The sequence below is a fragment of the Apteryx mantelli genome, chromosome 3 (genome assembly GCF_036417845.1).
Source record: "Apteryx mantelli isolate bAptMan1 chromosome 3, bAptMan1.hap1, whole genome shotgun sequence".
Lineage (NCBI taxonomy): Eukaryota > Metazoa > Chordata > Aves > Apterygiformes > Apterygidae > Apteryx > Apteryx mantelli.
The window spans coordinates 87,100,047-87,374,100 of record NC_089980.1 but is presented as its reverse complement, the minus strand read 5'-3'; the positions used below and the strand labels follow the sequence as shown (position 1 = coordinate 87,374,100).

The 274,054-nt window shown below is 40.2% G+C and overlaps 4 protein-coding genes across 9 annotated transcripts in view; 3 read left to right on the top strand and 1 right to left on the bottom strand.

Moving 5' to 3' along the window:
* Positions 1-34,297: 34,297 nt before the first annotated feature.
* On the bottom strand, positions 34,298-176,892 carry CDK19 (cyclin dependent kinase 19). 4 transcript variants are annotated; one of them, XM_067293857.1, is made up of 14 exons: positions 176,655-176,685; positions 164,635-164,696; positions 157,052-157,127; positions 115,029-115,139; positions 102,208-102,348; positions 73,151-73,208; positions 72,222-72,353; positions 53,790-53,933; positions 53,467-53,536; positions 52,159-52,231; positions 48,049-48,146; positions 46,419-46,497; positions 42,088-42,354; positions 34,298-38,601 (listed from the first exon to the last, which is right to left on the bottom strand). In XM_067293857.1, the coding sequence occupies exons 3-14, from the start codon at positions 157,073-157,075 to the stop codon at positions 38,470-38,472; spliced, it is 1,329 nt and encodes a 442-aa protein (XP_067149958.1). In that variant the 5' UTR covers positions 157,076-157,127; positions 164,635-164,696; positions 176,655-176,685; the 3' UTR covers positions 34,298-38,469. The 4 variants fall into 4 exon arrangements, with proteins under 4 accessions (XP_067149958.1, XP_067149956.1, XP_067149957.1 ...); XM_067293855.1 differs by lacking the exon at positions 164,635-164,696 and having other exon boundaries at positions 176,655-176,892; XM_067293856.1 differs by lacking the exons at positions 164,635-164,696; positions 176,655-176,685 and adding an exon at positions 175,913-176,156.
* A 29,096-nt stretch (positions 176,893-205,988) lies between these two features.
* On the top strand, positions 205,989-228,291 carry AMD1 (adenosylmethionine decarboxylase 1). The gene is made up of 10 exons (XM_013948942.2): positions 205,989-206,660; positions 219,822-219,908; positions 222,044-222,170; positions 222,689-222,791; positions 223,645-223,687; positions 223,785-223,929; positions 224,984-225,076; positions 225,155-225,310; positions 225,837-226,020; positions 228,095-228,291. The coding sequence occupies exons 1-9, from the start codon at positions 206,530-206,532 to the stop codon at positions 225,975-225,977; spliced, it is 1,026 nt and encodes a 341-aa protein (XP_013804396.1). The 5' UTR covers positions 205,989-206,529; the 3' UTR covers positions 225,978-226,020; positions 228,095-228,291.
* A 20,216-nt stretch (positions 228,292-248,507) lies between these two features.
* On the top strand, positions 248,508-257,480 carry GTF3C6 (general transcription factor IIIC subunit 6). Of its 3 annotated transcripts, none has more exons than XM_067293852.1 (6): positions 248,508-248,845; positions 250,593-250,673; positions 253,532-253,595; positions 254,170-254,214; positions 254,357-254,467; positions 256,854-257,480. In XM_067293852.1, exons 2-6 carry the CDS (start codon positions 250,605-250,607, stop codon positions 257,147-257,149), a joined length of 585 nt encoding a protein of 194 aa, XP_067149953.1. In that variant the 5' UTR covers positions 248,508-248,845; positions 250,593-250,604; the 3' UTR covers positions 257,150-257,480. The 3 variants fall into 3 exon arrangements, with proteins under 3 accessions (XP_067149953.1, XP_067149954.1, XP_067149952.1); XM_067293851.1 differs by lacking the exon at positions 248,508-248,845 and adding an exon at positions 249,308-249,460; XM_067293853.1 differs by lacking the exons at positions 248,508-248,845; positions 250,593-250,673 and adding an exon at positions 249,307-249,460.
* A 2,382-nt stretch (positions 257,481-259,862) lies between these two features.
* RPF2 (ribosome production factor 2 homolog) overlaps positions 259,863-274,054 on the top strand; it is a 15,939-nt gene continuing 1,747 nt past the window's right edge. The window contains exons 1-8 of the mRNA XM_067293850.1: positions 259,863-259,932; positions 261,120-261,252; positions 261,756-261,793; positions 262,496-262,535; positions 265,592-265,673; positions 265,766-265,842; positions 267,281-267,380; positions 271,832-271,934. Of these exons, the coding sequence (XP_067149951.1) occupies positions 259,910-259,932; positions 261,120-261,252; positions 261,756-261,793; positions 262,496-262,535; positions 265,592-265,673; positions 265,766-265,842; positions 267,281-267,380; positions 271,832-271,934 (596 nt within the window). The 5' untranslated portion in view covers positions 259,863-259,909. The remainder of the gene's footprint in view (positions 259,933-261,119; positions 261,253-261,755; positions 261,794-262,495; positions 262,536-265,591; positions 265,674-265,765; positions 265,843-267,280; positions 267,381-271,831; positions 271,935-274,054) is intronic.

Below are 274,054 nucleotides of genomic sequence, written 5' to 3'. Positions count from 1 at the left end.
TATTCCACTTATCAGTATAAAGATATGAAATCTGCCCTCACTCCTATTAAAGTCAATACTAAACGCCCACATGGCTGCATTTCCAAAAGCTATTAGTGCCATGTCTGCAATGCCAGCTCTCTTAAACATGGTGATCATAGATTTACCTTGTTTCTTTTAAGCCTCAGAAGATGCACAACATGCTTTCAAGTCTGTCTTCCTTCTACCCTGTTATGCCACTGCTACATGAAGCAAAAAATTTGCTTTTAGTAGCAATCATTCCTCACTGAGTTGTTTTTCACCCCAGCCATCTAGAAATACAGAGGCAATTTGCTAACTTTGTTCACATACAGTTCACAGCTCACTTTCCCAAGGATTTTTCTCATGTTACAGATAAATTCAGGATAAATTCTGATGTTACAGAAAATCAGGGAACATCTAAAGAAGCAATGAGAGATACCTTTAATTGAAGTGTATCAAAATGAGACCATCCACATCCATGGTCTGCTTACTTTAGAATTTTGTGGATTTTATGGATTAACAGAAGAAACCAAAAGGAGTTTGTGATCCCTGTCCTATAGTATCTTTAGAAACCACTGGGATGGGAAGATTGAGGGCGTTCACAACAGACAACACTCTCCAAGTCTTTTAATCCCACAAGGGAAATATGCAGCAGCTCATCTCAAAGAACTTCAGTTACAGGCTTAACCTCATTTCTGGCACTCAAAAGCAAGCTGGTGTTCAAAAGAGACATTCAATATTACAAAATCCTTGAGAAAGAAGTGATCTGAACCACCTGTAATGGGAGAAGAGATAGTCTGCAAAATAATTTCACTATCAATTTCCACTAGCAAAAATCTGTCATCTGCTAGCATGAATTGTTCCTGGCCTCCCCTTTTATAAGTCAAATCACAGCATCATCAAAATACATGGGGTATATGAGGAACATACCTCTGATTTAAATTTGTGTGCATGTTCTAATACATTCAGACATAAACACCAAGCTTCAAAATATATCTGAACCCTAAACACCAAAGTCATGTGGACAGTAAATAACTTGTAGTGTTGCCAACACCCTTCCATGGACACAGCTAATCAGTTCCTAAATGGAACTAATTTGTGGCCCATCTGTTTTCCACTCATTTTGAAATTCACTTGTAATCGCATGGATGAAGGTTACATGTAGTAACCAGCAGTATAACAGGGAGTACAAGAACTGCAGCTGTGTCAAGCAAGAGAGGATAAGGGAGTGATCTTCTAATATTGCCAACATTCAAGTCAAGCTCAGAGGCAGAGTTCATCCTTGAGTATTCTCCAAAGTCCACTTTTATCACATTAGCAAAAAAACTCACTGAAATCAACCATGAGATAGTTTGAATTTAACTTTCTCGCCTCCTGTTTTAATGTTATCTATTTCTTTTCCCTTCCAGGGAAAACCTGCAGGACCATTGCAAGTGAATGTATCAATGACAACAACAATGAAGGCTTCTAGAGAGGAAACCCAAAATACATATTACTTGCATAAATGTCTGTCAGCCATCAAATTCCTGATGTTAAAAAAAAGCTTGCAGAAAAATTTAGGTAAAATAGGGAAGTAACATAGGTGTTGCTTTTGTCTGCTAGAATGTATGATAAGGTGTTAAATGAGTGATACTTGGGTTTTGCTATTAGATTGCAATTGCTCGTGCCTCATTAGCAGGCTTTAAAACACAGTCAATAGTGCAGCAAGTAGATTGATAAAGAGGATCTGCACATGCACCCAGCTATGCAAAACTTTGGGAATTCTCCTGAACTACAAGGAAGGATCCGTGCAGGTCTCCGATTCTTATGACAGTCCAAGCATTCAGCCTAAGGAAATGCTGATTGATGGGACAATCAACTGGACGATTATGCAAGTGGTTGTTCTGGTCTCATCCATGGTCTGTTAAACAAATCTTAGTCTTGGCAGCAGGCTGTAGGCTCTTGACACTGAAATATTTGCCCCCAAATTCTGAGGTGGACATAACAGGGTAAAAAAGAGAGGCCAGTAAATGCAAGGGCACTCTTAGGAAGGGAGTGGATTTACAAAGGGAATATAAGAATGTCCCAGGAGACTTGCAGGTGATGTTGGAAGTGCCAGTAAAAGATAAACATGGAAATTTTCTCATCAACCCTAAAGAACTAGACCCTTAGCAAGGTTGATGGAAGAGTGGTTTGTCAGCAGCCACTACAAGACAAATATGCTCAAGGCTACCTCTTTTCCCTTCTGCTGCTACTCAGACAACAGGCCAGGCAGGCATTAGGCAGTTGTGGAAGGCCTAAGTCATTCACTACAGTTTTGGCTCTATTTTTTCTTCCGTGATCTCCTGAATGGGACTCTGGAACAATCACAAAAGAGACTCCTCCAGAGCACTCATTCAGGATTTATATTCAGCCCAATAAATGCCAAAACAGGATTTTGGAAGCTTAGCAAGTGTCTCCTAGTTGCACTGTGGACATCTGCAAGGATATATCTAACTATAACACTTCAGTGTGTATTACCTCAGTTTTATACTTTCAAGAGCTTTTCCTCCACAGTATCCTTTTGTATGGAGTTATTCCAGTCATACAGATCATCAATGCATATGCACGAATACTTCCTCATGGAGATTTCATTTACTGATCCTATATGAATAAACAGCCTAGTTGAATAAGCTAAAATTATTCAGAAATTCAGAAAAGCAAGTTGAGTGTGCAGGAAAAAAATGATAGCTTTGCAGGTCATTGCACCATCTAAATTCTCTGGGGTAACAGAAAGCCTGTTAGCCTACAACCAAAATGGTAACGAAAATTTATCTGAATATTGCTTCAGTTTTAGACTATACTCTGTATGTAGAAGTTGCCTTCTAGGGAAAGCAGAAGCTAAATTCTATGAGATCTTTAAGACAAGGTTCTCCAGGGATGCCTTATAGAAGTAAGAGAAATGTGACGGACATCTTAAAAAGATGTCTGTTAGCAAAAATTTAATCTAAAGAGAAATTCCTAAGATAGAGCTCTAATTAAGCGTAACATGGTACACTTGAAATCACATGTCTTTCATTTTGTTTCAGTTATTATTCTTTTAAAGTTTACTTCCAGCCTGTAAGATCAGTGATCATATATTAGGTAAGGTTCATCATCGGAAAGCTTTCCAAGAGGCACAGGGCTCAGTAGCAGCAGTACGGGCAATATTCTCTCAAACTCCACCTGCCCCAAAATTTTCAGCATAACTTCCCCACTATTAATATGACAGTTCTGCCTTGTGGTCTCCACAGCACACTCCTGAGACAGCAGCACATGCGGTTGCAGCAGCAGTGCTGGCAGGGTTACAAAATTGCTCTGTGCCCGTCCATATTTAATGAGGGAACAGACAAAGGTTCTTTAGAATATGCATCATCTAGAATATCCAGCATTTTGAACTACTTATATTTTGCTGGTTTGTACTTTTTATGGTTTTCTATATACAGGAGGACAGATTTGGAAGATTTGGTGAGGAAAATGCTTCAAAAAGGGGGCGGTGGGCTCACAGTTTAATTTTGTAATCTTGTCAGAAGTAAAATTAAGAAGCAACTAGACTTTGTGGTGTATGAGAACCTGAATAAGTTAAAAATAGAGGTACTAAATAATCCTTTTACACTAGCAGAAACAGAAAATAAGAATCAGCATCTGAAAATTAAAGTCAGATTCATTCAAATGAGAGTAAGGTTCATTTCTGTAGCAGAAAGTGTGAATAATTATTGGAGCAATCAGCTGAAGGACCTGATGGATTCTCCAAACCTTGGTGTTTTCTAAACATAATCAAAGGAGATGCTGTTCTCATATATATATATATTTGTCAAACAAGTTAGTACTAAAACAGGTTAAAGTATATATCCTTTGCTGTGCAGGTGATCAGACATGCAAATGGTGCCGTCTAGCTTATAAATCTATTTAGAGAGAAAATTGATGAGATGATTAATTCTTTGCTGTGGCTGATTAGTTAAGCCACACCAGCAACGAATGAGTTCCTTTCCCTGTTGCAGTGCCAATATGTAGAGCTATCTCTGAAAACTGGAGTCCCTTTGGGGCCTCACAGACAAGCATTGTGGTTCTTACAGTGTGGAACAAACACAGCAGCATATCATGTTAGCTTAAACTATTTAGCATGAATAACCAAGGACTCAGTCAGGAGAGATCTGAAAGATTTATATGCAGTGACTGAAGATGATACCAATACCAGCTGTCTGCTCCATGCCCCTCTGCTTAATGCCTAAGCAAATACATGGTCTGTGAAATAGGCTGGCTGAGGTACAGATTTCATATTATTTGGTCCTGCCTATGCCAGCAGAAAGGTGGATCAGACCTGAGTGCCAGTAATGTCTTAAACCACTGCATTTCAGATTCCAAGATCCTGTCTGTTGGTGGTCTCTAGCAATGAAGTGGCAGCACAGATCTTAGAACGGCAAGGAAGCCAAGCACAAGTGCCCCAGGAGTCTGGAACACATACTGCGTATACTGTGAACTGCAAAATAGCACCCAGGCTAATAAAGCAGACAAGCGGAGAGATTACACTGAATACAGCAATAGGCATGAACTATTTCTTTCCTAGTGTCAGATGACTTAAACAGAATGGTGAAGAGAGACGAAGTGTAACTTGAGAAAAATACTTTGTTCTTATAAAAAATGTGATAAAAACAAGAGACGTATTTTATGCATGTTTGATAAAAATCAAACAGAGACTATACACTGATATGCAGACAGGTAATCCCACGTACTCTCATCAAGAAGTCTTATTTACAGGCAGAAATTCTAGGCAACTTTTTGCCAAGAGATTCAAAAGCTATTGCTACGCACAATTACAGAATGATTCCTAACCTGCATACCAATTAGTGATACAAAATGCCACAGGTGAGTTTGTATTCACTGCACTGATTGCATTTAGGCCATGACGAACCAAAGGAAAAGAGGTTTGTTTAGCTAAATGTCCAAAGACATATTCAAACATTCCCCACTCAGAAAGACAAGTCTCAGGCTGACACTGGTCTACATAAATACCATGAGCTTTAAAGATTACTGCAAAACTGAGCAAGGTAAAATCCACAAATGACTAGAAAGCAAAATCACACTGTAATTCTACAACTTCATCCAAGCACAACCCCACAGACAACCTCACATGAAGTCCTTTTGCCACATCCATCACTTTCTAAGAGCTATGGAGCTGCCACTCTCATCAAGCAATGCTCTAGATGGGTTTTTCCACACACAAGCAGTGCAAGGAAGGCAAAGATGTCTTGTCTCTCCTTACAGGCACACCACCACTCCTAGGCAGCCAAGGCAGGAAAACCCACATGTTTTGGCAAAATTGCCTGGTAATTTTGGATGTTATATACTTAACTGTAACTGTTCAGTTTCTGGTACAAGGTAATCCATGTCTGCATAGAGAATACCATAATAGATGGCATTTCAGACTCTACAGACCCTATATCAAAACAAGCCCATACATTTCCAGTGTCTTCCTTAACTTAAGCCAGAATTTATCAATAATCACTGCTATTTTAGCATAGTGCCATCTGACGCTCTCCTTTTCACTCCTGAAGTTGGTATGTGTGATTGCTTAAGGTTTGTAAAGTCCTGTTGTTCTTTGGACAAATGTTGGTGTGAAGGTACAATGTGAACTTTGACAATGTGCTAGCAAAGCCAATATCCTTACAGCATTTCTGTCATCATTACAAGGGTACTTTTCTTTCCCTTTGATACGTTAGCTCTTAAATCTTGCAGCTGAAATGACCTGGATTATACCAACTTTTTTGCAGTTGCTTTTCTCTCAGTTGACCCAGTTTATCTTTTACTGGATGTGCCAATGCCTGCTATACGCTAAAAGACCACAGCGAGGCAGATGTGCTCAGACAGTTCTTGCCAAGCCTTTAGGATTAACAGTTTATTTAGTATTCCTCCTACACTCTGTCATGCTGACCTATGTGAGATTTCAAGTGGAAAATGGTAATTACTTAGAATGCTGCTACTGTTACTTTTGAATTTGTTTGGCTGACTTCAGAGGGTCTGAACTAGATGCTCAAGGACTTCCAGTCCTCTCAAGGCAATTATTTTAAAGTACTGAACATCATTTCTGTTCAGAACAAATCAAAGAGGATACACAAGTGAATTTTCCAAAGGACACCATTAAAATACACAAAGCTTAACATAAGCACTTGATTGTAAAACCAAATCACACAGTACTTTGACAACTAGCATAAGCATCTCAGGAAATGGAAAAGGAGTGATTTTGTGCACTTACTGTATATATTCCTCTGAGATTCCCCAACATACAAACACAGATCATCCCCAGACAGTTATTCCTGATATAAACTTGAGTAAAGGAAAAAAATCAGGTCCCACATCCCCTGTTGCTGCTTCAATATAGGCTGAGAGAATTGGCAGAGAGTTGTAAAATGAAAAAGTAAAATAGTGAGGCTCTGGATTTTCTTCCATTTATTTGAGAAACATCAAATTATGGTTGATTTCAAGCACACACGAAAAAGGCAGGGGGGATGAAACCAGCCAATTTGTGTCTTTGGATATGTTGCCAAAGTGCTTGTTCCGACAAGCTGTGCCCCTTCCCTGGCAAAGAGCCTTCTTCTTCCCTTCCCTTTTGTGTGTCCACATAATTTCCTGATTATGCAAATGCACAAAACAACAAGTAATCTGAAAATGAAAATCAAGACAAACAGAGGACTGAACTGTTTTGTTGTCTTTCTGTTCCACAAGGACGAGTTCACTAGTCTAAGCTGAGGAGGCCAATATTTAAGTATGAAGATAAGCAAAAGCTTGAGCAGTGGAATTAGGTGAGGTTCCAGCTTTCTCCTGCGCCCTTTCCAACCCAGCACATTCTTCCTGGACAGTTAACATTTCTGCGAGATTTCCTATGTGTTCGTTCTGTGAGATTTTGTTATGCTAAAATTCTGGATTAAACTGTAAACCATGTCAAATCTTTTAGAAGGAAGGGGACTACCTGCGAATCATCAGGGAAGTTGTCAATTAACTGGTTAAGGAAAAGCTTCCAGATGGCATCACCAGTTTCAGAGAGACTCTCCTCCTTTCCAACATGCTTTTGAGCCACTTCCCCTTCTTTTCCATCAGGCAGAGCCAAGGTGCTTGATCAGACACTTTGAGATTCATTAGGAAAGAAGAAAAAAAACATCTTTCTACTCTTGTATCAATCTATGAGCCACTTCTGTCCTGAGCATGCAGTTTTGGTCCTCCCATCCCAAAACAGACTTACTAGAACTAGAATGAAAATGAAAGTCAACAGGGAGAGAATAGTTTCCGTGCAAGGGAAGAATACATAAACTAAGACTTGGATGGATCTCCAACAGAGATGCGATATGACAGAGGCCCATAAAATCAGGAATGACATGGCCTCTCCTGGTACAACACCTGCTATGACAGCAGTGGGAGGACATGGGGCATTTGGAAGGTAGAAAACTGGTGATCGGGGGCGGATGCTTTTAGGCTCCCTGGGCCTGAAGCCTACCCTGTTCCCTGTTGGGGACCCCAATGTACTATAGGAAGGAGACACAACTGGGGCCACATTCCCCTTTATACCCTCATGCTCTGGGAAATTCCCGGGCTCAGGTTGAACTCTCTCCACAGGTCTGGTCAAAGGTTTTCATTTCAGTAGCTAGTGGCCAATAGGAAAGAGAGTAGCCTATGTGAGAGTGAAATGGACATACGAGCTGCTGACTGGTGAGAAACAGACCCTATTTTGCACTCTTATCCTTCAACACTGCTTTTAAAATGCACAGATCTGATTTTTTTAATAATTATTAAAAAACAGAAACTCCAATATAATAACTTGCCTAGGGGCTGGGTGCTCACTTTGGGACTCAATGGCCATAAACACAAATCTCCGTTCTGCCCCATTTTCAAGGGAATACTATCCTAAGATACTATCCCAAGATACTATCCTAACAACCCCCACTGTAGATAAATACTGGACTGAAAAGAGTGAGACCAATTTCAACACTGTGGTGAGGGCATATGACAGCAAATCTACGCCCCAGTCTCCAATCTGAGAATATTTATGAAGTATTCAACAGCTCCAAGAGGAGAAGGACTGACTCCAGAATAACCAAGTGCTTAGGACAGACATGGGGACCTGGGAGACCAAGGCCTTGATCCCAGCACCACACCAAAGATTTGAGTCTGCCGAGATGTGCTCCAGCTCTTTTTCACATCGCCTGGCAGAACCACACAAGCCCCTGCAGCCCTGCCAAGCAGCACTAGGGAGGAGGGCAGTAGGGCCTAAAGAGTAAAGGCACCTGTCAGCCTCTGCAGCCACCAAAACACTCCAATGGTTTGAGTCTCAGGGAGGTATTACCTTTCTTCCTACAGGACAGTACTCTTTCTCAGTCCAATACCCATTTCTTCAAGCAGTTGCTCTGCTATTTTGCAATTACCCTCAGAAAAGCACTCAGATTCTCAAACTACAGTGTAGGTGAATGTTGTATTTTAACTGGCACACTCAAGGAACATATGCAAAGGTTTAAACAGGGTGAGAAAAGAAGGGCTATTTCATTTCAAATGGAGAAGAAAAATCATTAAAGCAACCTGGAAGTGCCCTATTGATTTTAAAGCAAACTGTTCAAGCAGTGGGTTAGCCAGAGCCTTTGCAGAGAGTGTGGCTTCTCTGACCACATCAGGAGATGTGTCTAGAAAGGGACTCCTGTCCTTCATTATTATAGCATCTAAATGATGTAGCAATGGAAAATGAGCTGTCAAGAAAAAGATATTCCATCTATTTGGAAAGAAAGTATAGTCAATTTTCATCAGTAACAGCATTTTTAATCGCATGTTGTTTATAGTGTTTTATAGACAACTAAGAAACAGCATTCCCATACATTGCTTGAAGTAAAATCCACTTCAGAATTTGCTTACACTTTTAAAGGATCTATCAGAATAACAAAGGCAATATTTGCATTTAATGACAAGGTTCACCACTTAGGAGGAAAGGGTTAATGTGCCTATACACAATTCTTTTAGCTATCTTTTCAAATGCAGCCTCTTCATAGGAAACTCAGGGGACATCTGGTAGCAAACATATTTGGTGGCAGAGATAAATAGTTTTCCCAGACCCAGTGAAGAAGATAAAAAGTAACTAGGGAGGCACTGCATGCTGAAATGTTTCAATAATCCATTTTCTTACTAAAACTGGGTAACCTCATCTTTCTCTCTATAAGAAAGATAATGACTCTGACTGCCTCCAAGTTCTTGAGCGAATTTCTGTAAATAAGTTGAAGTGAGGTCTATTTCTATCATGTGTCTGAAAATCTGCAATGCAATACTGTGTAGGATAACTCAGATCTTAGTTTTCTTTATCGCAGTGTATGGAACTAGAGCCACTTCAGAAATCAAGTACCTAATCATAACCTAAGCCATGGGAGGCAGATTTTTTAATCCTAGCTAATCAATATAACAGTATCAATGCTACTTGCATGGCCCTTACTACTGCAGCAATATGGAATAACTCTTCTGCTAGCAGGGAAATTATTTGGATTTATAACAGTGCATCCGAGAACAAATCAGGTTCTCATATTTATTGAGCTTATTCATATCTAGTGCAGTCATTGTCACCAGACTGGCCATAAATCCTGGTGCTGTTGTTAACTGAATGAGCAAGCTTTCAAACGTAAGTATTTCTATTCAGAATAGTACAGTTGTTTCAGCTTTCCTGTTTAAAGTAGAAAAATATTTATTTAAGGATTACTGTAGCAGGATTATAACACGTCCAGAGACTTTCTTGTAGATGTAAGTTTATTTAAATATCAGATGAAATCCATAAAACCTGAAATACTTTTTCTGCCAGAAAGTTATTTGTGATCCGAATCTTGATTTAACCATTGACTCAGCAGGAATGTACTCTAGGGTAGCTTTTCCAATAGCACTTCAGTGTTTTGAGAAACAGTGCTGCATCAGCTTTTAATGAAACTTGAATTCCCTAAAATACCTACATCAGGGTTTAGGTTCCTAAGTCACTTAAGAACTGCTAAATAAGAAATTCTTCCTAAATTCCCTTCCTGCACTGAGCTTGGTGGCTCCATATCTCCAAAATACTGAAAAGTTCCTGGGGTTTGAAAGCTTTCCCAGGTCTTGCAAATATCCTTGTCTTGGGGACATTGCTTTGCAGTGAAAATAATAGGTTAAACATCATACTTCACAGTAACAACAACCAAGCTCAATGGATGAACCCATTGCCAGAAGGACACTCACAGAATTGACAAGCTCTGGGTTAGGACTGCAGGTGAGACATCCTCTTGTACCCTGCGCCTGACTTCCCAACAGTGCTCTCCAGAGTACTCCTCACCCCTGCATTCTGAAATTAAAAAAAAAAATCAGATCAAACTAGGAATAAAGAGTCCTGCAAGGCAGATCATACATTCTAAGGCTGTTTCAACCCTTAAACTACAAGGAACCTTGGCTAAAAGCCAGGGACCATATTTTCAAAATAAATCTCTACCAAATGATCATGCCCAACATGGAAGTATTGATCAACTCTTTTCTATAGAATGACAGCAAAGACACCAGGGCACAGCTGGCACTTCCCTGAGAAACATGTACTCAGTTGTTTAAAACTTTGCGCCAAAATAATTTATGGACTGTAACTCTCCTTACATGGCCTCCTTAAAGATGACATATTCAGAAACAAGTGGTAGAATTCCAGATGGTCATTTCCAAATTATCCAGATGTGACAAAATTACCCTGTTCCTGCATTGCATTTTTAGTTTCTCCTTGCACTGCAAAAATTCAAACACTATTATATTTGTCATTGTCACACTATTATAGCATTTTATACCTATCCCTCCCCTTCAGTCTCATTCGAGCTTATGTATTCGGTAAAGATGCAACAGGAGCCTTTGGGCTTGCCCTCAGCTTCAGTCTCTTGGCTCAGCTTATTCCAAGGTCATGAAGGATGCTTAGGGCCCCTGCTCAGGGATAGATATGAAGTACCAGGTGCTTTACTACTACTGGGTAGCCCTAGAGCTAAGCAAGTACCTGAGCTTCCCAAAGCTGATATAAAAGCCACAGGGCTTACACAGTAAGATTAGTGCCCTTAATGGGTTACTTTCAAAGCAGTTGCATTTGCATCTTGATCCTGCAATGTGGTCCCATGAGACTGGTCCAGTTGTATGCCATGGTACTGTTTACTTGGGAATAGGCAGCAAAACCAGGCCACTCTGTATGGATATGCATCTCACTGAACAAATTGTTTCTAACTTGCTGTAGAAAGAGGCATTTACTGTAAGAACCAATTCATCCCGTGTCTAACCCTCATCCAAGGGAGAAGAAATAGAGAAGGAGTGAATTTGCAGTGCAGAAACACAAAGAAATTCAGTCTTTCTTCGATAAGGCGGTGCTAATAAGAGAGTTTTGCTAAAAAAGGGCTGCATGGAACATGCATCCTGCTCAGGAAGTAATAATAAAAGAGCTCCTTAATTTGCATTGGCAAATCCAGCATTTATTGCCAAGTAAAGCCTACACTTTCTAACCAGTGATAGAGACAACTCTGTTCCAGCAGGCATCAGAGGGAAAAATATGAAAACTGGAATGTCAGAGGAGACCCAGGGTCCCAGGTGCCTTGATTTCACCAAGCAACTCTTTAAAAACAATATGAAAGAAAGCAAAATTGTGGCAAGGAACTAACTAAACAACTGGGTTTGTAGTGTGCATGATTCAGGGGCATGGAATATTTTTTAAGTGGCTCTCTGCCTGAATAGGTCTTGTATTTTGCTTTTGTGAACAAGTGGAAGAAAGTTTTATTAATAAGGTGTTTTGTATGTTGATCTGCTTGGCACAACCAAATGAGCAATTGAGTCCAAAATAGTCACTGCAAAATATATTTTGGAACATATTTTCCCTCTGATCCAACAGTTGCCAACAAAACAGTGAAAAATGGCTAAGGCACAAATTTTGATATTAAAAACATATTTTTTTCAGTTGTGGGGTATTTCCATAATGCCCTTCTTAGAAGTATTTTTATTTTGTAAAACCCTTCAGAGAAGTATAGAATAGCCTAAATGCACAAAACAATGCCAAATTTGCTGATATTCTTGAAATACTTTTTTTTTTCTTTAAAGGAATTGCCAAAATAAACTGCAAAAACACTAGTACTGGAACAAATAACATAGAAAATGATCCATAGATATATCTCACAAGTCATACAAATATTCCCTGTGCAGTCACTGCTTTAATGAAGGGCATTTTTAATACCTGAGAACTGTAGATCTGTGCATAAGTCTCCGTTACATCTCATGGGGGTTTGGGGGAAAAAACGGTGAAGATATTTAGATCAAGCCTTGAGATCAGACATTACTCATTTGCAGTTCTGAACCTCTTCATCTGGCTCCTGTGAAAATACGTGGATGCAAAATAATCTGAGAACAACACCAATCTTACTGGCTATAGCAGCAGTGACCCAGGAAAATGAACCTGTGTCCTCCCTTGCTTTCTGGGACAGACAGAAGGCGGCTGCTGCATTTCCTGTGGGCTAGGAAATGCTTTGCTGCACTTCCCAGTCTAGGAGATGATCCCATTTCCTAACATTTCCTTCTCTGCTGTCCCAGAAAGACGATTGCTTCATCTTCTAGGGCTGTTGTCCTTTTGCACTGGCTCCGTTTCACAAGCCACACTCCATTTCTGTCATTACATATATGTGCATGTAAAACCATTATATTAAAAAGGGACATCTTTTTTTGCAAAAATAAGAGTCAGAAAATTATGAGAAACTAGATGTACAGTTGTCCCTGCATCCTTAATCCTCTTCCTCTATATGTTTACTCTGAGAAATGACTGTATAGCAGGCAGTCATATAGTCAAAGGCCATACCGTAATGCATAGGGTGTGCAATTTGCAGGAGTGGCCTTTTTAAGTTAAAAATCATTTTTTATTCACGGTTTTAACACCCTCTTCTCCTTGTATCATGTGTTACCCATAAGACAAGAGAGGGAGAGGCAAAAATCAGTTGAAATATTTCTTTCATTAGAATTTGCCAATTTGGTGATGTCAAAACATTTTGTGGAAAGGTTGTGACTGACAAAGTTCCAGCAGAGCACACACGTGTCCCAAAGGCTGCGTGACAGTCCCTCAGCACTATTCCCTGGTAGCCTGACAGGGAGCTGTGCACCTAGTAACACAAGCTGCTCTATTTTCAATATCCTCAGGAGTCCACAATCCCAGAATTTTCAGTGTCTGAGACTTGCTGCCTTCTCCAGAGGCAGGGTTGCGGTCCCTTTCATAGACTCTGATATACTGGAGTTTTGTTGGTAACAGAAACAAAACCAAATATCAAAATCCCCAGTGATGGGGTCAGAGGAAGCACCAAGTGCATGTTTTGATCTTCCTCCTAACTCAGCAACTGCTAGGCATTTGCAAGTCAGCATGAGCAACAGCTATTGCTCAGGCAAGGGCACTGGCCATAATTGTTGTGCCACATTACAAATGCCCAAAACAGTGGAATGAAGAGAGGGAAACAGCACTGGTGGATGGATGGACAGACAGGCTGAATCTGAACATTATTTTCTTGAAATCAAAAGGCATTTATCTTGGCTTTGTGATTTTTTTTTTCTTTGGGGGGGGAGATTACAAGGAGATTACAATGCTTAAAGAGAAGTCATAGTGTCCTCAGTAATGAAAAGTATAAATCACCTAGAGATGGGGCAGCTCTAAGTCCCACTTTCTTCTGTCCCTGCAGCCCCAGTTAGAACCTCTTGGACAGACCCCAAGAACAAGAATATCAGGTCTGGAGATAGCTCAGAGTAGATCTCTTCAGCTAGCAATCAGAAGCAAAGCCAAGATTTAGTGGGACCTGGTGGTGTCTATCCTAAATGTCAATGCAACCCATCTGCCAAGCACTGCTGTTCCTAGGAATTCCTCTTCAAAGTAATCAACGCCAGAAGTCCAAGTCCCTTACTTGGGAAAATGAAACACATCTCCTATGAACCTTTACTGACAATTCCCCCATGAACGCAAGCGCAGGCTGTTTCCATCCTGTGGTCTCAGCAGTGACTGCTGCCACACTAAAGCCTGGATGCTGGTAGGAGCCTTACTGCAGCAACAGAAGCTTGGCACAAGCTTCAAAAACCCATCCAGAGAGTAGGGGAAATTACCATGTAGGGAATAAAGCCGTGTACCCACATTGTACTGTAAGCCCCAGTGTGACTGCCAACCTAGATGTGCTCTGCACATAAACCAAAGGGAGGTTTTATTAGAAGGCCAAGCCACACAGATATCTTGGGGAAACACAGCAAGAGCTGCTGCTAATGAACAAAATGACCCTTGCCACGAAATTCCTGGCCATTCTCCTCTCAGTCAGCTCCCCACATGCTTTCTCATACTCCTTCACTCTGTTTCCTCTCTTCATTGTCCTACCTCCTCTGCTCCATCTCCCCCAGACCCTCAAGCTGCTGGTGAGCACAGGCCAAGGATGGGTTAGGACCTGCCTGCAGCCCCCTCAGGAAGGTGTCCTGGGTGGGTGCAGGTGGTCCATCACCCGCTGATGGCTGTCAGTTCCATGACCTCTGCACAGGAGCTCTCTCAGTTCAACAAAAGCGTGCCCAGGCCACACAGCCACCTTAGCAGTGTTGCATATGCACCATTGCCTCTCATGGTCTTCAGCAGAGAGGAATAGATAGCCAGGGGGACCCTTGAGCAAAGGATCCCCATCCCCAGCACTGTTCTCTCACTCCATCCCTTTCACACAAAGGAGGAGCTCATTCCTGCCATCTCTGTCTCTAGCCATGCTTACACATACCTTCATCTGCCAAGGTTTGTGCATGAGTTGTGGGCCCCACACCTCTTGCTGGAGGATTTTTTGAGAGCAAGCAAGCCATGGCTACAGTTTTCCCCACTCACCAGCCAAGGACGGCAGTGAAGTCATGTGCTGGGCAGCACCTTCCCCGTCACCAGGAGCTGGGAACCTCTCCTCTCTCTCCTCCAGCCCCCACAGCTTGTCATGTTCCCATCTGAAAGCAGCAACCTGCAAACACATGTGAATCAAGGCAACTACTAGTATCTTCCTAGCTTCACGTACTCCAGCTCTGGGTTCACCAGTCACTTTGCTACAACAGACATAGCAGAAACATTATCTTTCCTGCCCTTGACATCTCACTGTGGCAGCCTGGAGGCTGCCCAGCTAGTGGGAGCCCTTCACAGCCAGGAGACCTGAGACCTGTTCCTGTGGGGATGAAGCGGCTGCTTTCTGAGGCACCGCAGCTCATGGGCACAGTTTTCGTTTCCCATTTCCAGTCACCAAGCCAGAACCGCTCCAGGCCATCAGAGTGTCATCCAATTGACCACGCAACTCCCAGGCAAATCGGGCCAGGAGTGCCACCCTTTCCTGCACATGACACCCTAAGGCAGGTGCAAACACAGCAAGAGTGAGCCAGCAATACCCTGCCAGGCTTGGGCTGCTCTAATGTGGCCAAGGAGGCTTAAGGGAGAGGAACTGCAAGGTGAGACTGCGCAAAGCAGAGCTCTGAGCCATCTTCCCCTCCCCTGGGGCAGTGCTCTCTGCAGCACCTCATGCAGGTACCTGCCAAATTCACAGTCACTTCTTTTATTTCATTATCTTCTTAAATTTTCTGGCGTTATCCTTCCAGCCACCAGTAGATGGTGATACTTTATCTCCATTCAAGACGTGTGTCTACACTGGAGAACAGGGGAGGCAGCATAAAAGCCTGTTTGAGAACAGATTGAAAAAAAAAACACCTCAAGGGTAATTCAGTCTTCAGACATCCTCATCCTTCCTTAGATGCTGATTGCAGATAGCCTTGCTACAGTCCCTGGTTTTACTCAGGGAATCCCAAATTCTGGTTAGATTTTAGCTGCAAAAAAATACAGCTTTGTCTACATCACTTGCTTCCTAGTGTAAACCTTTATATATATTTGAATTATTGCATAGGCCTGGAGGCACACCTCTTCATGGCAACTGCACAGTTAGTATGCCAGAGAGATCAAGAAAATATATTTATTGCTAAGAATGTAAACAACATGCTTGCCATCTCCAACAAAGCAAATTCCTAAAGGTATATTTGGTGATCACATTCTTTTGAAAAGCTCCCTTTATTTTACAAACTTCTCTTGTAGAAAATGGAAAACAAAATCACTTATCTATGCAGACCTCTGTGTAAAATGCACTCTGAAACTTCCAGCTCTTACAGATTGCCTTCAGAGCTGGGCTTGTGCAAGAAATGTGCATCACTTAAGGCCTACTGCAAGTTTTAAGAAGTTATCCAAACATAAGAAAAATCAGAGCAGATCTAACTAAACCCTGCCTGAAATTGCAATGCCAAAATTTCTGCCATTCCCAATTTACTGATATATCATTTTCTTTGGGACAAGACTGGTGTAGTCATGAATTATGTGGTCCTAAGTACAGGCAAACGGTGACAGATCAACAAGGCCCTGCCTAATGCTACACTACACAACCTTGCAGGCACACTAGGAGTGACCATAGAAACCTGGACCACAGCATATTTGTACTCTAGTTTTTCCCAGACTAAACTATCACTCTGATCCCAGAAGCTGTGTGGATTACATGTGTGAATATTTTATTTGTCCTGAAACCATTGCTAACATGTGCTCTCACCCATTCATCTGGGAGTTATTTTTTGCAGGTGCATTTATTAGATGTTTGCATTTCTGCTACTTGGAAAATTACTTTACAGTATCACCAGCTCATCATTTTTTTGGCTGGATCCGACTCCACTGGAGCTCCAGGTTGTGTCTTTGGTGCCACACAAATGCCCATACAAGCATTTCATGGTTGTTTCATGGCTGTTGGGGTTTGTCAAGCTCATGGCCTGCAAGAGGCACAACAGCAGATCGCAGGCCCATGGACACCTTGTGCTGCCCAGCAGGTCTCACAGGCCCTCTCTGGAATGAAAAGGAGCAAAGAGGCCTTTGGACACGGGAGGGGAAGTCTTCAAAGGCAAAGAACAGCATCATCTGGAAATCTGCTGTTTAGGTCTCACTGTTTCAGTAGGAACCTCAGCACCCTTCCTAGTGCTACTGCTGAAAAGAAAGAGAGGTTGGGCTAGGAGAAGTCTGCCAGAAGTTACCCCAGGAAGCAGAGGAATGCAGTTCAAAACACATGAAGCTCAATTCAGTAGCATGAAGCATGAATTTATAAGCATTAAGATGCTACCAAGATGAGCTCGTAACGTATTTATGAAAACACAGCTCTAAAACCAGTTCTCCCTCTAACACAAACATTTCACATAGCCCAGTGAAATGAATGTTCAAGAACAAACCAACCTTGATTAAATCTCCCAGAAGAGTACATAGCTATCGGGTTTTTTTCAGCCTTACCTATGGCACAGTTAACTGTGGTTAGCAGTATGGTTTTTCCCTCACAGTACAATTTCCAGACAACTCAAAATATATCTGTCTCTTTAGGGTTTGAAGAAAGCAGAAATCCAAATTAGAGAGGAACCGTTCAGATTTAGCAAGAGGCCATAAACATTTTACCAAATTAAGAGAAGAAGCATCGGCCAATAATTTTAGAATCCCATAAAATAAGCAAAACCCAGCCAGGCAGACCTCAGAGAAAGACCTCCAAAATATACATATAAAAATAGAAGGTAAAACAATGAGGGTGAATAGGTGAGAAAACAATGAGCAATGATCTCAGTCATTCCTCGGAAACTCCTGTCCAGAGCACTAAGGCTGACATTATCCTGGCCAGGCCCAACAAGGAGAGAAAAGAGCATTCAGGACTCTGATAACAACCTGGTGACTGAGTAATCGCAGTTAGCAGCCCCGGCCCTTGCATTTCACACCTTCTACGAACTGAAGTCCCACTTCTAGCCTCTCCTTATTAGAAATGTGTGAGGAACAGCTAGCTACAGCAGCTGGCAAACGGCTCTTGGGAGAACGGTAAGAACCATCATTAAAGTTAAAAAAAAAAAAAAAGAGAGAGAACGAGGGCAACAGATATATTTTACAGAAAAATCACATCAGAAGCATATTATGTTAAAATGCCTGCGGGGTAAGACTGCAGCTTCCTGGCTAAAAAGGGACATGCTCACAGCTTTCTGATGGGTGACAAGTCTCACCCAGGGCCTGAAGAGGAATACATCCCACGTCCTCTGTACCTGGCCCACAGAGCTGCCGCTTGCTGCAAGAGGCACCTCCGTTCATCGTGGCCTGAGTCGCAAGAGGGACTGAGCGCTGCTGCACCATGCGATGCCGCAACGGATGGAGGAGCTGCACCATCAGGGAGCCATGCCAGCATCCTTCTCCCCCTCCCAGCTCCGCGCAAGGCTGAGAGAGAGAGGCACACATTACCAGATCAGACACTGGCACGCAGTCTGGCTCTGTCTGCTTCCCTCCAGGCACACGGTGTTTCCCCTGCCAAGCCAGAGCTCCTGCCCCTCTCACTGTTCCCCCTGTCTGCAGACTTACCGGCAGGCTCGTCCCGTCCTTCTGCTGGATTAAGTCTCAGCTCTGTCCCCCAGGTATCAGGAGCCATCCCCTCTGCCTGCCCCCTTGTCCCTCCACACCCCTTATCACCTGTGAACCGCACCAGCCCCACTACATCCCCCACATATGATGTTCGCCACCCACGTCACCTCATCTGGCCACAGCTCCTGGCACTCAGTGCAGAGAAGGGCTTGGGGCGAGTTAGCCCCAGCACAGTCTGCATGGCAGCCCCCCTCTGCAGAGCAGCCAAGCACCTCTCCCTGTCCGGCATGTGGCTGGACCACTGTCGCCCCAAGCCCCATGGCCCCTCGTGTCCCACCCAGCAGCAAGAGGAGCTTTGGGGCTGCAGCCAGCGCAGGGTGGCTGGCTTGGCAGGGCCAGCCTGCAGCTGCTCTAGTACAGCCAAGGATAACCAAAGCCATGAGGACAGAGGCAAAAAGGCCAATGCCAGGGTGTTAAATGGAAAACATCAGGCTTAGACTAATTTGCTCCTTGCAGCCATTCCACCTTTTTATTAATGTTTCAGGCAAAATCTGGATGCTTTATTTTCCCTGCAGGTCTCAGCCAACTAAGGGACTATGGAGGGCAACCACACTCGGCAGATTGACAGCCCAGGGCTGAAATGATGAGCTGGCAGCAGACGACCACATGCAATGGTTTCGGGCCCTCTCCCCTGCTAACTCACTGGGGGGTTCAGCCCTGGCGTCGGCCCTGGGGCAAGCTCAGGTGGCTGCTCTGCCACGGACAGCCCATCGGACGGCTCTCCCCCAGCCCCCTTCCCCTTTTGCCAGACGCTGACATCCTGTGCTGGGCTGTGCCATGCTGTGGGCGACCCTCCAAAACACTCAGCGCAACCCTGCATCCACCCCCAGTGCCGGCAGCTGTCCCGGCCCAGCCTGGGCAGCACCTCTGGGGTGGCACCACGGGCCCCAGCGTGAGCAGCCGGGACAGCTTCCTCGTTTTCCCATGACTTCCACTCCACTCAACTGTCTTAACAGCCACTCTCTTTTATCACTTAATTTCAGCCATGAGTCTCCTTCCCCCATTTTTCAAATACTCTCAGGGAGAAAACTGCTATGAGAGCAGCTTCAGCCCCAAGCCCCCCGCATACACTGGGGATTTCAGCCTGCCCTGACTCCATGGCATTTCAGCATCAGATTTATTATTAATTATCAGTGTCATTATTACACAGCACCTACGAGCCCCGGCCATCTAGCAAAACCCCATACAGAATATTAAAATGCTAATTTCCCTCTGAGACGAGAACTTGCTGGTGTCTCTCCGCTCATTTGTTTGCAAATGCCGTTTCCCTGTCAAGGCTCTATTCCCAGCAGGCACAGCTAGGAAATGCTTGCATAAACAGCCCCTGTTTAAGAAACCATGTATCTCTCACATTTGTGCATTATAGCCCTAATTGGGATTACTGTGACACTATTAAAAAAAAAAAAACACTTCATTTTGTCCGATGCGTTTTTAAAATTTTATAGTGTCTCCAGAATGCCTTGATGGAACGACAGCTTTAGGATATATGGTTGAGGGCGTAATTTTCTTCTGCAAAGCAAGGCTTAACTGACTGTAATAAGTTATATTAAGGCGCAGCTCGTTTTTGTGCCCCTGTGTAAGTCTCCAAATGGCTCGCTGGTGTGTGACTGCTGCAGCTGTCCCGCATTGCGCCCCGGTGTCAGGTTCCCATTTGGAGAGCGCGCGGCACGGCAGCGCTTGGCAGAGACGGCCGGCCTGGGCCAGGAGCCAGCACCCGCCGGTGCCGACGGGAGTCCTCGCACTGCCTTCAAAGGACACAGGGTCCGTGCGCCTGGGGCAGAGACGCCTGCTCTCTTGTCACAGGAAAGGAAACCCTCTATTTTTAATGATAGTGATTAATATGGTATGATTTTTGATGCTAACGCCAGGTGAAGAGGGGGACTCGGAGCCTGTTGCACACCAGGCGGGGAGGTTGGAGGAGAGAGGAAAAGACCATCAGGCAGCTCGAGCTGCAGGGGGCCCCGATGCAGGGCTCGGCACACGCTGCAGAAACCCTTGGTGCTGCCGGCTCTTGGAGAAGTAGTTCCTCGCTGTGGGGCAGCCCAAGGCTCGTGGAAGCAGACCCAGAACCAGTGCTCTCGAGGGCTTAGATGAAGTGCAGCAAGAGGATGCAGCTCTGCAAGCACATAGCAGCCAAGCTAAGAAGCTGCTGTTACCTCTTTCCCCCCATGCTGTGTTTCCTTGGAGAGCTGCATTTCAGGTGCCAAAGTCCCAAGCATCTTTACACTAAGTATTTCCTGAAAGCATCTAAATTCTTTTTTTCCTCTGCTATGTGATTTTCAGCAGCGGATGAAGCACAGGAATTGCTTTGGACTGCATTTTAAAGTAAATAAACTGGCATTTGGTTATATGGAAAAGGGACCAAAATAATTTGGCACCAGCAAATGCAAATACAGCAGTTCAACTTAAAACGAACAAGAAAATGAAATCAGTATCTCTCCTCCCATGTATTTTTTGTAACAACCTGCCACTATTATCCTCCTGCCATTAAGCAAGAATAGCAGTGTTATCTGAAGCTGTGCAATGCCACTAATGCTTAAAGCTATTTCAACAGTTCTGAATCATGGGAAATACAGAAACGCAGCCAGAAACTATCTTGCAAAGAGAAATAGTCAGTTTTTATAGTTTTGTAGTGAATGTCTCACACACAGCTAGTACAGGCCATCTTATTAAACAGAGTCTTCCTTTTTTTTATAGTAACCGTACCAATCCCACTTATAAATACCTGCCTCACAAGAAGGCCCTGTGTCTAGCTCCAAATGCAGTTACAAAGCACTTGCAGTAGGGCCTGGCACTGCTGGGCAGTAATGGCAAACTCTATGCGTTGGGTAATATTGCCCTTGCCAATTCTGGCCTGCAACAGTGTTTGTGCAAAGTTCATTACAAAAGTGACATAGCTAGCACGCCTGAGTGAGACAAACGAGTCAGACTACAATAACTGGGGGATAAAAAAAAATCAAACTTGAAATTTAGTAAAAAGCATCTCAGGTACCTTTCCGCCTTGTCTTTCAGAGCTAAAGCAGTCATTCTGGTAGCAGCCAGACTTGACAGGCGGGGATATCTGTCTTCCATTTACCAGAACTACTCCTGGATATATTTCTAAGCTGTCCACATGTAGCTTTAATTCAGAGATGGCTCAAAATGTACAGAAGGGCCACAGCAAGCAAACTGGCTGTTTTTTCTTGGATGGATGCACTGGAATACCACAAACTTCCAGAAAGACTCACCAAAATCTCTGTCCCACACTACTGCCACTGATCACAGCCAAGGTCCAGTCAGTATTACAAACCACCCAGCCATAAACCTCATCCTGATTCAACCCCAATGGGGAAATAAAAGGGGAGGAACAGAGAAATAAAAATCAAAAATACCACCTTGATGGCCAATACTAGGCAGTTTACTCCAGCCTAGCTTTTACTGAATGGGGAAAAAACCCTGAGCAAAGAAAAGCAGGAATAAGCCAACCACAAGACCTGTGCTCAGTGCCCGCTGGGGCAGAGGCTGTTTCTTGCTCTCCTGTTTGAAAGCCCTTGCACCCTCCCTGAGCATTGCTGGGTGTCCACCACCACTGCCGGGGCTCTCTGCCGAGCCTTGGCAGCAGAAGTGGTGAGCATGGCATCCGCAGGAGGGAAGCACTGCCCGCCGGCAGGGAGCACAGAGCATCCCCAGTTGGCCACCCCAGCCATACAGCATGCGGCCTCAACCACTGCGGCTGGTAATGCTCAAGGAGACCGTGCTCCTCCCAGCCCAGCCAGGCTCTTGGGGTACCTTTGCTCTACTCATTAACTTCGTCTCCAGCATTATCGGACAACTCAGATATGAAGAAGCCAAAATACATGCACAGTAATCTGGAGAACAGGTTCCCGGTGCAAGTGAGAAGGCTCAGGGAAAGTGCTGACTGTCTCCATGGCAGAGACATGGGGGAGGGAGGCACTTGTTATAAATCACGGCCTTGTTCTTCCCTCACTGGGAACATGTACAGATTCCCCTTGCCTGGGTGCCCGGGCCCCAGGCCACAAAAACACTCAGGTACGTAAATAAATCCAGGCACCACTGTCCAAAAGTGCCACCTGCCAGCCTGTGCTCACCAAAATCTGCCTCATCAAATCGTCAAAGTACCCAGCTGTCTGCTTCCCCCCATCCAGAAAGGTCTCATTGCTATGTCTGCCCCTGCCATGCAGCTTGGTGGCTCCTTCCCGGCCCGTGGGAGGTTGTCATTGGCTCCAGCATCAGTCCCAGCATGGGCAGATGAGGGCCTCAGCCCCAGGGGCTGGTTCCCTTTTTGGCCTTGCCCTTGGCCTGTTGAACCCAGAGCCAAGCTGTCTGCCCCAGAAGAGGTGTGGGGTAGGTCCCAGCAGACGAGAGGTGGGCAGTGACATGGGACTTCAGTTTTGTGAGCATGGCCTCCAAATGCCAAGCTGCTCTGTAGCAGGGGCATCCTCCTCTCATCCTTCTCCACCCCCAGGGCAAAGGCACCAATGCCGCCTGCTTTGGAAAGAAAGTGCCGAGGCCTGAAATCCAGCAGAGCTCAGGGCCACAAATCTCCACAGGGGACAGGCTGACCCTGGTGTCCCTGCTCAGCACTGTAGTCACTGTCAGCCCATTTGGAGGTAAAAAGCCGTTGAACGCGGAGGCGAGATATTTGAGTCGGACCTGTGGATCCCAGGCACCGACAAGCCGGGTGTTGCAGTGCTCCACTTTCTCATGGCCACATCCCTCCACAGACCTGGCCAGGGCAATGGGGTTATGGAAACAGGTCTGACCATAACGCAGCCTCCAACGTCACCGCTGAGAGGACAACTTTGATGGGCCGTAGGCCCATGGTCCTACCAGAAAAACAGAATATCACCTCTAGTTGGAGCAGTGCCATGCTCCAAGCCAGATTCCTTCATGCCACCGGACCTGCTGCCCACACCAGCTTTCCTTTTCCAGTTTCCACTCAGGCTCTATCCATCCCGTGGGATTTACCAGCAGATGGCAGGCAATGCCTGGCAGAGGTCCTCGCTAGCCACATCTTGGCTGCTGAGCTCCTCCATCCTGTCCAAATGGAGAAAAATCTCCCTCCAGCTCTCCTGCACATTCCCCCCTTATCCCCACACCTTAACGGGCACCAGGCACAGCTGGAGCAAAAGCAGCTTAGTTTGTGGACACAGTAATGTTTTACAGGAGTTTGCAGCAGTCTAAGGAGGCGGACAAAGAGCCAGTGGTTAGTGAAGCATGCCCAGGTGTGTTTGGCTTGAATACCAGCAGTACTGGGAAGAGAGCAACGCTCTCTTATTTGATGACCATTTAGCCCAGAGAAACACTTTTATGTGAAAATTTAGAAGAAAGAGCAAGCAGGCTAGATACCACCTCCCTCATGTCCAGCACTGCATAGGGTTATCCGCTCTGATCATCCACGCTGAGCATCAAATATACAAAGCAGAAGCAGAATCAGCACCACAGACTTCCCCCGTGGGAGCTGAGCTCTGCTGTGGAGCCGTGAGGCTCCCCTATGCTGGCATTTATTCGTGCTACAAAGGTAAAACCACCCAGGAATTTACCCCTGCACTGTTTGTACCCATGCAACTCTAACTTGAAATTCAGTCTTTCCTCACTGGTGCTCACAATGTAAGTGTTCATTAGTCACTGTGAGAGCAGTTTTAATATCAGAATTTCACATTTGTTTTGAAATGCTGACATTAAATTCTCTTTCAGTCTTTAAAGGAAAAGGGGCCCATTATCAAAGATACCATGTCAACACCAAGGAACAAATGGATGCTGCACCAGAACTTCAGATTCAGGGTCCTTGTACCTAGTTACCTGAGGATGGGTATTGCTGCCTGGGTTCTTCAACCAGGACACAGGCAAACAAAGCCACATCTACAAACCCCATCACAACGTGGAGGCCTGCTGGCAGAGAGGGTTGCCAAGTAGAAAATGGCAACTGCTAGGAACAGACATTTTATTTTGAAGTCTCAAGAAGCTATTTGCAACAACAGGGTATGGAGAAACCATCAGATCTGACTGCACCACTTTGCTCTGAAGACTCCCAGTGAAACCAGTGACAAGTCTGCCCCAAAAAGCTCTGAAGCAGGAATTGGCTCAGACCGTGCTCGAACTGTTTGTGGTTTATGTGACAGAGCATTTAGCCAAACTCCTGTCAAGAAATGTGATTTTCAACATCCGTATGTAGTTGTCTATTAAGAGGGGAAAAAACCACAAAACAAAAACTCCCTAACTGAAGACCAGCACTAACTTCCTACAGAGAAATGCTCCCAGGGGCAGGCTGCAGAGCCCTGGCGCTGCCCGGTGCTCCCTGGGCTCTGCAGCAGCTGGGGCTGGGAGCAGGAGGAATTCTTCAGCCTGCCCATGCCCCAGCCAGCTGCCCAAGGGCGACACACGGAGCCAATACGTTATTTGTGCTCTGGTACCCGAGATGTGCGGAAAAACAAGCAGGAGGCTCCTCCCGGGAAGGCAGAAGGGGGAGGCTGGGTGCTGCGTGGGGTGCCCAACGTGGCCACTGGCAGTAGGCTCCCCCAAGGAGCTCTGCTGGGGGCACTGCAAAACGCCTGTGGGCCTGCCGCGAGCTCCTTTGACCGGGTTTCCTTTTAAGCTATCTTGCATGTAAGCTCATTAGCTCCTCTCACCGCAGTACAGCAAGTCAAGAAAAACTTAGCAGTGAACCGCCATGAGCCCATTCGCACTCCACCGGGTAAAGCCACTTCTGCCTTTCCGCTGCGCTTCCCCGGAGGGCCTGGGCACTCGCAGCCCAAGCTGTTTCTCCTTGCGGCTCTCCCCTTACAGGCAAACCCGTAGCGGCACAGAGGAGTTAAGCACCATCTTTCCCAGGTTAACCAGGGCAGAAAGAGGGTTTCAGCCTTCCCCTTGGCACTACCTGAGGCGATGTCCCAGGCTGGCTGGCAGGCAGGAGCACTGCTGACCCCAGTGGCCACAAGCCTGGCCTCTTCAGTCCTGACAACGGGCAGGTAAACGTGCTTTAACTGCTGGTACAGCTAAAGGCTGCCCTCTTCTCCTGGCAGGAGCTACAGCACAGCCCACTGCCAGGCTAGCTCTACCCCTATAAGGTACATGCTATGCGATACCTCTCTGCTCTGGGAGCTGCACCAGCACTTCTGGGCCAGGAAAGTAATCACACCCCTAGCAAGAATTGCTACATCACATGAAAATGTGTGCACAGGAGGGCCAAGAGCTCCAGGTACCATGCTGAATACAGTATCATTGCCCTGTAATGCACTACTGCAGCTGGAGTGCAGCAAGCAGGTATCAGCCTGCTCCTGCGAAGGAACATTTGTATGAGATGAGCATCTCTGTGTCTCAAGAAGCACAGGGCAGAGCGGTGTAGGCATTGTAGGGGTTTGGGGCAGCGATAGCTCTGTTCTCTTTATGCCTTAATTTGCTGCAGCCCAGCTCAAGGCAGCCCTAAAGCTCATCTCCACTGGAGAGTTCACACCTTTGGGCCAGCAGCAACTTGGAGAGATTTCAGCCCCTCCGCTCCCAGGCTGCAGGTTGCTTTCTCAGAGGGCAGCCACACTTGGCAACCACCAGATTCACAGAGCAACTTCTGTTGATGAGCATCCCATCTCCTGAGCTCTGAATCCTCCTCCCGAGATGCTATTCCTCTTGCCCAACATGGCCTGGGTCACATGTAGTTAGACTATATTAAACAGATCAGAACTGACTTCTCCCTTTTCACTTTGAAATACAACAGGCGAGAAATTTTCAGTCTACCTGTCTCTAGACAGTGAATGGGAACCACTGGTAGGTGGTAACTTCACCACCCCGGAGGTCCAACAGTGGTGACTGCTGCAGGGTCTCACTGCCCAGCTACGAGACAAGGAGAATAAGCAAGGCTGAGGCTCCAAAGAAGAGAGCCCAATGGAGGAGTCAAAAACAGGCTCCTGATCCCTCACTGAAGAACCCAGTGCAAAAAATGGAAATCAGGAGAAACTGTACTGCAGAATCGCCCTTGATTGCAGAGCAGCAGTTCAAGCTGAGACAAAGTCAGCAGAGCCTGTTCCCACCAGGCTCGCTGGGTCTCTCTCTCTCACACACACACACACACACACACACACACACACACGGCTGTTAAAGCGTGTTTGGGTGACAGAGAAATGTGGAGTGATTCAAAAGAAAATAATAGAGCCGCTCCCACCTGCCCATGTGAACATGAATCACGTGTGCTCAAACCCCAGCCAGGCGCAAATCAACAGCTCACAACCGACATATGAAAGGGCACCTCCTGAGGCCTGGTGCACCACCGCTCTCCCCCTCCCAGGGCATCAGTCACTCCAATGGGCTCTGGCGCAGTTTGTTTGCATTATGTCTAAATAACTCCATGCTCATTCTCCGTCAGCACCTGCAAAATGAAGTAAAAGTGCTCATTTTCAAGGGCTTTACCAGAAAGGTCCAATTATTGCCTTCTTCTCGTGGAGCGCAAAAGTAATCTGAGTCACAGTGTAGGTCTTTTGCTGTTAGCCTTCTCCCAAAGCAGCTGCCACAGGGGACTTTGGGAGTCCCAGCACAGAAGGAGGGGCCGAAATGACGGAGATGGGGCTCCCGGGGAGGAAGAGTCCTGCTCTGCGGCACGCGAGGGGCACCCAGGCCCCCTCCTTGCCCCTCGAGACAGTCATCCTGCAGCACTGCAACACAACTCTGGAGACTCCCTTATTGCTTCACCCCTTCGGTGCCCCCCCTCTGTCAGCGGCACTAGGCTGACGTCCCATCAGATGATTTATTAAGGCAGAAGTGCCAGCGCAGCTCCTCCGGCTTCCCGCCGACTGAGGGCTTGCGCAAAGCAGGCATTGCATAATCGGGGGGGGGGGGGGGGCAGGAGCCCTGAGCAAGCAAGGCATTTGCTGGCTTTCTTTTGCCCGTCACGACCAAGGAATCAAAGTTTCCATCAGCCCGTTCCGTTTGCCTTGCAGGTCAATGAGGTGCATTTCCTCAGCAAGGCTCATGTCCTCTGAGCAGAAGATCCAGCTCCATGGCAGAGTGAGACTGCTGAACTGTCTCTTAAGCCAGCTCTGCCCTCTCCCATGTAGGTCTTCCTTTTCTTTCTAGTCCCCACAGCAGTCTCCCGAGAGGCACACAGGGTGTCCATCCGCTACAGTATAACATGTAACAAAATTTGAAGATCATAATCCTGCGAGGGCTCGAGGCATGCTGAAATATGTGTCGCAGTTTTAGAGGCCCCACATAACAAACACTGAAATTGGCAGACAGCTCCCCCAAATCCCCAGGACCCGGGCAGCATCGGTGCTAGAATATCGTCCCTGGAAGCAAAAGCAAAGGGAAACAAAATACCCATGTGTTCTCTCAATACGTTCCTTTTCTATGCATCCATGGGGATACCATTAGCCATAAAAGGACCAGGCAGCTCCTGGCGCAGGCTGCCTGGGGCTCTGGGGAAGGGAGCATTTGCACTGGAATAGTGCAACTGGAGCTGGCCCCAGGACTGAGCAAAGCTGAACCGCTGGACAAGGGAGGCCCAACCATTGCACCCTGCAGCCACCAGCCAAAAGTGCACAGCTGCCCTGGCAGGTGAGAAGAAAGTAGGCAAGAAAAGATCAGAGGGGATCAGGCCTCCCCTAATGCCATCCAAATTCAACAAACTGCCAGTTATAGCACACCCCCTGTTTAAGGACAGACCTTAAACATAGCAAAATGAAGTCTGGATCTGGGACACAGAAGAGATGATGTAGGACATGCTTCAAGAAATCTTCCAAAAATCCTACTGTAACCCAAGCACAGGGCTTGTCAGACACCTTCCTAGCAACATCAGGGCCCAAAACATGTTGGAAGATGGGTATTGCTGGCCACACAACCACTTACCTACTGCAGTTTGGTATGTCACTTTTTTTTTTTTTTTTTTGTAGTTAGGAGTGAGCTGGTCCTCACGTGGCACTTTCCACCTCTGCGTTTCGTGCCCCGAGGCCCTGCAGAGCCGTGCGATTGCTCAGCGGGCGTGGCGTGCGTGGGGGGCAGAAGCAGTGCACTACATGCCCTTTGCCGCGCTGGCTGGCACGTCGCTCTGGCGCTGATCTGTATGGTTTCAGCTGCTTGTGCTCTCTTGGGCAACGGCTGGCATCTCAATCAGGCTTTAGAAGGATTTGAAGATTTTTTCTGGAGTCACTAGGTTTGCAAAGGGTCCAACAAAACAGACCTGAATACCAGTCTTTTCTGTCTTGGGTAACAAGTACAGCAGCAGAACTACCCTCTTGCCTCAGGTACTTCTGGCACCTCTCCCGAGACTCCCACTCACTGGAGCGTGTGTTGACAGCTTGCACAAGGTGGGCCCATCGCTCCGGGAGCTGAATTATCTATCTCCTCTCCATCTCCGCACGCAGGCCTCACAGTTGGAGCTGCCCCGCGACAGCACATTGCAGTCACAGGCTGCTGGAGCGACAGCCCAAGAGGGGATCTCTGCACTGCCCCACCACTTTGCAGCCCTCAGGGACAAATAACTAACACAATAGCTTGCAAATACTGCAGCGAACGTCCATGCAAAACAAATGAAACAGTCTGTGCGGGAACCTCCGATTTGTGCAGGGCACAGATCACCTCTTTTTGTAGAAAAGATGGCTTTGGCTCAGCGCCTGGCAGGTCCAGGTTAGGTATCTGGCCTATGCAGCAGCAGCTACAGGACAGGAAGCTGCTCACGCATTTGACTAGAGGAAGCAATGGTGTTACACAGCAGGGAGTGAATGGCTGTGGACATCCCAAGCACAGTACATAGTGTAAACATGAAACCTGCTCTGTGAAGGCTCGGCACTGTTACACTTAGCATGCTTAGCTATTTTGCCTATACAGGGTATCCTGTTTTCTCACCACATTTGGGGGAAACAGAGCATACCTTAACCCCACATTTGGGCATGTGAGTGAGAAGAAAGAGATGCAGGAAACTTTTTGGTCCCTTTTTTTTGATGACTGATCACTATCAATGTCATCTTATTAGTCATGCTAGCCTAATCAAATTTAGAAAATATCCTAACAATTTAAATAAGCATATTGCTGAAGTTCACCTGGCTGGCAAGATCCTGAAATCTGAAAGTAAAAGTGTATTTTGGCTCCTACATGTAGCATATCCGGAGACCATCACTGATGCCACAGAGGTAGGGATTCCTCCCTCCCTTCTCTTCCCCGCACTCTCCAGCAAGGTATAGCACATGCATTGAAATCTCAGTCTATATTAGGGCAAGACTGAATACTGCTCTAGTGCTCTTTGGATTTGATTTTGAAGGCAGTATGTAGACTACATAGAGTCATAGATCAGCGAATCGCTGCTCTCCCCACCACAGTAATAGGCAAACAATGTGACTGACTATCCTCATCGTGAAGGAGCGAGGTAGAACACAAACGGATTATCTCAACTCTGATACGCGTGAAGTTGCAGTGATAACGTGGTCTTGGAATAGCACAACCACTGTGCATTACTAGAAACATGACACACTAGGAACGATATATGAACTTAGAGTATTAGGGGGGAAAGAACATGCCTGCCTCTGATCTAGCTGGCAGGTCACTTCTTCCATCTTCCAGCACGCATGATCCGCTGATAAGTATTTTACAAGATTTATGTTAACAAGCCATGGTTGAGCATTTCTCCACACACTGAATATATGTAAATGTTATCAAGTGAGATTGAGCTCTCAGAGATGAAAGCTTGTGGCCAGTGTGCAAATAGGATGCACGTCACAACCTCAGATGATTCAAATACACTTTCAGTTCTAAGAGCACTTTGGATGATAACAGAAGTTACTCGACTCCTGCTGCCCAGAGCTCACTTTCTCAAAGTCACAGGGGACTTCCAGCTTTCATCCAGTAACAGCGTATTTAGAAGCAACTCTTCAGTCATTGGGATATATCCACCAGGGCATGTTAGTAGAAGTCCCCACTGTTTCTTAAACAGGTAGGGATTTATTTCGATGCTTGTGGGATACTCCAAGCTACAAAAACATTTAAATGTTTAAACAAAAGTCCCATTATTACGAGGGGGAGTATTTTGAAGTCATAAATTATGTAGCTATTCATGAATTTATGTGTGGGTAAGATCAAAGTCCATAAACTTTCTGAGATGACTGAGCCAGTTTGCTTGAGCCAGTTTGCTTTGACATATCATCACCTTTACAAGGCATATCTTCTAGGGTTGTGACACTCTACTTATGAGAGAAACATTTGCCTTTCAAATGCAAATGCTTCCAAAGAACTGCAGTTATTACATGATGCCATGATACGATATTGCCTGCTCGAACCTCTCCTGCTGCAGCAAAAGGAGCACCCCAGCAAGGGAGAAGCCCTGATCTCTCTTGGTCTCTCTGTGAGCAAGTTAGCATTCTGAATTTTACTGCCAAAAGCAAACTACTGAGACTGACCTCCTTTCTTCTGTATTACTGCGAGAATGATTCATTCATTCAATTAAAATAGGCTGAAAACAGAAAATAGTAATTAGAACTTAGCAAACTACTCATTCTACGTCATACTAGAAAATGGCAAGATGATGAACAACAGATGTTTTTATACTATACACCCTAACAATAGTAGTAAGATCTGACAATTTACTATCATCTCATAGCACTATCTAGCAGAGATAGAACTCCTGGAGAACTACAGGAGACTTTTGTGGTAAGACTTTGAGCCTTTAATTTTCTAGTTCTCTGGCTCACTTTTCAGCCAAGCAGCAATTTTCTTTAAAAAGCTGATTACTTTTGCATAGACCTGTTTGACCTAAGTTTACAGGTTAAAGTTCAGTGTCCACGTGTTCAACCCATCTGCAAGACTCAGAATTGATGACTGTGCCTGACCAGGTCAGGCACTCAGATTTACAGGTCATATTTCCAGTGCAGAGCTGTGCCACATTGCCTAGATAATGGTAGAATATTTTTAAGAGTATAAATGTTTTAAATACATTTAAGAACATATTTTTAAGGTCAGTATGTTCTTGAGAACTTCAGGCACCTAAACTTGATAGCATTATAGCTGCTTACAAGATCAAGAGGCTGCACACTTTTACTTCATTTTCTAGCATCCCAAAGAACTCTTATGTGTGGATGTGGGGAAAAATCTTACCAATGTAGGCTAAAATACTGCCTTTGAAAGGACTTTTGAGCCATACATTCTTCAGCAGGACCTGGTCCATAATTAAAACTTCATCTACTGAAGTTATTGAGGATAGCTATGAAGGATTCAGGCCTTCACATATTGAGTATTTCATTAAATAGGACATATATTACTAGTGTCTCGTGGGATGAAAATTACATAAAAATAAAGATCCCAAGTTCTCTACTGAAGATACTTCAAAGAACACACTACTAAATAATCACAGAAATGGCCTGTTACAGACCATACAATACACTTACCAGTACGCTGGTTCACAACACTGGGGAAACTGATCCTATAGCAGTATTCCAAGACAAATATGTTATATAAAAGCTGTTGGCATTACTTTCAGACTTTAAATAATAATTGATTCTAATTTTGAAAATATTTACTGTGGATATCTGTTACATAAAACTGTGGTACTTGCACAGCAATTTCAATAGCTTAACTATGTCTGTACATGCATCTTTCATAACTTTGTTGGTGGTTTCAATCTACCTCCAACAATTATTGCTTTAATAAATATTTCTCGCAAATGAAAAATCAATCATTGCAGTCATTATGCAACAATATTTTTATCTGTTACTATAAAAATACCAAAATAAATCAAAGGTGCTGTTTCTTCTGCAAATTTAAAGACATTCTCCATGAAGTTCTCCAGAATGCAAAAAAAAAAAAAAAAAAAAAACCCTCAGTTCCTAGCTGTTAAAAAACATTGTAATTGTAAGTAAATCATAGTTAAGTAAATCAGTTGTGATTGTCAGTAAATCATAGTCAACCTTTGTTGGCTATTGGAACAATGCTGGTTCAAATTCCAAGTTTAGCTAGATCAAAATGATAACACTTGGCACCAATACAGTGTTTTATGTGTTCAAACAGCACATGAAAATTAATTCTCTCACTACTACTGCATAGTGTCCAAGAAAACAATCACTGTCAAATAGCATTTATTCGCATTACAGCAAAGCCTGCAAGCACTAGTCAAGAAACGACTAAAGTAGACCTAAATGGCCATTCCCGTCTGAGAGAGCTTACTGCGGTTGTGCAGAGGTGACAGGTGGATGCAGACAGACTGAAGAGCACACTGAAACAGTGAGACAATATTCATTAGTACAATAACTAAGATTCACAGCACACCAGCAGCTCAAAATATTAAACTTCTGTAGATATCAAAGCTAAAGGGTTTTAATGAGAGATTCAGAGGACACCTAAGAGGGAATTTTTCAGAAATTTATGCAACAGGTCTGCCAGGAACAAGGGACAATTGGAAAGAGAACATAAAAATGCCTATTCGGAAATCTAAAAAGGGAGGCTGGGGGAGGATAGAGATTGACCTGGTGGGATGATCAGACCCAGAGGTGGTTTCTTGATCTGAGTAAGAGGGATGGAGTAAAAACAAGCTCTGGAAATGATTAAAAGGGTAGAGAGCAGCTTACACCTAATGCAAGAGAGATGGCAGAGCCAGTGCAACAACGCAAAGGGGGCAGTATCAAGTCAGAGATTAGCGAACAACCTACACTGCAATTTTCTGAATGGCTGTAAAATGCAAGTGGCCCAGCTGTCAAGGACCAAGAAAGAGATGCTGCTATAACTGAAATCAATATGATGAAAGCTTGGATTAGACTGTAAATTGCTTGACCAAGTAGGAAAAACAGTGAGAAATGCTGTAGAAGAAAGAATGTGGGCTTGGGACAGAGTCAACAACAGACATTTCAAGAGGGACATCCAAGTCAAAGCTACTGAGAGAGTGCAATCTTACCAACAAACAGCATGGTAGGCATGCTCCTGTTGAAGCAGGAAGGCAACCGTGAGGGGTATCCAGCATTCTAAAAACATATATTTTCTTGAAATCTACAAGCATTTACATTTCCCATTCAGCTGATCACTCACCATTACACTTAAATCCTTCTCAGAATCCAATGTCCTGTAAGTATGGTCTGTACTCTTGTTCTGCAAAATGCCTTTAGAGCTTTCTAGGTGAAAAGCATTACAGCCAGAAAGACAATCCTTGGACACGTGAAGTACCAATCATTCAGAATTCCTCTGCCCGGGTTAGACTTTTGCACAAGGATAATACTATTGTTACCTTTATGCAAAAGGTACGTCATAAACTGAAGTCTTGATAGTGCAACTAAATCCCAACCATTCTTATCCATGTAACTGTTATGGAGAAAACAGGTGTGTTTTTTTTAGAAGAAATGATTATCCATCTGTGAAACAAGGATTGGATGGGATTGAAATACAGAGATTAGCAAAGTACATACAAATTCACGCTGAAAAATGTCACCACATTCTAGCTCACGCTCTCCATGTTGTCACCTGGAATACCTGAAATTCTCCAAGGCTCAGTGGGAAGAAGAACACGGTAGAACAACTTTTTTCAGAAGACAAGTCTATAGGATTGACATGCTAGTAATAATGAATCTCAACAAGTGGCATCAGTGTGACTTGCTAGAATACTTTTAAACAGAGGACAAAACCTAAGAGAACCATTCCAGCTATTTTGTTTTCCATAAAGCTTCTTTCTATTTTGATAGACACACGACCATGAATATCCTCGTGGGCATTTTAAAAGCTGTAATTTCAACTCTGAGGTTTTGCAAGTTTTGTTTTGTGTGGTGTATGATATCATAAACATCCTGAATATAATTACAACAGTAATTTTGTGGGCTATATTCTCCCTCTTTGTAGCCCGAAGCCAATGTTTACAAAAACTTTTCAGCACACTTATTTGATTTGAACTTTTTATTATTATTACAAATGTATATTATTTTATTAAAAAAATTCACACTGAAGCAAAGTCAAGTCCATTTCATTACAACCAAGAATATAAAATAAATGCAATGAACTCATAGTTTAGTTTTAACAGTCATTTCAAGAGTGACATCAGGACAACTTAAAAGCAGTAAACTCTTAACTCTAGAATGAGAAACAAATATTTTGTTTTGTGGTCTTACTACCCCATTGGCATGGGCATTGCTGAATGTGGCCACCACAGATCCAAAGCGGCAAAGTTTTGTGGCAGCATGAGGCGCATACACAACAATTTCTAATGAAAACTACAAAAATGAAAGATGCGTGCATGAAATTATTAGAAAAAAAATAACTGAATAGAGACAGGCACACTTCCACAAATAGTAAACATGGGAAAATACAGCTAGAACAATTTGAAAAGTATACTACCTTACATATATAAAAAGTTCTTTAAATTGCTGTTAAAAAGGACATGTTCTGTCCACATTTTGTGTAATACTTTTTAGTGTCTACACAAGACAAATTTTTAAAAAAATTAAATAGTATTAATTTACTACTAAATATTTAGGAGATAACAGTGCATTAAGGACTTTTTTTCATATAGTAATACACATCGCTCCTGTCCAGCGACATTTTTAGAAGATTACGTATGGCCTTATGTACAATACATTTATTTACTCCTAAAACAGTTCTTTGCTTAATGGTGTTAAAGTACCATTCCTGAAGATTATGAAGGGGAACTAAGCTTATTATGTTTATATAAAATATTATACATATTTGAACCCTTCTAGCATCCCTCCACTCCTCCCTCTATGAATGTGCTTCCCCCCCTCCCTCAGATACAGTGTCACAGATACAGTGCAGGACTTGCGGCTTCCCCTAGACTTTTCCTTCATTGTGCAGTTTGTGCTACATAAACTTCACCAATGCGGACTAGGCTGCTAATCCCATTCCCCGCTCATCTGTTTCCCCCGAGTTAAATAAGAAAAGCTGTATTTCATGGCCCACTCTCCCATTGCGCCAACGGGAAGGAGAAAACAACTCTGGCAGTGGCACTTGCCTCTCTCGGTACCAGCGTGAAACACTTTGGTGAGGCTATCAAGGGCAAAGACAAAGCTATGAACACTAACAAAACTGCACAGGCAAAAATAATATAAAAATGATGTGGTCCTGGCTTCCCACGACACACTACACAATTCGCTTAGAACAGAGCGTTTTTACGTCATGAAGTTACCCCTGAAAAGCAAGGCTTCTTTCACTAGGACTGCCATCCGCCCTGAAAACACACATAAAGCTTCCAAGAAAAGGCAAATTTCACAACCAGAAGACAGAAAGCAACTAGAAGAGTGCGCAGCAGCGTATGTTTTACCACAGTCACTTTTGCTTTTATCTACTCTCCTTCCAGCTGTTAGCTTGAAGGCCATGGAGAAGTCAGCTCGGCTTCGCACGTGTGCACACAACCTAGAGAGGGCTGGAGCGTGGGACGTCTGTTGGGTCTCACAAACACAGAAATATCACTTCAGCTTAGACAAAGGTCCTGGCAGTCGCTCTAGAAGCTGGAAGCTCACTGAATTAAAGCACCTTACAACACTGTGAAATTTCACACTGTATACACAGATTAATCTCCACCGGGGATTATTTTGCCTTGTTGGCACAAGAGCCCAGCTTGATCATACAGTAACGTGTCTCCCCATCACCTCCTGCCATTATCTGAATTTTGATGATCAGCTACAGGCTCCCGTACGGGGAGGACAAATGTTAGATAATTATAAAGGAAAAGACGAGAGGATTTTGAGAGAGGGGAAGGGTGAAAAGCACAGGAGGGAACAAAAATCACTCTGCCAAAGGTTAATTTCCAGAAAAGCGAAAGTCAAATCACAAGAATATAAAAAAAATGGTATTTTATGGCATTGGCCAAGTCTCTGTTAGCTGAAAGGTGCTTTGTCCTAACATTAGCAAGAGGTGGGAAATTCCACCTATGGAAAGAATGTAACCCCAGATTCACTGAAATAAAATAAAGAAACAATTAAAAACTGTTCCTTCAAACAGGCTACCAGGGTACATACAATATGTAGCATTTCAAGGACTGCACATGAAAAGTATCCTTTGGGAGATTATTTTGCCACAGACATAATTTGTGACTTTTTTCCTTCAAATTGCTTCTTTTCATTTTCACCACCTTCTCACCCACTTGACGACAAAAGCAGGTTTTAGCCACTTCTCCAGAGAAGCTGGGTCTTGTCGAAACCACATGATGGCGAACATGGCCAAACCAAACCAACTGCTCACAAAAGGCATGAAAACACCACATTTTTGAGGAGGGCGGGGGCACTAAAGGTGTTGGGGAGATCAAACCCAGTAGAAATGTATTTATTTCTCTTGTCTAGCTGTGATAAAAAGCATTCTCCTCAGAGCAAACAGATCTGCTAATCTTGCTAGGTCTGATCATAATTTCAGTGTGAATGTGTACTGGTATATATAATTTCTTGCACGGACACTGGACAGAAGAGAACACTTGGCAGCATAAATGCCTGGCACATTTACTGTTTACATATAAACCCTTCTTTCTCACTTCACCTTTTCTCTGGACAGGCAATTTTAGAAGCCTGCTGATGTTACACTGCTAGTAGCTTTCTAAATGCATTAATGTTTTTTCCAGGTTTTCGGCAACAAGAATCAGCCTTTTTCCTAAAGGCTGAAGAAAAATGAAGCTGCCCCAAATTACATGTTGTGTCTCTCCGAATAACTGTGGTTGCAGAAGTTGGACAATGATCCTCTGATTATGCTTCTGAACTCTGCTTATTTACTGGGGATTTTCTGCCAGCTACCCATCCACTTACAGTCTTTAGGCACAATCAAAACATGTTTGCTCTAGGGAAAAAGAAACATTTCAGTGCAATCAAGCGCATCTGGTGTAACTAATCTGGGTTAATCACAGCAATGTGAGGGAAATAGAATATGCATTATAAACATGAAAAGGGAACAAATTTTCAACATGCTTTTCAAACTACACAGTAATTTTTCTTAATTATTCATTCTAACATAAAATGATTAAGTGTATTTGCTTTTGTAAATCTTAGTATTTCTATCAGCTTTGTATTTAGGAAAGTGACTCATATACATTAATCAGTTGTTTAACAGAAAAACAAGCCTATCATCCACACTCCTACTGAGACTTGAGGGCAGTAAATACATTTTCCTGACTATTTTGGTGTCCAGCCTGGGAAGACATTCCATTCTTCTGTTCCAACGGATCCTGAAAGCATTTCCTTTTGATGTGACTGTCATGGTTTCATTTAAAATAACGCTTAAGTTAAAACTAGTCAGAGCATGATCACTGTGATTTCAAGAATTCAATGTGAATGAGTTAAGAAATATCAGCAATCTTTTGTTTGGTGTTCAGTCCAGTAGCATGAAGCGTATTTGTAACTGCAGAGACTTGGGTTGCTTTTTTTTCTTTTTTTTCTTTTTACTTTTTTTTTCCTTTTCTTTTTTTCTTTTCTTTTTTATTTTTAAGACCTCGCCTGAAAACTAGACTAATAAAAACAGAATAGTAAAATACTCTGGAACAGTAAAATTTGCTGTTCTTGACATCCATGAGCAAAACAGTAATATCCTGTGAAAATAATATAGTGCTTTAAAAAGGTGCAATATACCTGTATAGCTAAACTGGTTTGCCTAGTATAAAACTAACTATATACAAGCTTGAAAGCCTGGGAGTTCAAGATTTTAAAACTTTAAAATCCCATCAAAGAGATTTGAAAAGACAGATTTATGGCAATCACTACAGCATAAGGAAGGTGCACCAGGAATCCTTCAAAATTCCAAAGGTTAAAGAAGTTAAGTGCTGGGTTCAGATCAGAAGGGTTCATTAGAGTAACCACAATGAAACACATGCAAGGGCAGGGAGGAAGGAAAACTTCACAAGAATCTCCTTTATGGCAATAAAGGGACAGAGTTGGGGTGGGGAACAAGGAGAGGAAGAAAAAAAGTCTTCAGTAAGTAAAGTTTTCCTTTTGCAATGATGAATTTGAATCCTGCATCATAGTTTGTATTTTTGGTTCTTCTCGTCATTATGAACTTCATATTGCTGGAGTCTTCTGGCTTTTAGTCCATTCCTTTGTGAGTGCAGTCTGTCAGGCCTCTCAGTACCTGTGGGACTGATGAGATTGATGGTACTGAGAGCTCTGCTGAGATGATGTGGAATAGCCCATTGTACTCTGGGACTGAGAAGATCCCTGAATGTTGCTTTGGTAACTCAGGCGTGAGCTGGAGTGCTGGAGAAAAAGAGAAGGGGGTTAGGGAAGGAAAAACAGCCTGTTAGGACTATGCAGCTCGGGAAACTTTTAATCTCTCCAAAGCTCATTAAAATTTAACTGTTGGAGAAACTAACTGAACAGTGTTACTGTTTAAGATCCCACAGAACAAGTAATCAATCTGCAATACTAACACAGCACACAAAATGTGCTAGGTGACTGGCAGACAACTAAAAGTACAGCACGTACACATCAACTTTTTGAAGGAAAAATATACAACATAAAAGAGAGATCAGATCCCTTTCTGCATTTCAACTGTTTCTGAAACTTCAGTCTACCATTATTGCACAGCACTGTTAAATTAATGCAACAACGAACAACTGTTAGAGACACACACCCTTTCAAGATGGGTAAAACTAAAAGTTACAGAGAAACAATGTATTCTATTGCTGAGAAAAAGACAACCATATGACTTACCCAACTCGAGAAAACATCTGGTAAATTAAAATAATATAATCTTAGGCAAGTCTTTCAACCTGCTGCTTTATCTACTAGAAGCAAGGTACCTGCTTAAAGGTGGGCATGTGTACGTGCAACACCCTAACATTCATTTCCCCGAATGTTCTTTTTTCCACTGTTTGAGATGTTATCTCAGTGGATCCCAATCTCAGCAAGCCAAATTCAAGGATCACTTGCCACCTCCAGCCTGCTTAAATTGCATGTTTATTACCATATCCACTCCCTATCATGCGTTAATAACAAGGTGCGTCATTAGTTCTTCTCTAAATGTTTTATACATTACAAATCAGTGTTTGCATGAACAGCACTGATCAGTGTACAGGAGGCTCTCTAGCAGGGCAAACCCCACTCCAATCCACAAGGAAAGAAAGTTCCCAAGAAACATACTATTCACAGCCAGCAAGCACTTTGTTTTCAGCCAAGTTAAGTGCAGGGGCAGATACTCATTCAGTAAGGAGTCCTGTTCACTGTCTAGGTGATGGTTCTACCCAGCTATGCCCAAGAGTCATCAGCAGGACTGTGGCCAACAACAGTCCTCCACAAAAAGTGTTAAGAACCTATATTCTGATCAAATATCAAAATTATGAGTTACAGAAAGCCTGTGAAAAAGTGTGATTCCTCAATGGAAACCCTGTGGAGAAAGTGGGTCTGTGAGAGTACAGCATTGTCCACAGACCAAGATGCTGTTCAGTGAAGGCGATACCCAAGTCAGCGATCTCATCTAATGACTGTATCCCAACTAGGAGGGCTGTGAAAGCATCCTGACAGCTTTCCAGTTGGATGATGAAGAGTAAGAACCTCAAGTGCAGGCAGTGTAAAACACTTCTGCCCTTTATGCGTAGTTTACATAGATTTATAGCTTAACAGTCCAGCCTTGTGGCCCACTGTACCTCTGTATAATATCAACACACCCCATAGGTTGCATGGAGTGACTTCACTTGGGTGCAAGGGTCAGTTTGGGAGAGAATAGCTCAGGACGTTGGCTTTGGAAGAGACGTCTCTCAGTGGCAAGCATGCTGTTAATAACCAGATTATGCTTGGCATGTGTGGTTGGATGATTCAGAGAATGCCTGAAACCTGGAATTTGTCTCAAAATTCTTAAAGTTTTTGCAACTTTTGACAGGAAAGAATTATGACCTATTAGGTAGGAACTAGTTCTGGATGAAAAGCATCAGCTTACAGTGCTAAGCAAAAAAACAAGACCACATAAGGAGTGCCTAGTAAAATTAAGGAACTGCACTGTCATTTGTAGAAGCAACAAAGACTGGTGCTGGTGAGCTACAAAATATTTGCAACAGAGATTTTAAATTACAGGCTAAATCAACCCCAAAGCAAAGGGATTCTTCTTCCTACTTCTGAATAAGAAATAATGGATTAAATTAATGCCATAAGACTACAAGAACATTTTAACTTGTCCACGCTTATTTTAGTTCCACAGAGGAGAATTTGTTTTAACAAGGTCAGACATGGACAAATTGTAGACATTCCTTTCTGGAATAGAAGACAGCCAGCTAGAATTAAAGGGCAGATAGCCAAATACAAGTGTAAAAATGGATAATCAGACCATACAATTTAGCAAGTGACGTAAAGGGAACATATAGATCATTAACAGCACAGGCATCAAAGAAGTAGTCTAGAAGGAAGGAGTCATAGGGGATAAAAAAGAATCTAATTATCTCAAAAGAAGAGATTCAGACTGCTAACAACTTGTAAAGGGGAAACTTGCCAACAATTCAGAGAGCTTTATAAGCATTCTATAACGGATATCATCAAACACAGCACACCAGTCCCCAAAATATAGACCAAAACAGGCCAGCCATAAATACTACGTAGTCAGACAGCTGCAGGGATCTGTCCAGACCTCAAGCCTGTCTGGAACTTTTCAAAAAAGAAACCTAGTTGTCTTTACCCTTAAGTTGCCCTCAATGTCTTCATGAGCATTTGTAATTAAAACAGAAATGGGAGAAAAATGTCTGGCACTGAGAAATCAATTGTCTGTGGAGGAGGTCTGGAGGGCTAAGTCAAAGCAAATCCAGAGCTGTTTTTTTTTTTTTTTTAAAGCTGCTTATTTTAAGTTAAAAGCAGCCTGAACAGACCATTTTCCAAGGTTGGAGCCTCTCAGAACACAGTAGCAGATAGAATCCTTATCATCTTATAATATCTACCTTTCTCCTCTTCTACATTTATAGCAAGTCTGGTTCATCCAATGCTTTGTATATGTAGTCTAAGTCCATTTTTCAGTGGAGAGAAATAATAATTCTAGTAAGGTATGCAAACTCAAAAATAATTCAGTGATACTGCATTTACTTACGAATTCGAATACTACCATACTGGAAAACATGAAATCTATTCAACTCAGGTCATATCAGAAATAATGTCTGTTTGTGCCCCACTTCAGCATGAATCATACTGATGCACCAGTATATCATTCCCGTGCTAAAATGCAGTTTTTCTTTAAGATTAAAAGTAAAGTTAGCAAGAAATTAGAATAAGCTATAGAACTGCTCCACACATGTGATGAGATGAGCTAGAGTAAGTTAAAAATCTAATGAAAGAGCCTGGTACTAGCTTGGCTCCTGCTTCTCACATAGGACTTAATCTTGCCAAGAGCTGTGTATTCTGAACTTGATCTAACACAGCATCTAAGCGCATGCAATGGTTCTACTGACTTCAGTAAGATTATTCTCAAACATAAAGCTAAGCACATGGTTAAGTGCTTTACTGGAGTGGGACAGTCCTCAACACTTCACAGGGCATAGCTGATGAGACTTGTACTGGTACTCTATTGAAAATTACTGACTACAGAATAAAACCTTTTTACTGCTGTAATAGGATTTAAACCCACATTTTTAATCTAATATATCAGAGCATGCCTGCTCAGCTTACAAGAAAAAGTCATTAAAAGATGATCTGTTCTTGAGGTGGGGAAGGGGGAAAGTGACACTTCGGCCCTTCCGTATCAAAAGCAGTAAAAATTCAAGAGGGTACCTGATAATCTGAAGGCATGACAGGCCCACCCGAGTTAGTGCCTGAAGGCCCTATGCGTGGTTTCTTGGTTGGAGGCACCTGGTTGAGGCTGGAGTCCTGGCTGTGCTGGAGTCCCGTGCCAGCGCCCCCTCCTCCCGCGCCGGCGCCGCCGGCCGTGCCATTGGTCTGGGTGCTGTTCTGCTGCTGCGCTTGTGCCTGCTGCGGCGCTGCCTGCGCCTGCTGCTGTGGGGCTGCTTGCGGCTGATGCTGATTCTGCTGCTGCTGGTTCTAGGAGAGAGGGCAACAAGGCATCGTCACGCCACCGCTTCGTGACCCACCAGCACCGGGAAGAATCACAGCAGGGCTGCATGAAGGGTGAAATGCAGCCCCTCTGTGTTGCTGTGTACTGCCTGGGGTAGCCCTGCGCTGATCAGGGAAGGACAGGCTTCCTAATCAGAAGTTTAATCACTTGAGGTTCATTTTTGGTTTTGCTGCGGTGGTTTTGGTTTTTAATAAAGCAAGCAAGACTAGAACTGGAACGGGTGTCCAGGGACTTTGACAGCTAGCCAAGCACTCAGGCCTGAATATCAAGAGGAGGATGGAAGGAACTATTTATAAGTCAGTGATCACCTAATGAACTGAATCAAAAAACCCAAAATTTCTCTAGTGCTCAGCAGCAGACGTCGTGAACCAGAGTAAATCATTCTAAGTGCTTCAGTGGCATTGTTCACTCAGAATTAAAGCCACTTTTCAAACTTTCACAAATGACACATTACAATAATCTGAGGAGGTTGCCAGCATTAACATCAGAAAGGTAAGCAAAGTGAGACCAGAGAAATTATATAATTTCTTCCAGGTTACAAGGAAATTTGGTGTCAGAACCAGAACAGCTTTCATTACTTTTTTACTCTCTTGTGCTTTCAGCACCTTGTAAAGAGGTATACTGGGAATACAGTCAAGCATGGTGTGCTAGGTATGGGGTCAGAAAATCTAACTGAAATAACAGAAAAATGAAAATTGCTCAGAGATAAGTAGTTGAAGGAAAAAGGAGGAGGAAACAGCTGAAGGAAGAATCTGGCAAGGGAAAGAAAAGAGTAGTTATGGAAGAGAAGTCAGACAACTGAGATGACACTGGGGCCTAGCAGCAAGAGAGACAAAGAGAAAGGTGCCACAAAAGGGAGAAAAAAGTTAAGAAAGGGAACACAAGAGCAAAAGACATTGTACTGTTCTGGCTCTAGACGGTTACAGACTGGAAGGATGGTTAGGAGACTTGAGGAAAGGTTGGAAAACCAGCAGAGTGCAACCATGACCTCCTTGGTGAGACACTTAACAGGAAATACCATCCATTTGTCTGCTTTCAAGCACTAGGCAGGGCTCCTCCAACAGAGCACTGAAGCAAATAAGAGAATTGCAAAGGAAAGCAATTTCACTCCAAATGTGAGATATGTAACTTGCTCATCATGAAAAAACCCTACAAATATTCATGGCTTGAGTTAAAAAGCCCTGCACTTAATAAAACCCCTAAAATACCATATGGGGGTATGGAACATTTCAGCACAGCCTTTTTTTCCTAGCACATCTGCTTATGTAATTATCAAAGCTTTGGTATGACAGACTTTTATAAAAATCTCACATTATTAATTTCTCGGAAAGCACAGCAACCCATTGCCACTAGCAGAAATTTCTTGACACCCCCAATAATCAAAAGCCATTTAGATACCTCAGATAAATGACATGAAAATCTTCTGTGATGCTGTTCATCACAACAGTTTCCCAAGACACATTCAGATGAAATTTGCAATGACATATTCATTTAAGATCACAAAGAAACATTGCATCTTCAAGGACTTAGGGGTGGCTTGTATTTCCATCTAATGTTTAGCAAAACCACTATTATATCCTCCTGCCTGTAGTCCTCAAATCCCATCCCAGTCAGATTCTATTTCCAGGGAGATTTTGACAAACTGGCTTGATTAACTTTTAAAATTAAAGTTCACCTTCTTTTAAGAAGCAATTTATCTTTTTTAATAATGTTTTGAGCTTCACTTATACAAACAAGCTCCAGTAACTAAGCCCATATTTGTGCTAGAATTCCGAGATTTCTATTTTCTTAGGTGTGTTTGGATGCAAGAGAGGGTGTTGATACTGTGAGAGCTGAAAAATAGCAATTTTGTTACATGCAAACAAACATGGCAGGAACTAACATAATTAAGAACAACAGTTTGTCATAGGTCCTCTGTTTTCTAACTCTGGACATTACCACAAAATTTACCTGACTAGGCCAAGATTGCTCTTCTGTGCAGCTACTACTCTTATGGCCTTGGTAGAGACCAAGATCTACTCTGTGTTAGATTCTTGTTGGGACCCAGCTGTACTGGGAAACCATCTTAGTGCAGGAAACAGCTTATGCCAGCAAAAACGTGCTCTAGTCAGCCTAGTTCATGGTGGTTCCTAAATTAAATAAACTTGTCTGAAGTTTAGCTAGCAACGTATTACCACACGTCACCTCTCAGCGAAGCCCAAGTTACTAGAATGAAAATTCAGTCCTATCTAGCAGAAATGAATCTAACAGAACCTACTTAACAGACTTGTAATGAGAAAAGAATCTTTTCATTTTGCTTTATGAGCATGCATTTAGCTTTCCTGACTGATGATTGAACATTCTGAACTTGTTCATGTGAAAGGTTGTTCAAAGAAGATGCAAGTTCCACACAAATAAACACAGAGAACCCCTGTAGGTTTCCAAGAGCTAAACAGATATTTATGGTTTTAAAACAAATCAGAAAGTAACACTATTAAAAAAAAATCCTTTCACTTGGAACACCAGCATAAAGAAACAAAACATGGCACAGGTCCAATTTTTAGAACACGCTTTGCCTTCATATATTCTGCACTGTGAGAACAGATTCAATGAGTAATGCGTGACTTAAATAAAACTTTTTTCAGACCATTTAGTTAATTTACAGTGTGCATAAATACGTGACTGTCCCCAACAATCTCAAAGACCATTTACACAATGGCTGTTTTGAACATAAACATTCTATTGTTTTTTTCCTCCAAAGGTCCCATGAAAAAAAAAGATATTTACTTTTAAATACACTAACTTAACAAAAGCCAGAGTCATTTTAATTCATAAGGCTTGTTCTTGTTTTTAAAGCTGTGAGAGTTAGAGCAAAGCTAGTATCTAAATTACAATCAAAGCAGTATCATGACTTTCGTTGTATTTTTGCTTAGGTTTTTCAGTTTCCTCTTTTTGAAAAACTATCTGGACAAAAAAAAAATCCCACTTGACATTACCATTTGTCCTCAGTACAAAAGAATCTACAATATCTGTCCAGAAAATAAATTTTACTGTCTGAAATGTATTAAGGCATACTTTTAAACACAGCTAGGTTATCACCTTACACAGAGTATCTGAACCAGAAGATACGCAGAGTCAAAAGGGTCCCCCAAAACAGTCTCTCTCATGTAGCCCTCAGCTAATTAACAGTCCTTCTCATGTAGCCCTCAGCTAATTACAAATTAAGGCCGCTTTCTTCATCTTTTTCTAGCTATACATTACTATTGGTGCCTCACTGTACACTTTTAAGCAAAAATAACAAGCTGTCTTATGCACTAGAGCAGTACTATCCAGCCTTCACACCATGATGGGACATTCACTGTGGTTGTGTAGCACAGCTGAGCTATGCACACAAAGCAAATCAAGTATGTCCCAAATACACCAAAATTTACTATGAACGTAGACAAGTTCTTGCCCCTCGTCTGAGGGGCCATGGGAAAGAGGGTATTCAGAGTAGATTGCCACTATCAGAACAGCTCATGTTCCTTATTACTCCTTTGTTTGAGGGCCCTTAAAACACAATCAGGAAACTGCATGTAGATGGATGAAATGTTCTGATGTAGTGTCAGAAGCAGGCTACCACTATTTTTTTGAGACCTTGACAACCATCTCCCTTCCCTCCAAATGGTTGGATGTATGCCAATCATACAATGGAAATACCATTCTTTTCATGTGATCATGATGCATTTTCATCATCCGATGAAGGAGGAGGCAGAGGCCAGGTCCCCCTTAGGTCCTCTTGGAATGATGGCAGCTGAAAGCAGGCTATTGCTGACAGAACAACACATCCAGCTCATTCCCCATAGGTCGGGACTAACTGTGCTGGCGACACAGACTGATACACCCCAAAGTCATGTGATACTTTTAATCTTGCTGTGAGACCGTTTTGAGACAGTCTTGCCTGGAAAAACATATTTTTGGTTAACCATTCACATTTTATCAGTTTTCATTTGGGAGCACCATGACTTTCCTTGTTGCATACTTGAAAGAAAAAAAAATATGCTTATTATACCTTATCTCCTTTCTCTTCAGGTTCATCTTCATTGAGGAATTCTCGTTTAGGATATGGAATCTGGCAGCCAGCAAATACACTGAAATACAGCAAACAGTAAACACTCAGCAAATATGTATATGAAATACAGTTGCTTAATGTTCTATTAAAAACATCTGAAATACAACACAATTTAATTTCTGGTATTTGGTGAGTCCTGTTTCCATAAGTGAATGGCACTGTAAACACCCAAGATAGCAGCAGATACAAGCAACTAGATGCTGACCATAATGTCAGATCTTTTCTGTGCTGGCAAGATGCCATCATTTAGAAATCATAGCATGGCTGAATGCCTGAATGCCAGAAAGACCACTTGTTGATTCAGATGGCAAAATGAATAAATACAATGTCTTAGCAGCCAGAAGTTCCACAACATCTAGCTATAGCATGCATGGCTCACTGAATAAAGGGCTTGAGCCAAAGAAAATTCGTGTCTTATGAGCCCCTCTGACTTACAGTGGGCTTTAAATGTATTTGTCAATCACAGCTACAGAGTTACTATCAATTAGTAACAAGACCTGACTCTCTCAGTCTTGTTTAGAGAAAAAAAGATAGCTTTTAAACTGAGTTAGCTAATAGGATTTGGAACATCCCTTGATGTTTACGGCAGATACTTTATCATAATGTTATCCTGTAATCCAGGGGGAGCTACAGCACTACATAGGATAGTATCAGATAAATACTAGATAGAAAATCACTGGTGGATATTCGACCACTATCAACTTCAGCAATTCTGGACATTGGCAGAAATCTCAGATGTCATTTACAGTACAATCAACACAGTATGATTTTTAAAGTGCCTAACCTAGGCGCTGAGTAGTGTTTTGGCTTGTTCAATTAAAAAAAGCTTCCTAGACTCAACCAGACTCATCCTTCTGCACTCTGGTGAATGTGTTCCCTCCTTCTGTGTGGCCTGCTGGCAGAGGAAGCAGTGAAAGCAAAAGAGGAAGTCTCCCTGCATCCAGCTCCTGTGCCCTAACCCACTGCAATTCTACAAGCTGGGAAGAGAAACCGGAAGAGGAAAGTCTGCCAGTAACACTTGACTATACCACTAGAATCTTTCACGACAGTAAAATACACAGGTAGATATGTAAAATCTGTATTCTCAAGCTTCTGAACAAGGGGACCTGTGGGATTTCAGGGAGACAATGATCCTTCTCTTTTCTCTCCTTGTTGTGATATGTCCCCTCAGAAGAGGGCATGGGAATGTGCTGTAGGTCAGAGAAGCGTCCTAGTCCTAGGGAGAAGCACCATGAAACTGGGCAGTGGAGAGCAGGGCTGTGCGAGGCTGTGCAAGCAGAGCAGAACAGGCCCAGAGTTATACTCTGAACACTGCAATAGTATGGTCACTTCATCTGATAACAGGTTCAGAACTACAGTACTACTGACACTGGTATATTGTCTCTGACCACTCAGCTCCAGCACCAGTAGCTACAGACACTTCAAAGCCGCACTAATAGTTTCTACTTAGCGTGCCTGAACTACGGCTACAGGTAGCTATCTCAATTTTTCAGCTGTCGCCTCACTATCAGAGATAAGCATTTAGCAGACAGAAGATATTCCTGAAGAGCACAGTAGAGGGAATACATACTCTGATGTAGGCAGAGGATCCTCTTGAAAGTAGGGGTCCTGCAAAGCCTGCTCTGAGGTAATTCTCTTCGTAGGGTCCATAGTAAGAAGTTTCTGAAGCTGCAAAGTGTAACATTAGAAATAGCAAAAAGCTTACCAAATTATCATTTTTCAAACTTATGACTTGTACATCTCAGATCATGGACTGTTAAATCATCTGTGGCTTGCCCAGATAAGCATAAGTTAGCATTTCGTGCTCAGTAAAGAGACAGAACGCACATTCATCAAAGCACTAAGACTATGAAGTACTTCTCACATAAGAAATACTGTTAAGTATCTGGCAGTATTAATTGTTAGGGCTGAATCTCTGTGCTACAATGGTGCTAAATTCAGCTATTAAGGTTCATAAAGCATCACTTCTAAATAATGGTGTTTTGTTGTAGCGCTTTTATAGCTTTTATACTGCTCCCTACTGCTGACATAACAGGAAAAGAGCATCAGAGGAGAACGCTCTGAATATGAGCAGGACTCCCCATATTGCATTAGAGATGAAAACAATAAATCTTCATCTCTCCCACTGGCAACATTTCAGAGTCAGTGCACTCTGCCACTCACACAGGTCAAAATCACACTCTAATTGGTATTGACATGAGAAAGAGGAGAAGCAGAACCTTCCTAGTAACCTTTTTTCCTTGCTAGAAGGAAAGCAATAATGAATTTGTTAGCTGGAAGGCTGTTGACTGCACCAGACTTAAAAAGATGATAATATGTCAGTAGTACAAAATAGGAATTATAGTGATAACAGGCTGTTTCTCATCCTTTTTTTTTTTAAATCACATTCTGATAAACTTGCTATACAAACTTTGGTGCTCAGATTACATTGTACAGTATCATGCCCTCACACAATACTCTTGTCTAATTCAAGTCAACAGTGAAAATAAAATTCCTTCTGCAGAGGACATCTTAGCTCAAACTCCTATCTTCCAGACCTCAAACAAAATTTCCCTGGATATCCAGCAAAAGAACGGGTTTTTGGCATAAGTATGTTTGGGTTTTGTTTTAATAAATCAAGGTTCTGGTAAACATTTCTATACTTCAGATAGCCAGTATAGTAAACAGCAGCAGAAAGCACTCATCCTCCTGAAGAAGAGATCATTCCCTGCACTTCATCTCTCAACAGCTGCAATTAACCCTACTTCTAGATCGGGTCTCATCAAATTCTCTATACTTTCACCACTTCCCGTCCATCTCTCCTTGTTCCCTTTACTTTACGAGCTGTGGACACCAACAGACTGGCCAGACAAGAAAAAGTCCTCTGGGCTGGTTCTCCACCTATCAGACCACTTGCAACCAGCTCTTGAATTGATTCCTGCCACTTATTCAGAAGTGTACCTCAAGATGCCCACACTTGTCCTGCATCATACACACCCAGAGAGTTTGCATGGCACACTTTATTTATTGTGTTTTGTAGTGTCAGATACTGCATAGCCCTATGCAGTTTTAAAGATAACAGTAAATTTAATGGGACAAAGGCACCATTACAGGTGATTCAACATACTCCTCCCTAATTCTTCCACAGTGACTGCAGGGACAAGTGCTCATGTTCCTATATGGCCACTCCTGCTCTTCGGTACTGCATGTGGTCATGGGCAGAAGAGGAGGAATACAGGGCATCAGCTCTGCACTACCACACTCCTTCCTCAGAACTGGTTGCTGCTGTACTACTCAAGAGAAACCTCCTCCAAGTTTTTGCCCAATACCACCTTCATCACAGGGAATCTCCAAATATAATCTGTTTTCTGTGTCATTCAAAGACAAGGCTATTCCACCACTGCAGAAGATCTGAAGACCTCTTAATGGACCTCTTAATGAGCTTCTCACTCTCTTAATAATCGCTCTCCACCCCAAAGAATATAATAAGTTTGCTCATTCCAGGTGATGCCACATACAATATCACTCTAAGTGAGATATTCTGCCTATCAGGGATGCTACTGGGGGCCAACTTTCTTCGACAGTCTGGTGTTCTGTAGCTTCTGCTGCTTCCAGGAAAGTGAACAACAACAACAAAAAATCTGGACACAATTTGCTTTCAGGGTAACAGTTGCTATTACAATGTAGAAAGCCTGTGAGACTGGACTCTATCAACAGACTCTCATACTTCTCAGCAGCTCTCCAATTCAAGATTACTGACTGTCAGGCTCTACTGGCCTGACATGATGGCTATAAATACAATGTTTGTAACTATTCCAGGGCAGCAAGAGCAGATGCCTCTCTTCCTGGATGGAAATACTTTCTGGCTTTCATGTAGACATTAACGTTCTGTGTCAGTCGGCAGAGTGCCATGATAGCCTCCTCTTTGTCAAGAGTCGCGTGCTATCCTACTTGGTACTGTACTCACCTATTCTCTATCACAAAATCTCAATCAACAAAGATTACAAAGTAGATATCCTCAGAGGTCATCTTACAAGACAGAGGTTACCTCAAAAAACAACCTAACTGCCTCAGATATGAACAAGGAGTTTCAGGAAGTCTGCTTCAGAATCAGTGTACTCCCAGCCTCCTAGGCAGGTGCAATTTTAATTTCTTGAAATGGGAGAGCAATGTACACCTTTCCTTCAAGTTCTGATGTTTTTGAGGGTCTGTCTCAAGATAAGGCAGGTACTGATCCTCTTTGCAGTACCACGGCTGTGGCAATCCTGGTGCCTGGACCTCCTCAGTGCAGCAATGACCTACCTAGAAAGTTGTCTGTGTTCCTGCATGTTCTTTCACAGAGCTCTGGGAGACTGATATATGGGAGACTGAGCAATCTCCATCTCTGTGGTCTATCACCAAATCATTCCTATTCATCCCTGATTATTAACAGTGCAAAAAAATTGACTAAGAAAATCTACCTGGCTAAGCAAACTAGGTCTTCCTCATGATGTTCAGACAGAGCCCTTAGACCTTTGAAAATCTCAGTTCCCATCCTCATGATTACACAGTGGAATTTATAGGGAGACACCTATCTATTTGTTCAGTCAAGGGCGTACCCTGCATTAACTTTAGTTCACTACTTCTCCATCATTTGCTTCTTTACCTTACCACAAAAGCAGGCTTTCTGGTGCCTTTCACCTTTAGGCGAAAGGAGGGGAAATTCAGGTGTTAACTAATGACATATCTTACAATTGTGGTCTTTTCAGTTAGTGTCTTCCTCCAGATCATTCCAATTTCTGCCCAGTAAAGTAGGTTTATGAAATTTTAATTATTTTAATAAAGTTTCACATTTCTCACATGAATGCTTCCCTTCATATGCTGGATATCAGCAAGTCCCATCATCCCACCCACTTAGGACCAACCTATTCTGTTTCTACAGCTATTTTTGTCATTATCCAGAAGATACTAATAAGGCAAAGAACAAAATTTTCAAGGAGACTGCCAAGCTGAATCTATCTCTAATGATGAAAACAGACTACCAGAACTCAAGACGCACTAAAAACCTCATTACAGTGACTCCCTATTCACAGCATTAGCAAAGTCACTTCGAACTTCATTCATAACTTTAGAAAGGACTAAGTCATCACAGACGTATCCAGAAATGATGCTGTAATAGGCAAAGCAACCTGCAGTCAGCTACAGTGGATGACTCAACCAGGTAACCAACAAATACAGAGTACAAATACACAGAGTAGAGGTAGACTATCATCAGAGGGAAGAAAAAAACAAAACCAAAGTTTACTACAGGAAATAATTAAATTTCTTGAAGATGTTTTGCCCACATGCACATCTATTATCCTTTCTTCCCTTTTTTCCCCACAGAACTCTCCAGCTCTTGGGATTCTGAAGCCAAGCAGAACCAGGGGATACATAATACTATTTTATTTGTACAGCAAGTCTAGGAGTAAGGCTGGGTACACAAATGCCCTGCAGATTTAGTTAGGTAAATGCTTCAGATCTTGAGTAGCAGCAGTTTAAGCGCACCCTCAACATGAACGTATACAAAGAGTAAACATCTCAAAAATGGCTAGTTAGTGATAAACAGATTTCTTTTATACCAGTGTTCATTAGAATAAAATAGAGGAATAGGCACAGATATTACTACTGTCAGAAACACATTTCACTTCTATCATCACAATGATTTTCAAATTGTACCTACCAAAAGAAAAACTTTGCTGTCAGGCTTGACTTTGTGTTTCTCCATGTATTTTATGAGGCTACTGTTGGCATATCTGAAAAATATTGTTAAAAAAGACATTTCAGAAACAAAGCAGCATCAAAATACAGAACTGTACCAAGTGATCACAAAAATGCTTACCAGCCTTTAATAAGTAAAACATGAAAAGAACTGCTATCAGAAATCATGTCAGACATATCTAGCAGTTCACATTCCAAGCATGTCTTTCACTAGTAGTAGTAGCAGTACTAGCAGTCAAATCAACTGTGTATAGATTGTTTCAACGGAACATGCAACTTTTATAGTGTATGGATAAGCTGTTGACATTGGCGTATGACAGAGAAACTCAAGCTGAAGAAGTTTATGTGCTACTTTCCTAAAGCAACTCTACCACAGAAAGCGCAGAGCAGCTCTTAACAGTGCAACAACTAAGCTACTGTTTCTTCCACTTGCAATCTGGCAGAGAAATTAGTTCACCACTCTATCTCCCCACTCCCACCTGCAGCAAACCGCACAGTCCTTATAGCTCCTGAGCTTGAAAACACCCAAAATATGTACGACCTGTACTGTGCCTTGCCTTTAATCTATAAATCCAGAGGTTAACTACAGCTATTTTAAAGAGAAAGAAACTTCAGGCACAGAGAAGCTTCATAGCTTGTTTAAAGTCAGCTTAATGAATCCATGAGAGAGCCAGACACAGAAACCAAAACTCCCAAATCCCATTCCTCTGCCTTAAAACATAATCTGTGTTGCTCCTTATGCCTTCTGATCTATCAACATCACCTGACTAATTTAATCAAAGCACTTGGCAACACTAAAAGCAGGAAATTCTCAGATCCCAGATGGACTTTACATCACTACCTGTTGTGCACATTACCTTCCACAGCAACTTATGACCACCACATTATTGGCTCAGATCTCTGCTGGTCAAAGGGACCAAGGAAGTACTTCCCTAATCCTTCCGACACAAAATGAATGAAGTTATCTTGAACAGCTAATATAAGTGGTTTAAGCAACCCCATTCAATTTTGCCTGCCATAGATTAAATGGTACTTATAATGATTCCTTCCAGAAGGCCATCCAGCTGATGCTTTTAAGCACCTAGGGGAAAGAACACCCTTCAAGCAAAACACCTAATTTGAAACAGGAGAGCTGTCACAGTCTTAGAACCCAAATGCTCCAAAATAAAAAATAAAATAAAATGAAAAAATAAAAAAGAGTTCAAAGACAGTAGGAGCTAATTTCTTCATATGTGCTACATTCACTGAACTTTTGTTATCATCCACTTACGTTGTTCTTCTAAAATCTTTTTGAAGAGTTGGATATTCTGGCATCTTTCTTATGTCTTCCCAATCTTTATCTTTGTGGGGGAAAAAAAAAGGAGAAGCATTTAAAATACTTAAAGGATAGGTCAAGTAACACATGAGAAGAAACAGCTACAGGAGTTGTTTGACTTTTTATGTTTGTTGGTATTATTGTTCCATAATTGTCAGCACTTCCAAATCCATCACACTGACAGCTTCTATGTACCTGTACAAACAACTAGGCATTTCTTTTAGAACAAAATTCAGCTCAGTAGCATTATGTCTGACCCTTTAATGAAAATAAATTACCTGCAGGGAATCCCATTACACTGAAAATGCGATCTAGCTGATCATGATGAAAAGGATTACTTGTTTTGATGTCCTCCTGACGACAGTGAAATATAGGTTCCGAAGTCAATAGTTCAGCAAATATACAGCCAATTGCCCAAATATCTAGGAGAGAAGGAGGATCATTCATGCGAATTCACTGTATTTCATCACTTTGATTTTTGTTTCTGTACAATTCCTGAACAATCTATATAACTACTGTAAGACAAGTCTCACAGTACAATTACGTACAGTATTTAAAAAAAAAATGCATTAACATAATAAATAAAAAAGGGAAAAAACTCTATCTCCAGATTTTACAAGCAAAATCACAGTTTCCAAATTCTGTTTCAAGTTGTACACTGGCAGTCCAGCATTTAATTTATTCACAGTTATGGCAGAAACCCACACAGTTTTTGCTGACAACACAGCCTAAAGGGCATTCACCTGACTATAAAAACCAGAACATTAATCCCCTCAAAGGATATATTCAAATAAAAATTCTATCACGTACTTTAGAACAATTCCAAATAGAAAATTGATAAGCAAATACATACTAACAAGGAAGAGACTAATGACTCGTATGTCTAGACAAATAGTGCAAAATGGAGAAATAGGATCCTAATTTTAATTGAGAGTAGAGACTGATTACCAAATTAAGGAGAAAAAAAAAAATCATACTTGACAACTAACTCCCACTGGAACAATACTAGACCCGTCTCATCTACAGCTTGCACACATGCACAAAACAACAGTGTGATATACTGCTGTTTTAATGTTACGAAATAGCAACCTCCATTTCATAAACTTTTCATTAATATGCTTTTCAAAACTAAATATATCATATACAAGAACAATAGTTTCATTTACTGTAAAAGAAATTTCTAGATTACATGTAATCATTCTACCTACTACTATTACCATCAATCCTAGTGTTCTGTAAGACCCTAATGCTTCATTATGTATCTTAAAACAAAAGTATGAATTTGTCAGTGAGGAAAAGGTTACTGGCAGAAAAAAAAAAAAAGATCTGTTACATTGACAAATACAATATGTCTAGAATATAATTCCGGAAAAAGGTGTCAAGATGAGACAAATAATGAACATAGATTACTGAATACAAGAACGTAGAAGCCTTGTCTGATAGCTGAGGATAGGCTAGATGACCCTGGGAGACCTTTTGAACTTCATCAAATTTAATAGTATATACACAGAAAGCAGTTTACCCTTATTTTAAAGATAACAGACAGAGGTACTAACTAACATAGATAGAGAACTAACTAACTCGGAGTTTGGTTTATTAGATTCAAACTGAACAGAACATCACCACCACAAAAAAAAAAAAAAAAAAAGACCACTTGCTTTTATTATCTGTATGCAACTTATCTAAAAGACTCAAAAACCCACCACCTCTCACTGGTGCTGTCTGTGCCACGCTGCCTAGGAGACACGTAGTTTACTGAAAAAAGAAAAAAAAGCACTGCTTCTCCTCTGGAATCACAAAAGGTGGAGACGAAAAAAGAGCCATCATACAGGCCCTCTCTTTGTCAAATCAGGTCTATTCCATTTTCAATATGTTACAGATATAGGGTTTGGGTTTTTTAGGGGTGTCCCGATTTATAAGCCTTTCCCCCAACCTCCTTTAGAGGAAAGTCTGATAACATCTCATCAGACTTTACAATTTCAACAGGGTATAACTTGCTATATGAATTACATCACTTTCCCAAGTTTTTATCTTGCTTTGATTTTCTCATTAGTGTTATCTGTATGAAAACAAGATCTTTAGCTCTAGAGATTTTATCTGCTCAAGCAGCTAAGGCAGCGTATTAATCACAGTTCCTACGTGGGTAGTAGCCACAAATTATCTACTATAGTATAGAAATTATCTATTACTTGAAGAACAGCATCTTCATTTAAAACTACTTATTCATTAATTTTCATATCAAATGGAAAATCTTCTGGGGCATGGTTTATCTAGAGGCCAAGGGGGTTGTAGCCCCCCGTTACCATGGCCTTCAGCAGCACTTACTGCCTATGACACAGTGAGAGAACGGCTGGGCCACTGCACGTTCTTCTGTTCATTACTGCTGTGTCCTGACTGATCTTTTCCATCTGAAGAAAAAAAAATGTAGTAATCTTGTTGACAGTAAAGTTGAATTGGAAAATCTTCCTGATGTGACACTGCAAACTTTGAACCTCTGATGTTTCATGAGCTGAATGGTGCGAGAGAAGGACCATTGGGGCGATGAATTCCCATTTCCTGGCTCTATGATTAATACAGACAGCACATTTAAAACCCTTTGAGAATTCAAAAAGACAGACATTATTGCAACTGAAAGTTACATCTGAATAAGCACTGATAACTTCAAGTTTGTGTCTGATATACTTCTGGACTGCATTTCTGGACAAGTCAAACATGACAATACTTTAACACTAATCAGTCATTATGTTCTCGAGTAATTCACAGTGCTGGGGTTCAATCCTTTAGGTTTCTTCCTACATATCCTTCAGCTTCAAAGAATTAATGTAAACTACCCCAAAATACTTACTATAGAAAGCCTGAAGCTTTAATTTCCATACATGAAGATTAAACAGCTGGAAAACTGCAGTTCAAACAGGTCAGGGCCTTTTCTTCATGAATCTAACTTTTGTGTAACTTGATCTTAAACACATCCTTGATACATATTGAAACCATTCTCACTGTTAATGATTTTCTGTCAAGTTTGTCTATCCCATTTTTTTGTAGTATTTATAATTTACAGTAATTATTTACAAATGTGTAGCATTTTTCTAGCAGGAATAACTTGTTAAATTCTGTAAAACGTAACTTCATCAATATAAGCATCCCTAATAAGCATTTATTCCTTACATTGTTCATATTAGTCAAACAAATACGAATTTAAGATCTGACTATGGAAAAAATGTGACAATTAGTAATTCCCTATGCAACCTCATTTCAAATGTTTTCAGAATATGGGCCATAAAAAAGATTAATGATGATTATATCCTGTTAGAATCAAAGAGTCTATTCCAAATAAGTATTGTCCCTTATAAGTGGGCATTTACAAAGCAAGGCTTAAAACATGCAAACAGTATTTTTCAAATACAGTACATGTTATTCATCTAGTGCATATCTACCTTTAATGCAATGGGAGCTTCTTATAATACTTATAACCAAAACTGTATAACAGTTTTATTATAAATAAGACTAAAATGTATTTAAAAAAAGAGGCAAAATTTTCCATCTCTTCCTGAGCCAAAGCTAAACCAGAGACAGCATCCATTTTAACTTGTATGTCCCAGAACCACTGAAAACTGGGCCACATACATCCCATAAGGTTGTGCTGAAGACAAAACGTTTTCTGATCTGATGTACCAGAAGGAACCTAATAAATATACTAGAGTGACACAACCATTCCTATAAGGATGGTTCTGTCTTCCATCCTTTCCTCCACTATCATGAAGTTTGCAAAATGATCCATGGTAAAAGTTGTTCTTCATCAGGGAAACAGCACAGTAGGATAAGCATACAGGACGTGCTTCACAGAAGCGTCAATAAAAAGATTCTTGCGTAGGGCACAAACTTCTGAAGGTCCAGAGACTTGACTGCATAGGTATTCATAAATTCAGATGCTAACATGATCCCCAATATTTCAAACACTTTGCCCTCCAATACCTCCAGACTGCCCACTTTCCCCCGGTTTACACTTAACCTAAACACAAGCCAATTTTGCTCTCTGGTTCTGGAAGTAAATTCATTTTCTCTGAACGAGGGGTGGTAGGGAAGGCCTTCGCAGCAAAGTCCTTTCCCTAGATTCTCCAGTGAACAGCTTGCTCAGGTCCCCCTCACAGCTCTTCACCAGTGCAATATCCTTCCACTGTAACAATTTTTCTCAGGTATAACATAATGACTTCGTAAAGGGAAAAAATACCAGCCTTTTAAAGATGGCCCCTTGCTGCTGATAAACAGATTCCTCCTACAGACGCCCAGGTGTCCCGATCACCAGGATGTTTGTACAGCTGCCCACGTCCCAGTTTTGAAACCTGTGACGCTAATAGCTTTGTAGGTCAGCTACTCAATCTGAGAAGATCCTGCATGACCCGCTCTACTCCAGTGCCAAAGCCCAGGAGCGAGTACAAAAGGATGCCAAGGTAGGTGTTCTAATGATAGGGCTGATTAAGTAGGCAAACGCTCATGTATTCCTTCCTTTCTATGACAGCACAATCTCATTTCTGCATTTGTGCCAACATTTTGGAAACATTCTTTAAGACTATTAAGACAATAAGACAATTTATTGAGACAACAGCCTTGATTCTCAAAAGGAAACATCTTTCCCCATGCATATTAACTACAATGTTTCACTGAAGACAGAACAGAGACAAAGATGAAATACTTTATATTTGTTAACTAGATCCAAGGAAAGAAATACAAAAACAAGTCATTAATCTTAAACAGCTCTTTAATAAAATTCTGTTCAAGAAAAGAAATTAAGAATTCAGGATTAATTTTGGAAAACACATTTATTTATTGGCAACTGACTGTTAGCGAGGCTTAGTTTAGTAGCACCAGTATCTCAACCAACCTGGATTTTTTTCTTTTGAGTACAAAGTCTAGAGTCTAGAAGTAGTCAAAACACTGATAAAGAAAGTGAACAGCCTAGTAACAGAGGGACACCAGAGTACAGCTTCCCTACCTCCACCAAGGGCAAAAGCGATGACCCGAGTAACCACAAGCTAGTTAGCGAGGCCCTGAGCCAAGCCAGGCAATCCAGGACTGGAAGAGCCACAATGTCCACAAAAGATTCACCTAAACTTTCAAATCAGATCAAGGACAATATATGCTCCAAGAAACAGGAAACCTAGAAGAGGGTTGTGCATGCAAAGTGCATCTATTTTTCTCAAATAAGTACCAATTGGTCTAATGAAAAGCTACAACCCCTTCATAAGAAAAATCTTGCATTTCTTATGCTGAACACAGCAGCATACTCTAAACTTATCTTGATACACAGTGACCTGGGAGCATAGAAACACTACAAAAAAGAGTTTATTAATTTTTGCAGGTTTTAAATACCTAGAAATTAGATTAAAAAGAAATAATACACCTTTAAACAGGGAATTTCTTGTTTCTCTTGTCTGATAAGGTAAACAGAATATACATGTCATTACCACCCAAAAAAGAGTCTTCCTTTTTGTAAGTTAAGGTCTCAATTTTTATATGTTTCATTAAAAAAATACTTTAGTCAACAAAACAGAGGTGGGTGACAGAGTACTTACCAGCCTTTTAAATTTGACACCTTTCGTGCAAAACTGATAACAGGGTCAAACATTTACATGTGACAGGCTTTTCATGGGGAAGCAAAAAATGATCTCAAGAGGCTAAAGATCAGAAATTTGATATTACTCATTGATAAGTTAGCAAATATTCACTGAGCTTTAACAGGATCTCAACAGAACTTGACTGAAGAACAGGAGTTTCTACTGTAAAAACACAAAGAATAAATGTTCTGCAGACACCGAATACCTCCCAGAAACCTGAAGGGATGATCTCAGTCAGCCAAACGCGTATTTAGGTGCAGCACTTCATTTCAAGAATGCATACCTCCTGGGTCATGATGTAGAGAGCCAAGATAATTCAAAACTTTCAAAGGCAAAACTATTTCAATTAAAATTAGCCATAAAAGCTCCTATCCTTATACTCATCACACACACCCTTTTTTTTTTTTTTTTTTTTTTTTTACCATATGCTTCCATTCTAGCCTTTTAAAGTAAGCTGCCCTTTTCTCACAATTGTCCTAAGAATTTCATGAATTTCAGTTACTCCATCTTAAAACTTTTGGAACGTCTTGAATGAAATTCTGAGTTCATCAAAATCAACTGCGAATTTCTACAGCGCTTTAGCAGGCCAGTATTTCTTCGTTCTCGTTAAGCAGAATTATTTTAGGTTGTCAAAATATTTATTCTCCCACTTAAATTTATACTCCTTAGTATATTTACATTAAATGAACATCTTGGGATCATATGATTTCACACTGCTGCTGTGCATTAGACACATTATCTACCTTGCAGTGCTACATTTAAATTACTGTGGTAAGCTTGATGACACAGGTGTCTAAAATAAATGACTTAATATGTGGAGTGACAGTAGAATCAGATGGCCCTAATATGTCCTCTCATGCAGCAAAAATATAATCATAAACCACAAATCCACATTAAAGGACTTAAATATTTAATTTACAGAACTTCACATCCAAAAACTTGGAAATTCCTGGTTTATGGTTGTATACACCACTTGGTATTTTCTTTGTGCAGCCTATGTACTACAGGAAACGTCAGGTGGGAAAACGTGATCTTATTAACAATTGTACCATAAAGCACAAGATTTAAAGTTTTAGGGACATTAGTAGATCTGGCATTTTCTAAGTTTCCAATATTTGCCTTTGTAAAAAAGTAGCATTCTTTAAATATGCCGCTTTTGTAAGGATTTGCAGTGCCTGTCTCTCCAAATTTTTCCCAGGAAAAAAATCCTATACACCACATTTTCATCACCACTTCTTCAACTCTTCAGTCTTTGGTGACATCTCCAAGACTACTACTGCTTAAGCTACAGATTAACTACACTGGCTAGCAGTGGAGCAGGCTAAAATCCTTGAGAGAAAGAACAGAGGAATGGTTGCACGAAAGCTGGCCCATCTCCTTCTTCTCTTTCCTCATTTCTGCTTCCACAGAAGGAGGGGAGCTCCAGCCTTAGGTGATGTCGCTTCAGGGCAGGGAATTAGGCCACTGGGACAAGCACTGAGCTCTGGTGAGGAATGTGGGTTATAGCCTTGTTTTCTCCCTACCCTTAAGCCTTCAGATAAGTCAGGGAAGGCAGAGGGCTATCATTTTTATGCCACCTACAGTACCTCCAAGATGTAGCAGAGCGCGTACTCCTACTTCTGTTCTGGCAACAGCAGTGCTTAGACCCCAAAGGGGCCAAGAGTTATGTAGGCAGGCTGCCAAAGTTTTTCAGTGAAACAACAGTAAAAGAAAATATGGTCTTTAAGTGACATCTCATCAAAAGCACAAGAAATCTAACGGGTGACAGGAAAAGCAGCTTTGTAGCCTGAGGGCTACTTCCCCCTACCAAATATCAAACAACTATTGTAAGTAAAGGAGGTATGAAAGCTTCTCATTGCAAAGGTCACAAGAATCTTTCATATTGCAACGCATTAGGCATGTCAAATATAGAAGTTGTTATCACTTCCTCCTATAACCACAAAAGAATTAAGATATGCAGCCGTTTCTTGAAAGAATATTTACAAAGTTTTTCAGGGAACATCCACAGCTTTGCACAGTCACTTTGTCCTGTGAAAACAAGGACTGACAGTATCACCTGAGCATAGGACTGGAAGGCCAGGATTCTTAATCAAGGTGCTTTATCATTAATTCCCTCCCTGCCATCTTCTTCCATTTTTTTCCATCACTGCAAGCAACAGGTATCTAATATTGTACAATATATTGTACAAATAGCATAGCATATTAGAAAATTGTTGCCATTATCTGTGCTTTTCTGAAATGTAGCAAATGAGAAGAGAGCAGTAAATCTTCTTTGAAAAGAAAATATACTTATTTCTCATGCCTAATCAAACACAGATTTTTCTACTACAATATTTTAACAAAACACAGCTTTTCTGTACACAGTGGAGATCTTTGGAGGTTAACTCCATGCTGAATGAAAAGGGACAATGAATTTATAATATGTTGTGTACTCTCACTTGGCTTGTGTCATCTGCTATTACAACTTTTTACTAGGTCCAACATGTCAACACCTTCTAGAGCTAACATAAGGTGAGCAAAAGGCCTGCTATCTGGCAGAACATGTATGAAAAGTACTTTCATAGCTTGTTCCAGTTCACAAGTTCATGCCAGTCTTCTCCGGGAGTTATTAAAGCTTTTGATGCTTAACTTATTTCAGTCAATAGAGAAGAATGCACACAAAGAAATCGTGCCTCCAAGATAGCACAGGCAGAGAGGCTTAATCTTCCTTCTAAGCAGAGTGCTTCACTTTACAGTTTCTTAACATTTCTGTTACAAAGGGATTCAACCTTACAGCTATTTCTAACAAGGTACTGAGGATATCTCCTACATTCTTATATGCAACTCTGTTATGCAACGAAATGAACTGCCATGAACTGTAACCCTGCTGCCAGTCAGAACTGTTTCCAAGAAGTCTATTTGTGAAGCAATCCCAACTCTGTCCTGAGAACAAGTCATTCTACTGAAGTACTAACCAGTACTGTAGCGTTGAAAGGTTCAGCTCATATTGCTGAAATAATTGTGCTTGAAGATCAAACTGATGAATCAGCTAAAAAATTCCTCTGCACCAGAAGTATGCATCTTAAGATGGTTATGAAGTTAGGTGCTTGATTTTCAACCAAGTTCTAAAACTAACTTTTGCTGGAGAACCTTTTTAGACAAGGGAGTGAATAGAGCACGTTAAAAGCTTTCATTGCTGCACTAGTTAGCTAAAGAAAAGTGTTCATGGAACCAGGTTTTACTAGAGACAAGCTTTTGGATCTTTATATGGCAACCTCACCTTTCATTTAAGAAAACAAGATCAGCCTTTAGTTCGTTGCTTTGTAAAGGACGCCTTAAAATACAAAACAGTATCAAACATTCCTGAGGTGCAAGTTCAGTTCTGCAGCAAACCATTTACCTGTTCATATATAAAAGGAACTAAGTATTTGCAGAATATCCCAAAGAATCACAATATATCACAACTGACATGTACAGAAAGGAGTTGAGGATAAAGAGAAGTGGGCAAGATTTATCTCCTAATCTTCTCCAAATGCTGACTCTTGCTTTCTCATGTCACCATTTGTGTCCCATTTCCACATTAGCACCCGTTATTTGCTCTTGGCTATGGCAGACATTGCAAGGAGAACTCCTGTCTTACCTCCCTAAATCCTTCTTTTTAACTGAACTTAAAGAGTAGGCTGTTCAGGGAGGGTAGAGGATAAATCCTGCTGCTGCTGCATCATCTGCCCGGTAAAAGGCAAAGTCAGCGAGTTACTAGGGAGGCACAAGCTTGCTCACATTAAGAGGCACCATGATTGCTCACAGCTGGGAAGAACTTGAAACTGTCTGATATTCTGAGGAAAAAAGGAATTAGAAGGAAAAAGAAACGGTACAGACCATTATGCGCAGGGAGGTTTTTTTGGTCCACAGATCACAGTCAATTTTTGAAGTACAAGGGCCTAAGCATAGAGGGATTTTTGAAGGCACCTCTTGCTCAAAGTGTTTTTTCATCACAGTGCTTTTGCTGTGGAAGACATTCTGCCTTCCGAGTATTTTTATGCTATTTTGATTTTCCTTCTCTAAAATAATCCACATACAGTTAAGTCACAGTAATCATGTAATAGCAAATCTGGAAAAATATTGAATAAAAAGGCAAAAGCCCTTGGTTCCTTCTCTCATATGTTTTGCAGGAGCAGGAGAGAATAGTGAACATACGGAAGAGTGCAGGGTGATCAGCAGTAGAAGTTAACCTGTAAACTTATACAGCAATCTAAATTGTAAAAAATGTTTGGGATTTTCATTTGTTATACAGCAATCTTCACACAATTTATGTGTTCCCTCAGCTAAAAACTGAGGGAACTGCTATAAGTCAGTAAAATTGGTAGATTGTAATCGTGACTGAAAACTGAGTGGTTTTGTTGTTCCCCCCACCCCCAGCCCCCTTTTTTTTAAAGGTTCAGAATGAGATGTATTTCTCAAGCTAACTGCAGATGCTAAGTGACATCCCTGGGTTCTCAGATGAATTAATCTATTCACGGAAGTAATGAAAATAATCCATAACACACTTGTCCTGAAGCTCCCTATTATCTGTAATTGATTTTATCTTCAAGACAATACTATTAAGTAGCATCCCCATTTTACAGAGTGAAACAACACATGGGATGGATTAAATGACATGCTGTAAGCTACATACAAAGCTTGGGACTGAGTCAGTATTTAAATTCAAGTCTCCTGAGACCCATCTTATTGTCCTAAAAGATAAGATTTTACTGTCTGCCTCACATTAGAGCAACTCAATTGGTTTTACAACATCAGAGACAGGTCTGGCCTACTGCACTGCGAGTCACTGCCACTGCTCTCGTCCTCCCAGCTGTGAATCTAGTACACAAACTCAGACACACCTTTCAGGCTCTCCATAACTGTCACTGGCCACAGGCTTTACTAGCTTTTTTACAGACACTGACAAATTTGACAAGAGAGAGCAATACAGCAGTTAGAAGAAGACAGGAACCAGTATGCTAGATCCTGAAATAGTTAATATATTAAACTGCACAACAGTCCTGCAGGCAATATACCCTGAGTTGCTGTCAGCATCTGAAGTTTCACAAAATACTAGTTAATGTATCTATAAAATGTTCTATTTTAAATGACCTAATAATCTGTTAAAAAACTTACATTTTTTAGGTGATTGGAGTGATAAGATTGTGCAGTGTAGTAAATGCATTTTTTTTTTTGAAAACAAGAAACATAAAGTATTTCAGAGCTCACTGTCAAATAAGAGGAAAAAATCAGCAGTAAATCATTTAGCACCTGCAATAATTAGATAAGAGCACAACAATTAATCTTTGATATTTAAATATTTTGCCTCTCAGAAAAAGAAGAACAATTGTGATAATCAAAATGAAGAAAATTTACCACATGCCAGAATAAGTTTACCACAAAATATCATCTGAATCCAATTGCTTCCCGTGTCATATAACATTGCCCAAGGCACGAACAAGGCTCCCTTCCTAGTGTATCCCGAGTTACTCTTTTTGGAGCACATAAATGAATATTTTCCAAACTTTTCTACATTTCTTTTCTACTCTCCTCCCCCTCCCCAATCTCTAGCAACCAAGAACGTGGATCCCTATGCAGCAAATTGAAGCTAACTGACTCTAGAGTTGCTTTTCTTAATTACCTTTCATGGATGTCTAAAAGCAGTCCCCACATTCCCACAGGTCCACAGACCACAGGTAGAGAACCTTGGGTTTAAATTTTTCCTAAGGACTATTCAACCTGCTGAGCAGCCCCATTTGGAATTTCTGATTTACCAGCTTTTCCAGATATGTCTTATTTTCTCCCCTTCGCCCCACCCTCCTGGAATAAGAGAATCAAAGAACTTGAGGCACTTGTCCAAGCTTGCGAGCAGCCTCGCAGCCTGGTCAGTATGCCAGTGGTCCACGCGCACGTAGAGCATCTCACATATTCAGAGTGGGGGGGGACTCGCTGCACATACAATATGGAGTGCACATGCACATATTTCCATCCTAAATCCCACATAATGCACCCCAGATATTTCCCTCTTTTTTTCCCTGGATAAAGTTGAAGCGAGTTGTTGAAACTCTGACAGATCCCAGCATTCATTATAAATTCATTCCCTTTGATACACCCAATATTTTCCTGTGACATTTGCTTTCAAAGGCATTTTGATATCTGCTTATACCTTTCACACATTTCCAGCTTTCATAACCATATGTTACTCTGGAAATAGAATGAGGTGACAGTGCACTGCCCAAGCTTTAAATTACAGTTTTTCTATTACTAAATCTTGCTTAGGCTGGTAAATGCAGCTGCCACATGACCATTACTGACATTCCTGCTGACTTATAATCTAGGTAGAGAAATTACCTTTCCTCACTTTTCTTTGTGTTATAACTCAGCAGCGGAGATTTCTTGGGTGCTCCAATTTATTTTTTATAATTATTAATTCCATTCTTTTTTGGTTCAAGACAGTCTTTTAGCCTACCTTAAAGGGTGGGTTGACAATCAGGCTGAAGAACTGTTTTGTCAGCAAAATCCAAACTATCTAGAATGCTGTAAGGCATTACATGTCATTATCATGTATTTCTTTAATTAAGGCAAGTGGTAAGGAGAGGTAAGATAACATGTTCTTGTTTGATAGCACTGATAACTACACAAGTTGCAACTTGATTAAAAAGAAAAAAAAATTTAATCATGCTATTTCCTTGATATTATGCTTCAAGATGTCCCAGAATGAATCATAGCAGAGACTGCCACATGCTTTCTTAAAAGCCTATGAACTTTCATCTATGATGAAAAAGCTCTTACTACTGTAATATTCTCTTTTCTATTTTAATGTTTCCAGAAGGAAAAAAGTCAGATTAATGTGACATTTCAAGCTGAAAGCTAGCTTACTTTTTCCTTAATCTTGCCTCAATCGTTTCCTTTATTCCCCTTAAAATTACAGTGCAGAAATCTTTGCCCATCAAGGAATGGAGTATGGTACCTCATCACTTGCTTCAAAATTGTTTCTTTAGTATTTTGACTATAATGACATCTTCTGTTCCTCTGGAGACTTTTTAAAAGTTCAGTAAGTTTATTAATGTTTCCCTGATCACAAGCATTTTATATTTTTCTGGTAACTTGGTTTCACCTAAAGCTTGTTCAAGTTACTTTTCTCTGTATGTTTTACTGCTTTGTTAAAATATTAGGATATGAATTCAGGAGAGCAGAGTTTGATTTTAGGTTATGGAGTTGAAAATCCAGTCCAACTTCCACAGGCTGCAATAATGTTAGTACAGATTTATATTGCAGCAACAGAATAGAAAGTGGTCTTCAGGTTCTATGCAACATTTTTCCAGTTTATATTCATCTGTTAAATTAGTTGTTTGTAACTATAGTAACATGTTATGCAGGAAACTTTACTAACAAGTAGGACTTAGAATACAAATGTTCTCAGTTCAGGAAACTGAATATTATTCCCCGTGAAACTCTAACAGGGTTTTTTTACTATTCTTTTAACATGCAGAAAACAAAAGCTATTTCTTTTTGTTTTTCCAGCAACAGTGTTTTCCTGACTCCTGTACCTCCTCAAAACATGGTGTTAGATATGTGATAAACAACAACCTCTTCTGCAAGCTCATAAATGAGAAGTATTTCATGAGGATGAAGGGACAAATCAAATAAGGGGAAAATGTCAATGTAAACCTACCTCTAAAATATTGAAATATGCTTATACAGTAAGTGTTCTGCGTTTAGACAGAACACAGTTCTATCTGAACAGATTGCACTGAGTGAAGTTTTTCCCTGCAGTTCAAATCTTTAAAATGTAATGAACATCAGGCCCAGAAAACCAAGATAAAGTAACATGTAAAGTAACACAAGTCAAATTCTAGTTTCAACAACTGATCATGTACAAGAACTATTTGCATGCAAGCAAACATATCTAAAGGCCTTATTAGAAGAACAAAGTGGACACCATGGTAGACAGTATCCAAGACCTTATGAATACACTGCTAATAATTTCAGAAGTAGACTTGCTGATATGCATGTTATATGTGCAGCTAAACAAGTACCGACTATCCAGAGTTGACTAAAAAAAAAAAGTTAAATTTGTATAGTAACATAAACAAATTAAAAAATGATACTCTAGGTTATAGGGTAGTAAAGTAGCATCAATACATGCAAAGAACAGGAACTGAGAGGAAGAAACAGAAAGAAGAATTCCTCATAAAAAAGCTTAGAGAAAAAACATTTCAAAAGTGAATTACTGTCCAAATTGACAACAGGAACTTAATTTTTAAGATATATTGAGTCACAACCCTCTCCGAAATTCTTCTAACATTGTTCATGTCGAGCAGCCTAAAACTGGAAGCTACCAAATCAACTAGTACCTTTGAAGGCTTTGATCATGAACAGTTATTTTAGAAAAAGAGTTGGATATCACAGGTCAAGCAAGAGAGTCACATTTTTGAGCTACGATTGGCAAAGGGCAGGCAAAAGGAATTGTTCCTTTTTCACACGGGGATAATTTTCTATCAAGTATTGTGGAAATACGGCACAAGGCAACAGGAAATTGAGTCTTGAGAATAAGATAAGGAAGAGTGTGAAATACAGAGAATATATAAAAAATAGATATATAAAAACTAAAAGCCAGTAAAAACTTGAGCAAAAATCTGAATTATGCAGCAACTGTTTCAGACAATGTTTAATGTATTGCAATAAAGAATTGATGACTGAAAAAATTCCTAGTAAATTCAAATAAAAATATTTCTCACAATGGTGAAACTCAAAGAGAATTGACCAAAGCTGGTGTGATATAGCTTTTAGCCTCATTTTATTGAGGATTGCTGATTATATGTTATATAGAAAGCATAAGAAAATATCTGTGGAAAATGAGAGGCTATATCCCAAATAGCCTGTTATTTACTTTTTCATAAACTGCCATATCTAATCACTCTTCTTCTAAATGAGCATGTTCAACTGAATAGCAGTTAAGTTAGAATCTTAAATAATTTATGAGTTATTACTAAAAGCAGTACATTAGTGCTCCTGAGGATTGTGTAATTTTAACAGATGTTAGAATTATATTTGTTGCATAGAGATTTAAGAGATAGCTTAAGAGTTGCATTCTTTGCCAAAAAAAACATACATGTTCAAGTTGAATGGCAACTCTCTCTAGTGTGATTAGCTCATTAAGACTGTCTTTTTAAGTGCACATAATGCTAGAAGCAAAACACAAGTCTGGACTCATAAAGTGCATGAATATCATTGCTGTCATTTTGTTACCAACTTCTTCCCTTTGCCTTACAGCTGCATACAGATCACCTCCATGATCTTTGTCCTTTTCTCTTTAATCGCATCCTCCTCTAATCCTTCACTCAGCCTACAAATATTACCTTGCAACTTTCCTTGTTTTCATTTCCGTATTTTTTACTTTGCTGCCCAAAGCATTTTGAATGCCCTTGCTACCCACAGTGTGCTGTGTATCATGCTATCCATTCAGAACCCCCCAAGGAATTCACTGGTGTGGGTCTAATATAAGAAAGAAAAGCCTCAAAAATAATAAACTGCTAACAAAAACAAATCTCTCTGAGGCAGCATCCTCCTCTAAAATTTCATAGGGACTCCTTGTCTTTGTTTTAGTATAGACTACAGATCCCTCAGGGCAAGAATTAAGTAACTTATGACATAATTAAAAAACAACGGCATTATACTAATTCATTTGTCAAAGAGATATCCTGAGATAATGGTACATATGGCACACCTAAATCTGCAAACAAGTGTGCTATCTATCACAAATAGGTAACTGTCAGTTAAGGTAGCTTCTCACTGCTATGAGTACAGGTCACTCAGTAATCTGGTCCACCCACGCTGCGGCTTCACATAAGCAACTTCATCAAGGCAGTTTAAGCATCACAGTCATTCACAAGCATTTAAAGTGACCCTGGTGGCATTTCTTTAAATACTTATAGTAACCATTTTCACCAAATACAGGGTGCAGCAAACGGAGACTTTAGAAGTTAGCAGGGCAGTTTGCACAGTGGGGGATGCAAAGCAGGCCCTGGAAGTCTGCTCCAGACAGCACGGGGCTGTGCAACAACCATGGGGACACGCTGCAGCGCTCCATCCCCAACATCTGCTGGAGGAGGCACCCTGGGAAATCAGAGGCCTCAACCAAGACAGAGCTCCAGAGGGGGAGTGCTGCCACCCTGGATGCGGGCTGCAGGGGGGCAGCAGCCTCACCTGCAGAAGGTGCGCTCTGGTTGAGGCAGAGTCACCAGGGGAAGGAGCTGTAGGAGGAGGAGAACAGACTGTGTAGCCTCAGGGAGAATAAACAGAGATGGATGGGGTTGTCTCAGGGACCTTGCAAACATTTCTGGAGCGTGTTGGCAGCAACTGCTTAACACAGATGCTATATGGGTCTTCTCTTGGATCTGCTGCTCATGAACAAGGAAGAAATGGCTGGGGATGTGATAATCAGTGTAGCCTTGGCTGGAAAAAACATGAAATAGTGGAGTAATGAAGGCACGTAGTAGAATACAGGTGCTGGACTTCAGAAAAAACTGGCTGAATCACCGGGGTCCAGGGACACTGATTAATGGTTCATACTCTGTCTGGAGGCTGATTAGCAAAAGTACCACAGAGGCCTATGCTGGGACCTATGCATCTTTATATTGTTACCAATGACCAGAAGAAAGAGATTGGACACATCATCAGCATGTTTGTGGACGAGGCAAAACTGAAAAAACAGCTGATACACTTGAGGGCAGAGCTGCCATTCAGAGGGAACTGAACGCAGGCCGGAGGAATGGGCCACAGTGAAATTTAGCAAGGACAAAGTCAGGCACCTGGGATGGACTGACTCCCTGCAATTGTACAGGCTGGGCACTGACTGGCTGGGAACCGTCTCTGCAAAGAACGAACCTGGGGATCCTTTAGGCAAATGGTAGTGATGAAGACTAACAGCACCCTAGGCTGTATCAATAGGAAGAGAGCCAGTAGACTGAGGGGAGCGATTACTCCCCTTTACTCAGCACTCATTAGGCTACACTGAGAATACCATGTCCAGTTCGGGGGCCTGAATACAAGGCAGACTTTGATGAACTCACACTAGTTCAGCAGAGGGCCACCAAGTTGGTCGGGGACTGGAGCACTTGCCCTGTGAGATGGCTTTGGGGCAGGGGTCTAACAGCAGCCTCACAGTACCTACAGGGTGGTGGTGATCGAGCAGATGGAGCCAGGCTCTTCACAGTGGCACAGGGCAGGAGAAAGGGAGACAACGAGCACAAATTGAAACAGGGGAGGTTCCGACTGGATATAAGGAAAAAATTCTTCACTATGAGGATGACTAAGTACTGGAACAGGGCACCCAGAGAAGTTGTGCAATCTTTGTTCTTAGAGGTTTTCAACATGTGACTGGACAAAGCCCTAAAAAACCTGGTCTGAATTCAGAGCGGACCCTACTTTGAACAGGAGGTTGGACTAAAGACCTCCTGAGCTCCCTTCCAAACTGAATGCTTCTGTTGTTAGTATTTTACCTTGAATCAGGAGTTTACTTTGGAAACGGATCAGATTGTCCCCACTTCAGTTCACACTGCAAAGTCGTCTCAGAGTGCATAAAATTAATCCCTTTGGGATGAAATTAAACCAAAAGATGTGCTTTCACCACTAATGAGCATTTGTCCATTGAAACAAGCCAGAGATGGCCCAACGTACTCCCCTTTCTCTGAAACGCGTAATGTGGATGCTATGTCCTCAACATCATTTTGCTTTACATTTACACTTCTGTTGTGCCACACTACTTGCTAAGGGAAACAGTCATTTTAATAGTTTATGTTTGTCCATTTCAACAGATGAAAAGCAACACTGAGGTTTAAGACCTTACTTTTCAGCTTTTTCATGCTGATAAATTTTGTCCGAGGATAGAAATGCACATTACCTGCCTGTAAGCAGAATTCTTCAAGACTGAGTCTACATATTCTTACAAATGGGAACACACAGCTCTGATTATAGAAAATTTTATAGCTATGCTCACTCACTAGACCTGTGCAGAAGTCTTTTTGCGCTTCTTCACAGTTCCTGCATATTCTGAAGGCCAGAACAACATATAAAGCAGTGTTTTGCCCACCTCAGGTCCTCCCACATTCGAGGGCTCTAAATGGGAGAGGAGACTGGTAAAGAAATGTGAAGTGCAAGCAGACATTGAAGAAGTTAGATGACAAACATATAACCTCTCATTTTGTAAACTTTTTTTTTGTACACTCACACATAATGGGATAGTTTGATAAACAGTAATTACTTGAGAAAATCAGACTGTGAGATCTTAATTAAAAGTATTGATCTACCCAACTGAATTCTCAACTGAGATGCCAGTATAAGAGTGTCTTCTAACTGTCTGAACAAGGGATCAATAGCATCAGCAAAAATCTCTGTAATAAGAAAATCCCTGTAACTGCCAAGAAAGCCACCTCTGTACATGTGAGGAATGATTTAACCCCTTTCAACACAGGGACACTTCTTCCTTTGCAGTTCTCTTCAACATACAACCTAGGCATGCAGACAGGATACCTCCTGTGCATCAAGTGTTTTTATTGTCTAAACTGTTAGGCACTCAGGCTGATTGTGCTTATGGAACTTATTAAGTCGTAATAAAGACTAGGATCTGGCCACCAGCCCTCAGGAGTGAATGATCTGCAGACTGCAAGCAGTGCAGGAGACTGCCCTTCACCTTACCAAGCCAGATGCTTTATAGAAGCACAAAGCATCTGGATATGGAACACAGTAGAAGAACACCACTTCACCAGCCACAGCTTTTTTCCCTTTGAAGCTATTACAAGATTTCTGAGCCCACATCAGAAAACCATATAAGCCAATGCAAAGAATATTTCTATTAAAAAAAAAAAAAAAGCAAGCGCATTTAAAATTTCTAACATTAAGATTAACTTGTATCTAAAAATAAAGGCACCAAGCCCTCAAAAAGGTTCCATCTGGATTTACTGTGGATTGGATCAGACTCTATCTGCTGTTACTCCAGGAAAAAACCTAGCTGGTCAGTTGATCATTACATCTGTTATATGGTTCCCCTCCTTTAAGAAAGTTAAAGATAAACCTCTCTCTTACTCAGCAACTTACCAATAGCCTTTGTGTAATGCCTGGCTCCAAGTAACAGCTCCGGAGCTCTGTACCAGAATGTCACCACAACCGGATCCAAGTCTGCCAGTGGCTTCAAAGGCGAGTTGAACAATCTGGCAAAGCCCATATCAGCTGGGAAAAGAAAAAGAAAGAACATTTTAAAAATTTAGCATAAACTACAAGTCATAATTTAACAGCTTTGCCAAAAAGCTATAGAACAAAAGCTCAGAAACACTAAAACTTACAAATCAGTGTCTCTAAGTAACTGACAAGTTACTCATAACAATACTTATCCTTATATAAGCCTAAATTCCATGCACTTCATTTGACATGACTATGAAGGATGATGTTTGAATAAGTGTTTTCATCAGAGAATTGTAAAACAATATGTAAATACAAGTGCCACAGTATTCAAAATGAGCTGCAAAAGATACCTGGGTAACCAAATTCAATAGTAGTAGGTCTCTACTCTTTTTGCGTAGCAAATTTTCGGACCTCTAAAAACATGTGCATTGATATTGCTTATAAAAATATAGTTAAGAATTAATACAACGTGTAAGTAACAACATTACAATACTTAATCATAGAAGAAGTCAAAAGAACCCTGGCCTTTGCTCAACACTAAGGTAGCCATACAGAAATTTTAACCTGGTCCTGGCCACCGCAGCTGCTCTATGGGCTTATTCATTTTTTGTTTCTTGCAGATATTTTTATCCCACCAAATATCCTTGGCAAGCTCTATAAATGTCTAATAAATTATTCTGAATCTCTTAAAGTTTGTAAACTTGGGGACTGAGATTTAAAATTGAACTAGATGTTGCACATACATTTCTCCAAAAATAATTCAGAGTTTTTTCTATCTTACACTGAAGATGCAATGTTTTTAATTACTCCTTAGTTGTACAATGAAGTTTTCTTAAAAGGTTTACCTATTTTGACTCTTCCTCTTTCTGGACCCTCACCCATTACCAGAATGTTTGCTGGTTTCTGGAAAACAAAAAGCATAATATTTAGTCGACCAACCTTTGATGATTATCTTCAAGAATAATAAAAATACATACATTTATTTTATAATAATGAACATTTCTATAAATATTCTTAGAAGTCTAAAACTAGTATACATTTATGCTTTGTTGGCATTTGGGTTTTAATTCTAGTCACGGACTCGCAATTAGAAGAACTGCAAAGTATTTTACACTCCTTTTTTTTTTTTTTTTTTTAACCAGTATGGTAATGTTGTTCATTGGTGAGATTTGCCTCTAAAAAAAAAAAAGGCATTTTATATCAGGCTAAGGTTTATTGCGCAGATCAATACTCTGGCAAGAAGCACTTTTGCCAGTGTAGCTCATTTAAAATGATGCCAAATACTGGTATGCAAACACAGAGCTGAGAGTTGCTGTTGCTACCATCATATAAAGTGAGATTTTTAGTGTATGAATGGTAAAAATTACACTGGCAAAAGCACTTTTTCCACAAAGTAAGTTGATTTCATGCTATGAGAATTTACCTTAAAATGGGAATATATACAGCTACATCCACAAACTTTTTACCGTGTAGACAGAACCTTTATAGATAGAGCAAAATTTTTATAGGCGCTTTATGCAACCTGCAGTTGTTCACAAAAAGCTGTTTGTGAACGCCGTACAAAATCGGCACATGACAGCACAGCAATTATTCTACAATTAGGATTTAGATTCCCTCAGACACCAAGAGTCATTCCTTAGAAGCTTTTACCCTACTGTGTTAACAGCTGTAAAAAAAGTAAACAAGATTGAAAACATTAGATGATTTGAATGAAGATATCCATAAGGAACTTTCAAAGCAGCATTTTGGAAGTTTTTCATCCAAGCATTAGTTATATTTAAATATGTATTTTAAAATCTCTAACTCCACAAGAGCTCTGGTCAAGCAGGATTTGTTCAATCATCAGAAAGGGACATGCAGAAAGCTGACACTGGAATCTCAACTAACTTCTCAGTTCCTAAAACTTGCCATTACTTACCTGAAATGAGACTTAAGAAACTAGAGTTATTAATTTGGTTCAAACTGCAGCCAGTGATTATATATATATATATATATATATATATATATATATATATATAATAAAAAAATATATATATATGTATATTTTTTTAAGCAAAAACTAAAATAAATACTATTTTAGCTATTCCTTCCCATCTGGCTCCAGGAGGTACTTCTCCCTCCCAACCAGTGCCAGACAGAGCTTCTTCCCTTGCTCCAGCCATCGCTCCTCTTTCCCCTCTGCTTCCTACTCTGCTCCAGTTGCTGTTGCTTCTTTCACGTCTCCCCTTCTTAGAAAGGAAAACCAGCTGCTGCCTCAGGGTTTCTTCCTCTCACACTACTTCTCAACCCTGTCCCAGATTTCTCATTCCCGGCACACTTTTGGATCCCTTCAAGAGGGAAAACGCACTCCACTTGGAGAATGCAGTAGCTATTTTAATCAATAGTAAGTTATGGGTCATAGTTAATAGTTTAATAGTTAATACGTTTTAACTATTAAAAAAACCTGTTGTTTAGCAGCACCATTCTCTAAGTCAATGAACACTGATAAAGCAACGATCACCGAGAAATCAGTTAATGCTGGTAAATCAATACCAGCGTCAATTTTAAAACGTAAGCACTTTTGTTACTTGATCTAGAGTAAAATCTCACCAGCAAATCTAGGAGAGATAAAGATGATGCTTATATTTAATGATAATGAAATTAACATTCAAAGGCAACTGGCCAAACACTGGTTTTAAATTTCTAACAGTGGCTTGTATTTGCATAAATTGAATATTGTGGAGAACAGAACAATCCCATTCTGCGTGTTTAGAAACTTAAGCCAGGCAGCAAGGAAAGTAAGCAAGCTGCTATTGCATTTGATCTCTGCTAGGTATCACACAGCTAAAATAGCCCCAACCAGGATTCCAGCTACGAGCATTACTCAGGCCTAGAAACCTCCATCGAGAGTTGAGCACAAATTAAAAACACCTCAGTAGACCTTTAGATTCAGGACTGAATTTTAGGCGGTAGAAAACGTATTTGTCAAGTGAACAGAGCTGATAAAAGTATAATCAGTGCACTGATTTCTATGTTAGATATAGAAGAATTACACTGTAAGAGAGAAGTTTTGTGTAATACCAGGAGATGGGCTAAGACAAAATTTAAAAGCTAAGCAGATTCAACAGGATTCTAAAAACAGGAAACATCTCATAAGGCTCATATTTTAACCTGTAATATTAAAAGATTCTTCAAGCAGCAGTTTCTTCATAGACAGAACTACTATTTTATCTGCTGGCAGAAACTGCAATATTCATACGACAGCTTCACTAGACTAGAGTCTATGAAAGCAAATGCCTAATCTGCTTATTTATTTTTCGGCCAGAGATTTTTGACGAGCTCTTGCTCCTTTTGAAACTTAAACCTGTGCTAATATTTAATTGCCAGAGGATGAGAAGCCCGCTGGGGCAGCCAGCGGAGAAGCCCGCTGACTGATAAACTTAGCCGGTTACGCCACGCATTAGCTTTTGTGAATCTATCTCAGGGAGCAGGGGGGAAAGAGCAGGAAAACAGAGCAAGAAGAAAGCATGCTGCGTTTGAAAAACCTCATCTTATTTCCGAAAGAGCATGCACTTATTCCGACTGGCACCAAAGGGAGGAGACGACAGGCACCACGCGGCCGGTGCCCTGGGGGTCTCTGCCGACCCGCGGGCCCCTCTGGGAAGGGCAGCTTGCTCCACAGCAGCTTCCTGAGGGCTGAACTGTCTTGGCTCCAACCTCTGCCTGAAGCCAGATGGGGAACAGAGCTGAACTCGTTTCCTATTTCCCCCGTGAGCAAGTCAACTGCTTGGGCACAGGTTATGAAAAGATGAGGGGCGCAAGACAGCCAGTTCCTGGGCCCACGAGTCTTTAGTCAAAATAAACAGCTTCAAAAGGAGCTTAAAACGCAGGGCGGGTATTTAGTGGTTGTTTTATGCAGTTGAGGCCCGAGAAGCAAAGCTCCTGACTCCCTGGGCCTCGACGGCAGGGAGGGGAGGCGTGCTGGGAGCACCCCAATGGGACGGGACCGGCTCCCTCCTGACGCTTCATTCGGGCCGGGGGGAAAGCAGCAGTGCCGACGCAGAGGCTCGTTTGCTATCAAAGCCCTTCAGAAAGTTCACTAATGAAGGTTTCCATCGTGACCTGAGAGAGAAGGCTGCTAAAGGAAACGCAAGCAACTTTGGCTTTTTGGAGAAGAGGGAACGTGTTAATCCAATCTCTGGATATGCAGGGCTGTAAGTGTCAAAACATGAAAAATTTTTTTTAGGTGGAAGAAAACACGAAGGCGCAAGCAGCTAGGAGATCAAAACCTGACACATACTTTGAGTAAACCATAGCTCTTCCCTGAGAGAGCAGAATTTTGTTCAAAAAAGTTTGAGAAGTGCTACTTAAAAAAAAAACATTAACCACCTCCTTGGGAAAGAGTGAGGTAATTCCCACCAAGACAGCCCTTCCACACCAGTTACATCCCAATTAACACACTTGCTGTTTTTCTAAAACTCTGCCCTTGCTGCGAACACGAAACCCCAGCTGCGAAGCAGAGCAATACGGATACTGCTGCCTCGCCGCACAGCCCGTTGCCATGGAAACCACAGAAACAGTCAGCGCTCGAAGCCTCATGCTTAAGATCAGCTATAAAAATGAGCAGACAAATCCCCGCTGAGAAATGCGGCCGAGATTTGACTGTCTAAAGAACAACTGCAAAAAGAACAAGGTCAACAGCAACAAACAAACGGAGCAAAAATCCAAAACAGCTACAAAAAGGGATGTAGACGACAAGGTCATTTAGTGGGTTCTTTAGCAGTAATAAGGATATAGTGGGACAGTGGGAATAAAGCAATTAAGAGATCTTGGTGGGAGAGAAATGAAAATGCTGGGCTAACAAGTATGTTTTCATAAATAAGAGGAATATAATGAATGGGACTCGTACGGCCATCCATGTTATCTCAATCAATATGCCTTCTATTTAATATTTAGACAGAAGATTTGAAGAAAAGCTGCAGGAAAAGAGGCCATCTACGGTCTTGAAAGAACCTGCCAGGTCAAAACAGGAACAACAGTCTAACAATAGATGGCAATACTTTAGTTTTAGTAGTTATTGTTGTTACCTCCTTAAGTGCAGTGGTGACATAATTCTTAAGAGATTTGGTGCCGAATTACATTCCTCTGAGAAAACCTCCATAGGGACATGCTGCTTTCCCTACACCATTCTTTATTGTTTTTACCCAAACCAATGTGTTTCCCCTTTGGAATGCATCCCTGGACAAAGAACAACCCGAAGGCAGGAGGTTTCTATTGCGAGACAAAGAACAAGGCTTTTTCCAAATAAGAGCTCTCCCCACAAATAAAGAAACTGGTGTGTGATAAGATCTTTTCAATTTCAATTATTAAAAAAAAAAAAAGAAAGAAAGAAAAAAAGCAATGGTAAACAGCACAATGTTGACACTTCCTTTATCCTTCATCTGTGGAAGCCTAAATAGGTGTACTTTTAATTCACAAGCACGCCTGCCCCCCCCCCCAAAAAGTGGTTTCACCTCAGCTTTTAGTACACTGCTCCCCAAATCACAAAGTCCCTAAATAACAAAACACCATTCCACACCCAGGCACGCTAGTCAAGAGACCACTGAGCCCTAAAGTTCAAGATTAAGAGGGAGTAGCAGATTTTTCAGACATTTGCAAACAAAGCTTTTGGTTTTCCTCCTCTACATATGCACTTTTCTGCTGTAAGTCAGTGCTACTGAAGCCTAGCCATTCTCCTCAGATAAATATGGCGTACTGTCACCAGCGCTTTCGAAAGCAATTCACCTCATTAGTGCAGGAATTAAAAAACCTGTCCTTTAAAGACTTCAATATGCACTGCAAACCTCCAGTCACTATCACTTCCATTTGAACTACTTCTATATATTCAAGTAGATGCAGAAAACTTGGTATCATCACTTCCCTCTCCTTTTTTAGAAAACCATTTGGTCAACATTTTTCTCATATTGAAGCAGTAGACAAAAGTATGCCATACAGAGTAAAATATCTTCACATCTGCTTCTCTTTATAAGCCATACTGTGGACTGATGTAAGCCTCGCTGCTCTGCTTACACAGCATCACTACCAACTTGGGGTTTTTTTCAGCTGAATTATCCTTAACTTTACTTGCAAATTCATTGCATTTTTGTCTATATTTGTAATCCATACAGTTTTCTTGGACTATACCTCTACTCTGTTGAAATGACTGACCTTGCAAAGCAATATCATTAACAAGCTCCATCAAGATATTTCTCATTTCATTCAAATCAATAAGGTCTCTACAGACATTATCATGTTGAGCAAGGGCAGATATAAAATTGACCACTACAGCTCATGAGCTAAAAAGGCAGCAGAATTACAAAGAATGTCAAATGTTTTGAAGTAGTAGAGCATTCAAATGAAATTGAAACGTGTTTAATCTAAACAGAAAGAAAAAATAGAAATAAACATACTAAGCATGACAACAAAGGAAGCAAATAATACCACAGAAAGCTTTTAAAACTAAATTAAAAACTAAAAAAAAAAAAAGTAAGATCAGTCCAAATACCACTAAGCAATAAAAATGAAAATACAAGCAAATGTGGATACATTAAACTTTACAGCTAAGTGTTGCCAGATTTCGATCTTAAAAACTGTCAAAATCATATTTATTTGATAATCAGAGGAACATCTGTGACTATAGAAAAATGTTTCAAACGTATTCCTAGCATTTTGTAAACTGATTTGATATTAAAGTATCAGATATTAATATATTAATAAATATGATAATAATAGATATATTGTGACCCCATTATTGTTATTATCTCCCCTCTTGCTTCTTATAAAAATAATTTAAAAGTGAAATTTATACAGATATTGCAAAGAGATGAAAGTGTGCGACATTCTTTGAGACCAAAGAAACTTTTGCCTAATTCTGAGAGATGGAGACTAGATACTCCGCCATAAACTATGCTGCTAGATCATGTTAGGAACCTGCATTTTTCACAGCTGCTGAATCGATATGGTCAACATAGGCATTAATTCCAGATATCAGAAGTTCTAATATTAACTGGAAATGCAGAATTTACCTCAAGCTCTGGGACTAGTAATAAAATGAATTACCAACTGGAAGTACGAAAAAGCTGTACAGAAGATAACTGAAATATTTTCTTGAAATTTCTTAGTGCAAGATTTTGGTTAAAAACATTCCTTGCTTATATCCACTACATGTTAAGAGCGGAAACATATTGTTTTCAAATCAAAGCTAGCTATCAAAGAGATCTTTTTATGTTCATTTGCACTTATCAAACTCCTCTTTGCAAAGAAAGCAAAAGCAAAGCAAAGCAGAAATGCTAAAACTATGCCCATAGTGCAATCATTGATCTACACACATTAAAAAAAAATTAAAAAAAATCCCTGAAATATAAGGCTATCTAGCCCACAACAACAGCAAAGATGTGCCTCTGCAGGCTTCAATACAGACTGATTTAAACCAGCCTGGGACTCTGGATACTTACCTGGAGAATCAGAGTTGTACAATAATTTGGGCTGGAAGGGACGTCTGGAGGTCGTCTGCTCCCAACCATGCCCAAAGCGGGGCCAACTTTCAAGCTGGAGCCAACTCCGAAGCTGTGCCAGGTTGCTCCGAGTCCAACGCGTGGGAGTCCCCATCCAGGGACGGGGAACTCGCAGCCTCTCTGGGCAACCCGCTCCCCTGCCTGACCACCCTCACGGAGAAAAACAGGCTCCTGCCCTCTACCCGCAATGTCTCCTGTTGCGACCTGTGCCTGTTGCTCCTCCTTTCTCCGCACACCTCTGCGGATGGCTCCAGCTTCTCCCTGTCCTCCCCTGGGGTAGTTAAAGCGCATGCTGAAGAGGCTCAGCGGCAGTAAATCCAATTCAAGCAAAGCTAGCACGGTAATCCTGTTATATTCCTATTACACCTCTGGCTGAATGACTACGGAGCTATACATTTAACACAGCAAACACATATTTGAGATGAGGGAGTCAGTCTAGAAGGCCGGATTCAGGAACATGCTCCCAAGAAACTTATTTTACCATGGGAAAGACAGACTTTGCACAGAGGGAATCTTATAATCCAAAAGAGGAAGAATTCAGAGGTATCTACTAAGGTGAAGACTGGTATTATAAGTTTTAGTGTAAAATGTCCAGTCAAAATAAGAATCTTTAAGGCAAAAAGTTTAACAAAGGTGAGGGCCTGAGCCAAACTTTATGACTGACTTTGACAGATAAAATATTGAAATACTATTTTTTTGGAATCTCCTTTTGATGCAGTATTATCTACTGTGAAAAACAAGCTTGAAACAGACATCATATATGGACATATTATACATCTGACTGCCTAAAAACTTTTTTTTTTTAATGAATCACATACAACATACATACACTATCTAGCTAGTACATTCTGTTCAAGTTGCGATGCCTTGAATTACTCTAGTATATAAGCATCCTTACAATAATGAAGTCAGCAGGTCAGGTAAAGTACTTATTTTTCAGTTGCGTTTCATTTTTCATAGGTAGATGTGCTCTTGAGAGCTAATTAAGCATATACCTCAACCGACATTAATTCTTTACATTCATTCCCCTCACTAGCACAACCCAGAAATGTCGAAAACATTCATGCTCCTTATACAAATTCTTTCTCAAAATTGATTGGAAACAATGTTTTCTCAGGCAATTGCTAGAAAAGACACTTAATTTATAAACCCAAGGTGTTTGATCAGTGTTGAAACAGGAGAAGACTATTCACCAAACTCTATTCCCTGGCTAATCAATGGATGAGACTGTTAAAGTTGTATGCTACTGGAAAATGGATTGCAAGTGCAAAGGGTATATGAAATAAGGGCAATCACAGGAGGGGAATATAATTTGGGCTGCATAAGAGTTCAGAAATAAAACAGTCTTCCTTTCACACACCATTTCTTTCAGGTTTCCTGTGGCTGACAGAGCATTAAATGACTGCAAGACAAAAATCAAAACTCCAGATGACTTTGGACACTGGGCATTGCTTTTATTATAACAATATTCACAATGTACTCGTGTACTAGTGGTTTCACCCCAATCAATGGCAATGCAGTTCAAGTGAAAAAGAAAAGAATGAAAAAACTCACATTAGGAGAATGCCAGAACATTTGACACAATTAAATTTTATGTTGCTATGCAACATTATCCAAAGCATTCTCCCAGTGCTGGTTCTGCAATAGCAGACTTGAACTTAAAATGTTACATGTAACCTTGGGAAGGACAAAGAAGGGGGAAGACAGATGGAAACAAAGGGAAAATATGATCATAAATTATAAATGAAAAATAAAATATCATAAAGCAAAGGCTTAACTAATATGGTGCATTCACATCATCTCTGGGTTTTTCAATGCATTACAGTTCGCTCCAGCACAATTCCAGCAAAGCTGCACAGCAATCATTCAGGGCCAGACCTCACCCGGGCCCTTCGGGAGCACGGAGCCTTGCACGGGACAAGACTAGGACTGCTCAACCTCTGCTACCCCATTTAAGAGCAAGGCAGATGCGCAGGCCCATCGTGCAGGCGAACAGAAGACAGATGCACCGCAAAACGGATATTACAAAGAGGAACGGAAGCAATAAATTTCACTCCGTAAAAGCACGGTTATCATCTTCTTGTGCTGAGGCTTCGGGAGGTATCCTGAAGGCCCCATGACACTTCAGCCAAGCCAAGTCTATGCAGCTCTGCCATAAAGTCCTTATTATTCTTCCCACATGATCTTTATTCAGAATAACTGCCCAAATGCAGATATACTGAGAAGATACTTACATGTGTGAATTTGGATTTACAGACAGCAACAAAACATTAGCATTTTCTTTACCTTAAAAGCAAAAGCTAAAAAACAGAAAGTCTGACAGAATACTAATATAAGAAAAACTTCAATTGTACTAAGTTTGAGATTAGAATTTGACAGATGGAAGTGAGATTATGTGATTTACACCTTTTTTTCCCCACTATTGGAACTCTTTGCTTATTTGCATTACTTTGTTTTTATTACAATGCCTTGAAAATTAGATACCATAAATGCTATGTTTGATGATACTTTGGGCTATGGCAATAAATTTCACTATTGTCAAATTCTGATTTTTATTTTTATTTTTTTTAACAATATTCTGACTATTCCTCCTGGTTCAGCAGGGTTATTAAGACAGGAAGATGAAGCTTCTATCCAATCAAAGTACAAATAACTGAAAATGAGAGTATAGACATTGCCGTAAAACATTTTGTTAACTGCATTTCAAAAAGTATCTTAGACAGTAAAACTCCAATAGCTCATTCCTCTGGGAGTCTAGCAGAGTCCAAGAATAACAAAGCTTTTCTGACTGCAATAAATAATATAGTACCAAACAAATAAATATAGATGCAACCCATTTTCATCACAAACCTGCTTCTGCTTGGATAGCTTAGATTGACTGAATTGAAATATCAGAAGTCCTTTAATGGAAATTTCTAAAGAGAAAAAGAATAGGGAAAGGCAGCCTGGTTATTTATAGAGAGGTTACCTCCATCTTGAGTGGGTCGTAAGTGTCCCTTTTTGTCTACACATGGACTTGGGAATATAGCTTAAGGGACTCCGAACTACAGAATAAAATTTTAATTTTTTTTAGGATAGAAACTTTTGGAAAGATTTTGGAAAGCAATAAATATGTTGAATTTTTACAGGATTTTAATAATTAAATGTTTATATCTAATACTATTTCATATTGTTCAATTAACTCTTTTCAGAGTTTATTACATACGTATTCTGCCACATTAAGCTACATTATTTATCCACTTTTCATTACATACTGTTTTCCTATGCTCACAATCTCAAGGAACTCAGACAAACGGCATTCTCATACAAGACTGACATGCTAAAGAAAAAAAGAAATGATGCTGGCCCACCTCCCTCCAACCCTTTTCTTTCATGATGCACCTAAAGACTAGAAAATCTGACCCTTACCTATGCAATCAATTTAAATTTCTGTTATACTATAGGGGCAACTTCTCCTTTGTGTGGAAATACCCTAGATCAGCAATTTATAATGTAACTCCAATCCTTCTATAATTTTTGCAGCAGTGCCTTCTCAAAGCAAGCTCTAGGCTTCTAGAATTTGCAGGGGTAAGCTACCTGCCCCTTTCTCAGGATGGTTTGTCCAGCAGACCAATGTTCAGACTTCAGGAAGAAATTTTATCACCCTAATGCAACCCTTGATACATACAGCAATACAAATTGGGATTTAACAGCCGACTGGAAGTAAGGGCTCAGACTCGCACCGCAGTTACCACGTTCTAGACAAGTTACTCACATAACCGTTGAGATAACACAACCTTGCTTAGCTCACAGGGAAAAAAGCAAACTGTGAACTGCAAGCAAGCAGATGGACAACCTACCACTGCTCGGCTGACATGTTCATTGCAGAATAAGCTAAGCAAAACAACCTTTAAAATCCACTCAGGCTTTTTTAAGGAGAGCGGCACCAGTGCCTGTGGCTTCTTTACCAAACCGTACATTTCAAATCCATTCTTTTATCATAAAGTCAGAAAAAACCTGCTTCTCCTAGTTTCCCCTTCAAGGTTGTCCCAGGATGCCTCCATCTGAAGAAGCAGCTACACAGTTTTAAAAGTAACCACTAAATGCGGTCTGCTCGGGGGGTGCTACCACGATGGCAACCACTGCCTGATTTCATTGCCATTATTATTCAGAAGTGTAATTGCTGCACAGCATCGCAGCTCCTAAGAGTGCGGGAGCCCCAAATCCTGCAGCCAGCGCACCCCAGGATGGCGTGAGGGTGCCCCTGCAGTGGGGCGGCCGGGGAGCCACGGCACCCGCGACCCGGCGCCAATACCGCCGTTTGCTCGGGCCGCCGGCGACGGCTGCACCCTCCCAGCAGGAGGCAGGCGGCAACCCAAAGAGAAGACACTGCAAAACATTTCTGGACACACTGCCATACAGTATTCAGTAGCAGGATTCAATATTGCAAAACTACAAAGAAACCAACATGATAAAATGATCTTCTGAAGTCTTATTCGTCTACATAGAAATAGGCTAAAAAGTCAGACAGATGTAACAAAGTGTATGTTTAGAAATAGACTCAAGAGTTACAAGATTTTCTACTTTTGAAGCCTGAAAGAGATTTCTTCACTACCTGCCAGTTTCAGATATTCCCCCACATAAATGAGATTGAGAGATATAAATAAAGTAGTACAACTGTTTCTATTCATGTTAATTATGACTTTACAATGTTTCTCAATAAAAAGTATCTTTAATACATGTACCTCCTGTACAATTCAGAAGAGTACTGTGATCCCTTTATGCTAATTTTGTAAGTAAGTGCTAAAGAAAATAGCCTAATGTTCGGCTGCAATTCAGTTTTTATGGTATTCTTTTTGTAGTACGAGCTCCAGTCCTGACTGCAGTACAAGCCAAGTTTGGCTACACGGGTCTGTCCTGTCTCGATCTGATTGAAGAGTAAAAGACCTAGGTTTTAAAATCACCACCAATTCAGAATTATCCGAGTCTCAAAACAGTTTAAAACCTTCCTAAAAAGACAATTCTTCAGATAAAATAAAGGTCATAAACACTTCAGGAGATTTTCCTCCAATTAAAATCATTTTCTAATAGGCCAGGCAGGAACAAGCATAGGACATTTAAACCAGAATGCATTTTTGTAATAACTACAAACAACTATAAGCTATACAATAAGGGCACAATGGGCGAAGGGCACTGAACAAACAGCTCTTACCTTGGAAAGCTCGAATCCGAGAGGCACAAGTCAGCGCAACGCCAGATCTGATGCGGGAGAACGCAGAGCGGGCTGTGACGGGTAGGGAAGGAATAATAATCGTACAGACGCAGCTTGGGGAGTTGGGTGTAAGGGAGGGAAGCGCACTGGGAGAATGCTACCTTGAGCAGTTCTTTCAAGCAAAATGTCTCATAAAACAACAGGCTTGGCTGGAGTGAGGGAAAGAGAAAAGAAGCGGGAGGAAAAGTGTCTGCAGCCGCACACGTAGCTGGTGGAGACTGCAAAAGGGATACAAGCGGGAGAAGAAAAATGGCTTGGAACATAGAGATTGAAAAGGCATGAACTTGGTTCAGGGGGAAAAAAAAAAATCTATTTAAAGCTAAGAGTTGATAAACCAATTAAAAAGCTATTGAGACTACAAATTACCTTTTCAAAAGTCAAACCTTTACCACAGCTACTTGGTTACCATAATGCATTACCCAAGATAATTAAGTTTTCCTATCTCAGAAAAGAGAAATATTTTATTTTCAGATACCATAGTATTTATACAGCTTGATAAATATTGATTTTTCTATGGCTTTTTTTTTTTAAACACAGTACAGCTCTCACTTTCTAGAATGGCACTGTCAATTTGTGTTTTAGCGTCAACAGTCCTAGTGTCATACAAGCTGGAAACGAAGGCTGAAACAGGCCTCACGTGCACTGGTAGCTTGGGCATGAGAAGTATCCTTCCCTAGCCGTAACTGCTTCTGTGGTTTCCAGGTTTTAACTCAGAAAGATACTCCCTCAGTTTTTACTGTAGTATTTCCTTACCCGGAAGAGAGCCTTTCTCTCCACAAAAGATTTTGCATCAGTTCATTTCAAACCAGTGCCTCTAAAATTTTTTCTAGATAACCTTGAGTAAAATTTCAAAATAAAAATCCTGCAGATACTACGGGAAAGTATGCTGGAATGAAACTAAGGAAGACATCTAAGTCCACAACACTATCATTTTAAAGGAGCTGTAGACATTGCTCCCTCCTTTCTATCCCATGAACCTCCTACTAGCAACTCTAAGTGGAAAGCAATGAGATAGTATTTGAAGCTTAAGATTTTCAAAAGAGTTTATGCATCCTGTTCTTGAAACGAGAAATCCTGATCACAAGGAGTTCACATGGCACTTCAGTGCTAGTGGGAAATGCACGCTTCCCACAGACATTCGCTTGAGCAACTGCACGCAACAGTCTAGTACTTTGCAGCAGCATAAATGAGGTGTAAGAACCACTTTTAAAAATAGTGTAAATATACATCCATTAAACAGTCATGATTACATTTTTAGTATTTTCTAAAGGCATTTTTATGTGCAAAATAACCCATTTGAAATAGCGTACGAAATTTGTATGGCTTGATGAATGAAGTATTTGGCCGAAGTGAAAGTGTGAGTTGTCGGCACCTCAGCTAACATGTGGGTAACTGCCACGGGCACACTCTTACCATGCGACATCTTGCAGTAAGCTCTGGACAGCTTGCTCCTTTTCATGAAGAAATAATGGTATTTCTTATTTACCACAGGATACCAGTGGTAAAAGCGTGCCCACAAGCAGTCAGGGTAGCTAAAAGGTTTCAAGTTCATATGCTCTCTTACTCACAATAAAGTTGCCTTCCCCAAGAAAGTGCACTTAAATTTCATCCGCACGTCTCCAGTGAAGTGATTCTTTAGTTTAGAAACTCTATGCATATGATAATCAAGTTGTAGCAGAGCAGTGGAGAAATCTCTGTGTAGAATATTGAGTTTATCAGGCTGCCTCTGATATTCTCACTGCCTTTACTGAGTCAACATAAGATTGATGCAATGGCATTTTGTCAAATCCACTAAGGCTTGCATAATATTTATGGCAGCTTTCCAGCCTTCAAAGATAAAATAACCCAGGTAAGATAAAGAAAAGTGTTTGTACTGAGCATACTTGATACAGTGATTTGAAGCGAAGACTATCATTTACTAATAAGCTGCATGGTCACCAGTAAAAAACGATAGTTAATCTTCTTCTATACTAAAATTGTGTCTTAACCTGGGGAGGAAAACCGAAGTAAAAAAAGATTTTGGAAAAAGCAACAAAGACCAAAATAACTTACAAGAAAAACAAGTCATTTCTTCATTTCCATTTTTCACAAGTGTACTGAAAATTTTGGGGCAAACAGGTACATTGAGTATATTTATTTTGCAATATTTAGAGTAACATTGCTACAACAGGGCATTTCAGATTCTGAAATTTTGTTTCTTCAATATATTGCTAGCATTTCCATTTTTTGCTTTGCTACCTAATAAAAATGCATCAAAAGACAGTTATGTTAATAGATGCTTTCATGAATAAATACATTAGGTATTAGTATTACTTGTTCTCATTAATGCAAATCAAAAATAGTTCTTGTCAAAATACAAGCACGTGGTGCTTAAATATTTTAGGTGGCCAATTTAAGACAAGGTGTGGGAGTCTGATCTTTTAATTATTTTGGAAGATTAGGCTCTTTTAAAATGGCAAGAAAGTAATCCAAAAATGCAGCACAAAACCAAAAAAATCATTAAGTCACCTTATATAATTTTAACCTATTTTCAATTTCTTTTAACATGTTCAAGCCTCTGGAGTAATTTGCAATATTTCTGTAATAGTCCCACAGTCAGCATCAAGACCCCTCTTATCTGCTGCATTCAAGTTACTATACTATACAGCTACGTGGTCTCTGACAACATGTGGAAGAGCTAATTAATTATTGACTTGGCATGCCTATAACCAGTTTTCAGCAGAAGCTATTAAAAAGTTTTTCAGTCAGTCACTAAGCCAGGCCAGTGCTGCACTGAAGTATATGGTTGAAGATTTTCAGACAGACTTACAAATGCGCAGTGCAAAATCACTGCAAGGTTAATGATGATGTCAGATCAGCCTGACACCTCCAAAACACCTGTAGTCAGTAATGCATAGACTTCCAATAAGAAAAATAACACAAACATTTCTGAAATATTAAACTTTAATTAGGGGGTTTTGGTTTGTTTTTTTGTTTGTTTGTTTAAGTGTAAGGACAAAAAGAGGTCTGTTTAAAAAAATGCAAAAACCAAAATGGTTAAAAAAACCTTTTATTTTGTAAAGGATTTTTCACAATAATCTCCAAATGACTCACAAGAACTAGATACAAACTACTGTGTGTCAGAACTATAGACTACGGTAGCTTAAATATACATGACAGTGATTACACTACTCATTCTTGAAGGTAATAATAGGAGAAAAAAGCTAGAAGGTATAGGGAAAAAAGATTTAGTACAAATAATTTTAAGTGGGAAAAACAGGAAGGTTGTTTTGGGAGGCAGAAGCCTTAAGAAGGCTGCTCAAAATCTTTCCTGGGACAGAACCACCACAGTAGGGACCTTCACAAAGCTCAGAAAAATAGTATCTGGAGACTCGTAGGTTTTAACAAATCTATAAAAGATTTTCAAGCCGGTATGGCAACTTTTAACTAGAACTTGAAAATAAAAGGAGGGTCATTCCATCTGGAACGAGTGAACTTTTCTTGTGTATTGGCCAAGATAAGAAAGTGAGAATTCTACCTGGAAGAGCCGCTGCAGAGCTCAACATTGCGGAAGCCAAAGGGAGGAGCAATAATTAAGGTTGTGAAGATGAAGAAAGAAGAGTACTTCAGGAAAGTCAAAGCTGAGTCAAGGTTATATGAGTAATGTTAGAAGAGGTGGCAAAAGGCAGATAAACAGATACAGGAATGTGGGCAGAGGAGCAGGAAGTTGGAAGCAAATGAAAGATTTACATCGAGAAAGAAAACGGCAAAGTAGAGTTGTGATGAAGACTCTACCCTACCTGCCAAAATCAAAATCTGAAACTGTTCAGAACTAATTATAATATTCTTCCATTCAACAATTATGCCATTTTTAAAAATGAAAAACAACTTGCGTAGACATGTAGTGACTGTGGGATACCGCCAATTTCTGAGAAAAGTTCTGTGATTCATGCCAAAAACATTATCATGTTAAAGTGAGGCAGGTCAAGCTGTCCTAATTTTCTTTTTTATTAAACAACTCTAAACACATGCTACACTGTCATAGAAAGACATGATTGTCCTAGCGGCAGCAAATTTACCCCAATTTATAAGGAAAAATCTCTTCATGCTTTCAAATGCACAGCTTGCTTATAGCTGTGTAGCTACTGCTTCAGATTTATGCTTTATGCTTTACCTTGCTGTTGATGTTGCCAGTAAGTCTTAATCCTTGGACATTTTCACAAAACATCAAATGCTTAAAATGCAAATAAACTCCTCATGGGATTTTTTTTTTTAAACTGCATAAACAGGCTAGTGGCTTAACTCCTGTTCCTCAAAGCCAGCTTATCACTTTTGAAAAGTCCACTGTGCAACTAAATCCCTTTGAAAAAACTAGCTTTTAGTACATACCATCAGAGCACTTCCTCCTCCAGAAACATAGTTGGCCCTATATTTTGTATATGCTGTGCACATCAGATAAAAATCTTCTCTATAGCTGCAACAATCATTTTGAAAATAGTCAAACCGCAAACTTTGGAAAAGGGTGAAAGTCTATGGAAGCTCTGCTCTAGAGTCAGCAACAGATTTAATATTCTTTGCCTTTAAAAATGGTTGTAATGTCCCTATTACTAAAAACCCCAAAACTATCAACTGATTTGACAACTTGAAATCCAGTATTAATAAAATGAGATGCTGACCCTTATTCCTGAAGGCAATTTTTTATTTTTTATTTTTTTACAAGATGGAAGTATTTCTTGCATATTAAGGAGTAAACAAGATATGAATTGTAGGATGACTGTGCCCAAAAGGCTGAAGAGTTTTACTAGCGTGACGTATGGGTCAGAAAAAATACCATGAAGTCGTTAATATATTGAAATTTTTATGCCAATAAATAGTTTAATGAAATAACTCTCAGAAATGATATAATATAGGCACTTAGAAATTAACTCAGTAGCTGTCTAGTTTTATCCATGGTAAAAATTAGGTAATTTTATCTTACTCTTTGAGGACCGAGATATCAGAGGACTGTGCGTTTTCTGCAAGATAAAAGTATGCGGGTGAGCAGCTACTAGGGAGTAACTAATGCACTGTAAATCCACGCCCTGGATTGCCTTGCTGTAACTTGTTCACGCAGCCATACCCTCAGCTTTAGTTTAAGTTTTTAAACTAAATTAGAACTAATGAAACACCGAAGAAGGGTTCCAGGCCGAATGCACCAAGAAAAATCACCGTAACAGTTTAAAACGCTACCGCTTCCAGCCGCCTGCGCTGCCTCTTGGCTGCAACTAATCAGCAGGACGGCAGACGGCCAATGTGAACATGCTCCTCTGCCTTGGCACCCTGACACCCCCCCCCCCCCCCCGGTGCGGTAGCACGAATATACCTTTACCCCTGGCACAAGTCAGTGCCCAGGGCCGCTGAAGCAGAGGTGCTCGCCCACCGGCCGCCTCTGCTGCCCGGGGATAAGCCCCAGTGCGAGGGAGCACTGCTGTAAACTGGCCCGGCTCAGCTGAGCAGAAGTCTGTTTTAGGAGCAGTCAGAAGATCTCCAGAAGTTTAACGCAGATTAGTTAACCATTTCTAAAGTTAATTGACACTTTCCTGAGAGTTCCCACATAGACAACCCCAAAGAGAGAGAAATCAGGATCTAGCATTCATCCAGCAAAGCAAAAATTAAAAATGACAAGCGCCCAGAACGTGGGGCTTGCGCTTTGGTAAACCAGAGGCTACAAAGGGAAGAGGGATAAAATAAGCAAGCTGCAAAATTTGAACTTGGTGGAGCAAAATGTAGCTTGTAAAGAAAAGAATTAAAATCCAGCTTATTTAATACTCTTCAAACTTAACACACCATTTTTACGTTACATAGAAAAGACTACTTTGAGGTTCCCTCCTTCCTTGCCATTGCAAAACTTTCCCATTCGGCTATAGAAGCTAACACAAAAGAGCAATGACAGCACCCAGTTGGAGCAAAAAGACATGCCCAGAGAAATCATCTCCCAAGTAAATCCTGCGTCCCAGCAAACGGTGGCAGTCAGCCAACCACAGCATATGTATTTGCCAACGATAAAATTAGTAAGAAGTTACTGCAAAATGATTATACTACCCAGATACCCAGAATTTCATGCACACACATCATCCAAAAGCTACATGACTCCACTGCTCTCTTGGTTTTAACTATCCAGAATTCGCATGAATAATTTACTGGACAAGCACTCAGTTTTAGGGTTATCCAAGCCTGGAACTCACATCCTGAATTTAAAGAAGTAAAAACAACTTTCTACCATCCCATTTAAGGGACTTAATTTCAGTTGAGCTGGCAAAGCAGCTAACCATTCTCACAGTTCGACAGCTATGAAAACAATTTAGCTTTCATAGCATTAGAGGTTGATACCAGCTCATTAAAATACAGCTTCACCAGACTTTGTACTTACTCAAACTTCTGACAATCATCATCCACAACTATTACATCAAAAGTAATTATATTAAAGGCAAATCAAAGTAAAAAAGTGCAAGCACATTACATGGAGAAATAAAAATTTAGAACAGAAGATGCACTTGTGAAAAACCCACACTTTGGCAACTATTACAGCATAAGACAAAATGGCTTGAGAAGCCGAGAACACTAAGGGGAATTTCAGGAATGCAGAATATTGCCTACAGACAATTATTTTTCATAGACATAGTTTTCGTTAACTGAGATGACGGGGTGGTTTGGTATTGCAGCTCCCGTAAGGCCCATGATTTCTGAGATGTTAGCCAGAAAGCAGAAACAGAGGGATACTGGAGTGGACAAAGAGGCCCTGAAATCCCTCTTCAGTGAAATACCAGCCCATCAGTCATTTACTGCAGCCAACTAAGTTTCTCAGACAAAGCTCACACATAACGAAACTGAGGAATAAACGACTGTCCTTTGTTAGTCCCAGCAGCTCAATGGATCACGGAGCAAAGCCACTTCATTTAAATGCAAGGCAATCTGCAGCATTATTACCACACTGTGGTTATTACTGCTATACCAACGTAAGCATTGCAAATGAAGAGGAATGGGCCTGCACAAGATGGCAAGCAACATGAAGAGCAAGAGCAGATGAAAATGCAGTGTTTTCCTTTGTTCCCTCACATATTATATGTTGTTACACATATCTCAGTTGTCTTTGCCAATTCTAACATAAGTCTTTTAAGCTTCGTTACTTCCTATAATTATAAACATGAATATGTTGATGTGGTGACAATCTTTTAGCCTTATTCAGAGGGGACAATGAGTCTCAACAGGAAGGAGGGAGGGGAAAAAAAGGACATATATGTATGTATACATACACATATATGTACACACACACATACTTGTAGCCAACCACATTATCCCAGAGAGGCTGCTTTCTCCAAGAAAAAAAGTGATGTACCTTTATAAAAAGAAAACCCTAAAACAGCTGCCTTTAAACTTCGTATTTTTCACTTAGAATGCAAAATTCAGCTTGCTCCATCCAACTGGTCAGCTGTGCCAATAAGCTAAAGACATAACGTATTTACTAGAAAGCTTCATAAAGCAGATGGTTTCTGAATTGGGTCTATTAGAAATGAAGACATTTTCCTTCTGCTTTTTCTATATTATCAAAACACAAACAAATTCTGGAATTACTTTAATATTTTTGCTTCCTTCTCTCCCTTCTCCCATCTCAGGGGAAGAGAAAGTGTATGTCATCTGTTGACATTAGCAGCAAAGCGCAGCCAAAAGAACATTAAATCAGTACCTTTGTTTCTTCTGACTCACCTGAATTTATACCCAGTCAGTGTTTTATGGGCTTAAGCTTGTTTCAGAACCTGGGGTAAAACATTTTTCTTTAGCTGTAATTATTTTTCATTAGTAAAAATTAATCGACAAACATCATCCTAATACTCTTGCCACAAACCATAGGTATGTATTAGTCAAACTCTGAAAAACTGTTGTTTCCATGCACTCAACAGATGTAATAATCCATGTGCGTCTTAGCAAACCTTTCTGATCAGGTGAAGATTAGTTTTTACAACTGAAGGACAAAAGTGAAGTTCTGAGTGAGGAGAAATATGACATTTTGGAATAGGTGCATCTCAACAAATGCTTAACATTTTAAAGAAGGAAAAAAACATATGCTGATAAAACTCAGTTTGCTATTCAGCATGTAAAATCTTCAGTTCATTTTTCTTTATCCATCTAGAAGCATACATGCATATAGACACACACATATAAGCAAACATGTGCTATTGTTCCTCAACAGTAAATAAAAAAAAGTACCCCCTCTCCAACCAGATACAAGAGAAGAAAACTGTACTAATCTCTCAGCTAACAGATGAATTCAAATCACTTCCAAAAGTCAATCTTTCCAAATATGTAGGTTTAGCTTGTATTCCCATTATTTTGGGAAATCCAAGAGCTGTGTACGATCATTAAAAAGGTTCTTAGACACTGTGTGAATGTCCTTCATCATAACGGGATCATGCAGATGGAATAAGAAAGGATTAAGAGGCCTTAATCCTTTCCATAGGATGTAATACACAGATATGGAAAAATACTAGTCAAGAGTGTAAGCCCACATTCACGCATCCATCTCTCAAACACAAGCACATGGTGAGGCAAATGGCAAAGATTACAGTTACAAACGGTCTTTTTAAAAGTTTAAAGAAACCAGCAGACAGGTTGACTCGTTATTTATTTATAGAAGGTACGTGTGCACCCAAATGGGTGAACAGCGCCAAGAAACTTTTCAAGCTAGCGCAAAATCATTGGCAGCCAGGCAGGACCCAACAGTTCTGCATTCCTGTGCAGCAGCTGGTTGTCAAGAGACGGATGCATGAATCTATGTCTAAATTTACTTTTGATATCAGCATGTAAAAATCCTTTCTTAAATCACTGGTGAGAGGGGAGTTTCCTAGCCAGGTCATTTTACATTTTATCTTTCAGAACCACAGTTTCCTTGCTTAGCAAAATGTAAGTGGCTCATTTAAAACCCATTTCAGTTCTGCTGCATCTTAGGTAACTTTTCTAATTATTTTTTGGCCAGGAAAGGGGATGGCACAGGGAGGAAGAGGAGAGAGTAGTTAAGCAATACTATAAACTAGCAATGAGGAACGCTAAGACTTTTCTCATTTCGAAGGCTTTGACATTAAAACATAAAAGCAGAGGTAAAAATGTGTCAGCTTATCAAAATTTAAAAAAAACCTGCTGATGTCTTCACATAACAAAGAACAAATCACACACAGTGTAATGCTTTCGTTCAAAGATTTCATAACACAAAGTATTAAGCTACAAATTAGACCTATGAAGTAGCTAACAGATTGGGAAACAGAGGCAAAAACAGGTTAAATGAGTTGTCTAATGTGACAGCAAAGTCCAGAACAAAGTCCAGGTACAACTCCATAATAAGAGACTTGCAGATTTACTTAGTGGCCAGAGCAGGATTACTATGAGAAAATACTGACGGGTTTTTGAATGAATCCCTAAACTAAAAGCCAACCTGTCAACTAAAAAATCTGAAAATTGATGGATTGTTATTGCATTTAATTGAAATACTGAAAACTTACTAAAATGTTGGCTTTCTATACAAATGCCATGAAGTATCATTTAAAATACTCATCCTGAATAAAGCAATATCAGGTAAATATCCCAAAATATCACCAGAGTTAGAGGGTTAAGCACTAATTAGTTTAATGATCTCCAAAAAGGTTGTGGCTTTGAGGGAGACGATTGCCACAGAAAGTCATCTTTCTGGCCACTCAGTTTGGCCCTTCCCTTTTTGCCTTACTTCTGATGAAAGAAAAACCATAGCCTCCATATGGCTACAGCTTCTGGGCAATCCTATGAGAGAAGAACAACTATTGCATTTTCCAGTACCTGCGTTTTCACAAGAAGGCAAAGCTGGACTACCTGAGAAGATAACTTGCCCCGAAAGGACTAAAGGCCAGCCTGAGCTGGCACTAGTCACAGCACGGGCTTCTAGTGGCTCTGCTGAAGATTTACCCTTGAAACGGTACTGCGTTTATTATTACTGCAGTGACTGAATATTCAGGGGGGCCCAAATCTGTGAGCTCACACGTCTGAGCATCCTAAAGCCTCTAGACAGCCATTCTCTTTACAAACAGACACGCTGGGTCAAAATTATATCAAACCTCAGCTGTCTGCTATGTCCTTCCACCAAAAATTACCCGATTAGCACTCCATAAATTCTGTACATGGCAGAAGTGCATGAGCACTCCCTAATCCACCCCAGGAAGAAACCCAACCTGATTACCTTAAACACCCAAGGGAAACAGCTTGAGCTAATGCAGCTGCCTTCTAACGAAGCAAATTACAGAGCGCCTACACAGTCCCCCCTCACTTTAAGAGATGTGGGGATAGCAATAAAAAAAGCTGAAGATGGAAAGTGAGTGGCAAAGTCTCCAAACCACTACGGCTGGATTCCCCCCCCCCCCCAAAAAAGTGATTGTCTGTTGTCTTAAATTAAAACCAGTTTCTACGATTTTTGGCTCAAGAGCAGGAGAGGAGCCCTGGAGGAACTCTGGGATGAAGTCGAGGAAGTCGGGTGCAAGTGGCAGGGGAAGGCACCCTGGTGGCAGCCCCCTCCCCAGATCACTGTACTCACTAAGGAAAGGGGACCAAGGTTCCCAGCTCCTTTCCTTAATAAACTGAAGCTTCATAGCTGCGGGAAGTGGTAGTGAGGTGCAGAAGATGAAGAATAAGAAACAGAAAACAGTGAGCAGGGAGTTCCCCCTTGGGGGGAGATTGGGGGGAATCTTCAAAATGAACTTACAGAAATGGAGAAGGCTGTTTTGAAGAGAAAGGTTTACACTGGGAAAACCACTTGTGGACATGAAAATATAACCGGTTTAGCCCCACTTGGCAGCTGAAGTAGTAAGGAAAGACCCTGCCCAAATAATGTTTGGGCTTAACTGGAACAATGGGGAGGAACATCACAAAAATCCCCAGAAAACCAAGTCTTCTCTACTGGTGCAGAAAACGAGGCAGAGTGTTGTAGTTCACAGGGCGTACACACGGAGATTACTGAAAAAAAATGAACTGCAGAGAAAGAAGACGACTTCTCCAGGATCTCCTCCTTTCTCCTTTAGCTGTGTCTTCTGCAAAAAGTCTTTGTTTCAGCTTCTCACAGAGATTTCTTTTGTCTCCATCTTCCTTTCTCATTTGCTCCTTCTGTTCAGTTCCTCCAAGTAATATAAGCCACAAAACACAAACTCAGCTACTGTCTCCACTCGGATGATGTACACATCAGCTTCAAAACCCTAAAACATTTTGCCTTTCAAAATGACAAAAAACCTGTAAGCTTTCACTACAACCGTCTTTCTTCACTCATAATACCCCCATAAGATCTGTTCTCCAGCAGGTAAGGACTCTACATCTACAATCTGCTTGGGCATTTAGTCAGTTGGTTGCAGCTGTCTGATACAGTACTCTCCGTTCTCTGCCATGGCAGAAGTAGGAGAAGTTCTCTTTCCTCAGAAACTGCAGCTTGTAGTTAGGATATTTGCTTTAAATGCCGAAGAAGGCGGATTTATGCCAACATGGTGGACTACAAACTGGGGAACCTGAGATACAGGCGCTCTCTGCTTTCTGTCACTGGCAAAAATAGTATTTTAAACCACCGCAACTAGATTCCACACAAAACACAATTCAAAGCCCCAAATCTTACATTTCTGATGGATAACATCTCAAAATACAGAGAAATCTCAGATGCTCATTTTTACTAGCCGAAAGGTAAGCACCAGCTGAAATGGTTAAGTAGGTACCAAAACCTCTGAGTAGGAGAAGGGTTATAGATCACACACAACATTGCAATTTCCTGACAAACGTAAGCCAGCAGAATACGACAATGTCACTGAAAACAGAAATCTTCCCTCCCCTGCCTGCCATTCCTGCCCACTTGGTTCCCACCCATGTAGTCCTCCTGGCCTTCTGCTTACACAAGCATTTGTGTAATTGCCTGACGAACCAGCTCAGGGGATGAACTTGGATGCAGACCAACCTCTTTGCGAGCCTAATTTTAACTCCCGTTATTTAGTTGGGGACTTTCCAGTCCCCAACCGGAAGAGGAGGAATACAGGCAGGGGAAGGGAGCAGAGGCACAACGGCCTCTCTCTGTAGCAACACTAAGTTATACCTCAAACTGCTCAGGGAACCCCAATGTCTAGGATCCATAGTCTGTATACTTTAGACACCTAAATCTTTTTTTGAGTAGAATAATATTATTAAATAATATTAAATTAATAACTAGAGTGAATTAGTGAACAGAATAAAGACTACAATCTTCTCTAAATCCCTCTAGTTTTAAGACTCATAGACACTTTCTGTTCTATCAGAACAGGTGAATTCTGCTTTCTGTATGTAAATCAAAATTGTGATTTCTAAGGTTTGTTAAACATTGATTCTTTTACACATCCCTCTCTGCTGTTTCACATACTCAAAGAATTTTGCTATAAATTAATCTCTTTAATTTGTAAAGTGTCACACAAAGTCATTTTAAACACTGTAAAGCAGTAGAGTGGAAATACAAGAGAAGCTGGTAAGTGATTAGTTAATCAGTATTTAATATAATAATAAAAACACTTTGGGACCTTGGCTGCTTTTGTGAAGTCAGTTTATAAGTCTAATGTATTGAGCAAGTTTACAATATATAGTACGGAATGCTGAAAGTAACCAGTTAACACAATCCTAGGAAAAAAAAAAAAAAAGCAAACAAAAAAACCTCATTCCTCTGGTGAGTTTAATTTCCAAAATTTGTTTTCCAACCCGTGGTTTTAATAACATTAAGCAGAATTCTAGAGAAATGCTCAAGGACATAACTGGAATCTTAAATTAATTCCTCAGTATGGTTTCTGTGCACGTAAAACATCTAATAGATTATACCCCCTCCAGGAAAATCCATCCTATTACAAATAGGAATTACTTTATCAAGTTCTAAAGGAAATCGTCTCTGCCTGTTTTTGTCCATAAGCAACCAACATCAACTACAAAGGGGCTATAGCACAAGAAAGAACTGCCAAAATCCTTTTTTCTGTTAATGCGAACACGCACTGTGAACAGTGTTGGAAAACCTCCATTTGGAGAGTATTTTCAGATCTCAGGAAGGTCCCTGCAAGGTAAGGCCTTTGCTGAACATTCACGCAGAACCTATAACAGTTCAGGTTTGGGGGAGGAGGGGACCAGTATATCCTACTGCCCTGAAGTACTGTACCACCGCGGGCTGCATCTTCTAGCTTGCTATTAATTAGAGACACAGACGACAGTTTTGTATTTCCTATGCTATGTACAGGCAGCTCTTTAAAACCAAAAACCAAAAGCTTAGTACCCAAACGTCACACTCTAATACTTCTACACATTAACCTCTCCTATAATGAAAAGCCCTCCCAGCTAGCAGAGCCAGCAAAACCTCCCCCCGCTTTTTCTCCTACTTGTCTTTCAGGAGCGTTGCTATGTTGAAAAGGCAAAATTTTTTTTGCCCAACAACACATCATCCGGTAAGAAATTACCAGTCCAAATGCCTTGGCACAAGAACAAGCGTGTGGGTTCTTAGAGATCTGTGTCGCCTCCAAGGTGCATGAACTGACATAATGCTATGCAAAGAAATCAAAAACCAGTAATGCTCCTATCCCACAGTATGTACTGTTTTAAATATTATAATAACAGTAAGGAAAGTTACAGGTAAACATTTTTAACTGGCAAAAAACCTAATAGCTTATCCAAAAAAATTATTCCTAAAAGCCACTTAGCACCTTTCAGCCACTTTCAGGAAAACAAAGCCAGAAACAAAACAAAATAATCCCAGTATTACAAGAAATTAAACTATACACTATAACAAATTATTTTCATATTTCTAAAAGTACGAGTGTAAGTATATTTAGAGATGCAACTTGTCTCAGTTTGGGCACTCTCCTATATTTGGACTCAGATGGAGACAGTTTACCCTGACATAAATCTTACATCAGAAGAGATTAAAGTAAACGTAAATCACAAATTAATTTTGTTTTTAAAAGAACACTTGCACATTCATCTAAGAGTTAAAAGGTGCGTTTTAACACTGAACTATTCTGACCTAACGCTACTCGATGCCAGAGCGCCCTGTTCTGCTTCCCGCCACCATCGCCGACCTCGTGCTTCTCTGGCACCAGCTCCAGTAAATACCTAACCTGCCAGCGAGCTCCCTCAGGGAGCCAGGCCTGCAGAGAACTAGCTTCTCAGGAGAAAAACAAGTATTTCCCTGCTGCTTTAATCCCCTGCCTGAGCTCACGGGGAGTCAGATGAGCATCGCCGGGCAGCCCGCTAAAAAGGGTGGTAATGCCCGGTGGTACTGAAGAGGGGAACGAGACTGTCTCCTGGTGGTGGAAACCAGCCATTAGCTCAGCCCAAGGACACGTTCCTTTTTGCAAGTCTCCAAGTTCAGCAATTTTATTACTCCGTAAGGATTTTACTGGCTCTTACTGACCTGAAAAGTAACGTATGAGTAACAATTTTCAGGTATCTAAACATACTCATCCACCAAGTACCAGAGGTTTTTTCTAAAGAACACTCAGTACTGTTGTTTCTTTAAAAGCGCTTGATTCAAGACAACACCAAATTCAGATTTGAACAATGTTCCTCAGATACTTCCAGCAAGTACTCCAGCAAATACTTAACCTCTCATATTTCTGCTTTTTCATTGCCATTTTCATTAAATAAATTCTAAATATCATTTCCACAGCTAACTGAAGAGAATTTTACTAATATTGTGATAAATATTCTTGGAGAACCTAATTCTTTTTTTAAAATACAATGAAATAAACATAACATGACTTTTATGGATGTCACTGTCTTTGGTCTACATCCAAATGCATGCTAAAAATAATAAGAACAGAGTTATATTAAACTAGTAAAGTACAAGGTGTCTCCATGCAAAATACTGGTTTGCATAAAACAGAAAAATAATTTTCCGGAGAATATAAACTAAACCAGCTAAGGGAAAAAAAAAACACCAGACAAACTGTTCTCAGTATTACAAAGACATTGAAGATTTAGTGTTTATGTATTATGTCAGAAACAGATTCTAGTGAAATGGTGCCTGAGGTACCATTTTTAGTACTAAAAAAATCACAGATATGAGAATATGAATAAACACTATACAAAAATTTTGGTCAAGTGAAAATCTAAATGAGTTACTATAATATTACATTAACTCCTAATTTCAAGAGCAGACCTGACACATCCAGATAAACATCAGCAGCTTTTCTTACTATGTTCAAGATACAAAATACTGATTTGAAATACTTTAATTCTTCAGAAATCCACAATGATTTTGACAGAAAGCAAGAGACTCTGAATATGCCTTTAAATTACCAGTGTACAGCAATTTTTAAGAGTTTTCATTTCTATGACTGAGGTGTCCAAGAACTCATTAGTTTAAATTTATTCATATAACAAGAACACATTAGATTTCACAAATTTCTCTTCTCCCTTCTCAATTATGACAAAACTCAGTTGAGCATCATCATTCCAGTGACATGAAAAACAGTCTTCCCTTTCATAAAAGCAATCATTACTTCCCAAAGCTCCAAGAGAAGAGACATTAGGCACCAGCTTTGCTGCAACACATCAACAACAGATAAAACCTGTAAAGTAGCAACACTGGTCATGCAAAACACCTGGTGTTGTGGACTGGAAATAGCAACACTTAAAGGAAAATTCTCCAGGGTATTTGTTATTACTAACCTAGATACCATCTTGTATTTCCTATCAAGGCATCAAGTTCATATATGGCATTTGGAGGCTATATATTTCATAGTTCTAACACATACGCTTCCTTTAGACAGCTGAATATGGACTTTGCAGGTGTTCTTTCTTAAACCATATCTAATTACATCTCAACATGCTGCAGAAGCAACAGCAGTCTCTTTATGAAAGTGAGAATTGTAGCATTAAAAATCAGAGCTGTACTTGCTTCCTGCTTTGCTCATGGCTACTATTCCAACCCCCCCCCCAAAAAAAAATTAACATATAGAATTTAACAGTAAACAAGGAATGAAGTAAAAAATGATCATCCCAAAACCTGAACCATACTTATTGCCACTGTTATCAGATATTGTAACGAAAAAATCAAATCAAATCAAATTTATTTCAGAAGATGTTGGTGCCTTCCATTCCAAACACTGTCTTAATTTATTTGAATCTTTTAGGAATACATTTGATTCATATCCAAAAATGAATCCAAGCCTCTATTTATTATTGAAGACACTAGAATGATTTATGTCTCACTTGCAAAACTCCATTAGTGATTGCAAGCTTCTGGAGATGCATCACTCTTTTGACCTACGAGAGCAACTATGAGAAATACGCAAATATAAGCGGTGGTTTTATATGCAGATTAGACTATATGTCTTGCCTTTCCTACTACTGATGTTACTCCACCAATGCAGCATAACAATGAGAACAGATTCTGGCATAGTAACCATGATGATGTTTTTCCTCAAGTCAAAAATTCTAGTTATAATGCAAGCAGCAGCAAGCGCTATGCCTACATGAGTATTCCCCTTTTTGCCACCACTGGTGGCACTCCACTGAAGTATCAGGAGTGGTGGGAAACTTTAAGAGAGAAAAGGGTAACTAAGACAAGGCATTTGGCTGCCCTTGTAATCAGCAATCAACTGAAAAAGCCACTTCAGGTCATGAGAAATTTCAAAGATGACAACTCTTTCATAGTTCTCTTCCCACGGTCAGAAAAAAATACCGCATGGAAAAGAAATATTACATGAAAAAACTACTCTTTCACTAGCTTTTATGATAAAGTGCACGTAAGCCAAACAATGTACAAGGGTATCAATCACTTCCCTAATTAAGTGCCTTTTCAAAGTAGTGCACAAACTTATAAGAATGTTCAATGTATATCAGCTGGCTCATGTACTGTTTTTGGATACTGATATCTGCAAACCTTTTACCGGATGTAGCGTCATTGTCTTAGTACAGATGACTCAGATAAAAACCAATGTGAAAACATAGTTTGTTTTCATGTTTAAGATCTCCATTGGTCTCCCACAACAATAACAGGAAGAGCTGTATGGATCGATATGCAAGATTACTAATAGGGACTTTTCTTCTCCTACCCATGAAGATGTACGTAAAACTTTTTTAACCAAGTAAAATATGTAACACTTACCAGATCTCTATGAAGCACCCAGTTTGCATGGAGGTAATGGATTCCATCAAGAATCTGGTAAAGTAGGGATTTAACCATAGATCTTGGCAACTGCATGGGCTTTTTATTTGCTTTTGAGGCACGGTGAAACTTGATAATATGCTAGAAATAAAACAAGTAGAAACATGAAGTACGTTAGATAAGTAAGAAGTTTTGTTAACTATTAACACTAAATAATGGAATGAAATACAAAGTTTGTTGAACTTTGCAATTAAAAGTAATAGTCATGTGCCCCCAATTTTCTTAAACTGTTTTTTGTTCTCTAAGTTGCTTTAAAAAGGGCTTTCGAGCTCTTCACAACATCTAAAGACTGGCTACTTACCTCCATTAAAAATTCTTAGACATTCTCCTCCCTCCCTCCTTCCCATCTGGGATCCTCTTATCCTCACAGCTGTCAGAGCAGAAGCTTCCAACCCAGCAGTAGGTACTGGGAAGATACCTGCACTTTACGTTTTCGCATCTTCCCTCCTCTCCAAAGACACCTGGGGCAGAGCACTTGCAACTACTTTTGTGTTCCCCCTCTAAATCACAATCCCAGCAGACGAGATTAAAACAAAAAAAAGAACCCCCCCCCCCCACATGACAACATTAGGGTGAAATCATGTACAAACATCTAAAAACAGCTATATTCTCACTTCAGAGCTTTGGCTGTAGATGTCACTGGTGATGACAAGCTAGTGGTTCCTGGATTACAGAAGCCAGTCGGTCATTAGGGGATAGATACAGCTTGAAAACAAAGAATGCAAAAAGGGACCCCAGCATCAGTCAGTGGAAGGAATGAAAAGAAGGAAATGAAAAGACTGCTGAGAGATCATGAAGTATTCATAAACTAATTGATACTTATTGTAAGATCAGTACGGAGATGACGGGGTAGGTTTGGTTTTGCTACCCTGCACAACACAAGAAATGAGATGGGGTTTGGGGGGCTTTCTATATTTTCAGTCCTCACACAAGGTTGAATCATGAGGCACAAACCCTGTCTTAACATACTGTCATTTAGCAAATTAACCAATCCACTTGTTCAGATGAATATGTATCCTCTTAAGGAGATTCAAAGAAGCACCTCAAATAACAAAACAGTTTTCAATTATGTGCTTTTTTAGGATAGAAATTATAAAGGCAATTTGCATTTCTACTGAAAGCAATTCAGAATGCTAATCTGAACAGTGACAAGACTATTAATTACTCAGTTCTTTAAATAGGATTTGTCTAGTTCAAGATCTTTCTCCCTCACCCCCTGTCCCCAGTTTAAGAGGTAGCCAGTGGCAGCTGTGCCTTCATTAGACCTCTGCTCCCCTCCAAGTTTGCCACTTCTTGCTCCCCATGAAAATGGTAATGCTTCCCTCACGGTTAACATTACTTCTGGTTGTCAGTGGTACTTCAGGCACTGCGCTTAGCAAAAGGTGTAGACAATATCATTGAAACAGAAACAAAAAGAATTGCAGAAAACCCCAAATAAATCAGAACAAAAAATTGGTTACTGCCTATCCACATTAATGTTCCTACTGATCCTTCCACTACTAAAACTACAACAGTGATGGCTGTATATTAAGAAAAACATCTAGTATTAAAAAAAAAAAATCTACAGGATTATCAGTTTTTAATATACAAACAAGGATTAGTAAACAAACCAAGCTCTTGGTACCTTATTCTTCAATTGTGCAATTACTCTGAAAACTACAGGGGATCATTTCCCTAGAAAATTCTTCTTGTTGTCATGTTGCAAAAAGTTTTTGAGTCAAAAACTTCAGTTGAAATATGGGAGTCCCTACCTCCCAGTACGTACACTGCTCACTGGAAATGATCCTCACGCATAATTACAACGTGATTTATAAAGCAGTAACACTACTACAAAAACAAATCACAGTAATAAAAAAAAAAGATACAAAAGCAGCAACAGGCAAAGGTCACCACACAAAGACCCGTACACCAAGCCAAGTAATAAAAACTGAGCCCTCAAAAACATGCTCCATGTAATCACTAAAAGGGATTGCTATACTCTTAAAAACGGTCTCCACACAAAACACTATTCCTGATAATATGAAGGCATATAGGAAATGGAATTGGAAAAGGACTCAAGGGGACAAAGTTAACAGCTCCTGTGCATTCGCTAGGAAGGTAATGCCTCCGGCCCTCATGCAACCTCTCAGGTAGAGTCCCCTTGCTGTTTGAGTTGTGATTTTGGGGGAAGCGAGGGCCATTTCCCTTCTTCCACGGGAACGCCTGTATGACCTTTTCAGGCAGGTAAGCAGCTCCCTCTACCCCTACGCAAGTTGCCCCTGAACCCAAGCAAGCGCAAGGAAACCAGCGCAGCGCTGAAGCGAAGCTAAAAGGCGCTGCCTCTCCGCTGCCCTTGCCAGCTCAGGCTCGCGCCTCAGAGCGTGGCAGAGCTTGCTCTCATCTGCCTGTGAAATACCACGTTCACACAGCGTAGATTATCTTGTTCTGGCGACGGCCTGTCCCACAGCTAGAAAGGCCAAGGAAGCGTGCTCCTGCCTTTCTGCCTCGGCGCAGGTAAGTACGCGATTTTGTTTCTCTCGCCCCTCGCAGCGCCGTACGCAGTTTTATCAGACCAGCCCACTTTGCTCCTGCATTCTGCCGCGTTTTGTTTCAGTCCCTGTTTCTTGCAAAGAAATCAGGGAACCCATTGCCACACAGCCGCAGCCAACACAAGGTGCTCCTGCAGGAAGAGAGGACCTCCAGCCTACTGAAAACACGTAGCAAATGGCTCAAATGACATCTGGCGAGGCGATCCGCAGGATAGGCTTACACCACCTTTGAAATTTCATAGCCCCAAATATCGACAGCAGCAAAATTCAGTGAAGAACACGAGAGAGAGATCCCAATATACCACAGCAGCAGCAAGGTATTCCTTTTTTTCTTTTTTTCTTTGAAGATAACATAACTCTCTCCAAAGAGATTTTTCTTTAGATGCCTAAATCTAAGCAAGCAGCTTCTCTGCCAGTTTCAACTGTGTGTGTTTTTGAATTGCACAAGTATGAATTACAACTGACAGTTTTGCTTTAAGCAGGCAATATCTCCATTAAATAAAATTCAGTTTCCTATAGAAGTGAATAAAAATTATTGCTGCCAGCTTACTCTAATTTAGCCAGGTTTACATTAGTCACAAGAGTGGACTTGACTCCATCACAACTAAGATCTGAGGACTGAACAGAAATTAAACTAAAAATACTCTGCAGGGAACTAAGATGCTGAATCTGTCCTATGCCACTGGAATGAAGCCACTGCACTTGTAACCAAGCCCTATTCTCAGGAGGTTTAGGAAAAATCAGTTCTTCCAATTTCTTGTATCCAAGTATCCATATAAAAAAAGACCATCACATGAGCAGAACTAAACAACTACTTTAACGGCAGCATCCATCTAAGAATCAGAAGAGCAAAGAGATGCTGTTACTGACCCACATCTCTTCTACTGGAGGCAATGAGCACAAGCCCTTTCTTATTTCTTTATATTTTCAGAAACATAGCTATATGGCCCTACTACTGCTGTGGGAAAATATTCCCCAATTAAAAAAAAAAAAAAAAAAGCGCAATAGAAATAAACGAACAGTCGTAACTTGACAAAAGTCTCTCAGACTAGGCATGGATCAGGCAGATCAGGTGTATTGTGAGCTCCAAAGCAAAGGATGCCATACCAAAACAACTACACTAAAAGAATTATAACCTGAGCAATTCTGCTGACCAGCTATAGCAGGGAGATGTGCTCTTTCCATGTCACAAAACACTTAATATTTAACAGTTTAAATCCAAGACCTCAGCTGTAGAAAAGGGTACAGGTGACAGCACAAGCTAATATGTTCCTTATACACAACTGCACTGCACAAGCGAAATGAGGCATTCGGTACCAGCTTCAGTTCCTGAATAGTCCCAATGTGTAGTCTTAAGTATAGCATGTAATATCCATAATCTTAAGGCTAATGAGGGTTTGGATAACTTCAGTCCTCTGATGCAGGAAAAAAGAAGTCAATACACAAAAATAGAGACGAAGTGTTTAAAAAAAAAAAAGAAAAAAAAAAAGAAAAAGAGGAATTATAACCAAGATCTTCCCCTTCCCTTGATGACCGCCCTGACCACTAGACTAGGGAACTACCCTCTTTCTTTCTAAGATTCAGTAAAGCTTTTTGCACAGTGGCACAGCATTCACACTGTCCTGGAAGCTGGGAGTATAGACTTGGATCCCATCAGGTTATGGAGGTGATTGAATCCAACTAAGCGCTCTCATTTACTTTAAGCAGCAGTGGGACCTTCTCCTACTTAAAGGAGTATGAAAAGGAAATAAAAGGAAAGAAGCATCTAATTCTGAACGTGCTGACATTACAGAGTGCCCTGTTCAGATTGCTGGGGGTTATATCACTTTCTGCATGCCCAACGTGCTCTTAAAAGAGCACCCAAGATGTTCTGTAATGCTCCCTGGGGCCCAGGTGCTATAGGACACTGCAGCTCCTAACTTTAAAGTGTGCACGTTCCTTGCTGGATCTTATCCACAGTGAATAACCATCACAAACAAAACATGAGAACTTTCCACAATTTAACCAAGTCAAAGAGGCGTGTTTGTAGTGAGAAGATGAGCAGAGAGAGGGTAAAACAGCTCCAACGTCCTCTCCATCTTTTTTCACTGTCACTCGCTAACGCTAACTTGATTCCCCATTCCTTCTGGCAGTGCCCCAAAGGCTGGGAAATACTGAGACACATTCAGCAAAATAGTCCAGGGAAGCCTTAATTGCCAGTGTGCGCTAGATCACTTACTTACATGCAACAGAAGAGAAACCCCTCTCCAAGGTTATCCCACCATAATTTCGTTTTTATTTGTTAGAACACTGTAGATGACATTTTTAAAGATTGGGTAATTTGAGTTTTAAAACTGCAAGTAACAGCAAGCTCTCCTTCTGATACAACTAAGAAGATTCAAAATGAAAGCAGGAACATGTAAGTCATATGAGGTAAATGAAACTTGAAGAAATATTCAGTCTGTTCAGCAGAAGCGGCCAACTCAGTTTCCCTTTGCAGGCAATTGTATTTGCAGATTCCCAAATATTAAAAACATACTGCCACTGACTTGATTCCAAAAACTACAGAAAAAAAGTTAATATTCTGAGACACTTAGGCTTTCACTTTTGAAAATAAATACAATGTAGAAATATTTCCATTTCTTTTATATATTTTGCTTTAAATTTAAACAAGACATTAACTTTGTGGCAGTGGCTTTAAGTCTGATTTATAAATAAATACTTCACTCACCAACATTAAAATATAAAATTATTACCCCTCTAGAAAATTAATGAGGCTTCCAGATGCTTTCTATAATTTGCTATTTACAATCTCTGTGACCAAAGGTCTTATTTACTAACTGCATAGTCCTCTTTTTCAACTTCGAAAAATGCGTAACAAAATTGAGAGGAAAAACTGGACGAACAGGCTTACTTCAGCAAGACTTTATCAAAATTAACTTTTATCAAAGCCAAGACCATATAAATGCCAATACATAAAGAAATGAAACAAAGCTAAGTGATATAATTACACAGTTGTGACTCTTGAAAGAGTATTCAACCTCTTTGCACACCTACTACTTTATCTTCTGAAGAGTCCTAAGGAGCTTGAAAATTGGCTGAGGAACAACATACATTTTCCACATCTTCCACCATAAACAGTGTAAACATAATACAAGACAATATATACAGCTAAACTATCTAATTTGTTCCATGAAACCCCCTAGTCTTTAGTCAATATTTAAGTGAGCATTCAACAAGGTCCTAACCTAATTTTAGTCTGTTTCTAAAGAAGTCAAGCTGATGCAAATTTACTCTATTTTTGTGTCAACCTATTCCTGGTTCCAAGAACTGTTGTTCAGTATGACAGAGGTTAAAATAAATAAATAAGTTAGACCTGGAAGGTTTGCATGAAAACAGGAAGTCAACTAAAGGAGAGGTTTTATATATGCTTGACAAAAAGAAGTTACAGTGTGAGCTCCCACCTCAACGGCATAAGATGATCCACACAGGAGCTTGACTTCAAGATACAAATCACTCAAAAACCCGGCTGCTTGAACTCTACTGCTCAAGGAAATGCTTGTTTTATATTGCATGAATCTCTATCAAATGCAAACACAATCATGGCAACCTGGACACCTTCCTCAGCTATGGCTCCCCACTCTCCCTGCTGAATTAAGTTGTCCGTCTGTCACCCATATCTTTGCAAAACTCGTCTTTCTATTCAATCACTAATCCAAGCTTTGAGAATAAAGCAGAATTATGTCAGGCATTTCCAATGCACCACTAAACAAGTATAATTATGTTTTATTACTCAAGAGACCGAAGTTTATACACACACTAAATCTGTCCCGGGGTCAAGAGGAAGATTCAGATTGTATGGTTTCAAGTATCATTTTAAAGAATAAAATGATTTCTACCCTCTCCTCAGCAGTCAATACCCAAACAAAAGTGACCATCACAGATAAGTTTTAAACGAAAAGCACGCAAAAAGCTATGAAAAATAAATCAAAAATCTAAGGTGGTATAAAAATGGAACGGGCACTGTTTGCACAGTTTTCAAACACAGGGAGCAAAGATAGCCCCAACTAACCCGAGTAACATTTGTTTGCTTTTCCAAAGATAAATCACTCAACTTCGTACACCTATACTTGGAACTAATTTTAGACACCAAAGTTTTAGACACCAAAAATATTTTGTCCAGTGTATAGAATCAAAACAAAACAAAAATGTGTAAAATCATTTCTACAGAAACCACTGAAACTTCCAATTCTGGGTGCACTACAACCATCGACACAACAGTCATTTAAAAAGGGAAGGAGGGAGAAAAGAAAAAAAGAACGTGTGGTAGCCTACTCCCTGTAAGCCCTGCCATTATCGAGTATCTTCTTTTGAATCTCATGAACCAAACTGCCTTATGAAAAATCTATTACCAAGCGACAAGAGGGCATTTTAAGTAACAGTGAAGGGAGCTTTAGTCCCCTAACTTTTGCCAAAGTTAACTTATTTTAAATACATTTTTTTAATGAAAAAAATAAGCTTTGAAGCATAGAGCAAGCATAAATAGATTCAGTAACATTTTCCCAGGTTTTCAGGGATCTTTCAAGTCCTTCTGGATTGTTAAGACCTAAATATTTCAGAATAACTTCATACAATAATAAAAAATTTTAAAAAAATCAGAATTCAACTACCCTGTCCAGTATATCCGAAATACTTTAAGTATTCAGGATACTCTGTCCACATTAATTCTTTACAAACTTTGTGCTTTTAGACCCGTGTCTCTGTCTTCGAGCTCTGCTCCTATCTGTTGTCTTCTCCGATTCTCATGCCCCAAGATACAGAAATCCCTACAACTTTGCCAGAAAAAGCAAATGAAATAACCCAAGAGTTTTGTGACAAATGCATGCTCAGAGCAGACTGCTATCCAAAAGGCACGCTGCTGCTCTCTATAAAATCCAACCATTACTTTCGTATCAAAAAAGATCCTATCCATTATAGTTACAAAAGGATAAACCATGCCATAAAGAAAACTTTCCATAACGATGGCTGATGATAAAAAAAATTGTAACATTAAGGCAAGCAAAAGCCCACCCCAATTCCTTCTTCCTCAGCAAATCCTATACTATCCTGCCAGCTAGAAGATTTCTGTAACAGCAAAAATGTCCATGACAGAGAAGACTGCACCAAGAATCACCTAATGGAGTGGGACTGGAATAAAACAAAACAGACACACAACTATAGAAAACTAAAAGAAAAAAAAAACTGCTACATGGAGAAAGGTATTTCCATTTATATAAAAATACTTGTGATCAACTACCATTTGAATTCTCCTCATGATTAAAAGTTAAAATGAGGCCTAAAGGAAGTAAGACCTAGAATTGATTATACCAGATCTGAAGACTTTAAAACTTAGATCTATTAGAAAACATTCATTTGATTAAAGAAATTTGCAAGGTTCTTGCACAAATCAGTATGTCACACCCTCACAATTTCATTTATCATACAAGAACATTATTCAAAACATTGTTAGCTGAAATTAAGCATCTTTATTTGTATATCGAGACAGTCAGCTAGTTTTATGAAATTCATATGTAGGAAGAATATTTTTCCCTTTCCATTACTTGATGAAGATTATTTTCAAGTATACATGACTATACTTATAACCTCTATCCTAAATTTTAAAAAACAGAATCTATGTAACAAATATTCCATATAATACAAACCCAGTCTGTCTGTCTATTTTTTTATTGGTGTCAAGTATAACTTCAAAATTAATTTTACTCCAAGTTTTTCAGTGCTACTCACTATTGAAGTTACTTATTAGAGATCACTAAAATCTAATAAAAGAGAAACGTTTTACCAAACCAAAAAAAGATCCACAATCATGGTTTAATGGGTCTTAGATAATAAATGTGTCATCACATTCAATATTATCAAATCATTTTAATAACCTATTTAATCACCTATCGCCTTTAAAAAAAAATGCATTCAACGCATTATATACACCGACTTTTTGTTGCAGTAACAGAATGAGGTAACAGAAAAAAAATTAATTTCAATGAAAAATGACAACAGATTTCCAGGATAGTGGATCTTAGGCTTTGAAATTATGCATAAATATTACATGATTCTGAGAATTAACTCTGTACCATAGCTAGAAGAGGGAGATACCCCATCAATTCAGAACATAAAACAGTTGCAATAATGTTGCTTAGAATCAAGAATCCTATTTAAAAATTATGGAGACTATGGAACTGAAAATATTGAATGGTGTGCTTATTTGCAGTATTTAAATAATTGTGTGCCTTAGAAGTTACTTCCAATATTAAAAAGTTGATGGTCTAAAGGTACATAAGACTAGCTGGGAACAAAAGGAAAGCTACAGGTATTATAACCTCTCCAATGGCTAAAAACTATACTACTGCCAAATAAAATTCACCTCTAGCACAGGATCTCATTTATATAATTTTTTAAGTCTAAGAAAAGTCCAATTAAGTAATCATCATGCATATAATATATTTCAAATAAATCTGAATAATGTATTAAAGTGCATAAGCCTTACACAGGAAGTTGTGGACAGCAGTATAAAGCTTTAAACTAAGATAAAATAAGAACATTATGCAAATTGAATAGGAAAATAAGTAATTTCTTAGTGATAAAACAGCAAAAACTCACGCATTTAAAATGACCTCTTCTTTTTAATTCTAAAGGTCAATAATAAGCATAGCAGAAAAGAGACATATCAGTTGAGGGAATTGCACTTTTTTTGAGAGAGAGAGAGAGAGAGAGAGAGAGAGAGAGATTTTATCCACACATAGTTTGTAAGACTGTGAAGCCATAAGTGTGTATTGGAAGATGGGAACTGCAAAAATAGTATCAGTTCCACACACGGATTTAAGATTAACTCAGCTATGTGTTAACTGAATTATATTTTTATCTCAACATAATTTAAGCAAAACAGACAACCTGGATGAAATTTAGATTAAAAGCATCCAAGATATTATGAGTAAATATTGAAAAGGGAATGTTCCTCACAAAAGGAGGAACAAGACATCTTTGGTTCTGTGGCTATGAACAGTTGAAGCTGAAAGTGTCAGACTATGAGGATATAAAAGCAAAGGTATAAAGAAGAATGCAAGAAAAAATTCAAGCCAGTTACAGGGAGTTAAGAAAGGATGTGGCCAATAACGTCTGAGAGATTTAACAGTAGCTGCATACATACACATTTTTAATCTTGTGTCAAATACACTGGAGGACAAGCTAAGGAACCTTGCATTTACCTCTTCATAGGATAAGCACATATAAGCAGTGATGACTGTGTAGACAACAAACTGTTAATTAACATACGTGGCACATCCAGTATCCTAAAAATTTTACCAGTTGACAACGACTAATAACCAAGAAAATCGTAAGAAAATCATTTGTGGATTACACTGAGAATTATGGGGAAAAAAAGCAAGCAAGTGTTACAAATCCATTGGTCAAAAGAATTGCTATGTTCTTAGACATTCTTTCCTGTAACTTTATGAATGGTTGTGTAATATAATTTGAGAGGTGATGAAGGAAAAAAATCTTTGATAGTCTTAGTAATTAAACAGCGAATGTTCGTGGGCAAGGACAACATAATAAGTCATCACCAGTATCGGTCAAAAGTAGTTCTAAGTTAGCATAGCTTTCCTTATCCCTTGGTGATGATACCAACAGACGTTACAGCAAATTATAAAGTACGCTGCTATCTATACTCAAATTTCAGATTTGAGCAGTCTAACCCTTGAGAATTAAATACAAAGTTAAAAAAAAAAAGTTCTTGCTCACTATAAAAGAACTTTTTAATAAGCTTAATTGGCACCATCACTTTTCTTCATTAGAATGGAACAATTTCTTTCAGTATTACAAAACGAACAGAGTAAGATAGCATCTAATATAGTTTCTTCATCTCTTGCCAAATGTTTCCAGTACAGAAGCCCAAAGTTTAATGATTTTAATTAATCGGATGTTTATAAGTGATGAGCATTTACTCTTCTCACTGAAGCCAATAAGAGTTACTAAAGCTGGGCAGCTTTGAATGTAAGGCCAATTCAGTTACAAATTTTGGTAACTAATTTTAGATGCCTATATTTGAAACTGTTGGTCTCTCTGAATTTACATCTCTCCAGTGAGAGCATATCTATCATTCCAAAATTCAAATCTTTTCAAACGGATACCCACAATGCATAGACTTATTTTGCTTTCATGTAGTGCTGTGGGGGCACATGGTGCTACACAGCAACAGAATGTGCCAATTCCCTACCAAATCTCTACCCCAAAGAGCTGAGAGGGCACAAGCTGTAAAGCACAGGAAATGCAAAACACAACACAACACAGACAGAATGACAAGTGGTTATTATACTGAAATGCGTTACAAAATAGGTGGATTTTCAGGAGTTTTTCTGAAGGAGGATAGTGAAGGATCTTTACGTACGTTAATTGGGAGGCTGTTCCATGTGTAGGAGGCAGCGTGGAAAAAGACACAAAGTTGGGAGTGAGCAAAAGAGACAAAAGGGGAATTTAAGAGTGATGCTTGGGAGGTGCTGACGGTAAAGAAAATGAGGACCAAGGTTAAGCCAGAACCAAGAGTGCCTTGAATATGGCTAACTTTATGCAAAGGGGGGGGGGGGAATCCTGTAAAGGCTTAAGAAGCAAGGAAACATGGGCAAGTATACAGAAAGGGAAAATGATTTGTGTAGCATGTTCCATAGAAAAAAGTAAAGAGAGTTAAGAAGTGGGAGACCAGTTCACACCAAATAACTAGTGTAACAAACATTCAATCTCAAATAATAGAAAAGAATTAACTATACTGAGATTATTACCAAAACCTAGCCAGATGTAGGGAGTGGTAAGAACATCAGATTGCAGTGATTCTTTACCTAAGGCTGTTAAATCATGTGCAAAATCACCACATAACATAAAAACCACATGCCCAAAATAAATTCAAATGGAAAAGGTTAGAAAAAAGGGGGTTTTAAACCTGCCACTCAACATAGCAGTAAAATTTTTGGTAGTTGCTGTATAAAATGAGTAAACTCAATTGATGCACAAATAAATTAAATTCTGTCCATATAGAGCTTTATGCTGTTGCATTCCTATTCATCATCTCTGTCATCATTTGTGGGAAATACACAAACTCTCAGTGTACACTGAACTTTGATGAAGAAAACTTTAAAAATGCAAAGCCGCTACCATACAAGAGAAATCAAATTAAACAATTTTTAAGCATATGAAGGATGATGAAATCTCATAACCTGATTTGTCCTGGGCCAAGTAGCTTTTTACGTGGTCTAAGTTTACTTACTTCCAGATTACAATTTGATTTGTGTCGCTGAGAAGTACGTATGCATCAGCTATTGAAAGCTAAATATAAATAATTGAGCAATTTGTCAGTAACATCAGTAATGGCAACTTTTATACTACTGAAGCCTTAAAAAACAATAATATTATCACTTGGCCTTCTTGCCAATATTTTCAAAGGAATTATAAACACATTTATTACTCTTAGCAAGTGTTTGATATCTCTTGGGCTTAAACCAAAACCCAGGTTCAAGCATCTTCCATCTTACTGATAGGTATAGAGCTTGAAATAAATAAATAAATAAATAAATAAATAAATAAATGAGTTCAACTCAGATGTCACTGATGCTTACCTCTAGAACAGATGAAATCAAACCCTATCACACTTTGCTGGAAACTTGAAAATTGACATTTAAGTCTCTACTCCTTTTCCATATAGTGATAGCATATCAGTAGGCCCAATTAGCCAGTGCTTACTTTATTTTCATCCCTCTCATACCAATGACCCAAATTCACCAGTTAAAATTAATGATTGAATGTTGGTCACTTCCATGACATCTCAGGGAAAGGAGTCAGTAAAGCAGTCTCTTGCCCTCTCTGTTACCTCTTTTTGTAAGCCATAGGCAAAAGAAAATTCTAAAGACATTTCTAATCTCTATTTTAATAGATCTCAATTTAGGAATACTTTCTTTAACTCCATCTAAATTTTCTAGGCAAACTCTGTTTTGGCTTAAAAATGGAATCTGACATTTTAAAAATTCTCCGTAGCCTTTTGTAGGTTTCAAAGGGAAGATCAAAGTAGACTGAGAACAGCATGGCAGTTAGACCCTTAATTACAGGGCAAAAGAATTACGTATCTCTGCGTTATATGAAGGTACATCACGCACACCTCAGTTGGTTCAAGCTCGTATTACACTATCTCAAACACTCGGGCAAATTTGTACTTACCCACAAGTCATGTTCAGCATAGTCAAACAGCAGCCAAACCTTTCTGTCGCTGTGAGAAAGGAAAACCTTCTGTAACGCAATCACGTTAGGGTGCTTCAGTTCTCGTAAAAGCTGCAAAGAAACAGGAAAAAGAAAATTGTTATTTCTGTACTTGCTAAAAACAAACAAAACCAACCAACCAAACACCAGGTGTCTTACCACAACTAAACAAACAAGTAATTCAGGCCATACCGTAGCCATGCAAGCAGCTCCCAAGAAAGCAAGGGTGCAGCTACACAAACCAACTGCTGAGTGTTCGTTAACATAAATCTATTGCCTGTGAGCAGTCACCACTGCAACTGCTTGAATGCATACTCTACCCGGGATAAATGCAAGTTAGCTCAGGCTTCTTTCAAAGAGGAGTAACCAACACAGATTTATTCTGGGTTTAAAAACACACAAGCAGACAATTATAGCAGATACTAAGGATGAAGATCCATTAGTTTCTGTCTCAGTAACTTATTCACCTAGCTCAATCTTAAAACAGGCTCTAGAAAAAAAAAAAAAGATGCCAGCGATTCAACACATTATCTTCAAAAAGTCAAAATTAGGAGGTTTAAGAGCCTCCATTGTGCAGGTTCATTGCTCTACAAACAGAGCTGACCACCACGAGCTACGCTTCCCCCTTTCCCACTCTCAACACACCCCCAAAAAATAAGAAGTTATTTCAGACAGCATACAGGGCATGTTGCGTGCTTCCTCAGTTGACATAGCTGTACGTCCATACCTAAGCCCACGGGTGCGTAGTCATGTATTTATCTCACGTTTTATCTTAAAGTAAAAACCGTTGTGGCACACAAACATAACAGTTCTCTTGTTAAAGAAACATCCTTATGGTTACCAAGGTGAACATCAGAATATAAAAGTGCCAGAACAAAGCCTGTGCAACTGTACTGTTCTCCAATTGTTGGTAAGCACAATACGGTGTTTGATTACCGCACAATTATCGCATTTCCTTTTGCATGGGATCCCTGCTTTACTCGCATGGGAGTCTGCAGAGCTCTCGCTCCCAAAGCGGAAAGGGCATTTCCAAGAAAAGCTTACCAAAACCCGTTAGGAAATATTATTCTTAGCCTTGTTCTCAGCAGTATCTGAGCCATTATGATTCATATTTAAGATAAGTACAGAGGCAAACCGGAGAAGGCCGACCATTTCAGCCCAAACAGTGAAGTCTGCCACGGTCACGTGAAAATAAAGTGGCATCTCACACAGAAACTACCGAGCAACTTCAAAAGCAACCAGTGCTGCCTACGACAACAGTACCCAAGGCATCAGATACCGGGTGACTGGGATTTGAACCTTATCGTAAATAAGAAACAAGCCCTTATTTGTATTGAGAAGGGCGATCACCTTCAAGATGCCCACGAGGCAGAAAACAGAGATAAAGGCTCCCATATGAAAGACTGAAGCTGATGGAGTCACAGCACGTCAGCTGAGACATGGTACGCGAGCGCGTGATCTCGGCTCTCGGCAGATACATTCGGCAGCACGAGGGAGGTGCGTAGCTGTTGTCGGAGCCCCAAAGCAAAGACGGAGGGAACGGCAACGTTGGGAAGAGGAAGCCAACGCAAAGTCCTCGCCACGTAGGGCTGAGGCGCTCTCATCTCCATCTGCAGGAGTTAAAGGCAGTCAGGTCTCAGACCTTTTGACTGACGCAATTTCTTTAAATAAGAGCCATTATTAATAGATAAGGAATAGCCACAGCAGCGTTGAGATTTCTGCAGCTAACGATTAAAACTTCTGACGCTCCTAAAAGCGTAAAGCTACAACCTGGGTACTCATACACTAACACTACCCACCCTTCTTTTAATGGTTGTTTCAGCTACTGTTCAGTAATCCAGCAACCAGGATTAGCGCTGCACGCCAGCAAGCCCCAGTCTCCCGGCTCCTACACCCGTAATTAGCCGGCACATGAAAGCATGCCCAGCTGCTGAAGTCACCCCGCGGCCAGATGAGTTCAGCGCTCCGCAGGAGCCACCAAGCGATGCTTGCAAAAGTACTGCGCTCTCACAGGGCTGGGTTTTAAGATACCGCCTTCACAGCAGTGATTGATCACTTCTGTTTTATCTGAAAATTGCTTGCATCTGCAGCACGACAGCTATATAAGTTACCGGGCATCGGTTTGTAACGGTGAGTCAGTAAACAGAGTATGTTACCAGGCACATTTGAGAGAGAGGTCTTCCTTTTTTTTTTTTTCCACTTTACAGAAGAAGACACAAGATGCTGATTTTATGGGAAAAAAAATTAAGGAACAGGATTAATTTTAATTTATATTCTCCTTTGGCCATACAGGTATCTGCCAAGATAAGAGATCTCCTAAATATTATTACAAATGCTTAAATCTATTCCAGTTTTCCAGCAAACTGAATCATTTAAATGCTTTTTGTACCATGCAGGAAATGATTTCTTTCTTTTGTTTCTTCCTCTCCTTAATGTTAAGGATTTCTACCTCTAACGAGAGAAGTTGCTGCCTATTGAACTGAACAATAGTCATTTCCAGGTATCATTTATGTGATATATTAAAATCATTTAAATTCACTTAACAAGTAGTAATATTAACTTACAGAACTCTAGACTAATACAAATTCAGAGATTAAGAAAAAAAAATTAGAAGCATCACATAAAATCTCTATTGGAAAGTAGTTTTTACTATTACTAAAAACATTGAAATATAACAACTTTTCAATCTATTGAAGCCTGTCCTAGGGAGATTTTAGAGTTCTTTATGTTTTAGTGCGCTAATGAGCCTATCGTTGGCAGCATATATCATGACAACAGAATGCTCTGACATGTTCAGAAAATTTTTAAAGTAGGAAAAGTCTTATAGCAGACACATTATTAGATTTTTTTTAATTATCATTAAATTTTCCTTAAAGACACTATTTGCAGCAATCTGGATATAAAATAATTCTAACTTCTTTAAAAAAATGAAACAAAGCATTCTCTTAAAACAATTAAAAACTCTTCAGAAGAAAAAAACAGCTAGAGAGAATATATCAAATGCTAGCATATAATAAACAAGGTAACAGAAATACTATGTACAGCATAGGAATATAAAAGAGTGCCTGAAGTTCTCTGCATTAACTGAAAGACACTATACAAAAAGGAGCCAGGAATATGTGAATATTCTGGAATTCTAAGGAGCAACACTGTTAGTGTCACTCCAAATTTTACATAGCAGCGGTCACCTATCAGAGCAGCTTGATTAATAAATGAAACCTGCAAGGCAAAAAAAAGTGTCATGAAAAAGGAAGATGCTTTCACATTAAAAATGGCAAATTTACTATTCAAAATGACAATAATATATATTCTCTTAAAATGGGTAAACTATTTTTAATTCATCTTTTTCCTCTTTTGATTCAACTTGGATGAAACAACAAACATCCTTATCAAAAGCCAGAATTTTTCCACATGGCCAGAATCAAACCGTTAGTGGTATGATCTTAAACATCAACTTTTATAAAAAGCATTGGGAAGCACTAAGTTAGTTTTATACTACCTGGGTTGAGCATCTGACATAAAATGTACACATCTGACCTTAAGCTGAAGAATAGAGTACTATAAGGCAACAGAGAAAATGGCCTCTGTAAAATGGTATTACACTGTATTTTACAGCTACTGAATGACTGTTTATAGCTGCAATTGTAGATGGAAAAAGCTCCCACCAATTAATAAGAGTTTGTTTGTGCATGTTACAGAAGCACATGCTACCTGCCCATTTTTCAAGTCTGTTCTGCTCTTAAAGCAAATTAACATTCCTAAAGAATTTCAAGAGGCTACTGAGTAATTTTTCTAAACTCAGTTGTAAATTAACAGATTAAAAGCAATCAGCTTAATTTTTAAACTTGCTATCCATGAGATCATGAGATGTTCCCAATACCGTAACCATAGCAGCGGCAGCAGCAGCCTTGTAAACACAGTGTATTTTCTGCTTAAGAACAGCAGTTATAAAACAAGACACTACACATAAAATCTTACAAAAATACGTATTACCCAACAGTTATGTTTAAGAGGACACTCATAATTTAATACAGAATGTTTACAGAACTGATTCCCTGAGTTAAATTCATTTTATATTTTTAATCAGACACTGACCAATACTAGAGATAGACTGAAAATTTGTCAAATCCTATTATTCCATCTTACAGTATGTAATAGGAAATACTTGGAAGTTATCATTAAGAATATTTAAGTTAGTTTTTTAATCTTATTTATAGATTCTGTGCTCCAACAGATGAACAAATATGGGAAGACAACTCAATTTTTGTTACTCTCACTTGTCTATTTTAAGCAAATACTTGCAGTAGTTTTCATGAATAGTCATTTTGGAAGTGCTTTGGTAGTTTTAGCAAATAATGGGTCTTTGTACCTTCTTTTTCTACTGAACCACAACCCTAATGTAACAGTAGGCCATAAGAAACTTCATGTAAAATGGAAGTTTCGAATGCAAAGAAGTAGCACATGATGCAAAATGGAATATTTTAAAGACTTTGTTACACTCTGGGAGTCAAGAGTATTGATCCCAGTGGCAGGAGCTGGACCAGGGCAGTGCTGTCTTTAGAGTCCTAACACCCTGCACCAAGAACAGGAGCTCTGCCCTACCAAAACTCACCTTGCAATAGCGCTAGACACCAGCCAGAAGAGATCAGAAACTATAGCTTGGGGTAAAAGTGACCAGCATGAGAGTCACAAACAGAAATTTTATTTTTAGTCATAAATCTTACTAATCTCCCCTAGAGAGGAGAAGAGAGGGTGACCACAGGGTCAGGTGAGCCTGGGTACTCACAGGTGTTTAAAGAGTGGAAATGAGGGGAAGCATTCAAAGAAAGCACTGAGATGACATAATCAAAAAGGAAAAAAGGACCAGGGGGGGAACAACATAGAAATCAAGAGATGACAAAGTTGAGACAAGTGTACCAGAGACAACTATTGACCTAAGATTTAGCTAAAAAGAAATTACCCACTTTGGAAGAAGCGTTTTCATTTAAGCAGAGTGGAGGAAGCCAATAACGTGGAAGCACAAAGACGTATTTAAAGCCATTTACATCACGATTATATCAACTATATACCCTAACATCTTTTATGTTTTATTAGAAATTTGTCAATATTTAACTGCTACGCCAACCTTTTACCTGTATTGTCACTAGTATTTTTCTAAACAGTTTCATAACTATGCATTGCATGAAAGGAAGCCAAGGTAGCATCTAGTTCTTTAATCAACTCCAATCTTGAAAATAAAGGCATAACTCATCACATTGAATTTGCTACTTGTTGGGAATGAAACTCATCTGAAATTTGTTGAATAAAGGAGAAGAAATAATTCTTAAATATATTAGCCAAACAGGAGACTGGGGGGGGGGGGGGGTCGGGGGGTCATAAGACTACAGTGAAATGCATTGAGATAAGACTTTAGCTTAGTCAAATGCCTCACCACGGTTTCACCCTGCTGCTTCTGTTATTCATTTGATTAGCTGTCACATGCCAAATCTCTCTAACAGTTAAGCCATGCACCATTTTCTGCAACAGCTGTATGTCAGTCCCTCACCAGGAGCACACTCCACAAAATGTGCATTTCAGCTGCACCAAGAATCCCAGGCACAAGAGGGATGTTAAATCACTGTCTACAGCTTTTCTGCACCACAGATTGCTGCATGAACTTTAAGAATAGAAAATGGAAGAAAGAAGCGTAGCTGTAATACTGGTTTTCTTAGATCTTGTGCAGAAGTAAGTCATCTTGGAGACTTGGGTTAATTCAAGTCCAAAGCCAGAAACAAGAACCTAATACCCTGTTGTAGTGTATTACATTCCAGTGTATTTGACCACATTTTATAACAAGATAAAAACCTGAATGTAAGAAGAACCCGCAACTATTAGAATTTATTACCAACAGAACATAGCATCATACTTTAATAGTACTTTAGCCTATTATTCCTCTAAAATTTAACTTCCATTATACTAAACATGCAATAAAATGCTAATAAAAAATTGTCTCAAGTGAGTAGCAGTATATTTCTTTCTTGGTAACAGCATACAAAGCAGTTGAGGCAGAAAGTCATTGAGTAAGGCTGTCCTGTACAGTGTCTGCCTTCTAAACTCATTTTTTATTTTCTAACTATTTTCCGGTCAAGAGAACTGTACAAGTGCCTTTGCTTGTCACGGCTTTTAGTGCTTAGCTCCAATTTTAAAATGTTGCATTTGGATAGCCCAGACAGCATGAAACAGCCTGTAGGATTCCTGGCAGCGACACAGCATACGTAGAATAGTTAGTAACTTCCTCTGCTATCTCTTGAATGCTCATTCAGCATTGAGGATTTCCCTTATAAGTGAATGTCTCTTATCCCAAGGGAGCAGTGGGGATCAGGACAGGAAAGTCTGTGATGTCTGAGGAGAAGTTAAGCTGACCACAGAACTGGTACAGAAGCCTAAAACGCTGAAAATCCGATGAGTCGGAAGTCAAGCTGAGTTCGGCTGAAAAGTGAAAATAAACACAAAAGATTCTCCAGGCAAAGAGAGAAAGAACGCAGGAGGTTGTGCAAGCTCAGGAATAAGAGAGCGAAGTGGAATATAATATAGTTTAAAGATGAATTCAAGAGCTAAAATATTTTACTTCAGTTTTAAATGACAACTGTGATACTGACCATGGAAACAAAGAACGTACAGACAACGGAAGATAAGTAGGAATCAGCACAAGTCAGATACAAGCAAAACTCAGGCCAGGGTGGTATCGTATGATTAGCAAACACAGCACATACATTTATAAAGGAGACTACAGGAGACACAGCACTTGTGGACCTGTTAATGCAAGAAAAGTGTCGTGCAAAGTTTTAAAAAACGTTTTGAAACAACAATAAAGAAATGAAGAAAAATGCCTTAAAAACATCAAACTGACCTGATTTTCTTCTCTGATAACTAATTTTCTACACAACTGGAAGATTCGTGTTCAAATTTCAGCTTTATAAAAAGCATTTGGTATTTTGTGAGACGGGAAGGCTGGCAGCTGGAAGAGCTTTGAGGCGAGCAAGAAACTACCTAAGACGACAGGTGACAATGGAAAACGTTTCAAAGTAAAATAGTCCTGTATGGAAAATATTTGTGGAGTTATCACAGAACTGGTATTGTGATTATTAAGAAAACCCATCTTAGCACCAAAATCATGATGGTGGTAATGAAATTATCCGATGAAATAAAGGTAATTTATTCTCGATGAAGAAAAGGAGTGTGGTAACACATACTCTTTTATGAATCTTTATGCTATGACTGAGTAATGAAAGGGTAACAAAATGTGATTAAATTAACAGGACAACATCTGAATTCATGCACTTAACAAACTAAGTAAGAATTTCTATGACAGACTGAGAAGTCATCAGGTGTAAGAGACAAATGAGGTGGCAGAGTTGGATGAATATAAACCAACAAAGTGATAAGGAAATTAAGAGGGTAAATCTGATCTTAGATATACTCGTTGAGTATTTACAAGAGGGAAGGGGATGTACCGATATAAATTCATAAAAAATCTTCCATGATGTCATTTTAAATGCCATAGTTTTACTTACCTATGCTCAACATCACCCCCCACACACCCCCCCCAAAAAAAAGATTAACTCTCCCTGAAAAAGGCAAAGGGTGGTCAAAGCAGCAAACAACCTGTCCTTTGATGGGGAGGAAAAAGCTTATCCCATTACTGTAACAAATCAAATATTGAAAGAAAATAAGATTGACATCCACTAAAATACAAACGTGTGAGCAGTAAAGACAGACATAATTAAGCTAAAGGGCAGTGATGATACAAGAACAAGCACATACAATTGATAACAGATAAATTTATCTTGGAAGACGGTGTCTCATAATAGGAACAGTGACAATGTCTACGCAGTACTGTGTTTTTATAAAAACTTTCATAAAAGGTGGGTTTGGTGGGGTTTTATTGATCATCTCTAGCAGATGGAAAAAAAAAAGTCACCTACTGATAGCTAGCTCCAGAGTAATTTGTTTTAAACTTTGACCTTATCCTACAGATTGGCTATCACTATACTATGCGAGTAACTTCTATGTGAAATAGGCTAGCAACTATGAAGACTCTTGATCTTTAGAGGTATAGAAAGTTACGCTTTTTTTCCCCACAGAAAAAGACAGCTTCTGTGAGAAGGAGGGAGGAGAGTTATGCTGTTACTAATGTAAAGAGAATGATCAAATATGAAGGTGTTCAGCACTCTGAAAGATGATCAGGCAGTAGATTCATCAAGGAGGTGTCTTAACTCTCATATAAAAATACATTTTCACCGTAGGTTAAACGATGCTTTGCTGCTACACACCTACACAAGCAGAGTGAGGACAGACGCTTTCCTCTCACCGTAAGGTAAAATGAGAGAAAAAAAAAAAAAACAGAGAAAACAGAAAGACATATAAACACTACTATCTACACTAGTAAATCCTGCAGTAAACATGTATTTCTGTGTCAGTGAAGACAAAGCCATAATCACCTTCAGAATGTTATTTTAAGGCCAGATCACCTCATCTCAGAGGTGTTCCTATCTTTCACATGCTTTATTCAGTCTTTTGATCTACATAGCTAATCTGCTCTGGAACAACCTTGGTAGCTTCTTTGATGGAAATGCAATCTGTAATGTATTTAACTGCTTTCATGATTAGAACCAAAACCTTAAATTGGCAGAGACATGGATCAGAAGTTATAGGAGAAACCAAAGCATAAGCTCAACTGCTCATAAAAGCAACTGTACATTGCAGAATTTGTGAAGCCCTGTTCTTCTCGTGTGATGTGCAGATTCAAAGCCTCTGGGGGCACTGAAGTTGGTTTTAAATTGAAGCTAGGATTTTCAAAGGAACCTAGAGATCATCATTTTACTCCTACAGAAACTCTTGAAAAAAGCCAGCCTATTTAGATGTTATTAATCAAGACTAGCTCCTCTCCTCCCTTTTATTACTATCATTCTTTTCCCATGGACCCTCAGATGCCTAACACCATACTGAGCTCATGCTGCAGCTTTTCCCTCAGGGAACTAATTTGGGCCTCACTCAAAATAAAAAATAAAAATAGGCAGCCATTAATTTGACTCGTAAGAACAGTCCTTGGTTAACTTGAAACTACGGTACAGATCCTGAAGTTATCAGGAGAGGAAAAAAGACGGGAACCCAAACAGCATATTAGTCTAAACAGCTACTTAACATTCAGCTTTGTTTAGTGATCCGATTGCTTCCTACATTTGGGACTTTCCAGCCTGGATTCCCCTTTCTAGGTGTAGAAATTTCACTTACAGAGCAACTGCACAGCCAAAATCAGAAGTCTTTGCTCATGGATAGGTTCAAGCTGAAGTGCTGTGAAGGGTCCGCGCATCAGTCCATACAGCTGGAGCCTACAGCTGGACCCTGTCTATGGCAAGGACATGAGCACAAGGTCTCACAAAAAGATCTAGGCACCATATAAAATAGACGGGGGGAGTCCAAAGAACCTTAAATTCAATACTGAAGTGGCAACTTCAGCTCCATTCCAGAGGGGACATGTCCCTCATATACTGGTCTGTTGAAGCCCTATCCTCGGACAGTCTTTGGCAAGCAAAAACAAGATGGGGAGACAGACTAAAAGGCCAAAACTACCACTGGCAGTCTCACATGGGCTGCCCCGAGGTCTGTCTCAGCTTACATGGCACATACTAAAGGAAAACAAACAAGCTAAAATATTCCAAAGCCTGACTTCAGGCAGACTTTCTTGTTCCCTCTAATTCTTATCCTTATACAAGAAGTCTATCTTCAGTTTTACTCAAAGCAGTCCTTCAATATAAAAACATCCAAGTCTGATCTTCAATGTTTTCCTTTCTTCAGGCTTCCATCTATTTAAGCAGACAGTCCTGTCCTGGTCCCGGTCCACCACCACCACCAAGTACGAGGAGTCCAAACCTCCACAAGATTTAAAAAAAAAAATTTTTAAAGAAGGACATTGAACAGGGTTCTAGCTGGTAAACAGCGAAATGTCAGGATAGGAAAAGGACAAAACCACCACACCCTCCTCCTACAACAAGCATTAAAAAAGTTATTTATTCTATAAATATTTTCATTTCAGGAGCTGAAAATGGTTTGGCATGGCTAAAGAACATTATTCTGAAACAAAAGCCTGGCAAAAAACTTTTCAAAAATAATACATTTTAACTAAAAGAAAATAAAACTAGGGTAACTGCATTTTTAATTCTTTGGGTTCAAATGGCTAAGCATTTTTATTTAAGAACAGAGGAAAAAAATACAAATATATTCATTCTTTTGATTTCTTAGTTAACAATATGGTATACTATTGCATGGACCTTTAAATAGAAAGAAAGGACTATTGTAAAATTACTGCCAAAATAAGAAAATTGTTAACTTTTAATACACCTATATAAGGAAATGCAGACATAAGGTTGTACAAAAATAATGACTTGGCTACAGTGTACATATTAAAGTGTAAGGTGGAGAGAAAAAAAAAAACACACAGGGATCACAGGCAGTGAAGATTGAATTTCTTTGTCTTCCTAAAGGAACCGTAGTTTTTGCAGTTTCAGGAACAAGTTTAGTTAAATCAATTGAAAGCAAATTTGCATTCTTGGACCAAAAAAAAAAACAAGGCACGTTTTTAATGGAAGCTTCAATTTATTTATTTATTTTATTTTTTAATTTTTTTTTAAATGAGATCTTATGCTCTCTTTTTTCTTAAAGGCAGCTTGGTAGTCAAATTGGTCAGTCTGTCACACAGAGTAACAATACAACCATCTTCCTCCCAATGGAAAGGCAAAGAAAATCTCTCCCTCTCTCTCAACTAAAAGGTATTTTTCTCCTTATTTGGTCGGCAACAAAATAAAAGAATATTCATGTACTTCAGTAATAACAACAACTAAATTGAAAACATCTAGTAGAAAGTAAACTGTTGAAAAGCAATAAGGAATGTTTGTCATTTCTGAAGATTTTAAAATATCCCAAATTCTCTTTTTGGTTGACTTGAAAAGAAATTTATTTTGTTACTGAAGAGAGAAAGAACTTTCCCATTAAGTAACAAAGCTACTTTAAGCTATATTAGAACAGTCTTCACAATTAAAAAAAAAGCGTCACTTTGTTAATATAGTTTTAAATTCTGAAGCAGCTTCATTTAATTTCACATACCTAAACATTCAATCTGTGTTTTTAAATTGCAGCTAGATTTACCCTTACAGGGTTTATTCTACTGTTTCAATGCTGTTTTTTTTTCCTGGCAACAAGCTACCCCTTAAGAATCCGATGGCTCTTGCACTACATTCCACACTGAATAAACAGTGCTGGTAATTGTTTTTTTCCAAAACACTTGGAGAAGGACAACTAACAAGACTGCACATCAATTCTGACCAATTGCCCTATTTTCAGAAAAGGTTCTCCTCAAGAAGACTTCAGAAAGATGCATGTTATTACACAAACCAGAGTCAGAGGAACAGTGTTTCTGCTTTTGTAAGTTCATAAAAGAGAAAAAAAAGAATGGTCAGATCTACAGGAGACAAACTAGTTCTATTTTTTTTTTTTTTGACCACAAAATAACAGTGATGCATCAAAAGTATCTATTCAGCTACAAAACTGGCACTGAGTTCCTGTTTACAATAGTCCAGTGTGGCTTCCTAAAAACCTTGTAAGCAAAACTAAGGGGGGAGAGGGAGGAAGGGGGAGAAAAAGTCCAAAATATTTTAACATATATAACTGGAGCAAAAGAATGGCTAAGCAGTAGGCATATCCAGCCTGAATATATTTAATTATGCCACCATGCTGTTGCATCTCTCAACAGGCAATGAATTTCTAATGTATGCAAAGGATTGTGCAGCCACTTGCAATGCCATCCTGAAGGGAACTCCTGTCCCAAAGAGAAAATGCATTTGATTTCCTGCAGAAAAAAAAAATATATATATAGTTCTGCTGTAACCCACTAACATGGCAGACTATATATGTAGCTGTTCTTACTGTCCACCCTATACTTACTACGTTCATATATCAAAGCACCTCAACTTGGTTATATCTTGCAGTTGTACACACTGAGTATTTAACCATCTAAATGCAGAATTGTACAAGTTTATCAGCAATATTTATAAAAACTGTATGACTTCAAAGACTATTTAACACTTACTTAAAATAGCAGTAAGAAGAAAAAAACGCTTTCACCTTACATTCTACAAAGCAATACTCAAATACATGCGGCACTATCTTTTGGTTACTTTGGGTCACCACTTCCCTTAAGGCTGAATTGGCTTACAATCACTTTGTCACTTCTGCAAACTCACACTTCTGTTATTTTAAGTTTCTTAATGCAGGCTTGCAAAGACAGCAATAAAATTAGCATTCTTGCTGTACATTATCAGATATTAATGAAATAAACCAGAGCTGCATATTTATCCATAAAAAAAAAAGTAAGATTTTTCAAAAATGTTCTACAAAGGACAAGCCTTCCTTAATACAAGATGGGACATTTTACATTTAATTTCTAGGACAAAGAAGGAGCATACTCAAGATTTCGAGGACTCATAAATAATAATCTGATTGTTTACAAAATACTTTCCCTTTATTTCTAAAGTTTACTTGTTGTTATTTTTTTATTATTAAATCAAATATTAACTTTGTGATACTCTTCCATTTTCCACAGTTTGTACATTACAAACTACACAGTACAAACCTATTACAAATCATTCAACAGTTATCATGAAAATAAAATCTAGATCCTGAAGAAACTTCCATCCAATGACTTCCTATATCCTATTACTGATAATGACACCGATTCCCAACTTGGTAAATGTTTGCTGTCAGACAGAAAAGTGCAACTCTTGGCCATTGATTTAAAAAAAAACACACATACCAACAATGCATTAAATTTTGGTTATAAAACGTTAAGGTGAGCCATACACACTGATTTTAAGTGATTATAATGGCCAGATCAGCGTGATTTTTCCCCCCCAATTTTGGAAACAGGTACTACAGGAGTTTGGTATCTACAGGTCCAGAATTAGTCTTCAGAATTGCTGGTTAAACACCAGCTCATCTTTTGGGGGTTTAAAGCAAAGCTTCCGGTGTCTCTGCTTTTGACACTGATGTTCACTCTCATATGGTATGAATATTCCCCTTATTTTGCTTCTGTATGGCCCCAGAGCACACCGAGGGTGACAACACCGCACTGCTCAACACCTCTCCCGCATCAATATCCGAGATGCGAAGCCTCTGCCAAAGCCACCTGTAAACTCCGGTCTGGGAGGGCTCCCTCAGACCACACGGGACGGAGGAACAAAACGGCCGGGAGATCACCAGCGGCTCCCTTTAATCTGACAGCTCGATAGCCAGAGCACTAGCACAAAGCAGGAAACCTGGACTCAATTTTCTCCTCTGTTTCACTGAACTACTGAATGAAAGGGAGCAGTGGGCTAAAAGGACAGCACTCAAGCACCCAAGACTTCATGAGAATATTTCTAGTAAATAGAGGTGACTCCCTGAAGCTTGAAGGAAGGTACTCCAGTCCTGGAAAGAGCCAGGAAATGTTGCACATGTAATGTAACTTAAATCCTATAGCGAGGTTAGACAGCTTCTCGAGTGTGCGTGCTGAATGGTATGAATCCAACTCTTCAGTATTTAACCCTATTTTGTATATAGGGCTCAGTGTCTTGTTCAAGGTGGAGAAATATGCTGTTGCTGAGTACTGTCACATCCAAGTCCTCAGCCTGCATGCAGTTGTTTTTCAGATACAAAAATACATAGGAATGTAAATCAGGTGTTATAGTTAGGCGACGGTCGAACAATAATTTAGGGTTTCTAATGCCAGTTAAAAAGGCAATAGTCACACAGTACAAAGTATTAATCCAATGTAAAACTCTCTCTTACAATTCAAACATGCTTGAAAACCTATGATGGCTTATCTTTGTATCCACTGGCTTTACACTGGATCAGGTATCATCTATCCTGCTGTCAACATAAAGCCAGGACAAATTCCATGTTCTATGCTCCAAATCGATAGAAATGAAATCAAGTGCCTGTGACCATTCTGGATCAAATTCCACACTGATGGCTGATCCAGCAACACAACAGCCACCTCCAGTCAGGATACAATTCTTTTAGGTCTTGTTTCCATGATGTTTAGTCATGGAAATAGTAGATTTTCCATGAAGCAGTAATACAGTTTTGTACATCTCACTAAGTTTTCACTAATAGGACTATGGGGCACAAATAATATGTATTTTCATATTTCAACATTAACAGAAAAATGACCTTCTTACAGGAGTTAGTGGAGAAAAAAAAAGAAAGCTTGATTATTCTTCATAAGTACTCACTCTACTTACTCCAGACTGGGAAGCAGGAGTTTAGACGATTCATTTACAGTACAAGTCTTCTTTAATGGGAAATTAAATCAAATTGGAGGTATGAATTCAAAACACATTAAGCATATTAAATCTCTCTTCCCTGTGTGAATCACATTAAAGCAACTTCAATTCTGAATGAGAGCATCCATTAAGTTTGATGTATTTCAACTAATGTTCTTTAATATCTTACTTCTAGTTAAACTAGCTAATAGATAAGCCTACAGTTGCAAGTATAAATTCAGTCCAGTATCAAGCTCTAAGCATGAAATTCTCCTGCAAAATTAAGTAGAGGGTGTGAATTTTTATTTTCTTAACTTCCTTTAATTTGGGTCCATTTAAAATAGCAAAAGTTTTGCACATAGTTTTACTATCTAGTTTCTTGCATATTGTTTCAGGATAACACTCACTTAAGAATACTACCCTTCTGGAGCTTTTATTTAAGAACTGTTACTGTCAACAGATTAATTACATTTATTTACAACAAACTCAATGCCTTCTTCTTGAAGGACAAGGCTAGAACGTTCTTAGTATTTATTAAAACAATTACCCATTAAGTTTGTTATGTTTTTGCTCACAGGTTTTCACTTCTTACCCAAATCTTCTGCAATCTTTTTAAATACACATTAGAGAAATTTAACGTGTGAAGCAAGCAAAAACAAGATGTTCATTGGCTGTCTCCCAAGTCATTAAACGCCTACCACAAGATTCCTCTCATACTCTCAGGACCATACAGACTGCAACTGGAAAAAAAAGTCAGTTTGTAGCACAAAAGACTGTTCGTTCTTCATTCTTCAGTTAAATGTGAGAAGTTCTAAGACAAGGCAATGAATGCAGTAAAACCAGTATTTTACCCCCCCCCCCCAATAAGGGCTGAGACTTAGAAGGTGGCTTAATGTAATTTCCAAAATTTGATCAGAAAAGAGATGAAAATGTAAATGAGATACAGTAAATATGCTTTTATATCAACCCCATAAGGGCTCTGAATAACAATGGTTGACTAGGAAAGGTTTCGAAACTACAGCAGGTAAAATGAAGAAACCAATAACTAAATGGCTAATATTTACCACCAAGAGAGGGTAGGCAACTGGTGTTCTTCATTTAATCTTCCATGTAATATAACCTTTCTCTAAGTAAAACCTATGCAAGCAAATGGGTACTGAACTGATGTTTTGCCCAAGGCAGCAAAAGCAATGTGGCCCTGAAAACACCATACTATGAACACTCATGTTAGAATTTCTTCCCAAGAACTGAGTACAAATACTTTCCCAAATACTTTCCCAGATACTATGCAGCAATGAGTAACGGGAAGTCAAGACCTACAACTCAAGACCTACAACTGACTTCCAGACTTGGCATATCTCATTAATATGCAATTAGTGGTAACAAATAACATTTTTATCATCCCAACCAAAATGACAGAGTTCACTTATGTGCATCTTCTTTTTGGAATAACAACTTGAGACTTCCTGGAAAAAAATAAAATATGCACCTTTATTGTGTAAGAAACTTTCCTAACTTACTAATGTTATCACCTACTGTTAAGAATCCCTGAGACTACAGCAAGCCGCCTGCATTTCAGTTGCTCCTAACTTTGCCAAACTAATTGCTTGGGCTAAAATTTTCCAATCTGGACACCAGTGAAGTCTGATTGTTCACATAAATCATTTAGCTATTTCCAAGAACACCACTGCAGACAAAATATGTAATATATGTTCTTACTCAAAAAAAAATAAGAGCAGCTGCACTTGATTCAGACACCAGATTAATTTCAAGTCTGCTTACTATCCTGTCCCTGATGTAGCTGAGGCAAACGCCAAGGTTTGAAAGAACATGTGAAGCAGCACATAGACAGCATAAGCCTTTCAGGGTATACACATCACCTTCAAACAATCCAGCAGCTTAGGGACTTCATAAACAGAGCTTAAATCATGGCTCTTCACTGTTTTTGTCTGCTTTTCAATCAGCCCCCAAATAACACTTCACTAATTAATTTTTTTTGAACTCATTCCTAGCCTGGTCTCTAAAACATGTGGAGCCATGTTTCAAAATTGAGTTGTGTTAGGGGGATATTTGCTAATTTCGTTTAGTAGCCCTAGTTCTTCTGTTTGGATAAACACTGAATAATGGTTCCCTAATTAACTTTTCCATATAGGTTTGTGGTTTTATAGACCTCTTGCATTTTCTTGCAGCTTTTTCCCTTCCAGCCTGCAGGCTCCTAGTCTATTTTGTCACTGTTCACATGGAAGCTGTTTTATGTCACCAACCTTCTTTACTCACTTTCTCTTCTCCTCCTCTAGTGCTACTATAACCTTTCTGAGATGCAAAGGGATCAGAATGACATAAACAGTCCAGCTCTGAATATATCAGGGATTTATGAGGCAGACTGAGTTTGTCTTTTCTTTGCAGGTCTTGACTTCAGTAATTCACCCTAAAGTCATTCTAGTGACTTGCAAATTGCCTTTTTGACTGCTGCTGAGCTTGGAGCTGTACCCAGAGGAACAGCAGTACTGATCCAGATTCTCCCCCTACCTGCCCAACGGGTACCAGTAATGACAATTTAGAACCCATCACTGCCTGTAAAGAGGTAGGATTGTTTTTCCCCCCCACTTAATCTGCACTAAAATTCAAAGCTGAGATGCAAATGTAATTTTATCACACAAATTATACTCAGTATTGTGAACTCATTTAGCACTTCCACGTAGGTTAGTAAAGAAACCAAACCAGACTAAAGCAATTTCGTATCATCAACAAACTGTCATCTGATGCTTTGCTCTCCCTTGGGCGGGGGGGGGGGGGGGGGAATTATTTGCACATACTCGGTAGAAACAGACTTCGGAGACCATTCGAGCTGTTAAGTGAGGCACTCCAGAGACAGCTCTGGCACTAAACAAAGGAGGAAGTTTCACCGATTTCTCTCCTGCTCAGCTCAGTCACCGAGGGGAAGGCCAACTTCTCCAGGGGCAAAGAGACAAGAAGCACACGTCAGAAAGAGATGGGGCAAGAAGAAGTTGTACGAAGAGCAAGTGATGAGAAGCACCCCAGGGAGAAGGGAGCCAGCACAGCAGCTAGTGGAAGGAGAGGGAAGCAGAGCTGACATCAGCAGGGAGAAAACACACGAAAGGACACTAGAAAAGAGACTGGACCGAGGGGAGAAGGTACACAGGTGAAAAAAGAAAGAGATTCCAACAATAAACCAGTGGTGAGGAACGGGACTGGCTATGAAAACAGAAGGGAGGGGGGGAAAAAATGGGACACCAGCAAACCTGCAGAGGGAAAAGTGTGTTGATAGGAAGAATAGGAAATGGGATTTCCCATTAGGAAATGGCATGAAGAGCAGAAAAAGGTATGAACTAGATAGGAAAACCAAGACTGAGGCAAGGAGACTAGTGGATGGGGAAAACAGAGGACAAAGATGGAAAAGGTTGAGTTGAGGGGGAAGAGGAAGAGGAAGCAGAAGAGTGTTCAACACAGTAAACTCCCCTCCTGATGGTGGCACGAAGTCCAGTGTGCCACCACTCCTCTGGCAAATGTGCCTTCCTCCTTCCTTCTTTAAGCATCGGTCCCCAGGAGAGCAAGGTTTCTTAAGGTGGCAGTCTAATGTCCAAGTCGTGAGGAAAAGGTCAGAAAGGAGAAGAGTAAAGGAGGCATAACAGAATGGAGGCATTAAAGAAAAAAAAATAAGGGGTATAGGGAAGAAGCTTCTATTTCCAGAACAGAAAAAACATCTATAATACATACATGTACATATAAAATATATATACATATATACACCATACCTGTCAAATTCTTTCTCCCTTACAGCATGACCTCCAGGAAGAAATCAGTCAGATTCGCGTGAAAAGGAAAGACAGGAAAAGAGAAGTGCTCAAAGAGTATGTCAAGGATGAGGGAAAGAACCTGGGACTGAAGATATGCAGTACAATTAAACTGTAGAAACAGAGAAAACAAGTGAAAGAGTGGGTGACAAATCTGCTGAAGTTGACTGCAAGATTTTATTATAAGCACTCTAGAATACAAAAGAAGAAGCAAAAGTAGTAAATATCGCTGCTGACAGACCCTGTGATGGAACAGGGAAATAATGAAGAGACACAAAAAGTGTATCAGCAGAAGAAAGGAGGAACAAGAGAAAAAAGAAGTCTAAGCAACAGAGTATGAAGGATATACAATGCTCCAAGAAATTACAAGACAGTCAAAGAAAAGAAGCTTAGAATAGGAATTAGAGAGACAGTGTTTGGCGAAGACGAGAGCAACTCTTTTAGTGAGCATGAACGTTTAACTAATACTGCCCATTGACTGAAGAGGCAAATACAAGCTCATATATACAGCTAAGAGACCAGATGCATCTTCTGCATTAAATTACAGAGGATGAACACAGCAGATTTCACAGAAAGAGAACCAGGAACCAGAGTCAGAGGAAGGATGACAGGGAAAAGATTAGAAGATGCATTCAAGTAGTCGGGTAAAGAGGATTTAAAAAAATAATAAACAAATAAATAAATAATATTTTTTGCTACTCAGACCACAAATGTTTTACAATGGTTATTGAAATAACTGAATGTAACAAGAGATTTTGCCCCAATCAGTATGTCACTACTATACAAAAGGATAACTCAGCCAAATAATCTAAGTGCAGCATGCGCTTTGTTTCCACTCATTATGACATTTTCCATAGTTAGATAAAAATCAAAACAGCATGTCCTTTATCTGAGCTTTATAAAAAGAGAGCAGGTCAAGGATTCTTCCTTTATCCTATTATTGCCAAGACAGAAAACATGTTTTTGCAATGCCCTTCCTTAAAAACACAGAATAGACCTTTTATATTTGGCAAGAAGCATGGAAAGTTCAGGCAAGGGGCCAAATATTCTGTTAAAATGCATAATGGTATAGTGTAGCTTTGCTGAGGACCCAGAAACAGTGCCCTGAGAATGTGGTCCCAACACCCTTTGTTCTTACTTAATATCCAACATCAAATTTTACTCCAAAGGTATAACAACTAATTTACATAACATCCCCTTCCCTCCCCCCTCAAAAAAACAACTCTTTAAAGGCAAGAGCAGAGTTCACTATCCCATTCTGTAAAAGATACAATAATCTCCCAGGAAGAAAAACCTAGATCCATATGTGCATTAAATACTTTAATTCATATATGAAGTTAACTTAGCATAACTTCTGTTAAAAACATGACATATTGCTAATGAGAGTTGAAGTGAGAGCGTTCTGGCACTCCTTGCTGCACGCTGCTCCTTGCCATCACAGCTCTCCTTCTTGTCATCTCTCTGGCCACTGTCACCATCTGCTTATCCAACCAAAGACATGTTACGGCCCCACCTAAGCAGCACCTAATAGTGTGTATATACCCCTATTCAGCTCCCTTTTTGCCCCCACTTCCTATGGCTCTTTCCCTATCAGAATAACTGTACCTGGATTTTGCCTCAACACATCAGATCTCAGAACAGATTTACATATCTTAGGAAAGTCTCTTACTCCACTGTGAATGTCCTTTACTCCATCACCTTCAGATTTTTACGTATTTAAATCTATAAAATAAATTAACGTGAAAGAATACTGACTTAATGGAATAAAAGGATTCAACGATCATGAGAGAGACATTACAAATGCCAAATAAAAAGGATGCATGGTACTGAAGAAAATACAATGAGAAATAGACATGTGAAAAATAACACTGATGAATGCTATTTTATAAACTGCAAATATTTTTCAAAACCCTCATTCAGAAAAAGCCATGCAAGGAAGATTCCTTCCTTTAAATTTTCCTTACTATTCATGAAATATGAATTGGATTGTATGCAACAGATTAATTAGTTTAAATACTGCCAATATTCTCACTAGTGATAATTGGTTGCTTCTTGTAAGAACATCTGTTCTGTCTTAAGAAACGAAGTAGAGAGCCTGTTACCTAGACAACACAACCCTTCTGAGTATCGCACATTATAAAAGGGTAATATCAACCTAAGCCACACTTCATATTCGTTCTCCCCACCACTCCTTTATCACTGTTGGTATGTATAACTGAACGCCATGACTTTTTAACATGATGCTCGTATTTACCAGATCAAACAAACTCAGGCCCACTTTCACATGTACTAGAAGTAACAGCTGTATTACTGCCCTTTGGCCAAACAACGGGCAATTTGAGGCTCTGTATCTGGCTGGCTTCCACCAATGTAAATGCCAAGTCGTCGAGCTGAATATGCTGCAGCTTGTTATGACTCCTCTTAGAGTGAGTCCTATCAAACTGAGAAATCTCAGCTCCATCCCCTTGAAGATGGTCCAGAAGTAGTCACCTTCATCACCACACCCCTGGATCACCCAAGATTTTCAAGCGCTATGAGGACCCATCCCACACTGGTGCACACCAGTGCTCTCCAGTCAAAATTAAGGAGAGTAGCAGCAGATTAACCTTTGAGAGATGCCTTTTGTTGCCTGAGCAAACTCACCATGATCTTATAAATGCTGATGAAACATTAACAACAATGAAGTGCACCAGATTACAAATTCCTCTGCATGCTTTAATTAGATGTATGGGATTCTTTTCCCCCTGTGTGCATGCGCGTGAGATGGAGGACCAATCAACACTGAAGCTCAAATGGTTTGTGAAACCTGAGAACCAAGTGCTTGGAAAGGAAAAGAAGAGCTCACTGGGACAGAGCAAGCAGCAAAACAAGCCACCCCTCGACTATCACCCTGAGATTCATCTCCCTCAATCTTCCTATTGGCAATGCCTTAAACTGCTTTTCTTCCTCCTTTGCCTCTTTTTCCCTTCTTCTTGGCTGCAAGGAGAGGAGCAGGAAGAGCACTGTCTATCTCAAATGTGCGTGCTGTAACCGGCCCTGGTGGGGGGAAATTTCTGTAGGAGAAACCGCACAGGGCTTTGGTCTCCCCTCCCCGCAACAGCAGTTATGCCCCAGGTATGGCCTTAAGTCTTCAGGTTAGTCAGTCAGTACAAGTCAACAGCACCAGAAAATGCCAAGCAGGAAAAGGAGAAGAGGCTATTAAACCAAAACATCAGCAATCAGTCCACCACAGACCACACAAGAGAAGCGAACGCTTTAGAAGTACTTTACTAATGCAAATAGGACTGATACTTTTGGGGAAAGCTATGACAAATCATATTTCTACATACTTCCATAGTATGGGGAACAACGCAGAAGTAATTATATGAACATCTGGTAAGCAGGTAGATGACATTCTGAGCATTAACTAGAATGACCAGGGATATTAAGTGTGTGGGTTTTGTTTGTTTTGCAGATTTTGCATGTTCAGAGGGGGCTTCAGGCCACTTACTTTGGTAAAACAGAAATAGAATTGTTTAAAGGGAGAGTTACATAGCAGCACCTTATACAACAGTGTTTCCTAGGAGAAAGATAACATTGAAAATAACCAAAGTGGGATAAAAATACGGGCCTGAAAAACAGACCTGTATGTGTTAAGGAAAAACTGTGAATTCTGAAGTACTGAGGAAAAAATAAATAAAGCAAGCTTGAAAATGGTCTGGAACTGAGATGCCTAGAAGAAGGAGAAAGGAAATAACCCATCTGGCCTCAGACTGAAAATCTGTGCAATGGAAATAGCTGAAAATGATTAAAAATTTAAATTATGGTAGGAGTCCTTATTTAGATTACAAGGCTTTGAGTAAGATCAGAGAATTTCAGATGTGGGACAGTAATAATAATAAAAAAAAATTAGTAGTGGTAAAATATTTTTTTAAGCCTCAAGTATAGGAAATACCTACAGACAGAATGTAAAGCTGCAAGTATCATCCCTCCCCAAAATAGTAAGACAAACTACATAAAACCTAGGCAAGAACAAAATCACTAATACTTAAAAAAAAAAAAAGAAAAGTCAAAAAAGAAGGAACGATTATGAGTCTGAGATGCAGAGGTAGCACATTTATAGGCCCTGGTCCTCATGGGGGACCTTAACCACCCTGATAATCTGCTGGAGGGACAACATAACAGGGCACAAGCAATCCGGGAGGTTTCTGCAGGGCATTGATGACAACTTCCTAACACAGGTGATTGTGGAGCTGATGAGGGAAGGCATTCAGCTGGACTTCAGACTTACAAATAAGGAAGAACTGGTCGAAGATGTGAAAGTTAGGGGCGTCTTAGCTGCAGCATACACGAGATGGAGTTCAGGATCCTAAGAGGAGGGAGCAGGGCAAAAATTGTGATCACAACCCTGTACTTGAGGAGAATTGACTTTGTTCGGCCTTTTCAGGGACTTGCTTGTAAGAATCCCATGGAATATAGCCCTGGAGAGAAGAGGTGTCCAAGAGAGCTGACTGATAGTCAAGGATCACCTGCTCCAAGCTCAAGAATGGTCCATCCCAATGAACAGGATATCAAGTAAAGGTGCCAGGAGGCCTAGATGGGTGAACAAGGAGCTCCTGACTAAATTCAAACATAAAAAGGAAGTGTACAAGAGGTGGAAGCAGGGACAGGTGACCCAAGACAGAGACACGGTCCAAGTATGCAGGGATGGAGTTAGGAGAGCTAAAGCCTGCCTGGAGTTGATACTAGCAAGGGATGCGAAGGGCAACAAGAAAAGCTTCTATAAGTAACAAGCAGCAAAATGAAGTCTAGGGAAAACACAGGCCTGTTGCTAAATGGGGTAGGGGGTTTGGTGACAATGGACACCAAGTGCAGAGTTACCAAATGCCTTCTTCACCTCAGTCTTTACTGCTAAGACCAGCCTTCAGGAATCCCAAGCCCCTGTGACCAGAGGGGAAGTCTGAAGCAATGAATACTTACTCTTGGTGGAGGAAGACCAGGTTGGAGAACACTTCAACAAACTGGACATACGCAAGTCCGTGGACCCTGACAGGATGCACTGGCAGTGCTGAGGGACTGGTCCACGTCATTGCGAGGCCTCTCTCAATTATCTTTGAAAGGTCAAGGCAACTGGGAGACATTCCTGGAAGAAAGCAAATGTCACCTCTATTTTTAAGAAGGTGGACTAAAGGCTGGTCAGCCTCACCTCAATCCCAGGGAAGATGATGGGACAACTAATCCTGGCTACCATTTCCAGGCATGTAAAGAACAGGAAGGTGATTGGGAGTAGTCGGTATGGATTTACAAAGGAGAAATCGTGCTTAACCAACCTGATAGCCTTCTATGATGAGACAACTGGCTTGATGGATGAAAGGAGAACAGTGGATGTTCTTTACCTTCATTTAGTAAGGTTTGACACCGTTTCCCATAACATCTTCAGAGACAAGCTGAAGTACAGGCTGGATAAGTGGAAGTGGACAGTGAGATGGACTGAAAACTGGCTGAACTGACAGGCTTAGAGGGTTGCGATCAGCAGTATGAAGTCCAGCTGGAGGCCAGGCACTACTGGTGCCCTCCAGGGGTCAGTACTGGGACCAACACTGTTCAGCTTCTTCATTAAATGACCTGGATGACAGGACTGAATGCACTCTCAGCAAGTTTGCAGACGACACAAAACTGGGAGGAGTGGCTGATACACCAGATGGTTGTGCTGCTATTCAGAGGGACCTCAACAGGCTAGAGAAATGGGGAGAGAGGAACCTCATGAAGTTCAACAAGGGGAAGTGCAGGGTCCTGCACCTGGAGAGGAACAACCTCATGCACCAGTACATCCTGGGGGATGACCAGCTCAAGAGCAACTTTGAAGAGAAGGACCTGCAGTCCTTGAACATGAGCCAGCAATGTGCCCTTGCAGCAAGGAAGGTCAACAGCCTCCTGGGCTGCATTAGGAAGAGCATTGTCAGCAGCATGAGGGAGGTGATCCTTCCCCTCTGCTCAGGGCTGGTGAGGCCACACCTGGAGTGCTGGGTCCAGTGCTGGGCTCCCCAGCATATAAGAGACATGGGTCTGCTGGAGTGAGTCCAGCAAAGGGCCACAAAAATGATGAAGGGACTGGAGCACCTCTCATATGAGGAGAGGCTGAGGAAGCTGGGACTGTTCAGGCTGGAAAAGAAAAGGCTGGGGCGGATCTTATCAGTGTCTCATCAACATATCAATCTGATGGGAAGGTGTCAAGAGGATGGGGCCTGACTCCTCTCAGTGGTACCCGGTGACAGGGCAGGAGGCAATGGGCACAAACTGAAACACAGGAAATCCCACTTGAACACAAGAAAACACTTCACTGTGTGGGTGGCTGAACACTGGAATGGGTTGACCAGAGAGGTGGTAGAGTCTCCATCCCTGGAGATATCAAAACCCAACTGGACATGCTTCTGGGCAACCTGCTCTAGCTGACCCTGCTTGAGCATGCGGAGTGGACCAGATTATCTCCAGAGCTGCCTGCCAACCGTAACTATTCTGGGTTTCTGCTAGGTGCTAATGTAGAAAAGGATACAGTACAAGCCTTGGAGTTTGGTTAGAAAGAGGTCATTAGTCACAGTAAGAATAGTTTTGTTAAAATAGAAGCTTAGAGTCAAATCAAAATGAATCCAAGACAGAGCTAGTGGCAGGAAACCACTGTATTGCTTGTAAATGTTAAAGTGGTTTGGAGATAAAGGGAGAAGAAAGCAAGGAAAGTACTACAAAAGGCAACTGAGATAAAAAAAAAGAAACTAGACTAATCTAGTAAGCAAGTGAAAATAAGGAAGAACAATGACAGTTGAGAAACAAACTCTTCAGGGGCCATGGGAAGGGATAAGTTCATTAGCACAGAAAGAAAAGGCAGAAGCTTCTTCATAACTGATTTCAAGAACTGGCAGATCTCACTATATTTCATAATTTATCTATGATCAAAATTATTCTACTGATAACCTCCTTCAAAATGCTGTTCATATATTCCAAAAATTGACTCCTTTTACCACTAGTATAACCTCTCAGGATTACCCTAACTTCAGTATCGTCAGATGGCAGCACAGGAAAAAGCTCAAGCACCCTGAGCATATATACACATACCCACGATTTAGTACATGTGCTACATACAGACAAAGGGCAGGTTTAAGGAAACATCCTGACGCTGCTAATGAGGATAACAAGGATTAGCATGATGTTCCTTCTACAAGGCAGAAGCACAGGCAGTACTGCTATTTGGCCAGTCAGACGGCAAAATGTGGCAGAGAACATAACCCTGATGCTCACCTTCCTTATCAAAATGAAAACTAAGCAGATTGTATACAGTAACAACCTCAACTGCAAATATGTGGACAGAGTCCTTCACAAAGTTATGCATTTAGTGAATATTGTACTGTTAACTACTGTTTGGAAATAGATTTAGCAAAGCAACCCTGCACCTCAAAATTCCCATGGAATAATATATCAAATCATCACAAAGATGAGAAAAATCTCAGGAAGATTCAAAGGAAGTTGTATTTAAACAAAGTAATTTTTCAACTTATCACAGACATAGACATGGAGGCTCATGAGAAAAATACAGCACTAAAACTTTCAGTGCAATGAAATTCAATAAAGGTAATGAAGTTTCAGTGTAAGGTTCCAAGACATCTTGCCTTCAATGACAAAAATGACTACAACTTACACACAAAAAAATCTGTGGAGTAACTCTGACTTACACCCAAAACTCTATCCATTTACCTATGCACAGAGTTGAACCCAATGCCAAATGAAGTAATTTTTTCATTAACATTTGATCAAGCCCTAAAGTAAGATTCCTTCCCGATGTTCTCTTCTCAATCCAGTCATCCCTGTTTTACATTCATGTATCCAGTTTAGGCATTATTAGTACCATTTTATTTCTGTCTCACAGACTAAATGGGCATACAGAATGGTAATGATGAGCCTCTACATCCAGACTATGTGGACATGTAAGAACATTGATTTTAATAACTGAAAATACTTCATTTCTATCCTGGTTAACTAGAAGCACAGTTGCAGAGGTGGCTACATAATTCAAGTTTTTAGCAATAATAAAATTAAACACAAAGAATGTAAAAAATCTGGTGTTCCTATCTTAAGAAAGTTGTTCTGCTGCTCTAACATTAAAAAAAACTTCAGTACTCTACAGATTACTAGTTTATTTATAGCACAAAGTCATTCTCATTTTACAGTGCAGGAAAGTACACTGAATGGGGCTGGAAGACAAAGAGTGCAGAATGACAAGAGCAAGAGAAACCTCAGGAACAATAAATCAGAGTGAATGGAAGCCTGCCTCAATCGTATGTACACAAATGCATGCAGCCTGACAAACAAGCAGGAGGAACTAGAGCTCTGCATGAAGTCAGAGAATTACGATGTCATTAAAAAAACTGAGACATGGTGGGATAGCTCACACAGCTGGAGCGCTGTGATGGATGGATGAAGTTCTTCAGGGAAGACAGAGAGGATGACAAGAGGGATGTTGCTCTCTATGTGAAGGAACAGCTCAAACGTATGGAGCTCTTCTATGGGACAGAGGACAGACTAGGTGACAGCTTGTGGGTCAAGATCAGAGGAGAGACCAATAAGGTCTCATATCATGGTGGAAGCGTGTTACAGACTACCTGATCAGGATGAGGAATCAGATGAAGTCTTTTCGAAACAACTTGAGGAAGTCTCTGAATCACAGACCCTGGTTCTTATGGGAGACTTTAACCTTCCTGACATCTGCAGGAAGGACAACACAGGAGAATGCAAGGAACCCAGGAGATTTCTGGCAGATATCAGGAATAACTTCTTGATAGAGGTACTGGATAGGCCAACCAGAGTGGTGCACAGCTGTCCACAAACAAGGAAGAACTGGCTGGAGATGTGACAATCAATAGCAGCCTTGGCTGTAGCAACCATGAAATAGTGGAGTTCAAGATCATGCAGGGAGTGAGGAAGGCAAGTAGAAGAGTACAGATGATGGACTTTCGGAGAACAGCCTTCAGCTTATTCAGGGAACTGGTAGATGGGATCCCATGGAAAACAGCTCTGAGGAGCAAAGGAGCTCAGGAAAGGTGGCAGATCCTTAATGGCAACCTCCTCCAAGTACAAAAACAGCCCATACTAATACTCAAAACACAAGTATCAGGAGCCTGGCTTGGTTAAGCAGATTGGCAAATCACCAATGCAAAAAAAAGCAGCATACAGGGGGTAGAAACGGGCACAGACTACCTAGGACGAATTTAGAAACATTGCCCAGACATGTAAGGACGGTGTCAGAAAAGCCAGAGCTCAACTAAATTGACACTTGTAAGGAACTCTAAGGGCAATAAGAGCTTCTGCTACTAATTAGTAGCAAAAGGCTGAACAAGGAAAACATGGGCCTGTTGCTGAATGAAGCAGGTCATTTAGTAACAGTATCTGAAGCTAGGAGGGTCCCAACTTGAAAACGATCCCATCATATGAAATCCCATGATATCACCTCTCAGTCTGAGGCACCAAGAGCAGCTGCATATAATGTTAAACTATAACAAAGAAAGGCATGTTCTAAAGCCATGTAAATTAAGATACCACTCAAACGCTTTTATAACTCCATACAGAATTAGCTGAAAACATGCATAAACTAATTTTGTCTGATTACAAGGAAAGCACAAGTGGAAAACAGAAAGGCAGCATGTAATGAAGAAGAATAAACAGAAGAGGAAGAGGACAGAAGTTCGTAAAAGAAAATAAAATTATAAAATATTCCAGCTGAAGCTATAAAACATACACAAATGTGTGTGTATAAATACATATATATACATACACATAAGCTTGCAGGGAGTATTTAAGTTTGTGGAATAAGTATTTAAAACTCTTTCTCTTGCATTATCTGCAACTCTGTTCTTTAACGTGGCAGTAGCCATCCTAGTGATAAAGCAGCCATTTGCTTTCAGCACATTGCTGCCTACAGCTTAAGCTAAGAGGCTTGGATCAGCTTTTTCTGTTCATTTTGTTGAAGGCACTGGCAGTTGGCATTGCATTTGTGTGCTTTTGAAAGTATTCAGGATCTGTAGCCTATAGCAAATTCAGAATGAAGACAACAGAGCCTGACTGGCACTGAACACCCATTTTCCCCCACTCGACTTCATTGGGAGTTTGGATTATATCCTACGGGATGCCAAGTACCAAATTCCTAAAGAAGCTTCTTTGGCTCAAACTGTTTGTGTGAGAATGGGGTGGGGGGAAGGCTTCTTCTGTTTATTTTTTTTTACTCCTTAACATACTCGCTGTGGATTTGTTTCCTGCTTTGAGCCCAGACACTTCTTCAAAAAAATGAGATTAAATTCTGTATGAAAAAATAAAGAGAAAGCTTTGAGTACTGCAGATAGAAAGCAGTAGTGTGCTAAAAGCAGTGCTCCTCTTTCTCTCTTTCCCCTTCACATGCTATTTTTTTATTGAATTGCTGAAGGAAGTGGTTGAAGTTTAAACAATGGAGCAGAGTAACTTCTTCAAATGATGCTCCGTTTTTGTCATAATTACATGACAAAAAAATATACATACTTCAGGCTTGTGAAACTGCTATTTTCATAAATGTTACAGTGCATTTATGCACTGATGAGAAAAAAATCAACATAATTGGTTAAAAATGAAAATGTGGTTTTATTCAACAGATCTATTACATGTGTACTTTTTCATTTTCTTAAGCTAATTTTTATTTCAAAAAGACAAAACATGCCCGCAGAACCCTTCTGAAGAATAACCAAGATGGGAATTTAGGTATTTCCCTTTACAAAACAGTATTTAAATTACACAGATTATACAAGATTAGATCATGTAACTCAGAGAGCTCTTATTCTTCCTATGGCATGCAAAACATGAGTTGTCATGTAGCTGAACCAAAAACCTCCTTCCAGCTGATTCATACTTATAAAATTGCAATGCACAGACACTTCTAGCTAACACATGTCCTAACTCTCTGATAAAAATCCTTTTTTTTTTTTTTTAAACTTATTTCACTACCTTCAGCTACTGAAAGGGGAGGGGACGTTCAAATTTTCCACAAACACAAATCTAAACCTTTTCTAATTAGGTAGTAAAGAATTTATGGAGAGATTTTGTATTGCCAAATATCCTACATATTTATATTATCTTGGCAAGGGGAAAGAAATTTTGACATTCAAAAGGAATCTCGTGTGACAAATGCAGTCACAGACACCCAGACTTTTTAAAACTTTGTTTTACCTAACCTTGTCTTAAAAAAAAAAAAAAAGTTGGGAACCAAGATTAGAAACCTATTTTCTACATAACAGTAAAAATGGCAAACTGCTGTGATATCCAAGGTCAAGAAAAGGGACCATCCCTATAGGCAATGCAAAGGACTTGCATCTGTTATGTAACACTATGTAACTGCAGCTGATAAAAGTCACATAGCATCACAGGACTTCGAAGTGATTTATTACTATTGAAAAGCTCCATAATTCCTGTACCACTAATCTCTTTCACTTTCTTAAGAGATACAGAGACAGCAAGAAGCGGCGCTGCCCCTTGGACGCCCTGGGCCGTGCTGCCAGGAGCATGGCCACGGGGCAGCCGGCAAGGACACGGAGCGCTCCCGGACGGAGTCGGCACGGCCGGCCGGACCTCCCTGGCGCAGCCACGGCCCCACAGCACCGGCGCCCTGCTAGCCCGGGGTGGGGAAGACGCAGCCCCAGAGAGCTGCTAACATGCAAGGGAAGGGCCACAGGGAGGCCGAAAGGAAAAGCACCTAAACGGAGCAGGACAGCCTTGCTTGAGGGAGATGACAAACACAAAAAGGTTGGCAAACCTATCCTTTGGCCAGTAATGCTTCCAAAACCTTGCCCACCCTCAGAAACTGAGGATGCCAAAATATTCGTACCCTCTAGCACTTTGTAGCACACACAGCGTCAATAGGCAAAAGACCTGAGAATAATTTGCGCATGCTGAATTGTTCAAATGAGCTTTCAGTAACTCATTTAACATTACAGCCTGAATTATTTTCGCCTGTACCCATAAATGCAAGTATGAACACAATGGCCAGCTAATGCTCCCACTAACGTCCCACAGTGTGCTTGGCAATCTCTCAAGGTCTCCCAGAAGGAGCCACCTCCAGCAACTTCCTTAACAGCCAGCACGCCCAGGCACAGGGTGCAGCAACCAAAACGACTGTGTGCCCCAGACGCAACATTCACACGGGATAAAGCTGCAACAATTCGGAGCACTCATAGGCAAGGCTGGGAGAGAAACACCGTTCTGTTTTGTGACTCTGCTTCTCCCACTTAAACCATCTGTTGCAGTCTGGCCCAAATTTCTACACAGAAAGGAGGTTACTGAGCTATTAAAAAAAAAAAAAAAAGCTGATACAAGAAAATCCACTGAAATTTAGAATTAAGTTCACTATTTACAGAGAACATTGCTTGTATTGATAACTTAGCCTTGAAAGATTGAGTTGGGGCAGGCAGGGAAGCTGAAAAGACCTAAGAGGTGACAGAACAGCCTCCTAGGGCATAACTCAAGTCACTGATTCACATGAAAAGAAGTTTTTATTAGCAGCCATCTTTGTCCACAGGCTACCCTTTAGAGAAAAAATGATCTTATAAAAAAAACATTCCTGAACTTTCCACTTTTCAGAGTGGGAAGAGTTTCAGAGCAAGACGATATACCCTGAAGTACAAGTGACTTATAAATGCTTTATCAGTTTCAAGGATGCTTTTAATACCATATTTAACATTCCTAAATTCTACCATCTCGGTAAAAGAACAGCCAGAACACACTAAAAACATTGACTATTTCTCACTGACAAATGAAAAGGAAGCTCGACTTTCCTCTGTTTTTTTTTTTTTTTTTTGAAAGTAACATGCTCAACTGATACCAAGGAACTGTTACAAGTATCAGTTTACATGTGTGTTTTGGTGACAAACACACCCAAGAAAAAACTTGGGAACCCAAACAGATCAAATCCTTCAAAAACTTTCCAAGACACAACTTCATGTTAGGTGCCCAAGTGGAGTGTCCGGTCAGGAACCTCAAAATAGCAACCCAGGCTATGAAAAGGACTAAGGTCTTTTATGGGAACTTACTAAAACAAAGCTTCCTCATTGTATTCCACTGCCAAGGGGTGTATAATCGTATTATTTTGTTAGTACAAAGCACTAATCTGCTTATTGTAAATACACCTAAAAGGCAAGGCTCTGTTTCTATTGCAAACGGATAGAAGTACTAGAAGACTGTTTTAAATCTAAATAAGCATGTAACAGTAATCATATTGTAGCTCACCAAATGGCTCAAGACTAGAATTTTTCTGAGGATTTCCAAATTAAACTCCACTACCATTCAAGCCTTCATTTCTGCAATTCCTCATGTGAAAAGCAACAGAAAACTACACATTTTGAAAGTGACTTAGCCACTAAAATAAGTTCCAATGGAGATAGTTTGGAGTCCAGCAGCCCAAGTCTTAACTCTGCTGTCCGAATCAGTCACTTAACTTATTTCCTTCTCTGAATAAAAAAAGCTGAAATTCAAGGAAAGACATTTTATTGCTTTTTCCTACCCTCTTTTTATTAATACTCGCAATGTGGTTGTAGTTTTCTTATGCCTTTATCAAGCCTTATATATCACAAACAATTCCACTGAAGCTCTCCCATGCTCAGAGAGAGGCTTTGTATCTAGATATTTTAAGAACAGCCACTGAATGGCACTGATAAAGAAGAGGCTTACATTTTTATTTCTTTTCTCTAAGAGATTTTTTTCCCCAAATCCACAATTAAAAGTTTATAGTTCCTTCACTGTGGAGGGTATGTGAAATAACCAGCATGGCCCTTTCACAGGAGGCAATATCTTTGAGGCAAGAAATCTCAGGCAAAGCTGTATTACACTGGTGCTTTTTTGATAAGTAAAAACCAAATTCCATTACAGTTAGCTGTCTGCAGGCTTTTAAGTAGTTTTAGTTATTGGTTTGCGATGGATGATGGTCAAGATGCTTCAGGAAAAAAAATAAATAAATAATACACTTCCTTAGAGTAACAGGTGGAAACAGAAGAAACAAATCAGAAGTTGCTTAGATAAGCTACGAGGCAAAAAGTAAAACACAATGACAGTAGAATTAAGAAGTCTTCCTTTCCCAAATGTATTTAAGTTACCTCTTTAGCAAAATGGAGAAAAACTTTTCACAAAATATGAATCTGATTACTTATAAATCCAGTTTATAATCACTATCTCCACACTTGATTAAACTAAACTCTTTAGTTTCCTCCTTCCAAACTGCAAGATAGTTCTTTCTGCACCAAGAAATCTGAACCCTAGCCCTAATATGCTGAACCATAAGTATATGTTCTTTTGCTGTGGAAAGTTCCAATGTATCTTTAAACTACCTTGCAATTAATATTTACATGTCTTGCCTTTATGCTCTGATGTTTCACATCTGAGTGGAACACAGGTTTAAGGTTTTAACATCTACAAATGTATTTTATTTTTATTCCATCTTCTACAATCAAGCTACATTAATAAAATCCTAAAGCTATTTTATCTAAATGTATCACTTTTGTCACTCCAGGAATTTTCTTGCCCATGTTACAAAAATATTAGAAATCTCGCCCTGATGATCAAGAAATAAGGAAAAAGTTTCACCCATCACTGGTTCCAAAATAAGCTAATGCAAGTCTTAAACTGAAAGAGATGTCACATTTATTAAATAATCATGTAAAAATGAGAACTCTACATTTCATAACTCTCATGTATATTTTCCAGCTTTACTCTTCAAAAATGCTGATGCTTAAGCCCAGTGATAGTTTGTCTTGCAAGAACACACAAATAGTTGGTATTTCAATTATCTTCAGAATAGACTCTAGGTACACAGAAGGAATTAGCTTTTTAAAAAAGAAATTTGCATAAGTCTTTATCGTACAAGAATCCCCTCTGGTATTTTCACATTATAATACAACAGAATTGGCTGAAATATGGATTCCTGCTTCAGCAGGTATCACACTACAGTTGAAAGAAAGTAATCATCTCTTGCCCCAGGAAGCACTGCCTGATGTTATCACTGACAAACCTTCTTCCACAAAAAGCTCACATTAATAGTGGTAAAGGAGGCTTTATGTTTTTCAAAGTCCTAAGCGAAGACAGACCAACTTCATCCATAACCTCGGGAAAGATGAGTAGTCTGCCTTTTCTTTAAGGGAAAGTTAGCCAGTAGATCTTACTCTGAGTATTCAGAGTATCTGAATATGGCAATACCATACACAAAATGGTCTTGGACTGCAAAACTGAATGCCTTTTACAATAATGTATTTCTTGAACACATTTGATAATGTCTTTAGGTTACAGAACTATTAAGATTTTGAAACACACACAGAGGCACACTGTTTTTTCTTCCATGTTCTCAACTTCTGTCGAATATGGATGTATCTTAAAAATCTAGGGAATTATTGTTTCTGTTTTTTTTTAAATTATTATTATTAAAGTTAGATGTCAAAAGAACTACCCACATGATCTTTTAACATGGCCTCCTTCCAGGTTGATAATCTTTATTTAATCAGTAAACATCACCTTCTTTGTTATCTACTTAAGCTTTTAAATACAAGATTAACTATTAATGTATTAATTATACATCTGCTTTTCTTTGTGGAAAATGTGCTTGATCCTGCTAGTCTGTAAGAAAGAAAAATCATATTTCTTTTTCAACTAGTTCACCTTCACCTTTTCCACATTTCTAATCTTTGACCAACCTGAAATTCCACTGGGGCAAACAGTTTTTGCTACATTATCTCAAGGTATAGTGTTTTACTAGAAAGTCTGGAGAAGAGTTGTGGAGGACCATGACAGGGTTAAACTGGTGGAAAGTTGCAAGTAGCAAGCAACAGGAGTCTCAGACAAACGTACCCAAGGACACTGGTGCAGCTGGAAATGATACATCCTGAGAAAGTACAGATAAACTAGCAGAAGCCAGTGGGAACCAAGGTTAAGGGCTAGACAGTTTTGCTAAATAAGTAGCAAGGTACAAGGTATGACCGCTGCGTGCGTGATCGGTGCTATGATTGGCTACCTGTGACATAATCTGTATGAACCACCAACCAAGGGCCAGAGCGCCGCATGCCTGCACCTATAAGGTGGGCAAATTGCTGAATAAAGTTGGAACTGAACCTGCATTCTGTGAGTGCATATGATTCTTTCCTGTCACTCCCGCGGACCGCGACATCTGGTGACCCCGACGTGATACTGCAAAGGAGAAGCTGGCTTTGCTAAGAGTTCGAGTAACGGGAGTGGATACCGCCCGGCAGGCTCGTGCCCGGGGAAAACGAGCCTGGCCGTCCAAAGAAAGACGGAAAAAAGAAAAGTCGTAGCTACGCAACTCTTCTGACGGGTGAGTCAGGCGCCCTTGTGAGGCGGCGGGCGGTATGGGAAACGCTGTATCAGCGGTAGAAAAGGCCACGTTGGAAAAACTGTTACAAGTGGCAGCACAAACAGAGCGACAGGTGGAGCGCCAGGCGCTGGTGGACTTGCTGTGGTGGAGAAGGCAGCGCGGTTTGTTACGGGAGTCCAGCCAGGTCTTTAGCGCGGAAGCCTGGAAGGAGGTTGGGAAGGAACTGTGGGAATCCATCCAAAATGGAGAAAAAGAGGCCAGGCATCTGGCCAAAACATATCGAGATGTGCGGCTCATGATCGAACAGCTGCACGGGGAGGCACAGGCGACCGCTGCCATACGGAGGGCACTGCAGGCGGAGCCCCCTGCGGCGGCACTTTCGCCGGGGAATGAGGACGAGGGAGCGGAGTACGCGGTGCCCGTCTTTGATACACCATCCTCGGGGGGGCCCTCGGTGATAGATGAGCCCTCCCCGCCATGTGCGGCACCTCTCTCTAAGCTAGAGCGGGAGGCTTGGGGGACTGGCACAGGATATGAGGACTTGCCACCGTACAAGAAAGGGGACGTTGCTGACGCCTTTGCCGCCCCCCCTGAGCCGTCCGCTCCCCCCATGGAAGTGGATCCGGCCGCTGTGCCATTACCTGAGGAGGAAAGCGTTGATCTGACTGAATATTCAAAAAAAATGGAGGAACTGTTGGAGGAAATGAGGAGGTTGGATAGGGGGTCGAAAAAGGCGCATGTGAGGGAGGCGTATAAGAAGGCGCATCAGGCCATTGTGGACGGCCTGAAAGCGGTTGAGGAACGGTTCTCCGGGGATCCTGCCGGCAGATCCCAGGAGAACCAAGAGATCGCCCCCAGAGACTGGGTGATTACCAACGTACTCAAAGGGACGTGGTCCCTTGAGCAGGCGGAGCAGCATCTGCAAGCCTGGAAAAAAAACCCTTTAACACAAAAGGAGTATCGAATGATTTTGGACCGTTTACCGAGAGCACGGGAGAAAGCCCTGCCACCTAGGGACCCTGACTTTGACATGGCAAAAAGGTGGCGCGGGATCATTCAGAATGCTGAACTGGTTGGGGACATGCAGTTTTTCCCTATAGTAGCCCCGGTGGTGACCACGGGTCAGGGACAGACGAGGTGGGAGCCTCTGGATTGGCAAGTGGTAACAAAGCGGCAACAGTTGGTAATGCAGTACGGGATAAACAACCACCAAGTGCAAGCGCAGCTGAGAGCCCTGGTGAAATATCAAAACTTGGTGCCGAGCGACATTCGCGCCCTTGCCGAACTGATTCTGGGGCCCACCTCTTTGCTGGTGTTTTTGAATAAGTGGCAGGAACTGCAGAAATTGGGAAAAGAAAGCAGAGTTCAATCTACTCATACTATCACATTCCTAGAAGCACTTTCTACTACGTATATGATGACTCCCTGTGACTGGAAAGCGTTAATGAAAATGGATTTGACTAACACTCAGTATGCTGTGTGGCTTTCGGACTTTCGAGACAAATGTCCCATACAGGCGGTTGATAACTTGAATAACGGACAAGGAGTAGGCTATAACCAATTGGCTGGAGAGGGGCTGCATGCGGATCCAGCAACCCAGACGGAATATAATAGAGAAACATATGAGAGGATTGCAAAGTTCGTTTTACAAGCCTTGCGTGGACTGACAGGTACAAACGCCGATTCAAGTTTGTCATTTGCAAAAGTATTACAGGGACCTACAGAACCGTACCCTGCATTTGTTGATTGGTTATATGCAGCAACTGAGCGGCAGATTGAGAATGAGGAGGCTCAGGCACTGTTGCTGAGGCAGCTCGCTTTTGAGAATGCGAATGCTGACTGTGCGAGAGCCTTGCAGGCGATTAAGAACCGAGCAACTTGCACTATTGCAGAGATGGTGCGGGCTTGTCAAAATGCAGGCTCTAGACACCACAGCACCGAATCCCTTGCCGCTGCACTGGCGGCTCAGATGTACGAGCAAGGGGGAATAAAAAAGAAAAAAAAAAAAGAGGATGTTTCCGTTGTGGGGCAGCACCGCGCTGGGGGGGGGGCGCGATGCGGTGGCCACCCCTCAGCGCCAGCACCAGCACCGAGCTGCCGCCCGGCCTCCCCGCCTCCCCCTCCCGCTCCTCCCCCCCCGCGGTAGCGAGCGAGCGAGATGGCGGCCGCCAGGGCTCTGGCTAAGCAGGAGCAGATCCTGGTGCTCGATCAACCCACCGACCTCAAATTCAAAGTAATGCTACAACCTTTTGGCTATGATCCTCAGAGATAATGGCTCTAATTCTCTTCCTTCACTTCTTGTTGTAATTGCAGCCAGTCCAACTGCAATTAAACGATATTGTCATGCTTAATGACCTACTAAAAATATTAGGAGCCATTAATTGGCTCTGACCAGTGCTAGGACTTTCCACGGAACTGCTACACCCCCTTTTTGAAAAGCTCAAAGGGGACACCTCCCTAACCTCCACTCGAACTTTGACACCTGAAGCGAGAAAGGCACTCCAGTTATGTGCCCGTGCTCTGGAGGACCGCCAGGGTTGGCGACATGATTTCTCATTGCCTTTTTATTTAGCTCTGATTGCCAACAGCTTCCAGCCTTTTGCAGTATTATTTCGATGGGATACAAAAAGCACAGATCCTTTGCACATTTTTGAATGGATCTTTCTGTCACCCCTCCAAAAAACTTATGGACTCTTACAGAAATGTATTCTAAGCTTATCATTAAGGGCAGGGAGAGACTGCAAACCATGAATGGCTGTGACCCTGGAGTTATTTATATCCCAGCCACTATAGACAACTTGAACTGGTTAATTTCAGAAGATTGGGGTTTTCAAGTAGCCCTTGCTGATTTCACTGGACAGCTTTCCATCCATTATCCTCGGCACAGGTTATGGGCAGAGGCTGGCAGCCTACCCCTAGTCGCTGTCGCCCTGTCCCGGTTCCTGGTTTAACTGTCTTCACCGATGCTTCAGGCAGATCTAAAGGGGCTGCTATCATGTGGCAGGACCCTGTCACACAACAATGGAGAACAACAGTACGTACACAGGAACGAGGGTCGGTACAGGTACTGGAGATGGTGGCCGTCCGTATGGCTTTTGACCTTTGTGCCAATGAACTTGTAAATGTTGTTACTGATTCCTGTTATGCCGCAGGCCTTGTGCAAAGGTTAGAGGCCTCCTTTCTCCGTGAGGTCTCCAATCCATTGCTCTTTGCAGAACTTTATGCTCTTTGGACTCTTATTAATCACAGAAAGCATGACTTTTATGTTTTACATGTACGCTCACACACGGACCTGGCCGGACCCATCGCTGAGGGAAATCGACGCGCTGATGCTGCAGCCATGCCAGCGGTGGTACCCAACCTTCTGGAACAAGCCAGACTGTCTCACTCCTTCTTTCATCAAAACGCCTGCTCGCTGAAGAGGCAGTTTCAGCTACCCATCCAGCAGGCCAGAGACATTATTTTTGTCTTGTTCAGACTGTCAGTAGTTTGCCCCAATGCCTTCAAAGGAAGGGGCGAACCCTAGAGTTTTAAAGGCTAATGAATTATGGCAAACAGACGTTACGTATGTTTCAGAATTTGGTCATCTTAAATATGTACATGTCACAGTCGACACCCATTCTCGATTTTTGTGGGCCACCGCCCACACTGGTGAAAAGGCTAGGGATGTGACTCGCCATTGGCTTGCCTGCTTTGCGGTCTTGGGGGTGCCAACAACCATCAAAACGGACAACAGCCCAGCCTATTGCTCAGGCCGGGCACGTCAATTCCTCAATGCCTGGGGCATCTCTCATGTAACAGGCATACCCCACTCCCCAACTGGCCAAGCCATTGTTGAGCAGTCACACCGCAGCCTGAAAGACATGCTACAAAAACAAAAAAAAAAAAAGGGGGAGACACTGCTCACCCCACAAGAATGACTACACAAAGCGTTATATGTCCTTAATTTTTTGAATTGTGATGAAACAGGTCATAATAATTTCGAACGTCAGCAAGCCACAGACATGAGATCAATACAAAAGCCCCCAGTTTTGGTCAAAGACTTGGTTTCCGGCCAATGGGTGGGACCAATGGAACTGATAACTTGGGGGAGGGGAAATGCTTGTGTTTCTACAGGAACTCGGTTACGATGGGTGCCGTCGCGACGTGTATGACCTTATGTTGCCTCATCCTCGGAGCAACAAGCACGCCCGTCGGACCAGGCACCTGGAAACGTGGCAACATCTGGGTGACTCTTGCGAATGTAACCAATATGGACACCTTGTTTATCAATGACGATGCCATCAGACCCTTTCCACACTTGCTTGACCGGACTTCCTCTTGATATACAGCGCATGGGGTCTCTTTACAATGATACTGTGTTAACAAATTGTAGTGCGCCAGGTACACTTCAGCCCAAATGGTGGTGGTGCGATGCAGAATGGAGACACAGGAGTGGAATATTTCCACATGGTATAACAATATGCTCAATGTACACAATTTTCCTGCCTTGCCACTGCAGCCACAAGAACTTGACTTATTGGGAATTACACAGGCTGCAGTCTGCTTTTATCTAAATTATACTGCAAGGGCACCTACCAAAGAGGGTGACGTTGATGAATCTCCCTCAGGCATTTATGCCAATACACCTGTATGGTGTAATCACACCACCTCAGGTCAAATAACACCTGGACCACAACCCATAGGGTTGGCTGCTAAGATATTCTTAATTTGTGGTCAGAGAGCCTGGAAAGGCGTACCAGGTAAAGCTGTGGGGGGACCATGTATCTTTGGACTTTTGACAATATTCCATCCCGAAAAATGGTTAATTGATGGAACGGTCCATCTTCGAGCAAAGCGATCCACCCACAGCTTTATGTCAGGTTGCGATAGTAACGTAGAATTCTGGAATCCAGCAGAACGTATCTTGAGTAGTATTTTTGCAGGAATAGGGACTGCTCATGCTTTATCACAACTTAACAGATTAGGATGCTGGCTTGCAAAAGAAGCAAATGCTACTAGTACTGCTTTAAGTACCTTATTAACAGACGTAGATTCAATTAGATATGCCACCTTACAAAATCGGGCTGCAATTGACTTTTTGCTATAGGCCCAAGGCCATGGCTGTCAAGACTTTGAAGGAATGTGTTGTATGAACCTGAGTGATCATTCTGAGTCAGTACATACAAGCATTGCAAAATTGAAGGAGTTAACAAAATAACTGCAAGAAGACGATGGTGAAAACTTGTGGGGACTGTTTGATTGGTTGAATATGCTTGCCATAGGGCCCTGGTTGGCAGCTGGACTAAAACAGCTGATTACCGTAGGTGGGTATGCTCCTATTGATTTGTGGGCCTTGCATACTGCAATGCATCCTAGCTCGGGTACAGAAAATGGTTGATCTATTATTTGAAAGAAGAGGGGGAGGTGTTGGGGCCCTTGCGGTGCTTCAGAACAATAATCTATATGAGATATAGAGCATGGAACTAACACTGTTTAGGATTAATTCCTTAGCACAACTTGCTTAGCATTAGTAGCTAAATTTGCTGAAGCCTTAGGCCTCAGGCTATAGCCACTGCTACGTGCTTTGAAGTAGTCCACCAAGGACACTGGTGCAGCTGGGAATGATACATCCTGAGAAAGTACAGATAAACTAGCAGAAGCCAGTGGGAACCAAGGTTAAGGGTAAGATAGCTTTGCTAAATAAGTAGCAAGGTACAAGGCATGATCGCTGCGTGCGTGATCGGTGCCATGATTGGCTACCTGTGACATAATCTGCATGGTGATTGGCCTAGCAAAGTGTACGACTGCACAAACATATATAAGATGGGCAAATTGCCGAATAAAGTTGGAATTGAACCTGCATTCTGTGAATGCGTATGATTCTTTCCCGTCACTCCCGCGGACCGTGACAAGAGTAAAGTATCTTCTGAGGAGGAACCATTCAGAGAATTTAAATACCTTATGCACCAGTTGTGAAGTTTCCAAGGCTGTACTGAGCTTTGCATGAAGCTTGATCAATTAAGGAAAAAAAAAAAAAAAAAGAAAAGAAAAAAGGCAAGACTAAAATGCTGATTAATCATCAGAGGAAAAATAGTTTGAGACTCACTCTCTACTTCATTGCCAAGTTATGCCTGCGTATGACAGAACAAGCTCCATACTACAGCATTATCATGACAGTGGAAAAGTCATCTTTGGACTATTCCATATTATCTCAAGAGCAGTACAATCTAAATCAGACAAAAGACAAGAGAAAAAAAAAAGCAAAAAACATTGCTATCAAAATAGTCAGGAGTTATAGTAACAAGAATACACTCCAGTATTGATGCTGAAGAGGACTTATTATTTCTTTCAAAGGCAGAAATACTAGCAAAAAGGTCATGGGACAGATTCTTTGTAAACCGACTGACAGCAGCGCAGCCACCTCTCAAATCCACAGTGACTGACCTTCGCCTTATAGTGTCAAGCACTTTAAAAGTAGTTTTAGCTGCTAAGTTTCTTCATACACAGCCACTGCATGCCTTACACTAAAAGACAGTGGTTTGTTCAATTCATGACCACCTTGGGTTTCTCATGCCTCACAAAATGCATTGCACACGTGAACACTGCAGCGCTGGGCAACGCTGCTAGATTATAAAAAGTCTTTGGCACAAATCATATCTTACATTTCAACAGCCCTGAGCATAGTGACAGCGTTCGAACAAGGTAAATATTTGATCAAGCAAGTGCACTTCTGTTGCAACACTGAAGCTGCAAGCTCACTACACAGCACTTTGACAGTGAGGCACATTTGCAGTCATGAAATAAACTTGTAAGCATCAAATTCTATTTTCAAATACAAAAACCTCATTCTTACCAACTTTGCAGGAATTATATAAATACATATATCTATGGGCACTACTGTGCTCAAAAGTATGTAACTCATGAATCAATTTTTTCCCCTTGGATACATGTAATAAAAATACAATTAAAGCTATTTTTCATTTTGCTATGAAAGCCTTCTGTACTTCACAAACTAAACTGAGTAATGAGAACATACTGTTCTCAGGCACAAAAGAAGAGTTAGCTACCACTAATCCGAAATAAAATAAATTATTAGCAAGCTGACTTGTAACAGCAGTTAGAATCTCTTTCAGATCCTTTTTACTTCAAAGACATGTTAAAAACATCCAGGTTTTAAATAAATCTTCATTAAAAGGGCCACTTTTATTTCCCTCCCAACACATAAAAGCAGATAAAACAAAAACAATACCAGAAAGAGGCATTACCATTACCTAGCGAGAACACCTCTTTCCACACATCCACACATTTTTTAAAAAATAATAATAAAATTTAGAAAGCATTTTAAGGAAAGCTCATGTTTGAATAACTTTCACGCTTGCATACTTCAAGGAAAACATTTAGATAAGCTTTGCGTTATTTAATTCAGAGAATAAAAATATATTATCTGTTGAATTATAATGTCAGTAAAAACACTTTCTTTCATTTATGTACACTTACTGCAATCTCTCTACAGGCCGACATGGATATCCCTGTACCTTCAATTTGCTTCAGTGCATATTCCTTTTCATCTTTCCTGTACACAAAGAGGGGGAAAAAAAAGAGAGAGAGGAATAGTTTAGTGCTGATTTATATCACACTAATAAATACAAGTATAATGATTTACCTTAACTTGGTCTAGATGAAGAAACTGAAATCTGTTTTATGCACCAATCTGTTTTATGCATCAACTACACTAAAATATTAAAAGCAGGTCTTCCTTTAACACAGACTTCAAAAATTACAAACAAAACTCCTTTATAAATAAACTTTGTTAACCTATATCCATTTTTCTCTGAAACCATGCTGACATCTGCAAACAGATCTATAGATAAGTCACTTTCCCTGCAATTCTAGGACACTGTCCACTGTCAGGAAACAAAAGCACACATATCCTGTGCTTAAAAGACTCTTCCCGAAACATCTAAGAACTACTTATTTGATTTTATGAGCCACTGCCAATCAACTTTTAAAATACCATTATGTTTTAAACTTCTTATACCTCTTTGGAGAATGCGAATGCCACTGGGCAAGTTTGTATTTGCCAGCACACAAGCAGGGAGCTGCTGTAGGGTACCCACCAGCAACAGACCCCACCGCAGTATATGCAATTGTGTGCACTGAAGAGCAAAGCCCCAGAAAATGAAATGTTCTCCCCGAACATGGTGTATCACCCTTTTAAATAACCAGAGTTTGAAGTAACTTCTAGGAAAGACCAAACAGGACGAGAAGACGAAGTACTATCTCAAAGCCTTCATGATGCAATTTAACCAGCTTGCTGCCTACAGTGAGGTGTGCTGGGTTTCAGCTGTTATCAGTTGCTGCTGGATAAGCACCAATTTTTGGCCCACTTTCCCACCATCACTCACAATACTGACGCACTTGCGCGGACTCACCAGTTACAATTTCCGGACAATTCAACAACCCACAATCTCCATTCAAATTCCCTCCAGCATTTCTGGTAGACTTTGGTTTCCCCCTTCTCCAGCCCCAGACCATTACCCTTTTGCTAATTTGAAATTTTGAATTGGATTAGTCTCAGCCTCTCTTGCCTCCAAATTGACATCTGCATCCTGCCCAGTTTCAGCCCCTTTGCCAGCCTCCTCCAGAGCCTCCGTCTCGGAAATCCATGGGATGAGAAGTGGCTCAGTAGAGGAAAATGGTGGGGAGAGTCACACGGACCAGAAATTATTCAGAAATCACCTACATATATTAGTAACTAATCATTTTTATCAGCAACTTTCAATAGCAGTTAAACCTACAAAGCATATCTATAGTTAAGACTGTAATTAGCTTCCATTTTGCCTGTTCTGTGCTACTTTTTTTGTTAAAATTATACAAGAAAAAAATCCAGATTTATTCTGACTACAAATGAAAATTCAGTGGATTGCAAGTTTTACAAAAATCAAACCCATCTTTGAAGTATGAGTTATTAAGCAGTTATTCCAACAGGAAAACTTGAGTTCTGTTGTTTCACCTTAACTCAGAAATAACGTTTTTTTCCTCTTTCAAAAAAAGTACTTATGTGAAATCTTCGGAAATCCTATGCTACATTTGAAGAGATACTGCCTCCAAATCAAAAACACAGAAACTCAGTTGTTATGGATTTACAATCTGCTTTATTTCAAGCAGGGTGTTTCATTTTCTTTGGGATTTGATGCAACACTGATCCCAAAGGAGGCAAGATTAAGCACGTTAGGCTGCAAGCTCAAGCAGGCCTTTCTACTGATAGGTTTGGAGCAATAGAAGGTTTTTCTGCAGTTGAAACTAAAGGAATGGGTCACTCAAAGGTGACATACATGATTCTGGAACTGCCAAAAGAAGAAATACTTTCTAGTTCTGCTGACGTATCAGGTTTTCTGTGCAGAAATAAGGACAGCAACTCACAGTGTGCCTTGCAACTACACCAAAAATATTCACCCATTCAGATATTTAGATGCAAATCTTCACATTTAGCATGCATGACAACGAACACAACAAGATTTGACCCTCCCCTTTTAAAACAAAGCTTTTGTTCCTTTATGCCAATTGAAATAAAATAGATCTATACCACAGTATTGCAAACACTTCTGACTCTGTACTTGAAAAAAATGTTTCAAGGTCAAAAAAAGTTTAAGAAGTTACCATTAATAATATTAGGCCTGTTACTGCATTGATAAAGATAATTCATAAAAGCTGTTCAACAAATACACTTTCAGGAATAACTTCAGAAATGGACAAGTCTGCTTCAAAAGCTGAAGGATTTATCAGGACCTACTGACATGACAATTCAGATTCCTTCTTTATTCCGCATCGAGCAGCCCTTTATGTTCATAAATTAGTCATTTAAAGTAATTTGGCAGAAGTTACACATGCAGAACCAAAAAATCTGTGCCTTTACAGGTAATAGGTTCATACCTAAACTTATACAAAATGCTTTAGATTTCATTAATTAAAAAAAAAAAGTGAATAAGGGCTCATCCCCTCTCGTATACGGTTCTGCTATCTGTGCAGGAGGTTTATGTAAGCTGCCAAGCATTAACTCCATTATTCAGATAGTTAACTGACACTATGAAGACAAAGATTGTGTTACCTGCAAAACCAAAAACACTTCAAATTGGTCACAGTTTTTAAACTATGGTCACATTTTTAAACTAGACAGCACATAAAGCTGTGCAGACATACCCGCTTGAATCCCAAAACAATATAGTCACTACAGCACTGCGTACACCCTTCTTTTGGCATGTCTGCTTAACTGGGCACAACAACATACTGATATGAGTACACTTGAACTAGCTCTACAGATGCAAGCTTTGCGTTCAGTTAGACAGGCACAGATTGAAGGACACTGTAGAAAATGGGTACGCTGTGTGGCACACACTGCACACAACAGCGCTGCTCAACACCAAGGCCTCTGCAAGTCTGTCATCGCTTAACAGCCAGTCATTCTCCATAGGATTTTAAGATACAAATCGGAAATGATAAAAGATGTTAAAAAAAAAAAAAAAAAAGCCCACCTTTAACTGTAACATGGGAAAAGAAGACAAGCTTGCTAAGCAGCAAACAACATACTTCTAGGACACCAGTTTTTGTGAACGGTAAGGAAAAAGGAGGTTAATGAAATACTTATCTAAAATAAACAGGTATCAAGTATAAAGAACTCCAAAGATGCCGTATTCTAGCTCTCTTGTATCTACATCTCCCACAGTTTCAAATTATAAATGCAGCCTCCTTTAAATACATACCACTTACCTGTTTTGCCAGAAATGCAAGTCTATATGAATACTTTTACTAAAGTTAAAGGTTCTTATTATGTAAACATAATAGCTGCTTAAAGTACTTTCCCAAAAGATCTCCATCAAGTGATATTTTAAAATAATAATATTTCCCATTCAAGGGTAACCTCAAGATAATCTAAGAAAGAAACACATTTGAAAGTTCAACACTGAGTCAATTGATGCAATCACAGTGATGAAATACACAATTCTGTTTGCTCAATAAAAGAGTATTAAATGGCCAAAGAAAAAATAGGTAATTGATTAGCTATTTCTCCACTCATAAAAGTTCAATGAATAACGCAAAAATTAAGTTGCATGCAATTATACTGCTCAGCTCCCTAGAGACCCCCACTCTTAAGAAACTCATGGCAGGGAGGGAGAGGAGGTGGCATTTTTACATGATGCTGAACATGCAGAAAAAGTCTAGTGAACTTTAAACACTTTTCAAGAACTGGTACAGGATTATACAGTGGAAAAGCTTTCATTTTCATAAATTCTTCTCTGACAGATCTGTATCAGTACATTTTTCTTTATAGAGCAGAGCAAGTGTCATTAAGTTTAAAAAACAAACCACCACCACCACTACAATGCAGCTCTCATATCAGGCAAAAGGCACCCATGCCTGGGACAGCCAAGCAGAAGCAAAGTTTTTGTCCATAAACATTTTCACCTAAGCCACAGAAATACTGGCCAGGTAGGAGGCCAGCCAACTTTGAAGGCCTCCTGTGGCAGAGACAACGTTCAATCGAGCAGCATTTATTTTACACACACACATACACACACCCCTAAAGGTGGCAATATGCTCATTGAACTTGAGCAAAAAAAACAGACCAAAACATAACTGAGAAGGAACTCTGTTCTTTAATTGGTAAAGCTGCAACTTTATGAATTATATTACAACTTTATGAATTATATTACAGCTTTTCAAAATTTATGCATGAGAATTTAATTGGTTAATAGAGCGCATACCACGGACCACCACCATGAGGCTGCTCTCAGAGGTCAAAGTCCTCTTTTCCAAAATTAAGGGGAAATATTAAGAGAACATTGTTTCTAGTTCCAGAAGAATTGCAATTCATGTTATTTTATTAGAAATGAACTTTTTTCAAAAATGAAACCATTGATATGAGTTACGCCCCATCCTCAAAACCTTCCTGACTCTGTATTTCAAACTACCATAGGCAGCATCCAAATGCAAGAGTCCTTAAGCCTATCAGTAATAATCCAGAGCATCTCTCCATTATAAAAATAAAGCCAGTATAAGGCAATAATGTGATATTTCAGCTTAAGTTTTCCTCCCTCACTAATAAAGACCCCTTTCCGAAAGTCCTTAAGGTTAATATTAACATCTTAACAGTGAAAAGGAAAATTATGTCAACAAAGTTTTACTCAGCTGGCTTATGTTCAATTACAGTATTCATTGAGAAAAAGGAAATATGATTATTTCTTCTTCTGGCTGACACTTTCAGTTTTCATTTTCCATATACTTTAAAGAGAACAAAAAAATACCAAGTCCACCTTAGAAGGGCACAGTTCAGAACACTGAGAATAATTAAAACATTTCAAAGGAGTTAAACTATCTTAACTGTTGCAGTTATACTTCAGAGTACTTCCCTCATATGAGGTATTAGAAGCCATTTTACAAACAAGCCAAGGAAAAACTAGAAACAACTTTCCCAAAACTGTAAGAAAAAAAATCAGGAAGACTTGAAATCAGCACATGGCTCAAACTATTGTTTTGTCCATATTATTCACATTTTTAAACTTTTGAGGATTGCCCCTCTTGAATTCACATATAATTTGACATACATACCAAATTCATAATTAGTTATCCACACCAAGGAACAGGCCCGGAAAACTGCAGTCACCCAGGTGCTACAATAGTAACTGTTATATCAGTTAATTCAGAGACTAACATCACACTAATAATTTTCTAAGAATGATAAAATCATTCCAAGAGCCCTGGAAGAACCCCCCCTCCCCCCCAATCCTCCCCTGGAAGCAGCACTCATGAAATTTAAACAATTGTCGGGATTCTATAAGATGGAACCAGGGAAAATTAGAGTTGAGAGTCCTTCAAGGGAAATACAGTACTGCCCATAACAGAAGGATCATACAGATAGCTCATTATGCTCAAATCTATTTGTTTAATTGCTGACATACAGCATTAAGTTCAGCAGCCAGCAGGAGATCACCAGCAAGAGTTACAAACCCCGTTTTCCCCCCTAAGCTAAGTCAAAATCATGACACTGAAGCACACCAGGAAATTAACTGAAAAATCCTATGTGATATTTGCAGCATAGACACAAAATGTTCCCAGAAGAAAGCCAGTAAATCACTTATATTCAGCGTTGGTTAACGTATGCAAGCTGCTGAAAAGGTGAAAAGGTCCAGAATAGACTGGAAAAGGTATTCACAGTCCTCCCAGAAAATGAAGGGTTCTTATGTTTTAGTGCTTTTTATACATACAGAAATATCCATTAACCCAAAAGAATCAGGGGATCGAAAACCAGCAGCCAGTGCCACGAAGGCACACACTCAGCAGAGCAGGACAGTCGCGCTCCTTCTCATTTTCCTCACGCCAGAGGAAGCCTTACGCAGGCAGCAGCGCAGCAGCTCCCTTCCACTCGCACTGCGAGCGGCCGCAAATGACAGAAGCTACAGGGTGATCTTCTACTTCTACACAACCCAGCAGTACCCGCGTTGAATTTCTACAAATATACACCATTTCATCTTGAGCGCTAAATTAGAAACTAGAAATCTGAAACAGTAAGGTTCGTAGGCATAATTTTAAAATAAATCTATGCCACAACAGTTCTTTAAACAGTTCTTGTCTGCTAAAAAGCTTCACAACAGCTACAGGTTGCTGCTGCATCCGATTGCCAAACATGTTCAGCAGGACAGGGATACCTGAACCCAGCAGGCAGCAACTAACCAGCCACCACCACTTCAGAGTCCTGTCGTTCAGCTTGCAAACATGACTACCAGCCACGTTCCTCCACCAGCATTATCCAGTGCGCCTGGGAAGTTGCTATGGTTGATCACTTACACAACACACTCTCTCTAAAAGCAAGTGGCATCATTTTGGGGGTGGGTGATGAACAAGTCCTAATTTTTTTCCCCTCTATTTTTAATAGATGACTATAGGAAATTATGTACTTCAAAACATTCAAACAAGTCTAATAGCCTTTTATAAAGCAACCTAAAACTAGAAATTACAAAGGGAAAAACAAAACACAAGACGGTAGAAATATTTTCTAGGAGACTAAGAAGAAAATACTGTAACACCCATGAACATGTGCTCAAAGGTGGCAGGTAGTGTATGACAATCCATTTTTGGAGATTTTATTTAACATGAGGCATCAGTGAAATGGAAAAAGATATGCAGACTTTGCTTCTATTATAAAACTGAAGTCAGGACTGAAAAGGGTTGCAGAAGAAATTACAGGTTACCATGCCTTCTAGAATTGGAGAAACGTTTTCAACATCTGGAACAGAGATACTATTTTATCAAGTAATATTAATGAGCAATTTTTTAAACAAAGATCTGCTTTAGACTACTATGGTTTAGAGACATATCGATCAATGAAGCTTCTTGGTTTTCACTAGTGAACCTGAATAATCTGTGCCTTTCACATATAATAGCTGCACCACTAGACCAAGTATCTTTGAGTCAAAAGGCAAGAGTTTAATAAACAATAAAGCTTCAACCAATTTTTAAAAGGCAACCTCACAAAACAGAGCTCAGTCTCCACCTTAGTACATATTAAGGTATTTCAGTATCAGGAGGCTTAAGAGGGGAAAAACATTGAAAAAAAATAGTTGACAAGGTATCTCAGTATCAGGAGGCTTAAGAGGGGAAAATATTGAAAAAAAAGTAGTTGACTATCTCCTCTGGAACTACAACTCCAAGTAAAACTGGGGAGCAGAGGAAGGAAAAGACCACAAGCTGATACCAAACAAGACACAGTCTTTACTATGCAATATAGAAAGAATTATAGAGCAAAAAGAGAATCTCCAAGAATGAGCCAAGTACACCTAAGGGACACAATTTTCAGAACAGAAACAATATGTTACACTTTATATTGAGTTTTTGAATCTCTTATCTCACAAAGTTCCTTATAACTTCAATTTTCAAAATGGGCCTGAATGCTACACAGATCATAGCTTTACTGCCTTATGATCTACTAAACTCTCTTAGGCTTCCTTCTCTTAAAAAATCCCAGCCAAGGGCAGCTACCTCAGCATGTACGTACAATGACACCAGAAGGCAGCACTTCTCTTTACCTTCTGCCGAATACTCCGCTATCTCCAAGGTTTGAAGTCCATACACGAAGCCCTTCTGGAATCTACAAACATACAGAAGTAAATGCAGAGAAGTTTATGCCATTTTAGAAGTTACACCTCTCAAAACGTAACAATGCCAAATTCCTGAATTCTAAGCATAGTTTGCTACTTCATATTCCAGTAATTGCATGGACTTGTCAATGTCAGGTACTTGCATAAATGCATGCCCAAAAGAAGGCAAACTCAGACTTCATAATGCAATCTGGGAACTTTTAAACCAATGTTTTGGGGTTTTTTACTTTAAAAAAAAGCAATAATTCTGCCCAAAAAATGAAGAACTTTATTAATATTGTTAATTGAAATTAGTGTTCTAAAATTAACACTACTGTAAGTGTTGCACGCAAAATAAATTATGTTTCTAAATTAGCAGAGACATTCAAATATAGAGCAACTGATTACAACTGACTTTTTGTTGTTGTTGTTGTTTAACTCTGACTTTTATTAGGTGCATTACATGAAATACACCAGAGAACAACTACAGGGCACTTAGCCTGCTGGAAAAGCTGACACATTCCAGCCATGTAAAGGGGCTCATACCGAAAGTACCATGGGCATCACACTATGAATAGACACTCAGTGTTATCGCAGTATCCTATTAGAAACAGAACTGTAACCTGATTTTGTTCTATTATTTATAGAATATATTCAGGTGTACTTTTAAAACAGACTTAATATAGCTACTCTTCTGTTTATTTATTCCTGTGTAAACCAGTATATGAACTCGGAAGGAAACATGCATGTTAAATACTGAATCAGGTTCTTTCAGTGATGCGAGGATGCTGCCTTTGAACACCACATCCCTACATCAAGCACTTCTAGAGAATTTGCCAAAAGATGCTAAATGACTTTAAAAAAAAAAAAAGCTATCTTCACAACACCTATGGGAGGTGTTCTTTACACATGAAGAAAAAAAGAGATGTTAGGTGATTAATAAAAGACAGAAGTGTGAATCTGAGCACTGATGACATTTTCTATGCCATAACTATAATTTGATTATACTGGGACTGGGAGATAGAGGTTTCTATTAATATCAACATAAGAAGACTGAAACTATTCCAGCACCATTAGATGTAATCTAAGCATATCATCTTCCTCCTTTCCCGTAACTTCTGTTTCAGAAAATTAAAGGCACATCTTTATAGCAGAGATACCTCCTGATTGCTAACAACGGTTTCAGACTATTTCACAGTCACGTCACAACCACAGGCCGGCTTTTAAAGATCTCTGTAACAACAGACCTTTGGAAATCATGTTAACCAAATTTTAGCCTTCACACTATTATAACAAAACTTCCTATTTGTAAGGAAAGAGAGCACGACTTCAGTCACTGCCACTGTCATTCCAAATCTATCGATGAAGATTCACAGAGACTTCAACCAGCTACAGGGCTGTTGCCATTGCTATAATCAGACTGGCTCCAAAATATCTTGAGTGACTGAGAACCGTGAATTTCATATGAGTAGGTTTCTTTTATAACAGATTGGTATAAGCAGACTTGACAGTCTGTTTACAAAGGTAAAAACTGAAGCGTCTACATTAAACTTTGAAGACTGTAAAATCATTCTGCCACTCCAGATAATTTCTTCCCATATTTGCAATGCTAAAGTAAGGGATAGAGCTGCACCTGATCGTATTTCTTTATGGACAGGCTTGATTATAGATAATGAACAGATTTAGGAAATACATCCCTTTCGGAAGGCATTCTGCATGTGAGGATTTGTTACCTTAAAATAAGGTAAGTGGCAGTAAGGAGGGGAAAAAAAAAAAGAAAAACCTATGAAATAAAGGGGTAACAAGATTTATCAGTGAATTATACACCAAGGCCACAGCTGTACTTTAGACTAAGCCAAAAAGAACCTGCCTTTTTGTTTCATAAAATCACTTATAAGAAAAATGTTTGTGACTAACCAGAAATGTCAGTAACATTAGCCATCTGGTTTTTAGCAGGTTTCTAAGTATAGGTCCCAAATCCATACTGTAAAAACATACTGTAAATATATAGTCCAGCTGTGACCAGCTTAATGTGCATAATATTTCTCACTCTGGTGCATATCTGATTAAATGCCACTGCTTGGATAAGTGAAAAATTACTATGGAAACACCAAGTTTCAAACAACAGCAGAGCGTTGTTTGAAACACACTGAACACAGATTTTTTCTAAACCCTTATTACGCATTAGTTTGATCTGTAGTAGGACAAAGAGATTGACTCAATATAAGAGCTATGGAAAAGACAAGAGCCCACAAAACTGCGGTTATTTAGTTCTCCTTTTCTACCTCATGACATAACCAAACGCTTCCTCTAAATCATATAAGAGACCCAGATTCATCTGAGAGACCGTCACACCATTTCTGTTCTTTTCCTCCGACTTTCCAACTCAAGTGATCTAACATGTGAAATCCTAAATTTACCAGGGCTACATGAAAGCTTACTAACACAACATGGATGCAATTCCTAGCTGACGAACTTGCCTTTCTGTGCAAAGCTGCAATCTGAATCACTAATAAGAAGCAAGACCCAACAATCGGTATGGGCAGACTGAGACAGGACCTCTCCTGCAGTTGAAAAGTTGCTGAGTTGAAAAACACCCTCATGAAAGATATAAGGACTGGAACAAAAATCTACATAGTTACCATGAGGTCCAACTTAATTCATTCTGGAGCGGAAAAATCACCATTGCTAATGGAGTACCTTCATTTTATTCCTGACTTCAGTGTCAGGAGATCAGGATTTCAAACAGTTACAGACATCTTTATTTCAACTGCTGACTAAGAATGTCTTACTATTTCCCCACAAGCAAGGGCTTCAGTCAGCAATCGTATCTGTTCCTGGAAACCTTAGTCAGGTTCCGTTTTCCTTGAATTTTAAAACTGTTCATCTCATAGTGAGAGCAGGCTTTTCACTCTTTCAGTAGCTTAAGAGCATAGTTTGGATTAAGTTTTACATTGGCACTTTTTTTCCAATCACTGAACTCGAGCTACAGGTAGAATAAACGGCATTCAACTTTTAATGGTCTTTTGGTTGATCCAAACTGAAGGTCAAATTAAATTTGATAATTTGTCTGCCTGTGTTTCTCATCTGGAGCATGACAGAGTTGGGCAAAGGAACAACTGACTGTCCTCTAGGATGACTGGTTTTAATCAAAGGTATGAACATAAAGCTAGCTTTGAAGTCTCTAATGCCCTTGAGAAGGTAGCAACAACTCATACAAGAACTCTATGTTTGAAGAAAAGAAACATTCAAAGATACAGGCTGAAATTCACTGTCAGCTGCACTGAAGATAATGAACACAAAGCAATGAACATGGCATTTTTTGAGTGCACGAGGTGCTAAACCTTAGCCTAAATCTGTGGTAATCTATGGAAGGATTACGACAGGTGAGAATATTGTCTAGACGCCTTTGAACACGCAGAATTCATGGACTTGCGTCTGTAAGATAAGAAGCCTCTCTCCAAAGACTCCCCTTAGGAGGCAAACAGCTAATCCCATGCTGCTAGAATTTTGTGCATGAGTGGCCTTCACACTGTCCACTCCCTTCGGGCACATGGGCTCCGTGACATACCGAAGAGTGAGGAGGGTCAAGGACAATCGCAGTCTGAACAGAGTCCCAGCATTACCTGTGTGAATGCTCCCGAGTGCTCTGGTTAGGACAGGGAAAGAAAGGAGGGGCAGAATAGACAGAATACCTTCTGGCCACATAAGGATTGACTTTGCAGTCCACGCACGAGGAAACCAGATATATTGCTTCAAAATAGCAAAAGTAGCCTCTACCAAGATATTCTACCTCTGGATGTAGTTTCCATTCCAGATGATCTAGCTTCTGCTTCCAAGTCAATTGCCTATAACATTTATTTTCACTTGACTCTAAAAAGAAATCAATAGCATCTTAGGTCAGGAGGGAATGAAAAACAACAAAATAACCCCCTTACTGTACTTGTGAGGCCCAGTTTATGGGAACATAAGTTCAAAACCATACTGTCTGAGGCTGTCCTAATTCACGTCTGCACTCTTATTTAGACCAGATCCCTTATCCTTAAGTGAGTCATCCAACACTCCTAGCTTCCACTGAAAGCTGTAACTGTTGCTTTGGCTATTGGAAAGCCTGACCCCATGTGTTCCATCTACCAGACGAATGACCCTAAAATTTTCTGAGACCAGAAACTTTGTGGAGAACAGATGACAACTGAAGGAGAAACAAGCAGCTGTGCAGCAGCCTCATTTGAGGATATCTCTGAAACAAAACTGTTAATTGCAGAAGAGACAGAAGCAAGCACGAATAATGCCCTTCAGAGATCAACTATTTCAGTATTCTCAGCTCCTCCAATCCTTCTTGCAATAAAAAAGACAGTTTTGTTTCCTGATTCAAAAAGAAAAAAAAAAAGTCAGACATCAATTTTGTGAAGGTCAGCTAATGCCATCTCCACATCATTCCTTTCAGACAGGCAGTGTCCTATTAGATGTACTATTTCATGAATTCTCAAAAAAAAAAAAAAAAAAGTTAGAGATAGCCAACGAACTGTGCTCCCACAGAAAAGTCTAAGAAAATAGTAATGAAAAATTCACATACAGAAGTAACTATCAGTTGATTTAAAGACTATCACAAGATTTTTTTGATAACATTTGACTGATTCCAGAGGTTTCTCTTTTTTCTTGAATCTGTTGAGATAACTGAAGTTCACAAGAGGTATAACAATTGCTAATATCAACTAACATTTTTATCTGTCAGTCATCTAACTTACAGTTAAGTGATACATATAAAGCACAGTCCCCAGAGCTGGGAGGTCTTTTATAAACCTAAATTGTTTAGATACATTCCACTTATAAGTCAATTCAAAACAGCAAAGTTTCTATATTTGCTATACAAGTAGAAATTGTTCTTTATTTCCCAAAGTCACATGCCGAGTTAGACAATTTGTTCTAAAAGCAGTTGTCCTGGACTGGTTTCAGAATTCCTTCAGGTACACACACTGTTACTGAAACAAATAATTTTTTTTAAGTTCTAATACTTTGTTTCAGTAAAAGAGACTGAAATATGCAGTCTGTGTCAGTTCTTGAATGCCAGCGAAAAAGCTCAAGAAAAGACACCTCTTGGAAAGCAGAATGTAGGAGCTGACAGTCTCTTCTTGTACAGATCCCTTCCTACACAGCATACACATGGCCATACTACCTCCTGAACTATACCTGGAGCAACAGTATACGTACATAAAAATAATCTTATTTCACAAGCTGGAATGCATCAGCTAAAAGACAGAGGAGAAATACAGAGGCCCCCTGACCCCAGTCTAAGTCGTGAGTTTGATTAAGGCCATGGAAAAGACAACCACTCTTCCAGGAGGTATTTACAAAAGATATGGGAAAATTCAGTGTTATTGAAGAAGGCTCCAGTGAAATTTGGTCAGGTTCCACATTCCACAATGGTCACATTCCAGAGAAATTCTGTTTGCATGTGCTTATAAATCTGTACCGTTCTGAATCACAGCACTTTTTTTTTAAATAAGAAAAGTCTCCACATCATGCATGTGATAACATTCATCTCCAAAGTAAATTTATGAAAGAAACTTTACAGCACATCTGCCTACAATACAATGCATTAGACAACATGACCCTGAAATACACCTACATACTAAATTTCTACAGCAAATAGTTTCTTTGAGGAAGTATTGAACTCCTGACCTTGTGCCTGCTCTACCTTACTTTGCCCCTTTTACCAAGAGGGGTGCAGAAGGGAATCTCTTCCCCCTCAAGCTCTTGCTTCTTTTTCCTGCAGCATTATTGGAAAACTTTTAACTTCCCCACCCTGTAACAGGAGACTTCTTATTCTCTTCATCTCTTCCAAAAGCAAACACTAAATCTTGAAAGTTTTTCCTTCTTAGCTTCTTATAGGCTAACTTACACAGCGAGTCTGCAAGCTGGGCAATTTTTTTTTCTTCTGGTCCTCCCAAACACAACCTCTTCTGCTTCTCATCACCCACACTCATTTCTTCCTCAGTCTCCTACCACCATCACAACACCTTTGTGCTTGCCATGGGAGAAAATGAAACACCAGCTTAATGCGAGCTGTATTCTGAAAGGCCATGGGCTGTGCAGCCCATCTCTATGCTTGGCTTCAGAGAAAGTAAAAGGAGGATCAAATAGCTATTGGAGAGACCATACGCAAGAGCCTGTGGGAAGCAGTAAAAATTCCTCACCAGCACTTACTCTGCCTTCTTGGGCAGGAAGCAGAGCCCCAGCATAGATGCACTACCAGCTCTCACTGGGGCACAATTATGAAATACTTAGGATCTCTTCCTAATTTAGGGTTTTTCATCAGAATGCACCACAGACAACTTCTCACATGTATTAAGAGCACTCAGTACTAACAAGTATTTTTAGGATTTGCATGTAAACCTAGTATTTAAGTTTACTTAGCTATTGAGAGTTTTACGGTGATAGCTTTTCACCATTCTACCTTCACCCAGATAAAAAGTTTCATTAGGGAAGAAAAAAGGAAAAAAGATGATGACAATATACAGTGAGGAGTAAAATACAGCTTTTCACATAGGATCACGGGTAGAGATTCTGCTGCACAGGAAGGTAGTTGTTCAGGACCAAACATAATGCATTCTCACAGCATTCTAATTTTCCCTTTATCACTATCCTGTATCTTTATCAGTATTTCCTCACTTCTGCTTTAAACAAGTAAGATTCAATCAAACTAAAAAAAAAAAAACCCACAACCACTAACAGAAACAAAAAGCTAGTATGACTACAATCAAAACTGGCACTCCTAGGTGAGATTATGCACTTGCTTGGGCTATGCGCTTGCCCTTCTTTTCTCCTCCTATGCCCTTTTCCTAGCTTTCACTCAACTTTTGTGCGGACTGACGGGCTGTAAGCGCTTCAGACCAGCATTCAGAACTTTACATTAATGCTTCTGCTCACCAACATCACACAAAGGAGGAAAACAGTCTCCTCTTTAGTTACAAGCTTACGGTTCTCGTAAGTTGGGGTGGGGAGAGAAGGGAGAAGAAATCAATTTCATTTACATTTTCCTCCTCCTATGCCTGTACCTTACAATGATATTGATGAACCTGCACCACTGTCCCCCCATTTCCAAAAGAAAATTCCATATTTAGCAGTTAAGGCAAAACCAATTTTAGCCTGAATGTCTGGTTTGAAAGTTACAGATACACTACTAACAACCATGTAATCTGACAGTTACAAATAGTAACTTTCTTAAAAAAAAAAAAAAAAAAAAAAAAAGTGACTATATTAGCATTATAAATCTATGCTATTCATTCAACTCATACACTGTATTAGTGATTTTATTACTGTAGTAAAGCACAGGGCAATGCCCAAACTCTTTATACTTTACGAAGTATAAATGGCAGGATGGTCTACAGAAGCAGCACTAGCTACCGAACAATACGCAAGCCTGGGAGCTGCTAAGAGTAACACTGCTGGCCCTCCTGCTATGGCCCTTCTGCGATCATGGAAGTTAATCACTCTGCATTACTATCATTCCTTCTGTAACAAGATTGATACACCTACCAGCTTTTTAAAAGCTGTTTTGAAACATGTCTGGGTTAAAAATATTAAGTGCATGGTTATTTGGAGAAAAAAATATATATATACATGTACACACACACACACAGTTTGTAATTTTATTTTAATAACCTCTGTTGCCCAAACCCAGGTAGTGAGCCACAGAGCAATAATATAGGCATAGAGTAGTGTGAAAGAAAGCAGCCAGCTCAGTTATGTTTGTCTAAAGGTAAGCAGAAGCAGCAATAACTAGAAAGCTTTTATTCACACAAAGCGGTCAGGACCAACGTCAGCTTTTACAAGTCCTACATCTGCTAAGGGTGTTACAGATCTAAGGACAGAATGGCCCGTTTTCTGCTCGACTTGGGAATCCCATTATTCCCTGCCTGCTCCTGACTGAACAGAAGCAGCATCTTTTCAGCACACTGACTTGTCCCAACATCCTCCTACAGGTAAGCAGACAGATGGATGAAGGAACAGAAATACTCATTAGTGGCCTCAACTGATAGACTGATCTCTCCTGAAGAGAGAAAGGAAATAATTCAGGCACATACAACAAAAAACAGAGAGTCCAACCCTCACTTCATCTTGAAAATTGCCTCCCATCACCCCGATAAAGAGGTATGAAGTCAACCAACTCAGCACACTGGTGTGGCGTGAGCTGCGATCAAAGAAACAGCAGGGAACATAACGAGGAGAGGTAAGACATGAAACTAATCACATTTTCCTAACCATGACCAGGAAAATTGCGTACTTTGATTTATTGGACAAAGGTGAACAAGCCTCCAAAAAAATGTTAGCAAAGTCAACGAGATGTTTTGAGGCAGAACGTATACAGAAACATCATAACAGATTTTCCAGCTACATAAAGAACTAAATACTTACTATTGACAATTAACTTGCAACCATGAGGTTTATCTCTTTATTGCTATTTCCCCCCTCAAAGCCTTTGGTCCAGTTTTTGTGTACACCGAAATAAAACACCAGCTTAAAACAGACAGCTTATAAAAAATCCTATTTTCTAGCCCTTCTGGACTACAGAGATATTAATAAAAGATTTCCAAGCCCAAGTGCCTAATTTAGTTAAATGCATAAGCAGGGTAATACTCCTATACCTCATCAGACCGCACAAACACTACCAAAGTAAATGGGAACTGCAGGTGCTCAACATCTTTAAAAATATGCTCCTTCAGTAAATGCAAATGTTGGACCAGCATTGTTCAAACCTGACTGCCTATTTAAAAAAAAAAAAAAGCCTTTTAAAACTTAACTTTCATAGAAATCAATCAGCTCACTAGAAATATGCCCAAATGATATTTCACTCAAGGCTGAAAAAGCCAAACCAACTTGTCACTATGTCTAAAAACCGCGTTTATGCCCAAACCATTCACTGAGATCTAAGCAATGCAACCACTTTTTTTACAAGCATTTTATCGAACAGCTTGCCAAGCTCCATATAAACACATTTTACTATTTCATAGAGTTTATATGCCAAGTTTTTGAAACACGAAGTGACAAGCTCTCAGTGGAAATTCTGCAGAGCTACAAGGTTCTTATTGCCCTCAGCCTCTTGAGACTGTAAATTGACTATAAGAAGCAAGTACCCAGAATATTTTTAGTTTATACAAGAATGCTTTGCAAATTTGAAATATTGAAACAGTCTCTATGATCTGCAAGAGAAAAATTCTTTTACATGAGCCTCAAAATCCCCCAGTGATGACCACAGTATAAATATGCATCACTGCTGGGTTTCTATTGCCAGCACTGGAAAACTGTTTCCCTCTGTCATTAAGAATCTCTCAGTTAAGAACCGACGCCAAGGATCCTCCTCCCTGTAGACTTATTTTAGCTGGCTTTTTTCATAAGGAAATCATTCCATTTTAATGATTGAGATGATTCTCTAAATTTTTCTAACTTGTTCACACCTTACATATAACAAAGTTCCTGAAGTTACACAAAAGTAATTGAGTTGAACTCACTGATGCCATAAAAAAAGAAAAACGAAAGTGAGATTAACCCGCTTCCATGCTTCATGAAGTAAAACCTCTAAGATACAGTATGTATTTGTGTCATCCTATTATATTGCACTTCAGTCTAATTGACTACCTACTGAAACTTTTCATTACCTTGTATCAGCTAGCCTTCTTACGGTTCAAGGTCTCCTTTAGATTATCTCCAATTCTGACTCATTAGCTACCTTTTTTGCCATGTTTACTTTTGTTTTGCTTCCCATTTGTATTTCTAGTCTTCAAAATCCATATAATAGTAATACATGTCCCTTATGGTACTTTTAACATCAATGTTAGAAATCAATTCTGATTCAGAATCAATTCTGTTACCATTGAAAGAAATGAAGCAAGTTGGAGACAGACATCAAACAATTTATTCTGTAAAACAGTAAACTCAAAGTTCTATCTTTTTTTATGCTGTTCTTACAAATAGTAATTGTAGGATTACTGTAACAAAGAACAACAGAAAACACTATCAGCATTTTGTGTGTTGTACAGTATAGTTTCCTTTCATATATCCTTATATATAAATTAACTTAAAAAAAGAAAAAAAGAAAACACGACTACTAAACCCACAAATATTATTAGGGGAGCTCAGAGGCAGCTGTAATACCCAGAAAGGTTTTAAAGTTTCTTTTTAAGGTTAAGTAGGCTTTATTATTCTTAAGGTTGCAGAGCAAGCTACAGTCAGAATCAGAGCTCAGATTTTTCCATGTTCAGTCCTCCACCTGAATTAGCGTGCTGCCTTTTGGTTATTAATCTCTTTGATACTACATCCTCTTAACTCAGAGCTCAAACTTTCAAGACACACATGAATGCAATTTACTCCTGCCAAAAAATCCCTGGACTGCTCTATTAATCTAAAGCAGCATCCCATTAACTGCTCCCAGAACTTTAAAGAAAAAAAAGTTTGCTGTTTTTCCATATTCAGTCAATTCTTTTTCAAAGTTTCAATCGCTTGTATGGAAGACAACTACTCCTCAGTTTTCTATTAGAAAGATATAACCTCAGATTTACAAGTACATTTTTTTTAAAACTTTACAGTATGCTGAGAACATTTCTATAAACAAAGTCAATGCATGTGCACTATTCATACACCACACTGAAAAAGTGCTTAATGGCTATTTTTGAAAGAAAAGGGTCACATTCAGAGCCTGCACAGGCATCCTACTTAAGCCTCAGAAGGACTGCTCGTCAATGACTGCACACCAGCTGAGCACCTAGCAATCCCGAGTAGCAATCCAAGTTAGCCATTGCTCTCTCAACCCACAGTACAGTGAACATGGTATCCATGGGACGTCTATCCAGTCAGCTGTCTTTTCATCAGAAAAAAACAAGCAAGACCTGCTTAGGCAGTGTGTGTGGGCTTAATGGCTAAGTGACCCCTCCGGATCTAGCCTACAGCCAGGCAGGCAGGAGCACGAACAGGTGCTTCCACATGGAAAAGGGGGGACGCCTCCCGCACACCCGCGCGGCCTGTTGCCAGAAGTTGCCATCGCACAAAACCCAGCCTGCAAGTAGCACCTGAGCGGCGCTGCAGAACCGAGGCTGCCCTGGCGCCAGATTCACCCGGGAGCCTGGGGCCGGCACTCAGGGCACCGACGAAACGCCTCAGGGGTCTCGCCCTGGCCCAGGCTGGCGCGTGCCCGACCGGAGGAGGGAGCCGCGGTTTGGCAGCCACGTACCCCGCCAACCGGTCTTCGCTCGTTCCTACGGTCCCTGCAAGCTCTCGCAACGGCACATCCAAATGTCACGAATGCAGTCATATAAAATGTGAAACAGATGATGAGAAACATGATACGAAGAAACAAATGAGATAATAAGGGCAACAGCACACCGACACGCCACCCTCCAACCAGTGCACCCACAGAGCGGGCGAAGCCGCACATGCTGGGGGCCTGCACGAGCCGCGAAGCGGGGTACACACCACCTGTGTTTTACCACCACCAGGCTCGCTAAGAGCTGGGCATTTTCGGCAGCCTGGGGAGGGAAGGGAAAAAGAGGGGGGGAAAAAAGGGGGGAAAAAAAAAGGGAAGAGCAGTGAGGCAGACATGTGTCAGGCAGCTGGATTTGAAAGGTTAACTTTCCCTCGGTGGCGATGCCAGCGCTTCCCTGACACCAACAGCTCTCAGTGCACCCAGACCTGGCATTGCCTGTAGCTAAAAATAAATAAATAAATAAGTAAATATGCATACATATATAAAAACATACGCGTGTGTGTATATATAAGGACTGCGAGCAGGCTGGGGCCAGGTCTGTGCCCAGGCCCGGGGGGGGGGTGGGCAGCGCACGGCGCCAGCCGGGAGGCCGGCGGCGGGGGGGCCCGGGCCGGGCCCGCTGCCCGGGAAGAGCCGGGGGGGCCGAGGGGGGGGGAGGGCGGGAGCGAGGGGGCCGCGGCCGCCGCCCCGGGACCGGCGCGGCCCTTACCCGTCCTTGCGGCGGGCCTTGTAGACGTGCCCGTAGGTGCCTCTGCCCACTTTGCAGCCCTCGTACTCGAACAGATCCTCCACCCGCTCGCGCTCGGCCGCCAGCTTGGATTTGAACTCGTAGTCCATGTCTCGCCCATGGGCGGGGAGGGACGGGGAAGGGGGGGGGACGCGGCAGCGGGCGGCCGGATCAGCACCCCCGGCACTCGCAGCCCCCTCCCGGCACCGCCATTTCCGGGGTTTTGAGGGGGGGGGTGGTTTGTTTTTGTTTTGGTTTGGGGCTTTTTGGCGGGGGGGAGGGGGTGCGCTCCGCCGCCACCCGCTTCAACTCGGCTCCTCGCGGCGCGGCGCGGGGGATACCGGGAGTCGTAGTGCAGCTGCCGGCGCCGGGCCAGGCGCCGCGGGCGGGACGCGGCGGCGCTAGAACTACAGCTCCCAGCATGCTCCGCGCCGCCCCGGCCAGGCTGCGCCGGCGCACTACGGACCCCGGAGACGCAGAGGGTTTCAGCGGCCGCTGGGAACTTGCTGACTCTTCACATTGCTGGGTAGAGGCGGGACCGGCGAGCGCGGCCGGGCTCGGAGCCTCTCGGCGGGAGAGCGCACGCCCTGCCCGCGCCGCCGCCGCGCCTGGCAGCGAGCACCGGACCGCGGCGCGCGGGGCGCCAAATAGCGCGGCGGCTTGTTTATCCCACAAGCTGCCACTCAATGCCTGGTCCCGCCCCCTGCTCGATTCCGCTCCCTGATTGGCCGGCATGGCCCCGCCCCCGCCGCTGGCGATAGCTCCCCAGCGGCGTCCCTGACTGTCTGCGGTCGGCTCGGCTCGGCTCGGCTCGGCTCGGCTCGGCTCGGCTCGGCTCGGCTCGGCTCGGCTCTGGTAGTCGCCCCGCCCGACGCTGGCGGAGGCGTGGGCTGTCCCGGTGCCCCGGGCCCGGCCTGGGGGCTGTTTCGAGGCGGCCACCGAGCCCGGGGAGGGGCGAGGGGGAGTTGCTGCTCGCCTGAAGGGCGGCAGCGCGGCGCCGGGAGCGGCCGTTGCCGGAGCCCGCGGCCGGGCGGCGCGCGGCAGCGGCCGTTGGCCTGCGGCCGCCGCCGGGAGCTCTCGGGTACCAGCCCGGCCTCGCCAGCAGCACCCCCCAGCTAGCGGCTAGTCGGCAGAGCAAGCGCTTCGTCCGGGGTTTGCCGGTCGCGGGGGGTTGCGTGTGGCCGCCCGTGGAGTGCTCGCTCTGGGGCTACTTGCGTTTGATGCCAAATTAGGCTGGAGAGTTCTGAGCTTGGTTAGGTTTGCGGTGACGTTTGCATTTGTGTGGTTCAGTGATACTGTGAGTTCTCAGGAAACGGCTAGGTGTAGCCTCTCGTGGCTAAACAAACTCATTTTTTATCATCCTAAGAATCACAGGCACAGGTTACAGCACTTGCATTCAAATACTAACCCTTTCTTACTAATGACGATTTAGGATTATATATCCTAACTACAAAGGTTTGTCCCTTCAGCCCTAAACATAGATTTTTAATATGGTACTACTTTGAGATTTCATGTTACATATTTTGAGTTCATGGGAATATTTAGGCCTTTAAAAGTTCCGTTTCAATACATTTTTCTTCTTCAGGGTTTTCTTTGTGAAAAAGACATTACTCCATGCAAGCTCATTTGTATTATAGAAGCACCATAGAGAACTAATCAAATATCAAGGTTATATCCTGCCCTACAAGCAACAGTCCCTACCTTGTGTGCTCAATGTATAACAAGCAGCAACGAGTGAATGCAATTAGAAAAAGGGAAGAGAGTAAACGAAGGAGGCTATGCATGTAAGGAAACCATCTCGGTTCACCACCTGCACAGCCAGCATTAGCTAGTTAGCTAAATGGAAAGTTCTTCCAATGCATAACACACATTGTATGGGAGGGGTGGACTAGCTGATGAGAAGTTGCCATTGCCGACAAAGCGAAGGGAGGGGTCAACTGCACAGTAACATGCTATGTGTGATTACTAGTGCATAGCTAAGTCATGAGGTCCTAACCAGAAGTTTGTTTCTCAAACAATGGCAGAAGGTATATAATTATTTCAAAGAGATTATGTCTTTCAGGAGATGACAGATGGTTTAACTTTCCCCTTGTGTCAGGTATCTAACAATCAGAATTCTCAAAAAACTTCCTTACTCCTTTACCCAAGTAATATATTCCAGAGAACTACAAATACTTTTTTCTGCGGTTGCAGATACGGATCTTTCTGAACAAGTCCTGGTCATGAGCTGGCAAATTTCCTAAACACCTTAGAGAGAGGGCCTTGTATCTTTCAGCATCAACATTAAAGACATTTGCCAAAATTAGAGCATTTAAATTTTTGCAAAGCTCTCAAGTCTTTAGTCACCTAGTAATCAAATCCAACACTGAGAAGGAAGGGACATAGACTTAAAAAGACAAGCACATCCACATCAAAGGTTACGTTACCTAGATGTAGTAATCTGGTCTTAAAGGTCACAAGGAATAAGGAATATTTTGCCTGTTGGTAGTAATAAATTCTACAAAGTTCCTGTTGCCGTCTTTGACCAAAACAATGTAATTTTGCATTGCATTTTCAGCACTAACACCTTTGCTTTCTCCTCTTTCAGTTCTGCCATGGAACGACAAGACTCTCTTTATTTCATTGTATGTCTGCAACATCAATGAAAGAGGGCAACCTAAGTGAACACCCAGTTACAGAAGTTCAGCTAGGCTGACATTTGTAAGTCAAGGCAGCTTAACTCCATACCAGCCTATACCCATACCCAGCTCCCAAGTGTTACAAATAGCCATGTTACCCTTTCTTCCATAAACTGATCATGCTTTGTCAGCAAATATTTTGCCCCTCACTGCTACTGGGAGGGAGGCTGTCCAATAGAAACCTCTCTAACAGGTGGAAGCCTTTTTTTAAATTTCCAGCCTACATTTCTTTGTGACCACTCTGCATCTATCTTTTCTTCTTGTGTAAATATTGTCCTTAAGTAGCCTTTCTCTCTCTCCTGTGTGTATCCCCTGCCAAAAGTATTTATAGACAGCAATCTCATCCTCTCACAGCCTTTATTTTGCTGGACTAAACAAGCCATGCTGTTCTCATTCCCCTCATTAAATAGGCCACCCTTTCTTTTGATCATCCTAGATACATCTTATAATATTTGCAAGCCCTGCAAAGGAGAATTTATTTTAAATATTTCATGTAGCAAGTATGCTGTTAAGTCCTAAATGCATGTTTCATTTGAATCCAAGATGACCTTATCAATTTACAGAAATAGTTAAATAAAACTACTCTATTTACTTTTATCTATCAATTCACTGCCTCAGCAACAGGCTAGCAAGTATGTACTTTCAATTATTTTACCCTTGAGAGGTTTGTGTCTGTTTAATAATTCATAGAGAAATAAACAAAATGTGACTCCTTCTTATCACTGTACCAAAACCCACAAGTTTGACTGATACAACGCGAGTTATGTAAAACTCAGAATGTTATATGTGTTCCTATTCCTTCTCTCATGACATAACCCTGCTTCCAGTTTCTGGATCCTTAAGCTGGCCATATAAAAGCCATTTTAAGCATAAAATTAACTAAGCAGTCCTAAGTTTATCCCAGGTCAGGAGCCAGTAAGAATGAGGGTGCCTTCTCACTTGAAGATTGATTTTTTTTAACCATGAATTGCTAAAACTTTTGCAGAATGGGCACATTTTTCTCTTCCTGAAGTTGTAACACATGGCAGGATTCTGCCTCAAGTTCATACAGATGAGAAAATTGTTTTTCTGGGTACGCGTGGTGAGGCTTGCTGGAGAACAGCAGGCTGGAATCTCCTCTCTCTCTGTTGCTCCTACAGGAAGAGCAGTGGTGGGTAGTAATTTACAGAACACAGAGGAATCTTTCAGGGCAGCAAACGGGTTAAGAGGAAGAGGAAAAACAGTATTGTGGCATTTTCATTGCTTTTTCATGTTAGTAGAATAGTTGTGATGCTAGTAATATGTAGTTAATAGCATTTACTTTTTCAAAAGTCTGACAAACCAAACTTTGGCTGAGTGAAAAGTACAGGTTGGAGGAAAAAAAAATCAGATTGTATTTCTCCCATTTGGGGAATTTCCAATTTCTGGACACCAAGTTAACGCTGATCCTATTTTGAGAAATTGTATTCCTGTGTAAATGACTGTTGGTTATTCAGAGGGTATTTCTACCATTTCCCCAGGCTTTTGAATCTGTTTTAGCATCATATTTTCTAACCTGGTCAAAAGTGAAATGAGTGTAATATTTTTAATATATAATGTTCTATCCTTTGTTAATTATGCTGATGCAGAAAGTCTGAAGAGCCCCACCAAAGAAAAAAGAAAATGACAGGCTTGCAGAGTGGAAGCATGATTTTTTTCAGTCTGACAGCTTAGCTGAAGATGCAGGGTTGTTGCCTGTCAGAGTCACCATTTCTTCAAAATCTTGAGTCACTGAGGCTAAACAATGCCTGGACTGTTAGACAGGAAAAGTGTTTCAAGCAAAACAGAAAGCTGAGGAATTGAACATTTTTACCAATTCTCTAATCAGCTCTGTGAGACAGAGGAGACATGAATCTCATGCATCTCAGAAGTCCAAGGAAATATGAGCAGAGAAAATTCAGAAGGAGCAGAGGCTTCACATGATCTGCATTATCATCTCTACAGAAGTAGAGAAAAGCTAATAGTTCTATTCCAGAAAGTGTAGAAATGTATCTGGAATTTTTAAACTTATTAGCATGAGAGTGTGAAGAGTCTAAAGAAAGTGGGACAGCATGTCAGAGGATTCCTAACAGAGATCGATTAGAAAGTCTTTAACTGGATATGAGTTTAAACATGAGTCTCAAACTATAAAATTTGGAATAATTTATATCATTTAACTTCAAAACACTTATTATAAGTATTAACCTTATTTTATAGGTTTAGAAAATAAAGTACATAATTAAGGTGCTCTACCAAAATTTTATAGTAAATCTAGAGAGCATGCTAGGAATAGAAGACAGGAGTCCTGACTTCTTCTCTCATGATATAATAATTTGGCTAACTCTGTGTTTTTTATATTCATTTTTATAGTACCATAATCAAAATACTACTAAAATAGAAACCTTGTGCTGCTTTTCTTGAGTATAATCCAAGAACCTGGTCTCAAAATAGGCTGCACTGCTTTTCACCATGTGTTTTTTCTCGAAATAAAAGAAAATTCTCACAAAATCATAAAAGCTATTCCCTGCCTTCCCTTGACAGAATGGCAAGACTAAATAGTTAAAATAGCTAATATCAGTCAGGAAAAAGTCTTGGAGTTACTGTAAATAGTTCTCCCAACATGAATTCAATGCTCAGAAGGCTAATAGGACAAAAAATATAGATTTTATTTAAGAAAAGACTAAGAAAACAAAACATAAAACATGTTTATAGTACTTCTTGTAACTATGGTGCACCACTTCAGTATTGCATTCAGTTCTGATCACTCCATCTCAAAATCCATATAGTAGAATTTTACAAGATTCAGGGTTGGATAACCAAAATACCTCAGAAATATGAAACGGCAAAATCTTGGGATACAAATACATTAGCAGGTTTTAAACACAAGATACTGCCTCAGGTTCAGGCAGTTCTCCAGTCTCAGATTACTGGAAACGTAGAAGGCATACAGAAGGGATTATCGCTGTATGTTTACCCTTTTCTTATGCTCTTTCTTTTTGTGCTAGGTGGGCCTTTGGTCTGATCTACTACAGCCATTCCTATGATCATATGAGGAGAGACGAAATAAATTTGGGTTCCTTACCTGGGAAAATAAATGACTATTGGGAAGGGGTTGATAAATGATAAAAAAATTAATTGATTCAAAAGAGACTAGACAAACTTGATCAATACAGTATCATTTGTGGCTATTAAGTACAGTGGTCCAGAGGAAACCTCCAGCTCACAAAGTCACTAAAATTCTGCTTGCTGGAAGCTGAGAGGGTATATTAACAAAAAAACTGGCAATCTAAGGGCTGAGTCGAGCAGGCAGGACAATTCCACCATGCCTGTGAATGATTTTGAGCTTTGTAAACTATGGTGGAATTAGATTTAGGAAAACCTAAGAATAACTTTTGAGAGCCATGCTACGTCACTGAAATTCTGTTTCTCTTACTTCCACTCTAATTTTATTATTTCCTCACTCTCTCCATGCCTTAATGGCAAAATCCTAAATTATCTAGATTCCAGAACTATATTTACAGCCAAATAGGAAATGACAGAATTGGCTGCTGGCTCACTACACTGAAGAAGTTGAGCAACTCTGCTCAATTTTAAAAGAAAGCTAGATGGTCTAGTGGGAGCAGGAACAAGGAGTTCCATTGTCATATATGGTTTTATTTCTTTGCAACCAGATTTTCTGTCTGTAAGACAAGGCAAAGTATTTCCCCATCTTTAGGAAAACATTCGGATGAAAGTATTGTTAAAACTATCACTTAGCTTTACTAGCTATATCCATCTCAATTGTAAAGAATTTGCAGTCAGCCAAATTGCAGTCAGCCTATAAAAAGGAACTGACCAAAAGCTTTTCACACTTCAGATTATGATCTTGCCACTACAACTCAGAAAAAGACTGATATAGATACCTGTTGTTAATGACATACACAGAAATGAGCAAGCACTGACTGTTGAAGCTAAAGTACTTTTTAATATAAACCCTTGTCACCAGACTTGAAACAATTTATGATTAAACACCTGCAGTGCTTCTAGCTGGATAAAGTATCAAGGAGAAGGTGATCATGACTTTGGCCTCCCAGAAGATGCAGAATCAAGATTTTTTGCGAGGGAAGAAAGGGATGGTGCATCCATGGACAATCACTAGCTGTTTTTACTACAGAACGTGAATGCCCTTGCTGCTGAGAAGTGCTTCGTGTCTTATCACTAGCTTCTGTGTTACCCTTACTCCAATTTTATACATAGACACTTGGGAAAATTAAAGCAATTGAAAGTATTAAATTAATGCACCCAAGCTGAAGTACTTTCAACTCCCATGTTAATGCTTCTTTGAAGGATAAAGTGCCTTGGGTCCCTGTAGCTTGTGATAGGCAAGCATGCAGGAAAGAATGAGAAGGAAATGGGATGCATCTTACTAGGCTAATTGCTTTGCCACGGCTCCTGCCTTCTACTATGGATGTGGAAACTACCAAATCCCTACTGGGAGGATTGGATGGAAGAAGTCACAGTTCATTTTCTCTTTCCTGTCTACTGGTGTCAGCAAGAAGGTAATATGGATCTCAGAAGGATTAACAAACTGAAAATGGTCCCTGTTGTGTGAATCAACCAACCAAAATTTACTTCTCCTCCAGACTAAGGCAGGTGTAGCCAACCTATAGCTCTTAAACCACATGAAGTTTGTGTGTGGCTTCTGCAAGAGCTACACCATATGACAGATAACAGGCAGTGCAAGTGCAGCGGTTCCTGGATAATCTGTATGTCCAGCTGTTAGAAAAAGCAAACAAACTGGAGCTGCTGAAGCTGGAATTACCCTGTTGCCTTGAACCCAGCTCCACTCTACAGTAGAATGGTTTTCAACAGCCCTGTAAAAGTACTTTTCAGAGTTTGCCCTCTCCTTCGTGTAATGAGATAAGTCATATGAACTTGAGCTTTCATCTCTCATCGTCCTTCCTCTATCTGAAACTGTTCTGTTTTGTTCTGCACAGCACATATCATGATAGCCAAACCAAAATCTTCCTCTGGTTAAAGTTTTCTTATCATTAGGTCAATGTATGGCAAAATGGGTTCCTCTGGTGCCCCTAGCCATAGGGCTTCTGAAGAGTTGTTGGAATTTGGATTCTGCAGGTGTTTGAGCTTTTCAGGACTGTGCTGCAAAAACCAAGGGGAGAAATGTTTTTTCAGTGATATCTTAATTTCACTGTGAAGAGACATAAGTTTTAGGGGAGGTGAAATTCAAACACTGGTTAAATCAAAAAGAGCTTCAGTAGTAACTTAATAGAGACAGTATTTACCCCAAAGTCTGTTCCAAACTGCATTATTACCACAGGAAAACTATGTTATACTTGTGTCTCAATTCCTATGTCTATAAAGTAAGAACAATAATATTTATTCATCCTTAATGGGACTTTTATAAGGCTAAATTTATTTGAAAGCTAACTGGTAACCCTGGACAGAAAGCTCAAAGCTCAAAGTATTAACCATTATTTTATTGTTATTATATTACTGCAAGATGATAGTTGCTAGTGCAAATAGAACTTTCTTCATATATGCTATTGAGTCCTTCACTTAAAATGGATTCTTTGGTATAACGCAAAACAAAAGGAATTGTAACTTTAACATGCTTGTTATAGAACAAACATGCTTGAAAGAGAAAATATTGTGATATCAGTGATAACATAAATAGTAGCAGCAGATTAGCATCAGGTTACTAGTTTGTTTGGACTTGTGAATTCCTGAATACTGTATATATTGAACTGGATGAATATGGAAAAGAAGATAAACTAATAAAAAGAAAATTTGTTTAAATGGTGACTGTTGTGCTGGTTATATTAAGCATACTTCTCTTGTGCTGAGCCCACTTCAGTCTGTTTAATTTCCATAGTCTGTTTAATTTCCATACATTGTCTTTGACTCAGATCATCCCCAGGTAGAGATCAAGTTGTGCTGCTAAAAAGTGGCAGAAATTAAGCCCTGGCTTCTTTGGATCTGTGTCCTGGGTTCTGTCCTTTCCCACTGCAACAGCTCCGGCTCCCTGTCCATCATCAATCTTCCCTTCCCCCAGTGTCCACAACTCCCTCCTTCCGTCTCCCAGCTACCAGCTGGGTGAGAACCAGCATAATGTTGGTTTTGAGCTAGGCATGTGCTGGCTGGCAGAAGACTAAACATAATAAATAACCTTTGAGCTGCAGCCTTTCAGTCAGGGTAGTAAGTTGAAGGAAATGATCTTTCCTTTATGAAGCTCTTAAGTTTCATGGTACTTGTAGGAATTTCTTATCTTTAAGATTTCTATTTCTGCATCAATGTGACCAAAATTGATTCATGGGTTCAAAAGTTATTAGAGAGGGTCTGACAAGATAGGTAGGCAAATAACGTTGTCACCTAAGCCCTGTTTCCTAAGGCTTACAGTCACAGAGAAGTACCCTGTGATGATACAATAGATACAATTTCTATTAGTTTATAAATAAGGTTTGAGGACAGAAGGTCCTCAAGATGCAGAATATTGGTCTCAGGACTATCCCTAATATTTACAACATTCAGGGGAGATCTTCATGATCATGAGAGCCCTGTGACTTTGGCAATAATACTGATAACTCTACAGAATTTGATTATACCATCATATCAGAAAAAAAAGATCCTTTCCATATTTTCTTAGTTCCCCAGAGCCATTTATTGGCATCACAGAGGAAGACTACTGTTGTTCTGATATATCAGGATTAAGACAGGAATTAGTGGAGACCAGGATGACAGTACAAGAGCCAAAACATGAGTCTTTGTTAAATGTCTCTGCTCCAGCAGTTAGGCATTAAACCATCATTTTCCAAACATATAAAATTGTACTTTGTTGTCAGGACCTAGGGTTTTTTGTTTTTAGAAGAAAAAAAAGAAAAAAGTGTTCATAGGTACATACTACTATACAACCCTAATGAATGAAACATTTTCATTGCCTTTAGGCCTCCCTGCAGGTCAGGGCACAGGGAGGGCTGGAGATAGTTCTGGGATGAGAGGTGGGGGGTGCCGGGTCTCCACTGTGGTTTCATGCACCCCTCCAGTATTACACAGGGCTATAGACCTCCATTCTTCTTTTTGATGAAAAATATGGGGGCCCCTGCATGGGATGAGGAAGGGTAGATGAACCCACATACCAGATTATCCTTGACACACTCCTTGAAGGCTGTTAATTTGGGGCTTGACAAGGTTCAGATGCACCCAAAAGGCACTTGGTTTCCTGGGATCGAGTCAACAGGGCAGCTATATGGGCAGTGGGGCAGCAGCTTTTCCGCCCTTTTTTTCTCCAAGACATCAGCAAAGTCACCGTACTCATCCAGCAGTGCTGCTGGCAGGGGTCCAGTGGCCATGACAGATGCATCGTCCCGATCTGGTGGTTTCATACTGGGCATGGCTATGGCATGAGCATGGCCCTCCGTTGCAGTCCTCCCAGGGGCTGGCATGGGGGTCCCAACCGCAGGCAGGGCTGCAGCAGTCAATTGGCCAGAAAACGGCTCCTGCAGTGGAGTCAGGGACACAAGAATCCATGGACCAAGCTGTGCAGAGCCCCACAGCAGAGAAAGTGGCCCTCATCCCCTCCTGGGGCAGGCTCCTGCCCTCAGACCCTGGGTCTCCCGTTCCTGCTGGGAAGCACAAGGATCCCAGCAGCCAGGCAGTGACAGGGTGCTGCTCCCATAACCAGGGCAGCCTGAGGACAACAGAAAGAGGGAGGTGGGCAGGACAAGGAAGGACTGCATCTCTGAGTGCCTGGGTGCCGGGGTTACCCTACAGGGAACAGTCTTGTGGGTGATGGGCCCCACATGGGTTCTCCTCCCATCTATAGCCATAGCCAACAAGACCCCTAAGAAGGAGGGTGTGCTCCAGGCCCTGACACCGCATATGCAAGGTCTTCTACTTGAACATCCAACAAGAATCATATGCTAGGTATGGGTATATCTTCTCCCTTTAAGTATATTCTTTTTTTTTTTTTTTTTTCACATTGCCAACCTCCTAGACTGCATCTGACAAATTCAGATACAAAAAGAACTGGCTTTGGCACAGTGCAAGTAACAGATGATACCTGTTCTAAAGCAAAAGTCTGAATAAAATTGCGTGTGTTATTTTGTGTATAATCTCTTCTCCCTGATATCACTTAAATATTGATAGCACATGTCCTCCTATTGCTCCCAGAACACACTAAAAGTGAGGAAAATAAGACAAACATCAAATTCACCTTGATATGACTTGGAAATAAAATGAAGAGATGAGCTGAACTTGGCGGCATTACAAATTAATTTATTTCTGTCTGTCAGTAATTCAGATTTAATTAAAAACACATCAAGTTACTAAAATGGCAGAAAAAGCCATCTAGTATCAAAAAGATGTCTAGGAAGAACTTAATGCAATCTGGTGGTTATGCCAATTAGGCATGAACTGAAAAAGGAGTAAATTTGATAAAGTCCTGATGAGCAAACAATATGCAGTGACTATAGTTCCTAATTGGTCAGATAGCAGGGCACATAATATGTTTGCCCAGAGAAATGAGGTAGTAGAGAAGTTTTGCAAATCTATAAGAGAAACAACATTGAAAATGCAGATAACAGATGGAGTAAAGAACCCAGAATATGGCTAATTAAATTTCCCAGCTCAATCTGGTCATGCATAAAAGCAGATCTAAGTGCTGTGCCGTAACCGCTGTGGAGCTTTTCAGCAAGCCAGATCTGGAAAAATCCCCTTCATGAGGACCTTCCTATGTGTAGAAGTTATACAGATCTAATTCAAGCGATGTTAACTAAGCAAGTCCAGGTTTGTGGGGGGTTTCCTTCTGTTGACTTAAAACTGGTTTCATCTGCTTATTCATCTTAGAAGAAGAAGAAGATGCTTATTCATCTAAGAAGATGAATATCTTTATGACTATACTCTTCGGCCCCAAGCACACACTCAGTGTGCCAACAACCATTGCATTCGGAGCTGTTACTGCTCCCTGGTTCTTACTCACTGACCTCTGCAGAAGGCCACAACTCCCCCGGCTCTGCCGGAAGCAAAAGGACTGCCAGCCTCCTCCAAAACGTGTCAGTCCGCGTCAGCAAGGCTGGCTGGCAACCTCTAATGAAGGGCCCAGCATGAGCCAAGGAGCACCCACACAACTCCGGCACTGCCACAGACGTGGGTGCAGTGCCCTGCTCCTCGATGATTACAAACAACTAGATGCGTTGTATCTTACTCTGTCCCAGGTTAAGGTAAAACGCTATGTTTGGAAGGAAAAGGCAGTCTGCTGCCATGCAGACAGCTAAACCAGTCTAAACAGATTTAAACCATGCTAAAACCTTGTACCATCCTCACTGTGTTGATTGGAAATCAGTACAGCTAACCTGGTATACCCTTTGTGCAAACATATTTACAGCATTCTCAGGGTACTTTTTTACTGATGTGCTATTCCTAAAAATTCAGTTCTAATAGAATAAGTTATTTTATCTCAATCTACAGCAGGAGGCTGTGTTGCTTCCTAAGCCAATATAGAAACACAAAAGAAGATGAATATCTTCTCTTATCTTTGTTACTTACATCTTTCACACAGAACTTATCATAAGATTTATTTTTACTTAATTTAATCTTAAATTATACTTTCATGTAAACTGGTACAATTTTTAAGTAGTTCTAGAAGGCCTTTATTACCCTAATGCAACAAAAGGAACACCAGAAAAACTACCGAGCAGGGCCAATGGAAGCCACAATATAGGTGCGAGAGGCTGCATATTACTGTGTCACTCCTGCGCTGTGTGGCACAAAATATGCCACACCAGGGATGCACATAGCCCCCAACTGTACCCCAGTGTGCTGAATGCCCTTTTGTGGCATTTGAAAGGATACAGCTTGAAACCAAGTAAAACAACCAGAATAAATGGCTGTCTTCTGGAATTAAAAACTTTGTCCCAACATCCTATATACTATATAATATACTTCTAAATGGTAATTCCTTTTTTTAAAAATCTCTCCTTCTCTATTCTTGAGAAACCTACCCACAAGTCATTACAACATGCAAATGTATGTTAAATGCATAAATACATAAATAACATTATTATATTTGTCTAATCACTTTTGGTTCTGAAGGTTGCATTAACAGGAATGAGACAACAAAGAGGCTGCTTGCCTGCTTTGATTCTGCTTGAGATGTATTACCTATCTGTGCATTCACACTGGGGATGATTTATAGCAATATTGCACTTTATACAGTTTTATAGCTGGAGAATAAAGTTTTATCTTCAGGTGCAGTTTAGCATCATGCTATCTGCATATTTCTGTACTGTGATAAGGGCCTACTCTTCCCTTCCAACTCGCCTCAATCACAGAGTTTTCAGAACTAAAATCCCTGCAGAAGGGAGTGACTTGTAAAAGTATATATACACATACCCCAGGCTTGGAGAAACAATACAGACAAGCAATGCATCTGTGAGCGCTTGCTTGTGCCTATAGTAGCATGCTGGGCAAGTAATACCATACTGCAACTGTCAGCCAACCAAAGTCCCTAATAGAATTAAAAGAATAGAATAGAATTAAAACTGAAAACAGTCTTCCCAAAGGCAGCATCAGAGTAAGAGACTTCAGAAGGGGCTTAATACTTGGTAAAAGCTTCACACAGGAACTCTACACATCTTAGGAATTCAAATATTTTGCAGCGAAGCCACTGATAATGTTTGAGCACTCTGCTTCTGGTAGGAGGTTTCCTCTTTGTAATCTTATAACAAACCCAAATACAATAATTTATTCAGTGGGACAATTTCTGCATGAAAATAGCAAACTCAGATTTCTCAGGCGCAGGATTTTAAGTCATTCTGAAATCCCCACTCTAATGAGTGTAAAAAAGGAAGAGCCTGCTTGACACCCAGCATATGCAGGCGATAAGATTAATTTCTTGATTTAAATAATTCAGATACAGCATTAAAAAAAAATTAAGTGGGACCCTAAGGAAGATCATACATTAAGACATCAGTCTTCCTAACTTTCCTAGCCAGGATTCAGGTTATCAGAAAAAAAAACATTTTGACAGGTACCAAAAAGAGGTGTCTGATGTCCTGATAATGATGGGATATTGGGTAAATGGATCCCAGAGGAGAGGCAAATTCTGGGACTGCACACTAAATATCCATTTCAACCAAAATTGCTTTGTCCATACTGGATTTAATAGGATTGCTACTAGCCTTTCCTTCCTTACCTTTAGAATAACTTTGTGTAACAACAGAGGGTTTGATGAAAAATGTACATGTCTTCCCAGCTCAGGATTCAGAAACACATGAGAAGGATCCTGAAAACAAACCAGCCCCGAAGCAAAAAGCTATCATCCTCTTAAAACATTTCCTCTTAAAATTCAAGACAAAAAGAAAATTGGCATATACCCTGTCTTAGAAAATGTTTGACAAAACATCATTCTACACATCCCGTTCAGGAGCTTGACCTGTTTGCTCCCATTTGGTGCTCCGGCTGCGGAGCCCACCGTTGCCCTGGTTGTCTCTGCACTCTCTTGTGTAACAGAGGGCACCTTGCACCATCGCATGTGTTGATATAAGATACGGGAGTGGTACATCTCACTTTTTCAAAACAGATGATCTCAACTACTGGCACAGAACGTCCAACACGCGTTTCTCACTGCCCTGAGTTCAAGTAGATCAATGCGTGGGTTGTGTCCCACCAGGGACCACCAACCCTGAGCCTTCACTTCTTCTCGCTAAGCCCCCTGTCTGACACTGCTGTACATCTATTCAGAAAATGCAGGATATCTCATCAGGAGCGTCCCTGGAAGACACCAATACCCTGTAGCCATTTGCATGAAGTCCCACGTAAAGCTTTAAGTACAGAGAGCTGCATGACCCAGAAGAGCTCAACAAACCCAACATGCAGTAAGCTAAATGGATACAAAAGTTTCTCCATTGCTTGAAAGAAGCCCTGCTGGAGACAGGGTTTGACAGGAGGATAATCTGTCATTATACTGACAAACTTCAGGTGTTGTATGAGTTAGCTGTGACTTCTAGAAATTTAGCATGAATTCTAGAGAATAAAGAATTTGTTGGCTCTATTGATTTCTGAACCAATGTAATATGCATAGCACTTAAGCTGTGTGTAGACAAGTTTTTAGAATGGTTTCAAGCTTCTTATATTCCACCTATTATCTGTTGCAATTATGTGGTAAAATTAACCACTTTCATCTTGTCCTAAGAATGCTACTTGGTTATTTTCATGTTTATTTTATTAACTTAGAAACTGATAATAATCATACATTCTATTGCTTTTTCTATACTGGTGTTTTCCATTAAATGCCCCTGTGTCATTTAGAGGAATCAATAGCTGTATTATTTTCAGATTGCCTCCTGTATTGCAGCACTGTAAGAAACTAGGTTTTGGAAATACAGTGTTAAAAGCCAGACTTACTTTTCTGAAGCCTAGTTATTTTTTTCCCAAAGTCACTGCAGATAATCATATCTAACACCTGACTAAACTGGGCTCACTCAGACCTTTTGGTAGGACTGGGAAGACACAATCCTGCTCAAGTAATTCTGTTGTATTACTTGATAGCCCTGTAAAAGCTGCACTTTCTGTTACGGCTTTATGCAATTCTAGAAGCCAAAGGCCCTGCTCAAAGTTAGCAATATTTTGTGCCTCTTATTTCTGTGTTCAAACACATGAATGGTATAGCAGCTCTATGGAAGGGCCTACTTATATTTTTCTAGGACATACAGAAAGACTGACTATTCATCATGAATCTATGTGCTTTTAATTAATATAACATAACCAAAAGTCCATGAGAGGGGATTGCACAGAGTATGGTCTACTAGTCAGCTTTCATAGTGATACCATAGCATTGAGTTGCTTTTTATTTATTCTTTTAAATCTGGAGTGAAAACTTAGGTACTCTACAGTAATTGAAGTATTAACTACTGGAGCAAGTCCAGCGAAGGGCTACAAAGATGATTAGGGGACTGGAGCATCTCTCTTATGAGGAAAGGCTGAGAGAGCTGGGCCTGTCTAGCCTGGAGAAGAGAAGGCTGAGAGGAGATCTTATCAATGTGTACAAGTATCTGAAGGGAGGGTGTCGAGAGGATGGGACCAGACTCTTTTCAGTGGTGCCCAGCGACAGGACGCGAGGCAACGGGCACAAACTGAAACACAGACAATTCCATCTGAACATGAGGAAAAACTTTTTCACTGTGAGGGTGACAGAGCACTGGAACAGGTTGCCCAGAGAGGTGGTGGAGTCTCCTTCTCTGGAGATATTCAAAACACGCCTGGACGCGATCCTGTGCAACGTGCTCTAGGTGACCCTGCTTGAGCAGGGGGGTTGGACTAGATGATCTCCAGAGGTCCCTTCCAACCTCAGCGATTCTGTGATTCTGTGATTAACTTTTGTCATATTTACCCATATTTCCTCCCCCAAACTGATGTAAAAACTCAGCTTTTGTGTTGCTTGAATAACATAATCTCCCCAAATAACTCACGCCTGAAGTGGAACAACCTCGGAAGTGCACAGCAAAGAGCAGAGTGTCAGGGTAGGGCAGACATCAGTGTGGTGAGCCAGCAGTTCTTTGAACCCGGGTGGGATTAGAGACAGATTCCTAAAGAGTCAAGATGAGTGCAACAAGGAAAGGGGCCAGGAGCTCAAGGATGTCTAGCTGCATTTTACTTTATGCTTTTTTCCTCTGTGGCAATGCTTGAACTTGGCTTCTTTTCTTTAAAAGGACAGCCTTTTCTTTTATCTGTAGCTTAGCATAGCAAAGGAACGAGCTTTTAATGGTAGCTTGCTCTTCTTTGGCCTTCAGACAAGGGAAAGATTCTGATTTCCTTAGGATATATGTTTTGCCTGTAGAAAAATGTCCTCCTGGATCATCTTTGATCCTTTCCCATACTTGTCTTAGGTTGGCAGATTTGTGTTTCCATCCAATAAACATTGGATAGAAGAGAGGAATCTGAACCCAGTGAAGATATGCCCTTGGATCTTCCCAGTGTATATGACCAGGAACATGCAATTGTGTATAGTACCTGGGCCTTTGTCACTACCGGGGACGTGACGGTGGTCATAACCGCTGCTTCCTGTGCTAAGTTTAACACTGACTGCGCTGTTCCTGTACTCATACTTTAAGATTCCCTATATCAGTTCCCCCTTCCATAGGACTTTGGGCTCCTAGGAAATCCCTGGCAGTTTAGCATTCCTGCAGCAGTGCTGTAACCCAGAGCAAGCTGTCTGGAAAGAGTCTGACCTTCGGTCTGGTATCTGTGAGATCTTCATGCAGGGAAAGAAGTTTAGGGAATTTCCAAATTCATTGTCCTTCCTGTTACTACAGCAAATCTAACAATCTCTCCTTTGCCAGAGAGTCCTAGAAAAACACAAGCTCCACAATTGCTGGAAGACTGATTCGGATTAAGGGATAAGACAGGATAAAACACCGTTGCCTTAACAGAACATTGAAAGGTTTCAGCCCATTGATCTAACAATAATTTAACAGAATTTTGACCAGTTCCTGAGTTCAGTCATTGATTTTTGTGTTTGCTTTCAACAAAGATATTTAAATTACAAAATTAACTTCCTGTGAAGTTGTCCATAGTACCAATCAACCTCTTCTCCCTGAGAATCTAAATCTGTAGTTCACATTACCACTTCTTCAGGGTAAAACTATATCTGAAGATTTACTCCAGTTTAATGTTCACTCTTGGGACCAGACTAAAACTAGTCCAAAGTAAAGACCCTTGAAATGCATACAGACTAGATCCTGAGTCCTCAGCACCAAGTCTCTTGTTGTGCGGATCCATTCCTACTGGTGTGTGTTATGATCGAGCTGTGTTAGCGAGAGGGCTACACTCCAAAGTACCATGTGTTGGTGCAGTAGGTTCCCCTTGCTTCCAAAGTGTCCCTGGGTGTTTCTAGGCTAAGCTCTCCCTCAGCCTATGGACTCTGATCGCAAACTAAGAAGAATTCAGTAATGAATTTAGTTAATTTTAAACTGATTACTGTTTCTAAGGGCAATAATCAGAAAACTGACCATCAGCAGATAGCCCTCCCGAGAGCACAACACTACAGGGATCTACAGTATTCCTTAACCAAACAAGGCTATAGCCACTAACCTGACGTTTGCCTACTCAACCTGCCAATCTACTGCCATGGTTTTCCTATTGCCTGAAGCATGCTTCCCAAACCTGAACTAAAAGCATGCAACAGTAACAACAACATATTTATTTGACTGAGACTCAGCTTAATCAGGATGAGTTGCTTGTGAATTTTAAGTAAGTTATCCAAAGTTTCCTTGCATTTGCTGAAACAAGTGCTGGATCTTTTTGGTTTCTGCATGTGTGAAGCAAAGGCTGAGTTTTACCGTGCTTCAGTTAAAAAACAAAAAAACAAAAAAACCCAGAGAAAAATGTTTCCCGAAGATGTAACTCTTGTGTATCTTTCTTGATCAGCCAAGGATTACATCATGGACAAATACACTTATTTGTATTCAGAGGATGCACACTCTGTATGTGTCCTATCTATTTCCCTACCACGATCATATCATTCCCTGCTTCAGATTCCTCTGTTCCCCAGGCACCACCCTGATGCACAATCTCAAGAAAGTAGGACATGCTTAATGACCTTGCAGACCCACATGACAACTGTCTTCACTGTGGGTTTTCCAGCTCAGTTAACTGCCTGCTATCTGGAAGCAGGCTAGCACTCCAAACTTCTAGACCACAGTTGCTACTTGCTTATCTGTTGTCAGAGCCACTGTCACGCTGGCGTGTCTTCGATGAAGGGCCATGGCCAGCACCTCTTCAAGATACAATTTCATTAATGTGGCTTTCTTCAGTCTGAATTTCTTCATCCACTACTAATCATTCAAAATCTGCATCATGCAATTTCACCTTCTAGTGTGTTTTTCAGGCCCAGAAACATTATGCCATGGTGTGAAGCTATTTTTTTTCTCCCCTGAAAAACTGTATCATTTTTTCCCATCACCTATCAACATTTTAGAAGGAATTGCTTAAGTTCCACATATATGAAACACATGTAAACCAGAAATGTAAGGGATGCTGCCTTGTACAGAACCCATGCTGATGGCAGAAAGAGAAAATTGCAAAGTCCAGATTTTAAAAAACACATGAAAAAATGTATTTTAGAAAACATCATGCAATGGAGAATTGTGGAAATCTGATTCTAATTTCTTAACACTGCAAAAATTTTGCACAGAAAAATGCAATGCAAGTTAGTGCGGTGTACAGAGGGGTGCCTCCTTGCATTTTGCTGTGGCTACACCCAATACAACCACAAACAGTGAAGTGAGGTTGTGTCAGACTAAGCAGCTACATATATGCATACTCTGATGTTGCGTGTCAGTTGTTGTAGACTAACGACATACTTTCCAGTGTAGTCATACCTTTATACTTTAGGATTGCCAGTTACTCTCCATTGACTTGAAATCTGGAGAACTATCTCAGATGTAGACATCAGTACTGCAGACATCTGAAGTTAGATGATATGAATCCTAGGGCTGATGCTGTAAAGATGGAAGACTAATGCTCTCAGATTAATGTTCAGTAGGAGCATTCATTGCCCTTCTTTAAAAAATTTCTAAGAAATATATATTATTATTTTCTCTCTAGCAAAGACATATCAATCTTGCAATTCCTGAAACAGAAAGGCATGCTTTTATGCACCTATCTTGTGCAGCATCCATGCAAAAGTCTTGGCTGTTTAAATAATTATATTAATAAAATAAGTTATTCTATACACTATCATTTATTATAACATAGATTGTAGTGTTCCTGAAAACATTTGTAATAAAACTGTTGCTGTACAGGCAGTCCAGCTCTCTTCTCGCTCTTCCCTCCAGACTGGCCACATAATCTCAGCAGCTCCCTTATGCCTACTCTTGCACAGTTTTAAATTTCTGGTGAGCCCTTCACAAGAAGCTATTCAAGTCGCAAAAAGCTATTTGTGGGATTACTCCTACTTGTTGAATAGCAGAAAACATTACTCAGTTGAAATACACTTGAACAAACTGTGAGACTTTTCCCTATTTTGGAAAACTGGATGGAGTCAGATTGAACTACAAATAAATGCCAAAAAAACAAGTGACTGTATCTTGGAAGAAATAAGAGTAAAAGTTTAAATTCTGTACTGGTGGATGTGTAGAACAAGTAGACCCTTTGGTGTACCTAGAAAATGTAATGAATCTTTGTCTAAACCAGATTGGGTGATTCATGCCCTAAACATACCTGTTCTTCTACACTGACCACCAAGGGAAGCCCTGAGTGACAGCCTTCGTTATCAACATCTCTAGTCCATATGTAAAGTTAGGTGAGATGAATTTCTCTAGTTGTGTCTGTAATTGCTTCAGACATTTCATAGCAAAAATGAAACATAGGACACTTTCCAAAGAGCTCAAATACACGTCTTTTAAAAAACAAGAGAGGACTTGAAAATTCTTTGACCAAAGGAAAATATGGATCAGCCTTTTCATGAATCTCTTTACCACAGAAGGATTGAGCATCTTAAAACTGCTGACAGAGTAAATGCATACAGAGATAATCCAAGACAGAGGAAACAGGCAGAACCTGGGGAGAACTTACTTAAGGTCCATATAAAGAACATTTTCTTGTTTTCTGTGTAAAATTCATTACGGAAAGTTTTTCAAACCAAAACATATCCTGTTCTAGGCTAGAAAATTAAACTGAGAAAACAGTAAAACCTTCTCACTCTAGTAGTCATATGAGATGACATAGTATTAGCATGACTTACATTATTTTCCTGGCATAAACAGACCTGGATACAAAGGAAGATAAAGAAGTTCTTAGATAACCTGTCTAAATCTTGCCATTTTCCTTATCAAACTAGAGATTGAAGAGAATGGCTGAATTAACTTCTTGCTCTAAATCACAGAAAATAAATCTAAGGTAATGTTTGTACATGACACTTTATAATTGGAAGAACTAATCTTAAGGTATTAACCTCTTGTACCTCCACACGTGTCAGATGACTACAAGTCAAGAAATTATATTCTGTCCCCACCATCATTTATGTATGTCACTCTTAGTGAAAGGGAGAAGTTTCCTTTTCTGGGACAAGTTTGGTTATAGAGTATCCAGATCAGAAGAGTTCTTCACATTGAACACCTTTCTGAAATATGAATTAAAGAAACAAGAGAGAAGGCAGAGGGGGAGGAAAGAGTATATATCTTTTTAATGTTCACGGATAATTGTTTCATGTTATCTGTTGCATTTATTAAGTTAAAAAAAATCAAGTTGTTATGATTAAACTGACCCTATTGTTTAAGATGTGCCTTTTTCCATAACCAGGCAGCATATAATCTATCATGAGACACAAAATGAATTCACTAGTAAGAGCTACCCTTTCTGTTGATCAAATGACAAAGAGATCCCTGAACTTGCAGTTAGCAAAAATTGTAAAAGATTTCTAGATATAAGTCTTCTATCACATCCTACAACTGGCCTTGCTGGTGCACAACTGCAAAGTTGCAACCAAAGAGAGCCATGCATTTAAGACCTTAGCTAGTATTTTGAAAACAGACAGGGAGGGGTAGTATTACACTGCTGAAGAAATATTTATGTAAAGTAAGGTCACAAAGTACACTATAGTTTAATGAGAACCACTGATACAAGGCAAAAAAAAAAAAAGGGCAATCATGAAGAACTAATATTTTCTGTCTGCACCTTGTTCAATTTTATGATCAGCTCCAGTTACGTACAATTCTATGAAAAAGCTTTGCCTTCCAGTCTCCAAAATGGATAGATTGTTTTTGTACCATCCAAAAACACGCTCTCTATCATGATTTATCCTAGAGCAACTTTCAGAAATGAGTCACGACCTTTGTTTAAAGGTTTTATTTTTGAAATGCTGACACAAGCTTAGCTATAGCATTGTCAACAGGGAGTGCTACTACAGAGAGACTTAAATGACACTGTCATGGAGGGTAGAATAGGTTATTTCAATTGTAAATCAGCTAATTATACATTAAATCTGGTATGCGAACAAGTTACACATGCATTCTGTTCCTCTCCGGTATAAGAAACAGCTGTTTCATGAAATACAGCAGTATACATAAAGTAGTGGTAAAGCCATCTTATTTTTATCATATCAATATTGTTCAGTGTCTTATTTTAAGATCTTTATTTTCTGTTCATGTGAGGGCCTCATGTTTGCTCTTGGCCTCAGTTTCAGAGTTTTAAAATTTCAAATGTACACATTGACAAATACCCCAGAGGTCAAATCCCAATTTATTAATGTCTGAAATCTTATTATTTTTGAAGAAATCTCATTAGTTTAAGATCTAACTGATGATTTTTTATGCTTAGGCTTATTAAAATTGACAATAATATAAGCAGTGTAAAGCCCTTCTTTATATAAATGAGCAATTACAAACAATATAAGCAATTACGAGTAATATAAATACTTTTTTCATTACTTCTGTGACAAATGTGATGAAATTTTCCCCGCAGAGGTTGATTACAAATCAATCACAGGCAGATGTCTCTGCAGAAGCAACCAGTGTAAAGAGGAGACACCCTTGCTCCCTTCACTCGATTCTATAAAAAATGAGTGTATTTTACCTCCAACAGAGACTGCATGGAAACAGGAAGAAGGAATATCATTTTAAATTGAACTTTGGATTTACCTATGCACTCTTTGGTAGAAACGTGGCTTTCAGTATTTCCATGTTGTCTTCCTGAGAATGCTTTTATTTGGACCAGAGGCCTCCTATGTGGGGTCATGAAAAAAGGAGCAGCATCTTTGTTGTACTGTGTAAATAAAACCCCTCCATATGGGTGACTTTCCATCTGTCCCAGATTGGTTCCTTCAAATAAAGTTTTCTATATAGTCCAGTTGGCATTTGAAAAGACAGAGCTTTGTCTTAAAGTATATACCTTTGCATTTTTTTGCTTGAGAAACCAGTCACCTGTTTTCCCTTCTGACTACTGCACCATTCTTGGTTTAGCAGCGTGTCAGAAAATGATGGAGAAGTCTCAGATATGAACTCTAACAGACTAAATGAAGGAAAGGAGGCATAGAAACTTAACAGAGATCTCTTATGTGTTCATTTAGTATTTAATTACAATACATGTGAATACAAACATTAGGAAATGTTTAGCTAGACTACTTAATCTTTTGTGATGTTTCTCTTGTTCTCTCATCATTGGGAGGGGAGTTAGAGCAGATACAACCCACATTCCTACCATAAAAATAAGCAAAATAAAACCTTATTTTGACAAAAAAAACCATAAATAAGAGCAAAGGGCACAGTTCATTTTCCTTGCTGCAACCCCTCTTTGAAGGTCACCTGAGTATGGTGTATCCTGGTGACAGGTGACAACAGTAACACTGTAAATCACCTTCCCTTCCTCCCAGAGGGGCTAGGAGGAATCTGCCTTTTCTTGGTCCGTCTTGCATGCTAGTATTTCGGTACACGAATAGCTTCAAAGATTTGTGTACCTCTACTGACCTCAAGTTAGCTTAAAAGTTAAGCATATGACTGTGTGCCGGAGCAAGGCCTTTATGCGCAGATTGACTGCCCTTAGACGGGAATGAAATGACCAGTATGAGAGACCAGGGCCACTTGGAGAGCGCATTAGGGGAGAAAGCATGAGTTTTGCTATTACAGAGATTTGTAAGATTTCTACTGACTGAAAGCTTTGCTTTCACGTGCTATTGGAAGATGGGGGTCATAAGGTAAGCTGTTGGTCTGCACCATTTAGTAAGTCAATCCTGGACATTTGGGGGAACTGAAATTGTAGTTTTCCTGCTTTGTAGTGGTAACTGAAAATCAACATTGTTTCAAAGATACTATTGATGCCATAGGTAAGATTGAGTGAGGTAAAAATGAGCCTTTTTATTTTCAGTAACACAACTGCAAAACATCTCAAGCAACAGTTTCTACGTACTGTTTAATTATCCAAATGTAAGGACTGACATGAGTTTTCAGAACCCTGAAAAATAATATCAATAAGAAAAAAGCAGGATTACCCAATTCTCTTTCTTCAGCCCCTCTTTGAAGATCACCTGCAACCAGTTTAGAATACAGCTGAATAATACAATAGATATATTATATATAATATATAATATTATAATTATATCCTATATACGATATACTATATACTATATATTATATTATTATTATATATTATATATAATAATAAAAAGTGAGGTAAAAATTAATTCTGCTAAAAGCATTTATGAGCAATCATCATAGATAAAGAAAAAACATGTTTGTTATAATCCTTACACTGTGAATTACATTCATTAATGCATTCAGTGCATTATATTAATTAATCAAAGGTGTATGAAAATGAGCGTAGTCATGATAGTCATTGCCTAACAAATAGGAGTTGACATTAATGACAGAAAGAGGGCTACCATAGATAATAGAATTTGCTTAGGTCAAAATTGATTTTGGAAAAGACAGTAAAAGCTTCTACTCCAATAGTAAATAATATTCTCAATTTCAAAAAGATGAGCTTTGACAAATTCAGAGAACTCACTAGTGAAGTCAGCTGGGCTGAGAAGTGCAAATGTTGAGGATAATGGAATTATTTTATTTGAAAGAGAAAAGTAAGCAGACTCTGTGTCTCAAGAAAGTGGGAGAAATTTTACAGAAAGGCTTCAGAGCTAGTTGAATAAATAACCATAGCAGAAAACAAAACACTTGCAAAATGGAAAAGAGGACTAAACACAAAGGAAATGTTATCTGAAAGGGAAGGATGAAGTGAGAATTGCCAAAAGTCAAGCTGAGTTCTACTTTGAAAAAGATATGAAAAGCAAACAACAAAAAGTTTCCTCATGCCCATAAATAAGAGAATAAAGAAAGGACTGTAGCTGCTATGTAGTAAGGACTGGATAGAGACGGAAGATAATCATGGCAAAAGATAAACTGCACTTTGCTATCAGTAGGAAACAAATACTTTACCTCAGTTTTTAACGAGGACACTGACATGGATCATGGGAGCAAAGAGAGCTTAGCTAACAGCCAGAGTGTATGGAAATTGATAGTTCATAAAAAAGGTAGAAGCAAAACTCAAGAAAATTAAGGCAGTCTCTTCAAGAGACTGCATCATCTTCACCCCATTTCTGAAAAGAACTGGGACATAACGTCACAGGTCCAGCAAATCAAAGGTAGGACCAGGTGAATGGAGAGGAAAATGTCATACCTATCACCCAAAAGGTGGTTAACACCAGCAATGGTGTTTATATCGTCCATTATTATAACATCTAGGCCTCTAGAACATGCATAAACTAAAATCAAGTACAATTTAGGCTAAAACTGAAATTCTTAGCCTTTTTATTTCATTTACCTTTTCAAATTGTAATTGAGTGATTATTCTATTTGCTATTTGATGCTAAATATTTAAGTTAAACTTTGGGAAGTTTCAGTAATTTAATGCTTTTAGTAAGACATGATATTTCATAACTGTCTGAGTATTACTGTTCAACATATACAGGATTTTACAAGGCTTATTTAATCATCAAGGCTGTCTTTTTTTGGTCAGAAATTGTCATTTGTCAACAGGTAGGCTGCATATCAGTACTACTGATATCAGTATCAGTCAAATCTGAACTAACTGCAGAGGAAACCAGAATGGCATCCTGAAAAGGATTTCACGGAAGGACAATTCTTTGTATTTATTTTTCTCATTTAATTTGGAAAGATATTTGCTGGTTGTAGACAAATTCATTTATTCAGTAGGAAATAACCATACAAGCTACTTGCAATCACTATTTTGAGCTAACAGTAGCTCAAGTTACTGAAAAATTGTTGCTGCTTGTTACTATAATAAAACAATCCAAAATTTCTGTAATGTAAATGAACAACCCAGATTTGCTGAGCAATTCTGTTCCATGACTTTTGACTAACCGAAAAGTGAAGCTGGCTGGGGTTGCTGTCCTCTCCATAAGCAGAAATCTGAGAAGCAGGGCAAGTAAGTCAAAGGTGAAATGGAAAAGCAGGGCCAGGTTGGCACTATTAGAGATGAATGTTTTTGTTTTAAAAACAAGGAAAAATATGTCTTGAAAGTCATGCATTCTCTGTGCATACACTGCCTCTGTAGCAACTTGTTTTGTTTTGTGGTTTTTTTTGTAGCAACCGTGAAAACGATTGAGCGGGACAACAAAAGTACTCCTCCTCACAGCACAAGGCAGTTTTTGCTGCTCATTGGTCACATACAGGGATTGCATAGAATTAGCGTAACATAACCTTTACATAAATATTAACAATGAATGTTCCCCTTCACAAATAGCGAGCAGGGTTCTTTGTTGTCCATTGGCTGGTAAATGCAGCTTTATTCCATATTCGAATCTTCGTTATTCTTGGCAAGGCCTCTCTCATGTAAGTTGGCAGCTCGAAATTACTTTGCTGCCACAGCCCCCTATGGATCATTGCAGCAGCTCGAAATAGCTGCTCACAGTGAGGAAACCTCTACACAAGGAGTATCCTCCAGTGAGACATTTCAAGATCTCTACAGCCTCTTTGTGCTACTGGGAGAGCATAAAGAGACTGGGTAAGAATGCAGAATTCATCATTGCCCTTTCCTTACAATAAAACATTCACAGTTTCTCATCTCGCTCTCTGGACTCAATTATTTGTTCACACCAAGCTTGCTCTAGTCAAGAATATGGGTAAGAGGCAAAGATTGCTTTGTGCTAATTTTGGGTGCTCCGTGGTTTAGCAATCAAAATGTAGAACAGTTTCAGTGACGCGCAGGCTTGCATCTTGTTCCTGACTGTCCCAAAGCCCTGTTTTGGCATGTGGGAACTCAGATCCACTCTGGCTCTTGCACTCAGTTTTGCTCCTGACACACAAAAATGCAAAACAGAGCTGATGCATCTCCAACTGTTACAACAGTTTTTTACTACATACAAATTCCTCCTGTGCACAGGGTAATGTATCTGGCCAGTTAGAGCCTGTTGCACCAGCAGATTACTACAAAGGAACTATATTATAAACAATTTTTGGCCCTGTGCCTCACAATCATACGATGATCTCTGAGCCTTCCTGCCTTGTTAGCCTCTCCATACTCAATTGTTGGACTAATTTTATTAAACGAGTTTTAAAGCTGCTCTAGCTTAGAGCAACCCCCTGGAATATATATTTTCAAAGCTACAAGTCCTTCAGCTCCTTTTCTAGCCCTTATCTCTGGCTAATCTCTGCTGTAAACATGAATTCAGTTACCATCATTACAATGATGACTCACAGGACCTCTCTCTAATCCAGAACAATCTCTTTCTGTCCTTCTGAAACTTCAGCCTCTGTCTCTCTGACAATACTTTGTTCATGTGTAGTGGTCAGTCAAGCTCAAAAAGTGCTTTCAGTGTTTCCTTCATCACTCTCCTCCACCCTTTTTTCTGTGTCTTTGAGCAATCCAGCCTCTCTCGAAGGCCTTCAGCTTTAATATAAATCTCTTTTCAAGTGTTCATACCCATACTCTCTGTCTTCAAATATCTTACCCTGCTACTTTTCTATCACATCGAACAAACTACTTGGCTTTATTTTCAAATGCTCTCATTGTTTCCTCTTCTTCAGTGTTGAGATCATTTCCCTCCTCATAGCAGCTGATGATACTAGGCTGTATTGTCACTTGCTAAACTTTCAAACAAGTACTTTGCAATGTTTCTTAGGTTATCCCTCACACCGAGAAGCTTCCTAGAAATAATAATGAAACTGACTTCATTTTTTAATATCTTCCTCTTATGCAAGGTCTTAAAAACATTCATGGCACATTGATGTGCCTTAAAACCAAGAGACAACACTCACAGCTAACATATTAGGCCCAGCTAGGACTCAGAGTAGAGGCTGGAACCAGGTGGGAGGAAACTGAAGTTCTGAATTGGAAAAGTCAGGGGAAGCCCCAGCTGAAGGAGGCAAGTGAGAGCCCTGTCAGACTTGAGGAAACTCCGGAGTCTGTGTGCGCAGGGGCCAAGGCCGGAGGTGAGACCACAGGCAAAGATCAGGAGGTCAGCGACTTTGTACGAGACAGTATCCAGGACAAGAAAAAGCCACATATGGCTGGAGCAATGTCACACAGATCACTTGCAAACAGAAAACAGGAGGTAAGATCAAGTACCCTGACTGAAAACCAGGGACTAACATTAAACTAACAAGATTAGGAATTAATATTATGAATCCAGAAACAAGCACAGGGGACTAGAATTAGAAGCAAACAGGGAATATGGCTGGACAGAGTCCACAAGCTCTCAACTGTGGTTCATGGGCACTTTCAGCCCATATAACCCATCATGGCTACAGAAACAAGTGGTCCTGCGCTCCCCATTTATTATTTCTTGTGCATGCCCAAGCATAATCTCTTATTTATGCTAGCACAAGCATTTATGCAGCTGGGACGTGAACTGGCTTGGGAAACTGATGCAAGTTAAAGCTGATCATGATTAAAAACTATTAACCATGATTAAAACTAAGTAGTTAAAATTAACTCTGATGCAGTTCACTACACAACCACACAAGTGCTTGTACTGGCGCAAAGGAGGAGGCAGCAGACAGGCAGAAATGAAAGTCTGGGAGAAAGAAAGGAGGACCTTTTTTTTTTTTTTACGGTAGTAACAACTAATACTAAGCTAATAACAACCAGTGAAACCACAGGCTATTTCCCTGGCAGATCTGAAGCTGCGTTAAGGGTGCACACAGTGGTGGCTAGCCGCCGAGGGAATGATTCACATCCAGCTGCCTGGGGGATGACTCATGGGGCTCAGTGAGTCACTGCTCCGCTGCGAGCTGCTGGTGGCCGGAGCCGACTGCCTGGTGCCTTGCCTGGTCCCCTCTCCTGGTAGGAGCTCGTTCCTCTGCCCTCGGCCAGTTGCCGGTGCTTGTCTAGCGCGGCGCACTGTAAGCGCGTCGGAGCAGGCACTATTTTCTGTCCTGCGTTTGGTCAGTAGCGAGGGTTTCCTTGGACGGTAACGTATCCCAACATTGATGAAGAAAAGTTTTTAAAACGGCTGTGGAACTATTTGCCTCGCACCACGTTCTTGTAAACGAGAAAATCCACCTTATTGCAGGTGGACGTATACGCACTGCACCCGTGCATGCGCGTGCACCCTTCCTCTCGGCGGACGCCCCCCTCCCCAGGGGATCCGACCCTTCCCCTCCTCGTGTGGCGCGCACGCTCGCACGTGCTCTCCCGCTCCCTCGTCCCTCCTGTCACACGCGCACCCATACGGATAAATAGCTGCTCGCTTCCCGGCCATGCACGCGCAGCAGGGATAGCTCCTCCAAGTAGCGAGGGGAGCCCCGTGAAGCCTCTCCACTATTAGCTAATAATATGTTTAAAAAAAAGAAGAAAATAAGAAGTAGATGTAAAGACGCTATTGCAGCTTAGGCTCAAAAAAAAGGTTTTATTTTCGGATTTGCTCCCTGCTACCCGCATAGTTGTTTGGGGGTTTTCTTCCCCCTCTTCTCCCGGCCATATTCAGCCCTGCTTTCCCCTCGCACCCCGCTCGCTCACTACCGCCCAGGCGCTACACTGCCGCGGCCCCGCCGCCGCCGCCGCCGCCGCCGCCGCCGCCGCCGCCGCCGCCGCCGCCGCCGCCGCCCGCGCGCGCGCGCGCGCGCGCGCTCTCCGCCCGCTCACGCTCTGGGCGGGCTGCAGTGGGTAGGGCCAGAGGAACCGGCATATCCGCTGACGGACGACAGCGTCCTCCAATGAGAAGCGGGAGAGGGCGGGCTTGAGCGGCGGCGGCCCAATGGCAAGCCCGAGCCGCCGTGATGCGGTTACCTGCGAGGTATAAAAGCGGCTGAGTGCGCGGTAGCTCCTCGCTTACACAGTATGGCCGGCGACATTAGCTAGCGCTCGCTCAACGCTCTTCTCTGTAACAGGGGAACACACAGACTACAAGGAACCGGACCGCATCGCCTGCCTGCCCGCACCCCTGCTCGAACTGTAACCCTCTCACACACGCTTACGCTGCACCCGCCGCCGCGCACTCCGGGTGGTTTTCGCTGGTTTAAAAAAAATCTTTCTTTTTTTTCTTCTAATTCCTCCTCCTTTTTTTCTTATTTTTTAAATTAATATTAAAAAAAAAATCCTTCAGAAGGTGAAACCCGCCCGGGGCGGACTAGGACCCGGCGGCGGCAGTGCGGCCCGTGCAGCAGCAGACGGTAGCGGCCGGGGGCGGTAGTTTGGTTGTCGTTAATTTCTGTGGTTGTTGGTTGCCGAGTTGTCTCACCATGAAGGAGAACGGTGCACACTTCTTCGAAGGGACCGAGAAGCTGTTGGAGGTGTGGTTCGCCCGGCAGCAGCCCGCGCAGCAGGAGCCGCACCAGAGCAAGGGGTCCGGTGACCTACGCACCATACCCAGGTCCGTTAGCGGCCGCGAGTCGCCAGCGCGCGCGGGGGGGAGGGGGGAGAAGAGAAGAGAGCTGCCGTTAACGGCCGGCGAGTGGGAGGGACGGGGCGGTTGGTGAATGGCCGGCGCACGCGGGGCCCGGGCGTGGTGGCGGTGCGGAGCGGAGCTGGGTGGGGAGGCGGCGGGCGAGAGGGAGAGTGTGGGGGGGGGGGGGGGCGGCCGCGGGGTAATGGCCGTGCGCGGGCTGGCGGGCAGGCTGGTTCCGGGCGGGTTCGGGGGCCGCCGGCGGCGGCAGAGAGCGGTTGGTGGCAACGGCCGCGCGCGCGAGGCGGGCTCGGCCCGTGCGGGGCCGCCGCGATGCCGCCCTTGTTCCTCCCCCCACGCACACACCCTTACCTCAGTGACAGCCCCCCGGCCTCTCCCGCGTGCCGCCTAACGTCGCCACAGCCGCGGGAGGGCGGGGGTGACCTTCCCCTGCTCTCCGCGGACCCCTCCGGCGGGAGGGCCGGCCCCGGAGGCAGCGACCCTACCGTGCGCCCTGGCCGGGGAGGGCGCTGCGCGGAAGCCATTCCGCGCCGCCGCCTCGTGCAGCCCCGTGCGGTCCCTACTGGCAACATGTGGCGGCGGGGAGAGGAGAGCAGAGTCGGGCGTGTGCCGCGCCGACCGGGAGCGCCCGCGGGGGGAGGCGGATGGAGAAGTGTCGCAGTGCTGCTGGCGGCCGGGGGCACAGCAGCGGCGCCCCATCCTCTGCGCCAAGCTCCCGTGCATGTTGCGGTTCCAGGCTGCTGTCTGGTAGTGTCCGGCCTCCCTCGTAGTGCGAGCCGTGGAAGCCCTTTTACGGCAGGGTTTCTTGTTCCCGCCAGCTTAGGGAGGGGGAAGGTGAGTGAGCTGCGGGGAAAAACGGCTCGGAAAATCCCAGCTCATGGAGACCGGCTACGCCAGCACTTAAGTGCAGAGTGAGGGATAGGAACCCTATTTCCAGTTTATGGAAGCTGGAATGGAGAAGAGAGATCCTGCCCTTTACTGTAGGGATAAGGGTTGATGGTTCCCTCACACGGCTGGTTTCGCAGCGACCTCCGGCAGTGTGTAGCTGAACAGGTTCACACAGCAGCTCTCGTGAAGGGAGGCTGACGATACATGGAAATCCTTTCCCTGGCTGCCTGTGGCGTGGTGGGCATTGGAGTGAGGCAGGCAACGGGGGAAATGCCCCCTCCTCCTCCAGAAGTGTGGCTGGAACCACGATTTACACGTGAGTTTCTTGGCTCTGCTCCCAGATTGCGCTGCCTCTTTTTTTTCTCCCATTGACAAGTTCAAGCCAATGAGAACTGGGCGCTGCGGAGGGGTGGGCCCGTATCTGTCACCCAATGGGCATTTGAAGAATGTGCTGGCGCTTCTTTCACTACCACCCAGGGAGGAAGAAAGGCCCGAGGCCCGCACAGAGCTTCATGTGTACACGTGTTTCAAACTCTGTCCTCTGTGATAGGGGGTAGCTTTTTTTCTCCTAAGGCCGAGGTATGCCTGCCTTGCCTTTGAGCACAGTATCTGACAGCGACCTGCTGGGGCACATATCTTTTAAAACAATGGTGGGCATGACAGATATAAGATATGGTTTTTATTATAGCTTGCTGTATCAGCGCAGCAGTACCAGTGTTTTGTAGGGAAGCAATTTTCTGACCAGACTGGAATACCTGAACTTCTGACTTGTAATAGGGAGTCCAACTGTAGATCTGCAGAAAAGGATGTTCTAGTACAAATGCCCTGGAAATGTCAGGAAAGGTAGCTGCAGGCTTGAAAGATGAAACAATCTGCTTGTGTACTGTATGTAAACTGCATGTAAATTTGTAAGAACAACAAGATTGGTATGTAGATATAATAAGTTGACATAATTGAAAAAAGTAGACCTGTTCAAGACACAAAGGGCAAATCTGAAGGGTATATCTATGTGATCATATTATTTTGAGCACAGTAAATTGTTCAAGTCTTCAGGTTCAGGTGGCACCTGAAGAATTTGGTATTTGAGTGTATTCAGATCTTGTGTATATCAGTGTTATCCAGTGGTCTTTGGTCAGAGTTAAATGGCCCCTATTCTGAGGGGATGACTCTCTGAAAGGTAACATGGAGGAGAGCCTGCAATGTATGGAGTATGGTAATGATGATAGCTTCTTCATTTAAAGGCATACTTAGCGTATGCTATTTGTTTCTTTATTTTGATATTTCTCAGCAGATTTCCTAGGTGTGTATTGGTAGGGTTAGATACCCAAAGATCTGAATCGCAAGTAGGCAGGTAACTTTCCTTTCTTGAAATAATGAATATCCCCTGTTGAGAAAGCATTGACAAAGAATTGGAGCACACTTAAGACTAGCTCACATGTGGGTGAAGCTCCATTTCTGTAATGCCAGAAGCACTGCAGAACGTGTGTTTAGCTCTGACCTGCTGTTGTAATGAAGTAGTTTGCTTGTAACTTTCTGACTCATGAAGCTACCTAGACCTTTTTGAAGAATGTGCTTAACTTGGAAATGATCAGATGTAGTTATACAGTTCTTTGATATTTAGTGGTATAGTAGATACCACAAGTCAAGAATTTGTTTAGTTAATGTCCAGGCAATCTTGTAAGAACAAATTTCTGCTGAAATGGTATGTAGGCACTTCAGGATTCCTGTCATGTTTGACTTGTTTAAAGGAGGATTCAAAAAATGTTCCTTTGTACATTCATATTGTCGTGTTTGAATATACAAGACTTCTAGTTTAGAGATGGCATTCTGCAGATGCTTTCCTTGTTGACACATTCATGCTCTGGTGTTCTGTTTGTTAGCTGGGGCTCATGTTTACAAAACAGCAGACTTATTTTTTAAAACTGCTTAATAGCATTTAATGGAATTGTAAGGCAGGTACTGCAACAGGTTCCTTTACAAGGTTTAGATATGGCTGTAAAAGTTTTAATAGGGTAGATACAAACTGTTAACTGTTAAACGTGTAGTCTTTAACACAGTTTCAGAGTTGTGAGCAAGCTTTGAAGGCCTTTGTGTTAATTGGGTCTTAATACAAGACTTTAATTGAAGCTGCCTAATTTGGGTGGAAGGGTGTGACAAGTCTGAAAGCTGCTGTTAACCTTTAAGTTATTCAAAAATAAATATCACAGTATTTTTGTTGCTAGCATGAAATGAAATTTCTAAACATTCTTTTAGAAAAATGAGGTGTCAGAATTAAGCTATTGTTGCCACTACAGTGGGGTAGATAAAAACTAAGGTTATCTTTGTGTACTGAACTTTATGAATGCAATATATTTCAATATGCTAATTACATACAGACAATTGAATAAGCTAGTTCATGTTGAACAATTTAAAATCAAAGCTGAAACTACAGAACAATAGCTAAATTAGAGTCAAGTTGCAAACCAGTTGAGCTTGCCTTTTGTATTGTAATACCTGCTTAGTAGTGAAATGCTAGCCATTCATCTCCTGAGTGACTAAGCTGGTGTTCAGAGCTAAAAATTTCCATGTTGCATGTGCTTTGCTAGGGATTAGGTATTTTAAAGTCTCTAAGATAACACCAGTTACTTGGAAAAAACTTAAAGAACTGATGGACTTAAACTCCTTTCAGCTGTTGACAAGCCTGCTTTCCAGAGAATTATTTGGATACAGTGTAAGGTGTTTCAGAAGTTGATGTATATTCAGTGTTTTTAATACCTTCAGTAATGGTTCCAGCTAAAAAAGGAAAGGAATAAACATGGGCTTTCCTTAGCTGGTGAGATTTGGGGCTCTCTGTACATTTGTTAAACAGTTGTGCAAAAGGTCTTGTGGTTGAAATAGTGGCAAGCGTCTGAAGATGCCTATCCTGCTCATATTCAAAAGTGAAATGAAGTTAATGTTTTTTGTGGCCTTAAAATCATTAGCTTTAACTTCAGTGCTTCTCACTATGCTTGCATGTAAAGCATGTTTGCTTAAAAATAGCTTTAAGTGTAAAAGGAGGGTTTGCTGAAAACATTAACTCTTCCCTCCTTTGTGTACAGAACAAATGTGACCTTATATAAATATCTTTACAATGCTTGATCATATAATACAGTAACTCTTGTCAGCTTCTTCCAGTCATACAAATGGGATAGTTTTAAGCAATGAATCCTTGCATTTTTGTGCCTATTTATTATAGAGCTGCAGAATATTGTTTAAATGCTGGTTTATACAAGTTCCAGAAGTTTTTTAGTAAGCAGAGTTGTCATAAAGATACTGCTTGTTTGACATCGGACTCATACAGAGCTTAACTTCATTGAATGAGATTATTCCTTTATGAATCCTTTTTAATACATAAGTAGGCTGATACAAATGCGTAGTGGTATTTTGAAATAGAAACAAGGTTTTCTGTATGTGCCTGGTTAGTTAATTATGCCTTCTCTGTTTTCATCATTGATCAATCTCTAATTCAGTTATCCAGTTTGGTAACAAATTCTGTATAACTTTGACTTGTGAACAGATGTTGATCAGAATAAGCTGCGACTGTTTTTAAATTCTTGATTAAAGTGAAACTCCCACACTTGCTTTGTCTAAGTTCAAGTGAAATGCCAACACACTTGAAATAGTATATATTACTATTTTCTGAACAGAAAGGTATTAAAGGTGAGAATGATTTTAAAAGCAGATACATAAGTCTGTCTCAAGAGAATAAATGTGGAGGTTCCTCTGCTTCATACATAAGGATATATAATTGCTTTTCTGACCCACTTGATTGTCATTCATGTTTGACACCACCTGATTACTGATGTATATTTGAAGTCTAGAATCAGTTAAGCTTGTTTCCTGTTACTGAGATGCTTCCAAAGCTGGAGACAATTTCAAATTAGGTATGAAATACCATTATTTAATCTGCAGGTGGAATAGTGTCAGTATCTCTGCTGGCATCGATAGATCACATCCACAGATGTTTCCAAACCTCTTGAGAGCTTATTCTGTCTTAAAATCAAGCCTTAGTCTTAATACTTTCAGAAGCAACAGTATTACTTGTCCAACCTTCTAAGACTTTCCTGCTTCTTAAAATGAAAAATATGGTAAACTTTGGAAAGCTTCAGTTCAAGTGGATTAATTTTCTATTAAAACTATGATATAATTAAAATTATAAAATTGAATCTGTTCATAAATCTGGGCTATTTTAGGAAGCTTTGTTTTTAGTGTTATGGATTGTCAAACTAGCTGCATGTAATTTGGCACCTTAGCTTTTTTTTAGGAGTGTGTTGCACTTGAGTTTAACTAAAATACCTGAAAAATCCTTCCTGAGCATGCTGTGAGCGCTGGAATTCAGTAGTGACTAAGTGCATTCACTATCCCCCCAGTAAAGTAAGCTTACTTCATTCCTTCAGCTAACAGTGTGGCTATGTATTTGCCATCTCAAGGCTTAAGCTGATCTTGAAGGTACAGAAGTATAGGTTAATGATTCTGGTACTTATTTTAAGAGTCTGTCAGCTTTTCTCACATATTCAGAACTGAAAGATACTCTTAAAATAAGCTTGCTTAGGCACCTTTAATTTACTTCCTATTTACATATATTGTGTGGACCCATAATGAGAAAGTGGAGAATGAGAACAGTGCAGTAATGGACAATATGGAAAGACACTGGTATTATGATATTCTCAGCCTATGCTTGATTAAAACTGCTAGGCACCAGTACAGTCAGATCTGATACAAGTTCTGTAACTACTTGATTTGTATTGCACTGTATAGCCTGAGTCAATGCACTTGTGCCTCTGCATCTCTTCCCCTGCCCCTCGCCCCTCCTTCTCTTCTCCAGCTCTTAGGACTGTAGCAGTGTTAACTGCATATTTTCTCAAACAGTGAAGGTACAAGGAGGCTTGGCCGTGAGCCACATTCTACTCTCATTCCTGTGATTCTTCAGCCCAAAGCAGTGTGTAGAGCTGCTGTGTGGAACTTGAAAGGGGGGCTGGGAGGATTGTGCCAGGATAAGGGCTTCTGTCATTCTACACTGGCAAAGCTTTTATACGTGGAGGTGAAAGAATCTGGAGCACATCAAGTTTTATATAAGAATTCAGATGTTCCCCTCTCCAAAACTCATTCTTAGAAACTAGATTTTTGCAAAGTTCAAAATTACAATTGAATATCAACTTGTTTGCTTGTAACTGTCTCAATTGTAATTTTACAGTAGTTCCTCACATTTGCTATTTAATCAAAGGTCAAGAGGTAAAAATACTTATTGAAAATAAGGGTTGGGACTTTGGTGTCTGCCAAATTACTGTGGCTTTCAAGATTTTTACAGCTTAGTGCAAAACTAGGTGAAACTCTACTGGCAGATATACAAAATCTTCACATAGAAAATGCAATGCTTGTCATACATGTATAAAATGACCAAGCTGTAAACCACTACCTTATCCTGGAGTCATTTATGCTGCTACTTACCTACTGAGTAATTGTTATGCTGGAAGACTTGAGGCTTATGGTAGATATGTCTTACAGCCTGTTCTTTCTAGAGAGTGTTACACTTAACTTGCCTGAATGTTGCCTGTAAGCCTTTCATTGAAGTCCTAATGTTCCCAAAAGGACTCATGCTTCATTAAACACCTTGGGTGTCAGATATGTTTTGTCCTTTGATATAAGAATAAGACTTTAGGAATACCCCTTTTTTGGTCAGACAGCAAGGGTGGGAGTCCAGTGCTCTCTGTATACTGATGTAATTACAATAAAGATAAAAGGACCTGTTTGTGCCATTGATGAAATATCTTGGTGTTGTGCTGCATGGGGGAATGATTCTCTTTAGCAGGGGACTTGGTCTTTCTTGCAGGTAAACAGCGTTTTGCAGGAAGTACTGCTTGGAATCACTTGTGAATGCAATTTTTTCATTCAGGTGTTTGTCTTTAATTCAAGATTAGGCATATATCCCTGGAGTTTTCTTAGGTTTGGGATAAGGCAGATGCAGACAGTCTTTCTGTACGTCTGTGTTCAATGTATAGGGTGTGTAGTCTTTGTGCACTCTGCAGATATTGCTGAAGTCAAATTATCTAGCTGCCAATGTGTTGTGTCTAAACTCTATATGAACATAAATAGTTCAAGATAACCTGTATTAAACAGCAGTTTGCAAAGTTAAACTGAGTTGTAATTCTAATAGGAAATAATTCACATATCTGTCAGTCAGCAGAAAATACCAGCTACTAGGAGATGTTTTGAAATGTTTAACTTCAGAATTACAAATCTGGTAATTTGACTGGTAACAAGTCTGGTCTGTGTACTGTACCTTTCAGAACACTTGAAACTAGTGTTGTGACTCCGTTATTAGCCAACCTCCATGCCTCCTGTCTCTTGTGCCTAGGCAGTTTAGACAAGGCATTGAGTTCTTGACTGTTCTGGTGTTGGTAGCAATTTGCCTACTAACTATACTATAGCCTGTTAATGAGGCAGTTGATAATACTGGCTGTTAAATACTTAGGAGATAACAGTTTGAAGGAGTGAAAAGTGTATTACTCTGTAGTTCAATGTTTTATGTTAAACAAGGTCTTATGGTAAGGTACAAGATAAAATTGGTTATCACCATGATTACTAGTCTTGTCAGCTGTTAAAGCTATGCAAGAGGATGTATACAGCTTAAGCTATCTTTAGATGTTTCATAGGACTTGTTCTACAGTACAGCAAGAATTTTTAGAAAAGAACTTTTTCCCCAGTGCAGTCTGAGTTGCATTTGCAAGGTACTTTTACTGGGGGTTATGCTTCTGGAGGGTGTCAATTGTTGACAGGAATAAGTTTTTGATGTAGTTGTATAATCTCTTCAGTTGCTGGTGTCCTGTTCCTGGTTGGCCTGAAACAGTAGTATTGTGCCACTGCCTGATATGTTTGACTTCTGGGTTAAAACATGTTCTGCCTCCACAGGTAAAGGCTCAGAGTAGGCTAATAACTCATGTTGAAAGGCATAGTTTTATCTACCAAGAAAAAATTAGTTCCTAGTGAAATAAAGGAGGAAACATAATGGTTGAGAGGACCTGTTTAGTATTAATTTCATTACATGCTCTAAGCATATACCTCTTCAAACTGAAATACTTTTCAATTCCATGAGAGGTATTTCTATGCTGACAGTCATCTGTAGTAGCTTGAGTAGAAGTTAGGTTCTGGTAACAAGTCAGAAGGCACTAAACATTGCAACCCAGGTACAAGAATAGATTGCTATGCTTTTTTTTTTTTATTTTAACATGGTCTGCTAGTCAAGTATAGAAACAGCAGCTTTCTGTCCATATTTGATTGGTAGGAGGTGATCAGAAGGTAGGAGGGGGCAGAATTACTCCAGTTGCATTCAGTAGTAAGTGTCTAAGCCTGTGCAACCATCTAAGATACTCATTGCTTGCCTATTGGACAAACTACTAGCTCTCAGCAGGTGTCAGTTATTTGAAATATAAGGATCAGGGTTTTACAGCTCTGGGATGAGATGGTTAATACTCTAAGATTATTTTTATAACCATGAGTAGCTGGTCTCAAATACTTTTTTTTTCCAGTTTGGTGTTCCAGTTGATGCAGGTCCACTACCAAACTTTCTTAGCTGCTGTATCATGTTGAAGTATCATATTCTGGTATGTTTGACTTTCAGTATAGGGAAGCAGGCTTCAAACAATCTGTGTTTGGGGATTGTCCTGATGTCTGCCTCTGGGAAATAGCTTCGGAAATAGTAATGCAATCCATATACTCTCCATTGGAAGGGGATATTTGAGGAACAGAAGCCCATGATTACTTTTGGGGGGAATTAGTCTTTTGTTCTGCTTTTCACTTAGATTTTGCTCCTTCACAGCTAGGAAGTTCACAACTAGAAATTATGAAATAGGATGTAATGTTCTCAAGTTTTTCACAAAGTTACCACCTTTGAGGGGATTTTTACTTGACAAACAAGCTAGCTGCAATACATATATTAATAATCATGAAAGGGTGCTTTAAGGTAGAATTCTTAAGTTTCTGCTTTGGGGGAGAGCTAGACATTATTTTGCTCTACTAACTTGGAGCACTTGACTTATCCAGGTTAAACAAATGGAAAATAATGCAAGAATTAAGTTTTTAGAGAAGTCAGTCTAGTTGGTACATAGCAGTCCCAGGTGTTCTTCCTTACCTCTACTTGAAACAATGGAAAATGTGAAACTACAGTCATCTTGTTTGATTACGTTGAGATCAAACGCAGCATGCTAGTGGCCTTTCTATAGTTCTGTTTTCTGTGCTTAACTTTAAAATGCACATAGATGCCATCTCTATTCTATAAAATATATAGAATGGCAATCTCTACTGCAAAATTTACTTGTAATGTGGTCAAGTCTCATCCTGACTGCTGCAAGCCTTTCTTAAATTATTAAATGTATGTTTCTGGATGAAACTTGACATCTAGTGTATTTCTCAATTTGTAGGCTTTCTTCCATAGAATGCTATACTAATCAGCTCAAATCATGAACTTTTCCTTTATTCCTGTAAAGGCTCAACACCTGAACATCTAGTATATGCTTAGCTGTGGTTTCTGTAGTTGCAGTATTGAAGAATTGAGCACAATTTTAATATTCCAAGGTCTTCTGCAATTGCAGATTTCAGCCACAATACCTAAATACCAACTATAGTACTAATGAGCATAGCTAGAGCCTTACTTGATTTATATAGCAGGCTTTGGACTTAATGTGCCGTATTGTAGTGCAAGTAGTATGCTGTGCTGATTGTTAGACTAATTGAACACCAAAATTGCTGCTTCTTCCTGTACTAAGTTTCATGGCAAACTTAGATGAGCCAGTTTCCTGAGACATCCAGTTCTGCAGTACAATAATGCTTATTTGTGTAGAAGACTTTCTCTAATGCTGGAGTTCTGACTATCTGACCAGATAAGAAGCCTGTGAAGGAGTAGATTATTGTATATGTTGTTGCAATGCCCGAGGTGGTTACAATCAATTAATACTCAAAGGACAAATACCAAATCAGTAGTAATATACAAATAGGAGTACTGCAGCTTAGCATTAGGCAGTATAAGGGAACTCTGCCTCAGCTTTCAGAAATGCTTCATAAAACACTGGATGGTTTTTTAATGGCAGTTAGAATATTGTTAGTAGTGGTGTCAGGGAATGATTTGAGCAATTGTTGCACCATATCAAACCCAATTAACACATTACCTAACTCTGTTTAGAAGAGGAATCCAATAGGATGTTACAGGAGAGATCCTAAGGCTGGCAAATTTGTACATGTGTGCTGTAGTTTCCAGAGAAAACTGAAGTCCCTTTTCTGTCCCCTTATCACCAAAATACCTGACTGCTTAGGAGTACTTAATGAAATTATTTTAGATTTTAATAGTTCACTTTGGAAAATCCTGGTAAATGTGAAAAGATGAGCACATACTTTTTTGTTTTCATATGTACTTGAGTATCAAAGACAGTGAGTGTTAAGCACAGCCCATGACAGAAGTGTACAGCTGAATAAATCTGAGGCTCTATTTGAGCAGGTATAGTTTAAAAAAACTGCTTATCTTGGTGTGCTGATTTGAATGGCCTGTATTGTCATGTTTATGGAAAAATTGTCTTGAGACTTGCTGTTTAAAAAAAAAAAAAACAAATCCAGGGCCAAACGTAAGGATCTCTCTACTTTTAGAAAAATATTTCATCAAGGTTCACTTATTGGGCTGATAGGGAGAAACTCATTTTGCTTTTTAGTATCCAGATGTATCATTCAGTTTATAAAAACTTGTTCAGATGTGCACTTAATTATGATGTATTTTAAGATGCATAAGATTCTTTAAAACTCATTTTTTTCAATGGCTTCTCTCCTCTAAAAGGAGGCTATGCAGTGAGTGTAAGTTTAATATCTTGTTCTGGTTGACTACTATATAAATACTTATATAATATTTTTACATTGACTGGTTTAGTGTAACACTTGAGTATTTTCCCTTCAGAGCCTGTATTAGTAGCAAAGGTACAGAATTAAGTTTCAGGAGACATTCCCAAGTAAGGGAGAAATACTTGAGGCAACAGGCATTTTCTGGGGTGTTTCAAGAAGTGAATTACATCTGGGCTACAAGTAGGAGATGGATATGTGTACAGCAGCATCTAAAACTTCATTTTTGCAGTGATATTTCACTCTTGTCAACTGACCAGTTTTCTAAGGGGAGAGACTTGTAGCTGCCAGAGGAACCCTGTTGACAGGATTAACAGTGAATTCTCTGGCCTGAAGTACAACTGCAGAGCTGTTGCAGTGTGAATAAAGGCAGGTCTGACCCCTCAGGAAGGATTAGGCTGAAACTTAAATGGGCAGCTGAGCCAGTTTAATGACTTGGTGCTGGGAAAGTATAACTGTTCCCTCTATTTCCTAGCTGTAGAGTTCTCTACCTTGCACCAGCTGATAGTCTGATAGCTATCAGTTGCTTCAGGTCCATAATGTGGCTGGCAGCTCAGTTTTATGCTGAGTTAGTAAGCCTTGTCCCTTACAGGCCTGAGCACAAGAGTCCACACAAATTAGTGGATGAAATATGTAGTGGGAGGGGAGAGATGGGGAAGTGGAATGGAGCTGATGAGGTCATGTGATTCTGTGACTTTGGGAAGGTGCATCTGTTCTGTCTGCTCCATAAAAAACTTTACTACTATATTGGATTCTTTTAATCTGATGTAGTCACGAGACTAAAGTAATAACCAAAATGTTTGTGTTCAAGTCTGTCATTTTTGAGTACTTCGAAGTCTCAAAGGGCTCAAGCCAAAAAGCTCAGTTTTCTAATAGAATTCCTTGTAGAATACATAATGGCAGTAGAGAATATTAAACTTCTAACCACTATACTGAAATCTAGCCCTTCTGTAGGCTCAACTTTCACCATATGAAAATAGTTCAAATAGTTTAAGAAAATTATTTCCTGTACAAGTTTTCTAGACCTTCTAGAGATTGATCGAAGAGGAATGCAGACCATTGAGATGTATTAGCTCCAGTCCTTAGGGCTAGTTAGCAATTAAATTATGGAGTTGACCAAGGTGGACAAATAGCCTATTAATGTTAACTTGCTGTTTTATCACTTTAACTGTCAATGACTGCTGTAATTGAGAGTATTGGGAGATTCAATCTAAAGTGTACCTTAAGTTGCAAACTAAATTTTATCTTAGTACATGTGGGATGCGGGACTTGAACTCATTTGGACTTGCATTGTTAGAAGCTTGTTTCTTGACATGTATGTTTGTGGCAGATTGCACTAATGAATCCTGGGAATGTAAATACTTAAGAATTGCCATTGAGAGCTAGGAATTGAATATTGTATTGTGATAGGCAGTTCCTGTATAAAGTCTTGAGATAGTTTCAGAAGAGTTCTCAGACTTGAGAGCGTGAAAGGGGAGGGCAAGGGCTATAAACCTGTTTGGACTATACTTTTCATCCTGTTTTCCAGAAAGCTTCCATTTTCTTAACCTGTCAATATTTATTTCAAAGCTGCTTAAAGTGGGACCAAGAATTTTAAGGAAAGCTGAGGCTAAATCCAAAAATTCAGCCCACTTTACAAAACACTTGTATAAAAAAAATTTTTTTTCTGTAGAATTTAAAATATGTACTATTGCAGTCAGCTTGGAAGAAGGTGAGCTTAGTTTAGATCATTGTATACAGAACTTTATACACATTTGATAGGAGGCAGGTACCTCCTCAGTCTGTACCGTAAGTTCTTTACTAAATGGATCTGTACTATAAAGTAATAAGCTTTCTAAATTGGGTAGCTTTGGTCCCATAATGCAGATGTTGATTGTTCAAATTGTAACTCTGAACACTGTTACTCACTGTGTAGCAAGTGGGAATGGGGTCCTGGTACTTCTGACCATCCATGTGACATGACACTTACACAAAGATGCTGGTGGTGGGTGAAAGCTTTTGAAGAGTCTATGCTATGAAAACATTAAGAGAATCGGTTTATGAAAATGTCTTGGAGCAAAGACTGAATTCAGTGAGCCAGGGTAACAACATAGGCTGCCAAGGATGGTAGGTTTTCTAGCTCTAAGTGCTTTTTCAGGTGTTTTGTGACAACTTTAAATTGTGCAAACATAGCTTCATATGGTTAGTTCTGCTTAACTTGCTTAGTGCCTAGTTTATCAGAAATCTGCTTACAGTGCTACGATAGAGGTTTGTTCACCTTGGAAATGACATTGTCTTGCAACAGAACTTCATTTAGTTATCTAGGTAAAATCCTAACTGGTCTCATAAGACTTAACTTCTTCACAGGATTGAGTGGGACAAACTTCTGGAGAATGTGCATTGTTTGATCATAAGTGTGACAAAAACTGACAAACAGGAAGCTTATGTACTCAGGTAAGCCACTAGCTTATTCTTTTAGTCTCCAATAAGTAAAATAGTTGAACTGTTGTGTGGGATTCATTTGGCTGAGAATCTTGGATTATGAAGATCCTGCTCTGTTAATGACTGCAACTTGCAGGGTCTGCTAATTATAATGCTGTCGCGCTTCTGTTCAGTAACACAAATGTCTTCATAATTATCAGTGTTTGTCTTATAAGATTAAGGACAGGGCTGTAGTACTTCTACACCTGATATATAAGACTATTAACAGATCGCTGGATTTTACCTTGGGATAACTCTCCCCAATTAAGAGGTTAATGAAAAATTTTAGTATCACTTCAGCAGAATAGTGCATGGAAGTATCATTTTTAGACCAGCAAAGACTATATAGGTTGGCTTTGCTGTAACTTGGAATATTACAATCAAGTGGAGCAACTCTTTGAGCTGAGGACATCTGTAAATATTATAGCTTTCCAGAGATCTTGGATTCTCTTGTCTTATACGGCAGTTAGCCATAAGGACAAACAGCTTTTGCCATGTGTTTTCCATCTTACAAAACACTTTCCTGCCTGCTGTTTTCTGCATGAACTTTACAGAAGCATTGACATTCTCTGCTTTACTTCAGATTCAAAAAACTGAAGCTTTTGTATCTTGTATATTTGAAAGCTTTTGAGGGTAAAGTTGAGCTAAGAGCAAACTAGTGAAACTGCTGAAGCCTGTGTTGTCCCAAAGCTTCATATTTTTAAACAAAAAAAATCAGAAAAATGTAACTAGTTAACTATATAGTGGATTAAATAACCTTTCCATTTTTAAGCAGCATTCCAAGCTGAGTTAAAAATACCTAGACTAGACTTTCATTCCTGCTGCTCAGTCATTTGGTGTGAAAATTTTGGTACATGTTTGAGTCTTCTGAATGCAGTATTAACTACAGTCCCACTGAACTGAAGATCAGTATTAAATATCTGATTTACAAAAATTAGCTGTATACATAAATTATCTTATGCATAAGGGCATATCATATTGCTACAGTTCTAATCTCATACTGGGACTTCCTGTTCTTATGGACAGGTGCTGATTTATCACTTTCCAGTAGTCAGCTTTCCTAGAAGATGCAGCCAGCCATTCTATACAGCTCTTCTGAGGCTTCCTGGGGTTTTTTGAGTTGATATTCTCATCAGCTTTTTTTAGCTGAGAAAGTCAGGTTTCATGTTTAAGACCATGTTCTGCAGCTGGGTCAAGAAATTATGGGCATGTCTATATTGTATACTTGCTTAACAGCATCTTTGTTTCTAGAATAGATTGAGGTAATGTAAAGCATGCAGTCCCTCTTTCCTGTACTGTGCTAGCTGTGCAGTATCACACTCGCAGCTAGAGCAGCTATTTATTGTCTGAATGGTGGAGAAATTTGTTCTGCTGTCTTGCTAGTTTAGATTTCACCCACTACAGTGAAGAGAAGAAAAAGCTGCTTTAATCATAGGGTAATAGAGTATGGAAAGCTTATTCTTAAGCCAAAGACAATTGTGTAATGAATGCAGTGGACTACTAGTATTGCCTGAAACATACTGAAAATGTGTGCAAAGTGTCTATTCAAACTGTGCTTTCCTTGACAGCTACTGCTAAACTTCTGTCAGCACTGATGTAAAGTCTGAAATGAGTTTATTTTAAGCTGTTTCCACTGATTTGTATGTGCATACTTCATTCTAAAGCAGTGTCAGCAAGCTGAACCACAGCTGTACAGCTGTTGCTGAAACTTTCATTGAGCTGAGACCACATTCATGTCTTAAAGTTGCCAAGGACTAAATTTTGTATCATTGCTGATATGACCCCTGAGTATGAGGCCTGAAATTTTAGGTGAATTGTCTGACTTAATCTGTTAAATGTAAATGTCGGGCTTCTGTTGAATTGGACCTCAAGAGTGCCAAGTACCCATAGTTTTAAAATTGTTTCAGGAGATCATAGCAGCTCTTGAAAATGTTGGCTAAAACCTATTGATCTGATAAACATGCTCTGCAAGTGTATGTACTGCATCCTGAATGTTCATTTATAAAATAATGCATTTGGCTGGGATTAGAACTAAGATCTAACCATTCTCCCCTAATTTGTTTTATAGGGAACACAACTCATTTTTAACACTATTTTTTCTTTAATAGTGAGAGTAGCATGTTTGTCTCCAAGAGACGTTTCATTTTGAAGACGTGTGGTACCACCCTCTTACTGCAAGCACTGGTTCCCCTGTTAGAGCTTGCTAGGGAGTACAGTGGGTTTGACTCAATTCAGGTAAGGTACCAAAAATGCCCCATCTTCCTTAGAATGTACAAAATGTTTTTATTAATATATTGAATTCACTCATCTTAATTCTGAGGCTTCCTTTGTGTATCATTTCTGTAATAAGTTATATACAAGATTGTTTGCTCTGCTACAGAGCATAGCTTTCTATTTGCCTTTTAAAGGATGCTAATTTACAAATGCTGTTGCACTGAATAAGGTTACTAAGGGTGAAAGATTTCCATGCCCAGGTTGTCAGTGCTGAAGTTACTGATGTCTTGTGGAAAATAAATTTGAAAGTCAGCATCTATAGCTTACAAATTAAGCTAGGTATAGTTATATGCCTCTGAAATGGAAGACGAAGTACAGGTATCAGTGTTCTTACAGTGAAGAATTCTCCTGTGAAAGCTTATACTAAATGCTCATATCTTTTGGGCATTTCCTAGATTTTTAGGTTCAAGATGGGCATATATTTTCAATATCTAAGATGTGGCTTTTTGTTGTTGTGTTTTTTGGTTTTTTTTTCCCAGAGCTTCTTTTATTCACGTAAGAATTTCATGAAGCCTTCCCACCAGGAGTACCCACATAGGAATTTCCAGGAGGAAGTAGAGTTTCTTAATGAAATTTTCCCAAGTAAGTCTATGAAACCTCACTAAAGTTGTATACCTGTGTTAAGTGTTCATATGAAGTGAAAAGTGACAAGTGGTGTGCTGTACATCCTGAGTGCAAGGCCATTCAACAGTCCTTGGGAGCTTCACAGCCAGCACGAGTTTCAGCTGCGTAAGAATGAAAAGCTGTATGTGGTTATTTTCTGGATTTTGACACTAGTTTGCCAGGGTCAAACTTTACATCATAATAAACTTGAAACTTAACACCTTCCTTTGACTGAGGTAGTCTGCAGAATTCTAAGTGGTAAGTGGTAAATAAGTCTGTAGAATACAGCTATCACTGACCCCAAAAGCCTCAGCAAAAAGGTAGACTAGTCCTTTAAGGTGGGGATTGAAATATACTGAAAAAATTCTGCTCAAAGAATCACTGCACTAAATATTGAATTCACATATTAATAATGAAAAACCTATAAAAAACTTTGAATTTCTGTCAGAAAACTTTTCTGAAGGAATATAGAAATTGAAATACTGATCTGAATCATTTGAAAATAAATGCTAATCATAATCATTAAATAGATGCTTGAAACTGCTAGGGTTTCTATCTGTGCATAGTTAAAGCTTTAATCTGAATTTCTTCCTAGTAGGTTCTGAATTGGGGTATTGAGACTACCTTCAGAGGAACCTGTTTTTCTGATTATTGGCTTTATGCTTCTGAAGTTAAATGCCTGCTTACTTGATACAGATATTAACTGTATCAGTGAATCTCTTTAAATGTTCTATGAATGACTTGCACTGTCCTAAAATATAAAACAAGGTTAGTCCTTTACCTAAAGGATCAGCTGTGGCGTATTAACTTGAGACCTTTTTGTCTTGACTAGATGGAGCAGCTTATTGCATGGGACGTATGAATTCTGATTGCTGGTATGTATGCAAAGGCTTTGAAATCTCTGAGTCATACAGTACAACTTAACCTGCTGCTGCTAATATTTATTACAGAAGTCATTTGTACTTTATGTAGGTACCTGTACACTCTGGATTTCCCAGAGAGTCGGATATCCAGTCAGCCTGATCAGACGCTGGAAATTCTGATGAGTGAGCTCGACCCAGTAGTTATGGACCAGTTCTACATGAAAGATGGTGTTACTGCAAATGATGTCACTCGTGTATGTTTGCTTGAAAACTAAATATTTGGGGGGTGGTGGATATTGGGCAACTAAATGCTTCACTTAACATTTAATATAAACTTTATTTTGTGGCAGAAAAGATTAATATTTGAGTTTTGGGGGGTAAAATGGGTTTGACTCTAGAAGATTTGGGGGAATAAAAGTTCATGTTTACAGTGTTCCTACTTTAATCTATTGAAAGGTGCAATTTGCAGTGCTTTAGTGATTGAATGTTTGCTGCTCTGGAAAATGGAGGAATAGGAGTTCAGATATCCTAATGATTTCCATTGAAGGATGGAGATTACAAGAAGTAAGGTTTATACAGAGGATAATGAATGCCAAAGGAATAAAGTTATCAAATGAGGTTAAATCATGGGAGTCATTTTAATTGTTTGGGTTGTAGGGGAAGTGTAGTTTGGTTGTTGGGGAAGTTTTAAGGTGTAAGCATAATTTGATAGGCCCAGTTTTGTCTCCTTTCCTCCCTAACTTTTTCCAATTAACAGGAAGGTTATGTGTGAACAAGTTTCACTGACAAATACAGTGACTACATCTGTTCCCCCCTCCATGCTTTGAATCTCGCTACTGTACTTGTTGTAAAGGTTTGGCTGTAGCTCAAGTACTGTATGGGAAATCAGTGCTTGGGATTACTTCAGAGTATAAGGAAGTATGTTCACACTCCATAGTAAATGTAAATAGCCTTCATTTTGTGGACACTGATTGCACAGAAGCTGTTTTCCATTTTTAGTTGCAGGAAAAAGTATGCATTATAACTCAAAGCTGCTCTTTCTGGAGGTATGCAGTCTGATTCTGTTTGTACCAGATACTTTGGTAACCTGCACAGAACTGAGCACTCAGTCACTGGTCTAAGTGACAGGATGCCAAGCAAGTTTGTTTACAGTGGTACAAACTGGTATTAAACTGACTTCCCCCTTATTGAAAGAATCTAGTGCCCTGTCTCATAAACTTGTGTTCATTCTGCCTTTGAGTTGGACTTAAACATAAGTGCAAGGAAACATGATAAAATTGAGTGGTATAATTTTAATTTCTATTTCAGATGAGTGGAATTCGTGACCTGATACCAGGTTCTGTTATTGATGCTACAATGTTCAATCCTTGTGGGTATTCAATGAATGGGATGAAATCGGATGTAAGTTCTACATTTATTGAATATTCATATTAAAATAAATTTAATTATTTGGTGCTAATAATCTTTTTTCTTCTTCAGGGAACTTACTGGACTATTCACATCACTCCAGAACCAGAATTTTCTTATGTTAGTTTTGAAACAAACATAAGTCAGACCTCTTATGATGACCTGATTAGAAAAGTTGTAGAGGTTTTCAAGCCAGGAAAATTTGTGACAACCCTCTTTGTTAATCAGGTGAGTTTGCTGTCATTAGCATGTCAGCTCCTGAAATAAGGTTTGCAAGTAGACAAATTGGGTGATGATAAAGATTTGTTTCTCACTTGGGCATCAGCTCTTTCTAGTTTGCCTCTAAATTTGGGTGGTAGCTACTTGGGAAAGTGAAAGAAAGTCTTTTGGCATGCACTAAATCTGATCTCAAGAGAAACTTAAATACTAAGAGATAAGACAGTCCAACTGAAACTTCATGGAAAGTCATTGGAATACTTGTATAGGCATCAGTTTCTTGCTTTGGTGTTTTTCTTGATTTGGCCACAGCTGTCAGTTGTAGAAGCAGACTATTAATGTTGATGCTTCCAACCAATGACTGATAGAAAAGCAATACAGTAGTTAAGGAGCAGAATTGTTTGGGATTGGAACTTCCTGAAGTACTTTCATGAAAGCATTTGAAGCATGTTGGTAACAATATCCCAGAAAGTACACATTAAGTCTATCTCCCAGTCTTAATGCTAAGCATAAAAATGTAAATTTTACTTTTTTCTAGAGCTCCAAATGTCGTACAGTCTTTTCTTCTGCCCAGAAGATTGAAGGATTTAAACGTCTTGATCACCAGATTGCCCAATTCAGTGACTACAACTTTGTTTTTACCAGTTTTACGAAGAATCGCCAGCAACAGCACAGTTGATTAAGAATGAAGAAAAAACGCAAAAGGAGATTCCATATAGAAGGTGGTGGTTGCTTTCTAGTTAATGATTCAGGGGGCCATGCTTTCCACTCCCACCACCTTGTAGTTGTGGAAAGCCCTAGGTGTAATCATAGTATAACCATTTTGAATTGTATGCATTATTATATCAAGGAGTTAGATATCTTGCATGAATGCTCTCTTCTGTGTTTAGGTACTCTATGCCACTCTTGCTGTGAAATTGAAGTGCATGTAGAAAAATCTTACTGTATGAAACTTTACAACACATGTAAAAATGATTCAGGTAGAATTACACACAGCATAGTTTTTCTCCAGGTATCACCAAAAATTCCCCACAGACAAGGCTTTCGTCCTCATTAGACTTCAGCCTCAACCTACTCACTGGGACAGTTCTCTGTTAAATTGTCGCCAATATTTTTCATCTATATTGTGATTTCAGTCTAAAACAGTTTTTGACAAACTTGTATGATTTCTAATGAAACTGATTCCTAATTAACACTTTCATGGTTGGAGAAAGTTCTTTCACTTAATACAGTTAGAAATTGTTTTGCTACTACAGGTGGTGGTGGTTTTTTAAATCACTGACTCTGTCATGCTCTAATCAAGCTTATAGGAATTTGATCGGCTGTACCATAGCACTGGGCTAATGCATCAGCCTTTCATCCTTAAACTTGGTATAGATACTAATGCAGGTTGAATTTCATCTTAGCTTAATGCTCATATTTATCTGTCTGTGTCCCCAAGCTGTCACATTGCTACACAATGGCAGAATTTGAAGAAGGTCCAAGACTTGAAAGGGGGAGAGCTGAGTCAGGGTACAAGTGCTTTGGTATAGTTGTGTGACAACTTTGCAAAGTGCAAATTCGTATTGGCACCAAACATTCTTTCCTAGGCACCAATTATGTCTTTGACTAAGAAGCTGGTGCTCTTAAGTGCTGGCAGGTAGATCTAGCAAAGGAGTGGAGTTTGCCAGGCTGGATATGTTGATTGTTTTGATTATTCTCAGTAAAACTTAAACTGCCACTTCTAACTGTAAAAAGAATGCTTCTAAACTAGTCCAGTGTCGCTTCATTTTGTTGTTCCAAGCAAAGCTAATGCCTCTATCTTGTGACAGTCCTGTGACATTGTTGTGCATGTGACTTATGTTGTATTTGAGTGTTGTGACTTCATCTGTTTTTCCTCCTAATTAATGCAGTGGTTCCTCTTACTGTGACTTGAGGGCATTAAGTGAAGGCATAGAACAAGAACTGTCTGGGACACCTGGACAGAAGTGAAGTAGAATGCTATTCATAGAACATGAATAAGTGTAATTCAAAGTCACTTTAATGGGTATTGACTAAAATGCAGGCTTTAAAGAGCTGGCAGACTTTCAGCTATGTTTGCAAATACTGTGGGATTTTAACAGCTGTGAGACCAGCAAGTTAATAACTACAAAACAGATTTTTTTTTTCCTCTTGTCCTTGCAATGTTTTGACTCTTTCTGGGTTGACGCAATGGTGTTTTCTTCCTTCCGTATTTATAAATGAAGCACTTTTTCAGTGCTTCTAAACTAAAGTCTGCTTGGTTAGAAATCAAGTGGTTGGAACATTTTTGAGTTTAAGCATATTGTTGATTGAAGTTCTTTAACAATGTTATCGATTATATGCTGTAAATGGCAGTAATGCCTTTTGGTGTTAATACTGAGGACCAATATTTCAGTGGTTTTTGTTCTTAAACAGTGTCCCAACTGATCTGACATTTGTTGGCTTGAGGTCCTTTAAGTAGACTGAAGATCCCTTTCCAAGTAATACTGAAAAATATACATTTTATAAATAGAAGCATAATCCTCGGCTATAAAATGAAAGCTGTTGAATGGATTGAACTATCTAGGGTGATCAGGATGGGGGGAGTATGGTGTTTATAATTTCTGTGATGTTAGACTTTGATCATTTAAAAATCTGTACCACAACTTAATGCTTCAATAAAAGTTTGCTTAAATTGTTTGTTGATGTAGCAATTTTACCTATCTCACTTTGTGCCATTTGTTTTAATTCTGAAGTAGACTTATGTATTTCTTGACTTAAACTACTTCTGTAACTAAACTTGCTTTACCTTTATAGGGGATACATCTCAATTGTTAACATGGTGATAGCTTCAAATGAGACTGCACATCAAAAGAAGCCAAATGAAAATAAGCTGCTTCTGAGGCTGAAAATGTTTGTCTAAATGAACACCCACAGGAAAGACTGAGATCTGCTGTGTCTTTAATCTGTATTTTTTTTCCCACAGCATTAAATATTTAAAATATTCCTCTGAATTAAGACGACAACTGCTTCTACAGGTCTTATGTACCAAACTGGAATGCATGCATATATGGTACTTAATATTAGACTGAATTAGTTTAAGCTGAAGTTTGTCTTGTAATATTAAGGTAAAGTAAGCATGCACATAATCTGGACAGCAAGCTCCACTGGAAGCTAGTGGTTAAGTCTCAGTGCTAAGTAGATGCAGCCAACATAACTGAAGCTTCCTAGATCCCTTATGAACACTTCTATAGAAATAGCAGATTCAGTTGAACTATACTTAGAGTAGATATTCCCAAAAATCACTTAAGTAGGGATATCTGTGTGCCACTGTTAAAGGCCTAAGTTGCTGTAAGTTGTTCTTACCTGAATACAGATTACACTGATCACCCAGAACCTATTCTGCAGTGCTAGATTTCTGTAATTGTACTTTGGATATTAAATGGTAGCTTCTAGGTATTTCAGGTCTTCCACAGCTATTGAAAATGCCCAACTAAGTCTTCTGTTAGAAGAAATTCCAGCTTACAGCAACAAAAGGTCTTGTCATAGTTAAACAAGTTAGTGGCAACTTACCTCTGAAGAACTGCTGTGTTTTCAAGACCAACCTTCACAAAACTAAAGATTATCTTTAGGCTGTGGGGACTCAAATAGTTAATGCGAGTTTTTCTATTTTTGATCACTTTGCCTGAAACTGCCAGGCAGTAAAATGACTTGGCCTAAAAGAATTGTAATGTTCACATTTTTCATTTAACACTTCTCCTTTCTTGTAACTGGTGCTGGTAACAGGCACCAGAATGTGGTATCTAGGTCATTCCACACAATACCAATTAGAGCAACACAAAGGCAAAATTTTCTGTAGACAGTAGCCAAACTAGATGTCTGTATTTTTGATAGTGCAGTGGAAGAAAGGCTGTACATTGAAGCCAGACAATTCCCCTTAATCAATTTATCACTTACAGAAATGGAATAACCACTGAGGAGGAGGGATGGATGTCCTTGGGGTGGCAGATTGGAAGATGGAGTCAAACAAAGTCCTGTTTTTCCTCTTAGCGAAACTTAGCTTGACAGAAGCTCAGATTAAGATGGAATTGGAGGGGAAAAATAAGTTGAAAGGGGCTTCTGTAGGTCATCCACCCTTAGATGCATACTGTTCTGTCTCATGGATTTGTGCATGTCCAGCTTAAGTAGTCCCTAACTTGATCCAGGACAGGGAGCACGTCTTCCCTCAAACTTTGTGGTGGTGCATAAAGATTGGTGTTGGCTTGAGAGGAGACCTCCTCAGTGAAGACTGAGGTTGAGGGTACTGAGTATCTCAGCTTCTCTGTGTCCTTAGGTGCTAGGTCATCTGCTCTGTTCAGCAGTGGGCCCGCTGGTTTTCCTTTTGCTGCTGTTGCGTACCTGTGGAGGTCTTTGGTATGTCACAGTTCTGCGACTGAACTTCTGTTTCTATTTTTATCTCTGCATGCTTAGGAAGTGCTTTATATGCTTCCATGGCAGTTTGCTCTCACTTGTATCTCTTCAGCATTTTTTTGCATTTGAGCTCAGTCTGGAGTGATCAGTGTCTGGAGTCGCACTATCCCATTAAAAGAAGAGGTGAGTTTCGAAGTTAACAGAAGCAAATGCAAATTTAGGAGTAAAGGCGATAGGCTGGCTAGTGCTTATAAATGGTAAGGTGAGATGGCTGGTGCCATCATCATAGAATGTGTGCATGGCGGGGGGCACATGTGGACTGCAGTTAGCACTAGTATGCCAGGCAAAGGGGCAAAGAGCCAGTCTGGGTGTCTGAGCACCCCAATGTAATTTCAACTCAGAATGGGAAGAGTAGCCCACACTGATACTTGCAACAAACCATTCTAATAGGCATTAAAGCCAGCAGATTTCAGTCCTAGGCCTCTCTACCTTAATATGTTGAGTCAGAAGAGAAGAATCTGCTCTAGTACTCTGCTCTGGCTGCAGAACAACTCTAGAAATGGGTAGTAGCTGTCAGATTCTGGTTTCTTCCTTGGTGGTACAGGGTACTTGTTGACAGAGAAATGTTGAATGAATTGCCTTTTTTTTTTTCCTCCTTCTTCTGGACTTCCCAACTGGGGTGATGCAGACAGATTTCCCCAGTGAAAATTCCCGGAAGCAATGGCACCAAAGGCACAAGGCTTGGAACCACTTCAGGAGAATGTCCTCAGCATTGTATTTTTCCCTAGCTGTACAGCCAAAACTGTTGGAAGTGGGAAAAAAAATTGCTTCCAAATACAGTATTTATAATCTGAAGCTTGCTGAAGTGTTAAAGTAGAGGAGACAGATGCTTGTGGCCAAAGCCTGGAAAGAACAGGATAGTTTAGTGATGACCTATTCAGTTCCCATGAAAACATGGTAATGACAGTTTAGTAGAAAAGTTAATGAACAGCTGAGAAACTGCTCTGCCTCAGCTACATGGAATTATAAGCAAATGAGATCCACATGTAAGGAATGCAGAGGAAGAGGATCTCTGCATGTTAAAGACTCAGGTTAAAAAAAAAACAAAAAAACTCCCACTTCTAAATGCCTGTGCATCCACAGTGCAAATGTACCTGCAGCCAAGCACTTGGAAGAGAGGCTGTCATCAGAAAACTTGTGAGACTCAAGTATAGCATACATTTTCTGAAACATTGTTCCATTCAACTTTCAACTGCATGTTTAATTTCAGAAGTAACTAGTGCATTAATTTTTTTTCATGTTTCATTTCATACTGTGGGAGTACTGATGTTGTCCTAGTCCAGTGTTATTTCACATACGTATGGTTCAGGCAGGCCTCTGCTATTCTATTGAGATAATAAGCAATTTTTACCCTAATCTGATCCTTGCCATTAGTACACTACGTGCCCGAAGGGAAGTACTGCTGGAAATAGTAAGTTTTAGCCAATTTTAAAGTTAATGATTTAATTACCCATTACTTCTTTGCACACTGTACTTAAAATATCAAGCTGCTATTAAAAAAAAAAGGGAAGAATCAGGCCATGGAGAGTCTTGCTTCTGCTGCTTGAGAGCTGTATCATAATGCAGATTTTGTGTGCACCTTAAACTTAAGTAATGAAGTACAGAATACATATTTAAAAGAAGAGACTATAAGCAACTTTTTTAGTTCTGCCCTTTTGGCAACTGGTATAAACTTAAAGCGTATGCATAAGTATGATATATATATATATCTCAAAATATAAAGTCACATTTAGGAGCAAATTTGGACACAATGTGCAAATCTTGGCATTTCCATCCATCCAGTTTTCAAATTTTTCCTGCACTGCCCATTTTGTATGATTAACTGTTACATGCAATTTTATGGACACAAATATTACCTGCTAAATATCTTTTGTCTTTTATACCTAAACATGTAAGCTCTGGCACATCAATTACTGTAATCTCATAAACAGCAGCAATGGTTAGACAATCTTTTTACTAGGTCAGGGAGAAGATTACTGAGGTGCAGAAACATAAAGCTTATGCATGATGGACAGTCCTTACCTCTACTCCTAGGCACATATCTGTGCTTTCTAATCTTCTGTGTCTGTTTGAGCAGAAGCAACAGCTCATGGAACATGAGCTGCATAGTGCTCAGCCTTTCTTTGGACGGTCTCACTGGCCAAAAATCGGTACATCCTTGGAGCAGTTACAAGAGCAGCTACTTCCTGTTTATAGCTTCTTAAATGGTTCTCTCCAAAGTGAAACATTCACTGTGATTACAGTCCTGGAATCTCGCTGATCCGAATGCCAAGGTTTGATTTGCCTAGTGGCAGTTAAAAAAGTGCAAGTTACCTTAGCCACTGTTAGGTTGAAAATTGTAGGCGTACCATCACTTTTGAGAGGGGTGAAGAAAATCTGAAAGTGTCATGTCTTTGATATTTGTTTGTCTCAAGTGGAAAAAGAAACATCTATATGTGAATCAGATTCAGAAGTTCATTGGATTTTTGAAAACATTGAACTCTTCATTTCTATGGAGCTATTAGGTTTATGTTTTCATTTGTTGTCTAAAGAAACATACCTGTTTAAAACCAAGACACAGCATACTTCCACAGTGTCTGAAATAAATTCACACTCCAGAAGCTGTGCAGAAAAAGTATCCAAACATTAGGAAAGTACTGCTGCTGTCAATTCACCATTCAGCTTCCTATGTTCCCAAGAACAGGCATGTGGAGATAGAAAACAATGCAATATTTATCCATTCCAATTATATGTACCCCTGTAATGGATAATCAAATATTAGTTCATTCCATCGTCAGAACTTACAGAGACAGCTATGTGTAGACTTCATGAAGCAAATTGCTTTCTCTTTTAAACTAATACATTAATGAATGATTATTGTAACTGAAAGAAAAATCTAAACATATATTTTGTAAAAAAAAAAAAAAAATTTTTAAACAGTTGGATTTAAAACCTGGAGTACCTCAGAGTGCTGTCTATAAAATCATGCACTCATTTAACTTGCAGCTAATGCTGTTATTGATTAAAGTGGTGAAGGATGGGGCCCCGGGAGGTGAACGGTAATGAACATTGACTCTTGTAAACTCACTCCCAGGGAACTCAATGGAACTACTTACAGGACCGCATGTTCCATAATGGAATTGTAATTCAGTGCTACAGCCCTCAGGAACAGCTCTCAACTTCCACATCAATGACAAAAGTAATGGTGCATTTTGAGTAAGACGATCCTCATCAACATTCATTTGAAAATGCAAGAGGACTTAAAAAAAAAATCTTCCCTAAAAATAAGCATAGCTTTTTAACTCTGAAACTGAATAAACAGATAGCATTATTGTTAAATCTGTTTGGCCACTTACATGACTGTTGAGCCACCAACACAAAAAAGTTACAGCTAGCAAATTATTTCATGTACTTTTTAAAAAGAACATAGACTGCATATCTATTATGCTGTTGCACACTATATCTCATCTTCCTGAGAATATTCTTTTTTGTCTTCTAGTATAACATAATGTCCTTATTTCACAATTAACGTTATTGTACAAGTGATTTCTATAGGGTCACTGCTTTATAATTTCAGATATCTTTATATGTACCTCAACATCAGAAAGATGCAAAGTTCTGGTCTGAGTTTGTAAAAAAAACATAAAGGTGGAGTTTCTGACTCTACTGATTTTAATCCCCACGTACAAAATTTCATCCTCTTATGGGCAAAAATTAGGATTTGCTGCTTGTTTTACACTATTGATAATGCTGCACCAAAAAAGCTAAAAAAGAAGTGAGACAACCAGAATAGGATTTAAGAGAATTATTAGTTCCAGTTAGAGGGCTAAATTCCATCCTATTTTACATGTATAGTCCTACTGCAGACAGTAGTTACACAGATGTAACAGATCAGAAAAATGTTTCAGATGCATTTTTCTTGTTCATAAATTCAGTCAGATCAATGAGGTGCCTCTCTGCCATCCGCTTCTTTCAGGAGAGGCACTGGCCTCTGTGACTGCCAAAGGTTATTCTGTAAAATGCAGTACCTGACAGCTCCCTCCACCACACCAGTCACTGTAGCTTTTAGAGCCATCTCTAGTCTCTAAATTTGGACTTGTTTCCTTCAAAGACAGATGTATTCTGACTCTGTCAGTTCTACTAGATTCATTTTTAACAGCACATGATATTAGGGGTTAGAAAATGTTTGTTTTAGCCACATACAAGGTCAGATTTCCAATTACGCAGCTAGAATCCATTTTTTAAAAACGTAGGTAAAACTAGACTATATTTAACTATGAGATTCCTTCTTAGCTGCTCTGGTATCCTGCGGCCAGAATTCCCAACACATGTCCGAGCAGTTACAGCTGGAGGGTCAGCCTATGCAGGTACGACATGCATTTTCAACACTACTTCAGGATCAAACTTAAAACTAAACTGAGGAAGGTCTAGCCCTTGAGGGCTATACTGCAAGGGTACCCTCCTCCAAACTCACTCTGCCTTCTCTGTGCTCAAGATGCCTCTCTCTTTCTCCTGGTTGTATTTCATGCTGCCACTCAAAAGCCAAGATAGTACTGCTGCATTATGTGGGAGGAGAGGGAAGGATGCAAGTGTTTCTAGTCAGTTATTAAAATATTCCTAATACTGTTAGAATATTCTGCAGACCACATGTCATAAAGAGTATTCATTTTACGTTCATTTGATTAGACTTCTAGGTTTTTGTTCTTTATATGCCACATATCATCTAAAAACACATTATTGGCACAGGTGATAGATATGATGCTCTGTCCAAACCATCCCCATCATAGCCCAAATATGCCAATTTTAAGGGTTCTTGGAGACAGGTATTTTCCGGATGTATTCAGATACTGCAGAAGTTGTGTTTTCTTATTTGAAGAGCTAACATTCTATAGTCTCTAATTCTCAAATCTTATTTAGAGAAAAAAATCCTAAGCTCTAAAACAAAAAGACTCTAGTAGGGTTGCTTATTTCAATAAAGACCCAGCCTATCTGATTTCCCCAACTATTTGCAGTATACGTTTAAAACTATGAAAAAAGAAAAAGAAAACAGAAAAAAAAACCTCATTCTTGTTACAGAAAGTACATTTTTACCCAGTGCACTGTAGTGAAAGCTGGCATACCTAAGAAAGAACAAGGCAAAACTACAGAGGCTTCAGGCTGTAAGTGCTGCAGCTCCAGTACCTACAACTGCTGGAGACTGAGCAGGAAACTGCCTAGTTAAAATCAAGTAGGAGTGATGCACAATTGACAAGCAAACAGCCACAGTTACAATTTTCAGTACTCTTGTATGATTAATACTGTTTTTAATGTTAGGATTTAATTTGTTCAGCTGTATTTCACTGTTTTAAGGCAGGCAATCATAATTTTTAATGTTCTAGTTTTAAACTTTGGAAAAAGTTATATATTTGCAGCTGTATTATGTTGTTAAGTACCATGACATGGAAAAGCTGAACAATTTATATTTGTGCCTTTCAACTCTTCCATTTTACGTGCCACTACATAACCGGAAGATATGTTCTCTGATTACCTGCTCTCTTGAAATCGCAGTCTCTTGAGTACTTCATTCCTAAAATATTTAAACTATGCAGACCACCCAGAAGGGCTCAGCAGACAAGAAGTTACCAACCAATGATTATCTCTTCAGCTCCTCATGTTACTGTGTCATGCAGTAGGTAAGAAATGAATCAGCTACAGGAAAAAGCAGTTAAAAACTGCCTATTGATTTTTATTTTTAATAGAGCAGATATTACAAAGACACATAAAAATCGCATGTCTAAACCAGCTTTCATAAAAGTGTCCTGTCTAACCCCTTTTTAAAGAACTGCAATCCTGGTTATTCTTACTCAACTTGGACAATTGCCATCTCACTGAGGCACTTCTCTGTTTCTTGCATTAATAAAGCTTGACTATAGGATTTCAGCACAAAAGCTGACCTATGGATCACATTTGTTTCCTGATCTTACAGATCTCAGTCAAGCAAAGGCACGCAGGAGAGTACTTCATCTCATACAATACAAATAAACTTTGTACGCTAGAGAAACATGCTAGTATTATTTTTAACCCAAAATATATTATTACACATTTGGTTAAAGTTTGTTGAAACCTATGTATAGTCTAAAATAAACATGGAAACACTGTTCAGAAAGCAGAAGGGTGTAAATGGAGAGTGTTGCTTGGTATGATCTTGTGTGTATTTATGTGCCTGTATGTCATGGAGAAGAACACAGAAATATATACAGAAGGAACAGAGAGCCAGCCATAACCGCAGAACAGCTGGTAACACGACCCTGAGAGAAAAGTATAATGATAAAACTGTTGGGCTGAGCGCTGCCTGAGAAAGAGGGGAAGCTCTGAGTAAAGTAAGTCTCCTGCTTGATTTCTTCTGTGTTTAGAGAAGCAGGTCTCTGTATATTCTTTTTAAATGTGCAATGTTGTGTACAAATCCCTGAGGACTTTGACAAATTTGGGGAAAAGCAGAATAAAACCACAAAAAATAGATGATTATAAAAACAGGTGGTCAGTTCATACTGAATCTATCAAGATATTCTTTTTTTTCATTTTACAGGCTGGTGACTCAAGAAGCAAAATCTCTATTCCACATGTAATATATATTTTAGATATAAAATAAATACATGCCTATATATATTTATACATAAATATGCAAACTATAACAAACAAAATATAAATAATTCTAAAATACCATTTTTGTAACACTTCTTCACACATTATTTTAGAATCTTTAGTATTCAAGATTGTTCAAGACTTAGAAGGCACTTTAGATTATTTCGATCACTCTATCTGCAAGTGTAACCAAATTGTCCCAACACTAGCAGTAGAGCCTGAGCTTTAAGACAACAATGCGAAGTCTCTGTTATTCCAGGAACCCATATATCCCAAACAATTAGATTTCTTAATGCACCTGTTCTGCAGGAGGATACATTTTTATGCACCCTGGGATGGCAAGAGAGAATGGAAAGCTATGCCTTTGCAAATGCAAGATCATGCCTCTCACCTCCATAGGGAGGATCCTCACATCCTATTGGGATCTGAGGAATGGTTACTTGTGCCATGTAATATGACATGCATCACGCCTTGAAGAGCACACTGAGTTCAGGCATGCTTCTGAGGAACAACACAGCATGAAGAACTACTTCAAGCTGCCATACAATCCAAGACAGACACGTAGGATTTTACTGAGTGGATAAGCATCCTGAAATACAATTAAATCTGACATCATCTGCAACCACCCCAGAGACAGACAACTGTCTGATGAAACTCTTTAAGGGCTGAACAGGCATGAGATGTGACATGTGGGTGCTCATCTTGAAACTTGCACTTCCAGTGAGTCAGTAAAACTGCCTGCAGGAGCTGAAGTCCTTACTGTTTTTATGATCTTATGAACCAGTTATTCAGTATGGAAGCAAGGGTATTCCACTTCAGTTTACATAAGTGGCAACTGAGATGTTAGAAAATATGGCAACATGCAGAGGTTGAATGACATGATCCTGCATAAGTAATGAATGATCCTGACTCGCCAGTGTATTGAGGATTCTTTTGAATTAGACAATCTTAAGGTTACATAAGGTTAGACATACGTGTCCTAGAGGTCAAGAGCTCTGAACTGATCTCCCTCCTTTGAATAGCCAAAATGACACTGACTGAAGTCACCATCCTGAAGATGTAGAGTTTGTAATTCCAGGGAAATTCACCATCCTCCAGCAGTAGAAAATACTCATCATAGCTTCTCTTGCCTCAGTGCTGCACTAGGATTTTTTCCTATAGTTTCTACAACTCTTGAAAACAGTCCCTATAAAAGGATGCAGTTGGGGAATTCCAGAGCGGCAGAAAAGCCAACGAAATCATTTAACATGCACACAGTGACCAGAAGTATCTGCTAATATGGGAAGAAAGGCTGATTAAAACAGCATAGAGGAAGGCCAGAGAGAAAATTATTTGTTGCTTCTAGTCACAAATGCAGGGCTGCTGCCTGCTAAGTCTGAGCTGATTAGAGAAACTGAAGTAACAAGAGATGTTGGCAGTGACCGCTGTTCTTGCTAGAAACGCCAGAACTGGCCATTCTGCAGCTCTTGCCAAACACACAATCCCTTGCCCAGACCAGTCCCAAGCTGGACTGATACCAGCAGAATCTTTGCATCTGGATTGCTCCCAAAATGAAGATGACAGAAGGGTATTTGTAATGCTTGTAATGCTTTGCCTTGCATTTTGTGGGTGCCAGAACACTGATGGCTGGCTGAGCTTAAAGAAACTGAGATGGTGCCACTTACACATCATGATGTGTATTAACACACTGAATATGAGGGAGAGCACGTCTAAGATGCTACTCTGTAGCTCCTACAGTGGGAAAAACTTTTCTGCTTTTAAGCGATAGAGTATGCTTACATACATATATGTGTAGTGGTAGTGCATTATATTATGTAATCATCATTCAAAGATAGAATGACATGGTTTTTGCTCCAGTCACTTTTAAAAATCTGCTCCCTCATAAATGAAATATTTGGGTATCTTAGAATTGGTATCTGGTGTTTTTTTCATCAGGACTTATGTATCTATATACCTTTAAAAGTCTGTCCTATAGTCTGCAACATAAATTTCTATTTGTTAAACAGACGACAAGAAATCTCTTACTTCTTTTCAGGGGCATCCTGAGCCCACGATAGATAATGATAGACCTAAATGCTACGATGTTCAGGTCTGACATTTGGAATGTCATGTTCAATCCTTGGGGGAGGTCAAAGCAGTAATATCTGATCAAAAACAGATCTGGCAGTTTAAACTTAAAGGGCATCTATCTTTTCTCATCTTCCTATAATTCTGTTGCTCAATTACAGTGCAAAGGCCCTGCCAGATAGAGCAGTATGTAACACCAATCTCATTTTTAATATCTCATGTAATGCATGTTCAGGTGAATGTACTTTAGCATCAGTCACAACATTCAAGGAACAATATTTTGTTCAGTATAAACTGCTCAGAATGCAAGAGCTACAATAAAAAAATTATAAGATTAGTTACAAAATAAGGTATTAGAAGCTCACTGACTGGGAAGCTAGTCCAACCACAACACATGCCTATAAATTTAAACAATGCTTATTTTAAAAAATCTTGTTAAAAGATTGCATCTGCAACTCTTATTTTATTTCTTTGAAAAAGTAACAGGTTTTTTTTTTCCTATTCCTACATAAAAATAAAGTGCCAAAGACCAAAACCAAATCTGACAGTGTACTTTAGAAACATCCCACAGTGGCTGAACCAGTTTTAAATGCTCCCTGTACACATTTCCCTCCACATCTCATCCTGAGAAAAGATTTATTCATATTACACTGACACGCATTTTTACTTCTAAGTCAGATACATATCCAAGCATTTTCATTTCTGTGGAGAGAAAAAAAAAAAAGTAAATCACTAAGTTGGAAGACAGAGTTTGCAGAATCTGAACAACACAATGATCTTGTTGAAAAGCTGGGCACATTGTACAAGGCATTATTTATACACAGAAATGCAAACAAAACTCAGTATCAAACCTCCAGATTTTTGCTAGAAAAACATTCAGAATCTGAGAACTGAAGTAGGAAAAGAAACTCCTGAATTAATTACATGTAGGGGATATAATACTATCTCTGTTGCTACTGACTGTAAAGATGATCCTAAGCATAAACAACATGCCTTCAGAATCTCCTAGGGAGCAAATAACAGCTAAAAAGGCCAAGGCCACCACACTTCAATAGTCTAAATTTTTGTTACAGAACTGTACAAAGTATATGAAGTCTATCCACCATTCAGAAATCAGTAAAAGAAGGTATAAAGTCTTCTGTTCTCAGAGCAAATCTCTGCAGCAAGGAAAAATCAAATCAGCAGTAAGCACTGCTGAGATATTTTCAGACAGCTAATAGCTCCCTCCAGAGCTGCCTAGGTCTAATTTGGAATCCGAGCTGACAATTTTATCCCCCTCTCTCAACTGCATGGACTGTGAAAAAGCAGCTATGCTTCCCTGCAAATATAAGTAATAGAGGAAGGTAGGGCCTTTAAGTCTTAACGCTAGTAAACCTTTGTTTTTTAAAAAGATTATTCATCTGGATTTCTAGGAAAAGAAATCTTCAAAATTACTCTTCAAAACAGAATCTGTTCTGGTATCATTTAGAAATCAAAAATGTAAATTCTGAAATATTAAAAATACCATGAGCTTAATGCTAACTAAATGAGGGAATGAAGCTGGTAATTCAGCTTTGACTTTTTTTTTTTTTTTTAATAAAGACAAAAATCTCTACGGAAATACAGAGAAATTCTCTCAAACTTCATCTCCTGACCTGCATTTCTGACTAGCTCACAAATGGATGCAGACAGTCACGTCTTTGCTCTATTCATGCTTTGAGCCAGCTGGATGCAAGACCGGCTTCTTTCCAGAAATCATGGGGCCACATTAGCACAGTTCTGAGCCCAAGCTAACATATCCTGCCTCTCAGCCAGCCTTATTAATTCAGGCTCAGCAACACACGAATCATGGCTACACAGCTGCTACGCTGGTGCTGGCTCCCAGCTGGCTGGTTCAGGGCACAGGCAGAGTGAACACATCACTGTCTGCACCCATCCATGTAGATATACCTTCAAGTGACCCCAGGCATTGTGTGCTGCAACAAAAGCTATTTTTAAGAAGTGGTTCTCCAGATAATTGCACTTTAGTTACATAATACAAACCCTTTTGGAAACGAAGCAACAAAATCTTATACAATATGGTAGTGCTAGTGTTCATGTCAACACAGCCACAACAGTGTGGTACTGGAGCATGTCTATGAACCAGCTTAAAAAAACTGAACAGATCGATTAACTTGCTTTACACTTTTTTCATTATTATTAAAAATGCATATAAAAATGTACATCTTCTCCTGAGATAGGTATCTAATACTCTGTAGAAGCTTCTGCATTACCATCTACTACATGTGACCATGTCATTTCCATTGTCACATCTACAGCATTACTCTGTTCTTAAAACATTTAACACACGGAAAATATTTTAAAAGATCCAGTTGTCATGGTAAAAATTATCATATTGCACTAGTTGCTTCCCAAATGTCTTATCTATCTAATAATTAAGTGAATCAGAAAAGTAACAACTACTGAAAGAATATGGTCAACTACGACAACTTCCTTGCTTCAGCTTTTTGCTTGACTTTTCTAAACAGTATTCCACAAGCAGTGAAAATAAGTCTGGTTTACTACAGATTCAGGCCCTTCTTCCCCATTCACTGCCCACCCATTCTCTTGAAAACAGTGGCCAGGTATGCTGTTAGCGGTTCAGCGCATTGGGCTTGCATCAGATCAGACCACCATAACTCCTAAAAACTGCTTTTCCAATAGCTTTCACAGCCTAGGAGTTATTCACAACAGTACTTTTCTCAGTCTTCCTACACAGAATTCCTAAAGAGCTCAATAACAGCCTTTCTCAGGTACTGATGCCTTAATAAGTAAAAAGCAGTAATTGTAAGCATTCCAGATGTCACGGTATGTTAACTGACAGTGGGATCTTCTGAGGAATTTCCACCTCTCATCCTGTCATCTGCTGTGATTTATCTACTCTGTTATATTCCTCTGTTTCTGTACAAGAGAGAGCTGAGTTAAATAGCAGGAATGAAAAATGAAGCTATTTAACAGAATTTAGGAATAGATACACTGATTCATCGTACAGGTTTAGCTACAGCATTCTGTCCCCAAGAGTGGCCAGAAGTGGACACCTAGGGAAGAGCGCAAATGTATATGGTGTACTCCCAACTGTTCTCAGTTCAGTTGATGTCCTGAGCCTGATACGATTTGTCAATTTAATAATCCCCACTGGATCTCTCCTTCAAGAACTTGTCCAGTCTTCCACTGAGTCCATGTACATTTTTGCCTTTGTGTACTTTGGAAACGAATCCAACAGGTCTTCTACCTGCTACCTATTTGGTTTGTCATTCTGAACCAAAATTTTAAGAACCCAGAAGAGCCACACACTGAACTAGATCAAAGGTCCACCTGGCCAGTACTCTTCTCCCCTAAATCAACCAGTAGCGAACAGCTGGGAAGAGCACAAGAATAGGGCAGGCATACAATGATATTTCACCTTGTAAATCCTCAGTTTCCAGCAGTCTTTGGTTCAGGACTTCCTTAGCCAGAGGATGGCTGAAATTCACCTGCCATTTTATCACCCAATCATTCATGTACAAATCTTCACAACAGACTTGCATTTTTATGAGTCTGAAAACACAGTATAATCATCCAGCTTTCATACCTCACTTACCAACACATTTTTACAAGTAATTTAGGAATATGTTTAACACTACAAATTCCTATGGAATTCCATTAATGACCTCTCTTCATTTTGAATACTGACCATTTATTCCTACCCTTTGTTTCCTACCTTTTAACCATCAGTTAATCCCTAAAAAAACCTTATTTCTTGACAGCTTAGTTTCCATGAGCCAAGAGGCAAAGAGCCATGGTCTGCAGCACTCTGTAATGCATACAGAGCTTCATTTTGGTGCAGTTTTTTGTTTGTTTGTTTAAATACTATTAGAGTGGATTTTAGCTCCTGCAAGAATATCAACTGCAAGTACATTTTGGTCACTATTTCAGAACAGCTCTTCCATAATTACCCTTTGAAGCATATCATGCGCAATGGTGATCAAGGACCAAGTCCAGAGTTAGCTTCTATCTTGCATGTTCCTTCACTAGTCACTCTAAGAAGCTTAAAATTTATGGATTTATGGCACTGAGAATTGTGTCCTAATTGTCTCGTGATTCCAATCAACATGACCTAGTATACTCAGGAGTAGGTAGTCAATCTTTCCTTTTTTGTTTTCTGCTTCTGTCCGATTTTCCTTAGCAGGAGTCATTGACACCATCCAGGTACTACAATCCTAGTAATATGCTTTTCCTATTTAGGAATGGAATTTCACTCCACAGAAATTGTGTATTACTTGTTAATAAAGTTAGTTTTTAAATCTGATTTGAATCAGTATCTTTTATCAGTGCAAAAGTCTGTTTTCACCTTTCCTACATAATTTACACACTGGCATTACAGTGTTTCATTGGTTACCCTCCTTGAATCAAATGTCTAAGATGCACAGTACAGCACTGTCCTGGTTTAAAAACAGATATTCTTATTCTCCTATTCTGGATTTGGTTTTTTGGTGTTTACGGAGAATAGATTTTTAGCAGTTATATAGATGCACACATAAATAACTGACCCGGTCCATCCTTCTGTATGCTATTTAATTGGACTTTATTTGTTCAGATTACTTTTCACTATTTCCTACTTAAATTTTGTCAATCCTGTGCTATCCTTTGAAGATACAGAATGTTTATGATTTCACCCACATAGCACGAACTAAAATTTAAAAAGCAACATTTTAATACCTTGTAATAATATCACAGCAAGAAAAATAAATTCATATAGCATTTACCCTCAGGCTTCACTAATACAATTCTTACTTTTCATACTGGGCTAGAAACACTTTCTGTAGATCAGTGGGCCTATCTACAAAAGCATTGAACTACCAGGAATTCCAAATTGCTGCCAAGTTACACCTCTGTAAAAGCCTGATGAATTAAGAGTCTGATGTTTCTCATGCAGATTGACTAATAAGTATTTTTTGTTTCTTGCCTCAGAAACCACTTTGGCAGCTCTGGAGGTGTGTAAGATATGCTTTTAACAACACTTCACTAACAAGCAAAGCGGTGTTCATGTACAAGGAAAACAAAACACAATTCAATAAAAATATTTCATTTTAATAAAAAATAAACCTAGGGAGCATTGATCAAAATGAGTAAGTAAATAAGAAACATATAACCTTCTGTTTTTACATTATTGTATGTAAAAAAGAAAAAAAAGTATTCAAAGTACATTTTATATTAGCTTGTTTTAAGCATGTATTTTAAGCATGAATACAGATTAAATAAGAGCTTGGCCCTGAAAAATGCTGATTATTCCCACTGGCCTTTGAAGCCAAGGACATTCATCTGCTCTCAGCCCAACAGGCACAAGAATTTATGTCTCTGTATCTCAAACTGATGCCAAATAATCTAAGGTCATGTAAAAGATTCCAAACATTAACATTTCATCAGCAAGTCAAGTCTACAGATAGACATCCTCTTTGATCCAGCTGGATCACAGGTAAACATCATTTATTTGCTATTTGTTATGACCTGTTTCAAAAGATCATTGCCTACTGAGTTTTACAGGGAGGGACTCAGTTTTAGGACTCCATGCAGGACACTGCAGCAGCTCTGAGCTCCACCATGCCGCTTCTCCTCCTTCCCCCATTACTCACAGATGCAAAGACGCATTCCTCTCACACGTGGATACAGCACCAAGTTCCTCTAGGATGCTCCCATTGCTCTTCCCCTTATACACTCCAAGACATGGTGATACCGGCAGAAGACATGATTTCTCATTGAAATAAAGGAGGAGTTGCAAGCTCTGAGCCAGCTGTGTACAGGAGGCAGTGTTCATTGCTTTAACAGCTGTTACCTATTTCCCATGAGGAAAAGGCAACAAGACAAAGTTAGCCAACTAACAGGCCATCACTTGGCTTAAACAATTTAAATGGTGGTTTGAGATAAACTATCAGATTTTGCCTAACATAGGGTACACAGAACTCAAACTCATTACTTAGAACTCCAGGAGCCATGACTTCCTGTTGTCCAGCAATGGCAGCAGCTGGCAGCAGCAGTATCTTCACCTGAAACAGCTGAATCCGAAGGAAGACCCTCACCAATTCTGAACGTACCAGCTTTAGCTCATCAAACCCATCTAGTCCATTACAGCAAAGAACAGAACAGCAGTCAGTGAAATCCACTATCTCAGCTGCTGAACCGGTACGTAGCAGGGATCTTCAAATAAGCTTTTAAGAGGCTAACCAGGGAACAAGTTAATAATCTCTGTCTAGAAGCGAAAACTCTTGTCAGAGGAGGCTAGGATGTACACAGGCTCTCTGGCATCTGTGACAACATTTTGAAAAAGGAGAGCAGGAAAATTTCTCCAAAGAGTTTCTCCTGCTCTTTACTCCTACCTTCCGCTACCTGAGCCCAGCAAGTAGGAGAGAAGATGGGGACTACTCCCCTGTGCTGCTTCTCCCCTTCTCTCATACAGGACAGCACGCCCTGGTAGTATGGCAGAAGTAGTGCTATTTGCCCTCTATGTGCATATAAGGAAGGGGTCCCCCTTCCTCATAAGAAGCCCACACCCTTTCCTCTTCTTTACCTCTGATTCCCTTGCCCTTCCCAGCTCAATTCCCCTCTCACAGCTGAGATGCAAGGGGTGGTAAGACACTCTCATATGCTGCTTCTCAGTTTTCCTTCCTCCCACCATGACAGCCCTCACTCCAAGAGTCTGTAGACTGGCAGAGAGCGGGAAGGCAGATCCCTGGTAACAACAAGCACCCCCACACACCTAAGGCCAGCACAGAGCCAGTTTGGCTCCATGAGATTTGGCAGAGCTGCCAGACAACTGAGCAGAGTACTCAGCGAACATCCAACCCCTTCTACGAACACCTACTATGCTGGATCTGATTCCAGCTGTTAGGAGTAAAGGGAAGATCCAGCAAACTAGTGTAGAATCATGTGTGCCTGACTCTCTCTCCCGAGCCCTCTTATGCCTCCTGCTACCAATGCTCTTACTATGCTGATTCCAAAACAACTGGAGTGAGACCGTGTAGACTAAGAACTAGCGGAACAGAAAAGTCTCCCAAACTTAATTTTTTCCCTCCCTCCTACTGTCCTGCACCTCACTCCATAGCCTTAGTGAACAGCATAAGCACTGTAGAAATAAAGCACCCCCTTTACTTTCTCCTATTTTTCTCTAGCCGTGCTTTTCTAATAGGGTTGCTAGGATTTCCTTATATGATCTTAAAGGAGCTTTTTGAAGAGACAAAGGCACAGACGCAAAGGAATCCAGCAGTTTCTTTTGGTGACACCTATGAACTGGTTTGACCTGCAAATTCCTAACTGAAGAGGCTCAGCAATGCAGCTTTAGGGAAATGCAAATTATCCTCTGTAACACTATCAGCAAATTACTTCTGTCCTGGGGCTGATTTACCTTTTGTAACCCTGACCTCTTATCCCAGGTCTAGGACCAGTCTCTTACAAGCTTTCTTCTGTGTCTCAGTACAGCTCAGAACATTGTGTTATTACATTTAGCCATCTCACGAGGTAACATTTTACTGAGGACTTCCTTCTGATATTCAGAGGTAATCAGGTTTTGTCATGTCATAAATTTTAGTTATACTCCCAGTTTAAAATAAGCCTAGACTACAACACTTTTCCTGAGGCAATTAATTCAGCAAGCACTATAGATGGATAAGACTATATATACACATACATAGATTTTTATCATCTCATTTTTAAACCCCAAATTCTGTGTTTTTCACTTCATAATACAAGAGGTTTTAGACCAGAGGCTCTCACAGTCTAAACAGACAGACAACATTCAAAAAACCTCAACAAAGACTCTATCTTATCCTGTGTTTTTACAAAACATTTAACTTTTTGCATAGACAGCCTAGTGCCAGCATTGCAGAAAGGGTGATTGCCTTCTGCAAGAGGATTGAGAAGGAATTTGAAGCATGAAGATAAAAATCAAAAGAAAATGAAATAATGAGACAAAGTAGAAAGTCCGAATTCATTCATTACATGTTTTAGTGAACTTTATCTGATTTCCTGTAATATAACTTAATTGCTAAATGTTTATTTGCTAAAAAAAAATGTTTATTTGCTAAAACAGGTAGTCCAAGTCTTTAATCTACAAACTCACTTAACCCAACAAAAATTTGCAAACCACAGGGCCCAATCTAAAATATACATGAACATGCTTAAACTGCAAGTACACCCACTGAAGCTAGTGCATACATATTGCATATGTAGATCTCAAGCACTGTCATTTATTTTAAATTCGCCATCTGGCTGTCACTGACATCCTCGAACTGCCCTAATTACCACCTAAACACTTGTCTCTGGCAGCATGAGCACATAAACCTGTTCAAGTACTGACAGGGCTGTTAGCTGAGGCTGAGGTCTCAGAAATCCAAAACCTGGATCCTCAAAGGATGTATTTCCATATTTATCTCATCAGGCAATTCAATCTCCTTGGCAGACTCTGAGGATCCCTACAGCATCATTTTTATCTAACTCTGTAACAGCTTAGTTGTTGAAATACCCTCCCAAGATATGACAGACCGATGCAAACCATTAATGTCCACAGCAAGCCTAACCTGATGAGCTTGAGTCTCTTTGATAATACATTTGCACTCATGCACCAAAAATTTGCAGTCATACAAGAGCACGCTCTGACTCATGATGTCTAGAAGACTGAGATGACCCCAGATATTATCTGACACTTAGGCTGGTATAAAAGGAAACAAATGTACTGGCTCCTTCATCAACAGTTCATGCCAATCTATGAACTACACAGGCTGATCTGGCACACATTTAAGTGTTCTCACAAGTTTTCCGTAGGCTTAGGCAAGTCACTTAACCGCCCATCCTCAGTTCTCCATCCATAAAAAGAGAATGATAGAATTAATGTTACAGAAGTGCTGCTAATTATGACAATTAATTTTTAAATATATATTCAGAACAGAGACTTTATTATACTTTATTCAGGCAGAATTTTATTTAGGGTTGCATAAATTTTATCTAAATACAGGAATATCCAGTGCAAAAATGTAATTGCTAAGTACAATCATTTAATGAATACAAACCAGGAGTTAAGAGTTATTAAAAGGCTGGCTTTACTACACATGTACTCAGATTAAATAGCGTAAGATCAACTAGCTAGTTACCAGCATTTACATACAGCTTTAAAAGTTTTAAGTTCATTAAAAGTTAGAAGCTCATTAAAAACCTGTATGAAAAAATTTTGAACAAGCTCTCTAAATTAAGCCTCATTTCTTAAATTTATCTATCTCCTTCTAGGGGCAGAACATGAAATCAGAAATTCAAAAACCTATTTCTGTTATTTTCTAAAATCCTTAAATACAGCAGCCTACACTAAGTGAATGACACAAACTATTATTTTAAATTATCTGACAAACACTTGGAAAATGTCAAACATCTGTTCCACATTTATCACCCTCTGTAGTCAAAATTCAAGCCTTTGCAATTTCCCTTTTTTCTGCTAAAAGCTAAAGTGCCCAGAACCTTTTTTCTCTACTTAGAGCCAATCCAATTTTATAGGCTGGCTGTTCTTACCACAGTAGCATGCAAGTTCTAAGGAAAGAATAACTAAAACCACAATCCTTAATGAAAAATGAAATAAAGCCTGGCTTACCAAAGAAAGATTTTGCTAAACTAACTTGAAATGCTTAAGATCAGTGATTTTTCTAAGAAAAGCAGCAATGTAGATCACACTTATATGGACACTGTTAAACACCTGATACGGTGCACGCAGACATTTATGTTTATCTTATATAAGATGGAGGTTAAGTAGAGACTGGAAGAAAATCTACAGTGAATTTCTTTGGGACAAGTTTTTATTTATCATTTTAATTAATGATTTTGACACAAAGAGTAGGAAGACACTTTTGGCACAAAATCAGAAACAGCAATAAGGATAGTATATAGGGGGGAAAAAAAAGGGAGGATTACATTACTAGAACCAGTATGAAATTGAGGATTATAGACAGCAAGATCCTGTACTTATAAAGAAATAAATTATCACGTTTTCTCAGAAACCCTTATCTGATGGAAATAAAAAAGGCATGCACATGAACCTGACAAGATAACCAGGAGATATCAGGCAAAGGTCAGGAAGAAAGCAAATACATTCTAACCATGCCCAAAGCAAAACATTTTCAGTTAAAATGCGGAACTGCTCCTGCCACTGAAGAAGGATTCTGCAAGACTTAGCCTGCAAGGGTGCATGCAAGGTTAGCACACAAGAAGGGACATGACTGGAACGAGTGTAGAAAAAGACTACGAGGATGAAGAGGGAGAAAAAGGTTGCTGTTTAGAAGGGTTATTTGCCTTGTTCAACCTGGAAAACGAAGACTGAGCAACGGGGCATGACTGCACGCTGGGAAAGCGCTGCGCCTGCGGAAAGCCTCCGAGGCGGAAAGCACGACCGTCGCCAAGGCGGTGAGCACAGCCGGGCCACACGGGTGGCGAGGAGCGGGCAGGCACAGGGACGCGACGCCCATTTCAGACTCTGGGAGGCGCTTCCCGCCCGGAGGGGGGCTCCTCCATGTCGCCGCTCCTCCTTTCCGCCCCCTCGCCCGCCAAAACCCTGCCGCTGCCCGCCCGCTCTCGCAGTCCTGCACCTCGCCCCCCGCACCCCGGCCCCGGGCTCCTCCATAGCCGAGCTTCACCCCCTTCCCCAGGGCCCCGCACACCGCCACCCGCCGCGGCGCCCCGACCTTCCCTCCCCCCGCCCCGGGTCCTTGCTCATGTCGGACCGTTAACGGTCGCGCAGGCTCCCGCCGTCTGCTGGCGGAGAGGCGGGGCCGGCTCGGCTCGGCTCGGCCCCGCCCTCCCCGCCGCGGCCGTTGGAGCCGTTTCCCGGCCCCGCTGGAGGGAGGGAGGAAGGGAGGGAGAGAGGGGGCATCGGCCGCCCTCTAAGGTGGCGGTGCTGGGCTCACGTGGTGTGCGCTGAGGCCAGGGGGGGAAACGGAGTTTACTGAAGACATGGCGGCGGTAGAGGCGATGGAGGAGGGCGAGAGAACAGAGGAAGAAGAAGAGGAAGAAGAGGTGGAGGTTAGTCGGCGCCGACACCGACACCGACACCCGTAGGCGCCCCCGGGCCGCCCCCTCCCCTCCCCTGGGGCAGCGTTAGGCGAAGGGACGCGGCATGGCCGGTCCTGCCCTTCTCGGGGCGTGTCCCGCGCGTGGGCGGTGGCCGCGGCCCCGCTCCCCCGCCGGGCCGCGCTGCGGGGCTCGCGTTTCTTCCCTTTGCCCGCAGCTTGGAGAAGGGCCGGCGAGACGGGCCGGGCGCATGAGGGGAGCCAGGCACAGGGACCCCCGGGTCTGGTGCTGGAGTTGCGCACAGAGCAAGCGTCTCCCTGAGCCTCGAGTGCCCTCCTGGCCGCTGGGTTTTTCCACCTCCTCAGGGATCATGATTCGGAAGTCGGGTCGTCACGGGTGTTTCACTTAAAGGCTGTTGGAAAGTAGTGCTGTCAGAAAGCATGCGTCCAATTTCAGTTGTGTGCTACCCCTGCAACATCCAAAAACACAGATAACGTTTTGCTAGCCCTTACGTGATGAATCTGGCTGTTACACTTATAATATTATGTTGTGTATTTTCATGGTTACTTAGATGGTGATCTTTGAAAACTTTTCATGTTTTTGGGAAAAAAAGGTTTTCAAGCATCGGTGTGTATGTGCTTTCCTTGCCCAAAATGAAGAGTTACAGAAAGGAATTGACTTCAAGGCAATGTGTTGTAAACAGTTAAAAGTAACCATTAAAAATAACATTTTGCTAAACTTACTTTCTTGCTATGGTATCTTATGTAGGTAAATGTTAAAGCTTTGGAAAATATGTTTTGAAATATGTAACTGATGTAATTCATAAATCATATACCCATACTGGCCCTAGTTCTTCAGGGGTGCAAAATAAACTCCCTTGTAGCTAAGAAGAAAAGGCCATGAAATTCAGGTGTGAAACAGCTGTTTGATGAAGTAGTGGACCACTACATTTCTCTGGGTATTGCAGGTATCATCACTGTCATCTTCTGTAGTCAAAATATAGAGTAAGTCAGATTTGGGAGTCTGACTTATTTTGGGAGTATTTTGAAGATCTGGCTTTTTGAATGCTTCCCCCTCCACCCCCCACCCCCCCATTAGCTCAAATACATAAATCACAGATATATGTTGTAAACTTATTTTGTAGGAGCAGCTGGTCATGGTGGAACTATCAGGAATTATTGATTCAGACTTCTTAGAAAAATGTGAAAACAAATGCAAGATTTTGGTGAGTGATTACAGCACAATAGGAAAGGGGTAAGTCAGTATACATGTGAACAAGGAAGAATTTTAGGAGCTGTTTCCAAATTCCTTGAAGTTGATGAAATTTAGATCAAATCTCTGGTATGGAATTATGTGCCTGTCTTGGCAATAAACTGGCTGCAGATTATTGGGCTATGTCAGAAATGGCATGTGGTCTCTGAATATAGTATTAGGCAAATGTATGCAAAAAAAAATTGTCTGTAAGCTAGAACCATTATTATCTCTGATATTAAGCTCCTAATTTAAAAATGTTAAATTTAACAATTTTTTAAAATTCAAATTTGGTAAGTCCATTTCTTGAAGTAAGTTGGACACTGCTGGCAGACAAAGCCCATATCTTTTTAAATTTTTCTGTATTTACTATGTTTTTTTGCAGATACTGCCTGGCAAGCTGCAATGTTGTGGATATAAATCTGGTCTTAAGCATTTTGTAAACACTTTTGGACATTACGTTGTTTGCTTCGCTACAAAGTTATTGCAAGAATCAGGCTTAGCTATCCTGTGCCTTTTATTTTGAGTTGTTTAGTTAGTTTCTTTGTATGGGACAAATCTATTTGCTAGTCAAAAAAAAAAAAAACTCAGATTGAGAGCTGTGTAGAGAGTACAAGTATAATCAATATGCAAATACTTTGTGAAATTGGACGTTTGATAGGCTGTCAGCTACAAAGATGGAGGAGAGTGTCTCTGAGTATGCCATTAATCAGAATGTATATGAGGTAGTAAAGTCAGTTCCGAAAATCTCAATTGGAGAGACATGATGCTTTTTTAAGGCAGTTTGTTTCCTGAGTGTAACCCAAGTCACTTGAAATGTGTTATGCAGATGATTCTGCAGTAATTGAACTGTTGCATATTTTTGAATAGTGTTAATATGATTCTTTTAAATTTTGTGCCTTGGGATTCTGTTGTAATGTTGCTAGAAAAACTTCTAGGTATTTATACTACATCCTATTCATACCCAAATATGCCTGCTCTCCTCCACGCTAACCAGCCCTTGAGATTTTTCGTCTTGCGTCATGGAAAACTGTTGTTAAAACCCCAGTAAAAGATTCTGTCTTGTGTTACTTTGCTTATCAAATGTTCTGTGATGCTGGTCATAGAAGGGGAAGATGGTCTTCATTTCTGCATAGTCCAAAGTGCAATGCCAATTTAACCAAAGAAATAAACAGTTTTGAATATTAAAAACCTTACTTCTGCATACTTCTAAAATTTTGGGATTTTTGTGAATTTCCTGTAGTAAAAAAATCATGTTCTACGTATTAGCTTAATGCTACTGATACTCTCAACTTCCACAGCAGAAAGAGAATCCCAAGGCTTAAATCTTACTGATCTTAAAAATGCTTCTATTTGTTAAAAATACTAGTGAAAATTGCACAAATTTGTTGTAAACTGTGTAATGCTCTTTGGGTGTTTAGATTTATCACATAGTCCCTCATCTTGAAAACTTTTAGCATATGCTTATGTTCATAACCTGAATAATGTTGATGTTTATAATATACTATTTAAAGACATTTTACCTTAATATATTCTGTTCAGACATACATTTTTAGCAAAATGTAGTTTTTAGATATGTTTATATTAAAATATATAATGAGAACATGACCTGTATATTTGAAAGGGCTCAGTGCCAGCAGAACTCATGAGGCCCTACTGCAGAGAAAGGGAATGAGCTGATAGAAATGCTGCCATGTTGCCCCACTCCCTGTTTAAAAAAAACCTAAATAACAGCAATTTCCAACACTTTCACAATGCAGGTGCACAGTAATGAGAGAAGCTTCTGACACTGGAGTGGATTCTGTAATGCTTTTTGCTGGACTTCTCCTACCCTCTGTCTTTTCCAAAAGTCTCTCAGTTTATGGAACTTGTATTAGGTGGAGCTTAAAAAATAACTTCTTTTTTCATGCAAATAGATATACTTTTTGTTTGTTGATTTACAACTATTAGAACTATTACTATTACAACTATTTTTTTTTTAGAGGCAATAAGAGCTGGTTGCAGTTTGATCTAAACTTCTTCGGTCCTCTGTATACTGATTTTTTTTTTTTCCCTTCTTCCTCCTTTCTCTTCATACTAGAACTTATCTATACCAGTTCAGCATTGCTGGTTTTGTTGTAGTAGTGGAACAGTATCAGTAGGCGCGCTCTTTAAACTTATTATACTTAAAGTAACGTGTGTAATGATGACTGAAAAATCATCATGAAAATAATTTTGTTTTCAGTTTTACAGTAGTGATTCTACAGTAAGATTCGCTAATCCCTTTCTAACAGCTGCTACCACTGCTTAACCAAGCCTCCCATAAAAACAAAGAAAACTTTTCTTTTTCTCCAGATGTTCAAAAGACCTCAGTGTCAATTGTAATGACTAAAGATACTTAGTAATGTTCCTAAAATGTAATAAAAGTATTAATTTGATTGTTTCCGTTCCTCTTCTTTCAGGGGTCTGCTGGCTACCTGTAAAATCATAGCCTTCGCAAAACTTTCATCTGCTTGTATAAATCTTGTTTTAGAAATGTCGTTTACTTCATATGAAGCTGACAGTTTGAGGAAAATTTTACAATCTGGAATAGCTTATTTTTCTCTAGTACCAAAAGAAACTTTTTATTTTTCATTAACAGTGTGATGGAATACTTACTTTGCTGTTGTTAACTTATGTTGCATTTTGGGGCCTTTTTTTTTTTCCCTTCACTGTACTCATCTTTTCAAGGAATTGATGTATGATGATTTAATCTGGATTCTGTTGTATCTATCTTCTCTGGTCCAATATCAAGAAGCTTGCCTTGACTGATAGAGACCTGACATATGTGCAATTTTGTCTCCCCTTTTGTAGGGAATAGAGACAGAGAGGCCCATTTTACAAGTGGACAGATATGTCTTTGCTGGAGAATATGAAGGTAGGAAAAATGACATGGATGTTATCTCTCCTTTTTCACATGACCAAAATAACTTTCTTAACATTAGTTAATTTCACTGCAATTGGAGAACTCTGGGCTTTGAAATGCTGAACTTCAGGCAATGTTTGTGTAACACCATGTAGAGCAGCACCAGTCTGGGTTCAGTGCTAAATTAGCCGTCTGTCCACATTACTTACTGGCAAGGATGCCTGAAAGCTGGCTCTGGGCTGTACCAGCTGGTATTTCTGAGGGAAAAATGTGGGACATAGTAAGTGCTTACTCCAGGGCATTACTGTGACCTGTGTAAGCAGGATTGACATATTCTGCATTCTATAGCTCTCCCATTTGCCTTGTGGTGGTAAAATTGGGAAGAAAATGATCTGGAATACTTCCTTGTAGGGACTTGCAGACAATGACCCTGATAATCCTGTTTCTGAGTTGGTAAGGTAGCTACCAAATGCTGGCTCTTCAGAAAGGACCAGAAATTCGAATATTCCCATAAGTACCCAGTGAATGCAGTACCTATATCTGATAGAAATTAGTCTCTAAGACTCTCTTACTTTGTTTTCCATAGATACCTTGGGAACCTGTCTGGTTTTTGAAGAAAATGCAGAACATGGTAATTAACATAATTTGATCTCCTGTTTGTTGTGGTAGCCTGTGAGGTTCAAAATCAATTATCATCTTGTTTCAGTTGGTGTTGGAATTCACTATAATGATTAGACTTTGGGAATTGTTTTTTCCTCCTTTCTTCATTGTAGATGCAGAAGGCAACCAAAAGCTACAGTTGAAATACAAGTGTCATACAATGAAGAAATTGAATATGACACGGACACTTTTGACAGAGAAGAAGGAAGGCGAAGAGAATGTCGGTTAGTGCCTCCCTTCTTACATAGAGACATTGATATGCATGGGAACATAATCCATTGATAGATTATGCTAGGAGTGTTCAAGTGTGTGAGTCAAGAGTGTGCAGAAAATTAGAAGGTGAACTGTCTTCTTTGGGGAACAAATGTACACCTAAAAAAACAAACAAGCAAGCAAAAAGGCATCTCAGATCCAGTCTAGAGCTTCCTCCTGCCTGCTAGTGGCCTGGCAGTGCCTGGTAGCTGAAAGTGGCTAGCAGGAGGTGCCTACAGAAGAGTGTAAGAACAGGACAAACATATACTGATACTCCCTGGTTTATTTTTCTGTCGTCTAAAAGTTTTGGGACCGGTTCTGAAGTTAGAGGTGATATCTTTGTGTGTAATTGTTCTTCATTGATTTTTACTTCCATTAATTTGCCTAATGGCTTTTTGAGTCTATGTAATTGTTTAAAATCTGTAATATCCTTGGTAAGAAGTTCCACGTTTTATATACTATAACTGAATTGTTCTTACTGAATTAAAGGTAACTGTAATTGAGTTTAACTTACTTGCAAAGATATACCTGTCAGACCATATATTTTGATTTTTGTTCTGTAGGCAGAACTCAGTGCTTGTACATTTGCTTTATTTCCATGGTATTTCTTTAAATAGAAGTCAGTACTTTTCCATATTCAGATACAAAGTATCCCACTACATACAGTAATATTCTTTTATCAATGTCCTATTGCTTTTGGTTGCTTCTTTCTCTCAAGTCAGTGGTACTGCTTCATATTTTAAGAATATGTAGCCATTTTACATTAAACGAGGGTGTACTCAGATGGAATTTGCTCATATAAGATAAAATGTGAAATGTCATCTAGAACTGTAATCGCAAGTCAGCATCTTATCAATACCATGCACCATTTTTCCTCTCCGTATAATTAAGTATTAGACTAGATTAGATAGTATAACAAAAAATATTAATTTTAAAGTGTAATAGACTAGAAAATGGGCTGCTTAATATAAAGGCCAATTCTTTTTCCAGGGAGCAATGATACTTGCTCAAAAACAGTTTTTCTGTCACTTGACAGAAACTTAATACTGTGCGTACGGAGTAACCAGAGCATCTGGTGACTTGACAATATGTACCTCCTAAAGATCTGTTTAAATGGACAGGGGAATTCCAGTTCCATTTGGAGTCTGTTGGATACATGTTCTAAGAGCTTGATATGCTTGAGTTCAGGAGATGGCACAAATTCTTACAGTATCTCTGATGTCATTCCCTATCCCATTACCAGATGTACTAAGATTTAGGTGAACAAATATTGTATTCTTTTCACTGCATCTTCTCAGCATTTTGAATGATACATAAGTTATTTTGAGAGTTTTCCAGGATAGTGTCTGACACCTAAATACAATAGAACTGTCATACTGGATCAGACCGAAGGTATTTTAACCCTGTATTGTGTTTCTGACTATGGCCAGTAGTAGATGCTTGCAGGGAAAGGTATAAGGAGGAAGGCATATACATAAGTGATTCTTTTGTTTGGATATCCTTCCAGTGTTCAGCAGTCAGCAGTTCATGAATATTCTGAGCAAGAGTTTTCATCTGGACAACTATGTCTATAGTCCATAAAGGCTCTATCCTCTTCATTTGTCCATTCACTTTTTGAATCTGTTTATACTTTTGACTTCCATCACTTTTTATGGCAGTTAGCTTTCAAATCACAGTTCTATCATATGGAAAAAAAGTCAGGGGTTCTTGATTGATTTGATTTTTTTGTGGGGGGAGGGGTTGTCTTTTCCCATGTAGAGCTAACTTCTCTTTTCTAGTTTTACTGCATGGGTTGAGCAGGACACAGTACTCGTGACATGAGTATAGCATGTTTTATATCTCAGGATAATGATGTTACTGCTTTTCATTACTTTCCTAATAGATCCTTAACATTTTTATCTCCCTTGTGACTGCTCTTTAGGCACTGAGCTATTGACTTCAGGGAACCACAAACAGTGACTCCAGTATCTTTTTTTCTTGAATGACAGCAAATAGAAACCTGTTGCTGTGTAATATAGAGTAGAGTTGATTTGGCCTATGCATATTGTTGTTAATCTATCAACAGGGAAGTTTCTCTGCCATTTTAAACTGATCTTTCCTAATCAAATATCTTTCTGTGACTCCTAGCCCTATTTTTCAAGGAAAATGAATAGTGTCAACCCCATGGTGAGCCATTTGATGCCTGAGCACAAAAATTAGTATTGGACTTAATTCTTGAAAGACTGCTTTCCAGCTTAAGTGCTTCTTTTCTTTAAATTTTGGTCTGGCTCAGCCTTAAGGAACAGTGAACTTAAGAAAAATTTGCTGTTAACTCTACCTGCTTTTGTCACTAATATCTATTTTTCTTCTTTGTGTCAGATGGTGTGGAGTGGTTACAGATCAAGGACAGAGATTTCTCCTACAGCAGGCCTAATATGATTTGTAGCTTTCTGCATGAAAAGGAAGATTCTGAGGAGTCGGCTCAGGCCCAGGACAAATTGACTGAAGAGTCAGAGGGAGAGGTGAGCGACAGAGGAAATTCTGACATGAATTGTGATGTGGAGAAGGAGCACAGCTTGGAAATGGATGCCTCTGTTCCTCTGCCTGACAGCCCTGCTTCTGGAACAGAGGATTTTCCTTCTAGAAGTGTTGCCTTAGATGATGGCCCACCATGATGTCAGCTCTGATACTTTCAAGATTTCTTTGTGGAGTTAATGGACCAATTTTAAAGGTCTTGACCTGATTTCCAATTTGTCTGAGCAATTGGTAGTGGAAAAACTGACTTTGTATTCTTGCACATTGTCCTTATGTCTGGATCATGGTGGTTTTTTTTTAACGTATCTGTTTTTTAAAAATGCAAATTGGAAATATATGTATCTCTACCTCAGAACTGAAGAGGAGGAAGCAGTTGCATAATAAGGAACTACCTTGGGAAAAACTTTGTATTGTACAATCTGGGACATCTTGTAATGGGCCGGGGGAATAAAGTTCCGACGCTTTCAGGTATAGTTTCACCTGGTGTCATATTAGTCACATACTATGTCTGTTCTTGCACCACATTTATTGAAAGAAAAATTCAAATAAGTCTAACTTTTTAATTATCTGTTTGGTAAGATTGTTACTCATCAAATCAGATGACTTAGTTTGGGTTTTCTGTAGCATCTTTCTTCCCCTTCCTTGACTGTTTGATCTTAGAATCATTTAGGTGGGAAGGGACCTCAGGCAGTCTCTAGGTCTGCTTCTTGCTCAGAGCAAGGTCAACACTGAATTCAGACCAGGTTGCTCAGGGCTTTGTCCAGTTGGATCTGTCAGCAACTGAAATCTGCATCTTAATGACGCATATGTCCCTCTTCTCCTCCCCTCCCCCTGCCCACCTCCCTGTTTTCTATTTACTATAATGTGTGAAAGTCTCGCTTTTTTCCTCAATAATTTCCTGGCTCTGATCTCCTCTAGCTTTTTGTTTGTTTGGTTAGTTTTGTTTTGTTTTTATGCCTAAGGTCCTGTAACTATGGATCAGTGGTTTCCACACTGATTCTCATGACTATGTCATGGTCCCCACCTAGTCTGTGCATTGATATTACATAGTACATTGTTTATATTGCCATTATATTAATTTTCATATAGAAGTTTAATACATGGTAGTCATGAGAATTTTTTTAAAAAAACAACTTTTTTTTTTTTAACATAAAATGATTTCTTCCTGACCCTTCTTCCCTTCCCCCTTTAATTGCAACACTGACTATGATGATGGAAATGCATACTTAATTCCAGTATAATTATTTAATACTTTAATTAGTAAAGGTCACAGGAGGCATCACCAGCATTGTACATTGGACAGGATCAGAAAAGATAAGTCATTAAAATGGTACATCAGTTTCAAAACATCAATCCCCCTATTCCATTTTTCTATGTAGAAACAACTGATCACTGGGGGCAGGGAGGGAGTAAGGTGAGGAAGAAGAGGGAGGGTGTTCTGGATGCCCTCCAGCCTGGGTATGGATCTTCCATGGAAGTGTTTGCAGTTGTATCTTCTGCTGCTGAGAGCAGAGGTGCTTCCGCAGATTTACTGTCAACATGGCAGCGTAGCAACTCCCTCTTATGTTTTGTTACTGATTACAAAATCTATCACCCTGTGTGTATATATATTTTTTTACTACATACAGGGAGTATTCTACCAGAACTGGTTTCTGACCTTTTTGCAGCCTTTTCTTTCAGTTGTATATAGCTGTTTCTTTGTTCTAGTTTATCTGAGAAATCAGCATTTGATCTCTTTAAACATTTTTTGTACATTATAAACTATGAGCATCTTCATAATAATGTTTGAAGATTAAGCATTCTAAATAACATTCAAAAACTTTTGTTTTTGTTAATATTAACCCTGTTGCAGTCATACTTGCTTTTTACCCAAGTTTTCAGCCTTCCTTCCAGAAAGCAGGTGCTATGAATCCATCACTGCTGACAGCAAATTCTACAGCTTTACTGATTTCACCAAAAAAAAAAAAAAGCTCAAGTTGGTTTTTTTCAAGTATAGTTAAAGGGTTTTTTTAGGTTTAGAATAAAAAGGGTACAGCATAAGAATGGTAGCTGGATACAGAACTGCTGCAATAATCGCCCTTGTCTGATTGTTTTATATTGTTCGTGTCCATGTCTGTAGATGTGCATGTAGGCCATCACAAAGACTACTTGCTGTCGGTGGTATTAAGTGCTACATACGTTGTGACAATTATCAGTGTATATGGCATTAAGACTACTAATAAAACAGTGTCCATTTCCAGTGTTAGTACTTAAATATAAGATCCAAAAAAAAAAAAGCCTTGGGGAAAGATTCAGAGAAAACTGGACTTAAACACTGAGAATCCGTTTAGCTTACAGGAAGGTTAAGAGATGCTTGCATCATGAGTTAGATACAGGTGAATAGGGATTTTTCTGCTATAACTCTTTGGATTTTATGTATTTTGGGTTTCCTGTACCTTCAGTTTTTCAAACTACTATTTGCAGTGCAAATGCAGTATAACCATTTGAACAACTTACTGAAGGCCTGCAGCCTTTGAACTAGCCTGAAGCCTTTTAGAGCGGGACTAGGTATCAGTTTAAAAGTGATGCTGACAAACGTTAGGCATTTCAGGCAGAAATAAATCCCTTGCGTTTGGTCCGTGTTCCCTGATCGTAACAGGTCCACTGGGCTTTCCAAATGAGTGAATTTGGGGAGAACTTGGGCTTGAAATTGCGTGCTTTAAACGCCCCACAGCTCGGGGCGCCGCGGCGGCACCACCGGGCCCCGCCCCGGCCCGCCCGCGCATGCTCGCCACCGCCGGCGCCGCCTGGCGGGCGTGACGTCAGGGGAGGCGCTTCCAGCCCGGCGGCGGGGCGCGCACGTGGGCCGGGGGCGCGCACGTGGGCCGGGGGCGGGGGGCCCGGCGGCGGCGGCGGCCGCCATGGACGCGCTGGACCGCGTGGTGTGAGTGGGGCGGCTCGCGGCGGCGGGGGCGCGCGGGGTTAGGAGCGCCGCGGCCGTTGGGACGGCTGCGGCCTCGCGCGGGGCTCGCGGCCGCGGGGCTCCTGGCCGGGGCCAGGGCCAGGGCCTGGGCGAGCCGGGAGGAGTGCTGCGTCGCGGCGCGGGCGGCGTTAAACCGCGGGTCGCTTTAAGACCAGGGCGCAGAGCGCGGTTCTGGAGAGGGCCGGGGGGGGGGGGGGACGACGAAGCAAGGGGGGTTGTCAGAGAGAAAAGGCATGGGGAAGACGTGCAGGAAGGAGGAGAACCAAACGCCCCTCATCTGTTTTAGTGGCAAGGCTTACTCACTTACCTACTTGGTCACTTAAAGGGACTGTGGTGATTGCTTTCCTTGGTAGTGAGTTATACATATTTCTGTTCACCTGGAAGAACTTGCTCTTTTTCACTTGTAGTTTGAAGTACCTGTGTTTAAAAAAGAAAAAGAAAGAAAAACATAACTATGTGCTTCATGCAGAAGATGTGAAAAGCTTTGCGTTTATCCAGTGAAGAAACATGTGATTCTAAAGCCATGTGGTTACTAATTTGTATTATATTTGTATGCCCATGCTAAATGCTGCTACGCTTAAATCTTTTTCTTTCTTTCTTTCTTTTCTTTATTATAGCCTGAGATTACAGGAAAAGTGGTTATAGCAGGCTTTATACTGCCTGGTGTACATCACCTAGAATAATACATGGTGCTTGTGTCTGGTTTGTGTCAACAGATATGCCAGGCCTAAACACTTTTGCCGCTTTTCTTTTGGATGCCACTGATGGTCTTCAAGGAGCTTCATTTTGTTCTCGTGTGTCAGCCTCTGACTTGGGGAAGGGGCTGGTGCGAAAGAAAGCTTTCAGCCTTTCAGTAGTCTGTGGAAATATGCTACACCTTAAAATCTAAATTGGCAGAAACCAAAAAGGCCAGGACTGTAAAACCACCTTTGCTAGTTTGGAGGGAAGGAGTGGAAGAGGTGTGTTAGTAAAACACGCTAATCTCAGAAAGGACTTTTAACACTAGTTGTAATTCTGCAGATTGGGATTAGTTTGAATCAGAGTCATGTTACTTAAACACGGTTTGTTCAGACCTTTGTTTTATTGTTTTGTGCAGTGTCAGATGCTGTTACTAATACTAGTTTTTGACTGTTCATTTATCATTACAGAAAGCCTAAAACTAAGAGAGCAAAAAGGTTTCTTGAAAAGAGAGAACCCAAACTCACAGAAAATACGAAAAATGCTATGCTTATAAAAGGAGGAAATGCAAACTTAACAGTGACTGAAGTGCTTAAAGACATTGTAAGTTTGTTGGATATATGTATGCAGCCTCTCCCAAAACTTAGGCTTGCCAATCCAATGTCTACATCCTGTCTCCTAACACCATAACTGAAAATACTGCAGCTGTTCCTACCCTATTTTCTCTCCTTGCTTTGTTGTTTTCTTCCCATCCTATGCTGATTGAAAATCAGGTGGTTGTTTACTCCCTATTTTTCCTCATGTCCCTAGAAGTAGGAGGATTCTTTTACATGGCTTTGATTTTAGTTGGTTTTTAGTTACTTAATCAGTTCTTAGTTTCTAGAAATAAGTCCTTTTGCAATTAACTGAGAACCAAATTAGTGTTATAGTCTTGGAGCGTTTTATTGTGAGCAGGTCTTTTGAGCTGACTTTTCTAGTCTAGATTGCGCAAACAATTATTTTATTTAAAGTGATCTTGTAAATTATAGAGTTTTAGAAAAAGCAGTACTGTACATTTAGATGTATGAGAGATAATACATGTTTAACTTTGGTTGTGTATTTTGCAGTATGCTGTGAAGAAACCTTTTGCTGTACTGTATAAAAAGTAAGTGGTCCCATTTTGACATTTTTGAGTCTTCTGACAAATGGCATTCAGTAGTTTCAAAGCAGGATTAGTGATGCAAGCTAGCACCATTGAAAAATGGAAAGGGCTGCAGAAGGTGACTGAGATTCATCCTAAATTTCAGTAATTTGCAACAAGCTGCAAGTGATCAGTGTTGACATTGAGCCCAGTTCTTTGTCAAGTGCTATAGAGCAGAATTCAGCAAACTCGAACAGTCATCTTCCCTGATTCTGATCTGTGCAAACAGCTAGTGAAATTCTGTGTCAACTAAGTAGGATGGAGTTATTCTTCCCAATTCTTATAAATTCAAGTTACAGATTATAATGATAACTAGGTCTTGCTTGGAGTGGGAGCCCAGTATGCACAAACACTAGTTGTAATATCTAAATTAAATGTGTTTTGGATGAACAAGCAAAGGCACGTTCCTAATGTGTCACTAACAGTTGTTTTGAAAGTCAGGCCACAGGAAACAGGAAACTTGAAGGAAAGCACTTAAAAATGGCAAAGGCAGCACTAAGGAAAACCTGGCAGAATTAATATGGATTACAGTTTGAACTGAAATTGAACTTCTAATGCTGGAATTTCCAGCAGAATGCAGAATCTTGTTATTAGAGAACTGGAAGTCACAAGAGAAGAAAATGCATTCTTATCTGGGTTTTTGTTCCTTCTTTTTTTGCCTCTCAGGAAAAATATTACCAGACCTTTTGAGGATCAAACATCATTGGTAAGTATAAGCCAAATGGTCTCCTATGAGATTTTGCAGCTATAAAGTCATGAAGAACTTGATTGGAGGATAATTTTTCATTATTCTGTGAGGAATTAGCTGAGAAATAAAGTTTATAGGAAATCTGGATAAGCTGAAGGTAGGTGTCAGTTGGCATTTTTTTTCCAGTGACTGCAAGACAGAATCCTCATGTTGTTATGACTTTCTCCTTACCTTAAATGCATGTTTCTGTAAACTGACAGATTTAGGATTGTGTAACACTGTTACAAGTAACAGTGCTTGATATGAAAGGAAGAGTAAAGGATTTTATTTTGATTTTCTAACAGTTCTTTAAAGTGCCATAGCTTATGAACAGCTCCTTTTCAGTTTGCTGAGTTCATAGGTTAAAGTAGTTAAATGAAGGGGTCATTGCTTTCTGTGACTCTTGATCATATTTGAATAGAGGAAGAAAAGCACAGCAGAGTGCCACATACAAACACAGGCATCAGCAGTGCAAGTATGAGATCGTAGCTGTGAGTTCTATTCCAACATTCAGACAAGAACTGTCAGAAAAATGAACAATTTCAGTTAAATACGTATATTTGGCCTGCAGTGAGGTCGGAAAAGTGGCTCTTCAGAGGCCTGGAGGGTTTTTCTTTTGAACATCCATTTAGTGATATGCCTCTGTCTGGATTTGGTCTTGATCCTGTACTTTAAGGTCAAGTTTATTTATGAGCAGGAAGGCAAAAAATAGAGGGGCTAATCCCAAGAGTACAACATCTCAATTTAATCAAAGCATTACTTTAGCTAGTGGAATATGTTCTTTAAGTCATAAATGTAGTATATGTATTTCCTTCAGCAAAACAGGAGAAAAGAGATGGTAATGTACAGTTGTGATTTTGCAACAAAGAAAACTGAGTTATCCCAGAATAAGCTGTTTGGTTTCCGCTAATCATGATTTGGTAATGTTTGCTGTGTGCCACTGCTGATTTGCACATGGAAAATAAGAATCAGCTTTCCAAAGTGTGAGGCACTAGTTGAAATAACTTACTGAAAATGCACACTGAAGTTGGAAATTTTGGAGTATTGTAGTAGGTTGTTATAAATCTGTGTATGCAAAAAAAATCACATACGCACTAGGCAAAAATGCACTTTTCTGTCTTAAAACTCTTGAGAAAATAGAGGGAAAACATGTCTAAAAATTTCTCTGTAAATAATAAGGAGGAGGAGGGGAGAGATAGCTAATGATCCTTAATGAGACAAATTTTCTTAAAAAGTGAAGGCAGCTGACAGCAAGTGCCAAAGAATTACTGGAGTTGTATTGGTCAGTGGAGTTAAAGCATTTTTAATGTGCTAGGAACAGAAAAGAATCGTAGGTGAAGCATAGGTGCACTGATATATAAGGATACTTAATCTGCATCAGATATTGATGCTGAGGTGTTGCAGCACATGTTTCTGTCCTGTTCTCGCCGTGAAGCACAGTAAGGTAACCATCCTATAGAACATTGTGTTGGAATGGAAAATTAGTGTGGGCGGCAAGGCAAGATTTGCAGTGTTTTCTGGTGAAACTAAACCCCTTACAATCACATGGTTGAATGACTTATTCTCATAGTCGTATAGGAACCAGTTGATCGTCAGATGACCGCTGATGTGAACTTTTGATAATTTCTGGAAAAACATGGCACCTAAAATTGTTCTGATGTTTTGAAAGGAGTCCTGCAGAGAACTTTAATTCTCATAACCAGAAAACAATCCAAGGCAATAAAATGGAGTGGATCATTCAGAACTGTGTCAAAAAATAATTGGAGACTAGAAATGCATGGAAAGTCAAATCAGTCTGCTTTTCTTTTTTCTTGGTTACAGGCATGTTGAATAGAGGCAGTATTGCAGTGTATATGGTGTTGCAGTATATGTGGGATACATTTGAGGCATTTGAGTTTGTTGCAACCTTTCAATTAAAAATCATACAGCTGTTACAGAATTTACAGATATCAAAGTGCAGTGATTAACAGAGCTGTATGAGCGAGTGCTTCCATGGGGCCTCTGGGTGTGTTCTTGATCTGTCTAGAGTCAGTATTTTTCAGTGACCCAGTGGCAAAGCTTGCTGATGAACTGTTTTGTACGTGCAATTCATCCAGCCTGGGATTGCTCCCAGTGGTAATGTTTCCTGAAGTCCCAAAAGGGAAGAGCTGCAGGCTAGACAAATTGTTCTCCTGAACAATGGCCTCTCAGCTGCTGGTGTTCCCAGGGGCCTGGGGTGGGAGGAGATCCTGTGACTTTTTCTCTGCTTTGCAGCTGCTAAATGCAGGTACAGAAACTCTGGTGCTTCTGGGAAGTACTGGATAAATCATGTGTGTGCAGATGTACCTAGGAACCACTGTTAATGTACAGGGGGACTGTCTTGAGAAGCAGCAGTGCCTACGAAGGCTTTGGAGTTGAACGTTCTCAGAAAGAATTGCTGTAACACTGGCTCTTGATGCACCGCTCTAACAGGTTCTAACAGGTTGATTTTCAGCACCATCTTAATCAAGTAATAAATTGACATGAAAGTTCTCCCTAACAGAACTCTCATGCCCTAGTGAGAGAATGTTAGAAATTTGCAGAGGTACCTAGGCTTCCCTTTGAAGGAATTAACTGATTGCTAAGAAGCTGTTAGGCAAGGCTATAATACTGCATGAAGCTTAGCTAAGTAACTCAAATGAGACATTACAAACTTAAATACTTACTACAGTACTCTTCAGGTAAGCCACCTTCAACCACTTCTCCTTATGTAAAAACAAATAATGAGGAATTATGAAAAAGGGTGTTACAGACAAAATGGCAGGAAAAAATTGCCTGGCTTGGTCTGTAAGAGCATTAGGAAATAAAAAAGGAAATGAATTATTATTTGAAACTTGGATCCAGTAGTCAATTTTAGTATATGGGGACCTGGAGATGCTCAAAACTTTTCTGGTAAGTGCAGTTGCCCTTCCCATCAAGAGCTCCTAAACTCATATGCTTGTGACATACACCTTCACCAAATATTTTAAATGCTTGCAAACTGGAACTCATGAGTTTTTTCCTTTCCCCATTGATAGGAATTTTTTTCCAAGAAATCGGATTGTTCATTGTTCCTGTTCGGATCTCATAACAAGAAGCGACCTAATAATTTGATAATAGGTAACATGCCTCACTTGAGTTTGTAATTGGATGAAAGGTCTAGCTTTCAGTAAAGATTTAAATGGCTGAATTTTCTTTTTTTTTCTTCACAGGTCGCATGTTTGATTATCATGTCTTAGATATGATTGAGCTAGGCATTGAGAAGTTTGTATCTCTGAAAGATGTCAAGGTAAGGGAAGCAACACAAGCATTTCGGTGACATCTACTGGTAGTTTTTTTGGTGCATTGGCATTTTTTGTGCTTTAAAGCAATAACAGGGTCTTTTAAAAATGTTTCATGTAGTGTTTGAGGATTATTAAATTTGTGTACGTTAATGTTATTTTTGTGCTTTTTGTTTGTTTGTTTTTTGGTTTTGAGCATTGTTGTATGCTTACTAATTCTTTACAAATTCTTTTTCTAGATTCGGTTTATTCCTAATATATTTTTTTACTGAATTATATTTATGAAGCTCCTCAGTCAGATTCTGCCCTTGGGAGGTTCCTAAAGTTCCTATATAAACTGACTTTGCTTTTAAAATTGAAGTTCTATTAAAAAACAGAAGGTGATGCAGTCACCAAAAGAGGCACCTCTGTTGTAGCCATGTCCTGACCAAAAGGTTTGTGCAGTTATACAGCAAAATGTTGTGGAGAATTGATTTGGTAGAAAACAACCCAGTGGTGAGGGGAGAGGTTGTTTTCCAGCCTGATCAGTTCTCTCCTTCACCACGTAACCATTTTTGCTGGTTCCAAGATGGATTAACATGACAACAGGATTGTTTCTTTCAGCAAGCAGTGCTTGTGCCAGGGTAAAGTGTTTCCAAACTGTAACCAGCAAGAGTCACTCTGACAGTGATTTATAAAGTTGTGAGACGATTCTGAAACTTTCTGTAGCCTTCAGTACTACACAAATGCCAGTTTCCAGGGAACTATATTTGATTCAGACTGAGGGCTAACATCTTGATTATTTAAACCCAGAGAAAATTTATTTTATTATGGCCATGTTATGTTTTAGTTTAGCCGAAATAACCCTATTTCATGTGTGCATATTTTTGTACCAAGCAGTTCATACACTGCAAAAATAAGTATGGTCCTCATTTTCAGCACAGCCTGTAAATTGAAGGCACAGTCTAGGAGGATAGTGAAGAAATTACCTTTTTTAAAGGTGAACCTTCCCCTTGAAGTCAGATTGTAGTATGTATCTTCATAATTCTGTTTGTAGCATGGAAACTGTAGTCAAGTAATTGTATTTGTTGGTACCAAAATTATGATTAGGTGATTGACTAAACTGTCATCTTAGTCCTCCCCATGTACTCTTTGGTCAGAAGTACAGCAAACTTGTTTACCTCCGACTGTAGTTTTCTTGTTAGTAGTTGCAGTCAAATTCACTTTTATTTTCACTGCAAGGTGTTATCTCCAATATTTTACAGTAGAGAGTCTAACAAACAAAATCCTTCCAAATTAAAAAATTTAGATTAAAAAAAATTAAGAAGAGTCTATATATGTCTGTCCATATTGATCATAAATCACAACAATTCTGCATTGAATGTTGAATAGATAGCCATTAAGTCAATAATATGCTCCCTAATGTGGTCTGAATTTTTGTTTTGTTTTAAAATTCTTATCCCATAGAACAGTAAATGTCCTGAAGGAACAAAACCTATGTTGATATTTGCTGGTGACACATTTGATTTAAATGAAGAATACAGAAGACTGAAAAGCCTTCTTATTGGTCAGTATTTTGATTGATTGAGCAGTGGGATTGCATAAAGCTGTAGCCATAGGATCTGTTAGGAAATGTTGGTTTGTCAATAAATGGTTGCTCATGTTCAGTACTGAAAGAAAACATGGAAGAAGTGGCATTTGTAAATTTCATGTCACATGAAGTCAAAGTGAACTAATCATCATGACTGATACTTAAAAGGATAGAGGGGAAAAATGGCCTAAAAGAGTCTGAAGTTGAAACTTTGTGCTCACCGAAATTCATAATTTTGGTTGTGGGGAAAATTCGGACATTGTCAAAAATCTTTACTTTGTACTTGCAGTGGATCATCAATTTTCTAACCAAATAATAGTTTTGAAGTATCTAACTTTGAATTAAGTGGATTAAGTTAAGAAAGTGGATGTTTTTGCTTTCAGAAAAAAGTCAAATCAGTATAATTGAGCCTGTGTTTTCATAATGAAAGCGTTTTCTGTTAGAAGTTTGACCGTTTCTAACAAATGCACCTTTGGTTTGAGTATTTGGAATGAGCATGTGCAATAAAAATTAGCTAGATTATAGCTGTGTCAAAACTTCAAGGCAGGCTCAGAGCTGTGTAAACAAAATGGCATAAAGCTTTTTCCTGTCTCAAGGAAGATAAAGCATGTTGTGGGGTTTATCATTGAATTCTGGGGAACTAAAAAAAGATTATACATTTTTTTTAGGATAATTTGGGGGAACTTAGAGGTTGTATGATACAGTATCTCCTGATACTTGCAAAAATGTGCCTTGCTCAGTAAAACTAGATTTAGAAGTTGGGTCGTGTTTTTTTGCTTTTTAATAGGTTTCCTGAAACTAGATTCCTTTTTTTTTTTTTTTTAAGCTCTAATAAAATAGTGAAGCTGCACAATAAGAACAGGCTTTTTTCTTCAGCTCCCCTCTGGGGTTGCACCAGTTCAGAATCTTACAGCTTTGTTAGATCTCCCTTTCATATAAAATAAATATTGGTGGGGCTCTCCTTTCTAGGCAAACAGATAGAGATTGCTTGAGAAACACGCCGTAGAAATGAGATTTTCCTCACTGTTAAAATTCTCTAGAGCATGTTGATTCATCTGGAATGAAACTGAAAAGGAAGAAGGAGGGGAGAAAATTTGCATCCTTTTAATACATCTGATTAGTTCTTAGTATAGATAAAAGGCTAATAACTCTGCTTATAGATCTTTGGAGGTGGCGAATATTGAATGTGAAGATACATGAGTTTTAATACTGCATGTTTGTGTCAATGTAAATGAATATTTACATTGCAGAAAGCACGTGCATTATTTTCTAAAGTGTATCTGTTAAGATGTCCACACACTTTTGGTGATTGGCATCCAGGTGTGCTCATACAGTTGAGGTTACCCCAGAAACAGCTTGATACCTTAAATGGAGGATAGGGCATCATTAGATAGTTGCCAAATGACTAATTGGTCTTTCCTGTTCTGTTTCTGTTGTTCATCTGTCCTCTCTCCTCCTATTAATTTGCCTTTAATGAATGTCTGCAGTCAGACGTACTCAAACATCCAATTTTTCTTGTTGAATGTACTCCAAGTACTCCAGGTCTTAATGTTCTGTTGATTTCTATGAAATACCTAGATGCAAAACAATAGACAAAAGAAAAGGTTAAGGAGTGTAAAGGCTCGAAGATACCAGCAACCAGTTAAAATAATTCAGGTAATAATTTGACCTGCTTCAAAATTGCTCTTAACTGATATGGAAGAATTGATTCTTTCTGTTCCTGCAAAAGATAGTGCTTTTAAGCTGCCACTCTATTGCTTAGAAAGTTAGAAAAATGTCTTTGTAACAGCAGTAAATACTTTGTTACTGTAGCAGTACTGTTGAGGTTCCGGAGGGAACATTAGGTACCTAACAGCTTCTTGCTGCCACAGCAGCATTACCTTGACTATACTGCTGAACAACCAAGCTTTCATTTGCTTTTGTACTATCAAAAGGGTTTATGTGTGTTTGGAATATCATCCTACAGCAGTTTCCTTGTAGAATTAAAGGCAAGGGATGGAGGACAAGAGTGAATGAGCATCTTCATGGCAACCAAACCCTTTAGTCCACTTATATTGTGAGGTGCAACAAGTTGTTTAGGAGACGTAAACGGCAGCTGCATTTTTCTTTAGAGACCTGAAAGACATCCTGTTCTTTCTCTTCATTTGGTTTTCATTACCTAGTGAGGTGGTAGTCTAGGAATCCATTTATGTTATATGTCCTTTAAATGCAGTTCATGAAATTCTCATAACTTCTTGTGCTTATATTTATAAAATGTTTCATCTCTTGCAAAGCTGCCTGCTTGCTAGTTCTGTTATTGGGTCCTACTTTTGTCTTAAAAATGACCAGCTGCTGCCTGGCTTGCTTATATACTTTTTAAAACATTGGCTTTAAGGATGCCTGTACAATTTCTATATTGAGCATCAGGTTGTTCTTCGTCTTACCTTCCTCGCACAGATTTTTTGAACGTCTCAAAGATTTGTGGGTTCCTTCTAGCCCTGAAGGGGAATGGTTGGGAAAGAAGTCTGGAACAGTTTGAGCTCCTCTAGTGGTAACTGCAGCTTCGCAGGCTACAGTGTCACCAGCCTTTGCATATGAACTAATGCAAAAAGAAGTGTTCTCATGTTCCAAAATAATTTAGGAATTCAGTCTGGAAATAGAAAGGCTCTCTGCAGGAAAAACTAAATTAGAAGTCCTGGAAACATGTTAAACACAAGGGGAGGGAAGAACTAGGATGGAAAGACAGGAGAAAACAAGGTCTCTAGTCCAACCATGGCAAGAGTTGTAAATTAAGAGTACATTAAAAAAATTAGGCTCTGTGGGTACACTGAAGTGGGAGGTTTCTGCAGCTGCTGAACATTGCCAGGAAACAGAAATTCCTGACCACCTGCGTTTGTCTGGAGGAGATCATCCTGTGGGTAAAAAGATGTATGATGCCACAGGAAAATACCAAAGAGAGATGTTGCCAGTAAAACCACTGTAAATGTAAGCTTGTGTACCCACAGAGAACCTAGTCAGAGGGAAAATTTATGCAAGAAGTGAACAAAATATTTTATTTGTAACTTTTTCTTTAGCTACAAGCTCAACCCAGGAGGGGAGGAAGAGTGAGAGTATTTAATTGACCTAGAAAATTTTTTGGCTAGACTCCAGCTGATATCTGCCAGTAAGACATTGTTTTTGGATGTCATTCCAGTGCTGATACCCTTTTAAAAAAAGGTAGCAGAGGAAGAGACTACTAGCTGAGGAATCTGCAAATGGGACAGAATGGAAGAGAATGATGTGTTTTACGGCTGTTAGCAGTTCTCCAATATTTCAGCGTTGCCCTGTCATGTTTATTAGCACACCTTGTTCCCTCAGTCAAGGTCGCATTCTTCCTCCACCCTCTGCCTGTGTTGGACAGATTGCTGTGCGTATTGCAAGCTCTCTGGTTGCCCAGTGTTTTTCATAGCCTGATATAGGAACCTGACTAGAGGTGATTCATTCATTTTATAGTTAATCCAGAGTATTCTCTCTGCAAACTAAGCAAATATTTTAAGCTTCTTTCTTTATAGACATGTATTGTTTATTAAATAGAGAAAATACTAATTGCAGTAATGGAAATGCTGCTTTATGCAAAGAACAAAAATGCTTGCTTTGGCCATGGGGGGAGATATAAAAGAAAGGCTATACCAAAACTGTTTTTCTCCCAAGTCCGTAAAAGAAAATATAGATAAGACTAGGAGTAGTCAAAACAGAGTTATATGGTATATTTTTTTATTTTATATAATTTTTATTGTGTACTGGTTTTGATAACTTCTTTGTGCTCTTCCAAATCTGGCTCTGATTAAGAATCTTAGGTATGAGTTTGTTGAATGCTGTCTTAAAATAGCTATCTGAACTATCAGTTTTTCTCTACTAATAATCTATATTTAGCTAAGCATGACTTGGCCTAAACACTAAATAAGATGCATTTATTTTTTTCTGACGTTAGAGCTGAAGATTTAGAAGAATAGGCAATGCCATTATCCCAATTAGTTTAATAAAACTAAGTTAGTACTCTGAAAGTATATTTGCACTTGTTCTTAGGTAGCATTTATACTGCTACCAAATTATCGCTGGGAAGGCCTGTTCCTGTCAGGATTTCTACATTTGTTTGGTTTCACCCCAGAGGAATTTGTTTGAACTCAGTAAGACAACTAACACCTGTAAAGTTGAGGTTGTCTCCTGTGTTTTGGCAGGGCTGCAGTTTTAAGCAGTGACTATTGCGTGAGGTTCCTATTAAGCATATTGGATGCTCTAGAAAAGCTGAATCTATTTATAGCCTTACTTCGTATCTATCTAGATGAGGAGTTCACATCACCACAGTGGTGTGGATCCATTATTAAAATAAGCCAATTTGTTACAGTCATCTGTTGATTTGATTTTCAGTCAGGAAACCTGGCATTTATTCTATTTAAATATTTTCTCAGATTTCTTCAGAGGTCCTAATGTGCCCAATATTCGTCTGGCTGGTTTAGAATATGTTCTGCATTTCACAGCTGTAGATGGGAAAATTTATATGCGAAGCTATAAGTGAGTATGTGTTTTACCTATTTGTTTGCTTTTTTTTGTATGCTTGTCAGCTTTTTCCCGAAATTTAGCCTGTGGTTGTGTCATTGGACTGCCTTGAGCAATAGTTTGCTGCATTTAAAACATGTAGTGTTTAGAGGTTTTTTGAGCACAACACAGAATAACTTATATAGCAGAAGGAAAACACTTTAAGCCCTAAGTCTACTGCCTCTTTCCTTGTTGAGCTCTCTTCCTAGCTGGGAGGACTGCTCTTTCACATGTTCAGATTAGTAAGGCATTGTGAATTTGACTTGGTGAATTCTGAGTACTGTATTACACTTTGTAAACTTAGTCTGTGCTCAGACTGGTTTCTAGGACACTCCTTGCTCAGCTGTTTGTCAAAGTAAAACAGGTAATGGGCTGTAGCCAGAGATTCAAATGGAAAAACTTGCCTCCAGGGTCTGGGGTTCCTGAGGGCTGGCCTGAGCAGTAAAGACTGAAGCAGAGTTACTGAATGCCGCCTTTGCTTCAGTCTTTACTGCTCAGGCCAGCCCTCAGGAACCCCAGACCCTGGAGGCAAGAGAGAAAGTCTGGAGAGAGGAAGACTTTCCCTTGGTGGAGGAGGAGTGGGTTAGAGATCATTTAAGCAAACTTGACACCCACAAATCCATGGGCCCTGATGGAATGCACCCACGAGTGCTGAGGGAGCTGGCAGACATTATTGCTAAGCCACTCTCCATCATCTTTGAAAGGTCATGGAGAACAGGAGAGGTGCCTGAGGACTGGAAGAAAGCCAATGTCACCCCAGTCTTCAAAAAGGGCAAGAAGGAGGACCCAGGGAACTACAGGCCAGTCAGCCTCACCTGCATCCCTGGAAAGGTGATGGAGCAGCTCATCCTGGAAGCCATCTCCACGCATGTGGAGGAAAAGAAGGTGATCAGGAGTAGTCAGCATGGCTTCACCAAGGGGAGATCATGCCTAACCAATCTGATAGCCTTCTATGATGGAATGACTGGCTGGGTAGATGAGGGGAGAGCAGTGGATGTTGTCTACCTAGACTTCAGCAAGGCTTTCGACACTGTCTCCCATAGCATCCTCATAGACAAGCTCAGGAAGTGTGGGTTAGATGAGTGGACAGTGAGGTGGATTGAGAACTGGCTGAATGGCAGAGCTCAGAGAGTTGTGATCAGTGGCACAGAGTCTAGTTGGAGGCCTGTAGCTAGCGGTGTCCCCCAGGGGTCAGTACTGGGTCCAGTCTTGTTCAACTTCTTCATCAATGACCTGGATGAAGGCACAGAGTGCACCCTCAGCAAGTTTGCTGATGATACAAAACTGGGAGGAGTGGCTGATACACCAGAGGGCTGTGCTGCCATTCAGAGAGACTTGGACAGGCTGGAGAGGTGGGCAGAGAGGAACCTCATGAAGTTCAACAAAGGCAAGTGCAGGGTCCTGCACCTGGGGAGGAATAACCCCATGCACCAGTACAGGTTGGGGGTTGACCTGCTGGAAAGCAGCTCTGCCAAGAAGGACCTGGGAGTGCTGGTGGACACCAAGTTAAGCATGAGGCAGCAATGTGCCCTTGTGGCCAAGAAGGCCAATGGTATGCTGGGCTGCATCAGGAAGAGTGTTGCCAGCAGGTGGAGGGAGGTGATTCTCCCCCTCTACTCAGCCCTGGTGAGGCCACATCTGGAGTACTGTGTCCAGTTCTGGGCTCCCCAGTACAAGAGGGATGTGGCACTACTGGAGCAAGTCCAGCGAAGGGCCACAAAGATGATTAGGGGACTGGAGCATCTCTCTTATGAGGAAAGGCTGCGAGAGCTTGGCCTGTTTAGCTTGGAGAAGAGAAGGCTGAGAGGAGATCTTATCAATGTGTACAAGTATCTGAAGGGAGGGTGTCGAGAGGATGGGACCAGACTCTTTTCAGTGGTGCCCAGCGACAGGATGCGAGGCAACGGGCACAAACTGAAACACAGACACTTCCATCTTAACATGAGGAAAAACTTTTTCACTGTGAGGGTGACAGAGCACTGGAACAGGTTGCCCAGAGAGGTGGTGGAGTCTCCTTCTCTGGAGATATTCAAAACACGCCTGGATGCAATCCTGTGCAATGTGCTCTAGGTGACCCTGCTTGAGCAGGGGGGTTG

What these genes read in the sequence shown, in the direction of transcription:
- CDK19 (XM_067293855.1), bottom strand. Translation starts at nt 176,782, where the DNA reads ATGGACTACGAGTTCAAATCCAAGCTGGCGGCCGAGCGCGAGCGGGTG. An exon ending in GCATTACACAAAGGCTATTG is followed by an intron (nt 53,934 to 72,221) that starts GTAAGTTGCTGA and finishes CTTCTCTCCTAG; the next exon opens with ATATTTGGGCAATTGGCTGT. An exon ending in AAAGATTTTAGAAGAACAAC is followed by an intron (nt 52,232 to 53,466) that starts GTAAGTGGATGA and finishes AATATTTTTCAG; the next exon opens with ATATGCCAACAGTAGCCTCA.
- GTF3C6 (XM_067293851.1), top strand. Translation starts at nt 249,392, where the DNA reads ATGGCGGCGGTAGAGGCGATGGAGGAGGGCGAGAGAACAGAGGAAGAA. An exon ending in CTTTGCTGGAGAATATGAAG is followed by an intron (nt 253,596 to 254,169) that starts GTAGGAAAAATG and finishes TGTTTTCCATAG; the next exon opens with ATACCTTGGGAACCTGTCTG. An exon ending in TGAAGAAAATGCAGAACATG is followed by an intron (nt 254,215 to 254,356) that starts GTAATTAACATA and finishes TCTTCATTGTAG; the next exon opens with ATGCAGAAGGCAACCAAAAG.
- AMD1 (XM_013948942.2), top strand. Translation starts at nt 206,530, where the DNA reads ATGAAGGAGAACGGTGCACACTTCTTCGAAGGGACCGAGAAGCTGTTG. An exon ending in TCTTAATGAAATTTTCCCAA is followed by an intron (nt 222,792 to 223,644) that starts GTAAGTCTATGA and finishes TGTCTTGACTAG; the next exon opens with ATGGAGCAGCTTATTGCATG. An exon ending in CGTATGAATTCTGATTGCTG is followed by an intron (nt 223,688 to 223,784) that starts GTATGTATGCAA and finishes TACTTTATGTAG; the next exon opens with GTACCTGTACACTCTGGATT.